Here is a 281182-nt window from a genome sequence, read left to right on the forward strand (position 1 = left end):
TGTCTACGCACAAGTTACAGCAAACGGCCCTCGAGGCTGCTGCATAGCTCCCTGCAAACCCCCTGTTCGCAAAAGTACCACACAGTGTTCAATGCATCACACCATGTTCTACCGAGAAGTAAATATCTCCTCCACAAGTCACGGGGCGCCTGGGTGGCTCATTTGGTGAAGTGTCCGACTTTGGCCCAGGTCATGATCTCACGGCTCGTGAGTTCGAGCGCCACGTCGGGCTCTGTGCTGACAGCTCGGAGCCTGGAGCCTGTTTTGGACTCTGTGTCTCCCTCTCTCTCCGCCCCTCCCCCACTCACGCTCTGAGGTCTCTATCTCTCAACACATTAAAAAAATTTAAAATAGGGGCGCCTGGGTGGCGCAGTCGGTTAAGCGTCCGACTTCAGCCAGGTCACGATCTCGCGGTCTGTGAGTTCGAGCCCCGCGTCAGGCTCTGGGCTGATGGCTCGGAGCCTGGAGCCTGTTTCCGATTCTGTGTCTCCCTCTCTCTCTGCCCCTCCCCCGTTCATGCTCTGTCTCTCTCTGTCCCAAAAATTAAAAAAAAAAAAAAAAAATGTTGAAAAAAAAAAAAAATTTAAAAAAAATTTAAAATAAAGAAAAAATTTTTAAAAATCTCCTCCAGAAGTCACAGAAAGAACCACCTGACATTCAGAGGATCCATCACCTGTCGGCCTATCCTGTCAGCCGTATGCCCTGCCATGGCAGTGGAAGGCACAGTTAATAGCAGGAGAGACCCTCTGAGGGTCCCCGAAGCCCTGTGCTGAGCATGAAAGGCGTGAACGAGATTCCCAGTCACCTCCCATCACTCTCCATTGGGAGTAGCTAATATGGCATATTACACAACAGGCGTCGGGACCTTCAGCACTCTGCCCTCCTCGGCCAACACCACCGTCAAGGGCGTGCAGCTTAATCAAGGGAATGAACAGGGGTGGGAGCAGATTACACCAGGCCCAGAGCATTTGGCCCCTGAAATACAGCAAACATCGGGCCATCGGGAAGAGGGGAACATTCCAGATGCCCAGCTGGGATGCAAAGAAAAAAAGGAAATAAAATCCCAGGCTAGACCTAAAGATCCACCTTTCTTGACCACCTCTGATCCCCTTCCATAGAATATGACTTCTCCTTACTAGGAAATTCTGGTATGATCTTCACAGACCATAGATCTGCTTCTTCCTAAACAAATACTTTTTCCAAAAATAATTCCACTGTCTCACAGGGAATACACTTGCAGGTCAAATTTCACCACCTTCGATAAACCACGCTTCTATGCTTGTGGCTTCTACCCTTCTAACTCCAGAGGGGAAGAGAAAACAACTAGAAATGGAACAAATGTGGGGTGCCCAGGGTGGGGGACTCAGTCGGTTGAGCGTCTGACTCTCGGTTTTGGCTCAGATCGTGATCTCAGGTTTCGTGAGTTCGGGCCCCAAGTCAGGCTCTGTGCTGGCAGCATGGACCCTGCTTGGGATCCTCTCTCTCCCTCTCTCTCTGCCCCTCCCTGGATCGCATTCTTTCTCTCTCTCTCAAAATAAATAAATAAATGAACAGTAAAAAAAGAAAAAAAAAGAATAGAACAAAAGGAGGCTTTTAAGGAAACATTAATGCAATAACAGAGACCTTAGAACTCAGATCACGGCCTCTTTGCTATTTTTGGATCATGGCCGGACTCAGTGACTTTCTACATCTTGCCACAAAATTCTTCTAATTTTTTGTACCTTCTGGGATTTTTTTTTCCCCCTCAAATCTCTACTGGACAGAATCTCAAAGGCTCTCAGCCAATGGAAATGCCCTTGGCTGGTATTTACAGGAAGAACCAGGTGGAAGGCAGTCCGGCCTCCAACATAACTTCCCTCTTCCCGGCTCCCTGTTCTGGGGCTGCGTGTTCAAGTGGCCACCCCGCTGAGCCACCCGTCGCAACCATGCCCACGGCACAGGTGACCTGCCAGCCACCCAAAGGGAACGAGGCTCGACCCCGAGACCTGGAAAGGAAGTGTGTTTCAGTCTTCTAAGATTGTTTCAGACCCGCACTCCTTTTTGGTAGAGCTAAACGATGTAACTAAGAATTCACCCTTTCTCGAAACTGCAGCAGAGAGAAAAAAACTCCCGCGTCTGAACCCAGTCCTTTGTAATTCACATGTATTATCTACCCTATATGTTAACGGCTCATATGCAAACAGACTTTACACATATGCACCTCATACTCCAGGACTACGGGATGGCATCGTTGACATTCTTGTATTTAACTTCAGTAACGCCCTTTACAAAGATGCTTCTAGAAACTGAAGCTCCACTCTTATATTTTCCCACACCTACTTCTAGCTGCTATCTAGTGGGTGCGTGTCACCCTATCCGTCCTCCTTTCTCTGCCGAAACGCACTCAAGTCTGGAGGCGGACAGGCTCTAGGTTGTAATGGAATAGGTAGCCTTTCACCTTCTGGGTCACGATACGGAGTCTGGGCCACATCAGCAGCATCTGAAAGCAGTTCCTGTGCCATCGATGGCCTTGCTGCAGACAAAAGCCACTGTTGTAGCTTTTCACCCTGTGGGAAGTCCGAAGCAGGAAAGGCAGTAAGGAATGAGCAGGAAGCCACCGAAAGAAACTCCCAGTTAGCCAGAGTCCATGAGAATGGTCTGAAGGAGGCTTTTGCAAGAGAAGCTTAACAGGTTTATAGTGGATTCTTTTTTTTTTTTTTTTTTTTTTGGAGAGAGACAGCACAAGTAGGGGAGGAGCAGGGGGGTGGGGGGAGAGGGAGAGAGGGAGAGAGAGAGAGAGAGAGAGAGAGAGAGAGAGAGAGAATCCCAAGCAGGCTCCGAGCTGTGAGCACAGAGCCCGACACGGGGCTCGAACCCACAAACCGCGAGATCATGACGTGAGCCAAAGTCCGACGCTCAACGGACTGAGCCACCCGGATGCCCCAGGAGCTTTATAGTGTGATATAGATGCTGTGGGGAAGTGTCAGACAGCTCTAAAAAAGGCGAGTATCTTGCTAACCCCCGAAGTCCCACAAACTCCGATCAGCACTGCGCCAGAAAAGAGCAGGCAGGGAGACTCTGGTGACATCGATCAGGGGCCCCGAGGCCTAGAACAGTGCCTGGCATGAGCCACCTGCTGTACAAATAGTTGTTGAATGGAAGCAAAGGCCCACCCAGTACAGTAGCCTGAAAAAAAGCAGCTATATAAACATCAGGTTGTATTAACCTATCTAATCTTTAAAGGTGCCCATTCGGTCTAACTCCCAAAAAGCAACATGCGCAAAATGTGACGGCAGATCTGGAAAAGTTACACAGCCATGGAACATACTGCGGTACATAGGTACCCAAGACCTAATGAGTCGGGTTGTTTTAGCTGACTGCAAACCGTGCAATATAATTACAGTAACGTACGAATGACTATTACACGGGGGAGCACTGAACGTGCTGCCCTCAAAAAGAGTTCTTTGCCCACCGTCATGCGTTTACTCAGTGATGATGACGATGGCCTGTGTAAAACTTTCTGGTGTAGGCACACAGAGATCTGCCGCTTGGACCGGTTCCTAGGGAGCAGGGAAACGTGACCCCTGCCCGGGATGCACACCGTCCCACAGCAGACGGGAGAGAGAGCTGGCGGGCTCCCGGCTGCCCATGGCCAGTCTTCTTCTAAGAGAAGAGAGGAAAGTGGGGGGGGGGGGGCCAAGACCTTGCCTCCTTCAGCCTTCGCCCACTAGTTCCTACTCATCCAGGCGAGCGTCACCTCTCCTGGAAACCATTCCATCCCACTCCACAGCCAGCCATGTCATCTCCGGCAGGGATGCCGTGGAAGAGATATGGCAGCAGTCAGCGCAGCGACCCCCCATCTCCGGGCTGTGAGGCTCAAAGGCAGGGCTCTGTCTTCACCACCTTCCTGTCCTGGCACCAAATCCGGGGACCACACACCTATACAGTGACAGCCAAAGAAATGTTGGCCAGACCAGACAGATGAACGGAGAGATGGACAGACGTGGCTAACGACAGAATGGAAAATAAACACCCTGGATGTTAATTGTGTGCAATGAACCCTGGGGTCAGGAGGCCCCCCCATCTAGAGATGTAAGTTTTACTTGTCTCTTCTAGAAAATGACAGTTTAAGGTGCCTGGGTGGCTCAGTCGGTTAAGCGTCCAACTTGGCCTCAGGTCATGATCTCACAGTTCATGGGTTCAGGCCCCACGTCGGGCTCTGCGCTGACAGCTCGGAGCCTGGAGCCTGGAGCCTGCTTCGGATTCTGTGTGTCCCTCTCTCTGCCCCTTCCCTGCTCACGCTCTGTCTCTCTGTCTCAAAAAATAAATTTAAATTTTTTTTCTAAAAATTAGAAAATGGCAGTTTGGATGCTAATATTTAATGAACGCCTACCATGTGCCAGACAGAACATGCCTGTGAAGCAGTTATTCCTGTTCATGCCAGGAAACTGAGGCGGAAAGCAGGAACGTGCCTCTCCAAGTCCACTGAGCGGGCAAACGACACAGCAAAGATTCAAAGCCCCGTGGTCTGGCTGCAGGAACCAGGCTTTTCCTAACAAAAGCCACCCGACGCCACATCACCTCTAAGGCTCCTTCTGTGCTATTGTTCTATGATTACAAAATGCTAATGACTCCAAAAGATATTCCGACGTCTCCAGGAGTAGAGGTGACATATAACATTAAAAATTAACAGCGTTCATTTAATCTGACATAGTATATTGAATGTCGCCGTGCGTGAGGGTGACAAAGAAGCTCTGGAAAGTTCGTGATCCTTCTAAAATGACCTAACATGGAGCGGTGAACACTACTGTTTCTGTTCAGAACCAGCATGACCCCATTCATGCCTTTGGAAAAAACCATCTCATTTCTCTGCGACTATGCCCCGAAGGACCTGAAAGCAGCCTACGGCATTTCTCCCCTCTGAACTGTGGCTGTTCCAAGCCTTGAAGGGAAAGGGCTTCTCCAGCCTGGACGTGACTGTGTGTCACCATCTCACCAAATAACGGTGGCAGCACAGCCTCAACTGTGCGGATCCATGATCAGATGAAGGGAGAAATGAAACCCGGGGGGCCGGTGTCTGAGGACATGGGCCTCTCAGCTTAGTTCTGTCCAGTGAAGGTGAGTTTCCTCCCTGGAAAACTGGGACCACCCTAAGCATCCAGGGAGCATTCCCACATTCCGTTATCCTGCAAGACCAGAAGCGAATACAACCAGGGGACATCGAGCCAGAACGAGGGCATCTCAACCCACAAGAAACTCAAGGACCTCTAAACCAAACAATCCATAAACACCTAGGCCAGGACCCACGCGGGTGAATGAGCCGCTCTCACATTACATCCTGTGGACTGCCACCCTCTAGAACAGGAGGCCACGTCAGTGGGAAGGCATCACGGCCCTCCTCGCCACACCCCGCCAGCATCCCTCTCCTCTGTCGGCCTCCTCCCTCATCCCCTGTGACGTCACCGTAACACAGAAGCGGAAAGGAGATTTTTTTTTTCCCCAAAAGTCCAGAAGTCCTCAGAGAATTCATATATTCAAAAAAAAAAAAGAAAGAAAGAAAGAAAGAAAAAGACTGCCTACTGGGTGCACAGGTACCAAACCTCAGATGACTCTGCTCCAGGGCTCAGAGTCCGGGAGATCCACACGGTCAAAACCGCCACATATGCAAATCCTATTCGAGCCTGATGGAGCGTCAGGAGCCCGAGGTTTTTCTGGGTGACCCTCGGCAGCCCCCCAAACCTCTCCATCACTCTGTTATCTCCTCCCGCCCACCGAAAAGGGCCATTACAGAGAATCACTAATAACAAGGAACACTCCATAGAAAAGTGAATTAGCACCAACTACAGCCGCAAAAAAGCCCACAGCCAGCAACTCCCTTCCCCGAGTGGGAAGCAGAGAGCTTGACTGGGCATATTAAAACCAGGTCTTTGTATTGCATTTACCACCCTGGCTGCAAAAATGCTCGTAAAGCCATCATTAGCGGGCTCGCAGCTGTCAGCCCTGCCTGCGCCCGCCGGCTGCCGCGACGGTCTGCCATCCCTCCCTGCTCGATGCCCTTTTAATCGCACAGACCGCTTTATTAGCTGCCTTGACCTCCCATAAAAGCTTGGGCCTGACAATGTCTGAAACCTGAGACAGGATGTCCACCGCGTTACCAGCCCGGATGCTCCCTTCACGGCCCCCGCGCAGTGCGCACACGCACAGCCCGGGAGGGTAGAAAAGCTTCTGGGGAATTTCACAAATAGGAACCAGGGCAAGTTCCGGGGGACAAGAACCGGAGGCAAAACAAAGGCTACGGTATCGGGGAGCACGATCCACATGCACACGCGCACCCGCGCCCAGTGCAAGAACGAGAAGGGACAAGGGGTGCTCTGTCCCTGCTCTGTCCCTGCTCTCCACTGTCCCTGCACCGAAGTTCTAGCTCAGCTCAAGTCCACGCGAAGCTGGGCTCCTAACAGCCATGCTCCCTGAGCTGCGTTCAGACTACGATGCAAAGTGATTCCAGTCGAAACAGGAGTTCGGGGAACGGTTCACGGCAAGCAGACACTTTAAGGACAAGCTGGGTGAGTGGTTCAGGAAGGAAAACGAAATGGATCAAAAACGAACGGATCTCGTGGACTCGGCCCGTGGCGACCTGCTGCCTCCCACAGAGACCACGCTTCCACACTGCAGGTCTGTCACACCTGAGTCGTGCACACGGCATGGGGGGGCGTGAATACTGGTCTCAACAAGTATGGCCCCAGCTAGGTGCCCGTAAGAACAAAGGGAAGAAGGAGAAATCAAAGAGGGCGAAAAGGTTTCAGGAAAAAAAATCTAGAGGTAGAATTTTTTTTCAAGAAGGACAAATAAAATGTCTGGAGTTCGGATGTCCCTACACTGCCACCCAAGATGAACTCCCCGCAAATTATTTCTAAACCCTGGGGCGCCTGGGTGGCTCAGCGGGTTAAGGGTCTGACTCTTGGTTTCTGCTCAGGTCATGAGCTCACGGTTCGTGGGCCCCGCATCCACGCTGACAGCGCAAAGCCTGCTTGGGATTCTCTTTCTCTCTCTCTCTCTCTGCTCCTCCCTTGCACTCTCTCCCTCTCTAAATAAATTAATTAATTTTTAAAAATTTATTTCTAAATCCTAATCAGGACGGCAGATTTTTTTCCTGTAAAACTACAAGCAAAAAATAAAAAAATAAAAAAAATAACCCAACAAACAACTATAAGCAGTCTTTATACCTAAGGCGATATTTTTTCTCAAAAGTTCCTTACCAAAGTGCTCTTATAAAACCTATTGTCCTTCTGTCTGCCCAAGTTTATTTCTGCATACAAACACAGAAGACGATAAAGTAAACAGCATTTTGAAGAAACAGGAAGAGTCTTGTCCGTCGGCTGACGACCCGAACTCCAGACATAGACAGGTCGGGGATGGCGGTGCTGAGCACCTCTGTCTGGACGGGCGAACGAGGAGGACAGGCCTGGCCGGCCGAGGGTGGGAGGCCCACAAACGGGGCCGCCCACGGAACAGCTCCAGGCTCCTGGTTCAGCCCGAAATCCATCGAGAGCCTTGCCAAGCTTATCCGTCTGGACTCTGGGAGCAAGGACCGGGCTCACAGTGTCGGGGCTCCTCTCCGGCTTCACAGGGACCCGCAGAGGCCACCGACTCCGGCCCTCTTGTTTACAAATGAAGCACCGGCTGGCTGGCCGGCTGGCCCAAGCTCACCGTGCTAATTAGTGCTGGAGACAAGATTGCATCTCTGTCCCCTTGTCTAAGGACGGTCCTCTCTCCTCTAAACATCTGGGATTGGAGACACCTGGGTGGCTCAGTCGGTTAAGCATCCGATCAGCATCGGCTCAGGTCACGATCTCACAGTTTGTGAGTTCAAGCCCCGCGATGGGCTCTGTGCTGACAGCTCAGAGCCTGGAGCCTGCTTCGGATTCTGTGTCTCCTTCCCTCTCTGCTGCTCCCCCGCTTGCACTCTATCAAAAATAAATAAATGTATAAAAAAAATTTTTTTTAATAAAAAAAAAAAACCCATCTGGGACTATAGTCAACCTGAGATGCTTACCAACCACCAGCCCTTTATTTTGCTGCTTCTCTCGCCCCCTCTCGTCCTTCCTCCTCCTCGTCCCCTTATCTTATTCCTCCCCTTTCCGTCCTTCTCCCGTCCACCCCTTGGCCCCATCGCCATGCTGCCTGGCTTGGCAGAGATGTGACGCTCCCGCTCACCGCTGGGGCAGCAGGGAGGGCACCCCAGGTCACTGTCAGCTGCCACGCTCAGGACCAGGACGTCCCTCTCTGGAAAGACACACAACTGAGCCAGGAGGCCGATTATTTTTCTTAGACAATGGTGGTTGCTAGCTGTTTGCCTGGATTCAGCTGTTTAATTTCTGTGTAGCCGCTTGGTTAGAGAGCTCAACAATTGAGGGTTGTTGTTATTGGTGTCTTACTCAGTTAATAAGTAAGTCTCCTGTGGCTGCGTGAAACCACCATTTAGGTGGAGCAGGGCGTAGGGAAACAGTGAATTCCAACCCCAAGGAAAGCGACCGCTATAAATAAGACGGTAGTGTTTCCCCAGGAAGTGTAGCCGCTTATCACTGCTAATTAAAAAAAAAAAAATGGAATCATACCCGAGGAAAATCTCAGCTCTTTAAGTTCCTATGTTAACTTCGGTGGGGGGGGGGGGGGGGGGGGAGTCCTGAATTAGCAATTGTAAGTCTCAGACATCACTCAGATGAGATAAAGAAGTAATGAAAGTCCACATTTTGTCACTTCTGTGGTGGCAGAGTAGATGTTTAACTTATTATTTGCAGCTCATGGTTTAAAAATAAAGACATTTTGTGCATAAGGACTATCAAAGGTTTTTAAACCATGCTGTGGGTAGAGAGCTAAGCCTTTTTCCAAAAACTTTGTGTGGCTGGCAAAATATTGAACTTAAACTCCATTAAGCAGAAACCACGAATCAAAATAGCCCCTCAGAGGTACAACGTGGTCTATTACACTTAAGATATACTTAGATATGGTTCTGTTTATCAAAAGAATTCACTCTACCCCAGAGCCTTCTGATATGTTAGCCCACGTAGCAGCACAGGAATATCGACCCTTCCTGGGTAAAAGTTTACAAGAATCCTCTGCCAGCTGAGATGTGTGCAGGAAATACCGCTTGGTGGGGGAGGGTGTCTCTATTTCCAGACTTCTCCAAGAGGTCTGGTCGGAATCGATGCGATAGGATCAGCAAAGCATAACTGCAAAGAAAACTGTCTGAGAAAGATAAAGCTGGATGGGAAGGCAGATAAGCCCAAATTCCTGGTGCTGCCCAGATCCGGGTGGGAGGGGGTGAGGGGGGAGCCGGGCTCTCCTTCGTTCCTGGGCAGAAGTGCTAACTACTAGGTTTTCGATGCTCCCTGGGGGGGGCCTCCTGAGGGGCGGGGCTTAAGGCAGGGATTTCCATCTGTGACAAGGAATCTCCACCCCTATTCAGGCCATCTCAACTAAAAGCAGTGGTGATTTTGGTCAACTGAGCACCCCCAAATTTTCTGTGGAGTGGCCCAGAGGGGAATGCATTAAGTGCTTTGTTCACGTGGAGGTGAGGAAATGGAAAAGGAGAGGAGCTGAATGGTTCCACTTTCTCTGACCGCTGCTTTCTCGTTTTTGCTGTCAGACACTGGCAAAATGAAGAAAGAGAGAGAGGAAGGGAGGGAGGGAGGGAGGGAGGGAGGGAGGAAGGAAGGAAGGAAGGAAGGAAGGAAGGAAGGAAGGAAGAGAGGGAGGGAAGAGAGAGAGGGGGGCCTTGCATAAAATTCACCTTCCTGGACAAAGTCATTGGAATGAAAACAAAGCAATGGTTGAATATTACCTCGCACATTTCACTGGCCCTCACAACGACCCTGGTGGGGGTCCTATCATTGCTGCCATTGTATGGACGAAGAACAACCAAGCTCAGAAAGGCTGTGCTCAAGGTCACACAGTGATGTAATCTGATTTTCCACCCAAGTTTGCTGACCCCAGATCTTCACTTTTAACGTCAGTTTCGTAAGCGCCTCAAAAATGGATCTCTCTTAACCTCTTAGTGTTGTCAACAACTCAAATGCTACCTCAACTGCCCTCACCCCTCCATCCACTTCTGGACACAACGTCATTGCCTGCTTCTCTCCAGGCACCAGAAACTCTTCTAACAAAGATTCCCAGCCGCCTCCTAGTTGCTAAATCAAGGGAAACCTCAGTCCTTACCTCCTTGATCTCTGCAAGGCATCTGGCCTTTACCACCCTACTCCTACCTCCTCTCTGTTTCCAGGAATCCACTGTCTCCTATTTTCCTCCCCTTCTTCTGGCCTCTCCTTGATTTCTCTTCCCGGCTCCTCAGGCTGCCTGTGCCTTCAATGTCCGTGGGTCCCACAGCTCTGTGTTCTAACATCCTCCAGGGAGAGCTCATCCTCTGGGGATCCCACCACCCTCCCCGAGCCAACATCTCCCAGACTCACGTCTCTAGCTCTGAATGCTCCTGGGACCCATGGGAGCATCCCGCTTCAAGCTCCACAGAGCCCAAAGCAGTTTTGTTATCCACAACCTTTCTCAAAAATCAGACCCACAATAACAAAAACCCTATCCCCACCTATACTCTCTGTCTCTCACTCGCTCTCTCAAAAGTAATTTTTTTTTAACTTTTGATTAAAAAAAATAGATTGAAGGAGAAAAATCATATGATCAACCTCCCTAAAGCCTGAAAACACATTTGGCAAAACATAGGGCCCATTCCTAAATCAAATAAGAATGGGGTACTTCCTTAATTTGTAAAACTATATGTACACCTTAGTTCAAAAGCCAACATCTCTCTCTCTCTCAAGATAAATAAATAAACATTTTTAAAAAGGGGGGAAGGTGCCTTGGTAGCTCAGTCGGTTAAGCGTCTGACTCTTGTGTTGGGTTCTGCGATGACAGGATGGAGCCTGCCTGGATTCTCTGTCTCCCTCTCTCTCTGTCCCTCCCTCACTCATTCTCTCTCTCTCTCTCTCTCTCTCTCTCTCTCCCCCCCCCAAATAAATAAACATTAAAAAATTAAATTTTTCAGTTTAAAAAACTAAAATAAAACAAAAGCCAGTATCTTAATGGGAAAAACCATACACATTCCCACCGTACCTGCTACCACTGAATACTGTACTGGGGGCGTGAATCAATGTAACAAAGAACAGACAGCCATTAAAGGGATAAAAACAGCAAAGGAAAAGACTAACGATATCTCTACTTTTGTAAGATAAATGCTTTCAAAAACCCAAGAATACCAGTTTTAAAAACTGAGAAACACATCTAAAGAGTTTAATAAAGCAACAGGATATAAAGTTAACATATAAATCAATATCCTGCTTATACATAAACAAGCCTCAATTAGAAGAGAAGATGTTCATTTGTAACAGCAATAAAAGGTATAATACCTAAGGGCAAATTTAACAAGAAATGCACAAAGTCTACGGGAGAAAAAAAACCTTTAAAAATTGCTGAAAAGTGGGGCACCGGAGTGGCTCAGTAGACTGTGCGCCTAACTCTTGATTTCAGCTCAGGTCATGAGCCCAGGGTCACGGGATCGAGCCCCGCGCCGGGCTCTGCGCTGAGCATGGAACCTGCTTAAGTTTTCTCCCTCTCCCTCTGCCCCGCCCCCCTCTTAATTAATTAATTGACTAATTAAATTGCTGAAAAGTAGACTTGTTCAAATGGAATGACACTTCCTGTTCTTGGGAAAGATTCAACATCATAAAGATACCAAATACCGCCTTTCGGCCAGAGCTTCCATCTTCCGGCAATTCGCCAAAACGACCAACACAAAGGGAAAGAGGAGAGGTACCTGCTAGATGTTCTCTAGGCCTTTTAGAAAACATGGAGTTGTTCCTTTGGCCACATACTTGCGAATCTACAAGAAAGGCGATGCTGTGGACATCAAGGGAATGGGCACTGTTGAAAAAGGAATGCCCCACAAATGTCACCAAGGCAAAACTGGAAGAGTCTACGACGTCACCCGGCCTGCTGTTGCCACTGTTGGAAAAAAACAAGTGAGGGGCAAGATTCTCGCTAAGAGAATTAATGTACGTATTGAGCACATTAAGCATTCAAGGGGCCGAGATAGGTTCCTGAAGCGTGTGAAGGAAAATGATCAGAGACAGAAGGAAGCCAAGGAGAAAGGTACTTGGGTTCAGCTGAAGTGCCACCCTGCCCCACCCAGAGAAGCACACTTTGTGAGAACTACCGGGAAGGAGCCTGAGCTGTTGGAACCCATTCCCTATGGATTCATGGCATAAGTGTAAAAAACAAAAAAAATAAAAGACTCCAAGACTGTAAAAAAAAAAAAAAAAAGATACCAAATACCCCCCAGGTTAACATATAAACTTAGCATGGTCCCAATTAAAATAAATATTTTTCTGGAGTTAGGCAAGCTGATTTTAAAGTTCATATGCGGGGTGGGGGGGACCTGGGTGGTTCCGTTGGTTACACGTCTAACTTCAGCTCAGGTCATTAAGCTCACGGTTCGTGAGTTCGAGCCCCGCGTCAGGCTCTGTGCTCACAGCTCAGAGCCCGGAGCCTGCTTCGGATTCTGTGTCTCCCTCTCTCTCTCTGCCCCTCCCCAGCTTGTGCACGCCTGCTCGCTCTCTCTCCCCCCCCCCCAAAAAACAAATAAACATTTTTTAAAAATTAAAAAAAAATAAAGTTCATACAGGAAAACATGAGGAGTAACCAGGAAACTCCCAGAAAGGAAAGGCACTGTTTGGGAGAGGGAGGGCAAGCCCTACCAAATATTAAAACTTACTACAAAGATTCTATATTTAAAAGAGTGCGGAACTGGCACACGAAGAACCAGATAAACAGAACATGGCAGAAGGTCCATAAACAGACCAAGTGCAACTGAAAATTTGTTTTATGACAATGACGGTGTCTCAGATCAGTGCGTGGAAGATGGATGTTTTAATAAAGGGTCTGCTGACAACTGGATAGACATTTAGAAAAAGATAAAATTGATCTATACCTTCCATTATACACCAAAGTAACCTCCCAGTGGATCTGGTATCTAAATTTTAAAAAGGAAAGCATATAAACACTCAACAAAAACAAAGGCAGATTCCTCTGAAAGCTGGACGTGCTGGACAGACAGACAGCCTTTGTAACCATGAACTTGACATCCAACTTTCTCAGATGGGTCCCGGAGCATCCCACAGGCGGTGGGTAAGCAGAATGACAGATACAGACTGATTTACTATTTTGATCAACATTTTTAAAGTAACTTAGGGATACGGGTTTATTCCAGGTCCTCAGGCACCTTCGTAAATGCACTTTAAGAGATCTCTGACTGGTCTAAGTTAAGTATGAAAGGTCAGTGGGAACCCATCTGAACAGGGCTGCTTTGCCACAGGAAGACGATACAGGAGGCTTAAAAAACAACAAAAAAAAAAAAAAAAAAAGGAGGGGGGGTGGTTAAAGAAAAGATGCTATGGTCAGCCTGTGACTCAAGATAGTAAAAAGGAAAGCGGTTTGTATCCCTGAAAAGAGACCGTGAACCCTGACAGACGCCAGCCAACTTGCAATCTTTGCCGGGACGGAACAGAGTTGAACTCTGGCAGCCTTACTGAGGTGGTGCGGAGACGTCCACCTGAAGGGCTCTTCCTCCCAGAAGGTCAGTGCAGGGCCCTCCAACCGGGTGTTCTCAGAAGGGACAGGCAACAGTCTCAACTGAACGGTTATGAATATGAGGAAGTCCTTTGTCCCCCTGAGGTACACTCCAGCCAATAAAATTACGCAGCTCCGAATCCCCACAGCCCCACGTATTTTTCCCACCACCCGCTGCCCCCAGACCCTAAAAGCGATGTTACCATCTGGGAGCCCGGGGAAAATAATCACAATAATAAATAACTAATGAAAATAATCTCCAGGCGGGGGGGAAGGGGGGAGGTGTCTCCCACTCGGGCAGTTGAACCAACAAAAACCCAAGGGATTTGGTGTGGGGGGGGGGGGGGGCTTCCTTGGATTTCTCCATTCCTGGCATCTTTACTCATGCTTCGGTTTGTGATCTGAACCACGTGGATCACTTGGACTTCCAGGGTAAGGAAATCGGGTTCATCTTTGTTTTGCTATAGATTTGGTAGATGGATGTGGGGGAGGGGTATATCGGAGTAGAGCGCCCAGCACACGCTAAGGACCATCACCATTAGTATCAGCCAATGAATGACACAATCTGTGATATGCCAGAGAGCAACTGATGTTGCCTCAAGTTTACTGACTTGATCCTTCCAAATGCTGACAAATTACTAGCCTCAGCCATTTAAAAATCACATTTCTAATGCAATAATCCTACGTGCAGCGAGTGTGGAAGAAATTACTACAGCCCAGGGGTTTTTACAAAGTGAATTAAGTCACTATAAAAACTGACCGTGTTGGTTCACAATTAAAAGGCTGGTAGAATGAAATGCCATTATTCCATAGCTTGCTAAGCCTTAAGGAAGAGATCACCGTTCACGTGTCTCTACTGGGAATGTTTTCAGAATCCCTAAAATGTCTCAGACACGTTTTAATGATAAATGCTACAGGACTTTTTCATCAGTGATGTTATCTATTAGCTGATCTCGTATCTAAAATATTTCTCAAATGGAAAAGACTCAAATAACATTTTCTGAAAAGAGCCACGTGTTCTTAAAAGATTTCAGATACACAGCTCTCAGAATTCGTACGTGTTTAAAATGTAATACATTCCGTATCTATTTCTAAAGAATCATACCACGGCTTCTGGAGGAACTTTTAAATAGTTTTTTCGTACCCGTTTTGGAGCTAGGAAAACACACACACACATATTCCCCAAGTCTAGACTTCCTTGGGCTCTGGCTATTTAGAGTCTACGTTTGGTGTTTTTAAACCCCTATGACACATTCCTTTCTTTCATCTCTGTGATTCCTGGCCACCCTTCTCAGTGTGTCTGGCTAATCTTCCTGATATTTCTGGGGCCTAAATGGACCCAGAATACTTGGCTGAGAAAAAAAAAAAAAAAATCAGATAGGAATGTGATTCTGGACCGTTTTTTTTTACATAAAAGATTTCCTTGTATTGATATGGAAATGAACAGATGTCTGATACCCTTTTGCCAACCTGGAACATTTCTGCTTACTCCAGGGAATTCTTTGGGGCTGATGTTTCTTAGGGTTTCCACTGTCAATTCAAAAGTTCTGTCCCCGTTATCAGAACAATCTAGGATAGCCCCAAAATGGGAGATTCATTCCTTGGCCCCTATTTCTGCGTGGTGCCTTGACTGTGTGTAAAACAGGAAAGACAGTAGATACAAAATGGCTTTATATTTGCTCACTGGAACACTACGACGCGCAAAAGGACTGTTTTTACTGACAATCCCAACAAATCTGTAGCTTTGCACATCTACACTCTGTTTTATCGGACCACTTCTGCTTCCCCGCCCTGGAAAAGACATGATATAAACCCAGGAAGTACTTTTTTTTTCTTTTTTTTTTTTTACTGACGGAAGTAATAAAAGTCAATCCAAATGTTTTACGGTCTGTCACCAGGCACAAATCTTTGCTCAGCCAGGTAAGTTGTTATTTGAAAGGACAAACCCAGAGCGTCGCGAACGGTGGCTGGAGCTCACGGTTGCCGTTTCTACACGCCAGAGTCCCCTTCAGTCCTACACCGCCTCTACTCTCTCTCTGTCCAGAAACCTCAAACTCGGTGCATGGAAAACCAAACCCGTTATCACCACTCTCTTTGAGCTCCACCCGAATCGGCCCCTCCTCCTGTTCCTACCTCGGTGAACACCAACCCCACCCACCCAGTTACCTGAGCTAGAAATCTCCAAATCGCGTTACCTAGTGCCACGGAGCCTTGTTCCCCCGTGGCCACGTGACTCCTAAGAATACTCAGAATACGGTGGTCACTCCTCAGGCCACCAGAGCCACTGTCGAACTCGTGGGGCCAGCCAGGCCCCCTGATGGGCTCGCCGGCACCTTACCTCCCCTCCTTAACCAACTGTCCCGGGCACAAAACTGGGGGGATTCAGTAGGGCTTGCTACCTACCAGTGGGCACAGGGTGAGAACCCACACAGCTGGAGGATACTCAGAGAATGTACTCACGAAACCAGCAAACGAAAGTGGAAAATGTTTCGTGAGAAAATCCCTAAATATGTCAACCCTAAATCTAACGGTATCTTGGCTAAGTGACAATCATCAACCCTCACGTCTTTCTCCAAGGAAAGTTTAAAATATGGACAAAAATGGAGGCGCCTGGGTGGCTCAGTCGGTTGAGCGTCCGACTTCGGCTCAGGTCATGATCTCACGGTTTGTGAGTTCGAGCCCCGCATCGGGTTCTGTGCTGATGGCTCGGAGCCTGGAGCCTGCTTCGGATTCTGTGTCTCCCCCTCTCACTTGCCCTCCCATGCCAGTGCTCTGTCTCTCTCGGTCTCTCAACAATAAATAAACATATAAAAAAATTTTTTTAATAAAATAAAACACAGACACAAACGGATTTACTCGATGTCACAAAATGAATCAGTGGTGGAGAAAGAACTAAATCCAAATCCGTCCTAAAACAGTAAGATTCCTGAATGTGCTCTTCTCCCTCTGATTTTTAAACAGCCACTGAGGAGACTTTTAATACCACTTAGTAGAGTTTAGTATTCTTATCAAGAAAATATTTTCCAAATACAGTTAAGCAACTTAATTACCATGATGATTTTTGCTAATTATCTCTCAAAAACATGCCTTTATCTTCTAGACTCTTACTCTCCAGGGCAAATTGCACATTGGAGTCACAATGACATCTCTTGGTGCAATGAAACTTAGCTCTTTTGGTACCTGAGGGCTACTTAAAACATTGCAACTTAAACAGCACAATGGAAATTGTACCTAATATGAGGGTACCAATGCTTAAAAAAGAAAAATAGAACTAAATTTATCGTTTAGGCCAACAAATTGAGGCCCTATACCTCATGATTAACAATGAAGCAGTCCAGGGGCGCCTGGGTGGCTCAGTCCGTTGAGCATCCGACTTCAGCTCAGGTCATGATCTCACAGTTCCTGAGTTCCAGCCCCACGCCTGGAGCCTGCTTCAGAATGTGTCTCCCTCTCCCTCTGTTCCAACCCCGCTCGCACTTTTTCTCTGTCTCTCTCAAATAAAGATTTTAAAAAATTTAAAAAAAATAAGGCAATCTAGATCGCTGTGGTTTCTGGCTAAGTCTTGCACACCCCGTGTACCAAACGTCATGTTTCACCGCACTATGTCACATACGAGACTCCAGGCAACGGTGGCATTGTATGATATTGATGTGTGCCTTACAGTGATCCTGTGTGACTCTCCCCGTGATTGACCGCTCTTCCTCAGACATGCCTGGGTCACCATAAGGTGGCACAGAGCACTGAGATTCAGGAAATCCAATGATCAGTTCCCCAGGATCACTTTCATTTCATCAGGTAAATAAAATTGACAAATATATTGAACTGCCTCTGGTAACCCTGGGAATGAATTTTCCAGGTGCCTCAACGAAACCAAAACTCGACTTTGTCACATGACTCCACAAAACGTGAGGGATACATTTGAATTTCAACATGTTTCTCCTCCCTACTGATTTCCTTCCCTTCCTCCATATTTATAGAAAGGGTCTATTTGGATTTACCTTTGCACACACGAGCACTCAAACAACACCATAAACAACTATTGTAAGAACAGGTCCTCAAGAATGTTCTAGAATACTTCGGTAGACTGTAACTTACTAGGATTGCCAAATATAGGATGATACCTTGGAGAACCGAGGTTTTTCAAAATGCATCAGATGGTCTAGTCCGGTTGGACCATCTCACAGCGCCCCACCCTCTTCCTTTGCGGCACTTACCACAAATGGGAATAAATTCTGAATTGTGCATTTCGTGGCTGAATGTATCATCCATTAGAACTGCAAACTCCATGTGGACAAGGGCTGTAGGTACCTGTTATTCAGGGCCTTGCTAACACAGTGCCTTGAATGTGGCAGGAAATCAGGGACTATTGATAAATGATCAAAAGAGCAAATAAATAAACCTGTGAGTGACCAAGTAGTGTTAAATTGGAGGATACAGAATGCAAGTATAAAATCCGCTTTCAGATTTCCTGAGATTTGTTCGCAGGGTGCCTGGCCAGATTTATTACCAAGATACAAAAAAAAAAAAAAAAAAAAGGCATACTGACAACAATCCACAGGTTAATTATTCTTGAGATGAATGCGGGATTCATAAAACCAATTCTCTTGGTGGTAATTTTCCACATGTAAAATTTTACAACTTCTGTAGGTATTTGCTTAACTTAATTTAACCCTTGCGTATGAAAACAATGAGGCAGGCAGATGGAGTTGCCGCTAAACTTCCACCACTCGAAATCACGGTAGTTCGTTTCCAAAGTCCCAGAAATACACATCAGAAAACGCCACTGGGCAGTGTCAGAAATCCCCACAGCTAGTCACTGTTTTCTCGACAGTGCTCTCCAACCACTGATAAAAACTCTTTGAAGCGGAAGAGTAAATATTATCATTTGATAGTACTTGGACCCAACAGTGCAAACACAATTGCATTGTGTTGCACTCCGGGGGCTCCTGCGCGCACCACGCCACGGCGTTGCCATGGAGGGGACAACTTGCTCGCTGCAGGGGCGGGCCTGGAGGCGGCCGGGTTCCCAGGCGCCCCCGCCCCTTCACCTTCCTCGGGCCGACTCGCGGAAAGCGAGGGGGCAAAAACTGGCCTTCGAGGGTGTGTTTCTGTTTCCGTGATCCTGGGAACTAGGGGCCCACGATCAACAGTGGGGAACGCCGACCCCTAAATACCGGCTTGCTTTTACCACTCCCGCGAGCTTTTGGTGAGGGTCACGGGTGGCTTTTGGTGAGGGTCACGGGTGGCGGGGGGAGGGAGGGATCCGATGAGCCGGAGAGAGTGGGGGGAGGACTGCAGAGAGGAAACCCCCCCAGGAGCCGGGGTCGGCTGTCCTCCCCTCCCCCCGCACCCCGCGTCTCCAGGCTTGGCGGCACGCGGGAACAGGGTCTCTGGGGAAGGCGCCTCGAGGTCCCGGCGGGTGCGGGGAGCACGGCGAGGGGACTCGAGCGGAGGGCTGCAGGACCCGTAACCCGGGGCATACCCAGTGGAGCGAGAGGCCTCAAACCGCGGGCGCCCCTCCCGGCTCCGTGCCCCGCGGACGCCCTGGCGAGGGAGAGGCGCGGGGTGTCCCCCCCCACCGCGGTCCGCCCGGCCTCCCGGCCCCGGGGCCGCCCTCCCGCCTGCCCCCGCGCGGGCTCACCTTGCCCGGGAAGGGCCCCGGGAGCAGCAGCTTCAACGCCTGCCTCTTCAGCTCCACCAGGCGGGCGTTGCAGTTCTCGCACCAGACGCCGCGGTCCGAGCCGGGGGAGGAGCCGCCGCCGCTGCCCGAGCCCGGGGAGCCCGTGCCGAAGCCCGGCGAGCCGCCCAGGGAGCCCGGCGAGCTGGTGCCAATGCCCGGGGAGGCGGGGCCCGGGGAGCCTGTGAACGAGCTCGGGGACGAGGTGCCCGAGCCGGGGGACGGGGTCCCCGACGAGCCGAGCGCCGAACCCGCGCCCTCGGGGGTGGGCCGGTTCCCGGCGCGCGACTCCTCGTATGCTTTCCGGTACCAGCTCTCGGGGGAGAAGGGCGCCGCGGGCTTGGTGGGCGAGCACACTTCATTCACCTGCGGGGGAGACGTGCAGAGTCAGGGGCCGCAGGGCGGCAGGCTCCCGCGTCCCCGGGGTGGGGTCGGGCCGGGCTGGGGGCGACCTCCCCCCGCCCTGCCCCGCGCGCGCCGGCCCGGAGATCCGCGCGCCCCCGAGGGCCCGGCCGAGTGCGCCCGAGACCGCTCCGAGCCCTCCGGCCGAATCTGCCTCCATCTGCCCCGTGAATCGTGCTTAAGTGGGTCCCCCCACCCCAGGTACCCCTGCGCGGGTTCCCGGGCGCCGGCGGACTCCTCCGCTCGGCTGGAGAGGGCTCGCTCGGGGGCTTTCCATGGTTTCTGCGGGGGGAACCCATACAGTCGGCACCCCCGCGCTTTCGAACCCGACACCCATCCCCAAAAGAACCCACGTTCAAGTTCCTGGAAGACGCTACGCCCGGGGCGGGTGGGGGTGGGGGGCTTCTGGATTTTTATTCATTCCGGGTACAGCCCTCCGGATCCTGGAGGTAAACGGAAGGTTCTCCCGGCTCCAGGGAAATGATCCCGAGGAATGGCTGAGGATTCATGGACACCCCCCCCCCACACACACACACACACATTTGGCTTAACTCTGCCTGGAAGTGCACGAATGCCGCAAAAGTTAGGGGTGCGGGGATGGAAAGGAACGGGAAGACAGAAAATTCCGAGGGTGAGGCTAGTGTGCGGGCGTCCTCGCCGGCGGGCCCGCCTCCGCGCACGCACAGCCTGGCGGAGGCGCCTCTGCAGCAGCAGGGGAGCTCGGGGCCGCCCTGCGCGGCCGCACGGCGCCGGTTAAGGGGGACCCCGGCCGAGGGGGCTCTGCTAACGCGCCTCCGCATCGTAGCCGTCGCAACTTACCCCGTATTTCTTGCCCCTGGTGGAGACCGCAAGCCTCTCTTTATTCCCCGCTACCGAATTCATGGTGGCCTTTGCAGAAGAGAGTGTCTAAATGTTCAACCAACACTACATCCAAAAGGTCTTCCGACCCAGAAGGGTACCCCCCCGTTGTCGGGGGGCTGGCTCTTGGCCCTCAAGTCAAGGTTCCTTAATTTGGGGTGGGGGGGAAGGAAAGAATCAAAGCAATGGACCCCAGAAGTAATAGCACTAATTTGCAGAACGGGTTGGAGTGGCTGGTTTATTCTTCTCTTCCAATAATGCTTTTCCTCCTCCTCTTCTGCCTCCTCCAGTCACACGTTCTCTTTTCACGGTCACATCCAGATCCCTGGCATTTCTCCCCAACCAAGGGAGTCCGTTTTCCTCCACGAGGGAAGCGAGGTGGGGGGCGATGAGGCACCCGCCGCCGCGGGGAAGGCGGGTGAGCCCCGCCGCGCCGCGCCTCCGCGGGGCGCGCCGGCTGTGGGAACTTGTCTCCTTCCCGGGGCTCGGTAACTGAGTTCAAAGAAATTCTCCCAAAATATAAAGATCCAGACTCGGGGAGGAGCCTCGGCGCGTCGCGGAGCCAATATCCGCCGGCCCCGCTCGGCCTGACAGTTGCGCGAGGGCTGGGAGAGGCGGCGCGGCGTGGCCCGGGCGCCGCCGCGGTCAGCGCGCGCGTGTGCGCCCGGGCGCAGCGCGGAGCCTCGGGAACGGCCGCCCCGCCGCCTGGCTGCCGCCGCCGCCGCCGCGCCGGCCGGGATCCATTTTATGTGGCGGCGCGCCCGCCTGACGGTGCGCGCCGGGGGGCGGGGGTCGTAAATCTCGCCCCTCGCGGGGAAGTTACTGGAGAGCGGCCCGCGACCGGGGGCCCTTAAGGAAGCGCCGCCGCGCGAGCCCGGCGCGGAGGGGCAGCGCCGAGCGAGAGGGCTGGACCGAAATGCGCCGAGCCTCCCCGCCCCCAAGTTCTTTCTCTTCCTGGCGAGGCTTGCAGTTCTGCCTTTGAAACGCCGTGTAAAAGGGACTGAGTCACAAACAAGTCCGCAAACATGCCGGGTCCTCCTCCCCCCCCCCACCCCCCCCCCCCCGCCCGCCCTTTGTTCTCCTAGACCTGCCCTGCAAACCTTTTCTGGGATTGCCCTACCGACCCCCGGCCGGCCCGGGGGCACCCTCCCAACAGCAGCCGGACGACCCCGGGGGGGGGCTTGTCCCCCCACCTCCGCCCGCGCGCGCCCCAATCTGCGTCGTGCCGAGCCGCCCGGGGCCCGCCCAGGTGAGCCCGGATCTGGCCGGCCGCCGCAGGGCAGGGGAAACTGAGGGATTCGCCGCGGTGCACACGCGCAGCGCGAGCCTCGCGGGCCTGGAAGGGGGGGGTGTGTGTGCGGGCTGGCCTCGCCGCGCCGCGCCCCGCTCGGTCCCCTCGGCACCCCTCCTTCCTTTGCCGCCCGAGCCTGGGGCCCTTGGAGCCCCTGGAGCACCCAGCCACCGCCCCCTGTCCGATCCCCCGCGGCCCCCGGCGCAGCGCGCGGGAGCGCAGGAAACCGGCATATGCCAGGCTCCACACGTGGCTGCTCCAGGGTGTCATTTTTCATTTCCCGGGAGGACATTTCTCCCGGTGAGCCGGCAGGTCTGTTTTGTTGTGACCTTTAATTAACACCCCGCGAGACGCCTCGAGAGGGACCGGCCCAGTGCGGGGATCACGTGAGGTGTAATGGCATCTCCGCGCCCAAAGACACCGGCGTGGGGGTGGGCGAGGGCGCAAAGGACGTTTGGGGCTTTCCAGTCGCTGGCTTCCTTCTGAGACAGGGAGGGGGCAAGGAAGACAACCTCCTGGGGTGCAACGCCCCTCCCGCCTTCCTGGGGGAAAATTCCTTCTGTGCCTTGCTCCCGCTGCCATCCACCCACCCGCCCCCTCCCGCCCCAGCCCTGGCGTGGGAAGATTTCACAGCCACCAAAGCGAGGTAAGAAGGTCAAAATGAAGATGTCGAGAACCGTGTGGAAGTTTCCATTACGTTCCTGCTTCCAATTTAAAAGCGATCACATCGAGAGAGGACCTTAGGGGGGCAGGTACGCCTCCAGGCGGCACACGCCAGCTCCCAGGCACATCTGTATTCCGCGGAGGCGCCGCGGGAAACGGCATCGCCATTAGCTAGCTACGCGCTGCGCCACCAGTGGAACAGCAGCGTGCGGCCAGGTGAAATGGACCAGCCCGTGAGGCCGCGGTGGCGGGGCATGGGGGTGCTGCGGGAGTGGGGTGTCGAGGAAGAACTGTTGGGGAGCTGCGAGATCCACCTTGAAGACGGAGGAGACCAGAGCTGGTCTGATTTGCATCCCCAAGTAGCCGGGTCCCCAAAGCGTGTTTGGTGAGCTCAGAGCGCCCTCTGTTGATCACAGTTGACAACGGGAGGCCCCGGCAGGAGAGTTTGGTTCCAGGCTTTAAAAAAGGGATGTAAGTAACCTTTACATACAGTGAAATCTTCTTGAAATCATACACAAATCTTAAGTGTACGATTCTGGGAACTTTGGTAAATATATACTCCCAGAGAAGCCACCACCTCGATCAAGGTATGAACTTCTGTTACTCCACAAAGTTCTCCCCTGCCTCTCCCCAGGCCGTTCCCACCCCTCATATACAGCCACTGCTCTGATTGCCATCACCATAGATTAGCTTTGCCTGATCTTGAACTTTGTGTTCATAGAATCCAGGGGATATTTACTCTTTTGTATTTGGCTTTTGTCTTTGAGAAAAAGTTTTTGAGCTTCATGTTGTTGGGTACGGGTCTGTACTCTGTTTTTCATTCCTCTGCCTCTCCTGCCTTCTCTTTGTTAATTGAATATTTTTTAGCATTCCACTTTCATCTCTCTCTTGGCCTTTTTTTTTTTTTTAGCTCTAATGATTATAGTGTGAATCTTTATCACGGGGCACGAGAGTTAACATCGTGCCACTCTACTTAATATGGAAGATATTTGCAAGAGTAAATTCCATTTTACCTCCCTCTTTTGTGCTGTTTTGAGATACACTAAAACCTTGGATTGCGAGTAACTTGTTCCGTGAGTGTTCTTCAAGATCAGCAAACATTTCTAATAAATTTTAACTTAATAAATGAGCGATGTCTTGCAATATGAGTAATATGTGATGCTCAACGTCACGTGATCACAGATGAGCCAATGGTTCTTGAAATTCACTTTGATATACAAGTGCTTTGGATTACAAGCATGTTTCTGGAATGAATTATGCTCGCACACCAAGGGTTTACAGTATTCTATATCTACATACATTATAAAACCCGCAATATAATCTTATCGATTTTATTTTAAACAACCTCTAATTTTTTGGTGAAACTCAATTTTTTTTCTATTTACCCAGTTTTACCATTTCTGGGACTCTTCATTTTTTCCTGCACAGCCAACTTTTCAACTGGATCATTTCCCTTAAGACTAAAGAATTTCCTTTAGCATTTCTTGTATTGAGAGTCTCCTGGCGACAAATTCTCTCGGCTTCTGCTTATCCAAAAATGTCGTTTTTTCATGTTTTGTGTTTGAAGCATAGTTTAACTGGACATAGAATCCTTGGTTGATAACTTTTTTGTGTTTTTGTTGTTGTTTTTTGTTTGTTTGCAGTCCTTTAAAGATGTCGTTCATTGCTTTCAAGCCTTTTTTGCTTCTGACTGGAGATCAGCAGTAATTCCATAGGAATTTCCCCTGTGTGTAATATGTCCTTTTTCTATGGATGCTCTGGACATTTTCTCTTTACCACTGATTTTCAACAATTTGGCGATGATGCTCCTACATGTGGCTCTCTCTGTACTTATCCTGGTTAAGCTTTGCTGAATTGCTAGGACCTATAAGTTGATATAGAAGTTTTTCACCAAATCTGGGGTAATTTCAGCCATTCTTTGTAACTTACTCTCTGCCCCATTCTCTCTTTCCTCTCCTTCTGGACTCCAATTACATGTGTATCATTGCACTACTTGAACTGTCTCATAAGTTACTAAGGTTTGTTTATTAATGCTGCCCTTACCCATCAATTCTCCAATCTGGAATTTTTTTCCATCCTGTATTAATTGCACCAACGATTGCTTCTGCTTACGCGCTCTCTGTTAAGGCTATCCAATAAATTCTTCCCTTCACATATTGTACTTTGTAATACCTACATACATATGTAATATAATTTCCATTTACCTGCTTCTTTTTCTTTCAAATCCTTGAACATAGTTCGAATAGCAGCTTTGAGTTTCTTGTCTGTTGATTCCAACATCTGGCTCATTTGGGGGGTCAGTTTCTATTGCCTGGTTTTTCTCTTGACTCTGAACCACATCTTCCTGTTTCTTTTCATATCCAATATCCAGTAAATTTTAACTACATGCCCAATATGGTGGACATCACATTGTAAAAATGCTAGATTCTGTTCTTTTCCTTTGGAGAGTATTGATTTTGTTCAAGCAGCAGGCAATTCCTCTAGTGATGGATCACCTTAAACTTGTAGCAACCTGGCTTTATGTTTTGTTAGACTGGTTCTATGTCGGTTATGCCCTTATATCTAAGAAAAATTCCTTGGTCCTGAGACTTGTTCCTTACCTCTAAAGTGTGGCGCTTCTGGGGCACCTGGGGGGCTCAGTCCGTTAAGCATCCAACTTCAGCTCAGGTCATGGTCTCATAGTTCGTGAGTTCGAGCCCCTCACCGGCTCTGTGCTGACTGCTCAGAGCCTGGGGCCTGCTTCGGCTTCTGTGTCTCCCTCTCTCTGTCCCTCCCCTGTCTCTCTCTCTCTCTCTCTCTAATATAAATAAACATTAAAAAAAAAATTTAAGTGTGGCACTTCTGGGGTTTCTGTAAAAAGCCCAAAGTGTTTGCCAGACCCTCTAACTTGGGACTTACGTTCCAAGATCTGCTCCCCTACGGTGAAATCAATCCTTTCAGCTTCCAGATGCTGTTTTCCCCTGGATAGCTCGCCCATGTATACAGAATTCACAAGCTAAGGACTTGGGGAAATTGCAGGTTTTAGGGCTGCCTCTCTCCTTTCCAAGATTTTCCTTCTCCCTTTCTAGCAACAGCCCTTAACTCCACCAGGCCAGGCCTCACACCAGCAAGACTGGCTTTCTCCTGGAGTGATATGGCCACTGTGGCCAGCAGACTGGGCCAGACCCATAGAACCTTTCTTTCAGGTACTGAACCCTTGACTCCCCACTGGCGGCTGCCTACTTCTGGCCACTCTCCTGTGCCTTTAAATAGGCTCTTTGTTGGGGCGCCTGGGTGGCTCAGTCGGTTGAGCATCCGACTTCAGCTCAGGTCATGATCTCACAGTTCGTGAGTTGGAGCCCCGTATCGGGCTCTGTGCTGACGGCTCAGAGCCTGGAGCCTGCTTCAGCTTCTGTGCCTCCCTCTCTCTCTGCCCCTCCCCTGCTCATGCTCTGTCTCTCTCTGTCTCAAAAATAAACATTAAAATAAATAGGCTCTTTGTTGCTGTTATCCAAATTGTAATTGTTTTCTTTGGGAAATTCAATCATATATAAAGTACTCCCTGATGTTTGTTTTAATGGTGGCTTTCTCAAGTCTACCTTAGGTTTTTAGAATTCTTGTGGTTTTGAGGGATTTTATTCTGTAAGAAGTCTAAAAAGTTAGTCTCTAAAGGGGCGCCTGGGTGACTCAGTCAGTTGAACATCTGACTTGCACTCAGGTCATGATCTCGCAGTCTGTGGATTCGAGCCCCGTGTTGGGCTCTGTGCTGACAGCTCGAAGCCTGGAGCCTGCTTCGGATTCTGTGTCTCCCTCTCTCTCTGCCCCTCCCCTGCTTGCTCTCTCTCCCTCTCCCTCTCTCTCAAAAGTAATAAACATTAAAAAAAATTTTAAATAAATTTTAAAAAGTTAGTCTCTAAAGAGTCTAACTATATATCATTTCTCAATCTTTTGGCTAAGATCAAGTGTAAACAGTCTAACTATAACTTTATTTTCTGTTGGACTGAAGGATTCTAATGATGCAACCAAACCCTTCACTGATAGAAAAATCTAAGTAAATATATATACATTCAAGGACTTTAATAGCATTACTTCAACACACACACACACACACACACACACACACACACCTTATTTTATGAATGAAAATATCACATACTGACTTTTGAAAGCCAAGAGCTTCTATAAACACCAATGTATTTATTCCATTGATTCCCCAAGTGAAACAGTATCTCCCTGTTATATCCGTAAGTACAAAGTGAAAAAAAAAAATTACAAGGTCTATTTATTACTTGGCTATGAATGAAATTTGGGGTGCCTGGGTGACTCAGCTAGTTAAGCCTCCAAATCTTTGGGGTTTTTTTCAACATTTTATTTATTTTTGCAAGACAGAGAGAGACAGAGGTGAGCAGGGGAGGGGCAGAGAGAGAGGGAGACACAGAATCCGAAGCAGGCTCCAGGCTCCTAGCTGTCAGCACAGAGCCCATAGTGGGGCTCAAACCCACGAACCATGAGATCATGACCTGAGCCAAAGTTGGACATTTAACTGACTGAGCCACCCAGTCACCCCAAGCCTCCAACTCTTGATTTCAGCTCAGGTCACGATCTCACAGTTCATGAGATCGAGCCCCACATCAGGCCGTGTGCCGATAGTGTGGAACCGGCTTGGAATTCTCTCTCTCCTTCTCTTTATACCCCTACCCTACTTGTGCGTGCTCTCCCTCTCTAATAAATAAATAAACATTAAAAAAGAATGAAATTCTTATGCCATATTCTTTGTTACTTACTTATTAAATGGATGTAACTTCTTTGGGAATGTTTCACAGACTTGTATATTGCCAGAAAATTTAGTTTTCTCATTATTTACACCTCGGGGACAAGTAGCTCATAGGTTTTATAGCTAAAATATATGACGTCACTGTATTTTTGAAAGTCGGAAAGAATAAATCAAAAATAGAAAAACATAGGGGCTCCTGGGTGGCTCAGTCGGTTAAGCGTCTGACTTCGGCTCAGGTCACGAACTCGCGGTCGGTGAGTTCGAGCCCCGCGTCGGGCTCTGTGCTGATGGCTCGAAGCCTGGAGCCCGCTTCGGATCCTGTGTCTCCCTCTCTCTCTGCCCCTCCCCTGCCCATGCTCTGTCTCTCTCTGTCTTTCAAAAAGTCTTATTCAAAAATAAGTAAATGTTTTAAAAAATTAAAAAAGAGAAAAAGAAAAACACAATCAGGCTGGCAACTTCTAAATGCTAAGCAGAGGGCGACAGGTAACAGAGTCCACTCCTCGTTAATATTTTTCTTTCAACATAACTTCCATATCGGTTCAGGCACAGACATGCCAGTGGAGCCAGGGCCGTGCACGTGCCAGAGGCAGCTGAGTTTCTCCTTGAAAGATAAATTGAAGCAGCTTGCACTGTCCATGTGGTATCTTGATGAATATGCAAACAATATTTGCATTTGATCTACTGGTGTCCCGGGGGCGATATGATCACGTGTGCGCTGCCAAGGAGTCATCAGCAAGCTGGTAACTTTCACGGGCCTGCTTGGCCACTACGACAGTGTCAGAGGAGCGTGGTTACCCTGCAAGCTAAGGAAGAAGGTTCTCCGCTCTCAGACGATCACTTCAATCGCTGATCATTTCATCCTTGGGGCTAAATTCCAAGTGTGATTTCAGTCCGAAGTAGATAAGGGCAGAGAAAGAGAAAGGGTGTGAATTTGTGGGGCTGGAGTGATAGATGTTTTATTGTTATTTTCATTTTGCATTCAGGATGGGGGGGAAAAAGGCCAGTTACTAAAGCCAGAGAGGAGGATCAGACAATGAGTGCTCAGCCCGCTGACACTGGGCACCAGATGTGATGACCACGGACCATGCCGCCATTTATCACAAGGGATCACGGCATCCCATGAATCACTGTTTATAATTATGAAGGAAGAGAAATAACCTACACATGCATCTGTAGGGGATGGGTTTAATACCTTACGCTGTCATCAGACCATGGTGTACATGCAGCCACTAAAAATGCCTTCATAGGGGCACCTGGGTGGCTCAATTAAGCGTCTGACTTCGGCTCAGGTCATGATCTCGTGGTTTGTGAGTTCGAGCCCCGCGTCGGGCTCTGTGCTGACAGCTCGGAGCCTGGAACCTGCTTCGGATTCTGTGTCTCCCTCCCTCTCTGCCCCTCCCCTGCTCACGCTCTGTCTCCCTCTCTCTCAAAAATAAATAAACATTAAAAAAAATTTTTTTGTAAAGTTAACAAATAGCTAATAAGCACACAAAATAATGGTCAACACCATTAGTCATCATGGAAATGGAAATGAAAAGCCATAATGAGGTGCCACTGGAACAGCTATAATGAAATGAAAAAGGACACAGTAACTACTATCGTTGAGGATATGGACAAATGGGAACTCCCGTGCATTGCTGGTGGAAATGTAAAACGGTGTGCCCACTTTGGAAAACAGTCTGGCAATTTCTCAAAAAGTTCAATATAAAATTCCTGTCCTACCCATTATTTCTTACTCCTAAGTATCGACCCAAGAGAAGAAAAAAAAAATATGTCCGCACAAAAACTTGCACACAAAAGTTCACAGCAGCATCATTCGTCATAGCCCCAAAGCGGAAACAACCAAACGTCTACGGTCAGTTGCACAGAACGTGCTATCTCCATACGACGGAATAACACGGAGCGGTAACAATACCAGCAGTTCTGACGCAGTCTGGCCCCTAGATGCACCTCACGAGCCTTGGGCTGAGTGAAAGAAAGCACACGAGAGACCACCCCACTGTAGGATTGTATTCATAGGAAATGCTCAGAAAAGGCAAACAGTGGAGACAGAAAGCAGGTCAGCGGTTGCTGGGCCTCAGGGAGGGGCAGGGATTAGCTGGCCCGAGGGAGCTCACAGGCTGTTGGAAACTGCCTTATGATGTCAGCTGCCAGCACATCTACGAAAACAAAAACACAAGGGTGCATGCAAGCAGGGTGACTTTTCTTATGTGTAAGATGTATCTCAAGAAAGCTGTTTTTAAAAAGTGGCAGGAGGGATGCCTGGGTGGCTCAGTCGGTCGAGCGTCCGACTTTGGCCCAGGTCACCATCTCGCGGTTTGTGAGTTCGAGCCCCGCATCGGGCTCTGTGCTGACAGCTCGGAGCCTGGGGCCTGCTTCGGATTCTGTGTCTCCCTCTCTCTCTGCCCCTCCCCTGCTCATGCTCTGTCCCTCTCTGTCTCTCAATAATAAATAAACATTAAGGAAAATTAAAAATAAATAAACAAAAAGTGGCAGGAAAGGCAAAATGGAGTGGGAACGAGGAATCTGTTCTGGACCATCAGCACTCAGCCAGCTCGACGTGGAGACGTGGAGGCCTGTGGGGGAAGGAGGAGGTGTCGAGGCTGGCTTGCAGACCTGTGAGTGGGACAAGAACCACGTGGAAATAGTGTTTTCAACCCAAGGCACACGGGAGGAGGAGGGTGTGTTTGATTTTGAAGGGATACGGCCACAACGACCCTCTGAACTAGAATCCCCAGGAAGAAGGTTCACCTGTGTGCCACTTCAGGAACCCCGGCACGGCGGGCATCGTCACATCAACCAGAGCGGACCCCAACAGGGGTCCCCAACAGGGAGGGCACCAGGCGATACTGGCTGACTGCTGGTGGGAACTGAGGACTCGGAAACCAAACTGGGAACGGGTGCTTTAAAAAAAAGTGGTGATAGTAGGATCTCGGTGTGGAACCGCCAGAGCAAGGAGGAGCGGGCTGTCTGCTCAGCCATGGGAGCAACCAGGAGTCACTGGGAGCCATCAGCCAGCCACGAGGAGGCAAGGGGCCAAAAGGCACACACAGCTCAGGGAAGAGCTTCAAAGACCTCGGGGGAGGGAGATAGCCAGGTGAAGACCCTGTTCTCAGAGGAGAGCAAACGAGAGGGGTGGGATTCCCGGAGTTCCTCCAATGAGGGCTTCAAATCAGGACCAATGTTTCCAACCAGTGCACCTTCCGTGGGCATCTCCCAGCTGGGTGCTGCCTGAGCCCGGGGTACCATCGGGAGGAGCCCCTGGTCCTGCTCTGAACTGCTGAAGCCTCCACTCTCACATCAGCAACCACTCCTTTTGTTGTGGCCTCTGCCTTTGTTCGCACTGGCTGCACACATTCCGGCATCACGTGTTCCCGCCGCCCCAGACATTCTCTCCGGGCTGCGACTTCGCTGTGAAACCACTGGTTCTGAGTCATTCACGCTTGGTCCCATTTCTAACTCATGAGCTGGCAATGCAGTGTTTCTGGATGAATGGATCAGTGGATGGATGGGTGGATTGGTATGCTGACTGATGCTCAGAGAGTGGGTGGGTGGGTGGGTGGGTGGATGGATAGACGGGAAGGTGGGTGGGTGGGTGAAGGGATGGGTAGGTGTATGGGTGGGGGGGGGGATGTTGGTAGGGGGTAGTGTATGAGTGGATGGGCGGGTGGATGGATGGATAGATGGGTGGGTGGGCCGGTGGATGGATGGATAGATGGGTGGGTGGGCCGGTGGATGGATGGGTGGGTAGATGGATAGAGGGGTTGGTATGTGGGAGGGGGCATAGGTGGGTGGGTGGATGGGTGGATGAATGGCTGGGGGTGGGGGGGTGGGGATGTGAGTGGGTAGATGGGTGGGTGTGTGGGTGGGGGAGTGTGGGGGTGGGTGGGTGGATGGATGGGTTGGTGCATGGGTGCGTGGATGCATGAATGAATAGAGCCATGACCTTGAACAAAAAGAGAGATCTGGTGAGAATAGCCAGAGGACAGATGCTCCTGGGTGGGGGAGACCACGGCCGCTCACACTGTTTCTTATAAAAAGGCTGTGATTGAGATCAAGCATGATCCTTCTTGTTACTTTTCTAATATATATATTTAAGTCACAGGATTTAAATTTAAAGCCTCATTTAAAAACAACAACATCGACAAGTATCAGGGAATTCAGGAGTTATGGTTTCCACAGCAACATTCACGTGGCCGCCCAACTACTACTGAATAAATGAGATTAAGCATTTATATTGCCCTTGACATTCAGCTATATGCCAAGCAATCACTTTATTGGTTTATAATTCCTTGCAGCCACCTGTGAGGGAGGCAGCCTTCTCACTCCCACATCAAGAATGAGGAAACCAAGTCCCAGGAGAATGAGGATGCGCCCAGAGAAATCCCGGCCCACGGCCTGTTGGCTGATCTGACTCTCCGCTCGATAACAGGCAGCCGGGTGCAATGTCAGGGGCAGGGCTTCCCAGAGCACACGAATAAAACTGACAATCATTAAGTGCCCATTGTGCGCTAGGTCCTGTGGGTGAGACCCCTTCCCCTGAAGACTGAGTCACAGGCAGCTAAAGAAGCAATAACAAAAAACAGAGGCTGTTATTCCGAGCGGAAGAAACCCTGTGTTGCTTTGGGTCAACTGGCCTCCATACTGGCCCAGGACCAAAAGTGCATAGAAAGAGAAAGAAAAACTCCCTCCAGTGAGAAGGAGGTTCAGAAGGAGGAGGAACAGCGAACACCCAGGTTTCACAGAACAGAAGCCGTGCCTGGGGTACAAGATGGCCTTTGGAGAGTTGCCCTTACTTGGTGGGTGAAGAGACCCCACTAGAGATGCCAGATATTTATTATAGCAAAGCTTTTCCTGTAGCAAATCTTACAATCTCATCTCTCGGATGAACACGGCCGGGGGCGTGGATTGAAAGCACAACCCGAGACCTGAGGCCACAAACTGTGATGTGTGACTCCCCTCCCCGGGTCCCCAGGCAGGGAGGGAGGCCCGGGACCAAGTGTTGGCTCTCGCCTTAGCCGTCATCCTCATGCACAATCTTTAAGGAGGAATCTGCAGCAACAAATGAAATGCTGAGCTGCGCTACATGGAGAGGTGTTGCCAAAGCTCCTGAAGGAACTGAAAGAATGTGTCAAGATACGGGGTCTCAGAAGTGTGAGAAAACAAAAAGCACGGAGCAAGCCAAAGCATCACACTTCTGACACCAAGGGTGTGGACTTGGAATGCCAGACTCGAAGTGCTTGACAACCAGAAAGCAATTTTCCCTACAAGACGAATGAGAGAGATTTGGCTCAAAATTAATAATAAACTTTCGCTCTTGCGTCTTATCTCCCCTGCCATCCCTCATAACAACAATGCTGGGTGGAAGCTGTTCCCACGTCTGCTTCCATTTGTCTTTGTCCCTAGTAAGCCTAGGGTTCTATAGCCACGGTGCAAAGCTAAGGCATGCGGTGGTTGCTAAGACGGTCCAACTTAAGATTTGAAATGTGCATGAAAGTGTTCAAAATTATGTGCATGATACCCACTGTGAGCTCCTCGAGGCCAGTGGCCATGTCCTTAATCTTTACATCCCTAACATTCAGGACAGCACTGGGTGTGGCTCTTAATAACGCACGTTGGTGATGGAAATGAATGCATATCGGTATTCGAGTGCTTTCCTTTTCCTGTGAAATAACTCGCTTCAAACTTCACGTCAAGCACTGCGCTCTGTTCTGAGTGTCTTCTAGCCCCAAAGACAAATGTAGTGTCCGATCACAAGTAATTAAGGAATCTAGGAGAAATCGGGTAGCAGTGAAGGCTGCAGCAGCAGCTAGAATATGTATAAAGTCTAAAAATAACCACAGTAAGACAAGGCCGGTGTCAGGGAGTCCATTTCTAGGGGTGAGAACAAAGACAGGAACACACCAAGTTCTAGGAGATTAAAAGGGGGAGTGATGGATTTAAAGTTAAGGAAGTGTAGGCAAGCTTTCACCGGAAAAATAACGACTGCAAAATCAAGCGGACTGTGTGACTGTCTTCCTCTGCAAGCCCGTCACTGATGAATTTTAAACGACACCTCGGTGATCCTCTAGTCCAATGTGCGATCTCTGCCTGCACAGAGCAGGACTCTTCAACAGTTGGATTTTCAGAGTAATTTATGGTAAGTGAGTCCAACCCCCCTCCCCTCATTCTTCATTGGGGAAGCCTAACATACTTATTCCATTTACACCGATGAGGTGCCCAAAACACAAGAAGGCTGAACGATATGCTCACCATCACGAAGGGAGCTAAAACGGCGAGGAAAGGATTCGAATGCCAAATCACAAGTTGGTTTTTTCCTACTTCCGCTTTCTTTGCGACAGTGAGCAAGGGGCGTGGCTATTGGGGGATTCCTGGAGCCCACGGACGTGCTTCTTGAGAACCACTCCTGAAGTGTGTTTTCAAGCTTCTGAGGACGTCGTGCAGGTAGTCTTTGTTTTTGTTATTGACAAATTCACCCAGACTCGCAAAACCCTTCCCTCCTTCTGCACCTTCACGTGCCCGAACTCTCCAGAACTGGTATGTACCTTTCGTGTAGGGCAGTGTGATCTGAGGGTTAAAAACTCAAACTCCACCGTCAAATTCTAGCTAGGCAAACTTGGACAAGTTACTCAGCCTCCATTGCCTCTTTCCTCACCTACAGAATGAGGGTGGGTAATAATTCTCACCTCCCGAGGACTAAACTGGGTAATTTCTGTGAGAGGCTTAGTACAGTGCTTGACACAGAGCTCCGTAAACTCTAGCTCATAATCATTACCTTCTGAAAATGTGAGGCAGAACATTCCTACCACATGGGACGTGGGACAACAAAGTCTGACAGACCCCAATCTGTGGGATCACTCTTTCATCAAAGGGAATAAAGCAGGAAGAACAAAGTGGGTAGACATTCTCTGCCTTCCATGGGATGTCAGCCCTGTTCTCTACTCTTGAATACTCCCCCTTAATGGCAGGCACTGCAGGCCTGAGAACTACATTTCCCAGCATGCCAACCAGGAGGAAGCGTGAGAACTACATTTCCCAGCATGCCAACCAGGAGGAAGCCTGAGAACTACACTTCCCAGAATACCAACCAGGAGGATTCCGGGTTAAGACTGTGCCAATGAGAGCACTCAAGTGACATCAGGAAGATGGGAGAGATAGATGTGGCTGTCTAGAAGCCACATAGAAGATGTGGCTCCCGCTTCAGGAGGAGGCAAACATGGCGGACAGGACTTTTGCTAGGGCCTCATTTCCCAGGGAATTTGTGCCTTGGTGCTGCAGCAGATGTGACCCTGGCAATGGTCCCTGAGGGTTCTGAAACCTCCCAGGGCTATGATGGTTTCCCCTTACCTTTGCACCCCCACCCTTCCGGTGATTTTGCAAGACCCTTATTCCTCGACTTAAATCTCTTCTTGCTGGAGATATCTGGAGCGGTTTGTGTTCCCCTGGTTAATCCACTGTCTAAGAAGTGAGAAGTCTCAACCCACTCATCCCTTAAATAATTATTTATTCAGCACTGAAGACAAGCAAGGCACTGTTCTTGGGTGTTAGGAATACAACAGCAAACCAAACAGAGGAAGACCTGCCCTCCTAGAACTTACATTTTAGTGGGAGCAGCAAACTGGGAATAAATGCATAAACAAATATGGCAGGGGTTGATTGGTGTGAAGGCAAGGAAGATGGATGGTGTGGGGGAGACAAGGGGCAGGGTAGTCGGGGAAGGCTCCTTGCTAGGGTGCCGTTTGAGCTGAAACCTGAAGAAAGGTGAAGGAAGTGAAGGGCTAAGGCACGCAGCTGTGGGGAAGAGTACTTCTGGCAGAGGAAATGGCAGGTAGAAAGGCCCTGGGGCAGGAGTGTGCTTGGCCCATCTGGGGAACTGCAAAGTCAAGAAGTCACTGTAGGGGAGGGAGAAGAGTCAGAGGTGGCCTCAGAGGGCCACCAGGGGCCGTGTGGGCCATGTAGAGGCTTCGGCTTTTACTCCAAGTGACAGAAGGAGGTGCTTAGAGGTTTTTGAGCAGATGATGTTTGGAATAGAACGACGGCGGCCAGGGCAGAAGCAAAAACCAGGCAGATGCCATTATAACAGTCCACATGGGAGATAAAGGCAGCCTGGCCCAGGCTGGTAACCATGGACGTGGTCAGGGCTGGCCATGTTTGTGGGCCCTTTTAGCATCCACATGTCGGTCCGTATTTTTTTAATTGCGGTAAACCACACATAACCTAAAATTTACCAACTTAGCCATTTTTAAGCGTACAGCTCCGTGGCCGTAAGCACATTCACACTGTTGTGCGACCATCACCACCATCCGTCTCCAGAACATTCCATCTTCCTGAACTGAAACTCTGAACTCGTTGAACACGATGTCCCCAGCTTCCCTCCCCCAGCCCCTGGCACCCACCGTTCTGTCTCTGTGGCTTTCTGTCTCTCTGTCTCTGTCTCTGTGGCTTTCTGTCTGTCTCTTGCGGTGCTCCAAGTACCTCCTGTAAGTGACATTTGTCCTTTTGTGACTGCTAGTTCACTTAGCACAATGTCCTCAGGATGGAAGACGTCTAGAAGGTGGCATCTGGTGGGCTGAATGAGAATCGAGAGAGAAGGAGAGAAGCAAGGCTAAGTCCAAGGTCTTGGGGAAGTTGAGGTCACACATCAGTCCACGGGGCCGTCTGACTTCCAGTGTGGCCTCCCATCCCCTCCCCACCCTCACCCCTACCCCAGCCCCAGGTGGGCGGAGGGGTCTGTGCCTTACCTCAGCCCGTGTGTGGCCCACGATCAGAATCACCCTCAGAATCAGCAACTCATCAAGGGAGACACTGTCGGAGGAGAGGCCGAGAGAACCATTGCCCGCGTTGTCTTAACCTAAACAAGGAGTGAGCGTCCAGCTCGAAATCCGCCCAACCCGGCCCCCCTGGAGCCGGGAGTTCAGCCCACGCTTCACAAATCAGGTCTCAGAGGGAGCTGCTCTGCTGTTTTCTCTCCCCGTGGCCATTCCCCTCCATCCGTGCCCGTTCGCTCGTAGCTGGGTGATGGCGGGAGCGTCCCCAGGGGGACTCGGCCTCTGGCCTCACCCCACCCTCTAAGTCTTACACGAATCGTGCCCTGCCCAGAGCTGGCACGGTTCCCGCCGTGCAGGCCCTCGGACCCTGGGGAGCAGGCACGCTCCCTTTGGAGGTGCTTTTTCCAACTATCTCCCGCTCTCTCCAACTGGAAACCCTCAAACTGCCCTCCTGAGAAGGATGTGTCTGCACAACAGACTCCTTTGCGTGGCCCTGGACACCCTCCATGAGCTGGCCCCCCCTTGACCTCACTACACTCCATCCCCGCTATGTTCTCCCACAGACTCCAACACCAGCCAAAACGAACCACCCCTGTTCCCCCACGCGCACCGCGACACCTCTCGCTCAAGGCTCTGTTTCTGCCTTCGCCTGGAATGGCCTGCCTTCCGTGACCGCCTGCTCAGTCTTCCTTCCTGCAAAGCCCAGCCCCCACGCCACCCCCTCCAGGAAGCCCTTCGCGGATCTCTCCAACCGGATGTGCGGTCTTCTTCCCCAAATGCCCGTGGCTGTCCCGCGTGGGCTCCAGTGACAAGGTCCTCCTCTCCTATCAGATCGTGAACTCTCCCGGGACACATTCAGCCACATTCCGGTTGGTTCCCCTCACAGGATCTGACCCGTGTCTTGCAGGGTTCAGAGTTAGTTCAATCGATGAACGGCTGGGACAGTCATTTATTTGAGTCAAATATACAACTAGAAAACTCGCCGAGCGCAGGGATTCCTGAAAATGTCACCATCGTATGTGTTTCCTTGCGATGTGTTGCTGGACATCATCCCACACGGAATCCAGTGAGATCACAGGGAAACTTCTATCAGAGATTTGTACTCACTTTCAGGGTTTCAACTGCTCTCTTTTTTCTCGGTCATACTCCAGATTTTTAATATCTTCTATGGACCCATTCATTTTACCTTTTTTTTTTTTTTTTTGCAAAATGAAATGAAAAACAAAAAAGAACTTTAAATTTTGTCCAATACACCTAAGAGTATCTCCTACTAGACAATACCATGCATGTAAGTGAAAACGATGTAAATAATTGCCGTGGGCTGAACTGTGGTGCCCAAAGAGATATGTCCAAGTGCTAATGTCCCCCCATCTGCGAATGTGACCTGATTTGGAAATAGGGTTTTTGAGGATGTAATTAAGGATCTGGAGATGAGATCATGTTCGCCGAGGGGTGAGCCCTAAATCCAGTGTTTGGTGTCCTTAGATGAGAAGGGGAGAGCTGAGACTCCCCACACACAGGGGGACACGGGGGACAGGCCACAGGAAGGCAGGGACAGAGACTGGGGCGATGCCGCACAAACCAAGAAGTTCCTGGGGACACCGGGTACTGGAAGAGGCAGGCAGGAGCTGCCTAGAACTCTGGAGGGAGCATGGCCTTGTCAACACCTTGACTCTGAACTTCAGGCCTCTGGAACTACAAGAGAATTCATTTCTGCTATTGCAAGCCACCAAGTTTGTGACAACGTGTTATGTCAGCCCAGGAAAGGAACATATTCATTCACTGTGTCAGACCAGAAAACAACACCCAAACCCAGTTCTGGGACCAGCCTCCCCTCTTCCTCTGAGGCCCGTCCCCTCCCCACCTGCTTTTTAAATCTTTGTCTCCTCTTCCTTGACTGTCCCCTCAGCACCTCCTATTTTTCCGTCCCCATCTCAGCGCAGTCTGTCATAACAAACGACACAGACCAGGGGGCTTAAACAGCAAATGTTTAGGGGCATCTGAGTGGCTCAGTCGGTTAAGCGTGGGACTCGATCTCGGCTCAGGTCATGATCTCACGGTTCGTGGGTTCTGGGTTCGAGGCCTAGGTCAGGCTCTGCGCTGACAGCGTGGAACCTGCTTGGGATTCTCTCTCTCTCTCTCTCTCTCTCTCTCTCTCTCTCTCTCTCTCTCTCCCTCTCTCTCTCTCTCTCTCTCAAAATAAATATTTGAGAAAAAAAGAGACTTTTAAACAGCACACATCTATTTCTCACGGCCTGGAAGCTGGAGGTCCCTCACGTGGGGGATCTTCTGGCAAGGGCATAGTTGTGTTGGTGAGGGCTCCACCCTCGGGACGACTCACCTCCCCAGGGCCCCCACTCCTTACACCATCATGTGTTGCATTAGTTTTGAACCTCCAAGCTGGCGGGCACGCAAACGTTCAGCCCGAGGCAGTCCCCTTCCTGGTTTCTGGCTGCTTCTTTCTGGTTCAGGTGCCACTATGCCCAAGTTCTCTTCCTCAAGCCAGTGAAAGCCCTGGCCCACCCCCCTGGAGCCCCTACTCCCCCCACACCCCTGGAGCCCCCACACCCCCAGGGCCCACACAACCCCCAGAGCCCCCACGATGAAAGCAGGGTGACACCACACGCTTCACTGTGACAGCCCGACCCTCTCGTCGGGAGCAAAAGCCACAAGAAATAAGCAAATAGCCAAACATCGTGTCATCACAGAATCTTCACCCGTGGCCACCTCCTGCCCCCTCCCCACACCTTCTGTTTCTTTCGGGTCATCGTCTCCTGATACCCAGGGATTTCAGGAATTTTCTACATGCGTTTCTGCCGTTCTTCTAGAATTCCCGTTCTCCAAACTAGAAAGACCACATGGTCTTTCACGAGCCTGGGTGGTGGGGGGGGGGGGGTGACGTGGTGGGGAGGTCACCGAGTGACAGGGACAGAGCGGGAGGGTGACCCCGGTGCTCCCTACGGCGGAAGGGAGCACATGGAGGCGTGGAACCCGGGAGAAGGAAGAGACTTGCGCTGACTTCCTTCCCTGTCCTCTCCCGGTCGATCCTACTACCCTCCCTGGGTTCTGGTTTTCTCTCACGGAGCTGGGAAAGAGCATCGTGAATAAAGGGTCAAATGTCCCAGCCGTGCATGTGGGATGTCACCAAGTGAGGGGTCCTCAGGTGGAGGCAGATTACTCCCCTGCCGGCCCCACTACCACAGCAGGCCTTCACCCCCACACACCTTTCAGGAATCACCACGAGCCTCTGTGGTGCGTGCGTGTGTGTGTAGGGTGTGAGGTGTGTGCGCGTGTGTGCGGGCTGGCGCGTGCACAAATGCCCGCTGTTTTTGTCCTCCGAAAGTTCATTATCCATCAAATCCAGCTCGACAGGGTGAAGCGCATGACACCCAAAGGCTCCTTTCTCGAGCCTGCGCGGCCGCACCCCTCCCCGCCCCCGCGCCCTCTCCTCCCCTGCAACCATCTGGAACCCTTTGACGTCTCCACCTCCGTTTTGCTCGATGTGCTTTCCGCGGCGATCTCTGCCATTTCCGGATTTCTCCTTTCCGTGGGTCCTCGCCGCATGGTGGGGAGGCGTCAGCTCTATCACCCCCTGCCCGTCCCTTCCTCCCAGCACCTGTTGCGGACAGCAACAAGGTCCCTGCAGACGTGGGAGCTCTGGCTGGGGGCCCAGCACCCTGCGCTCCACTCCGCCCCGCGCTCCGGGCACCACCTCACGGGTGGCTCGCTCCCCGAGGCCGAGCATCTAGGGCTGGGCCTCAGTCCTCTTTTCCGTTCCCCACCCCCCCCACCCCCGCCCCTGCAGCCTCCCCCACCATCTCAGTGTTCGCACCAGGTTCCGGCTCTGGTGGGGTCCATCTCCTGAGGACTCCCAGACTCCCATCTCCAGCCCTGACCTCCTCTCTGCCCCCAGCCGCAGAGGCTCATCTCTCTTCTGGAAGCTTCCACCGGGATGTCTAATGGACATCTCGAGCTCAGCACACCCCCGCACCAAGTCCCCCTGATCGGAGGGAGAGATGTTCCCCCTCTGCAGCCCCGGTCGTCTCTGCCGATGGCACTTCTGTGATACAGTCACGTGCATACCACCCGGGGGGCCGCTGGGGTGCAGAGGGGAGACAGGGCCAGTGAGAAATCCCCCACGGCAGCCTCGGTGAAGGCACTCTTTAAAACAGACTGACATCACCGATGTTCCCGGCAGCCTGATTCAGGGGCCCCAAACGTGGGAGCGACACAGATGGGCATCAGCTGGCCGCTGCATAAACCAAATGGGCCACATCCACACGAGGGACTGTTATTCGCCACGTTAGGAATGAAGCTGACACCTGTTACGACGTGGACGAACCCTGAAAACATCACGCTAAGTAAAAGAAGCCAGAGACAAAAGGCCGCATATTACGCGATTCCTTGATATGAAATATCCAGAAGCAGTAAATCCACAAAGGCAGGAAATAGAGGACTGGGTGCCAGAGGCGGGGCCGGGGGAGGGGGGGCGGGGGGGGGGGGCGGAGAGCCGACGGGGGTTTCTTTCTGGGAGCCTGAAAATGTCACGTGATCAGAACAACTCCGTGAAACTCCTGGAAGCCATTGAAATGTACACTTTGTAAGGGCGAATTTTACAGGATGTGAACTGCATCTTTAAAGCTGGGTTTTTCATGGGCTGGTTTTAAGTTTTAAATCATGTGCTGCTAACGTGCCCCTCAGGAACTCCCTCTCCCCACGCCGCCAACCTTTGGTCAAGGACAGCCGTGGCTTGAGCAGTTTGCCTCCTGTGAGAGTACTTAAAAAAAAAAACCTAAGTTTATTTTGAGAAAGACCGAGAGAGCTGCAGGGGAAGGACAGAGAGAGGATCTCAAGCAGGCTCTGCACTGTCAGCACAGAGCCCATCGCGGGCTCGAACTCATGAACCCTGAGATCATGACCTGAGCCCAAACCAAGAGCTTAACCGACTGAGCCACCCAGGCTCCCCTAGAGTACCTTTGAAGCAAACTGAGGGCAAAGGGTGATGCTCTGTGTCTGGGTGGACAGGGAGAAAAGCAGATGGTCACACGAGGTGAGATGCAGGGAGGCCATCGAGAACTGAGAAAGCAGAAAATTAGATCAGGAAACAGTTAGAAGCCTAAGACCTGCCAGACTCCTGGGGTATTTGTGGCAAGGGGTCCTGGTGTCCTCCTGGCAAAGGCACGGGGATGAGAGAGACGTTTGCTCCTTTCTCCCTCCCTGGCCTGCAGTCTCTCATTTTGTGCAGATGAGCACCTCCCCCTGCCCCAGCCCAGATACTTCATGGAAGTCAGGCTCTGCCTTTGGCTGTAGGGGTAGGGATGGCCTCAGGCCTGAGCTAATCAGCGATGGTTCCAAGATGGGCTTTGTCAGTCAGAATGAAGTCCAAGACTCTTGTCCCATGACTAGGGATAGAAACCCTGGTTCCTGGTGATACATCTCTGCCAGGGAACATCCAGGAACTACGTTCAGCCATCTTGGGAATTTGAGAGAAGAGCTTGTCCGAAGGTGGGACCAACCCAAAGACACAGAACCGAGACTTAGGTGCTAAGGGCGATGTGTGAGCCCTGGATGGAGCTGCGTCTAAGCTGGGGCTACTATTAGACTGCTCTGTATATGAGCCGATTAATTCCTCCTTTGGAGCTGCGTTTTCTGTTTCTTGGAACAACAAAGATGACATCTTGCGTTAGGTGTTAATATTTCAGAGTATATGCATCATGCAAAAATACACCTGGCTACTTCCTTATTGGGTTACTTGTTTTTTGTTAGAGGTTTCTATGTAGGGGGATAAAACTTCCTGAAAATTCTACTTATGAAACATTTGTGTGGATTTCATGACAATAATAAAAAAAAAAATCTATAAAGTTTTCAAAGCCAGGGGCACCTGGGTGGCTCAGTCCCCTAAGCGTCCAACTTCGGCTCAGGTCATGATCTCCCGGTTCGTGAGTTCGAGCCCCGCATCTGGCTCTTTGCTGACCGCTCGGAGCCTGGAGCCTGCTTCGAATTCTGTGCCTCCTCTCTCTGCCCCTCCCCCGCTCACGCTCTGTCTGTTTCTCAAAAATAAATCAACGTTAGGGGCGCCTGGGTGGCGCAGTCGGTTAAGCGTCCGACTTCAGCCAGGTCACGATCTCACGGTCCGTGAGTTCGAGCCCCGCGTCAGGCTCTGGGCTGATGGCTCGGAGCCTGGAGCCTGTTTCCGATTCTGTGTCTCCCTCTCTCTCTGCCCCTCCCCCGTTCATGCTCTGTCTCTCTCTGTCCCAAAAATAAATAAAAAACGTTGCAAAAAAAAAAATTTAAAAAAAAAAAAAAATAAATAAATAAATCAACGTTAAAAAATTTTTTAGAAAAGTTTTCAAAACTAAAGAAAAGTGTAGTTGACAAAATTCATTCTGATTTGTATTTGCCCTAAGTATTTAGAAAACAGAAGTCCAGGCTTGACAACCCCAGATTAGAGCTGGATTAACACCACACGTATCAACACATACACGACTCGGGTTTTGTAGAAGGCCGGGCGCCACATTGGTTTTGGGTTTGGTGGACCAAGTCTAACAACACCCTTAACTTGGAATGCACCCAACTGCGTTGTTCCACACGGCGTATGTATCAAACCGCTAGGCAACTTCCCACCTAAGAAACTAGCTCAGAACATCTCACCCGACGTGCCAAGTGACAGGTGACGCCGTACCTAACACGGAACTTAGAGCAATTGCTGGAAATGTCCCCATCACCACCTGAGTATACAAGAGAAATGCCCCCTCGCCACATGCTTGAAAAACGTTGAAAATTAAAGGATGAGCAAAAACCCAGCCGGCAAATGCAATCCAGGAAAAAGAATGGGTCTATTTCTATGTGGGCCAGAACATCCACTGCGACAGAATTCAGATTTACTGAAAGATTGAAAAAAGCCTCAATGTTCCTTAAAAGGGGACTAGTTAAATAAAATGTGGTGTATTCACGCCATAGAATGCTAGGCAGGTATTGAACGAGGTATATACTTAGGATATTTATGAAGTGGGTGTACAGGATCTGCTGTTTAGTGGAAAAGTGTGATGCATACAGTTGCATAAAGTATGCTCCCCACCCACACGCTTCCAGAGAACTCCACAGAACCGGTGAACTCAGTGGGGAGGGAACTGAGTGGCTGAGGGACAGGCTTATAAAGAATAATTCATCTTTGTGCTATGAGCCTTTACACCTTTGAAGTTTTGTACCAAGCACATTCTTATTCACTCAAAAGGTGGGTCAGGTAATTTCTTAGTTTGACATTCATGATCATCCTTATTTCTTTAACTAGATGGCCACCAGCCTCTCTCGGAGTCTCTGACATGCACACTAGGATCAGTTCCTTACTCATTTATGATCACTTTTATTATGGAAAAGAAATCGGCTCTTCAATTTCTTGTATGTTGTCTTCTGACAGAGGATGTTTGGGCTAATAAGCCCATCCTGTTACATTTAAATTTGTGGTTGGTTATAAGCATTAAACACATCAGAGCTGAGAAATTATCTTACCAAAGAATCATGATGACGCCTCAGTCAAGAATTCACACTGTTTAGCTGCTCCTTCATTGATTTCTTCGTTCCTTTCTCCTCTCCGTTAATTTCCTATGTGTTAATTCTCCTATCTGTCAATTACTCGGTCATTCATTCATTTGTTCATTTTTCCTAACTGTAAACCTATCCATAATTTCTGTTCGTTACCAATACATCATTGGAATATCAAGGCTTCTAGCAAACTGGAATTCTCCCACCTCCACAAAATACCAGAGGCACGCATCGTGCTCTAACAAAATCTCACAGCCACCTGTAACCTGAGCACAGCTGGTTCGCCGCCACCTCTGCCCAGCTCCTCATCCAGTGGGGGGGTCACGCCCTGCGTCTAAGCCGACGACCTTGCGAGCCATCCTCGTGCAGACACAATCTTCTCTTTATATCATATCTGCTAGAAATCAAAGCACCCCAGCATCATTACTGCTGTCTCACAGCACACGGCGTCTGCCAATGAAGGGTTTCTCCTTAGTTCCTAAAGAGCCCTAGAAGGTGATAACCAGGCATCCCCCCACCCTGCACAGGAACCTCAAGAACACTCTGGAAACCTCACGACCAACCTCCCCTGGCTTCCTCACCAGCCCAGCCTGCATCGTCTTTGGGTCCTTTTCTTCGAGATTTATTCATGGCTTCCCAGAAGAGACCGGTCTGCAGTTTCAACCTCAAAAGATGCATCGTAGGTGCCATCGTTCTTTCGAATTCCCTTCTCATCTATTTCTCACGGCAGCACAGGAATGTCCTGGACTCCAGGGTATTTCGGAGAGCCCCTTCCCATAGTTTCAAAAAGATTCAGAGTTTTCATGCACCGTGAGTCTCAGACACGATAGCTGCCCTCGCCCCAGCAGCCAGGATTTCCCATTTGAGGCATATTTAAAACTAAGGGGATATGCTTTCCTTTTGCCATTGTCCTCTGCTGATAGAAGGAAGCCAGATGCAATGACAATAAGCTGGGAGCTTCTCGATATTGGTGGGGGGGAAAAAATGAAGAAAAACAGTAATTTTCTTTACAGGGCTTAGAGGCTCTCACGCTGATATTTCTGAATGTCAGATAAAATCATAGCTGGCGTTTTGAGTATCAGCCACAAGGAGGGACATAAAAACAAAATACTTTGTACCACACAGTACACGATAAGGAGCTAGGGAGCCAGGATTTTATTGTCTGGCTCTTGTGTATATTTGGTTGATAAAACAGTTTTCACAAGACCAGCTTCTGTGCCTCTTTGGCAGTAGGAAATCTTTACATCCATAGTTTAAGACAAAGAGAGGTTTTAGCCAGATAGTCAAAGTGGCTGAAAGCTTTAGACGAATATAAGTAAGGATTATATAAGAGAAGAAAATGATAATAATATTAAATAAATATAAACAAAAAACGCAGGCCCTTTCTTCCGGTTCCCGGAGGATTCCTCGTTTTCAGTGACTGCCTCTGCTGGATGGAGGCCTAGGCTAGCCGATCCGGAGGTGCTGTGCCCTTGAAGCGGCTGTCACTGTCTGAAATGACCTCCCTCCCCACCACGTGTCTGGAAACTTCCTATTCACCCTTTAAGACATAGCTCAGATGTCACCAAGGTGGCTCGCCTTCTGAGCTCCAGGAGCACACTGGCCACTGGTGGGGTGACTCGCCCATTCACCTGTCTATGCCCCTTGGGGACAGCAGGCCCCCCGAGGGTGGGCTCTGAGGACTATTCCCCCGGCCCTGCTACAGGGGCAGGTGCGCCTCGCTCAAGAACGTTAAATACTGATGAACAAATGAACGCGTGAGCGAAAGAGTAAATGAGATGCACCCATCAGCGGGGGCGGACAGCAGACAGGGAGATGTGAATCAGTTGTTACCAGGTTGTGTAATTGCATACTTCCGGTCTTGAGAGCACGTTCCCCCCTGCCCCGCCTCCCCGTATTTCTGCGGGGACCTGTCTTCCCAGGCATAAGCCACACGGAGGATCCGGGAAGTAACTCTCCTTCCTCATAGCTCAAGAGGGGGCAATGATTTTTTTTTTTTTAAGAAAATAATAATTTAAATCAGCTGATTGATAGCATCTCCCTTCAATACATTTTTAAGAAATGAAAACCCTGACCATCCAATCAATCAGGCAGGCTCTTCAAGCATGGCTGGATCTCCTCTTGAGCAAGTCCTCAGCCTGACATTGAAGAATGGCAGAAACAGGCCTCTGGCCAACCACTGAGCTTTGCCTGGCGGTCTCCACAGGAAAGGCATACACGGAAGGGTCTGGAAACGGCCCAGCAAGGCTTTTTCGGAAGGAACCCTGCAAACCAATGCTGGACGTGGCACGAGAGACCATTATGAAACTCAGACGGTCTTCTCATAAATGCTCCCTTTTCATTTTCTCTTTAAAAAAATTTTTTTTAAGTTTATTTGTTTTGAGAGAAGAGCAAGCAGGGTAAGAGCAGAGAGAGAAGGAGAGAGGGAATCCCAAGCAGGTTCCACACTCTCAGCGCAGGGCCTGATGCAGGGCTCGAACTCACGAACTGTGAGATCAACACCCAAGGTGAAATCGGGAGTCGGACGCTTAACCGACTGAGCCACCCGGGCGCCCCTCCCTTTTCATTGTCACTTCAATGAAAACCGAAAGGTAACAGCGCAAGATCAACTCTCTTTTATTTTCCAGACCAGACATTCTGAGCGACGTAATGGTATACCAACGGGTGTCCTAACGGGAGCGGTGAGCGTCAAACTTGGTGCCTGGACTCAGGCAGATCTGGGCTGGGATCTGCATTTCCTCACCTCCCAGCACCGTGCCCTTCATCTCTGTGTGTGTCAGCTCTTTCTGCTCTACAATGGGGATAATCACAGTCACTCACGAACGGTAGAGTTTTGGGAAGTTTACATGAGATAATGAGGACTGGAATGTCCTCGTCCTACTGCACTTTCCCCCAGGAACCACAATATTGTTCCAATAGATGAATCACATTTTCAACTTTTATATTCTCCATGGTGTCCAGCACAGTCCAAATAATGGGCCTTATAAATGGTACTGAAACAAACATAAAAACATGAAAACACTAAGAATACGCTTATCTTGGGGTGCCTGAGGGGCTCGGTCAGTTAAGCATGTGACTTCAGCTCAGGTCACGATCTCATGGTTCGTGAGTCGAGCCCCGCATTGGGCTCTGTGCTGATGGCTCGGAGCCTGGAGCCTCCTTCGGATTCCGTGTCTCCCTCTCTGTGCCCCTCCCACGCTTATACTCTGTCTCTCTCAAAAATAAATAAACATTAAAAAAATTATAAAAAAAAGAATACACTTATCTTGATGAGCACTGAGTAAAATATAGAACTGTTGAGTCACCATATTGTACACCTGAAATAATATAATAATGTAACACTGCATGTTCACTACACTGGAATTAAAATTCTTTTAGAAAGTACAAGCAATAGATATTATCCCTAAAAGAAAGGGGAAAAATGTAAATGAAAAGGCAACAAAGTAATACAAGGATACAGTCCACACAGTGGACAAAATCTGTGACCAACCTCAACACTGACTGGGTTAAGATCACCGAGAGTAACTCTAGATAAATCCTTACTAGCTTTCTCTGAATCCTCATAGAAGAACACCTGGAAACCTCATTAAATTGGCATTTCGACTGTGTCTCATTTGGCTGACTCAGTTGTAAGACACTGTAATGAGCTTTTGGGGGGGAAAGCCTTCACAGAAAAAATAATCTTGAAAGCAGAGCAGAATGAGCAAACATTATTTAAAGATTGAGGTAAAATATATCCTGTTTTTCTGGGTTTTTTTTTTTAAAGTTTATTCATTTATTTAGAGAGAGAGAGTACAAGTGGGGAAGGGGCAGAGAGAGAGGAAGAGAGAGAATCCCAAGCAGGTTCCGTGCTGTCAGCACAGAGCCTGACGTGGGGCTCGAACCCACGAACCATGGGATTATGACCTGAGCTGAAATCAAGAATCAGACACTTAACTGACAGAGCCACCCAGGAGCCCCATCCTGTTTTTCAAAGTATAAGCTTTTTATTATAAAACCCATTCTCAAAACAGTATAAAGAGGGAACAGAGAGCTGTTTAGTGGGTACACAGCTACAGTGTGGAATGAGAAACTTCTGGAGATGGTGGTGGGGATGGTCATGAAACAGTGTGAACGTACTTAATATCGCAGAACTAACTGGTAAATCTTATGTTACGTATATTTTACCACAGGGGGAAAAAAACTATTAAAAAGTTTAAAATCAGGGTCGCCTGGGTGACTCAGTCAGTTGAGCATCCGACTTCAGCCTAGGTGGTGATCTCACAGTCCGTGAGTTCGAGCCCCGCGTCGGGCTCTGTGCTGACAGTTCGGAGCCTGGAGGCTGCTTCGGATTCTGTGTCTCCCTCTCTCTCTGCCCCTCTCCCACTCGCACTCTGTCTCTTGAAAATAAATAAATGTTTAAAAAAAATGTTTGTTAAGTTTAAACTCATGTATTTACGGGGCGCCTGGGTGGTTCCGTCGCTTAAGTGTCCGACTCTTGATTTCGGCCCAGGTCATGATCTCACAGTTTGTGAGTTCAAGCCCCGTGTCAGGCTCTGTGCTGACAGCGCTGAGCCTGCTTAGGATTCTCTCCCTCTCTCTCTGCCCCCACCCCTGCTCTCTCTCTCTCCCTCAAAATAAATAAACTTAAAAAATAAATAAATAAAAATAAAATAAAACCACATCCTTTCACACATATCTCTAAACATAGGAACACACAAATATAGTAAAATTCTCAGTAACTTTCTCTTACTCAGCTACAGATACCTCTTTGAAACTCCAATAATGTTAAAGGTGAGCTTAAAGGAAATAATTAAAGTAATAGGATTCTCCCTAGAAAACAACAGTAATGATGTCTTTCAGATTAGCTGATGGCCACCAGAGGGTTTTCAAGAAAACCCCTGTGCTGTGTTCCCTTGGACAGACTCAAGTCCAAAAGGTTGTTATTGTTGTTGACGCAAGGAATTTCAAAGTCAGAAGGAAAAAGCTGTCTTTCGTGCAAGAGAAGAGAGACAAAGTAGGCACTGGAAATATTTCGAGAGGTAAGAAAGAGCCCAAATCCACAGGTACCATGAAACTAAAAGACACTCATGTGGCCTTCATTAGTCGATTAAAGTTTGCATCCCTGGAAATTCCACGTGCACAGTAAAGACACGGATCTGAGCTCCCTCTCTCCTGCAGATGCTTGCGGAGAATTGAGGGGGTGGTAAGCCATACTTTTCTTTCACAAACGCTTCTCCCCGTGGTCAGCGGGGGTGGGGGGGACACACTTGGGCGCCTCTGTCCTGTCGAGGTCACCCTTCGTTCTCAGCACCTTACGCACTCGGTGGTCTCAACTCAGTGCCTGTGAGCGCCAAACACCCAGGACCAGGGTGAAGACGAAGGGGAGGGGCTGTCTCCCTGCTGCCTTTTTTATGTCTTTGCGGCTCTTTTTCATTCTCCCCTTTTGCCAAAAAGTATATTATAAAGCTAATTTTTAGCAGCAAAGCATGCGTTTGTGGTTTTTTTTTTTGTTTTTTGGTTTTTTTTGGTCTTTGCTCTCCTAGGGTATATTCATTAGCAGGCTTAGTACTCTGTGTTGACAGGTTTTTACAAGTTTGAACGTGTAGTTATTTGCCATTGTTTTTATTAAAAAGGAAAAGCATTTTTTCTCAACCATCTGTAAGCTGGTCTATAACAGAGGACCTGACAGAAGCTTCTGCCCAGTAAGATGCTTTTTCTCCCTCAAATTACAGCGTGGGTAAGTCCCCACTGAAACCCAGCAAACCTCCGTTCAGGAGCCTTTGAAGGAACAAACATGGTGGCACTTCCTCTTATCGCCCTTCCGTGGCCGTGAGCCACTGAGTTGTAGGACTCAAACGTGTTCTAGAAACATGCCAAGCACAAGCAACAAAAGCAAAAACAGACAAGCGGGACTACACCCAGCTTGAAAACTTCTGGGCAACAAAATCAACAGAGTGAAAAAGGCAACCTACAAAATAGGAGGAGATATTTGCACACCTCATACCTGATAAGGCGTTAATATCCAGACACTATAAAGACCTCCAAGTCAACAACAGCAACAACAACAAAATCAAATAACCCAATTTAAAGATGGGCAAAGGACTAGAACAGACATTCCTGCAAAAGATGACATACAAATGGCAAAACAGGCATATGAAAAAATGGTCAGCGTGACCAGTCATCAGAGAAATGCAAATCAAAACACTGGTAGGATGACAGCTACTAAAAAACCCCAGAAAATAACAAGCGTTGGCAAAAACACAGAAAAACTGGAAACCTCAACCAGTGTCGGCGGGATCGTAAAATGGTGTAACCATTATGGAGAACGGTACCGTGGTTCCTCAGAAAATTATACACAGAACTACGGTAAGATCCTATAGAGTTCTGCGCATATAGCCAACAGAACTGAAAGCAGGATCTGGAAGAAACATTTGCATGCCCACCTTCAAAGCAGTGCTATCTGCACGAGCCAGACGGTGGAAGGAGCCCAGTGCCCATCAACAGATGAGCAGATAAACAAAATGTGTTCTACATGTGCGATGAAATATTATTTAGCCTTAAAAAGGAAAGAAATCTTGTCACACGCAGAGACATGACGCTAAGTGAAATAAGCCAGTCACAAAAATACAAAGAGTGCCTGATTCCGCTCACATGAGCGTCCTAGAGTAGCCGAGTGTATAGAAACAGAAAGCAGAAAGGTGGTTACCAAGGGCTGGGCAGGGGGAAGGGGGAGTTGTTGTTTAAAGGAAAGCTAAGGCTTGAATCCCGGGGACATTAATATTTAAGGTGTCTTTCATTAATTTCATTTCATGAATGTCATTAAGGGACATTAATATTTAAGGGGATGAGAAAGGGAGGGGGATCTGGAAAGAGCATGCTTTTGAATCCAGCAAGTTGGGAACGCTGCAGCGACAGTGAACTCACACAGGTCAAGGACCGGAAGTGGCAGCTGGGATTTGGGTGGTAAGCTGGTGAATGGCCACAGAGAGGGCGGGGGGCGGGAGGCAGGCCAGGTGCCCCAGAGAAGGCAGGGTGGAGGGTCTGAGGGTCGGAGGGAGGACAGAAGTGGACTGGAGAGGCCAGCACTCTCTCCCCGGGGCCAATGGTGAAGGGCAGGGAGAGACCAGGGATGTGGGGAATGCGTCCTAGGGAAGGGAAGTGTCTTTTAACTTTGTTTTTTAATGTTTATTTATTTTTGAGACAGAGAGAGACAGAGCATGAATGGGGGAGGGTCAGAGAGAGGGAGACACAGAATCCGAAACAGGCTCCAGGCTCTGAGCTGTCAGCACAGAGCCTGATGTGGGGCTCGAACTCACGGACCGCGAGATCATGACCTGAGCGGAAGTGGGACGCGTCACCGACTGAGCCACCCAGACGCCTCGGAAAGTGTCTTTTACAAGAGGAGTAGACCTGAGTAGCATCAGGATCGGAGAGAAATCGACAGGTGGATAAAGAGAAAAGGAAGAAGAACGAACACGGAGACGATGGGTAGGGCGGGGGCAGGGAGGATCAGCTCAGAGACCAAGGGGCACAGCGGGGAGTCGGCGCTGGCAGAGGGTTGGTGGGGGTGGGGGTCCCGACTTGGGGGTCCCTCTGGACCTGCCCGGGAGCCCAGGGCTGGGAACCAAGGGGCACATGCACCAGGAGGGGACAGTGTGGAGGCGCGTGGGCCCCCTCGGTCCACACCTCCAGGTCCGGAACAGTTTTCAACCACGGCTGACTGGGCCCCGGGTGCACCCTCTGGGCCCACGGGTTACACTTCTGTGAGCCTCATACCTGCCCGCTCAACCTCACTATTGCTGCACCGCCCTCAGGACCTGAGCCCCCGGCGTCAGCCGTGCGCCCTGGGAACGTCCATCAGGGATTTAGACACGCAGCCTTTCCCTGGAGTGAGGTTCCAACTCATAGAATGGATAAATTGGATAGAATGGATAAAATGGATAGAATGGAAAAAATTCTATCTCCCACGCCATATGAATTCCCGATTCCCCTGTTAAGAGCATTTTGAAACTATCTGATCATTGCAGAAATTTAACTAAATTTCTATCTGGCTTACAACTGCCTCCAAATTCCCTGGTAACCAATGTGTGTTCTTGAATGACCAAATTTAAAATGGAAGAAACAGACACAAAAAGATGCAAATCCCAGTTGTGTGGGTGGGGTTGCTTTGGATTATCTGGGGCACCCGGGTGGCTCAGTCAGCTAAGCGTCCAATTCTGGATTTTGGCTCAGGTCGTGAGCTCACAGTTCTTGGGACGGAGCCCCCGCTTGGGCTCTGAGCCGACAGCACAGTGTCTGCTTGGGATTCTCTCTCCCTCTCTCTCTGCCCCTCGCCCGCTCACGCACACATAATCTCAGAATAAATAAACTTTAACATGAACGTTGTTTTAAATATATAATTTAAATATGTTCAATAGCAAAGCATACTAAAATATATGTGTGTGTGTTAGTTGGTCGTTTATATGTGTTTAGTTAGGGAAGAATTACATTCAGATTTCTTATGAATTCTTGCTGCACTATTTATCATTTACATAAATACTCTGAATCATCTTTTTCTTTATAACCTTACAACATTTGAAACCTGTTTATCAATCTGCAACAGCTTTATTACATCAAATCAAGTCCAAACACTTCACTTCCACCCACATGAAAAAAGACAGATTCACTGTGACAAAAATAGCGAGTAACTGCTAATGCAAACACTAGAAATCACCAGAAAATAATTAGGTTACTCGCATGTTACCCACTCTGGCTTTGGCTGGCACCCAAGTGGGGGCCACACCTCCCATAAGGGCCCAGGCAATTTCAGACCCCACCTGTAACACACACAATCAATAAAAATAAAATGCATGTTTTTAAAAGAAATGAAGAGGGGCGCCTGGGTGGTTCAGTCGGTTAAGCATCTGACTTTGGCTCAGGTCATGATCTTTTGGTTCATGAGTTCAAGCCCCGTGTCGGGCTCTGTGCTGACACAGCTCAGAACCTGGAGCCTGCTTCAGATTCTGTGTCTCCCTCTCTCTCTGCCCCTCCCCTGATCATGCTCTGTCTCTCTCTTAAAATACATATATATTTTTTTTTAATTTTTTAAGAAATCAAGAAACATTTCTTTTGAAAAATTAAAGAAAGGAACCAAGCAAACCACGATACCCTTGCTGTACAGACAACATTTCAAAGGAGCCTAACAGTCCATGAAGGAAAATTATTCTTAACAGAGGAATCCCAGCACATAAATACAGAAGGAATAACAGAATTTTTTTAAAAATCACCATTTAGGGGCACCTGGACGGCTCAGTCAATTAAGCGTCCAACTCCGGCTCAGGTCATGATCTCATGGTTCATGAGTTGGAGCCCCACATCAAGGCTCTGTTGCTGACAGTGTGGAGCCTGTTTGGGATTCTCTCTCACTCTCTCTCTCTCTGCCCCTCCCTGACTTGTGCTTTTTTTTCTCTCTCAAAAGAAATAAGTAAACTTTTAAAAATATATATATACCACCTTCAATGAAGTTGCAAAAAAGCACAAACAAAAACATAACTGATCTCGAAATTTGATCAAGCCTCTAATTTTAACAATGGGTCTACAGGATGTATGGAGAATAGAAAACCACGTCAAACACTACCACAGAAATGCGATCAGACAAATCCAAAACGTGGACTATTCTATAGAACCAGTGGCCAGGCTTTTCACAAATAAATGGCAAGAACAAAAGGGGAGGGGAGCGGGAGAGATGGAAAGAGGCACCAACCAAATGTAGCATGTGGACACTGTTTGGATCCTGACTGGAATAAACCAATGGTAAAAAGACATTTATGAGACAAGTGTGAAAACTTAAACAATGATTGCATATCAGACAATATTAAGGAATCCTTGTTAATTTTTTTATGTTATAATAACAGTTTCATGGTTGTGTGGAAAAAAGGGAAGGGCATCCATGTCTGTCAAAGATAATATCAAAGCCCTTAGAGATGAAATGACATATGTCTCCAATTGGCTCTGAGATGGTCTAGCAGGGGTGAGGGTACAGGTGGCATAGACAGGGCAAGACTGGGAACGTGTCACTGGCTGATGGATACATGGGAGTACATCTGTCCTATTCTTTTAGTGTTGAAATTTCTTTTTTTTTTTTTTTAATTTTTTTTAATGTTTATTTTTTACTTTATTTTTGAGAGAGAGAGACTCAGCGTGAGCAGGGGAGGGAGACATAGAATCTGAAGCAGACTCCAGGCTCCAAGCTGTCAGCCCAGAGCCTGACATGGGGCTCGAACTCGCGAACCGCAAGATCATGACCTGAGCCGAAATCGGATGCCCAACCGACTGAGCCACCCAGGCGCCCCTAGTGTTGAAATTTCTTAATAGAAAGTCCTTTTTAAATCACCCAAAGAGGTAGGGCACCTGGGTGGCTCAGTTGGTTGAGTGCCTGATCCTTGACTTCTGCTCAGGTCATGATCCCCACCCCCATTCATGGGTTTGACCCCTGCATCGTGCTGGCAGCTTGGAGCCTGCTTGGGATTCTGTCTCCCTCTCTCTGTCCCTCCCCCACTCACGCACATGCTCTCTCAAAATAAATAAAATAAACCGTAAAATAAATAAATAGATCACCCAAAGAGGTGATCAGTGCCTTGCAAAGGCAGCTCCAGAATAATGTAAGCTTGGTTGTTCTCCAGCTGTTAGTTCTTCTGGTCACCCTCCCCATCAAAACACCCCTCTCATTTCCAATGTCCCCCAAAAGACTGAGTCAGTTGGTCATTGTCCCTGGTTCTGCATATTCAGTCTCCTGCCTCTCCTGCCCTTTACCCTGTCCTATCCCCGAACCACCCTCCCTCTTTTTTTTTAATTTTTAAAATTTAAAAAAATTTTTTAATTTATTTTTGAAACAGAGAGACACAGTGAGCAGGCGAGGGACAGAGAGACAGGGAGACACAGAATCCGAAGCAGGCTCCAGGCTCTGGGCTGTCAGCACAGAGCCCGACACGGGGCTCAAACTCACAGACCGCGAGATCATGACCTGAGCCGAAGTCGGACGCTCAACCAACTGAGCCACCCAGGCGCACCCCGCCCCCCACATTCCCTCTTAAGTCCATGTTTATAGAATTCAGACAGGGATGTGCTTCTTTCATTACCTTCTTTCCAGCTTCCAGAAGCAGCCCCTTGTCCTCGTCCCACTTTTTCTTCCGCGGATCCAGCTCTGGCACAGGTTGCTGCGAGCTGAGTCCTGTTCAGAGACCTCCTGACTCAGGCCCCACCCCCCTGAACTACAGGGAACGTGTCGACACCCACGAGCCCCCTCACATTCTAGACAGAGTGCAAGAATAGCAATTCCAGCTCTCTCCAACTGCCCACCGGGTCCTTCCCCTGCAGGGAAGGTGAATCTGACCGGCCACACAAGGGGAAAGGTGTTGAGCTTGGCTCTTATCACTTTTTACCCCTGTTTTAAAAAGTCTGTACGGGGCCTGCCTCTCCTATATTCTTGTTAGCGTTGTTGTACCAACAAGCGGGAAATCAAGACAAGTAATAAATCCTCCTGCCACTGGGATTTAAAAGTCAGTTACTGCGGTGCCTGGGTGGCTCAGTCAGTTAAGCGTCCACCTTCAGCTCGGGTCACGATCTCGTGGTTCGTGAGTTCGAGCCCCGCGTTGGGCTCTGTGCTGTCAGAGTGGAGCCTGCTTCGGATCTTCTGTCCCCCTCTCTCTCTGCCCCTGTCCTGCTCGTGCACTCTCTCTCTCTCTCTCTCAGAAATAAATAAACTTAAAAAAACTCTTAAAAATAAATAAAAATAAAAAAATAGAAGTCAGTTACTATATTGATTATAACAATGCATTCAGAGGTTCTACATACACGGCCTCCCAGAGAATCCTGTCTGGATTTGAGAAATCACAGGCCCACGCTTGGGCCTCACGTCCCAGTGGCGTTCTCCGATCCAGCTTCTAGCGCCAGGAGATTAACTAAGCTGCTCACAAACCATCCTGAAGGTTCTCTGATCCCCATTTCACCAGAGGGTTTGTGTCTGTGCACTACTGTGTAGAACCACGATGGAAAGCAGGTATCTGGACCCACAAATCTCTAACACCAACCAAACCTTTCTTGTGCTTCTTTCTGCCTAATCACACAGCACAAGGAAAGACCCAGTGTTGGCCCCGATCTCAGGTCACCAAGGATGGACAACACATCTTTAAAAACCAAATACTGTATGAAACGAGCCTAAAACATCTCATCCCCCGTACCCAGGAAGCTCTCAGAAGCCAACCTGAAGAGACTCCCACTAAGCAAAGATGGGGTACTGGAGCATCAGTACGAGTAACGATGACGGATGGAAACATACCAGACACACAGAAGTTTCTGACAATGCTAAAAAGCAAACAAAAACTCATTGGTCACCATTAGAGAACGCAAGGATAGAAGCGGATTCACCATTTTGCAACCCCTCGTGTACGGATAAACTTAGCGCTCAACGCCAACAGCACTGACGTCCAGACGGACAACCAAGTATCACACATTCCCCAATGAAAGGACACAACACTTATAAAGTCATCTTGCACCACCCAGGAAATCAAACCCAAATTTGATCAAGCCTAGATCCAACTGCCAAATTATGGGTTAGAGAGGACAGAGGGACACGCTCAACTGCATATCTCATGGGGATGCGGCCAGCGAAATCCAGCCCGTGGGAAAGTCTATCGGACAAACGACGCGGTTTCTTCAATAATTATGTGTCGGGGCGGGGCGGGGGGAAGAAAGGTTGGAGACAAAAATCATATGTTAAAGGGAACTTAAAAAAAAATCAACTAATCGCACACACTACAACCAATCATATTGGACTTCTAACTCAAACTGTGTTTTTTTTAAAGCCTCTCATTACATTTATGGGAAAATTGATCATCTGAACATTGGCCGGATATATGGTAACATTAAGCAATTATTATTTTCATCATATTATGGTTATGTTTTTCAATAAGAATCTTTATCTTTATTTTTTTAATGTTTATTTTTGAGAGCGAGCGAGAGAGGGAGACACAGAATCCCAAGCAGGCTCCAGGCTCCGAGCTATCAGCCCAGAGACTGACATGGGGCTCAAACTCACAGACTGGAGATCATGACCCGAGCAGACTGAGCCACCCAGGCGCCCCAGAATCTTTGTCTTTTAAATATGCTGAAAATATCATGGATGAGATGGTGTCTTGGAGTTGTCTGAGAATAACGAGGGGGAGGTGTACCTGAAGACAGATGGGATGGGACCTGAGTTGACAGCCACTGAGGAAGGAGGTGTGTGTGTGGGGGGGGGGGGGGGTGGGGTTCACTGTACTTTGCCCGCTAACTCTTCATAATAAAGCATTTTACAAAAACATATATATTGTAGCCTGGCAGAATAACTTATAGAGTTATTACTGTGTTATTCTTATTCTTATTATTCTTCCTGCTGTTGAAAGAGAAAAACTTAAAAAGTAATTCCGTCTCTCCTCCTCACCACCCACCCCTTCATGGAGGGCACGCTGGGCTTTGAGTCCCAGAGAACCGGGGCTTCCTTTGCAAACAGGGCAAAAGCAAAATGCCTTTGCTTTCAAAAGCCTTCCCACAAACAAGCAAAGAGCTGAAGTGTCCGGTGAGAGCAGGTGGGGTCCCTGGGCCTGGGCAGTGGGAAGGCAGGGGAGCCACACCTGTGGCCCCCCGCAGAGAAGGGCCTGCTTCTAACATCAGGGGTGAGTAGGGTGGGGTCTCTGCTCCCGGCTGGTGGGTAAACTAGTAAACCGAGAGCTCTTCGTAACATGATCGGACAGGAGGGGCTTGGGGGCAGACTCGATTGAGAAAAACAAAGTCATGGGGCACCTGGGTGGCTCAGTCGGTTGAGCAGCCAACTTCGTCTCAGGTCATGATCTCACAGTTTGTGAGTTCGAGCCCCGCGTCGGGGTCTGTGCTCACAGCACGGAGCCCGGAGCCTGCTTCAGATTCTGTCTCCTTCTCTCTCTACCCCTCCCCTGCACATGCTCTCTCTCTCTCTCTCAAAAGTAAATAAACATTTAAAAAAATTATTAGCATTTTGGGCATGTTTTCAGTTTTCTAGATTGAGCCCCTATACGCTCTAACAAAGCCCCCGACAGGGCTAGGTAGGCCCTGATTAATCTTGACTCCCTTCCACTCAGGGCTGAAGATATGAGAGTTTAAAAGAAATTGGGAAGTCATGGGGATCGTGACAGGTCCCTTGCAATGTGGTCAGAGGGGATATTCTTGGATTGCACACGCAAGTAAAAAGTTTGGAGCTGTCTCCAACACCTGCAGTGTTTTCTAAGCGGGGGGGGGGGGGGGGGTCCAAATTGTCTCTGGGAATCTGAAAGGCCATTGACTAGAAAGAACTGGGTGAGGGTCTAGACAGACAGAGGCCCTCACTGGTACTTGGTGAGTGGGGACACAGCAGGATCCGGGATCTTCCCGCTACCATGTTTCCTCTGTGTGTCTTTCTCCTCTTCTCTACCCATCGCCCTCTTTAGGTGATCCCACCCAATGCCACGGCTTTGACTGTCACCAGAACACTGACCATTCCACTCCCAGCTCCTGCCGTGGGCTCTGGGCTTGGACAGCCAACCCGGGTGTTTAGTTGGCTTCTCCGTGTTGCCACTGTCCCCCACCACACTCTCCATTCCTCGCCATCTCTCTCCTTCTCCATTCACATCTAATCCTTCAGGAAGTCCTTTTGGTTCACGTTCCACATGGATGGATGCCAACCACTTCTCACCCCATCTGCCACTGTCACCCTGGTCTGAGAGGCCATACTCCATGCAACAGGCCACTGATTGGTTCTATGCCATTCCGTGGCTTCTCTTCGCATTTAGCAAATAACCGAAGTCCCTTCCCAGGCTACACAGCCCTTCGTGTTCTGGACCTGCCTACCTCCCCATCCCCAACTCCTGCTTCCTTCTCTTCGCCCAGGCTACCACGGCCTCAGCGGCTGCTTCTCCAGGCCGCCAAACCCTGGGAACCTGCTGTCCTCTCTGCGGGGAATGCTCTTCCCCGATGCTGCCTCATTTCTTTCAGGTCACTGTTCCAATGTCACCTCCTTGGAGAAGACATCCCGTATCACCCTGGCTGGAATGGTGTCCCAACACTCTCTTAATTACCCTTATCTTGCTTCTTCTCCACGGGGCTTTTCCCCGTGTGACATATACATTTATTGACTCATTGCTGTCTCCGCAACGAGAAGCCAAGTTCCAAAAGGGCAGGGACTTGGTTTTGTTCACCGGAGCAGTTCCAAGCACAGAGTGGCACTAAATAAATGTTTGTTGAATGAAGTTAAAACATGTATGCGCTTTTTTCATAAAATTCGTGAGGTCACTCATTGAGGAAAATAGCCTTCCTTATGCCCGGAAACCCTACAAGCATCTGAACTCAACTTCATCATATAGTTCTAAAAGATCTACTATATAAGAAAACATTTGTATTCATCACTCAACAGATGTTTACTGAGCACTTTGTAGTGACAGATACCGCTTATCAAGTCCGGCGTGGGCACCCCTTAATGCTCAGAGCAACCCTACAAGATAGATGTGAAGGCCGCCATTTTATAGCTGTGCAACCGAGGTAGAGACATATCAAATGACCTCTCCCAGGTCACGTATTCTGCACCTGGCACAGGTGGCATCCCCAAAGCAGATCCATTCTTTCTCCCAAGCCATGCTGTATAGCTATTTTAGCATGTGCTTCAAGCCATCTCTTTCCAGAACATTCTCCCCCACCCAGTACTGGCAGCAACACCACTAACAGGGGCACAGAAACCTCTTGTGGTTCATCCTGTCACTTCCTCTATGAAGCCCTCTGTGAGTCCCCCAGGCAGAGCTGGCTGCTTTCTGCTTGGATCCCCAAACACCTTGGTATCGCTGCTAAACACCTACTGCGTGGTGTAATGGCTTGTCGTGCCATCTCTCCCCTAAGACTGAGCTCTGTCGAAGGCAAGGACTGGGTCTCATTCATTTCGGCATCACTGGTGCCCAGAATGGAGTCTGGCACATACTGGGGATTCAGTCGATGTTGACCGCGCGAGCAAACGAATTGCACTGGGAAACGCGTTTACATCTCAAGAACTCGCTCTGACTTTGGTGATCACTCTTCACTTCTTATTTGCATGTTTATTCCCCAGGCTCCTATTTGTTTCCTTGGGTATTTGTGACACTTCCGGCCAACTGTTCTGTGTGACGGTGGCTCGTTCTCACTCATCACCTCCTCCACGCGATGAGCGTCTAGAGGGAAAGCGTACCTCTGGAATCTGGACTCTGTCTTGGGCTCTATTTCGCAGCAGGCAGCAGGATTGTCGTTTCTGTCTGACAGGAAACAGTCTGTGAGGGCTCCGATTTGGTGCCTCCTGGAGCTAATCCAACGGAATCCTCCAATATACATTGTCCCGGGCCTTTAGAAAGTTCAAGTAATCAATGGAATGCAAATACTTAAAAAATCAAGAGATGCCATTTTTTGCCTATCAAATTGGCAAAGTTAAAAAAGCTGAGGGTTTCTCTAGAATAGCTTGAAAACACATTATTAACAATAGGCTTATAAATAAGTCCCCAGCTCTTTAAAGTTGACTCAACCAGGGGTGCCTGGGTGGCTCAGTCGGCTAAGCATCCAACTTCGGCTCAGGTCATGATCCCATAGTTTGTGGATTTGAGCCCCGCGTCAGGCTCTGTGCTGACATCTCAGAGCCTGGAGCCTGCTTCAGATTCTCTGTCTCCTTCTCTCTCTCTGTCTCTCTCTCTCTCTCTCTCTGCCCCTCCCCCCACTGGTACTCTGTCTCTAAAATAAAGAAACATCAAAAAATAAAAAATAAAGGGGCGCCTGGGTGGCTCAGTCGGTTGAGCTTCCGACTTCAGCTCAGGTCATGATCTCACAGTTTGTGAGTTCAAGCCCCGCGTCGGGCTCTGTGCTGACAGCTCAGAGCCCGGAGCCTGCTTCAGAGTCTGTGTCTCCCTCTCTCTCTGACCCTCCCCTGTTCATGCTCTGTCTCTCTCTGTCCCAAAAATAAATAAACATTAAAAAGAATTTTTTTAAATAAAAAAATAATTAATTAATTTAAAAAATAAAAAATAAAAAAATAAAGTTGACTCAACCATTCCGCTTCTAGGAATGTATTCTAAGCAAATAATTAAGATTTAACTACCCAGATATTCATAACAATTTTGTCATGATAGAGCAAAACTGAAAATTATTTAAATGACCAGGAATAAGAAACTAGTTAAATACATTACAATAGATCCCAACAATTACATACTACTCAATGATTAAATTTCTATTTTAGGTAAATACACACTAACAGCAAAATTGTTCATGGTGTATTAAAGTGCAGATTACAGGGGCGCCTGGGTGACTTAGTCGGTTAAGCGTCCGACTTCGGCTCAGGTCATGATCTCACGGTCTGTGGACACTATGACCACCTTTGCCTTCCTGTGTATCCCCTTTCACTTGAGCGAAGCAGCCTTGTTTCTGTCCTCACAGTCTAGAACCCTGACCAATCGACTCCATAGTGACATTTTGAAGATGTTATATAAAGATACATAGTCTTGGGTTTTCTCTTCTTTTTTGCGTACTCATATTTTCCGATTTCTTTTTAATAGCTATGCACTGCTTTAGAAATACTCGGACAACTTTTAGAGCATTTTACATTTTACTTTATTTACCCTTTCCTCTGGAGATTCTCAAAATTAGAATTAGCTCTAACCATGCACAATATGGATGGACACTAGCATCGTCACGGGGTCCACATGTCAGGAGTCACGTGTCAGGAAGGAAGGCAGGTGTCCTAAGGGTAGCACAGGGGTGCCTTGGCCCCCATACACACTCTCACCCTTTACTAAATACGTGGGTGCCCAGTCAAGTGGGGATTCACAGATGTTATCTGGTTTTAACAAAACTAGCCTCCTTAAACTGATAAGAGTCTTAAAAAGTTTCCCACAAAGTGACCTGGAATTGAATACAGCACCGGCACTGTAAGCGGAAGTGAGCGTCAAGAAAATGGCGGAACTCTTGGTCAGCTGACTTACAAGGTCTCATCCGATTTCGTGAAGAGTAACTAAAAAATACTGGAAATTACCAAGAAGACTAGTTGGCAAATCGATTCACCTTTACTCTCCCTAACAATGAACTCTGCCCCTGTGAACATCATGCCTTGAACTGGTAACTGGGTTCCGAATGGAGTCACCACAGCTGGCAAGATATTTAAAACCTAAGCGTTCAGAACACACACACACACACACAAAATCCTGACTTGTTTTTAGCCATACCTGAAGTCACGTAATACTCGATCCATAGTTCCATAAATTTCATAAACATAGTCATAAATGGCTCGAAGTGGCTTTCAAGATTTCTTACTGAGTAGCTAAAGACTAACAAGGAAGTACCCGGATCTATCTGCCACTCTGCACAGCCGCTCATATAAAACTGTGTCTGGATTTTCACAGCGGGCTATTTTATCTTACCTCCTTCTCCAAAGAACTAGAATTGGCCTCAAATGTTCCACCACATCAATTTTTTAAATAACAATAAAACATTGTTTCCTCAAGTGAATTAGAGAGCTTTCTCCAGTAAGTGAGGTGAATAATTTATGCCACTTTAAAAGCACTGTGACTGAGAGCAATTTTGCAAAAAAGGAGAAAGATCCAGCAATCCCACTTCTGGGTATTTACCCGGAATCATTCATGGCAGCATGATTTACAGTAGCCAAGACGTGAAAGCGACCCAAACGCCCACCGATGGACGAATGGATACACAAAATGTGGTCAGTACCTACGATGGAGTATTATTTGGCCTTTAAAAGAAAGGAAATCCTCACCCCTGCGACAACGTGGATGAACCTTGAGGACACCATGCCAAGTGAAACATCCCAGTCACAAAAAGACAAATACAGTACAATTCGACTTACACGCAGTATTTAACTCACAGTAGCCAACCTCACAGAAACAAAGTAGAATGGTACTCACGGCGGGGGGGGGGGGGGGGGGGGGGAGTTGTTTCATGGGTACAGCATTTCAGATGTGCAAGATGAAAAAGTTCTGAAGATCTAATTCACAAGAACATAAATATACTCACTATTGAACTGTACATTTGACAACGGTTAAGATGGCAAATTTTATACTGTTTTTTTATTTTACTGCAGTTTTTAAAAAAAAAAAAAAAAGATAAAGCACTGCCTAAAACCTCCAATTCGGGGCACCTGGGGGGCTCAGGCAGTTAAGCATCTGGCTCCTGATTTCAGCTCAGGTCATGGTCTCATGGCTTGTGGGTTTGAGCCCCGAGTTATAGGCTCCGAGCTGTCATCACAGAGCCTGCTTGGGATTCTCTGTCTCCCTCTCTCTCCACCCCTCCCTCACTCCCGTGCATGCGCGCTCTCTCTCAAAAATAAATACATAAAACGTTTTTAAAAACCCTCCTGATTTCTCGATCTACACTTAAGAGCTTGTAATCAATAGCACCAAGATAGCAAACCTCCTGATATCCTTCTACCAGTAGTACCTGAGATAGATCACTGCCTTTAGCCCCCAGATTAAATACATTATCGCCTACGACTTTCCCACCCTCTCTGATTGTCCCTACCCAGGCAGCTGGCCTCTCTTCCCCCCTCTCCCCTCTCTGATCCCTCCCTTCCCCCTTCCTCTCCCCCTTCTCCCCTTCTCCCTCCCCACCCCTCCCCGTCCTCCTTCTCCCTTCTCCTCTTTTCCTCCTTCCCACCCTCCCTGGCTGGCTTCCTATAAATAAGATTTGTGTCACACCTCACACCCCTTAAAGAATTTTCTTTCGTTATCTCATTTGATTTTCCCACCAGCCCCATAAGGTAGGGGTTCTTTCCACCTTACCAACTAAGACGCAGAGACTCAGCAGTATTGAACATCTGCACCCGCTGCCTAATCAGTCAGAGGCAGAGCCCGCTCCAAGCCCCACCCCTGCGCCACAACACGCCGAGATTCCATTTTCGGGCTCTGGAGTGGGGCTCGGGAGCCCGAATGTCTACCGGGCACCCCTCCCAGGTGTCCCGATGCAGGAGATCGGGGACCACACTTGTGGAAACACGAAGCTACCGCGCCCGACACGAGGTGGGGCTCGCGTGACCAGGAGGCCGTGTGCTTGTTAACGTGCCCAGAGGACACAAGGCAGTGACGCTCATCTTCCACGAGGAAGTGGCTGTATGGGCGGGGCGTGCGCTTCCCCGGAAGCCGGAAGGGAGAAAGATCTACACGGACACCCCCCCCCCCCACCCCTTCCATGAAAAAGAATCCTCCAGGCACTTGGATGCCTGGGAAGCCAGGGGAAGCAGAATCAGGCTCTTTCTTTGTGGTTCACACCGGAGGCCGAGGGCCACGGGGGTGACAGAGGTGCCTGCGGACGAAGACAACCGTCCCCTTTGTAAACAGGCCACACTGATGCCACAACTAGAAGACGAAACCGGCTTTCTGGGTCGCGCTCTACGGGGGCCTCCGAAGATAAATGGACCGCATTCCCCAGGGCCAACTCTTGTGACTACCCAAGGGACCGAATCTCCTCGAGACGGGGTGGGAAGTTGGCCGCCAGTCAGAACTTCCGAAGGAATTCCAGAAGGGGGTCCCCGGCCCCGAGGGAGCTTCCGGGAGGGAGCGCGCCTCCCCAGGAGGACAACGTGGCACCGTCTGCTCATGAACAGCATCGGGGCGAACTCACCAAACTGTGCTTCTGTGGCACCGGGGTCGCCCGGGGCCACAGGCTCCTGGAAGAGAAGGCTGAGCTGCCCGCGCGCTCCGGACAAGTCCCTGCCTGGGCCCCCGCGCTGGGCACCAGGACACGCTTGAACGCGACACGCTGGCGCGGGCCGCTGCCGCCAAATGATGTGGCCCTGGGTGCGCTTCCTCCTTACGGGGCATTTCACGCCCCTGCCACCCCGCGGCGCGGCCACAGCGTGTCGCCATCACGGGCAGCCTGGGGGTTGACGCTCTCGGGGCCACCGCCCCCCCTCCCTCACGCGGCCCCACCCTGGCCCACGGGCACGAGGCTCGTCCTCCTCTCTGGGTGGTGATTCTCACACGCACCGCAAAGCGAGCGCCACATCCGTTCCCCACTCGGGTGTTGCCCCGGCCGTTAGCACGCCTCGGTGGTTATCGTTCCCAAAACCTTCCAGCAGGAAGGATTCCTCACCATCATTTTTATGTGCTATTGTTTTTAGGTTTATTTTGAGAGAGCGTGAGAGAGAGTGCACGTGTGAGCAGGTGAGGAGCAGAGAGAAAGGGAGAGAGAGAATCCCAAGCAGGCTCAGCACTGGCGGGGCAGAGCCCGACGTGGGGCTCGATCTCGCGAACCGTGAGATCGTGACCTGAGCCAGGATCAAGAGTCAGATGCTTAACGGACGGAGCCACCAGGCGCCCCTTATGTGCTATCTGTGAACAGGATGACCACATTTCGATGGTCTCAACTGGCATGCTGCTAAGAGGGGGCTCTAGTAACAGTTATGTCCATACAACAGGGACCGGTGGGAACCCCCCCAGGTGAACCAGGACAGACGACCACCCTCCCGTCGAAGACACGGTTGGAACGAAGAGGTCACGTGACAAAAAAACACGAATCGTAGAAAGCCCCGAGGTTTTCGGGTTATTTGTTACCACAACACAACGTGGTGAACACTGACGAATACAACCCTCAGAGCTGTGTAGCCTTGTCACCACCGCTGTGAAATGGGGGTAACGCAACAGTACCCCTTATCCGCGGGGGATGCGCGGGTCAGGGGAGCTGATAGGTGGAGGGCACGGTGAATAGTGCACAGATGTTAGCTGGAGTAACATGGAGAGCAGACGAACGCCCTAAGAACGCACTGGAGTCCAATGGCAAGCAGACTGGATTACGACTGGGAAGCGGCAGGAAAGCCAGTCCCCCCCTCCCTCCGGCCACGCTCGTGCTGCCCTGTAGAGGTTCGGGGGCCCTGCCCCTCTGCCGCAGTCTGTTAGCTGCTCCCGTATCTGTGCCGAACACCTGGACTCCACAGACCATCCCCATGCCTGCTTTCCTGCGGAGTCCCCCACTGCCTTGCCCTTTGGTTCCTTCCATCTCGGATGACAGGACCTTAACCCTGAGTCAGCCGAGCAACCCACCATTTCTGCTCCTGAGCCCGGGTCACTGAACAAAATCCTCCAGGATTTCCTGAAAATCCTCACCTGGGCTCTCTGTCAATGCAAGCTCCTAACCTACTACCTTCCTCTCCATTCAAGAATGAAACAGGCCTTCCTGGGTGGCTCCGGCGGTTAAGCATCCAACTTCCGCTCAGGTCATGATCTCGCGGTTGGTGAGTTCGAGCCCCACGTAGGGCTCTGTGCTGACAGCTCGGACAGGAGCCTGGAGCCTGCTGCGGATTCTCTCTACCCCTTGGAGCTCATGCTCTCTCTCTCAAAATAAAATAAATATTAAAAAAAAAGTAAGAATGAAACAGAGGCCATTGGGTAGGAACTGTCTATGCCGGTTCCTTGTTCCAACCCACCCCAAAACAATCTTTTTTTTTTTTTTTTTTCTTGCTCTGGAACCTGGATCCGCCTACTTCCTTAGGGTCTTTGACTTCTCTCCTATCCTCAGCCCTTTGAGTACACACACGCCTGCATGTGTCCCCTCTTCCCAAAATAACTCCCTCAACCTGCTCTCCTTCTCCTGCCCCGTCCTCACGCCCCACTTTCTCACAGCCCTCTGGTCCCCAACCCACCCGACGCTGCCCCTGTCACTTCGCCAAATCTGCTCCCGCAGAGGCCACCCGCGAACGCTGTTGCTACCACTGGTACACATTTTTCCGTCTTTATTTAATCTTTTTGTCAGTTTATTTTTTATTTTGAGAGAGAGAGAACCAGCAGGGAGGGGCGGGGGGCGGGGGACAGAGGATCTGAAGCAGGCTCTGCGCTGACAGCAGAGAGCCCAATGCGGGGCTCAAACTCACGAACTGTGAGGTCCTGACCCGGGCCGAAGTCAGAGCTTAACCCACTGAGCCGCGCAGGCGCCCCTGCATCCTCCATCTTTAACTTCCCTGCCCTCGATAACAGCCTTGAGATCCTTGCGATCCTCTCCCACTTGGCTTCCTGCCGCTTCTCTCCTGCTTTCCCCCCTCAGGCTTCTCCTGCCCAGTCTCTCGTGGGCCCCTCCTCCCCTGCCCTCCCTTAAGTGCTGACCTTCCCCTTGGGCTTTGACCCTCTTCCCTTCCGAAATCCAAGTCTCTTGCCAGATTTTCCTCTTACTGATCCAACTGGTTGTTGGATGTACTCGCTCCTCAAGCCCTAGACGTCCACCGCCAAACTCGCCATTTTGCCCACCAACCCTGACTTGCTTCCCGGATTTCCTTGCTGAATTCGTGGCTCTACGATCTGCCCGCTGTCCAAGTCAGAAACCTGGGACTCCGGCCAGACTATTCCCAACCTATGTCCTTCCACCAGCCACGTCGTTTACCAGCTGGTCTCTCTGCTTCTTTCTAGTCTCGACTCCCCCGGATCTATTTTCCATGCTATTTACAAATGCTCTTTCTCGATGATCATCAGAAAAAGTCGAAATTCTAACACTAAAACCCTAACTGCACGCCTAACCCAATATCCTTAAGGATACAGCCCCCGTCTACCACCCCAACTTCATCTTTCATCATGTTGCCCCAAATCCACGCCAAACACACTACACCACCTTAAGTTCCCAGATTGCTTCATGTTTCATGACACCCCCAGGGTTTTTGCACTCACTGGTCCCCTCTGGAAATACCCCGTGTCCTGCCACCAGCTCAGTAAACCGCTTGTCTTTACCGTAGGTGTTACCTACTCTGGGACGCCTTCTCTGCTCACCAGACCCTCTCCTCTCCCGGAAACTCACCCACCAGGCTGAGTGAGCTACCCCTCTTTTACACTTCCATAGCCCCCTGAATGTGCCCCAGCCTGAAATGTGGTTGTTGACTGACTTGCAGATCTCCTTCACTAAACAGGGACCTCGATCAGTTGGGGACCTCGATTAGTTGGGGATCTCGATCCGTTGGGGACCTCGATTAGTTAGGGACAGCGCCACCTTGCCCCTCTAGTTCCTAACACACCAAGAATACTAAGTAAATGTTTCATGAATGAATGGACAAATAGTGACAGTTTCTTGGGTAGCAGCCCCTCTCTTGCATGCCTAAGAGGAAGAATCATAAGCAACATCAAATGTTCATGTGTGTGTGTGTATACACACATGTAGGGGTGAAGCATCTTTAAATAGAGATCACTGTGGGGGGCGCCTGAGTGACTCAGTCGGTTGAGCATCCGACTTTGGCTCAGGTCATGATCTCATGGTTCGTGGGTTCGAACTCTGTCAGTGCAGAGCCCGCTTTGGATCCTCTGTCTCCCTCTCTCTCCACCCCTCCCCCGCTCGCACTCTCTCTCAAAAATAGATAAGAAACATTAATTAAAAAATAAAAAATAGGGGCGCCTGGGCGGCTTGGTCAGTTAAGCATCTGACTTCAGCTCAGGTCATGATCTCGGTTTGAGCCCCGCATCAGGCTCTATGTGGACAGCTCAGAGCCTGGAACCTGCTTCGGATTCCGTGTCTCCCTTTCTCTCTGCCTCTCTCTCTCTCTCTCTCTCTCTCTCTCTCTCTCTCAAAAATAAACATTAAAAGAACAAAAATTTGCATGGATGGAACTAGAGGGTATTATGCTAAGCGAAATTAGAGAAAAACAAATACCATATGACTTCACTCATTTGAGGACTTTAAGAGACAAAACAGATGAACATAAGGGAAGGGAAGCAAAAATAATATAAAAACAGGGAGGGGGACAAAACAGAAGAGACTCTTAAATATGGAGAACAAACTGAGGGTTACTGGAGGGGTTGTGGGAGGGGGGCAGGGCTAAAGGGGTCAGGGGCACTAAGGAATCTACTCCTGAAATCACTGTTGCACTCTATGCTAACTAATTTGGATGTAAATTTAAAAAATTATAAACATTTTTAAAATAATAATAAAAATGTTTTAAATAATAATAAAAATTTTAAAAATAAAAAAATAAAAAAATACAGAGAGATCCCTGTGTGTGTAATGCATGCACATGAAAGGCTAGACAGGTTATGGGAGACTATTCATTTTCCTTTACCTTATTTCCCCCTTTTGCTTGTAAGTTCCTGGGCCTTTCTGCATCATGATTCCTTGTGTTCAGATAACTTTATTCTGCTCTTTCAACAGCTATACCTCCTGCACACCACAGAATTTCTCAATATTCTCACTCAGTAGTCAGGACAATACTCTCACGGCAGCTATTGTGAACAGGTAAGAACTCTAAAGACAGAAGAGAATTGCCACTTCCTTGCATTATCAATTTCCATTCAGTCTTGTTTTTTTAATTTTTTTTTAACATTTATCCATTTTTGAGAGACAGAGAAAGCATGAGCAGGGGAGGAGGAGAGAGAGAGACAGAGTGAGAGTGGGGAGGGGCAGAAAGCGAGGGAGACACAGAATCCGAAGCAGGCTCCAGGCTTCGAGCTGTCCGCACAGAGCCCGACACGGGGCTTGAACCTGCGAGCCTCAAAATCATGACCTGAGCCGAAGTGGGACGTTTAACCGACTGAGCCACCCAGGCGCCCCTCCATTCAGTTTTCTCCTCTCTACATTCAATTACCTCAACTCCTTTAGCTGGGTTAATATCATCTCAAATGAGACTTATAATCGACACTCATAAGCAATTAATTATCAATATTTATTTCAATCACGCCCCTTCCACGTTCAGATGCCGAAGCATTAGTCGTTTGTGGCTTTCCCCATGCTACTACTCATTTTCAGTTTGTGCTCATTCTGCCCCATTCCAAGATCCTTCTATGCCAAACCTGGGGTCATTCTGGTCATTCTTCATTTTTTCAGCTTAATTAATTTGAAGGTCACCTGAGTTTTATTGCAGGAAATTAACAACAATCCACGGATAATGTTAAAACGTTTTAAGAACAAGCTTTAAAATAATTAGCAATTTGCCATTCCATAAGGCTAGACCACACCAAATAAATCTGTGTTTTACAGCGTAATGATCATCTTTAAAGAACAAAGTGTCTTGAAATAGTTGTTACTGGGCATTAATTAGCGTATACAGGAATTACAAGATAAAACGCGAAATTCACAAGGACAAGCCATTTTTAAAATCAGCCTCTCAGTTAGAAATTAAGTCTTCAAGGCACTTAACTTTCATCTATCACCATCATTGCTATATAGTCCTTGTAATGAACTGAATTCGATTCTGGATCAATTGCAGCAGACAACATTTCTTCCATTTCCTCCTGAGAGAAAGGCTCACCTGGGAAGGACAAGAAGGGAAATTCATCATTTACGATCCTCTGATCTTTTGCTTTCTCTTTCCGCCGACGAGCTTAATTGCCACGGAGCCCCCCAGGTCCCCGCCGTGTCGCTGGTTCCTCTCCCTGGGGCCCCGGAGCCAGCACATCACGACCGTCCAGACACTCAAAGAGCAGGCAGTTGTACCCCTGGCTGACTTGGGACTTAGTCTGCCTTGCAGACATCATAGCTCAAGCGACCTATAACATCGATCACTCCAGCCAGAACAGCAGGAGAACATTAAGACCCCCCTGAATAAGGTTGCTTATTTATTTAAATTAAAACTATTGGAATTGCCTTCACCCGAAGGCTCACTTTTCTAGGGAGTCTAATCATTATATTGAGCAAGGCTGTGACGAAGGGATTAAACGGTTGCGATGCAAAGTTGCTGAAGAGCTGCTGACAGAGACGTGAAGTCTCTGAATACTCCCTGACCAGCTCGGCCAGCTTCGTGATGCCAGCTGAACCCACAGACAGATGCCACTCATCCTCTGGGTCAAAACGGTCCTCTCTGTTATAGTCTGGCCCAGCGTTGCTGTCATATGAAACCAAAAGTTGCACAGAAAATCTGTGGATTTTGCTGGATCCAGGTAACAGCTGAGGGTCATCTTGGACCCTGATGCCACCAAGATGAGAAGCAAACTCAGGAGGAACGCCGGAAAGGTTGCCAACTACTTAAGAAAGAACTTTGTCCTGATATTAAGCAAAAATACAGAAACATCCAAATCGCCACTTTCCCCCCAAAAGACACTTCTCTGAGCCGGTGAGTTACTAAGGCCTGTGGATCACTTATCTTCCGAGTTTTTCACCTGCCACGACACACGATGTTTTCCAGGTCGGAATTCAGCTAAAACCACAGAAATCACTCAAGTGGGGATCGTGAGGACAATGATAACAGACTATCAAACGAGGGCAATGCGTCGAGTTCTCGAAACCGTACTTACATCCTGAGAAAAGACAGAACGCTTATACAGCCTAACATCTTTCTTACACCTGATTAAATGGAAACTCCACTGCCAATGAACTCCGATGGGCACCGTGGAGGTCCTGCACAGAGCACTGGTAACAACCACGTGTTGAGACGCACGAAGTTAACCTCCCAAGCGCCTCACAAGACGAAAGGATGGCTGCCCCACTTACAGAAGAGGAACCGGCACACAGAGACGCGAGGCCACCGCCCCGGCCAATGAGTGGCAGAGCTGGGATCTGGATGCCGTAGTCCAGCTCAAGGTCCATGACCTCGAGGGCTACACTCGACCGCTCAGAACACGACGCTGTTCACAGTACAATCCAGAAGGCAGTCACACCGCTTCCGTGGGCAAGGAAGGAGGTACACAGTGTTTGATTAAGGATAGGAACGGAATAGCTTAATGATTAAAAGCACAATCTTGTGGGGGCGCCTGGGTGGCTCAGTTGGTTAAGCGTCTGACTCTTGATTTCAGTTCAGGTCATGATCTCATGTGAGATCATGCCCTGCATCAGGCTCTATGCTGACAGCGTGCAGCCTGCTTGGGATTCTCTCTCTCTCTCTCTCTCTCTCTGTCTCTCAATGAATAAATAAACATTTTTTTTTTAAAGCACAATCTTGGGAGGCAGACTACCTGGGTTCAAATGCTTAGCTGTCTCATTAACTTTAAGATCCTGGGCGAATCACTTAAGCTCTCTGTGTCTCAGTTTTCCTCCCTGCGAAACGGAGAAGATAATCACGGCAGCCATCTAATGCAGTTGTTATGAGGACTCAACATGTTATTATCTAACTAACACTTAGAACATTCTGGCACACAGGTGGCAACATGTATTTGTTGAAACAAAGTTTTGGAGACCTTCCCTGCTGCTAAATACTGTCTGACACCATCACATGCCTGGACGTCTTTCAGGAATTTGGTTCGCTGTGGCTTATCATGTGTTTCATATGACATCCCGGGCAGCCAGAATGCATCTTCCCAACCTAATAGTCTGTGGATGTTGTGAAACATCCCCTTATCTCTGTGTCCGAGGCAGTCTGCTTCTGATATCTCGGTGTCAGTCAACAGCATTCCCGTGACACCCATCATCCGAGTCAAGGCCCTGTTACTCCTGCCTCAGCTCCCACCTTTGTTCCCTACGTGCTGTTACTCATCGAGACCCACGGATCCTGCTGTAAGCAGGCCTACTGTACCTCTCTCTCTTTTTTTCAGTTTATTTATTTTTGAGAGAGAGAGAGAGAGTGCCCGTGAGTGGGGGAGGAGCAGAGAGACGACACACAAGATCCGAAGCGGGCTCTGTGATGACAGCACAGAACCCAACGCGGGGCTCGAACTCAAGAACCGTGAGATCATGACCTGAGCGGAAGTCGGACTCTTAACTGACTGAGCCACCCGAGGGGCCCCCTGTACCCATCTCTCCTTTCCATTCCGCCTGCTGGCTCCAGACTAACCTCGCTAGGGCACCTTCCCAAAGCCGCAGTAGCCTCCTGACCGGTCTCTTACTCGTCCAACAAACCGCCAGCACCAGACTGGCCTTCCAACAATCCCTCCTGCCCCGTAAGGACAGGGGTGTCCTCGTTGCCCGTAGCCTCACCTCGTGGTGGGTCAGGTCAGCGTGGCCCAACCAGCTGATGTCCCCGTAAGGACATCAACACCCCTCGATGCTCCTGTGGTGCCCACAGGGTGAGTCCCGAGCCCTGAGCCCAGGCCTCAACAGGCTAGCCCACAGATCTACCCAGGGTTGTCTCCTGCTGTTGGCCAGCAAGGCCCCCAGGCGCTCTCCCCTCACAGTCTCTGTGATACGGAGATATCACGCTCACTTCCGCCTCCCCACCTCTGTTCACACTATGTTGTCAGTACCTATCTCTCTCCATTGGGCCCCTTCACGAATCCTTCTTTCATCTGCTCATTCATTTATTTTTTTTTAAATGTTTATTTATTATGGAGAGACAGACACAGAGCATGAGCAGGGGAGGGGTAGAGAGGGGGAGACACAGAATCCGAAGCGGGCTCCAGGCTCCAAGCCGTCCGCACAGAGCCCGACGCAGGGCTCGAACTCACCAACCGTGAGATCATGACCCGAGCCCAAGTCAGTTGCTTAACCCACTGAGCCACCCAGGCGCCCCTGCTCATTCCTTTAATAATTCAACCCACATTTGTTGAGACTTACTGTGGCGGGGGGGTGGGGGGGGAGGCTGTAACGCATAAGACTTTACTCTTGCTCTCAGGGCACCTGGGTGGCTCAGTCTGTTGAGCATCTGACCTTGGCTCAGATCTCCCAGTTTGTGAGTTTGAGCCCCGAGTCGGGCTCTGTGCTGACGGCTCAGGGCCTGGAACCTGCTTCAGATTCCGTGTCTGCCTCTCTCCCTGCCTCTCCCCCGCTCGTGCTCTGTCTCTCTCTCTCTCTCTCTCTCTCAAAGATAGATAAACATTAAAAAAAATTCTTTTTGAAGATATTTGTTACAGTGTCACAAGAGTGCTTGGTGGCAGCCGTGACAGCCAAGTCATTCTTGTCCTCGTTGCCCGTAGCCTCACCTCGTGGTGGGTCAGGTCAGCGTGGCCCAACCAGCTGTGCCGGTGGACAATCTTGGTCTCCAGTCCTCACAGTCACTTGCACTTTTGGTTCTGTCTCTAGTGATGGCAACTGTGCATCATGCGGGACTCAACCCGCAAACCAGCGAACGGAACAAAGGAGACAGAACCCTAACCTCATATGGGGGGAAGGAACGTGACCCAGATGGTCACGGTTTCAGGAGACTGACCATCAGGCCACAGAAGTCCAAGGAAAACGAACTTACACATCCGCCTAAGCAGAGAGAGTGCCTCAAGAAAACAGTGTTATGGATAACCGGGCATGTGTAGGTCAAGGTCAAAGCAAATACAGAACGCCGCCAGCATAAAGAACTGGAAGTTTCCGTGTGAATTCTGTTCAATTGAGTCTGTATTATCTATAAGTTCATCAACTAAAAAGCTCTTTGAAAAGGAATTTTGCCATAACCTAATTCAAATCTTCAATCTAGTCACAGGCACTGATTTATAGTGGTTGATAGTTCATGTTTTCCAAGGGCATAGCTTTTATTCTGAAAATACTTTAAGTGAATAGAGTGCCTTCAATTTGTAGAAGTTTCATTATACGTTACAAAATCCTATACAGCAACTATCACTCTCCCCTTAACCCACCCTTCGTCCTCTTACCCCCACAAAACAGAACCCATTCCAAAACCAAAATAACAGGAGTAGTCAGTAACTCTTTGAACCAGAATGATTGATTTAAAAGCATCTCCTAGGGGCGCCTGGATGACTCAGTCAGTTGAGCATCCGACTTTGGCTCAGGTCGTGATCTCGCAGTTCGTGGGTTCAAGCCCCGCGTCGGGCTCTGTGCTGACAGCTCAGAGCTTGGAGCCTGCTTCGGATTCTGGGTCTCCCTCTCTCTCTGCTCCTCCCCTGCTCACACATTCTCTCTCTCTCTCAAAAATAAACATTAAAAAATTTTTAATAATAAAAGTATCCCCTAGAATTTTTCCATAATTGTTGTTAAATTATTAATCACTTAAATAAGTCACAGTTTAAAAAGAAGTAATAAATCACTCTTACCTTCTTCAGTCATATATTTGATCAGTTCTTCCTTCAAAAGAAACCCACGTTTAGATGGATCTAATACCTAAAAGAAAAGGTGGATATTGTATGTTTGGTTTGGTGAATAAATTCTATATGATGAATTTTTCACATAAATACATATAAAACCTGGAGCTTACACACCTCAAACGCTCGAAGAAGGATATCCTCTGGAATTGGTCTGTATCTAATTATGCAGTAAAGGGAACAAATGTCACAGTATTTAGCTCAGTCTCTACACAATAAACGATCACATAGAACAAAATAAAAGCTGCTCATATACAAGGATAATAGTACTTCCCTCACTGGAACAGTTTTGGATTTCGAGATATGAAAGTTTAAAGCGCTTCACACCCAAAGAAAATATTTAGTTCAAAATCACGTGATGTTATCTATTCATCTTTTTCATCGTGATGAAAATCCACTTCTCGGGAAATAAACTTTCTACAGTAAACCAACTGTGGTAAGCTAACGCTACACGGTCTTTAGAAGAGTAATTAGGGTTAAGTCTCAGTGATGATTCAAAACAGAAGATAAATCTGTTGTTGGTTTATGCTTTTGGTAGCCTTTTGCCTCTGTAATTACACTTTGCTTATCAGATTAGCACAAACATCGTTGATATTTCTAAGCATATGCCAAATGGCCGTTCAGAATGCAGTGATTGGGGTGCCTGGATGGATCAAGTGTCCACTCAAGTGTCCACTCAAGTGGAGTCAAGTGTCCAGCTCTTGGTTTCGGCTCAGGTCATGATCTCACGGTTTGTGAGTTCGAGGCCTGCATCGGGCTCCATGCTGTCAGTGCCGAGCCTGCGTGGGATTCAATCTCCCTCCCTCTCTCTCTGGTCCTCCCCTACTTGTCTCTCTCTCTCTCTCTCTCTCTCCCCTCCCCCCCCACCTTTTTCTTTCTCTGTCTCTCAAAATAAATAAACTTAAAAAAAATAATTTAATTAAAAAAAAAGTATAGTGAAAAGTCAGAAGGAAGCTATCCCAGGATAAACACTGGTTGGTTGAATAAAATATACAAAATGAGGGGCGCCCGGGTGGCTCAGTCGGTTGAGCATCCGACTTCGGCTCAGGTCATGATCGTACAGTTCATGGGTTCGAGCCCCGCCTCGGGCTCTGTGTTGACCTCTTGCTCAGAGCCTGGAGCCTGCTTCAGATTCTGTGTCTCCTTCCCTCTCTGCCCCTTCCCCGCTCACGCTTTGTCTCTGTTTCTCAAACATAAATATAAAAAAAATTTTTTTAAAAGAACATACAAAGTGAAAAAGCCAAGTGTTTTTAAATTAAGATAATTCTAATCACTGCCTCCACAACTGCATGTACCTTCTTACCTTCTTTCCAGGAGTACTTCAGTCATCACTGGAAGAAATTTTTCAAATCGAATGTATCCAGTGGGTTCTTCTTCCTCTACCTAAACATTCCATAATGAATAGCCATGTAAAAAAGAAAAGAAAAGAAAAGAAAAGAAAGAACGATAGCCATGTATTACTTCAGCAAGTGTACTGAGCAACTCCTTTTCCAAGCACTGTGCCAAGTGCTAGGGATTTGATAATGAGCATACTTGGGTATGGTCCCTGCTCGTAGAGCTTATATTCATTAGTGGAGACCCATATTAATCAAAAAACAACAGAGCTGAGTGTCTAATTATAAACATAACGAAGTGAAGGGGAATGGGTCTATTGGAGCATAGAGCAAAGGGCGGTTGTAGGTCAGATCAGGAAAGGCACTCACGAGGAAATCACACTGGAGCGGACTTATAAAGGGTGAGTAGAAGGTACTTAGACAAAGCCAGCAGAGACGAGACTCCACGTAGAGGAAACAGGATGCACTAAGACCCCGTGGAAGCCAGGAGGCTGAAGGGGGGGGTACTCGGGAGCAAGATGGAGGAGCAAGAGGGAGAGACCAGAACCGGAGCTTGCTGGGTCTTATCGTCCATGAAAGTGACTCTGGTTGTCATCCTAAGACCAACGGGAGATCCCCGAAGGCCTCGTAGATGTGTGTGTGTGTGTGTGTGTGTGTGTGAATGATCACACTGGTTGGGGGCAAGGCGGCTTCTGCCGTGGGCTCAGCAGCTGCGACAGAGCTTGGACTAGAGTGGTGGCCATGACAAAGAAGTGGATGGTTTCAAGAAAGATTTAAGAAGTAAAAGCAATAGGGCAGAGCTGCGTCTATTATGGGCAGAGATGAGAACCAAGAGAGGAGTCAAGGACTCTAACTCGCAGAGACGGGATGCAGTGATGCTCTCCCCTGTGATGAGGAACACCGGAGAAGGGCCCCGATTAGGGGACCAATCATGTCTCAAGGACCAGAGTACATATCAAATCACCATAATATTTACTGAATACCCACATGGTTAATGGCACTTTGTTATACCACTGCTAAATAAAACACTACACCCGAGGAAGAGAAATTTGGGTACCTGGCACTGTTAAATGAGAATGAGTGACTCCCACTCATAGGTTCAACGTCAACGGTGTGGCCGAACAAAACACTATTGATCTTAACTTTCATGTCAGGCTATTTACGAGGAGCTGTAAATTTTCCACTCCTTTTCAAAAGTCCTATTAAAAGGCTCATAGATCCCAATTCAACACAGGACCTTTTAACAGATTCATTCTTTGAACAAAAAATAAGAAATCTATAGGTTGCCGCTAAGTGGAACACACTGTGGTCCCGATGACAACTCTTTTTTAATGTTTATACTAGAAGCTCAGTGGCTCACCTGGTATGAGCGGAGCCCTCGGACTCCACTATCAACAGAAAACGTCACCCATCTCATGACACAATGATACTCCGGACTCTCTGAGCCCGTCAATACGCGAACAATTGTCTCAGCAGCTGCCTCTCGGTACAAGGCGAGATTTTGCAAATTAATGTTCATCTGGCTCCGATGTGCTTGAGTAGCACTGTGACTCCCAAACCCGGGAGCCTCTTAAAAATCAAATGTCGATCTCATGAGACTACCTTTGGAGGGATAATTTTTAAATTAAAATGGCGAGTTTCTATGCTGATCACTTTACCAATTTGCTCCAGAAGCCGGGGCAATCAATGGCTTGCCTCCCTCTCTCCGCATCCCCCACAAATAAATCACCGTAGAGCAAACAGTCTCGACCTTGAAAGATCAAAACTCCTCTATATTTTATGAGCATCCTCATCAATCTACAAATGGTCTGTAGGTTCTCCAAAGCTCCGCTCTATAGCTCACTCTGTCCACCACGTGAGAATTCACAACACATAGCATGTGCCCCGTAAGGCTCTCCTGGCTCCCACACGATTTCCATGATCCCCCTGGGGGCTCGCAACGCTGGGGCGAAAACTGCAATCATTCTGGTCCGATCTATCTGTGAGAGCCAAAACTGCACAGAAACAGCAAGTTAAAGCAGATCTCCAGCAAACCAGGACGGCAGGAGATGCGTACATTTTTTTCTTTTAAGACGGATAATGAATAAACAGAGGACTTACGGTTACAAAGTAAGAAGAAAACTAAAGAAGTCCACCTTCAACTTGGGCAGAATGTGAAAATCTTTCTATGACCCAACACTGTCCTCTAGAGGCCACATCTCATCCATTCTTTTGTACACAAAGATGCAGAAGCAGTGGCATAAAAACGATGCAATTAAATAATAATTCTTTTTTTAATGTTTTATTTATTTTTGAGAGAGAGAGACAGAGCACAAGCAAGGGAGGGGTGAAGAGAGGGGGAGACACAGAAGCCGAAGCGGGCTCCAGGCTCCGAGCTGCCAGCACAGAGCCCGACGCGGGGCTCGAACCCACGAACAGGGGGATCATGACCTGAGCCGAAGTCGGACGCTCAACTGACTGAGCCACTTGGGTGCCCCAATTATATGATAATTCTAAATGAATAGTATTAATAAACCGTTTTGGACTGAAAACTATTTTGTATTAGAGAAGGTTTTTTAGCATTTAAAACAACTTTTTTATTTTAGAATAGTTTTAGATTTAGAGCAAAGCTGTGAAGATAGTACACGGTTCCCATATACCCCCACCCATTTCCCCCTATTGTTAATCCTTCCATTTCCATGGCACAATGCTAGTTGGCTCATTGTCACAATTAATGAAGTGATATTAATACATCAGTATTCAGTAAACTCTATGCTTTATTTGGATTCCATTCATTTTTCTATAAGTCATTTTTATTTGTTTTTAATTTTTTAACTGTGTATTTGTTTTTGAGACAGAGAGAGAGAGAGAGAGAGAGAGAGAGAGAGAGCATGAGTGGGGGAGGGGCGAAGAGAGAAGGGGATGGGGCTCGAACTCACGAACCGTGAGATCATGACCTGAGCCAAAGTTGGATGCTCAACTGACGGAGCCACCCCAGGTGCCCCTAAAAGTCATTTTGAAAATATGGTATATTTTTCTATCATAAAGAAGAAACCAGAAGAGAAGGGAGGAATCTGGAAATACGAACGGGGAGAGGGAAGGCTAAGATGTGGTTCTGTTATTTCTGGTGTAGGACAAGCTAGTTAATGTTATGAGGCCACAAGTAAGATAGGACAAAAATACTATGTTCTAGAAATGTTATGCGATAATGGCTCAATGGTTATTTAGACCCACATACTAAAACGCCATTAAGATTTAATAGAAATAGGGGTGCTTGGGTGGCTCACTTGGTTAAGCATCCAACTTCGGCTCAGGTCATGATCTGACAGTTTGTGTTTCAAGCCCTGCGTCAGACTCTGTGCTGACAGCTCAGAGCCCGGAGCCTGCTTTAGATTCTGTGTCTCCCTCTCTCTCTGCCCCTCCCCTGCTCATGCTCTGTCTGTCTCTGTCTCTGAAAAATAAATAAAAACATTAAAAAAAAAGATTTAATAGAAATATATCAAATATCGAATTATATACGTGTGGGGGGAGGTGTAGAAGGAGGATATATCCACAGATATAGAGACAGAGAGAATGACTTGTGGGTTGAGTTGTGTCCTCCCCAAATTCCTATGTTGGAGTCCTAATGCCCATACCTCAGAATGTGATTTATGTGGAGAGAGGGTATTTACAGAGGTGATCAAGTTAAAATGACCGGTGTCCTTATAAAAAGGGGAAATTTAAACAGAAAAACATGCACACAGGGAGAATGCCATGTGAACCTGAAGACCACTATCTCCAAGCCACAGAGAAAGGCCTGGAATAGATCCTTCCCTCACAGACCAGAAGGAAACAACCCAGCCCATGCCTTGACTTCGTACGTCTAGCCCGCAGGACTGTCAGATAATAAATTCCTGTTGTCTAAGTTTGTGGTACTCTATCACAGTAACCCTACCAAACACACACACACACACACACACACACACACACACACACACTCTAAGTATGCATGATACATAGTAACCCAAAGACTTTGAATCCCTATCAAGCTTAAGTTCCTATACTTACCAACCGGAAATTAACAAAGCAGGTATTCGAAATTCAGAACTGATTTTACAGAGCGATATGGAGAAAATAACACAGCCCAGACCTACTTTCTCCAAGAGAAAACTCAATTAACTGACTTATGGGGCCCCCAGGTGGCTCAGGCAGTGAAGCATCCGACTTTGGCTCAGGTCATGATCTCACAGTCCTTGAGTTCCAGCCCTGCTTGGGGCTCTGTGCTGACAGCTCAGAGCCTGGAGCCTGCTTTGGATTCTGTGTCTCCCTCTCTCTCTGCCCCTCCCCTGCTCATGCTCTGTCTCTCTCTGTCTCAGAAAAAAATAAACATAAAAAAATTTAAATCAATTACCTGACTTATAATGAAGTGAACTCAAGATGGACTCCCATGTTAGAGCAGACATGTTGGGAAAAACTAGGAATTCATTGCCATTTCTTCATTCAACCAAAGTCATACTGGGAAAACACTTCTCTTTGTATTGGGAAGTTTCTTTAAAAAAATAGATGTTGCTTTTCTCACGGAAAAATATCAACATATTCACCATGTTAGACCAAGGATAGTTTAAAATATTCTGACCAACACACCCCTTCACGTCCTCACCTGTAACAGGGCAAGTGGCCGGTTTATCTCACACAGTTGCTGTGAAGTTTACATGAGATATGAGGTGTTCTGTGAACTGTGAACCTCTCTTTTTTTAAAATTTAATTAAATTAACTTATTTATTGAGTCGGGGGGTCAGAGAGAGAGGGGGAGAGAGAGAACCCCAAGCAGGCTCTGCAAGGTCAGTGCAGAGCCCAATGAGGGGCTCGAACCCACGAACCAGGAGATCGTGACCTGAGCCGAAACCAAGACTCGGACGCCCAACCGACTGAGCCACCCAGGCGCCTCAACCGTGAGTCTCTTGTTATGAGTATGATGCTTTCTATCAAGAGGGCGCGCACATCTGGTTCTGTATCGTGCAATGACATCTTCTAAAAGAATCCATGTCTGGTGCTGAAATCTCAAGCACAAGCACACCCTCCCGGCCCCACCAAACAGACCTAACTTGTTCATACGGGAGTTTGGTCCTGCCTTCCACCTGTAGATGCCACAGGGTGTGTGGTGAGAACGTACTCCATTGCTAGGCATACCTAGTGCCTTGTGCCCAGCCCCGGCCCCCGCCTAGAGGACAGGGTGTGCGTTCCCCCTCTGCTGTCTCCCTCTGTGCCTCTGTGGGCTGACTGGCAGGACAGGGGGAGAGTAACAGCCAGCCACCAAACACGTCCCTCCTCTTCAAAAGACAAAAAGAAAGCAAACAAATACATCATGTTACCACCGACAGGGATGAGGCAAAGTCCGGTACAATCTGGTTTGTTTCAGCCACGAGGAGGGCTAATGTACGGAAAAGGAGGTCACAACCGGCAAGCGGCCTGGGCAGCATTTGTGAATGAAGACGTAATAAACCCCTTTGTAGGAAGATCCCCCCACTACCACCACACCTGCAGACACCCCAGTCTCTCTGCACCCTCTCCCCGGCATGAAGAAGTCTCAGTAAATATGGATGGGGTGGGATTTTTATAAACATCGCCATGTATCTCAGTCTCAAAGCATGAGGCAAATACGGTTTCTCACTCCACTTTGGCCAAAGTCAATTGTCTTCATGTATTTTGCTCCTGCAGAAAGCCGGACACAGGGAGGTGAAGTGCCCACCTTGTCCATAATTCGGTCAGGTGCTTTGATGGGACCACAGCCCAGAGTTCTCTGCCCCCAGAGTGAAATAATCTTTATTCCCATAGTGAAATCATCAGGCCATCCCTTTTCTCATTAAAGCATTATTTATTTTAATGCTGAACTCACTGAGTAGGTGCAATAAAACACACAGTGAAAATTCATTTCTCCCCAGTGACACAACACTCAGTCAATAAATTGAACGATTTCATGCTTCACAAAAGCAAGATAATATCAGTAGTTAATATGGTTTATAAAGCACCTACATTTCACCTAGTTCCAGGTCACCAAATAAGATATATGTACCATTTTTTAACTCTTTGTGGTTAAAAAATAAAAACAAAAACCATGATTTATTTCAAGTTAGGCTCCAAATATCACATATCCAAATTCTGATACAAATCATGACTCAAAGCAAAAAAAGAAAAAAGTACAATTTAGAAAGTATTTCTCTACCTTGGATGGAATATTTTATTAACAAAAATTCATTGGCATTTGCCAAAAAAAATCTTTACGAATGAAAAATCTTAAAGCCACCTACTTTAGGGGCTCCTGGGTGGCTCAGTCGGTTGAGCGTTCGACTTCGGCTCAGGTCATGATCTCGCGGCTCACGAGTTTGAGTCTCATGTCTCACTCTGTGCTGACAGCTCAGAGCCTGGAGCCTGCTTCAGATTCTTTGTCTCCCTCTCTCTTTGCCCTTCCCCTGCTCATTCTCTGTCTCTGTCTCTCTCTCAAAAATAAACATTTAAAAAAATATAATAAAAAGCCACCTACTTAAGAAAATTTATTTACTCCAAAACAGTCCAGAGACTATTGTACAAAAATCAGGATATGTGTTTGGGTTATAAATTATTTATTAAGGTAAGTATCCAAAAAAAGTTGGAATGAACCAACCATCAGAGATGCTAAGAATCGTCAGGTAGCTAAGCCGGATCATTACGTTCCCTTCCAACTGAGTGTTTCTAGAACTTGAGGTTATGCAGGCATCAATGGCTATCAATTTCCCCTTTTTATCCTCTTGTAGGGGGGGAGGTGTGAAGGGGTTACAGCTAAACTAACAGTACTACAAGAATACAGTCATGTTAAAAACAGGCATACGAAAATAATATGGAAGGAAGTGCACTACGATACTACAATGATTATATTACGGTGATGGGTTATTGGAAAGGATTTTCCTCTATTTCTTTAAAAATTGTCTATAATGTATTACTTATTTTATCACAATAAACATTGAAATAAAAACTTTTATTAGTCTCTTGTTATGGTTGGTTTATATAAAATTATGAAATGTATTTATTTATATTACATATTTGTGTAAGAGACGGAAAACGACACTTACTGACTGATTTCTCTGGGTTTTCTTTCCTGCTGTTGACCGCTGCTTTCATACCATTCACTGTTGTTCTTCTAGCTACAGATAAGTGATAATCTCAGTGTATTCTTTGTGCAACACAATCCTCTCAACACCCCACTCCCCTCCCCCACCGCCATTTAGCTATTTTCATTCAGAAATCATGGCTGGTAGCCATTTCTAGATAATCTCCGAAGTACCTCTCGGTCTACGAATCTTTACCTCCGGCATCTAACATTAGCACGAATTAGAGGAGATCTACTTCCTTCTCCCACCTCCTCCAATGCCAAGGTGTTGAGGAAAAACAACAGATGACAATATTTCACGTCACCAGCTACTTCAAAATCAGAACATAATTATTCCCACCCGTTCCCAATCTCTGACACAGGTGGATTCCGAACGATGTGACATCTCAGGGCTCATCTGGAAACGAGAATGATGTAGTTAAGGTCCAGGCTGATGGAAATCCCCACTGGAATTTTTGTGGAGTATGCAGATTTTACTCTACTAACGAGACAGCCATTTCTGAAGTTTCAAAGAAAATATTTCTGAGGATACTTAACCAATTAAAAACAATGAGAAACCGTGATTTGGGACCTCTGGGGCTTGTGGTACGTCTGGTACGGTAAGGTATTTTTCGGCCAAGATGAAAAATGCAGGAAATGACTCAGTAGAATCATTACATTGTTGTAACTGGTTACTAGGGAATATTTGACACATTGACATCATAAAGGCTTCTCACCACTGTTAACTTAACATTAAATCACTGACCACAGAAAATGCACTGAACGTTCATTTATGGGTGAGTTTCTTCATTTAGCAAAATGAAGAGGACTGAGTACAATCTCGAATATTTTAATGCCTATGTATTTACATTTTCGATGTTCACAAATTTAAATGGTTTGAAACTATCCCGAGCCCAATTAGGATGGGGTTTCTTCAGTTGTCTTGTGTCTCTGTATGCCTGACACCCGGCACGTACTAAATGCTTGATAATTATTTGTCGAATGAACGATGACCCGTTCACAGGAGGTTTTAATTACTTTTACTTCCCGTAAACTTGGAATTTTTGAGCACATGAATCAGACCTATAGTAAGTATCTCTGCGGTGCTTTGTAAGCCTAATTTCCACATTTGCTACTATTCTGATAATAGGTCTTACAAGTAGAGTCTAGAAAGTATTAGAGGCAGAAGAGAAGGTGTCAGAAACACAATTATAACCAGACTATTGCTCGGGCCCACAGCAAACAGGAGAGCAGTTTCTTGAACCAGTACATGTCGGGCTTTGTTCTACACGCTAAGGATGCAATGGTGTACGAGGCATAAGCTTTGCGCCTTCAAGGAGTTTCTATCACAAAAGCGAGAGACAGACACATAAATAGAGAACTTCAGATCGTGTCGAATACTACTGACAAAACACAAAGGCTTGTATCATCAAGTCAGACTCACCAGAATCCGAGATCTTACCTAGTATCAAACTTCCAAGGACAGAGATTCACAAGGCACAGGTAAAACATGGGGCAGTTCAGGATGGCAGCATCATCTGCGAGATGCTTTCTTTCTTGCCACATTAGGACTCACTCTGGTCCAGATCTAAAACATAAGGTCTCTAAGTGCTGTGGGTACTTGGAAGAAGAGCACCCCAGAGCAGGGGTGAGAGCAAGAACAAAGACCTTGAATAGAAGCATGTAGGACATAGTCGAAAACAGCAAGGAAGCCAGCATGTGACCAAGGGCAATGGCAGGAAGTGACAGACCTGATCCCTTAGGGCCTTGTAAGCTGTGCTAAGAAAAGTACTTTGGACTTTTTTCCTAAGTGACTTGGGGACCTCAGAAGAGGGGTTCTGAGCAGAGGAGTGGAGCACTCTGACTGACCTAACCTTGTTAACGTCATCCTTCTTGACTGTAGTGTGAAGAGTAGACAGCAGGGGACCAAGCGCGGGAGCAGAGAGTTCAAAGGCCGCCATGGTTGTTCAGGGAGATTGGGACAGTGGCTTGGACCAAGGTGATGGGTATAGAAGTGGTAAGAAGGGGTCAGTGTATCATCTGAAGGCAGAATTTGTTGGTACAGTGTAAGGTGGATCTTTGTAAAGTCTAATTTCACAATCTCTGTTTTCTACCTTGTGACTTTCGTCCAGCTGCATTTATTATAATTGCTAATATCCTTATCTTGTGCTTTCTATGCACCCTGATTTTTCTATGCTTCTTTTTTAGTTATTTTCCACATTCTTTGGACTGACTGAAACGCCCTTGAATTCGTTTATCCTCTTTATCAATTTGGAAGTGATACGTTCAACTTCTATTCTTTTTGTAGTTACCTTTAATATTTAAACACGCTTCCTTAATACAATGTAAAGTGTGTATTATATCATACATGCTATAATTGTTCGGTGTTCTAATTCTCACATTTAGCAAACCTCTTTTTCAAAGATTATTTAAGGATATCTCATTTAGATTTATTTTCATTTTCTCTGAATTATTACTGCTGCTTTCTGCTGAATGACTAATCAAATACCAGTGGAAGTCTGGGTTAAGAAGGCAGAGTGCACACACGCATGTAATTTCAGTCCCTCTCGAACCTCGTTAAAATTGCAGTAAAGGAATATATTTTTTAAACAATCGCAAACCTTAGACAGGTAGACTAGGAGAGCATACAACAGCAATAAAATTTTGGAAGCTGGAAAGCAGATGGACGAGTAACCATGACCTAACAGACCCAGAAAACTGAACTCCAGCAGTAGGCCAAGAATTCTCAATGAGCGGAGTTAAGGCAGAAGATTTTGGTATGAGAATCCTGGGCTCACCTCTCATCCCATGGATACAAATTGGTAACACCCACGTCAGTTGTATATAATCCAGAAAATGACTCAAACACTGGCAGCACAGATTCTCCACAGCTAAATGTAGAAAAAAGGCTACATCAAAGAAGGGAGGAAGGGGCAGAGATACAGCTGGGAGCCTAACAGACATGCAGGACTGTCCGAGACTGTCCAGGGGAGGGAGGGATGCTGGAGACACAGAGAGGGAAGAGGAGAAGACCCCATGCCAGGTACCCAGGCACAAGGGACTCACACAGGGAAGACAACCCCTCCCCCCCTACCCCCCCCCCCCCACAATATCTGGCTTTGAAAGCCAGAGAGGCCTAACTTCGAAAGTTCTTACAATCAGTGGGGCTTAATACCTGGAACTTTAAAAATCAGCAGGCTTGGCTCTAGGAGAGCCAGAGGGCAAGAGGAAGCTGGGTCTTCCCCCTTAAGGAGACACCACAACAAACAGCCCCTCTGACATACACCATAGAAGCAGCAGTTTGAAAAACACAGGGGTACACGGGAGGGAGATTTTTTTTTTAATTCCAGTACAGTCGACATACAATGTTATATTAGTTTCAGGTGTACAATATAGCGATTCAACAGTTCTATATGTCACTCAGTGCTCATCATGATAAATGTACTCTTAATCTCCATTACCTATTTCACCCATTCCCCCCCCCCCACCTCCTCTCTGGTAACCACCTCTTTATTCTCTATAGTTAAGACTCTTTTTTGGTCTGTCTCTTTTTTTCTTTGTTCTTCTGTTTTGTTTCTTAAATTCCGCATCAGAGTGAAATCATGTGGTATTTATTTGTATTTCTCCGATTGACCTATTTCACTTAGCATTATATTCTCTAGATACATCCATGTTGTTGCAAATGGCAAGATTACATTCTTTTTATGTGAGTAGTATTCCATTATATACATACCACAGCTTCTTTATCCATTCATCTATCGATGGACACTTGGGTTGTTGCCATAATTTGGCTATTGTTAAGTAATGCTGCAATAAACATAGGGGTGCATATGCCTTTTTGAATAAATGTTTTCATATTCTTTGGCTAAATACCCAGTAGTGGAATTAATGGATCATATGGTAGTTTTATTTTTAATTTTTTGAGGAACCTCCGTACTGTTCTCCCCTGTGATTGCACCAGTTTGCATTCCCACCAACAGTGAACGAGGGTTTCTTCTCCACATTCTCACCAAACTTGTTGTTTCTTTTGTTTTTGATTTTAGCTATTCTGACATGTGTGAGATGATATCTCATTGTTTGGATTTGCATTTCCTTGATAGTAATACAATAATCCAGTTTAAAAATGGGCAGCAGACATGAACGGACATTTTTCCAAAGAAGACATCCAGAAGGTCAACAGACACATCAAAGAAATGAAAATGGAATGTTCTCAAAATATCTGTTAAATCCATCTGCTCCGATGTGTCATTCAAAGTCACTGTCTCCCTATTGATTTCTGTTTGGATGATCTGTCCATTGATGTAAACAGTGCATTAAAGTCCCCTACTATTGTTGTATTACCATTGATTAGTTCCTTTCTGTTAGTAGCTGCTTTATGTATTTGGGTGCTTCCATGTTGGTGCGTAAATATTTACAATTGTTAGACCTTCTTGTTGGATTGTCTCCTTTATGATTATATGGTGTCCTTCTTTGTCCCTTGTTACAGTCTTTGTTTTAAAGTCGATTTTGTCCTTTATATAACTATTGCTACCCTGGCTTTCTTTTCACTTCCATTTGCGTGATAAATGTTTTTCCCTTTCCTTTAAATCTGCAGGTGTCTTTAGGTCTGAAATGGGTCACTTGTAGACAGCATATAGATGAGTCATGTTTTTTTTACCCATTCCTTCACCCTATGTCTTTTGATTGGGGCATTTAGTCCATTTACGTTCAAAGTAATTATTGATAGGTATGTATTTATTGCCATTTTGTTACTTGTTTTCCGGTTGTTTTTGTAGTTCGTCTCTGTTCCTTTCTTCTCTCATGGTTTGCTGGCTTTCTTTAGTGATATACTTAGATTTCTTTCTCTTTATTTTTTGCATATCTATTACAGGTTTTTGATTTGTGGTTGCCATTAGTATTATGTATAGCAGTCTATATTAAGTTGATGGTCACTTAAGTTTGAATCCATTCTTCACTCTTCTCCCCCCACTCCACATTTTATGCATATGGTGTCATACCTTACATCTTTTATTTTGTGAATCGCTTGACTGACTTTTACAGATACATTTAATGTTACTGCTTTTGTGCTTCCTACCTTTCTTATTCCTACTTATGGTCTTTCCTTTCCACTCAAAAAGTCCCTTTTAAATTTCTTATCAGGCTGACTTAATGGACATGAATTTCTTTAACTTTTGTTTGTCTGGGAAACTCTTAATCTCTTCTTCTATTCTGAATGAGAGCATTGCTGAATAGAGTATTCTTGGCTGCAGATTTTTTTTCTTTCGGCACTTTGGATATATCATGACATTCCCTTCCGGCCTGCAAAGTTTCTGCTGAAAAATCAGCTAATAACCTTATGAGGTTTCCCCTGTATGTTACTGCATTCTTTTCTCTTGCTGCTTTTAAATTTTTATCTTGATCACTACTTTTTGCCATCTTAATTACTATGTATTTTGGTATGGACATCTTTGGGTTGACTTTGTTGGGGGTTCTCTGTGGTTCCTGGATCTGGATTTCTCTTTCCTTCTCTAGATTCAGGAAGTTTTCAGCTATTATTTCTTCAAATAAATTTTCTATTCCTTTTTCTCTCTCTCCTCCTTCTGGGATCCCTATAATGTCAATGTTACTACACTTGATGGTGTCACTGAGTTCACTTAGTCTATTTTCATTTTGCATTTGTCCTTCTCTCTCCTGTTCAGCTTGATTGCTGTCCATTACTCTGTCCTACAGGTCACAGATCCATTCTTCTGTTTTCTCTAGTCTACTATCTATTCTCTCTTGTGGGTGTATTTTTCATTTCATTCATTGAGTTATTCGTCCCTGATTGGTTCTTTTTTATGTTTTCTATCTCTTCCTTGAGGGTCTCACTGAGGTCCTCCACTCTTTCTTCAAGTTCAGTGAGTATCGTTATGATTTTTATTTTATTTTATTCAATTTGATTCGATTCGATTTTATTTTATTTATTTAGAGAGAGAGAGAGCATGTGCAAGCAGGGGAGGGGCAGAGAGAAGGAGAAAGAGAGAATCCCAAGCAGTGGGATTCACACACTAACAGTGTGGAGCCTGATGCAGGGCGCAAACTCATGACCTGAGCCAAAACCAAGAGTCAGATGCGTAAGTGACTGAGCCACCCAGGCACCCCCTGATTGGGCAAATCCTTTTAATATTAAGATAATCATTGTTTATTGTGTTTGGTTTTTTGTGTGGTTCATGCTTTTTATGTCTTATCTAAGAAATGTTTGGCTAACCCAATATCACAGGGTTTTCTCTCTTCTTCTAGCAATGTATAGTTTTAGCTCATCTATTCAGGTCTATGATCCACTTCAAGTTAACCTTTGTATGGAGTAAAAAGAGTGACAAACTTTGTGTTCTTTCTATTCAGATACCCATTTGCTCCTGCACTATTTATTGAAGTGATCATCCTTTCTTCATGGAATTACTTTGGCACCTTTGTCAGAGATGTATAGTTCTGTTTCTGGATCCTCTGGTTTGTCCCATTGGTCTATATGTCTTTCAGTCCACAAATATCACACTGTCATGATTACTGTAGTTTTGCAGTGAATCTTGCAATCAGGTAGTGAAAGTCCACCCACCCTTGCCCTACACCTTCAAAATTATTTTGTTTATTCTAGGTCCTTTGCTTTTCCATTCAAATTTCAGAATCAACTTATAAATGTCTTTAAAAACAAAAGCCTGCTATGATTTTGAACACATACTGAATTCATCAAAGAACTGCCATCTTAACGATGTTGTTTTGCAATCCATTAACATGTATATGTATCCTTTTAAATCTTAGTTAATTTCTCTTTATAGTGTTTGCTGTTTTTAGGGTATAAGTCTTGCCTATATTTTGTTAGATGTATTGACTCTTCTATTCTAATGCTTTTTTAAACGGAGTTGTTTACTTGATTTCATTTTTCTTACCATTGATTTCTAATTATACAATTATGGGAATGCAAGCTGGTGTAGCCTCTCTGGAAAGCAGTATGGAGCTTCCTAAAAAAATTAAAAATAGAACTACCCTACGACCCAGCAATTGCACTACTACGCATTTATCCACAGGATACAGGTGTGCTGTTTCGAAGGGACACATGCACCCCCATGTTTATAGCAGCACTATCGACAACAGCCAAAGTATGGAAAGAGCCCAAATGTCCATCGATGGATGAATGGATAAGGAAGAGGTGGTATATATATATATATAATGGAGTATTACTCGGCAATCAAAAAGAATGAAATCTTGCCATTTGCAACTACGTGGATGGAACTGGAGGGTATTAAGCTAAGTGAAATTCGTCAGAGAAAGGCAAATATCATATGACTTCACTCATATGAGGACTTTAAGAGACAAAATAGATGAACATAAGGGAAGGGAAACAAAAATAATATAAAAACAAGGAGGGGGATAAAACATAAGAGACTCTTAAATATGGAAAACAGAGAGAGGGTTACTGGAGGGGTTGTGGGAGGGGGGAATGGGCTAAATGGGTAAGGGGCATTAAGGAATCTACTCCTGAAATCACTGTTGCACTATATGCTAACTAATTTGGATGTAAATTTAAAAAAAATAAAATAAAATAAATAAAGAAGACATCTGGAAAAAAAAAGAAATACAATTAATTTTTCATGTTGACCATGTAGCCTATGATCTGGCTAAAGTCACACATTCTAGTGGCTTTTTGGTAACTCTCTTAGGATTTTCTCCATGAAAAATCATGTTGTCTGACATAGAAATAGTTTCACTTCTATTATTTTTATAATAATATTAAATATACTATATTAAATATTATAAAAATATAGAAATATAGAAAATAATATAAATATAAAAGTATTTTATTATTTCTTCTTACCTTGTTGCACTAACTAGGACTTCAAGTACAATGATGAATAGGAGTGATAAACACAGGCATCCATGCCTTGTTCACGATTTTAGGTAGAAAACACTGAGTATCATCTTAGCCTTGAGTTTTCACAGCTGCCCTTGGCCAGATTGACAAGTTTCCTTTTATTCTTAGTTTGCTGAGTATTGTCATCTTCAGTGGGTATTGAATTTTTTCAAATGCTTTTTATATATTTATTGAAATGATCATACGATTTATCGACTTTGTTCTCTTAATGTAGTAGATTACATTGATTCATGTTAAGCCAACCTTAAATTCCTGAGATAAACTCCACCTGCTCATGATGTATTATCCTTTATATGATACTGTTGAAATTGACTTGGTAAAATCATAGTAAGGACTTTTTACATCTATGTTAACAAGATCTGTAGTTTTCCTTTTTTTTTGTAATACAATTGTCTGGTTTGAATATCACAGTAATACTAGCCTGGAAAGTGTTACCTCCTGTAATGTTTTCAGAAAGAATTTTGAGTAGAATTGGTACTATTTCTTCCATAAATGTTTGAAAAAAAATTCACTAGAGAAGCCATCTGAACTTCTAGTTTTCTTTATGGGAAAGTTTTTAATTATAAATTTAATTTTCATAACTGATAGGGGGCTACCCAAATTCTCCGCTTTTTCTTGGGTCAGTGTTGGTCATTTGTGTCTCTTGGTGAGCATGTCAATTTCATCTAAGTTGCTGCATTTAGTGGCATAAAGCTGTCTCTTATTATCGTTTTCAAATGTCTGAAGGATAATGAAAAACTCTCCTCTAATCTAGATGTTGGTAATTTGTCTGGATTGTCTGAGCTACAAGATTATCAGTTTTATTTGAAAAGACTAGTATTTTGCGTTCAGGGATTTTCTCTGTCCATTTTCTAGTACACTGATTTCTGCTCTTCACAATTTTTCTCCTTCTCTATATATTGGGTTTATGTTGCTCTTCTTTTCCTAGCTTCCTAAGATGAGAATTTAGATCATTAATTTTAGGTCTTTTTACTTTTCCAATGTGAACATTTAGAGTTGTAAACTGGCCTCCAAGCACTACTTTCCCTGAATCCCACAACATTTGACGTGTTGCATTTTCATCAACGTTCAGGGCAAAATGCTTTCTCACTCCCCTTGTGATTTCTTCTTTGATACATGAATCGTTTTAGAAGTATGTTGCTTCGTTTCAAATATTTGAGGACTTCCTAGTTATCTTATTCTCAATTGATCTCTGGCTTCATTCCATTTTTTAAATCAGAGAACATATCCTGTATGATTTCGATTTTTTAAAATGTACTGAGATTTGTTTTATGGTCCAGCACTTAATATATCCTATTGAACATTCCATGGACACTTGGAAAGAACATGTATTGTAGGTGTAGTGTCCTATAAATATCAGTTAGGCCAGAGTGGTTAATGGTGGTGTTGAGATTATCTCCATCTTTGCTGATATTTTATGTAGTTGCTCTATCAATTACTTGAGAAGCTTGTTAAAATCTCCATCTATGGAACACAGACATTTATGATTTTTAATACCTTCCTGACGAATTGACCTTTTAGAAAAAATCACTGTACAGTGTAATAATCTTATCAACATAGGTGTTATTTTCCAAACATCTCGTAGTTCTCCCTTCTAATTACTTTAAATTCTCCACAATTCCACTTGAGTTTGAACTTTGAAGGCTGTAGACCTCTCCACGCCCTTCCCGCTTGTATTGAGAGGCCACCATGTCCCCCCACCCCCACCCCCGGCCCCAGCTCTCACACGGAAGAGCCTGGAAGGCTCTAACTCCATAGTAAAGGAAGAATGGTTTAATAACCTGTATGTCAATAAAATTTATATTAACCCTTCTTAAGGCTGTTGGGTTTTGTGATATTCCAAGCGGGTAGAGATTTATTTGGGGCAAGTTGCTAATTGTAGAATATGAAGTAGAGGGATCAATGCTGAGTGATTTTTAAATGATCTATTTCAAGAGAGACATTAGCTCTCCTATCGCTCCTCAGGAAGTGAGGGGCTGAGAGTATGTATCTACACTGAAATTTAAGTAAATGGCAGCTAGAGAACTGAACATAGATTTTGATGCGGGTTTTTGTTTGTTTTTGAGAGAGAGAGGAAGGGAGGGAGGGAGGGACAAGCGGGGGGAGGGGAAGAGTGAGAGGGAGAACCCCACGCAGGCTCCACGCCTAGCATGCAGCCTAATGCAGGGCTCGATCTGAAGACCATGAGATCATGACCTGAGCCAAAGTCAAGAGGCAGATGCTTAACCAACTGAGCCACCCAGGTGCCCTTCGATGTGTAGAATTTTACAGCACTGTCACATGATTGTATTTTTTTACATTATTGCATTTTAAAGCAAATGAAGCAGATACAGTTTCGTTTCTGAAACCATTACAGAGCATTTATCAATACAACATTCATCCATCCTTATTCACCTACTATTTGGAGCTTTGTTTTTTTTTTTAATGTATTTGATACCTACAAATATCTATGTGCTTTTTTTCCCCCCTCAGTTATTTGGGAAACTTCAAAAAGGGTAGTCACACACAAAGCTTCTTAAGCATCTTGCTATAATTTAATCTGAACAAACTGTTGCGCACAAATACAGAAAAACATATGTAGGGCTTAGATAGCATATTGCTATAATTCTTAAGCTTCTTAAGCATCTTGCTATAATTTAATCTGAACAAACTGTTGCGCACAAATACAGAAAAACATATGTAGGGCTTAGATCGCACAGTGATCCCTCTTGGTCCAACTGTTCGAAACGTGTAATTTTCAAAGGCTGTGTCAATGTACCTAAGCAAAGGACAAATACAAAAGAAAATGCTGGGGCCTGAGCATCTACTGTGATTAACTGTGAAACCCATGGGGTCATTTCGGTAGAGAGCCACCTACAGAGCAAGCCAACCCAAATATACACTGAGTGCCCACCAGGGAACAGCTGATTCCTTGCAGTGATCAGAATGAATCCTCATAAAGACACTTGGCTATTGTTGCGTTCTTTTCGCAGATGTGGGACCAGGCTTGGAAAGAGGACGCTGCTCAGCCAAGGCCACACAGCTGTAAGTGGTAGCTCTGGGGTTTGCAAGTAGACTTCCTGACACTATTCATGGTGTCTGTTCCACTTTGCCAGAAAAACTTACAGATCAAGACTTGGCAAACTTTCCCTGGAAAGGGCCCGACAGTAAATATTTTAAGCTTTGCAAACCATATGGTCTCTGTCACGAGGACTGAACCTCCACTCTTGCAGTGAGAAAACAGCCACAGACAATATGTAAATAAACGAGTTTAGCTGTGTCCCGATAAAACTTTATTTACAATAAGAGGAGGTGGGCTGGATTTGGCCCAGGGGTTGGGATTGGCGGACCCCCGCTACAGATTGAAACGTACAAACCAACCATCAAGGAATCAGGCTCTGAAGGTTCCGCTTTTCTATCTTTCCAGGGCCATTTTTCATTACCGCTGCGCTTACTCTACTGAATTGTACGCAATCATTATGATTTCACTGTAAATTCATCCTCCAGTCCCTCTCTGCTCCACAATGCCAACTTTCCTTTCCCTAGCACAGATTCTCGCTTTGTCGATAAACACTGTCAAGCAGCGATCAACACCTTATTTTTAAAAATGAGGACCCACTTGGGAAAAATAAGTTTTTTTTTTTTCCTCTGAGTAAAAATAGTTTCACCGGGTCCCCAAATGGAAAACCAGCGTAAAGATTTTGTGCTGTACTGAATATTTTTAAATGCTAATGAAAAACTGGTACTGCCTTTTAGTTACCAAGATGCCAAGAGGTGGGTATCAGAGTTACCTTCCTGATCTTCCGTTCCTTAACTTCATATAGTGCGTTAGGATTCAAATACGTTATTTCATTTGTCTTTGAAGTACCGATTATCATGGACAAACTGAAAGGGATGCGCCCGGGGCCGGTGCTGTGCTGGGCACATGGAATAAGGAAATCAACAAAATCGCGCCTCCTTGCCTGTCTCCTGTTTCCTCCTACCTGGAGACCCACACACCCACAAAAGCAGTTCTGGAAAGGTTCTTCTCATGGTGGGGGCCCAGGGAGCTCGGTTCCCCGCAGGCCCCTGCTTTGTTGGACTGAAAGCTGCATGTGGAAGTTAGAGCAGATCTTTTGCTGGAAAACCAAACAGGGCAGGAAGCTCTCTGGTCTTGGGCCACTCACCACTGCTTTACGGGATAACTCTCTCCAGGGACTCATCTACACGGTTGCAAATAACCATTTTTCAAATTCTTAGACTCTTTGGTCAATGTCAAGTTAGTTCTTATTATTGTGTTTACTACTTGCTCGGAAAGTTGGTTTTATTTCCCCCAAATAAATATAAATTTCTTCCAGTCTCTGTTTCCGCTTCTATCCCCTCTGAAGTGACATTATTCAGTATATTTACCTTTCCAGTGCCAATATCCTCTCTGCATATAGTCAGTCCCCTGTGTCTGTCTGCTGGCCTTTCTTCAACTAAGTTTAAAGAGTATAAATAAGGGGCGCCTGGGGGGCTCAGTTGGTTAAGCATCTGACTTCGGCTCAGGTCATGATCTCCCAGTTTGTGGGTTTGAGCCTCGAGTCAGGCTCTGCGCTGACGGCTCGGAGCCTGGAGCCTGCTTCAGATTCTGTGTGTGTCTCTCTCTCTGCCCCTGCCCGCTTGTGCATGTGCACTCTCTCTCTCTCCGTCTCAAAAATAAATAAATAAACATTAAAAAAAAGTGTATAAACAATATAAAGTGGGCTCCTCACTTGAGCCATCATGTTACTCAGTCAAAGCCATTTGTTCCAGATCTGCTATTAATTTGTTCAGACCCTGTTGGCTGGCTGATCCGTAAAGCTGCCCGAATGTTTCCACCAAGCACCCTCATTAGTTTAGAACACGCTTAGCTGCAGGGAAGGGTTTTGAGGCACCAGGAATGGACGAAGCAGGGAGCCCGCGGCACGCAGCCTTGCCCCAGGTCTGCTTACCTCCGCGATCAGGTCATGGAGCTCTCCTTCGCTCGGGCAGCACCCTAGCGACCTGATAATTGTTCCGATCTCTCTGCGGAAAAAGTGGTCAACAGTTTTAGAACATAAACTTTGGAAAGCAAGCACTGTGTTTCCCTAAACAAGGTCAGGGCAGATGTAGCACCGAGGTCACTCAATTAAGTTCTACCTTGTGAGGACAGCAGATACTTTTCCGGGGGAAGGAAAAGGCAGACAGGTGAACCAAAGGGAGAAGAAAGAAGTGTTTTGCGTGGATTAGCCCGAGCCCAAATCAGAAAGTTCTAGAAAATGAAAACAGGGGAGGGGGTAAGAAAAAGAAGTGTCAGGCACTCACTAGCTGATTTTAAGTTAATTAGCTGTTTCAAACCTCAGTTTCTGCATCTGTAAAATGGGGACAATAATATCTCCCTCAGAGGTTTGTGTTAAAGTCCACATTAGTGGCAAAATACTGAAAAGCGTGGCCCCTAGTGTCAGATTGTCAGGGTTCAGATCTGAGCTCTATCACGTGCTAGGCTGCACAGGTTAATCTCTGGGTTTAGAAGCCTACCTGGTGGTTAAAACCTAGTGACTTCGTGCACATACTTAGAAAGGGGCGGGGAACACCCTAAGAGTAAAATAATACGAACTATCATAATATAAAGCATAGCTCTTGCTTTATACTATGCAAGATTTATTGAATGGCATACACTCAATAAATATTAGTTATGCCCCTGCCCTCCCCATAATGATGTAATTCAATTCAGCAAATAACCTAAGAAAAGTATAAATTCTATTCGGTACTCCCTAGATGTGAAGAGAGGGGATTTAGAATAGATTATTAAAGATTTCCACTTAAAATTATTAAAATTAAAGATGCAATATTTGAATGTTAACTTAATTTCACAAATATGCACTTGAATAGAATTTTTAAATATTTATTTATTTATTTTGAGAAAGAGAGTGAGAGAGGGAGAGCATGAGCAAGGAGAGGGACAGAGGCAGGGAGAGACAATCCCAAGCAGGCTCCGAGCTGTCAGCACAGAGCCTGATGTGGGGCTCAATCCCAGGACACTGGGATCATGACCTGAGCCCAAATCAAGAGTCAGATGCTTAACCAACTGAGCCACCTAGGCACCCCACTTGACTAGAATATTTAATTTTTTTTTTTTTTAATTTTTTTTTCAACGTTTTTTATTTATTTTGGGGACAGAGAGAGACAGAGCATGAACGGGGAGGGGCAGAGAGAGAGGGAGACACAGAATCAGAAACAGGCTCCAGGCTCCGAGCCATCAGCCCAGAGCTTGATGCGGGGCTCGAACTCACAGACCGCGAGATCGTGACCTGGCTGAAGTCGGACGCTTAACCGACTGCGCCACCCAGGTGCCCCTAGAATATTTAATTTTTTTTACCACTCTGGGTAATAATGGTGTTATACTTACTCCCTATTTTACTGAGAAAACTTTTTTTTTTAAGTTTATTTATTTATTTAGAGAGAGAGGGAGGGAGGGAGAGAGGGAGGGGCAGAGAATCCCAAGCAGGGTCCACTGTCAATGCAGAGCCCCATGCGGTCATTAGATCATGACCTGAGCCAAAACCACGAGTTGGATGTTTAACCGACTGAGTCCCCCAGGTGCCCTGTGAAAACATTTAAAAATGTTTTTTAAATGTTTTTGTTTATTTTTGAGATGGAGAGAGACAGAGCATGAGCAGGGGAGGGGCAGAGAGAGAAGGAAACCCAGAATCTGAAACAGGTTCCAGGCTCTGAGCTGTCAGCACAGAGCCTGATGTCGGGCTCGAACTCACGGACCGTGAGATCATGTCCTGAGCTGAAGTCGGACGCTCAACTGACTGAGCCACTCTGGCACCCCTGAGAAAACAGTTTAAATTAGAATGTTAGGCTTCTTCACTTACAGAGGCTGCAGGATGAGCAGCGAGGGAAAATCAAAAGTCTTTAACTGAGGAAGACGGGATTCTTAATTTTCATTTACTGATTTTCCTTTGTAACAAACACGGCCCACTATACGTGCCACGTCTTCCTGTGGACTACGTTTCACACCCGCCGGAGTACCTCAGTCTGTACACTTCTGCATTGCTTCTCCTGCTCAGGTCCCTCGTGAAGGCAGGATCTGAACATGATGGTGTGGGTAGAAACTGAAGCATTTTACAAGACTATACTTTCGAGAAGTCCCTAAAGATGTGCCGTGAATCTGGCTAACACCGAACTAGTAAACGTATCGTTGTAACATCAGACTGGCTGCTGTATACATTAGACCAAAGAGAGGCAGGGACAAAAACATGATTTGGTAAGTATTCACAGATTTAGCCCTTCCATAACCTTCCGGGCCTTTTGCTATGTGCATCAGGAAACCGAAACTCCAGGGGCGCCTGGGTGGCTCAGTTGGTTGAGCATCTGACTTCAGCTCAGGTCATGATCTCGTGGTTTGTGAGTTCGAGCCCCGCGTCGGGCTCTGTGCTGACAACTCAGAGCCTGAAGCCTACTTCAGATTCTGTCTCCCTCTCTCTCTGCCCTTCCCCCACTTATGCTCTGTCTCTGAAATAAACATTAAAAAAAAAATTAAAAATACATAAATAAATAAAACATTAAAAAGAAAGAAAAGAAAAGAAAACTGAAGAAACTCCAGAATCAGAGGGACCTGAAGAAAAGCTGGTTACCCTACACCAGAGGCAGGGGTGGGGGTAGGGGGTGGAGAGGGGACCTGGAACCGCCTGCGGGCAGGCGTGTAGGACAGCGGCCCTTTCGTCCGTCTGGCTACTGAGCACTGCACAGGTGGCTAGCCCAAACAAAAACAAGCTGTAAGTGTAAAATACAGATTTCAAAAACTGAGCACACACACACAAAAAAAATGTAAAATATCTCATCGATCATTTTTAAATTGACACATGTTGAAATGACAATATTTTAGACATATTGGGTTGACTAACAATTACTAAAATTAATTTCAACTGTTTCTCTTTTGCCTTTTGTTTCCTTGTGGCTACTAGAACATTTTAAATTATCAGTCCAATATTCCCTATTTCTGGAAACGGCTAGGAAGAGCCGTCATCACGAGTCAGACGTTGAGAGGTACACAGAAAGAGAGACAGAATCACCTTGCGCCGTGTCAGCAAGGTAATCGTTCTCCCTCGTGCCTCTCTGAGAAACGTTAATCAGGTGTTTGTTTGTTTGTTTGTTTTTTAATTTTTTAATTTATTTTTTGAGTCTGTCCGCAGAGAGCCTGAGCGGGGCTCGAACTCACGAACCGTGAGATCATGACCTGAGCCAAAATCAAGAGTCAGACGCTTAGCCGACTGAGCCCCCCCAGGTGCCCCTGAACCAGGTTGCAACGAGCCCTTGGTCGCTACCAGCCCCCACGACACAGGAAGGGCTGACTATTAGGTGGCGGGCTGGGTGGCGTCCAGCCCCAGACACGACGCACAGGAGGGCCTGAGCGGGAGGAAGGTGTGGGCCGGAGACACAGCTCTGGCAGCGAAGCCGTGGGCTCTGACGGGAGTGTACTGGCAGGAAGACACCAGCCAGGGGTCCAGGAGGAACTCTCTAGAGGGCCCGTGCTGACCCAGCGGTACGAGGAAGAGGCCCGCGTTAGCCACGGAGGAGAGGAGCCAGAGGGGAGGCGCGAACTCCGCACAGGGTCGCGTCCAGGGAGCTGAGGAAAGACGTGGGGAAAGCGAGCCTCATCTCAGTGTCCCATGCTGCGGAGAGCATGGGTTTAGGGAAGGAAGATCAGTTGTGATATTTGAGGAGGGAAGGCGCCGTCGAAATTAGACTGCACGGGGTCCAGGAGGATGGGTCCGGGGAGCGAAGGGGAGGAAGTGATGTCTGGGGAGGGGGGCAGAGGCGTGGGGCCAGGGAAGATTCTGTAAGAAACGTTAAGACCAGAGGGAGGTGGGCACTCACGAACGCGGATGGGCAGGGGCCAGCGCGGAGAGGGCTGGAGAGACCAGGGCTCACGAGGGGGTGCTCCTGGGGAGGTGGGAGCACTCAGGGGGCACACGGCTGGCCCGGGGCCTGCCACCCGCAGGCTCCGTGTCAGAAGGGCAGGTCCTTCCTTCCCGCCTGGAAAGGTCTTCTCTACCCCTCTGGCTCCCCTTTGAAGAACCGATCACCATGTCTCCTCCTCTGAGTGAATCCAGCCAGGACGACCCACTTTGCCCACGGAAAACAGCTCGTCTGATGCCCTCCAGCCATGCAGGCGCTACTTTTCTCCGGCCCTGAAGCACGGAGCCTGACTCCGCTAAGGGGAAAGGGCAAAGCTTCTCGGGCCGATGAGTCCACAGCGGCCTGAAGAGCAACACAACTCAAGAACTCACCCCGAAGCCCTACAAACTGGCCCGCGAGCTGTGGGCAGCGGCGAATTCACCGAGCATTCGTGCTCCTTTGCTGCCGTCAACCAGTCAGACCTGCCGTTTCCTGTCCTGGATTCTGGGCCCCTGAACCTTCCATCCTGCCTGCTCTATTAATCCCTAACCCTGAGCAACTCCCCGGTTTCCTTCCTCTACTCCGGCCAAGCACTGCGGGAAGAAAAGACCTAACACAAAGATCACAGGCTGCTGCAGATTGACGCCGTCCAACATCCAGCGTCCCGCATGCTGCCTAACCCCCTTGCTTTCGCTTCCTGCTGCTTCCCTAGCAAACTGCCCCCCGAACAGCTATTCTGAATCATCTCCAGCCTCACGCTCAAAACCAAAGGTACGCCCAATCTCAGCGGAAGACCCCACAGGCCTGTCACCTGCGTCCCCCCCCCCCCATGCGAACCGGGCACTGCTGACCCGCCGACTGCCCGCTCGGCCAGCCCAGGCCGCACAGCTACGCGCCGCAGCCTGGGTAGAGGCAGCTCACGGCTCTGAAGGCGGCAGAGTCCAAGGCTCTGTCAGACTCCGGGCCTGGTGAGAACCCTGCTTCCGGCTTGTGGATGACCGCCTTTCTCCGTATCCTCCCATGGCCGACAGCGAGCGAGCTCTGGGTCTCCCTCTTCTTTCAAGGGCCCCAATCCATCGCGGGGACCCCGCCCCCGTGACCTCATCTAGACTTAATCACTTCCCAAAGGCCCACCACCTCCAAACACCATCACGTGGCGGGGGGGGGGGGGGGGGGCAAGGCTCCATCATATGAATTCGGGAGGGACACACATCCAATGGTGGGCGCCCCCACAACAGGCCCGGCCCCTGTACCGCCTTCCAAGTGTGTACAAGCCTCCCCTCCTCTCCCTCTCAGCCTCCGAGGAACTAAAAGTGCCCTTCCTTAATAAAGCTCACCCCTCTCCATTTTCCTGAGTTCCAGGCTGGGCTCCTTTTTTTCCCCCAGCAAGTATATACGTTATTCAGTGCTCATCTCGGTGTGTGTAGTCTTAACCCCCTCGGTCTCGGCTCTTCTTCTGGACACACTTGCCTCCCCCTCAACATCTTCATTCAGCCCTTTACTAGTGGCTTCCTCTTTTGCCCTGAGATATTCACGTAACTTCCCTCTCTTAAGACATTTCTAACAGGTGCCTTACTGCCTCCAACTACTCTCCCTCCGCTTCCTTTGCTAGCACAGCCCTTGTTCTAAGTCGCTCATCTTGGGGGCGCCTGGGTGGCTCAGTGGGTTAAGCATCTGACTCTGTTTTTGGCTCAGGTCACGATCTCACGGTTTGTGAGCTGGAGCCCCGCGTCGGGCTCTGCACTGACAGCGTGGAGCCTGCTTGGGATTCTTTCTCCCTCCCTCCCTCCCTCCCTCTGCTTCTCCCTTGCTCTCCCGCACATTCTCTCTCTCTGTCTCTTTTAAAATATATAAATAAACCTTACAATGAATGAATCACTCATCTTGTAGCTGTCAGGACACCACCCACCATTCACTGTGGACCTGCCGGCCTAGCTCTTGGCCACATGGTCAGTCTGTCCTGTCTTAGCCTCTCCACCCCTCTCTTCCTCCCACAGTCCCTCAACTGCCCCCTGCCTGGACCCCTGGTTGCAGGATGACCCCACTGTTCAAAGTGTTACAGGGGCCTAAGAGAAGAAACCCACCACTCGGATCTGGGCAGAGAGAAGCCTGCCACTTGGATCTGGACAGAGAAAGGCCCACGGCTCAATCGGAGACAGGAGAAAGGCCCGCCGCTCGGATCTGGACAGGAGAGAGGCCCGCCGCTCAGATCTGGCCGGAGAGAGGCCCACCGGTCATCACAGCACCGGCACCTGCAGGGAGAGAGGGACAGAAAGCCCGTGCAGGGCGGCAGCAGTGGGGGACTGGAGTGGCAGGCAAGGGGAACACAGGGCTAAGGCGGCCGCTCTGGAGAGGCACGCGCAGCTTCTGGCCAGAAGCTGAATTCAGTGCAGCCGCCGGTCCCGCGGTCCCCACGGACGCCTTGACCCCCCGCGACAGTCCCATGGGGTGTGCGCCTTGTCCTCTCCATTTCACAGACCAGGAGATGATCCCGAGATATTCAATAACTTACCAGGGCCACAAATAGCTGCGCATTCTAGCCGCCCCCCACCCCCCCAGAGCAGGGGGCCGGGGCTGCGGGCCCAACCAGGGGGCAGGACAGCGACACAGGAGACTGACCGGCCTTCCGGCTGGGAGCCGTCACCTCCTCTGGGACTGGGAGAAGGAGACCCCGCAGCCCACTCCCTCCCCTCCACCACCCGCGGGCTGCAAGGGGGGTGGTAAGCGCGCACAGGGTCTCACCAGCTGCCGGGCTCTGCTGTCAACCGCTCTAAATCCTCTTACCCGCTTCCTCCCCACGGCAGCCCTGCGAGGACGACCCACCAAAACCAGGCCACAGAAAGATTGGGTAACTTCCCCAGCACCCTGGGAAGTAGTGGCTGGGATCCCGACACACACAGGCTGAAATCCACACGCCTCAGCCCTGCACACCGCCACCTCTCATAAACCTGATCCAGTATGTCACGAGACGGAGGGAACTTGGGGACTGTGACAAGGCGCCTCCAAAGAAGAGTGGAGGTTCCATCCCACGGGAACCTTGAAGACAGATCCAGGGCGCCAAACAGACGACCCAAGGGACAGAGTTGGCCCTCAGATAAGGTTTTGCTCAGCGCAGTGTTGGTTCATAACATCCGTGTCTTCAGGAGTGCCCCAGACTGTGTCCCTCGCACATGCACATCACAGGCCTGGTCCCTTGGGAACCAGGGTCTATCACTCCTGGAAAATAGCAATTTTGTATGGTAGGAATTTACCTGCAAGAAGCGGGGGAATGAGCCAGTGACCTCTGAAAGTTTTCTCCCCAGGGGCTCTGATTCTAAGATTATACTTAAACACACACACACACACACACACACACACACGCACATACACACCGGTGGCTTATGTAAGTGAATATTCTTGCTCTTAGAAGATACACACTGGAGGATTTCAGGGGAAAGGTCACAGCGTCTACAGCTCACTCTCAAATAGTCCAGCAAAATAAAATAATAAAACGTATAAATACGTAGATCGTGTAAATGTAGTGTGTGTGTACATCATAAAAGAGAGGGAACACAGGCAAAAGCAAATGCACCAGAATGTTAATAATTGGTGCATCTAGGGGACTGTACACAAGAATTCCTTCCATGCGCCACTCTTACTATTTGTCTAGATGTGTTTAAGTTTTTTAAATAAAAAGTGTTCATGAAAGAAAATAGTAACAAGAAGTGGGTGCCTGGCTGGCTCAGTCGGAGCATTCCACTCTTGATCTTGGGTCGTGAGTTCGAGCCCCACGTCGGGCATGGAGATTAGTAAAAAGTAAACTTAAAAAGGAAACACAAGATAAGGACCTTTCATTCTCAGGCAGGAAAACCAAAGTAGTAAGAAATAACAACAGAAATCCTGCCTCATATAAACTATCTGCAAAACAATTTACTTTTTTGTGTTACGCTATATTTATCATGTTTGGCTTAAAAAGTTGATTATTGGGACGCCTGGGAGGCTCAGTCGGTTAAGCGTCCAACTCTTGATCTTGGCTCAGGTCACGATCTCACGTTCATGAGATCAAGCCCCATGTCAGGTTCTGTGCTGACAGTGCAGAGCCTGCTTGGGATTGTCTCTCTTTCTGCTCCTCCCCTGCTTGCGTTCTTTCCTCTCTCTCTCAAAATAAATAAATAATTTTTTAAAAAGTTGATCACTAACGATGTCTTAGTTTACAAGAAAATACATTAGTGACAACATTCTTCAATTTCACAACAAAATCAGTTACAATATTCTTAACTCAGTACTTTAGCATTTAAAATAAAAACCTGGGGGTGCCTGCCTGGCTCACTTCATAGAGCATGTGACTCGTGATCTCAGGGTTGAGTTCAAGCCCCATGCTGGGTGTACAGATTACTTTAAAATGGAAAACCCGATAGACTCCACCAAAAGTCTACTAGAACTGATACATGAATTCAGCAAGGTCTCAGGATACAAAATCAATGTACAGAAATCAGTTGCATTCTTATACACTCATAATGAAGCAACAGAAAGACAAATAAAGAAACTGATCCCATTTACAATTGCACCAAGAAGCATAAAATACCTAGGAATAAATCTAACCAAAGATATAAAAGATCTGTATGCTGAAAACTATAGAAAGCTTATGAAGGAAATTGAAGAAGATATAAAGAAATGGCAAAACATTCCATGCTCTTGGATTGGAAGAATAGATCTTGTTAAAATGTCAATACTACCCAAAGCTATCTACACATTCAACGCAATCCCAATCAATTGTACCAGCATTCTTGTCGAAGCTAGAACAAGCAATCCTAAAATCCCTATGGAACCACAAAAGACCCCGAATAGCCAAAGTAATAATATTGAAGAAGAAAACCAAAACGGGAGGTATCACAATCCCAGACTTTAGCCTCTACTACAAAGCTGTAATCATCAAGACAGCATGGTATTGGCACAAAAACAGACACATAGACCAATGGAATAGAATAGAGACTCCACAATTGGACCCACAAAAGTATGGCCAACTAATCTCTGACAAAGCAGGAAAGAATATCCAATAGAAAAAAGACAGTCTCGTTAACAAATGGTGCTGGGAGAACTGGACAGCAACATGCAGAAGGATGAAACTAGACCACTTTCTTATGCCGTTCACAAAAATAAACTCAAAATGGATAAAGGACCTCAATGTGAGACAGGAAACCATCAAAACCCTAGAGGAGAAAGCAGGGAAAAACCTCTCTGACCTCAGCCGCAGCAATTTCTTACATGACACATCTCCAAAGGCAAGGGAATTAAAAGCAAAAATGAACTATTGGGACCTCATGAAGATAAAAAGCTTCTGCACTGCAAAGGAAACAAGCAACAAAACTAAAAGGCAACCAATGGAATGGGAAAAGATATTTGCAAATGACATATCGGACAAAGGGCTAGTATCCAAAATCTATAAAGAACTCACCAAACTCCACACCCGAAAAACAAATAATCCAGTGAAGAAATGGGCAGAAAACATGAATAGACACTTCTCTAAAGAAGACATCCAGATGGCCAACAGGCACATGAAAAGATGCTGAACGTCGCTCCTCATCAGGGAAATACACATCAAAACCACACTCAGATATCACCTCACGCCAGTCAGAGTGGCTAAAATGAACAAATCAGGAGACTATAGATGCTGGCGAGGATGTGGAGAAACGGGAACCCTCTTCCACTGCCGGTGGGAATGCAAGCTGGTGCAGCCACTCTGGAAAACAGTGTGGAGGTTACTCAAAAAATTAAAAATAGATCTACCCTATGACCCAGCAATAGCACTGCTAGGAATTTACCCAAGGGATACAGGAGTACTGATGCATAGGGGGCACTTGTACCCCAATGTTTATAGCAGCACTTTCAACAACAGCCAAAGTATGGAAAGAGCCTAAATGTCCATCAGCTGATGAATGGGTAAAGAAATTGTGGTTTATATACACAATGGAATACTACATGGCAATGAGAAAGAATGAAATATGGCCTTTTGTAGCAACGTGGATGGAACTGGAGAGTGTGATGCTAAGTGAAATAAGTCCTACAGAGAAAGACAGATACCGTATGTTTTCACTCTTATGTGGATCCTGAGAAACTTAACAGAAACCCATGGGGGAGGGGAAGGGAAAAAAAAAAAGAGGTTAGAGAGGGAGGGAACCAAACCATAAGACACTCTTAAAAACTGAGAACAAATTGAGGGTTGATGGGGGGTGGGAGGGAGGGGAGGGTGGGTGATGGGTAGTGAGGAGGGCACCTTTTGGGATGAGCACTGGGTGTTGTATGGAAACCAATTTGACAATAAATTTCATATTAAAAAAAACCAAATCAAATCAACATCAAAATCAAATCAAAAACTTGGCAGCACTGGATAGATCTAAGACATTGTGTTTCACGAAGTACAAGTTGCCAAGAGGCTGGCTATCGGTCTACTGCTCCTTGCAGGTAAAAGTACCTGGAGAAGACGGAGCCCCCCAGTGAGGAAGGCAGCACCGTGAACTGCTCCTTGTGGGCACAGGACCAGAGCAGTTTCTCTGCCAGACTCTTCACCGAGTACAGGGCTCAGGCTCGCTACAGATGGGACAGCACCTGCCAGCCACAGTCAGATCCACTCTGGCCCAAGAAGGCAGCTCCCTGCACAGGCGCCCCTCCAGCCTGGATCAGCAGGGGGAAGGCAGAGGGTGTTTAAGTACTACTAACCCTTTCTCCTCCGATGTGTTCTTTCTTCAAATGACAATGCATTAGGTGAATTTATTTCAAGAGGCCTCCCGCGTTCCCTGAGAGGAGAGGGGAGGGGAGAGGTGGGGAGGAGAGGAGCAGGAAATAGAGAGGCAAAGATGCCTCTTGTTCTAACTCGTCCCGGAATACAAGGCCAGAGGCACAGAAGACCGGACGATCCCGAGAGCTCCTCTTACTTAACGATTCTGCTGCCAATAACACGGGACTGCAGCCAAAGCAGTCAGGTGGGCTTCCAGAACCCCAGATGCCCGGGAGGAGGCTGGGGTCCTGGCCATCAAGGAGGAAACCATGTAACTCACAGTTCAGCCTCAGGAGCAGAGAGGCTCCTAAAGGTGAGTGAAGAAAAACGGGGGAAAAAAAGAGAGAAGGGCAAAAAAGAGCAGAGGCCAGAGAAACATCAGGCCATGAATTTCTGAGAAAGAGACAGAGGTCTAGAAAGGAGGAGAACCGAAAAAGAAAGAGCAAGAAAACACTGAAGGAGATGAGATTATAGCTTTTGGAGACAAGGAACAGAAATTCCCAAGCTTAATGGGGAAAATGAAAGACAGAAGTTCAGAAAGAAGAAATGACAAAGACACCAGACAACTGGAAAGTTGAGCAAAACTGTGAAATAAAGTGGTACAGTTACAAACAACATTAAGGCTGATCAACCCACTTTACTTGCACGAACCGGGACTGTGAATCAAGCGAAACGATTGAGAATTATTGTAAAGTATCTTTTAAGACTACTCGTAACATTAGTCGATCGTTAAAGTCTTTTACGGTTATTAAAGTACCTTTTAAAGCAACTATTTAGGAACTTACTGAAGTCAATGTAGTAAAATAAAACTAAAATCGTTTTGTTTTTTGTTTTTTCTTTAATTTTTTTTAACCTTTATTTTTTTTTTCAACGGTTTTTTTTTTGTTTTTTTTTTTTATTTTTGGGACAGAGAGAGACAGAGCATGAACGGGGGAGGGGCAGAGAGAGAGAGGGAGACACAGAATCGGAAACAGGCTCCAGGCTCCGAGCCATCAGCCCAGAGCCTGACGCGGGGCTCGAACTCACGGACCGCGAGATCGTGACCTGGCTGAAGTCAGACACTTAATGGACTGCGCCACCCAGGCGCCCCAACCTTTATTTATTTTTGAGACAGATAGAGACAGAGCATGAATGGGGAGGGGCAGAGAGAGAGGGAGACAGAGAATCGGAAGCAGGCTCCAGGCTCTGAGCCATCAGCCCAGAGCCCCACGCGGGGCTCGAACTCACTGACCACGAGATCGTGACCTGAGCTGGAGTCGGACGCTTAACCGACTGAGCCACCCAGGCGCCCCTAAAATCGTTTTTGAATTTTAATAATCTCTTCCAAAGTCTTTTTGTCAGGCTTTTAGAAGAGAGTCCAGAGAAACGGCGCAAACGCATGTGCGTACAATGGGGAGTGTGCTGTTTTCAACTGGTTCCTCAAGAGGGAAAAGCCCTGACTGGAAGCATCTGCATTTCCACGGTGTCAACACAGCCATCTGGGCCAATTTTGAGCTGCCAGAGTGAAGTCACCGGGGGGAGGAGGTGGGAAGAGATGTTCCCGGTGTCCCCAGCACATCACCGCACGGCACCCCAGCACACGTACACGAGACAGATTTGCAACAACGTGGATGGAACTAGAGTGTATTATGCTGGGCGAAATAAGTCAATCAGAGAAAGAAAGCTGTCATAGGATTTCACTCACATGTGGAATTTAAGAAACACAACAGATGAACATAGGGCAAGGGCAGGAAAAAATAAGATAAAAACAGACAGGGAGGCAAACCATCCGAGACTCCTAAATACAGAGAACAAACTGGGAGATGCTGGAGGGGAGGTGGGGGGGGGGGATGGGCCTTAAGGAGGGCACTTGTTGGGATGAGCACTGGGTGTTGTATGTGAGCGATGAATCACTGGGTTCTACTCCTGAAACCAATACTACACCGGATGCTAACTAACTTGAATTGAAATCGGAAAAAAAAAAAAAAGCGTAAGTAAGAGTCAAATGTGATGGTACTGCAATTAGGAAGTGGCCACTTTTGAGTCTTTATTACCTTTTCGTTGTTAATAAGCACCTTCATTTTCGCATTTTATAAGAACAGCCTGGAAAAGTACAGAGGGCTTGACGAGTCTGGGTGACGCCCTCACGCAGGGGCCGTGCTAATCTCTGCGCCTTTCCAAACTGGGTGTCAGTGCCGCCCCAGGGAGCACCTTTGTTTTTTTCAATATAATTTCCTTGTAAGTTTGTGTAATTGACTTGTTCCAAAATGAGTGTGTAGCAGCCCTTGCAGGGTTCCTGGAAACCTAACCATCATCTCTGTGAGTCAGCACTGGACCCGCTGTTTCTAGACAGGTTCACCCTCTGAACGAACGAGGGCCCCCTCACTGAGTGTTCGACCGTGTTTCTGAAACAGAAATTCGGTATGTTTATTGTAAAAAAAAAAAAAAAAAAAAAAGTTTTTCCTTTGGAAAATGTTTTTCTTTCTTTTAAATCAATTTCGTGGGGTTTTCCTTTTCTTAATCGAGGACCCCTGACTTTTGGCAGCATTTTCCAAGAAAATGAAAATCAACATGCACATAAAGTCTTTAAAAATCTGCAGGGCCATTTCATCCGCTTTGGCAGAGGAGACGAGACGTTGCTGTGTGTCGATAAGAAGTAGGAACCAACTCCAGAAGCCTTTATGGTTAAATACTACGAATTTGTTTCTGTACTTGCACTATATATAATGCGGAGACGTGGGGACAAAATCGTTTCAGAACATACGAGTCACAGGAACGTTGCCCAAAAGTGGCACCGTTTAGGTTATACACAGCCTGTGTGACCAGGGCCTGGCTGGTCCTGGCAGGCGTCCAGTGGGTGTAGTACCACGTTCCTGACACGAGGTGGAGCCAGTGCCACGGAGCTAGGCCCTTGGCGAGTCTTCCGCGTAAGGGCAGGCTAAGGTCAAAATCGTTCAAAGTGAAGACCCCGTTCAGGACAATTGACACAATGCTAAGGGACAAAAGATAAGCAAAATATTTTACCTCCTGTACGGAATAGCGGATATTCGGCGACGTATAAGAGAATGCGGAAAGCGATTCAAAAATTTCTAAGAAGGAACAGAGCGGGATTCGAAAATGATTTCCATTTACTTCGTAAATATTTGCCAAACACGACTGTGTGCCAGGGACTGTTCTCGGTAGAACAGCCGGTAGAAGGAAGACCCTGCCCTCGCACTGGGCGTCTTTCACAGATTGATCTTCTTTTGCAAAGCCGTGAAATGAAACCGAAATAATGGCTAAACCTCCTTATTCAGCACAACTGCTCTATTAAAAAAAAAAAAAAAAAAAGGCTTCCTTTTCCAGAGGCTCCTCTAGTCAAGTGAGGATCGTTTTCCCACTGCTAAAATGTGCTTTCCAAAAACCTCTGGGCTCTAACCGGTTACAGTATTATTTCTCGTATAGTCCTATGTGCTAGAGATTCCAGCCCCCAAGTGAAGGACTCGGGGTCCCCTGTGTATCACAGAAAAAAACCTCTAGCAAATATTGGACGCTCGAGATAATAAATGACTCAACGGCACCTCTATTTTTACCGTGGGTGCTGTGGTTACTGTCATGAACCAGATAGACAAGGATCACCACCTCTGTCATTATTATCCTCAGTGCATTAGCCGGCTGGGGCGGCCATAACAGAACACCACGCCTGGGGGGCTTAAGCACCCCCCAGGTGTTTTATTTGCTCACAGCTCTAGAGGCAGGAAGCCCAGGATCGAGACGGCGGCACGGCGGGTTTCTTCTGAGGCCTCTCTCCCCGGCTTGTGGACGGCCACCTTGTCTCCGTGTCCTCACACTGTTTTCCCTGCGTGCGTGCATCCCTCGTGTCTCGGTGGGCCCAAATTTCTTCTTCTGACTCGGTCAGATTTGGGCCTGCCCTCATGCACTCATTTTATCTCCTTCACCTCTTTAGAGAGGTGATGATCTCCAAATAAGGTTACATTCTGAGATGCTGGGCATCGAGGATGTGACTTCTGGCTGGGGGGACTCATCTTGGCCCCTGACAATAACGATAACGACTATTACGCTCCAACCACCCTTTTCTGGCCGCCATCTCTTGCCGGGACCACGGCCGTCGCCCTCATCTAGCCACCGCCTCTGCTCTCACCAGCCACCTCCATCCACTCTCTCAGCAACCAGAACAATCTTTTAAAAATGAAAATTGGGGGCACCTGGGTGGCTGAGTCGGTTAAGCGTCCGACTCTGGCTCAGGTCACGATCTCACCGTTCATGAGTTCGAGCCCCGCATCGGGCCCTGTGCCGACAGTTCAGAGCCCGGCGCCTGCTTCGGATTCTGTGTCTCCTCTCTCTCTGCCCCTCCTCCACTCATGCTCTGCCTCTCTCTCTCTCTCTCTCTCTCTCTCTCTCTCAAAAATAAACATTAAAAATTTTTAATAAATAAATAAAGATGAAAATTATACCACGCAGTTCTCCTGCTTAAAATCCCCAGGAGCTTCCCACTGCACTGATAATGCCTGTGAGGGCTCAGCATAATTGGGGCCTGGCCACCCCCTGACAGGTCTCACACCCTGGTCTCCAGCTGCCTGCCTCACAGCCACACCGTCCTCTGTTTTTCTCTAACACACTAGACCCCTGCCCCTTCGGAGGACCTTTTAATTTGCCCTCCCCCAGTTTTTCACATGGCTGGCTCCTTCGAATCTTAATTATCCTTTTTTTAATGTTTATTTTTATTTTTGAGAGAGACAGAGGAAGACAGTAGGGGAGGAGCAGAGAGAGAGGGGTATAGAGGATCAGAAGCGGGCTCTGCACTGACAGCAGCAAGCCGGATGTGGGGCTCAAACTCATGAACAGTGAGATCATGACATGCATGAGACAAAGTCGGATGCTCAACCGAGAGCCACCCAGGAGCCCCTCGATTCTTAAAGATCTTAACTCGAAAATGACCTCCAGAGAAATTTTCCCTGACAGAGATCTACACTGTTTTCGTTTCACCCCACCTCACTAACCCCTCATTTGCTAACACATCACCCTCTTTTACCTTCCCTAGAGCATTTCGTAACATCACCCTGTTTTATGTACTATATTTATAGCACTTTTTTACTGAAATCTTGTTACTTGTATATTCTCTGTCTCTTCCTCTAAAATGTAAGCTCTGTGTGGGCAGAGGCCCCTCCCTGCTACATCCCAATACCTCGAAGGATCTCATACATAACAAGGACTCAGTATATATCTGTTAAATAGTACATGAATTTGTAGAACACTTTACAGTTTGAAAAATACCTTTCAATCAAAGAGAACTTTCATATTTATTCATTCATCTAATTCTCCCACCAATCTATATTATGGGATTTTTTTTTTTAAGTTTACTTATTTGAGAGAGCATGCTCATGTCAGTGGGGGAAGAACAGAGAGAGATGGGAGAATCCCAAGCAGGCTCCACGCTATCAGTGCAGAGCCCAACACGGGGCTCAAATCCATGAACCATGAGATCGGGACCTGAGCAGATCAAGAGCTGGACGCCCAACCGACTGAGCCATCTGGGCACCCCTCAATCCATATTATAATCCCCATTTTAAAAATAAGGACTCACCCTCCAGGAACGTAACTAGTATGGAGCAAAATTGGAAGCTGGTTCCATTCTCTGATTCCTGAGATTCTGTCTCTCAGGAGTCTGCACAATAACATTTTCTTAGAACCAATCACGGTGGCTAATGCGATTTGAGGTGAAAAATAGTGGTAGAGAAAAAGACCCGGAAGTGGAACAGAACCACAGCGCCTTTTGCATATCTCTCATAGATGTTTTGGTTGTAACAAGGGCTTAATAAACCTTTACTAGATTAATTAACTAAAACATCTTCCACTGCTGTGAAAGATCTAAATAATCCCAAGATCAACACTGACCAAATGGTTGCTCGCCGTCCAAACAAAACAGACAAAAAGCTCACTGTCCTGGAGTTTCCTTTTTAAAAAATAACACTGAGACACCATTCGGCAAATGTGATGGTAATCATTTGTTACACGTCAGATCAATCAATGAATGTGAAAATTAGTGGGCAAAGTTTGAAGAGAAAGGATATTTTGAAGTCTCTCCCCCAAGATATTTATGAGTTCCAAAGGGAAAAATAATAACTTCATGGTGGTAAACCTAGCAGACACTTCCTCAAGCAAGCGAACAAGGTGAGCATCACCAGCAATGACACGGCCACATCAAGTACCCGCTGCCGTGATGCTCTGAGAATACAAAATCACTCCCTGGTATTCCTGCCGAAAAACGCATTACCTCAATCTGTGCGGGGGGGAGAAAGCGTCTGACAAGCCCAAACTGAGGAGCATTCTACAAAATCACTGAGCAGGACTTTTCAAAAGTAACAAGAAAGACGGGGGAACTGTCACAGGTTGGAGGACTGAAGACACTAGACAACTAAGTGCAAGGATTGTGTGTCGGATCCTGGAAAAGTTATTTTAAAATAATAACATGCCTTTTTCTCTATGGTTAAAAACTGGAGATTTCTTTTAAAAATCAGATGTTTTTAAAGAGGTACTACTTTTATACCTCGGAGATATTAGCCATTTGCAACGTAACATTTTCTCGGTCGTTTATCTCTTGATTTAAAAAATTTTTTTTTCTTGAAATTTTTTTCTGATGTGGCTGAGCATGTCAATCTTTTCACTTTAGAATTCCAAGTTCATAAAGGAATTCACCTATACATTTTTTAACACTTAAAAAGATCTTCCATTTTATGCTTGGATTTTTGTTGCATATAGACTTTATCTTGGTATACAACTTGAAGTACAGATCTAATTTCATACTGTTTTGAATGGCTATTATATAGTTGTTGAGTCTACCTTTTCCCCACCTATTGGAGAAGTCACCCGTATCATAAATGAACTCTCTGTATGAATATTTCCGGATTTCCTGTTCTATTTCATTGTCTGTTATGCCACACTCCACTCGTTGTAAAAGACTTGTAATGTTTTACTATCAAATAAAGCTAAACTCACCTCCATTCTCTTCTTTATCAGCAATTTCTTGGCTACTCTTGCTTATTTGTTTTCCATGTGAACATGAAATTCACTTGCATAGCTCCAGAAAAGTTCTATTGGTATTTCAACTGTGGCTGTGTTGAATTTGTAAGTTGAACTCACCTTTATGAGTGCAAGTCTTCCTATCCAAAACACATGGTACGTCTTTCCATTTGTTCAAGTCTATTTTTAGATCTTTCAGGTTTTCCAAATGTAGCATTTCTAATTTTTTTTTGTTATGTCTCTAAACTTTAGCTTTTTTGTTGCTCTTGTAGATGGGTCTTATCTTCCATGGTATCACCTAACTGGTCGTTGTATAGTTGAAGGCTCTGGAGTTTTGTGTATTGGTTTGATTTCCTACTGCTTTATTGGAGTTTTTTTTTTTTTTCCCATAGTAATTTTTCCACTGGTTCTCTCGGGTTTTCTAGATAGTTCATAATTTCTAGATATTTCATAATAAAGTTTAGCTTTATTTGATAGTAAAACATTACAAGTCCTTTACAATGAATGGAGTGTGGCATAATAGACAATGAAATAGAACAGAAAATCCAGAAATATTCACAGAGAGTTCATTTATGATACGGGTGACTTCCCCAATAGGTGAGGGAAAGATAGACTCAAATAGAGACAGTTCTTCTCTCTTCTATCTTTCCCACCTTCTACCATTTCGCACCCAATATTTATGTTTCCATTACAACTTGCCTAATTGCGCTGGCTAAAGCCTCTAATGTTAAATAATAATGGCAGATATGGATATTCTTGTTTTTGTTCCTGACTTAACAGAAATGTTGATTGTGCTCCCTCATTAAGAAAGAAACTGGATTTTAGGCTGAGATACACAGATTTCATGTTACAATACACGGATTTCCGGGTCGACTTTACTGAGTGTGATTTTAAGTGTCAACCTGATTGGGCTTAAGGGATGCCCATATAGCCGGCAAAATATTATTTCTGGGTTGTGTCTGTAAGGTTGTCTCCAAGAGATTAGCATTTGAATGGTAGACTGAGTACAGAAGATTGCCCTCACCAATGTAGGCGGACATCATCGAATCTGTCGGGGGCCTGAGTAGAAAGAGAAGGCAGAAAGGGCAGAAAAAGGGCCTATTTGCTGTATTTCCTTGAACTGAGATATCCCTCTTTCCCGCCCTTGGACACTGGTGCTCTTGCTGCTTGGCCTTTGGACTCAGACAGAATCACATCACTGACCTTCCTGACTCTCCAACTTACATACAATAGTCACAGGACTTCCTGGTCTCCGTAATTACATGAGCCAATACCTGTAATGAATCTCCTCCCCGCCCCCACCCCGCTCTACATACAAATATAGATATACAGATATAGACATAGGTATAGATGATACAGACATGTCCTGTTCTGTTTCTCTGCGGAACTCCGACATATTGAATCTTTAAAATTATGAGCATGCAGAATTCTGCCCAATGCCTCTTATGTGTCTGTAGAGATGATCCTGTGATATTTCCTCTCAGACCTATTAATATCATTAAATGTAGGGGTGCCTGGGTGGCTCAGTCGGTTAAGCCTCTGTCTCTTGGTTTCAGCTCAGGTCATGATCTCATGGTTCATGAGTTCAAGCCCCGCATCAGGCTCTGCGCTGACGGTGCAGAACCTATTTGGGATTCTCTCTCTCTCCCTTTCTCTCTGCCCCTCCCGTGCCTGCCTCTCTCTCTCTCTCTCTCTCTCTCTCAAAATAAATAAACTTTAAAAAATAATGAAATGTATGAATACACTTCCGAACATAATACTATTCTTTCACTCCTGGAATAAATACCATTTTGCCTTAATGTGCATTTCATTGCTTAGCATTTCCCTTATAATCTTTGTATAGATATTCATAAGATTGTTCTCTAGGAATTTTTCATTAAGTTTTTGCTATCAGTATTATACTTACTTCAGAAAAAGAATTTGGAAGTTTTCCTTCTTTTCTTATTTTCTGGAAGAAATTAAGTACCATTGGTACAAAAGTGTTTTTCGGGTTGGATGGAATTCTCCCGTGAAAGCATGTGGATTGAAGCCTTTTGGTGAGAGAGCGCTTTGAAAACTTGCCTATTGATTCTACAGAAATTGGTATGTTTAGATTTTTTACCTTTACTGGGTGCCATTTTTTGTTAATTTGTTTTGCTTCACTTTTTTTTGTCCATTAACTTTTTGGAAAGTGGCTTTTAGTAAATTCTCAATGGTAAGCAGCCATTACCACTATTTAATCCTAGACCATTTCCCAGAGAGGATCCCATACCTGCCAGCGGTCCCTTCTCATTCCCTCTCCCCTCACCTCCTCGTGATCACTATCTACTACCCAAGTTGTCTTTCACTTGGCGTAATGTCTCCCGGGGACACCCACATTGTCACATGTATCGGTACTTCATTCCTTTTTGTGGGTAAAGAATATTCCATTGTGTGGACCCACCACATTTTGTTTATCCATTCATCGGTTGATGGACAGCTGAGTTTCTCCTTTTTGGCTATTAGGAATAATGCTGCTGTTAACATTCATATGCAAGCTTTTCTGTGAACGTGTTTTTTTCATTTCTCTTGGGTATATGCCTAGGGATGAAATGCCTGGGTCCTACAGTAACTGTGTTTACCTTCTTGGGGAACGACAAAAGTTCCCTGATGTGGCTGCACCATTTCACATTCCCACCAGCAGAGTATGGGGGTTCTAATTTCTCCACATCCTCACCGACATTCGTTATTTTACATGAAGAGGAATTATAGCCATCCGAGTGGACCTGAAGTAGTATTTCTTTACGGTTTTGATTTGTATTCCCCCTTAACAACGAATGATGTGTGGCATATTTTCACGTGCGTATTGGCCATTAAATATGTTCTTTGGAGAAATGTGTATTCGAATCCTTTACCCACTTTTTCACTGGGTTATTTGTATTTTTATTATTGAGTTGTAAGAGTTCTGTGCACATTCTGGATGCTGATACATGATTTGCACATATTTTCTCCCCTTCCGTGGCAGACTTTTTATTTTCATTATGGTGTCCATTGAAGCGCTAAAGTTTCTAATTTTGATTTAGTCCAATGTACCTATCTTCCTCCTTCTGTTGCTTTGCTTTGTGTGTCATATCTAAGAAGCCACCGCCCCATCCTGGGTCACAAAGACTTAACACCTGTGTTTTCTTCTAGAGTTTTACAGTTTCAGGTCCTCAGTGTAGGTCTCTTATCTACTTTGAGTTATTTCTTATATATGGTACGTGGCAAGGGTCCAAACTTCACTTATTTGCATGGAAATATCCAGTTGTCCCAGCACCATTTGTTGCAAAGACTATTCTTTCTCCATTGGATTGACTTGCCAACTTTGCAGAAGATCAATTGACCATAAATGTAAAGATTCATTCCCCAACCCTCAACTCCATTCCACTGATGTACATGTGTAGCCTCACGCCATTATGTCAGTATCACAGGTCTTGATTACTGTAGCTTTGTGTAAATTTTGAAATTGGGAAGGGTGAGTTCAACTTTGTTCTTCTTTTTTGAGATTATCTGTGGCTATTCTAAGTCCCTTGCAATTCCATATAAACTTAAAAAAATTTTTCTAATGTTTATTTTTGAGAGAGACAGAGACAGAATGTGAGTGGGTTAGGGAGAGAGAGAGAAAGAGAGAGAGAGAGAGAGAGAGAGAGAGACAGAATCTGAAGCAGACTCCAGGCTGTGAGCTGTCAGCACAGAGCCTGACGCGGGGCTCGAACTCACGAACCGCGAGATCATGACTTGAGCTGAAGTTGTACGCTCAACCGATTGAGCCACCCAGGTGCCCCTATTTTTTTTTATTTTATTTTTTAATGTTTATTTATTTTTGGGAGGCAATTCCATATAAACTTTAGGACCAGCTTGTTGATTACTGAAAAAAAAACGTGAAAGGCAGCTGGGATTTTGATAGGGATTATATTGAATCAGTTGATCGATTTGGTGAGTACTGCCAGCTTAACAATAGTTAAGTGTGTCCAAACCAGGTATACAAGTTCCAACAAATGATATTCTACTAGAAAGTTGCCCTTTACAGCTAGATTTTCAGATTTGCTTGCATAGAGTTGTACAAACGACTCTCATGATATCTTTAAATTTCCCATTTCAATTGTTATTTCAGCCCAGACATTTGTGCCTTTTTGTGCTTTCTCAAAACAAACAAACAAACAAAAAACTGCCAGGGACTTTTCTTATTTTAACCTTTTACAAAGAACCAGCCCTTTCTTTTTATTCATTAGTGCCTACCATTTCCCTTTTCCAGCCCCACCATGCTTTATCGTCACCAAGCCCTCCCTTCTGCTTTCTCTCATTTTGCACTTTTCCCCCAGCTTTTTGAGTCATATATTCTATCCATTTTCTTATGCTTTTATTTTCCTTGATCTAGGCATTCATGGGCTCTTATTTGGTTGTACCTCATGGATTCTAATGTCATTTCCATTTTCCTATCTCATTTCCATTATGGTTACTTTCCAGAAGTTTTTGATGTCATTGTCCTAAAATTTCCCCTTTGACCTAAGAGTTGTTACAGGCTCTTAACAATTTTTCCAGGTTGAGCCCCAGACTTGGATAGGGATGAGATTTTCCAGAAAAGGACCTAAAGGGAAAAGAGGGATGGGGATGGACCTAAAAGGAGCTCAGAAGGAAGAATCGGAGGTGTTGGATAAAAACAATAGGTGAACTTGGGGAAAACAAGGGAAGAGACAACCAGTGACCTCAGGAGACACCGTTTGAATGGGAATGGGTTTGGGGATAGAAGTCAAATTACAAAGTGTACATGAAGAATGAACAGGATGAAGGTTATCAATGAAAGCAAAGCCTTTTTCTCATTAAGATTCTTAGCTGTGAAGAGAAAGACAAGGATAGGGCATTAGCTGGGGGTTTATTGGGTAGAAATGTTTTTTGTTGTTCGCTATTTGTGTTTTGGTTTATAGGAAAGGCATCTTTAGAGTGGGATATTTTGGAATGACGCTGAAGCCTTTCCATCCAACTCAAGGCACCCTTCCCCCAACCAAGGCGGCTAGCACATTCCACGTTCACTGCCTCAGGGAAAAGATTACTCAGCACAACATAGAGATCAGGGTGAATCCAAGGAAAGGTTACTTATCCAAAGGGCTCATTACTTGAGACTGTGTGGCTAGGCCCTCATTCTCTCCATGTCTGCTGCTGTGCTGGCCTCCATGTTTCTGCCTGGCATCAGGCTATGGGTTCCGGAGAGCCAAGGGTCTTGTGAGGTAGGAGAGCCCTCAAGGTCAGCTCTATGCTGCTCTTCTGTATGCAGTCCTGGGCTATCTGGGTTATGGGGCGGCTCTGTAAAGGCCACCACCACATACACACACACACACACACACACACACACACACACACACACACTGTTAGCCATTTTTTCCCCCAAGCTCTGGTTAAGATTCCTGGGAGCCAGGTTTGGGAATTCCTTTTGCCCCATATCCTTGTTTGTACCTATTACTGAAAGAATGTATGCCACGTTCTTCAAGTTCCTGTTCAAGTCTTTGCTCATTTCACTGTGTGGGCTTTTTTTTTTTTTTTTAAGAAGCTCCCAGGTAATTCTAGGTCTAGCGCACCCAGAGCTAGAAACCACTGATCTAGTCCACATGTCAACCTTTCTACCATCCTCGAGTTCTTTTTCTAAAAGCCCAAATCTGTTACCTCTCTGCGTTTATGGATTTCTGCTGCCTACATAACAAATCCAGGCTCCGTAGGGCACAATTAAGACCATTCACTGAATGGCCTCAATCCACCTTCATAATATTTATTTCCTAACAACTCCGCAAACCAGTACCTCTGGTCATAGGACTGCTAATAGGACTGACACTGTAGGGGCACCTGGGTGGCTCAGTTGGTTGACTGTCCAACTTCAGCTCAGGTATGAGCTCACAATTTGTGAGTTCAAGCCCCACATAGGGCTCGCTGCTGTCAGAGCAGAGCCCACTTTGGATCCTCTGTCTCCCTCTCTCTCTGCCCCTCCTCCACTTGCGCTCTCTCAAAAAGAAAATAAAACATTTAAAAAAAAGAAAAATATTAGTGACACTGTATATGGACCAAAGACAATGCTGTACGCATTGCAGAACCCAAATGTTAGATACATTTTGTCTTCAGTAAATTTTTATTTTATTTATTTAAAAAAATTTTTTTAAGGTTTTATTTATTTTTGAGACAGGGAGAGACACAGCATGAGCAGGGGAGGGGCAGAGAGAGAGGGAGACACAGAATCAGAAGCAGGCTCCAGGCTCCGAGCTGTCAGCACAGAGCCCGACGTGGGGCTCGAACTCACGGACAGTGAGATCGTGACCCGAGCCGAAGTTGGACGCTCAACCGACTGAGCCACCCAGGCGCCCCTTCAGTAAGTTCTTAAACATAGGAGAGATGAGAAATAGAAGCTCTTAGTTAGAAGGAAAAATACTTTTAGAGTTGGGAGAGCAAAGGAAAGATGGCCAAAATGAGCTCTCAGGGAAAGGCTGGAAACTATCACAAAACGCACTGGTACTTTTCAGGGGGAAAAAAAAAATAGACATTTGGGTATCACTTCTCAGTAATTCAGAAAATGAAACCGAAGAAGGCTACAGGTCAGGAGCTGGGGTAGCCACCGTGCCTTTAAATTAACCAGAAGCTGACTTGAATTACAGCACTTGCAGCCTGGCTCCTGGCCTGGTTTCATCACTGCATTATGCAGTGACACTTCCAAACGTTCGTTTCTGAGTCCTTCAAAGACACAAACAATGAATTCCCATGCTCCTTGGGACCCTGCTAATGTAACCCAATCTCCTTTCACAGCCACTTGAATAGCACCCGGCACAGTCCTGTCTCTCTCACCTCCCCCAGGGAAAGGACAGATTTAGACACCTCTTACTATCTCTACAGATGAAACGGATGAAGTTTCCACCACTCCCTCCATCCAGAATTTGTCGAACACGGAATCCCACCGCCACAACTGACCATGGTGGACACCGAGTCACTGGCCCTGTGTACAATACGGAACCACTGGCTACTGATCGCCTCCTGCCCTTCTCGCTCCTCTCCCCTCCCCAGTCAATCTGGGGCCATTTCAAACAACTCCCAGACTTTCTTACACAACCACAGATGTATCTGATCGCCACAGCCTGCGATTTGCAGGGTAAGTCGCAAAGGAGGACATTTTTCACGTCACGCCTGACGGCGGTAACGAAACAATGAGGGCTCTTCCTCTATTTCCCATCAGCTTCTTCAACAACTTCAGCCTCGGACACCGCTCCCTAAGATACCTGGGCGCCCCAAATCCTTCCTTGGGTTCCTGTGGAGGAAGCTCCATAAGGCAACTCTGTGAGGATAACAGTCACCCCTACAACCAACTCCACCATCCAGGGGCTTAACACAACGCTTATGGAGGTGGCTTATACTAAAGCCAAAATGAGTTTTCTTGATCGAAGAACGGCTTTACCCCAAAGAATCGTTCAGGGACGCTGCTGCTTCCACCTTGTGGCTCCATCACCTTCAACGCATGGCTTCCAACGTCACTCTACTTGCACGCATCAAGCCAGAAGGAGAGAAAACACGAAGGGCCACGCACGGGAGGTCTTTACAGATCAGGCAGAACTTCCGGTACATTCCACTGGCCGCAACCCAGCCAGGCGGTCTACCTAGACTGCACTTCCGAGCCTCCCGCCACCTTCCCAGTAGGGCGGGAAGTCTAGCTTAGCTGTGTGCTCAGGAAGGCAGGAATACAATTAGCCTGCCCAGTCTCCACCAGTCAAGCACCATGGCAGGAAATCGCTAGCATTACCAGGGAGGACTCCTGGCCTGGAATTGGGTTGAAATGGCCCAATTTTAGGTTTCTACCACCTCATCAGGGTTGGGGGGGGGGGGAACTCTACCGGATAGGGAGTAATCCACAGTCCCGGTGAGAGGTCCCTCATGTGTAGGGAGTGGAGCTTTGTGCCCCTAGACCCGCCTTGCGAGGCACGGCTGCCTTCACCAGAGACGGCTACACAACCAAATACGGCATCTCTCCACAGGCCCCAACAGAAACGCTAGGACACTGTCTGTCATCAGAGCCCCGCTCCATCACTATTTTATTTTATTTTTCTCTTATCGTATTTTAGTTCCTATGTGAAGGAGAACAGGTTGAGGCTGCAGGACTATGAAGCTGGAAGCCACAGAGGGTACACACCCCAGGAATTATATGCCCTGAGGCCCCAGGAAGTACACTCCCCGAGACCACCAATCCTCAGCCCCCAGCTCCTGATTTTTAAGGTGAACAAAATTCACACCTGATCTGGGGCTCCTGGGTGGCTCAGTCGGTTGAGCCTCCGACTTCGGCTCGCGTCATGATTTCCCGGTTCGTGAGTTCGAGTCCCGCGTCAGGCTCTGTGCTGTCAGCGCGGAGCCTGGAGCCTGCTTTGGGTCCTCTGTCCCCCACTCTCACTGCCCCTTCCCTGCTCACTCGTTCTCAAAAATAAACATTTAAAAAAAAAATTGGAAGAAAAAAATCGCATCTGATCTAGACAATACAATAAATACGACAGACAGGTATCTATAATCCAGAGTCAACCAAAGTCAGCCTCCAAAGTTACCAAAGACAGGAAAAGGGTGTTCTTTATCACAACAGCAAATTAAGTTCCCTGGACAGGATAGTCCCAATCTAAGAGCTATACGTCTGTCACGTGGTATTCTATTAATCAACTCCCATCTATGAAGCCTGGGGTATGGTTTACTAGGACATCTAGGACCCCCCCCCCACCTTTCTGATGCCATCCAATACACTAAAACTTAGCACATGTGTGTACTTAGACTAAGAGTAAACTGGAAAGCTACGTCCATTCTGGACTCCTGAATGCTACTGACAGGCCACAAAAATCAACTTCATCACGGGCTTGGTCCCATCCCAAGGGAACTGTACCGTCCTATGAGAGTGCACAACCATTTGAGTGAAAAGGGGGGGTAATAAGACAACATACATGCATAGCCTTGTATACGTACCATAGGATATTTCTGGAGTGATCCCTAGAAATTAGCACTAATTGTCACTAATACTTTGGAGGGGTCCTGGACGGCTGGTGGAAGGGAGTTAGCCAGACTTTTCTCTGGACTGTTGTTCTCTTTGAATTTTGAGCCATGGAAATATATTATTTTTAAAATGTATCTTTCATCTCAATCCCCCTTCCTGATTACTCCCTTCACACCCTGTCACCAAGATCCACTATTCTCTCTCAAATCTTTCTTCCCCCTTAACATCTTTGAATCTTTGGCAAACTCCTCTTCAGTCACAGTGAGGGTGGCCTTCTTAGTCTGTTCTGGCTGCCAAAACAAAATGCCATGGACTGAGTGCTTATAAACAACAAACATTTATTTCTCATAGTTCTGGAGGCTGGCAAGTCCAAGGTCCTGGGGCAGGCAGACTTGGTGTGGTGAGAACCTGCTCCCTAGATAGCGTCTTTTTGCTGTAAACTTACTTGGTAGAAGGGATGGGCTAGCTCCCTGGTCTCTTTCGTGAGCGTGTTAATCTCACCCACAAGGGCTCCACCCTGATGACCTAATATCTCTCAAAGGCCCAACTCCCAATACTATCACACTGGGGGTTAGGATTTCAACATATGATATTGGGGGATTCAGACCATAGCCGTTTCTTTTTTTTTTTCTATTTTTTTTTAACATTTATTTATTTTTGAAAGACAGAGAGAGAGAGAGAGAGCACCAGTTGTGGAGGGGCAGAGAGAGAGGGAGACACAGAATCTGAAGCAGGCTCCAGGCTCCAGGCTCCGAGCTGTCAGCGCAGAGCCCGACGCGGGGCTCAAACCCACAAACCATGAGATCATGACCTGAGCTGAAGTCAGATGCTTAACCGACGGAGCCACCCAGGCGCCCCAGACCATAGCAACTTTTTATTCATCCCCCCCACCACTGCCATTCTAATATCAGGATTTAATTATGCAGATTGAGACACCTTATCTCCCAACAAGAAAAAAAACAAAGTCTTCCTCTTCAGAAAAGGTAAGAAAAAAGATCTCGGGCTTCCAGGATTTACTTTTTGGCATTCCAGGAAAGGGCTACAGTCTTTGAACAATTCCACGTCAATAATTTTAGCCCTGACACAACAATAGCATCATATTATGAGCAACCCAAATTTCCAAAATTAGGAGATACATTAAATTATGATACAGCTATACATCCCAAGGTGTTTGTCTTACAGCCATTTTTAACAATGATGGTATAAACTTTTAAGATGTCATTCAAGTACAAAGTATTTGACTATAAGGCAAACATTTGAAACATGAAAGAACTGGGGCTCCTGGGTCGCTCAGTTGGTTAAGCGTCCAACTTCAGCTCAGGTCATGATCTTGTGACTCAAGAGTTCGAGCCCTGCATGGAGCTCTCTGCTGTCACCGCAGAGTCTGCTTCAGATCTTCTGTCTCCCCCCTGCCCCCCTCCCCGTGTCTGTCCCTCCCCACCTCATGCTCTCTCTCTAAACATTTTAAAAAATAAACATTAAAGAACTTGCAAAAATACCCAAGAGCCCTTTTCGCAAAAGAAACTGACAAGAGAACCCAGACCACAGAAATAAATCAAAGAATATGAGAAGGGAAGGGAAATGGGGGTCAGCAGTAATTCCATTCAAATAGAGAAAAAATATACTAAAAAAATTAACACAAAACCAAGTATGAATATTGTACCTTGTCAGCGTAAACATAATAATATGCCGCAGATAAATCGGGGAACTGAGGGTGAAAAAATGGAAGAAATTTTAAAAGTGCTAACGTCCACATTCTCCACAGGAGGGAGTCAACTGACACTCTGTATGTGAAATAAGTTGTTTTTTAAAAACACATATACCCTCTTAAGGTTTTCCTCATTATCTTCTCTGAAGTGAAAATAAATAATGTCTCTCCTGGCCAGCAAACATTTGAGAGTCCACAACTTCTTCAATTTAAGTTTATTTTTTTCCTTTCTTAATTCAAGTAAAATTAAATTAATACTTTTTGTTTTTTAAAAGCATGGTTATTGTGATCTTATTTTTATAGGCTAGTCTCTTCCCTCATGTATTTAATAAATGTATGTATATTGGGCAACTGCTATGTGCCAAGCACAGTCCAAGGTGCTGAAATACATCAGTGAACAGAACAGAGAAGGTCCTGCCCTCATGGAGATTAGATTCTAGATTATTTTCTTCCATACGTTTTCTTTTTCCTTTCTTCCCATTCCTCCTACTTCCTTTCTTATTAACTCCCCATTTATCCTATTATATGAATAAAAAGAGGTCTAGAGCTACATTTGTCTAACATTAACAACTGTTATTTGGGAGGTAAGGTTTGGGATGATTTTTAAATTTGTTTTAATTTAAAAAATTATTTTTCATGTTTACTTAATTTTTTTGAGAGAGAGAGAGAGGGAGAGAGAGAGAGAGAGAGAGAGAGAGAGCATGAGCGGGAGGAGGGGCAGAGAGAGAGACAGACACAGAATCCGAAGCAGGATCCAGGCTCTGAGCTGTCAGCTACAGAGCCCGAGGCAGGGCTCAGACCCACAAACCGTGAGATCATGACCTGAGCTGAAGTCAGGCACTTAACCGATTGAGCCACCCAGATGCCCCAATTTTTTATTTTTGGAATTTTTTTTTTATGTTTACTTTTGACAGAGAGAGAGAGAGAGAGAGAGAGCACGAGCGCGAGAGGGCAGACAGAGAGGAAGACACAAAATCCGAAGCAGGCTCCAGGCTCCGAGCTGTCAGCACAGAGCCTGATGTGGGGCTCAAAGCCACAAACTGAGAGATGGTGATTTGAGACAAAGCCGGACGTTTAAACGACTGAGCCACTCAGGCGCCCCTGGGATGAGATTTTAAAACTTCGAGTGATTATTTAATCGCAGTTCATCAAAAGGACTATTAGAAGCAAACCGAAATTTCACAAAGCAACCGGAAAGTGAGATGGTGAAAAGCCAAGGTATACACCACTCTTGAAACAAATATGCGTTTTTATTGTGAAATACATTGTGAAATATTACAGAAAAAAGGACACACAAGAATATAACAGCCATACATCCAATACCAAGATTTAACCTTTTGCCACATTTGCTTCCGATTTTTTCGCTAACAATAAAACACGGCAGAAACAGCTGAAGTCCCGCTCTCCATCCCTTCCGCCTCTGTCTTCAGATGCAACCACCATTCTGAGGATAATATTTCTCGTTCCCATGCACAGCATTGTATTCACACACCACAGATGCTGCTGTTCTTTTGTATATTTAACATTTACGTATGTATCAGGTTTGCTTCTTTTTGTAATTTTTGTGACGCAACATTCGTTGTTGAAATTGATCCAAGCTGTCCACGTGGTCTAGGTCATCACTCATTTCATTCACGTGTGTGAACTATGCAAGAACAGACCAGTTTTTAAAACTTTTTTTTTTTCCAACTTTTTTTTTTTTTTTTTTTTTTTTTTGGGACAGAGAGAGACAGAGCATGAACGGGGGAGGGGCAGAGAGAGAGGGAGACACAGAGTCGGAAACAGGCTCCAGGCTCTGAGCCATCAGCCCAGAGCCTGACGCGGGGCTCGAACTCATGGACCGCAAGATCGTGACCTGGCTGAAGTCGGACGCTCAACCGACTGCGCCACCCAGGCGCCCCCAGACCCAGTTTTTAAAATTATGGATCCAACAATCCCATTCCTCTTTAATACTGTGTTTTCCCATCGCACAAACACAGGCCCACTGACCTGCACAGTTTCTCCAAAGCTCTTTGAGTCGTTTCAAGCTTTCTCAGATAATAATTGTTTAGGGAAACCGTCCCTGCAATCTCTCTGTATTGCTCACCCTTTTTACTACCCTTTTTACTACCTGATTAAATGTATTGTGAAATCTTGTATCAACTTATCTTCAAAAATAGTATTAAATACAAAGAAGTAGAAATAATATTCACGGTACCTCCAATCTTCTTAGGAAAAGTTATCTCTAATCCATCACAAAAAGATTCTTATTACCTACTTCTTATTGAATTTTAGACAAGCTCTAATACACTCAAAGTTCCTGCCAACTGCTTAAGAAACTCAAGTCTCCTTATCAGTGAAACAGATGAACACTGGGTGTTGTGTGCCTCAGAGACTCATGCTGAGCTGGGTTGGAAACACCAAAAAAAGGAGACTCGGTGCATTAGCAAGAGGACACCCGGGGGGCCGCTGGACTACAAAAAGTTTGCCCAAAGACTATGAAAACAAGAAAATATTAGGAAAAATCCCCTATAGAAGAAGCAGGAATAAAATAAACACAGAATAGTCTCAAATACCAATAATGTCACTCTGCAAAGGCACAGAAACATAGGAATGGCACAGATGGGTGTGGCTGGGAAGCGGGACGACCAGCACTTTTATTCCAGGATTGGACCCTTGTCATCTTGGCGCACCAAATTCTCCAGGATCAGACCATTCTGGAGTTGGTTAGAATGGAGTGTTAAAAACATATATAACTTGATCTGATCTTAAACACCTTTCAAAATTCATTCATGATTTTTCATTTGTTACTCTTAACACTCTTGGGGCTTAAGTGAAACAGGCATGAGGAAAATAAATAAAAAGAGGGTGGCACATAAAAAACCAATGATAGTAATCAAAACCATGATACTGGCACAAAAACAAACACAGAGATCAATAGGACAGGATAGAGAGACAGGAAAATACAATGGAGAAAAGACAGTCTTTTCAATAAATTCCATTCAGAAAACTAGACAGCTACATGCAAAAAAGATGAAACTGGGCCACTTTCTTACACTCTACACTAAAACAAACAAATAAACAAAAAAACAAAACAAAACAAAACAAAAAAACCTCAAAATGGATTAAAGACCTAAATGTAAGATCTGAAACCATAAAACTCCCAGAGGAAAACATGCAGTAATCTCTTGGACATTGCCCTTAACATTCTTCTAGATATGTCTCCTCTGGCAAGGAAAACAAAAGTTTATTCTTATTAACTACTGGGACTACACCAAAATAAAAAGCTTTTGCATGGTGAAGGAAACCATCAACAAAACAGAAAGGCAACATACCAAATGGGAGAAGATATTTGCAAATGATATATCCTATGAGGGATTAGTATCCAAAATACATAAAGAACTTATATAGCTCAACACCACAAAAAAAAAAAAAAAAAAAAAAAAAAGATAATCCACTTAAAACAGGCAGAGGACCTGAACAGACACTTTTACCAAAGACATCCAGATGGCCAACAGACACATGAAAAGGTGCTCAACATCACTTATCATCAGGGACATGCAAATCAAAACCACGATGAGATATCACCTCACACCTGTCATAATAGTTAGTCTCAAAATGACAAAACAATGACAAGTGTTGGCAAAGAAGTGGATAAAAGAGAACCCTCATGCACTGTTGGTAGGAATGTAAACTGGTGCAACCTCTGTGGAAAACAGTAATGGAGGTTCCTCAAAAAATTAAAAACAGAAATGCCATATGATCCAGCAATTTCACTACTGGGTATTTATCCAAAGAAAACAAAGATACTAATTCAAAAAGATATATGCATCTCCATATTTATTGCAGCATTACTTATAATAGCCAAGATACAGAAGCAGCCCAAGTGTCCATCAATGGATGAATGGATAGAGAAGATGTAACACACACACACACACACACACACACACACACACACACACGAACATTTCTTAGCCACAAAAAAGAATGAAATCTTGCCATTTGCAACAACATGGATGGACCTGGAGGGTATTATGCCAAGTGAGGTGAGTCAGACAGAGAAAGATAAACACCATACGATTTCACTTATATGTGGAATCTAAAAAGCAAAACAAATGAACAACCAACAAAACACAAACAGATTCTTAAATGCAGAGAACAAACTGCTGGTTGCCAGAGGGAGGTGGGGAGGGAGAGTGGATAAAATAGGAAGGAGATTAAGACGTACAAAGAGATGAAAGGTATAGCACTGGGAATATAGTCAGTAATATTACAATAACGTAAAAAAAAAAAAAAATTCAATGATACAGCCAGCAACTGATTCTACTGACTTGTAGTATACCTTTATTCTGTTAGACTCAAAAATGAAAGAAAACTGATTACAAAAGAACTAGATTTGTTTGTGATTCAGATTTGAATGACATTCAAATTAAATTCATCAGCTACATGGAAAAATTAATTAGCTTCTTTACTTTAAAGGCATTCCTTGTGGAATGTTATTTTTTACTATACTAGCTTCATTCCGGCCAACTTAAATTTATTCTATGAAGACTACTCTGATGACTTTTGTTTGTTTCCAAAAACCAAATCCATACTGGTGTGTAATTTACCTTTTTTTTTTTTTTTAATTTCTGAACACCAGAAAGTAAAAATAGTCAAAAGACAGATGGCATACAGTTCACACTCTATGGCTAGGATCTTTAATATATATAAAAAAAAAATTCAATAAAAAAATGGGAAAGGACATGAACTGCCAGTTCAAGCAAAAGGAAATACAAACCACTTTTAGACATAGAGAGGTCCATAATTAGAGAAATGAAAATTAACACTGAGTTTCTATCCTTTATGTATCACATTAGCAAAAATCCTAAAGTCTGATGATTAAACTTTGTCTAAGAGAGAGTAAGGAAACAGGCATACTCATAAAATAAAGTGAAAAAGGGGCACCTGAGTGGCTCAGTCAGTTAAGTGTCCGACCGGCTCAGGTCATGATCTCGCAGTTCATGAGTTTGAGCCCTGCGTCAGGCCCTGTGCTGACAGCTAGGAACCTGGAGCCTGCTTCAGATTCTGTCTCTCTCTCTCTGCCCCTCCCCTGCTATTACTCTGTCTCTCTCTCTCAAGAATAAACATTAAAAAAAGTTTTAAATAAAGTGAAAGAATACATTGTCAATATAGCAACAGCTAGCAAAAATATTCATGCACTTTAATATATTTTCAAGAATTTAACTAAAGAAAAATTCTCACTTCTGCAAAATAACATGCAAAGTAAGCTATTCTCCACAACATGGACTGTCATAACAAGAGTCTGAGGATGCCTGGCTGGCTCAGTCAGTGAAGTGTCCAACTCTTGATTTTGGCTCAGATCATGATTTCACAATTCATGAATTTGAGCCCTGCATCAGACTCCATGCTGACAGTGAGAAGCCTGCTTGGGATTCTCTCTCTCTCTCTGCTCCTCCCCTGATCATGTGCATGCACATATGCTGTCTCTCTCTCTCTCTCTCTCTCTCTCTCTCTGCGTCTCTCTCTCTCTCTCTCATTAAAAATAAATAAACACGCTTAAAAAAAAAAATAACAAGAGCCTGGAAACAACCCAAATAACCACTGATAGGAAATTAATTCAGTACATTATGGTTCATCCATACAACGAAATGAGGAAGCTCTTACGTACTAATAAGAATAATCACAAAGATATGATAAGTGAAAAAAGCAAAGTACAGAACAGTTTTAGTCTCTCACCACTTACATTAAAAATACACATCCTGCGACGCCGGGGGCTCAGTCGGTTAAGCTTCCGACTCTTGTTTGGCTCAAGTCATGATCTCATGGTTCATGGGTTCAAGCCCCACATTGAACTCTGGGCTCTGTGCTGACAGCATGGAGCCTGTTTGGGATTCTCTCTCTCCCTCTCTTTGCCCCTCCCCCATTGGCTTGCTCTCTCTCTCTCAAAATAAGCAAACATTTAAAAAAAAAATACACATCCTATAACTCAACATCCAAAAAAACACAAACAAAAACAGTACGATTTAAAAATGGGCAAAGGGCTTAAATGGATATTTCTCCAGAGAAGAGGTACAAATAACCAATGAGCACAAGAAGATATGCTCAACATCATTAATCATTAGGAAAATGCAAATCCAAATCACAAGATACCACTTTAGACCCATTGTGATAAAAAGGAAAAACAGAATAACAAATGTTGGCAAGGACATAGAGAACTTGGAACCCTTGTGCTTTGCTGGTAGAAATGTAAAATGATGCAGCTGTTGTGGAAATCGGTGTGGTGGTTTCCTAAAATATTAAACATAGAATTACTACATCATCTAGCAACTCTCCTGCTGGGTGTTCATCCAAAAGAACTGAAAGCAGGGACTTGAACAAATATTTGTTCAGCGATGTTCATAGCAACATTGAGCAAAAAAGCCAAAAGGTGGAAACAACCCAAATGTCTATGAACAGAGGAATGGATAACTAAAACGTGGTGTATACGCACAGGAGAGTATTATTCAGCCTTAAAAAGGTTATGAAATTTGGGGCGCCTGGGTGGCTCAGTCGGTTGAGCGTCCGACTTCAGCTCAGGTCATGATCTCGCAGTCTGTGGGTTCAAGCCCCACGTCGGGCTCTGTGGGGACAACTCAGAGCCTGGAGCCTGCTTCTGATTCTGTGTCTCCCTCTCTCTCTGCTCCTCCCCCTCTCATGCTCTGTCTCTCTCACTCTCAAAAAATGAATAAATGTTAAAAAAAATGTTTAAATAAAAAAAAAAACATTATGAAATTCTGACGCATGTCACAAGGATAAACCTCAAAGATGGTATGCTAGAAGAAATAAACCAGACACAAAAGGGCAAATGTTGTATGACTTTGCTTATATGGCATCCCAAGAACAGTCAAGCTCATAGAGACAGAAAGTAGATGAGTGGCCGCCGGGAGCTAGCGAGAGGGGGAGTGCGGAGTTATTGTTTCAAGGGGTACAGAGTTCCAGTTTGAGAAGATAAGGTTCTGAAGATGCGTGGCAGGCATGTGAATGTACTTAAAGCCAATAAATTGTACTTAAAAATGGTTAAAATGTTAAATTTCATGTTATGTACACTTACCACATTAAAACACACCACACACACACACACACACACACACACACACACACACACACACTTGTATTTGCATGGACTGACTCTGGAAAAAAACTTGCAACAATCTTGCTTTAATAAGAGGAACTGGGGCACCTGGGTGGCTCAGTGGGTTGAGCGTCTGGCTCTGGATTTCAGCTCAGGTCATGATCTCACGGTTGACTTCCAGCCCTTCCTCAGGCTCCGCACTGATGGTGCAGAGCCTGCTTGGGATTCTCTCTCTCTCTTCCTGTCTCTCTGTCCCCTGCTCCCCCTGCTCACTCTCTCTCAAAATAGTTAAATAAACTTTAAAAATAAAATAAAACATGGGGCACTTGGGTGGCTCAGTCGGCTGAGCATCTGACTTCGGCTCAGGTCACAATCTCACCGTTTGTGGTTTGGGCCCCGCGTTGGGCTCTGTGCTGATGGCTCGGAGCCTGGAGCCTGCTTCCCATTCTGTGTCTCCCTCTCTCTCTGCCCCTCCCCTGCTCACACTCTGTCTCACTCTCTCTCTCTCTCTCTCAAAAATAAATAAACATTAAAAAAACTTTTTTTAATAAAATAAAACAAAATAAATAAAAAGAGGAACTGGTTAGCCAGAGTTAGAGGTAGAAAGACGTGCCTGTACTATTCTTTGTACCTTTTGAATTTTATCCCTTGTCTGTATCTCATCTACACAAAAATTTGGTTCTCAATCAGTCTTACTGATTGAAATCTGAACACAGAACAGGAAAATGTACTTAAGTCACAATGTGTCACGCTCTATGTTTTATATGAGGCAAAATTAAAATGGTCCCAATTAATGATATTAAAAATCTGCCTCAATGGTTTTCAAGGTGCCAACTTTCAAAAACTAATTAATCAGGAAAATGAACTTCAGAACTTAAAAACTCAACACACAATGCACAGAAATAAGTAAAACAATTCTTATGAGAGGTTTGTTATGTATAATCGCTAATCCAGAGCAAACAGAGGAAAAACTACTTTAAATTATTTACTTCAATAATACAAAGTATAATACTACTAATTATATTGTCCTAAAGTATAATACTACTACTAAAGTTACTACTAATAATATAATACTATTAGTAATAGCTAGTTTGTTCTGAGCTAATATCGTTCTAAGAGCTTTAAAAAATGACCACTGACAACATCGGTTCTCAAATTTTTTGGTTTCAAAATGTGTTTTGCATTCTTAAAAATTATAGAGATCCCCAGAGAGCTTTTCCTTATATGAGTTATATTTATCTCTATTACCATATTAGAAATTAAACCTCAAAAAATTTAGGGGTGCCTGGGGAGCTCAGTCAGTTAGGCATCAGCTCTTGATTTCAGCTCAGGTCGTGATCTCACGGTTCATGAGATCAAGCCCCGCAACGGGCTCTGCACTGACAGCATGGAGCCTGCTTAGGATTCTCTCTCTCCCTCTCTGCCCCTCCCCTGCACATGCTCTCTCTCAAAATAAATAACTTAAAAAATATTGTAAATATTCACTTAAAAATCTTGTTTACTTTTTTGTTTTATTTTAATAATTTTAAAAAAAGTTAATGTTTATTTATTTTTGAAAGAGAGAGGGAGACAGAGCGTGAGCAGGGGAGAGGCACAGAGAGAGGGAGACACAGCATCCGAAGCAGGCTCCAGACTCCAAGCCGTCAGCACAGAGCCCGACGCGGGGCTCGAACTCACGAACCGTGAGATCATGAGCTGAGCTGAATGAAGTCAGATGCTTAACCGACTGAGCCACCCAGGCGCCCTTAGAAATCTTTTTAAAATATTTTAAAATATTCATTTAGAAATAATGATAAATAAATCCATTGCAAGTGTATGTAATTTTATGAAAAATAAGTGCATTTTCCAAACAAGAACAAACTGAGTTAGAAGAACGGCACCGTTTTCCATGTTTGCAAATCTCCCTGCTGTCGGGCTTCACAGAAGACAGCTGGATTCTCATATCTGGTTCTGCATTCAATCTGTTGCAATATCACACATCATGTAGCTTTTCAAAACCTCCAACATATACTTGTGAAAAATTGAGAATGAAAATAGCAAATACTGTCTTAAAGTTACTATAAAGATAGTTAAGACCTCCCAGACCCCTGAAAGGATCCTTCCTCTGAGGCCAAAGTGAATAGAGAGAATAAGTAAGTTCCTCAGTCACAGGGCTGGGAGTGGAGCCCCGGCAGTCTGATTCCGGACCTGGGGTTGCCCCTCGGACCGGGAGGAAAACAGCAGAGGCCCATTTCATGATGTTTTACACGGCGGTACAATTTCAAATTAAATCTCTCAATTCGTGCAAAGCAGAGGTGAGGACAAAGGAGAGTAATTGCCCCAAAACTCATCCTAAGGGGCCCCAGGGCTGCCCTACCAAGAAAATGGCACCATACTTACACTGTAGGAGAGACACAGCTAAGTGTCCTGGGAGCCTCTCCAGCAACAGCTCTCTCCTGCCCAAACCGAGCCCTTAGCTACATCTCTGGACTCTCTGTCAGATGCTTCCCTATGCTATTCTTTACATAGCCTTCTGCCTTCAATTCTTTTCTCCCCCAGTTTTATTGAGGAACAATGGACAGATGTCACTGTGTAAGCGTAAGGCCTGCAGCATGACGGTCCGAGTTACGTACGTTGGGACACGGTGACCACAACAGGTCCAACCTACATCCGTCCTCTTATGCAGACACAATAGAAAGAAAAGAACAGAAAAGGAAAGAAAAGGCCTCCTTGTGATGGGAACTCAGGATTGACGTTCCTCACCTCTTCCCTACAGACCACCCAGCAGCGTTAGCTGTACTCATCCTGTGGTACATCACACCCCGGTGCTAACCACGTAACTAGAGGTTTGCACCTTGCGACCAGCTTCCTCCGGCTCCCCTCCCCCATCCCCATGTCCAGTAACCACTGGTCCAGTAACCAGTGTCCTGGTCTCCTTTCCTGAGTTTGTTTTTTTATTTGTTCGCATTTTAGATCCCACCTATACGTGAAATCACACGGTCTTTGTCTTTCCCTGACTTATCTCATGAGCATAATTCCCTCAGGATTCAATGATGCTGTCACCAACAGCAGGATTTCCTCATTTTTATGGCCGAATAATATTCTATTGTATATCTATATCGCAACTTCTTTATCCCTCCATCCATCGATGAACACTTAGGTTGTTTCCATGTCTTGTTGTGTTTTTTTTTTTTTTTTTAATTCTTTTTTTGTAATTGTTTAATGTTGTTTTTTTTTTTTAATTTTTTTTACATTTGTTTACTTTTGAGAGACAGAGAAACAGAGCACACGTGGGGAGGGGCAGAGAGGGAAGGAGACAGAATCCAAAGCAGACCCGAGGCTCTGAGCTGCCAGCACAGAGCCCGACGCGGGGCTTGAACTCACAAACCACGAGATCATGACCTGAGCTGAAGTCAGATGCTTAACCAACTCAGCCACCCAGGTGCCCCAATGTTGGGTTTTTTTAATTTATTTATTTTGAGAGAGAGAGAGCACAGGGGAGGGGCAGAGAAAGAGGGGCAGAGACAGACAATCCCAAGCAGACTCCGTGCATCAGCACTGAGCCCAACGCAGGGCTCAGACTCACAAACCATGAGATCATAACCTGAGCCGAAATCAAGAGTCTGACACTTAACCGACTGAGCCACCCAGGCACCTCTTTTTTCAATTCTTAATTAAAATGTTGCAAACGAAGAGCAGCAAAGAGACTAGTTCGATCAGATATTAAAACATATATTAAATTTCCAGCAATTAGGACCGGATTGACCTAGTGGAAGACAGAAAGATAAAGCAGGAGATCAGAATACACAGCCCAAATCAGACCCAATTATAGAAAAGGCAGTATGTTGTAAAGTAGGTGTAACAATACAGGTTTAGCAATTTGGAAAAAAACCAAAAGTCTGTGTTTAGACTTCATTTTTAATCACATGCCAACCTAAATTCTAGCTAGATTAACCTTTTAAACAGAGAGCCCTCCGAGGTGAAAGGGAGGACAGCTCACGTTCATCACTGCGTTTCCAGAGCCTGGGCTGGGGCCGCTGCTCGGCTGCCCAAACAGAAGGAGCTAATTTGAGTTCCAGCTCGGCTGCTGGCCACTTGTGCCCTCCTGGGCAAGTCACTTAGCTTCTCTGTCTTATAAAGCGTGGATGGGAGTGACAGGAACTGCAGAAGAACAGAAGGGGACGCCTGGGGGCTCAGTCAGTTGAGCATCTGACTCCTGCTCAGGTCATGATCTCGCAGTTTGTGAGCTCGAGCCCCGCGTCGGGCTCTGTGCTGACAGCTCGGAGCCTGGAGCCTGCTTCGGATTCTGTGTCTCCCTCTCTGCCTCTTCCCCACTCATGCTCTGTCTCTCTCTCTCTCTCTCTCAAAAATAAATAAAAACATTAAAAAGAATGTAAAAAAAAGCAAATGAACAGAAGGAATAAAGATTAGAAAGCCACATTCATCCCTGTTGCTACTATTCAAATATGCTTAGTGTTAATACTTCACTGTGTGAAACAATGTCCGTTTTCTCAGGAGCCTTCTTCATGTAATAAAGTAGACAATTTAGGTTGTAAAAATAGACACTCTCCCTCGGGGCCTCGGGAAAAATCTTAAATTTTGAATGACAAAAAGATAAACATCCCAGAAGCATGTTTGTTTCTCTTGAACGAGCCCTTGTACCAGAAAAAGGGCCCGCATCATTGCTCTATGAGATTTGGCAGATTTTCTTGAACAAACTGTTTACCTTCTTTTTGTCTCCAGAAACTAGAGATGCCGACTTTTTTTTTTTTAACGTTTATTCATTTTTTGAAAGACAGAGACAGAGGGTGAGCAGAGAGAGGGAGACACAGAATCCGAAGCAGGCTCCAGGCTCCGAGCTGTCAGCACAGAGCCCGACGCGGGGCTCGAACTCACAAACCGCGAGATCATGACCTGAGCCGAAGTCGGACGCTCAAACGACTGAGCCACCCAGGCGCCCCTACAGATGCCAACTCTTGCCACACAAATAAAAAGACTGAGATGAGGGAAGGTCCCCGAAGCCCCCCATACCCAACGACAGGTCACCTGTCAGACACAAGCCTCAAGCAAATGCTGGTTTCTCTTCTCTGCTCCCCTGGTCTTCCTCTGGCTCTCCCTGACCTCTCTAACACTACCTCTGTCCCCTGCCCCCTGGGGAACCTTCCAGCCTCAGCAAGAGGTCTGAGGCGAAGGCAAGAGCCATCCTTGGATTGAGTCGTTCATGTCACATGCTCCCCACCTCATCCCAAACCCTGTCACCGGCACGACTGCCCCACCAGATGTCTTCCTCCTATGATACACCCACCCTGAGGATAAAATGCCCCCCCCCAAGTGGCACCCGTGTGGCCCGCGCTGTGGCCAGAGCATCTGAAGCCCAGCACGTGAGCCACACACATCCTCGGCAACAGCTGAGCCAAGGCTCACACAAGGCCGACCGTGCTGGTGGTTCTGGAACGGAATTCCCAACCTTATCTATCGCCTGCTTCAAGGCCCAGAAACATGGTGGAGGGAGAAAACTCAACTTTATAAAGTAATGAACGGCACCGCCCCTTCTCAGTCTCCTCTCCTACAGTCACACCTGTGCCTTCAGGGATGAAGATCCAAATACAATATATACAATACACACAGTTACAATGTGTGGCCAACAAAATAAAATCGCATGCAGTGGTTCCGCCGGTGTGGCTCCTTTAAAGCACTGAGTCCCCTGACTAGCCCCTCTGTCACTTCCCACTGCTTCGCTGGCCTCTGTGTCCTCGCTTCTGAGTTTCGAGACTGTGATCCCCCCACATGTTCCTCGTTCGGCTCGGTCTCCTGGAAGGAAGGTCCGTGGCCTCTCTGGGATGTCCGTGGCCTGGATCCCACAGCCTCTGCTGTCCTTGTGGACAGTCTCTTCTGCCTTTTTGTTTTGCTTTGTTTCCTTTCTGGTCTCAAACTATTGTCTCCTGTCCTCCATTCCCGATCTAGCAGTATTCATGTCTCTCTCTCCTCTTTGTATGTTCTTCTGTTCGGGTTCTTTTTGTTACTTGACTTGGGGAGCGTATCACTGTTCAAGCATTATTAATCTTTCTTTGTAATTTCTGGCTCGATCACACAAAACCTATTTATTTTTTTATTTAAAATTTTTTAATGTTTATTCATTTTTGAGAGACAGAGCACGAGCGGAAAAGGGGCAGAGAGAGAGGGAGACACAGAATCCGAAGCAGGTGCCAGGCTCCGAGCTGTCAGCACAGAGCCTGACGTGGGGCTCAAACCCACGAACTGTGAGCTCATGACCTGAGCCGAAGTCGGACACTCAACCGACTGAGCCACCCAGGCGCTCCACAAAACCTACTTATTTTAAAAGCAAATTCCAGGGGCGCCTGGGTGGCTCAGTCGGTTAAGCGTCCGACTTCGGCTCAGGTCATGATCTCACGGTCTGTGGGTTCGAGCCCCGCATCGGGCTCTGTGCTGACAGCTCAGAGCCTGGAGCCTGTTTCAGATTCTGTGTCTCCTTCTCTCTGTGATCCTCCCCCGTTCATGCTCTGTCTCTGTCTCAAAAATAAATAAATGTTAAAAAAAATTAAAAAAAAATAAAATAAAAGCAAATTCCGTTCACTCGACTCAACCAATAGTTACCGAGCGCCAACTATGTGCCCAGCAATCATGCTACAGCAGGGGTCACCTCACTCACAGAATTTACAGTCCGGAGGTTGCAGCGGGCAATGTGGATATTCTTTTCACCAGGTTATAAAGAACAGGAAACAGTATTGATCCAAAGCACTAGCTAGTAGAGGGCTTCCACAGAGCACAGGGAAATAAACACTTTTAAACAGCAGAAGAAATCCAAGACCTGGAAAAAGACAAGACCCCTCTTCTATTTAGGAGTTGTGTCCGTCATTTAGAATCAGAACAAAGAAGACACATCCAAACCTCACATCCACTGTATTATTCGCCTCGTGGTCAAACACTTCAAAGGCGTCTTTGATTTTTTTGTGGAACTCTGCTACGGTTATGTCTGCAAAAGACAAAGTAAATAAAAATTGTTTTAATTACGCTCCCTTTGGATTCCGAACAGAAATTTCAGCCGCTCAGCTAGAACTTCTCAATAAGGAAGAGCACGCGCAACTCTCCTCATCTTAACGCACCAGTTAGTGTGCTTACCTCCCTCTAGAGGAGTCAGGGAACGGACGGACTCTCGTTTCCCGAGGCACGAGACACACACGGTGTATTATCGGAGTACCTATGCCTCTCGAGTACACAGCCTCACGGGGTTTACACGTGTACAGGGTCATGGGGCCACCGCGATCGAGACACAGGAAGCTTCCAACACGGCGTATCTTCTGTCCCGAGTCGTCTGGGCAGAGAGTCCCAGCCGAAGAGGCAGAAGGAACCCAGCACTAGATACTGATTGTAGGTCACCGGCATGCCCACCTGCCCTGCTTTATCCTGTGCCTGAGGAGGGCGGAAGCCGGGGGCTGGGAAGGCATGCAAAGGCCACAAGTGATACTCTCTCAAAGAGCTTTCAAACGAGTTTTGAGACTAAGAATTACTTCTCTGAAACAATTAGGAAGTCATTTATTCGGTAAGTATTTATTGAGGCTCTACTATGTGCTGGACACGACTGTCAGTGCTAAGGTTACAGCTAGGAGCAGAATGGACAGAAGTCCCTACCTCATGGAGCTATGCGTACTGGAGGAGATACAGAAGCTCACACATACACTGTAGGTCAAATGGGCCAGGAAAACATAAAGCAGGGAAGGCCTATGAAGAGTGCTGGCTGTGTGGGTGGGGGAGGATGGGGGGGTGTGGGGGGAAGGCCTCCTTAGTGATGAGGGGGAAGAGGCAGCCTTGTGAATATCCACAGGAGGAGTTTTTAGGCAAAGAGAACAGCAGAGGCAGAAGGGTAGGAAATAAGGTCAGAAGGTGTGCATTCGGGGATTTGGGGGCAGAAGACGGGTTCTATACCTGCATGCTGCTTTAAGGATTTTGTTTTTTACTTTAAATGAGATGATGAATCACTGGAGGGTTCTAAGCAGTGCTGTGACATAGCCTGGCTTATATTCACTTCAGCTACGATGTTAAGAATATACTGGAAAGGGGTGCCTGGGTGGCCCAGTCGGTTAAGCATCTGACTTCAGCTCAGGTCATGATCTCACAGTTTGTAGGTTCAAGCCCCACATCAGGCTCTGTGCTGACAGCTCAGAGCCTGGAGCCTGCTTCGGATTCTGTGTCTCCTTCTCTCTGTGCCCCTCCCCTGCTCACACTCTGTCTCTCAAAAATAAATAAATGTTAAAAAAAAAAAATAATAATAATAATAAAAGAATATACTGGAAAAGGACATCTGGGTGGCTCAGTCGGTCAAGCGTCTGATTCTTGGTTTCAGCTCAGGTCATGATCTCACCGTTTGTAGGTTTGAGTCCTGCATTGGGCTATGTGCTGACAGTGCAGAACCTGCCTGGGATTCTCTCTGTCCCTCTCTCTCTGCCCTTCCCTGATCACTCTCTCTCTCAAAATAAATTAATTAATTAAAAAAATTTTTTTAATGTTTATTCATTTTTGAGAGACAGAGACAGAGCATGAGCGGGGGAGGGGCAGAGAGAGGAGGAGACACAGAATCCCAAGCAGGCTCCAGGCTCCAAGCTGTCAGCACAGAGCCCGACGCGGGGTTCGAGGTCACGAACCATGAGATCTTGACCTGAGCTGAAGTCGGACGCTTAACCAACTGAGCCACCCAGACTCCCCTTAAAGGATGTCCTGGAAAGGGACAAGGGTGGAAAGACAGACTACTTAGGAGGTTATTGCAATATTCTAGAGGGAGACTGATGGTGGCAGGGATAAAAATGGAAGCAGTTGGAGACGGTGAGAAATGACAGGATTCTGGATATATTCTAAAGGGCACAGCAAACAAGACTCGCTGATAGGTTTGGTGTTAGGTGCAGAGAAAAAGATAAGAATTAAGGTTGACTCCAACGTGTCTGGCTGAGTGGAAGCCTAAAGGGGGAAAATGCAGTGAAGTCTCAAATTTTATTTTTTAGATACTAAGTAAAACTAGGACACCTAGAAAGGGAGAGATTGATTTTATATAATTATTTTAATTATAAATAGAATACCATCAAATTATAGAAAATGGGGGGGGGGGGGAGGGGGGATTTACTCATATTCCCTTTACCCTAACATAACCACGAATCACTTTGCTAGATTTTCATCCAATCTTTCTTCGCACACAACCTTTAGTATATTGTATTTCATACACTATCCTTTCGCTCAACGAAAACTTACTGAATACAACACTACGTACCAGGTTTGCGTCAGATGCCGTATCCACATTTATAGCCAGCAAGGTATCCACCAAAGTTCAGAGGGGTTGCTCTCTCCCACACTCTAATTGCTAGTACTCCTTAGTTAAGAACCGTAACTCTTAATTCCTTCACTTAAATGCTATACCTTTCCAGGCTACAACATAACCTACCTAACCTTCCATTTTTAACAGTACCAAAGGAATATGCCACAACTTACTGATATTAATTTTTCTTTATTACAAAAAAACATGGCAGTGAGCCACATTTGCTAACTTCACAAGCAAAAAACAAAAAAATGTCATCTGATTATTTAAATTTACTCTCCTTTGATCACAAGCGGACCTGCTGTGAACGATCGGTTCTTGCTGTCTGCTCACTCCTCTAGGATCTCCCGTTTTTTTCTTGGCAATTTTTGTAGGTGCTCTTTAAATAATGAAGACTTAACCTTGTGTCATAATTACTGCAAAAAAAAATTCCAGGTCAGTTGTTTGCATTTGTTTTTCTAAAATAGAACGAGCTTCACATCCTTGCTGACCATGCATAGCATACCAGATTATTGGAAGAAAAAAAGGATACGGAAGAAAGTTTAGATTAGGTAAAAATCACTTTGAATCCTACCATGTGGGGTTAGCTACTCTCTTGTTGTCCTCTAATCTAACTTTCACTCAACAATAAATTGTGAGCATCCTGCATTTCAAAAATATGTTTATTACATTATCATTTCTAGTGACTGCTTGGTATACCATTATAGAGATTTATCATAATTTATTTAACCAACCCTCTAAGTGTAGGCATTTCGGCTGTTTCCAATTTTCCATTGTTATAGTTATTCTTTGGTGAACAGTTTTGTCCATTTCATCTTTGTGAGTTTGTCTTATTATCTCACTGAAATACAGTGAGTTGCAACAGTTGAATTTGTGTGAGATATTGGGAAGGGTCTAATTAGTCATAATAATGTCTTGGGAAAGTCTCACTGGTTGTAACAGTGCCAGTGCAGAAAACTGATGTCTGCTTTCTAAGTTTAAGGTCATGTTATTAATTTTTTTAAGTTCTTATTCAAATTCCAGTTAGTTAACGTACAGTGTAATATAGTTTCAGGCGTACAATTTAGTGATTCGGCACTTCCGTACATCACCCCATGGTCATCACAACAGGTGATGACTTAATCCCCATCACTTATTTCACCCATCCCCCACCCACTTCCTTCTGGGGACCATCAATTTGTTCTCTATAGCTAAGAGTCTGTTTCTTGGTTTGCCTCTCTTTTTTCTCCCTTTGCTCCTTTGTTCTGTTTCTTGAATTCCACATATGAATGAAATCATAGGGTATTTGTCTTTGACTTATTTCACTTAGCATAGAACTCTCTAGCTCCATCCATGTCATTGCAAATGGCAAGATTTCATTCTTTTTATGTCTGAGTAAATTCCATTGTATAGATATACCACATCTTCCTTACCCATTCCCCAGTCAATGGACACTTGGGCTGTTTCCGTTCCCCTTTCTCCACATCCTCTCCAACACCTGCTGTTTCTTGTGTTGTTGATTTTAGCCATTCTGACAGGTGTAAGGTGATACCTCCTTGAACTTCTGGCTTGTATTTCCCTGGTGATGAGTGATGTGCAGCATCATTTCAAGTGCCTGTTGGCCATCTGCGTGTCTTCTTCGGAGAAATGTCTGTTCATGTTTTTTGTCCATTTTTAATTGGATTATTCATTTTTTGAGTGTTGAATTTTATAAGTTCTTTATATTTTTGAGGTACTAACCCTTTATCAGCTATGTCATTTGCAAATATCTTCTCCCATTCCACAGGTTGCTTTTAGTTCTGTTGATTGTTTCTTTTGCTGTGCAGAAGCTTCTTCTCTTGACAATAGTTCATTTTGCTTTTGTTTCCCTTGCCTTAAGAGGTGTATTTAGAAGAAGTTGCTATGGCCAATGTCAAAGAGGCTACTAAGTGTGTTCTCCTCTAAAATGTTTATGATTTCAGGTCTCCCATTTAGGTCTTTCATGCATTTTGAATTTATTTGTGTGTATGGTGTAAGAAGGTGGTCCAGTTTCATTCTTTTGCATGCTCCTTTCCAGTTTTCCCAACATGTGTTGAAGGAGACTGTCTTTTTCCCATTGGATATTCTCTTGCTTTGTCGAAGATTAATTGACCATAAAGTTGCGGGGTTGTTTCTGGGTTTTCTACTCTGTTTCATGTGTCTGTTTCTGTCCCAGTACCATACTGTTTTGATGACTACAGCTTTGTAATACAGCTTGAAGTTTGGATTTGTGACGCCTCCAGCTTTGTTTTGCTTTTTCAAGGTTGGTCTGGCTATTTGGGGGCTTTTGTGGTTCCATAAAAAACCACATTGTAGCCAAATTTGTTCTTCCATGAGCATGGAATGTCTCTCCATTCCTTTGCGTCCTCTTCAATTTCTTTCATCAATGTTTTGTAGTTTTTGGAGTCCGGGTCTCACCTCTTTGGTTAGGATTTATTCCTAGGTATCTTATTGGTTTTGGTGCAATTGTAAATGGGCCTCCTTTCTTCATTTCTCTTTCTGCTATTTCATTATTGGTTTATAGAAATGCCACTGATTTCCGTACATTGATTTTGTACCCTGCAAATTTGCTGAATTCAGCTACCAGTTCCAGGAGTTTTTTCATGCAGTCTGTAGGGTTTTCTATATCGAGTATCATGTCATCTGCAAATAGTGAAAGTTTGACTTCTTTCTTGCTGATTTAGATGCCTTTTATTTCTTTTGTTGTCTGATCACAGTGGCTAGGTCTTCCAGCACTATGTTAAATAACAGCAGTGAAAGTGGACACCCCTGTCTTGTCCCTGACTCTAGAGGAAAAGTGCTCAGTTTTTCCCCATTGGGGATGATATTAGCTTTGAGTTTTTCATAGACAGCTTTTATGATGTTGAGTCATGTTCCTTCTAAACCTACTATTCAGTGTTTTTATCATGACATTAACTTTAAGGTCACTGAAAAATTATATTATCTTTTATTCTTAGGTAGTCACAGCAGATGAGTTTTCTTTTTCTACTTTAAAGTTTTGAAACTTATCCTCTGAGGAGCTTCCTGGTTGGTGCATATATGGAGGTCCTGGGAGAGAGGCCAATCCGGGGAGGGCACGGAAGCACCACACACTTGCCCTCATACCTCACCCTATGCCCCTCATATCTGGCTGGTCCTGGGTTGGAAACTCGGGAGGAATATTGGAGGTTCAGTCCAACTCTTGACTGGAGTTGTGAATACTTCCTACAACGCAGACAATGTGCCCTTCTCCAGACTTTGCCTGATGAGCTCTGCAAGACAGAGAACCCCCCACAGGCAGCCTATCTCAACGCCAGACAGACACTTCTATTGTGATATCTGGTCTTATAGTGTACTACTGTCACATCTCTAAGCCAAGTATAAATGATTTTCGTACTATCCAAACATTCTTTGTTGGGGAATTATTCTAACTTTTAATCGATGTCTAAATAAAGGATATATGCACCCCAGTGTGTATGCAAGACAATACAATGGGTGTGAAGAAAACTTATAATAATTACAATGGGAAGGGGAGGGGAGGGGAGGGGAGGGGAGGGGAGGGGAGGAACTTATCCTTTGAAAGGACCAAGAAGGAGGGAGAAAATCACCTTGTTCGGGAGATTTGATGAATACTCAATTCAATTTTTTTCTACAATTTAAAAATACATTTTACGCTTTCATAAATATGACATTTATTTTGACTTGATTCAAAGTGACAGACTAGCTTCTAATCTTAGTTTAGTAATTTCTAATTTTCTAAGCATTTGATTTATTTCCTCCTACTTCACAATGTGATCTAGTGTCCTATGTGATGGAGACTACTTCTATTGACTGTGTATTCTACTGACTCTATTCTGATGTGTATGTCTAGTCTTATGCAATTAGCATACTAATTTATTTATTGCCACTGTATCGGTCTTCTTTTTAGGAATGTTCATTGATATGTTCACCAGTTTATTCTTCCAAAAGAAATTTAGAAATTCAAGTAAAGTTTAGAAAGGCCAAATAAATACCACTGGGAGTTGTACTGCTATTGCAATGAAGCTACACAGTGAGAAAGAATGAAGATTTTTAAATATGTAGTTTTCACATCTAAGTGATATATATTAGTTATACATCTCTTTTCTATCTCTAAATTAAATACTGGACATTATAGTTTTCCTCCTATAAGTCATATACAATTCTCCAAGAAGACTATGCCTGAGTATTTTTATGGGTTTTGAAGATTTCAAGTGAGAATTTTTTTTTTATTAATTTATTTATTTGGAGAGGGAGAGTGTGAGCAGGGGAGGGGAAGAGAGAGAGGGAGAGAGAGAATCCTAAGCAGACTCTGCACTGTCAGGCAGAGTCCCATGCAGGGGTTGATCCCAGGAACTGGAAGAAAATGACCTGAGCCGAAATCAAGAGTCGGATGCTTAACAGACTGAGCCACCCAGGTGCCCCACGTGGGAATCATTTTTTAAAACCCTGTCATTTTGGGGAGTTGAGGTAAATGTTGAGTGTCTTATTGCTGCTACTTATGTTATATGCATCTATTTCCTGAAACTTTATTAATTATAATCGCTTTCCAGTTGGTTATATTTTCTGATCTTACATTTTGTCTCTTTCTAAAATTTATACTTTTTAGTTCCTCTTCATGACTTATCGCACTAAGCAGCTACCAAAACAACTTCAATGCATCAAGTGGTAGTGATGATTTTTGGTTTTTAAAAAATTATGTTTTTAAGTTTACTTATTTTTGAGAGAGAGAGAGACAGACAGAGAGAGAGGGCACAGGCGGGCACGTGCAAGTGGGGGAGGGGCAGAGAGGGAGGGAGACAGAATCCCAAGCAGGCTCTGTGCTGACAACAGACAGCCCCATGTGGGGCTTGAACCCACAAACGGTGAGATCATGACCTGAGCCGAAGTCAGATGTTTAACCGACTGAGCCACCCAGCCGCCCCGAAGCAATATTATTATTTAATAGATTCGAGCACTAGTCTTTGACCAGCAAAGTTCATGCTGACTTGTGTCCTGTAACAGGAGTTACCTACAGCTGAAGGCAGCATTCCTCGATTTCTCTAAGTTTACATATAAACAACAGGCACTGGGGCACCTGGGGACTCAGTCAGTTAAGCGCCTGACCCTTGATTTCCACCCAGGTCACGATCTCATGGTTCGGAAGATCGAGCCCCGCGTTGGGGTCGGCACTGAGAGTGTGGAGCCTGCTTAGGATTCTGTGTCTCTCCCTCTCTCTCTGCCCTGGCCTCACTCACTCTCTCTCTCAAAATAAATAAACTGAAAAAAAAAAAGAAAAGGGGGTACTAACTTTTAACACCTTCTTTTCAATATTTTCTAAATTTTCTGCAGCGCACTTTTTCACACCCATTCCTCAAGATGCTTCTCAATAAATGACTTCAGTGATCAATATTTCCGGGAACCTTTGAGTACTACAGTCTCCTCTTGGAAATACGTGACGCGTGTTACTATATTAAAGTCTTTAGGATGTTCTACAGCAAAGAAACCTGTTCACCTTAACGCAGCGTTTTCCAAAAGTACCTGATCACGTAATCTCCTTTCTCCAATCATCACCTGTCGGGAATAATTAATGCCTGAATTGAACTCTGGGACTTCCCTAACTCAGGAATCCTCACCTACGGGCCACTGGCAACATGTGAACGGATAACAGTCACCAAAAATACTGATCCTCTCGTCCTTCGCTGTGGCCAGATGAGGCCGGCAGCTGAGCACATCTTTCTATTCCAGGGCTTCCCAAAGGAGGTTCAGGGGAGCACAGGAGCTGATGGCATGTCCCTTCCCACGGGTGGCAAGCACAACAAATGCCAGCAGACACCCACTGCCCCACATCACCAAGGAGGTGATCTACCACATGGGCTCTCATTTCAGAAACCATATACCAGGGGTGCCTGGGTGACGCAGGCTCTGTGCTGACAACAGACAGCCCCATGTGGGGCTGGAACCCACAAACGGTGAGATCACGACCTGAGCCGAAGTCAGATGTTTAACCGACTGAGCCACCCAGCCGCCCCGAAGCAATATTATTATTTAATAGATTCGAGCACTAGTCTTTGACCAGCAAAGTTCATGCTGGCGTCGGGCTCTGTGCTGACAGCTCGGAGCCTGGAGCCTGCTTTGGATTCTGGGTCTCCCTCTCTCTCTCTCTGCCCCTCCCCCGCTTGCACTCTCTCTCTCTCTCTCTCTCTCTCAAAAATAAACAAACATTTAAAAAAATTAAAAAAAAAAAACTATATACCAAATACATCCCTGCCTACCATGGACGAAGCACAAGGAGTTGCTGGAGAAGTCCATGTTCCCGATGTCCAAGGACATCGTGTGCAACCCAATCTGTGATCCACTGGGACTGAGGGGATTCATGGGTCTAGGTAACAGCCCCAGATCCCTACCTTCCCATAAATCGTCTACGTCTGCCCCTCTGCAGCCGATGTGTCCTTCTAGCAGTCTGCTACATGGTTCTAACAACACATGCATGTTACAAAAATTACGTCTTCACCATTATTTTGAAATAATTGATACAAGCATGCTCAAATGGATTAAAAGCAATTTGCATTATTTAAAAATTGTCTAAATTATATTTGCCAATTAAAGGATGCATTTTTAGATTATATAAATATAATTTCAACTGTTAGAATATTTTTTAATTTTTTTAACGTTAATTTATTATTGAGAGACAGAGAAAGACAGAGCCTGAGCAGGGGAGGGGCAGAGAGAGGGGGAGACACAGAATCGGAAGCAGGCTCCAGGCTCTGAGCTGTCAGTACAGAGCCCGACGCGGGGCTCAAACCCACAATCCACAAGATCACGACCTGAGCTGAAGTTGGATGTTTAACCGACTGAGCCACCTAGGTGTCCCCAACTGTTAGAATTTTTTAATGGTTGAGAAAGATGCTTTTACATTTTTTCTCATTGGTGGTAAACTATCAAAAATTGAAGCATAAAATCTGATATTCAAAAGTATTCTGGAGGGCAGGTGTCTGGCTGGCTCAGTTGGCATGGAGCTCTCAATCTCAGGGTCCTGAATTCAAGCCCCACTTTGGGTGTAGAGCTTACTTTAAAAAAAATAAAAATAAAGAAATAAAAAGTATTCTGGGAAGCAAGCTGAAGTTCTTCATTAAAATTTTTAAATATATAGGGCGTCTGGGTGGCTCAGTTGGTTGAGCATCCGACTTCGGCTCAGGTCATGATCTCCCGGTCTGTGAGTTCGAGCCCTGCGTCGGGCTCTGTACTAACAGCTCAGAGCCTGGAGCCTGCTTCCGATTCTGTGTCTCCCCCTCTCTGCCCCTCCACCACTCGTGCTCTGTCTCTCTCAAAAAGTAAATAAACATTTAAAAAAATTTTTTAATAGAATTTTTAAATATATTTGGAACATTTATATATATAAATTCATCATTTAAAAATTTCCTAATACTCTGTGTTTCATTTTCTTATAAAAATAATACAGGAAAGGCAATGATTTTTTTTTCACTAGGCCCCATGCTCATCAGGCCTCAAATTTCCCCTAGCTGTTTACCCCAGTAGCCTATACAAATATTATATTCCATGCTCATGTTTGTAAGTGTTAAAGGCTGGGAATCACTCCCCTAAGGTAAATCACCTAAGTCCTTTGAGAGTGTGTCGCTCATTCTCCGGGTCAACTATCTCAGGGATTTAAGGAATATTAGCAATAGTTTGCTCCCCTTGCTGCTTACAGCCCCTTGCTCCTAGCCCGTCATGTTTTGTCCAACTCCTTTGATTAAGAAAAATGTCAAACATACAGAAAAGGTGCAAGCTTGGGGTGGGGGTGGGGGGATGGGTGAAACAGGTGATGGGGATTCAGGAGGGCACGTGTGATGAGCATCAGGTGATGATCTCATAGTGATGAGATCACTATGCTGTACACCTGAAACTAATATTACACTGTATTTTAACTGACTGGAATTAAAATAAAAACTTTAAAGAAAAAAGCTGAGAGCTCAGCACCGTAAGCAACTCTATACCCACCACGTGCATTGAATGATGGCTAATATTTTTCCATGTGTGGCTTCCTCCTTCTGTCCCTGTCCCTAAATACATTGAGACATGACAGTACCTCATCCCCAAATGCTTCAGCATGCATTTCCTAAAAATAAGGACAACTCTCCCACATAACCCCCATGTAATTGTGACATTCTTAAAAAGGAGCAAGAATTCACTAAAATCATCTAACAGCTATTTCAATTTTCAGATCTCTCCAGCTGTATCATCATTGCCACTTAGTTTTTCCAACCCAAACTCTAGTCAAAGTTTGTGTGCTCCATTTGTTCTTATTTATTTATTTATTTTGGCCTCTTCTAAACTGAAACAGTCCCCCATCCTTCCTCAGTCTCCTCTCCCTCCCGCCATGAAACCAGCTTGGTGAAGAGACCAAGCATCGCAGTGTCTTACAAAGAGCCCTACATCCCGGCGTGGCCTGGGAGCGTCCTTGCTTCATCCTGTTAAAAACTCCTACTCCATTAAGTTTTTTGTTCCTTCAGGACATGTCACCTACTCCTCCTCCTTCTCCTTGCTGCCTTCTATTGATTCTCTGATCACTGTCCTTCACTTTTTTTTTTTTTAGTTTTATTTATTTAAGTAATCTCTACACCCCATGTGGGCTTGAACCCACGACCCCAAGATCAAGAGTGGCATGCTCCCTCCGACTGAGCCAGCCAGGCACCCCTGATCACTGTCTTTCCAATTTCACCCCCCAGCCAGTTCAGAGGGCCCCATATTCACAGCCTATCTGATCGTCAACACCCTTTGATTGTACATAGGAAACACTTCTGAAATCTGTCTCTCCTCTTCCATTCCCACTGCCACTGCTTAAGTGCAGAGCCTCATCATTTCTGGCCTCGATTAATACAGGATTAATATTTGTTGTCTTCTTGTCTGCGGTCTCCTTTCCTCCTCTTCCCATTCCAACCTTCAAGCCACAGTCCTTGCTAGGATGATCTTTCTAAAATACAAATTTGCTCACATGACTCTAAAATCTTTCAATGATTCCTGGGGTCTTAAAAAAAACAAACCATTCAGACTCCCTTAATCAAGCCCACGAAATCCTTTATGAACTGGGCCCACCTATCTCAAAAATGTCATTTTGTAACACTTTCCTGTACAGATCTCCCATCTCGGAAATCTTTGTGGTTTCCCAATCATTATGCTTTTCCATAGCACCATTGTGCTTGATAGTCCTTCTGTGTGGAAGAGTCCTCTCCCTTTTCCTGGCTGACTCTACTCATCATTCAAGGCAGTTTAAGAGTAACACACTTTTTGAAGGCTAACCTCATCCTCTTTTTCAATTAGATGTAATTAGGTAGCATCGACGGGCATATCTATCATATTATTACATCGAACTCTATGGTAGTTATTTATTTATTTATTTATTTATTTAGCTTATTTATTTGTTTCTTTTCCATACTTGTAAACACCTTCAGAATAACTTTGACAGTCAAACATCTTAAACATACTAAAAGCTCAATAAATGCTTCCTAAACAGTTAATAATTAGATAGGAGATAATTCATATCTCATATGGATATGGACATTCCAGAGTTTCCCTTTTTGGTGTTTTGTTGGGTATTATTAACAGAGTTATATTTATTTCCTTCCTATAATGAAACTGGGTGATGCTTAGTGGTTTTCTACATTATAGAACAATTTGTGTCACAAGAGAATTGTCTGTTTGCTAAGAAATTGGCAAGGAAAGGATTAAGGTACTTAGGAAAATGAGAGACAGTAAAATGTAGTGGTTAACAAATTCATTAACATATTAAAAGGATTACACATCATGACCAAATGGGATTTATTCCAGGAGTGCCAGACTGGTTCAACATATAAAAATCAATCAAACTTATACACCACATCATTGCAGTAATTCCACTATTGGGTATTACCCAAAGAAAACAGACACTAATTCAACACAAGTTCCATCAATAGATGGATGGATAAAGATTATACACACACACACACACACACACACACACACATATATGTATATATTTAATATATATACACGTGATACATATATATAATATATGTAGACACACACATAGTGGAATATTACTCAGCCATGAAAAAGGATGAGATCTTGCCATATGCAACAACATGGACGGACCTAGAAGGTATCACGCTAAGTGAAGTAAGTCAGACAGAGAAAGACAAATACCATGTGATTTCACTCATATGTGGACTCTAAAAAACAAAACAAAACAAACAAACAAAAAGTAGAATTAGACCTATAAAAAACTGATGGTTGCCGGGGGAGGAGAGGGATGGGTAAAATGGGTGAAGAGAAGTGGGAGACACAGGCTTCCAGGTGTGGAATAAATAAGTCACAGGAACAAAACGTACAGGACAGGAAATATACTCAATGGGAGTGTAACAGCATGGTGACAGATGGTAGCTACACTTGGAATGAGCATAGTATGATATGTGGACTTGCTGAATCACTATGTTGTACACCTGAAACTAATGTAATATTTTGTGTCAACTATACTCAAAAAAACTCCGAAAAACAAAAACAAAGTTATACATCACATTAATAGAATAAGGGATAAAGGACTACGTAATTATTACAACTGAAACAGAAAACGCATTGGGTAAAATTCAACATCCTGTAACAATATCAATAATCAGAAAACTAAGAATAGAAGAAAAAGTCCTCAACGTGATGAAGGTCATGTATGAAAACCCAGAGCTAATATCATATTCAACGGTGAAAGACAAAGATTTTCCCCTAAGATCAGGAACAAAACAAGGATGCCCTCTTTTACCACCTGTATTCAACATAGGATTGGCTGTTCCAGCCAGAGGATCTAGGCAAGAAAAATAAAAGAGATGCAAATTAGAAAGGAAGAAGTAAAATTATCTGTTTGCTATGACATGATGACATGTAGAAAACCCTAAAATACCACAAATAAAACTGTCAGAAGCTAATAAAGGAAATCAACAATGGTGCAGGATACGAAATCAACACACAAAAATCAGTTGCATTTCTATCAATAACAATGAACAATCTGAAAAGAAAATTTTAAGAATAATTCCATTTACAGTAACATCAAAAAGAATAAAATACTTAGGAATATATTTAAGCAAAAACCTGTGTGCTAAAAACTACAAAACACTGATGAAAGAAATTAAAGACATAAATAAGCGGAAAGACGTCCCATGTTCGTGGACTGGAAGACTTACTATTGTTAAGGTGATAATTCTACCTATTATAGTTTGGATCGCACCCTCCCCCCCACCATTCGTATATTGAAGTCCTAACCCCCTAAACTCAGAATGTGATCTTGTTTGAAATACGGTGGTTGCAACTGTAATGACTAACCTGATAAAGTCATATGGGAGTAGGGTGAGCCACTAATCCAGTATGACTAATGTCCTTATAAAAAGTGGAAATGTGGACAGAGAGACAGATACACACAGAGCATAAACACCATTTGGAGATAAATACAGATATCAGAGTGATGCAGCAGGAGCCAAGGAATACCAAAACTGGCCAACAACCCACCATAAGATAAGAGAGAAGCATGATTCTCTTTCACAACCCTCAGAAGGAGTCAATCCTGCCAACATCTTGATGTCACACTTCTAGCCTCCAGAAACCGTTAGACAATACATTTCTGTTGTTGAAGTCATCCAGTTTATGGTATTTTGCTACAACAGCCCTAGCAAATTAGTATCAAAGCGATGTACACCTTCAATCTAATCCTTACCAAGATTCCACTGGTGTTTTTTTTGCAGAAACAGAAAACTCATCCTAAAATTCATATGGAATCTCAAAGGGCCCAGAATAGCCAAAACAATCTTGAAAAAGAACAAACTTACAGGACTCATACTTCCCGAATTCAAAACTTATGACAAAGTTATCATAATCAAAACACTGTGGTACCGACATAGGGACAGACAGACCGATGGAATAAAATGGAAAGCACAGAAATAAACCCTCACACACGGTCAGCTGATTTTTAACAAGGGTGCCAGGGACACTGAATGCAGAAAGGACAATCTTTTCAACGAATAGTACTGGGAAACCTAGCTATCCATGTACAAGAGTGAAGTTGGATCCTTATCTTGTACCATACACAAAAATTAAATCAAAAGGAATCAAAGACCTAAATATAAGAGCTCAGACTATAAAAACCTTTAGATGAAAACAGGGGAAAATCTTCATCTGTATTGGATTTGGCAATGATTACACGGATATGACCCCAAAGGCAGAGGAAACGACCAAAAAAATTCATAAACTGGACATCATTGAAGTTAAAACTTTTGTGAATCAAAGATGCTATCAAGAAAGTAAAAGACAACCCACAGAATGGGAGAAAATGTTCGCCAACCATATATCTGATAAGAGATTAACATCCATGGGGTGCCTGGGTGGCTCAGTCGGTTAAGCGTCCGACTTCGGCTCAGGTCACGATCTCGCGGTCCGTGAGTTCGAGCCCCGCGTCGGGCTCTGGGCTGATGGCTCAGAGCCTGGAGCCTGCTTCCGGTTCTGTGTCTCCCTCTCTCTCTGCCCACCCCCCCCCCCCGTTCATGCTCTTTCTCTCTCTGTCTCAAAAATAAATAAACGTTAAAAAAATTAAAAAAAAAAGAGATTAACATCCAGACTGTATAAAGTACAACTAAACAACTAAAACAACCCAAGTTAAAAACATGCAAAAACGTTGAATAGACATTTCTCAAAAGAAGTTATACAAATGGCTCATAAGTGCATGAAAAGATGCTCACTAGGTGAGCAAATCAAAACCACAATGAGATACCACTTCACACCCATTAGGATGACTATTATCATAAACATGAAAAATAACAAGTATTGGTGAGGATGTGGAGCCCTTGTGTATAATTGGTGGGAATGTATACTGGTACAGCCAGTGTGGAAAATAGTACAGAAATTCCACACAAAATTAAAAATAAAATTACCATATGACCCAGCAATTATACTTCTGGGTACACATCCAAAATAACTGAAAGCAGAACTCAAGCAGATATTTCTATACCAATATTCATAGCAGTATTATTCACAATGGTTCAAAGGTAGAAACAACCCGAATGTCTGTTGACAGATGGATACATGAACAAAATGTGGGACACACACACACACACACACACACACACACACACACACAGTGGAATATTACTGAGCCTTGAAAAGGAAGAAAACACTGACATGCTACAAAAGAGATGAATCTTAAAGGCGTTAAGCTAAACGAAAATAAGCCAGACAGAAGGACAAATAATGATTCTACTTCCATCAAGTACTCAGAATGGTCAGACTCCTAGAGACAGAAAGTAGAATGGTGGTTGCCGGGAGCTGGGAAGAATGGGAAGTTATTGTCTAATGGGGAGTTTCTGTCTGGGATGATGAAAAGCTCAGAGAATAGACAGTGGTGATGGTTGCACGGCACCGTGAATGCAACTAATGCCATTGAACTGTACACTTGAAGATGGTTAAGGGGCATCTGGGTGGCTCAGCGGGTTAAGCATCCGACTCTTGATCTCGGCTCAGATCATGATCTCATGGTTCGTGAGATCAAGCCCTGCTCGATCCCTGCTTGGGATTCTCTCTCCCCCTCTCTCTGCCCTTCCCTCCCTCCCTCTCTCTCTCTCTCAAAGTAAATAAAAATTTAAAAATAGTTAAAATGGTTTAAAAGAAGTTATAAGAATGCAAGTTTAATTAACCATTCTAGTAAAATTGTTCTAAAATTGGCAGTGGTGATAGCTTGCACATACCCATGAATATACTAAAAACCACTGCATGTACACTTCAAAAAATGAACTGTATATGAATTATACACCAATAAAGCTGTTATAAGAAAAGGGGAGGGATGTTAAAATTCTTATACTCACAGAGAACATGATTATGTAAGTAAACATTTCCCTTATTCTAAGGAAAAGTGTGTAAAAAAAAAGGTATTGAAAAATTAGAAATAAAAATATGCCAATTGCTTAATGCAAATTTTCTTTCAGAAGAATCCAAAAAATACATTTTATGTGTAAAGCCAATCCATTTCATTTCTTCCTTTCCAATCTGTATACCTTTGATTTTTCTTTTCTTGTTGGGCTGTGAACAAAATGCCACAGAGTGGGTAGCTTATAAACAAATACAGAAATGTATTTCTCACAGTTCCAGGGCAGGAAGTCTGAGATCACGTGGCCAGCATGGTCTGGTGACCAGGGCACTCCTCCAGATTATGGACTTCTCATTATAGCCTCACATGGTGGAAGGGGTTAGAGAGCAATAATCCCATTCATTAGGCCTCCACCCTCATGACCCAGTCACTTACTAAAGGCCCACCATCTACGAATACCATCAGCTTTGGGGGCTGGGATATCAAATATGAGTTTTGGGGAGACCCAAACATTTAAACGGTACACTAGTACATACAGTACCATATTGAAGAGGAGTGGTGAGAGGGGACACTCTTCCCTTGTTCTTGATCTTAGTGGGAAAGCCCCAAGTTTCTCACCATTAACTATGATGTTAGCTGTAGATTTTGGCAAATATTCTTTATCAAGTGGAAGAAATTTCCCTCTATTTCTAGTTTACTGAGGGAATAGGTGTTGTATTTTCTCACTCTTTCTGCATCTATTGATATGATCATGTGAATTTTACCTTACTTGCTTTTTGAATACTGAACTGGCTTTGCATACCTGGGTCATGGTGTATAATTCTCTTTGCACATCGTTGAATTTAATTTGCTAATACTTTGTTGAGGTTTTTGCATCTATGTTTACCAGAGGTGTTGGTCTGTAATTTTTTCTCTTATATGGTCTTTGTCTGGTTTTGGTCTTAGGATAATGCTGGCCTCACAGAATGACTTAGGAAGTATTCCCTCTGTTTCTATTCTCTGAAAGAGATTGGAGAGCATTGGTATAAATTCTTCCTTAAATGTTTGATAGAATTCATCTGGGTACTTTATGTTTTGGAAAGTTGTTGTTGATTCAGTTTCTTTAACAGATACAGACCCACTCAGATTGTCTGTTTTTTTTTTCTTGGGTGAGTTTTGGCAGCTTAGGTCTTTCAGAGAATTAATCCATTTCATCTAAGTTATTAAATTTGTGGGCATTGAACTGTTTACATTATTCTTTTACTATCTTTTTAATTTCCATGGGATCTGTTGTGATGCCCCCTCTTTCATTTCTGATCTTTGTAATTTCTATTTTTTCTTTTGTAATTAGCCTGGCTAAAGACTTACTGATTTTATTAATCTTTTCAAAGAACAAGCTTTTGGTTTCATTGATTTGCTCTATTGATTTCCTATTTTTTTATTTCATTGATTTCTGCTTTAATTCTTATTATGTCTTTTCTTCTTCTTACTTTGGATTTAACATGCTATTCTTTTTCTAGTTTCCTAAGATAGAAACTTAAATGACTGACTTTAGATCTTTCTTCTTTTCTAATCTATGCATTCAATGCATTTCTAAGCGCTGCTTTCACTGCATCTCTAACAAGTGTGTATTCTGATACACTGTATATTTAGTTTCACTTATTGCAAACTATTTTAAAATTTCACTTTATATTGCTTCTTTGACCCATGTGTTATTTAGAAGTATGGAGGGTTGTTTTGTTTTGTTTCATTTGAAAGAGAGAGAGAGAGAGAGAGAGAGAGAGAGAGAGAGAGAGAGAGAGAGATGCATGTGTGCAGGGAAGGAGCAGACGGGGAGAAAATCTTAAGCAGGCTCCATACTCAGCATGGAGCTAGCTTGGGGCTCGATCCCACAACCCTGAGATCATGACCAATATCAAGAGTTGGATGCTCAACTGACTGAGCCACCCAGGAGCCCCAGAAGTATGTTTAATCTCCACATATTTGGGAATTTTCCAGTCATCTTCCTGGTACTGAGTTTTAGCTTAATTCCATTGTAGTATGAGAGTGGACACTTCTAGTCTTACATTTGTTAAGGTTTGTTTTATGGCCCAGGATATGGTCTATCTTGATTCATGTTCCATGTGAGCTTCAGAAGAATGTGTATTCTGCTATTGTTAGATGAAATAGTATATAGCTATCAATTATATCCAGTTGCCGGATGATGTTTTTGAGTTCAATGAACCTCCTTACTTACTGATTTTCTGTCTGCTGGACCTGTCCATTTCAGATAGAGGGGTGCTGAGGGGTGATGACTAGTAGATTCATCTATTTCTCCTCACAGTTGTTGCCTCATGCATTTTGACACTCTGTTTTTTAGGCACATACATGTTAAGGATTATTATGTCTTCTTGGGAGAATTGACCCCTTTATCCTTAATGTGATATGCCTCTTTATCCCTGAGTATTTGCTTTCAAGTGTCCTCTGTCTGAAATTAACATAGCCACTCCCAATTTCTTTTGATTACCGTTAGCATGATGTATTTTTTTCCATCTATTTACTTCTAATCTATATGTGTCTTTATATTTAAAGTGGGTTTCTTGCAGACAACATATAGTTGAGTCTTGTTTTTTGATCCTCTCTGACAATCTCTGTCTTTTAATTGGTACATTTAGACCACTTATGTTCAAAGTGATTACTGACACAGGAGTGCCTGGGAGGCTCAGTCAGTTAAGCAACCAACAGTTTCCGCTCAGATCATGATCTTGCAGTTTGCAGAATTGAGCCCTACGTAGGGCTTCCACTGACAGTGCAGAGCCTACTTGGGATTCTCTCTCCCTCTCTCTCTGCCCTTCCCCCCGTTTGTGTATGCTCTCTCTCTCAAAATAAATAAACTTTAAAAAAAATCCTTAAAAAAAGTGATTATTGATATAGTTGTGTTAATAAATACCATATCTGCTGTTTTCTATTTGTTGCCCTTATTCCTTGTTCCTATTTTTGTCTTCCACTCTTTCTCTGCTTTTTCTGGTTTTCACTGAGCATTTTATATGATTCCACGTTCTGTCCTTTCATAATATATACATTATACGTCTTTTTCAAAATTCTTTTTTAAAGTTTATTTATTTTGCAAGAGAGACAGAGAGACAGAGAGAATGAGTGGGGGAGGGGCAGAGCCCAACGCAGAGCTGGAACTCACAAACCATGAGCTCATGACCTGAGCCAAAGTCAGATGCTTAACTAAAGGAGCCAGCCAGGCACCCCTAAATCCTTTCTAGTAGTATCCCTAGAGTATGCAATACACATTTACAACTAATCCAAGTCCACTTTCAAATACTATACCACTTCACATGTAATGTGAGTACCTTACAATAACAAAATAATCCTAATTCCTCCCTCCTACCCCTTACATCATTGCTGTCATTCATTTATATAAGCAAACATAAGCATACATGTGTATATGTACATAGACATATACATAAGCATACATAATCAAATACATTGTTGTTATTGTAATTTTGAACAAATTATATCTATTAAAATCAATTAAGAATAAGAAAAATGGGGGCGCCTGGGTGGCTTGGTCGGTTAAGCGTCCGACTTCGGCTCAGGTCATGATCTCACGGTCTGTGGGTTTGAGCCCCGCGTCGGGCTCTGTGCTGACCGCTCAGAGCCTGGAGCCTGTTTCAGATTCTGTGTTTCCCTCTCTCTGTGACCCTCCCCCGTTCATGCTCTGTCTCAAAAATAAATAAACGTTAAAAAAAAAAGAATAAGAAAAATGGAAGTTTTATTTTACCTACTTTTTTTTCTTCAGTGCTCTTCCTTTCATAGAGATCCCAGTTCCTGACCTATGTCATTTTCCTCCTCTTTAAAGAAGTTTTTTTTAAATATTTATTTATTTTCGGGAAAGCAAGGGAGACAGAGGATCTGAAGCAGGCTCCGTGCTGACAGACTGACAGCAGGGAGCCTGATGTGGGGCTCCAACCCATGCACTGTAAGATCATGACCTGAGCCGAAGTCAGACCCTCAACTGACTGAGCTACCCAAGAACTTGGAACATTTCTTGCAAGGCAGATCAACCGAAAATAAATTCCTTCAATGTTTGTTTGTCTGAGAAAGTCTTTATTTCTCTTGCATTTATCTGGAGCATAATTTCTTAGGATAGAGAGTTCTAGGCTGGTGGGGGTTTTCTCTGAACACTTTAAATATTTCACTCAACTCTCATCTTGCCTGCATGGTTTCTGAGAAGTTGTATGCAATTCTTATCTGTATTCCTCTACAGTGAAGTGTTTGTTTCTTTGTTTGTTTGTTGACCTCCGGTTTCTTTCAGGATTTTTTTTCTCTTTTTTTTTTTTTTTTTTTTTTTTTTCTGTACTTGGAAAATTATATGCCTAGGTGTAGTTTCTTGGCATTTGTCCCTGTCGGTGTTCCCCCATTCCCTGGATCTGCGGTTTGGTGCCTCACATTATTTAGGGGAAATAGTCATGATTGTTTCAATTTTTTTTTTTTTTCTGTTCCTTTCCCTCTTTCTTCTTCTGAAATTCCCATTTTGTATAAGTTACATCTTTTGTACTTGCCCCACTGTCCTTAGATATTCTGTTCTGGTTTTTTTTCAGTCTTTTTTTTTTTTTTTTTTTTTAGTTTTTTAAGTTTTTGATATGTCCTCAAGCTTAGAGATTCTTCCTTCAGTTATGTCTACTGATAAGCCCACTGAGGTCATTCTTCACTTCTACTACCGTTTTTGATCTCTAGCCTTTCTTTGTGATTCTTACTTAGGATTTCCATCTCTCTGCTTATATTGCCTATCCTTGCATGCCGTCTAGTTCATCCATGAGAGCCCTTAGGATATTAATCACAATTTCTTTCTTAATTCTCTATGATAATTCCAACATCCTGCCGCGTCTGGTTCTGATGTTTGCTCTGCCTCTTCAGGTTGTGTTCTTTTGCCTTTTGGTATGCATTGTAATTTTTTCTTTATAGCTGGGCATGATGTGCCAGGGAAAGGAATAGGAAGGCCTTTATAATGCAATGGTGAGGTGTGGGAGCTGGGGATAGTGTTCTAGAAGTCCCGCGATTAGGTCTCAGTGAGCCCATGCCTTTGGACTATGAGTGTCCCAAGTGTTTCTCTGTCGTTTCCTCTCCCGTTAGGTGGGATGGTAGGACGAGATGGCCAGAGTAAGCTGGAGTTGGTTATTTCCCTCCCCCCAGGTCAGTTTAGGCTCTGATAACATCCCAGCAGGTTAGGTTCTCATTAACTCGTTTCTTCTTGTTAAAAACAGAGTGCTCTGGAGTATTTCAAAGATTTTTTTTTTTTTAATATTTATTTGAGACAGAGAGAGCACATGAGCAGGGGAGGGGCAGAGAGAGGGGGACAGAGGATCTGAAGTGGGCTCTATCCCTACAGCAGAGAGCTCAACGCGAGGCTCAAACTCAGGAACCGTGAGATCATGACCTGAGCTAAAGTTGGGACACGTAACCGACTGAGCCACCCACGCGCCCCTCTCTGGAGTATTTCAAAATGGTTCCTTTTCCCCCTCCTCTTACTGAAAGTACAAGGGGATTTTTCTCTGACATTTCCTACTGGAATCTGGTCAAGTTCCTGAGGGAAAACTCATAAACGTGTGGGGTCCCCCGATGACTGGGTCCCCCTGGAGTTTTTAACTGTCACCCTTGTACTTCATAGATGACAGTCCACATTTTCCTCTCCTGCCACCGGTTCCCACAGCTGTTTCTGTCTGTGAGTCTCTGCTCTGGAGTCTTGCACTGTGACTCCCTGTAGTCACCTGTCTTTACAATATTGGGGGCAGCAGCCTGTCCTGTGTCTTCTCCTCTCTTACCGATCCAAGAAGAGTTGGTAATTGTTCAAAGTGTTCAGCTTTTTGCCTGTTGTTAGGGCAGAATGGCCAAGCGGTCCATTCTATTATGGCAATATAGATACTGGCATTAAATCGAACACATCCCTGTAAAATAAACATTTTATTTGGCACATCTTAGCAGCTCAGTGGTAGATTTCCAGACACTTCCTACCCTAGCACGGGATTCCAATATGAAAATGTTTGCTTGAAATTTTGTAGCAATATAATGTTTGTTTTAAAGTATTCATAATAGCCAAAGGTTTCTCAACCCTGTCTATGATAATTCCCTTTCCCAATCTTGACTTTCTAAAACCAGATTACTTGACTAGTGACCAAAAACCTGTGTGGATTTCGTGGTAATTTCGTGGTAGAAATATTCTCAAAAGCCTTAGTACAGAAGAGATAGAGAAAAGTTTTCCAATACGCCACATGAGAAATATGTTGCCATTATTTCACACTCTTCTATCATCTGTTAATATACCTGTAGCCAAAAGATAGAAGCTCTGAAATAAAAACTGCTATATGATGGCTGAACAAGAGGTTCTTAGCTATCCTGCGCTTAACCAGTAAATTGACAGAAACAATCTCATCGGAATTCTTTACATGGATTTCTACTCTGCCTTTCCAATACTCAAAGAGAAAGTTACATACTGTACTGGAGACCATGTCTCCATCGTGCTCCTTACCACGTAGAATAGATTTTTGTGCCATAAGCTTCCACATCATAAGTTTAAGATGCAAACATATATATGGGGCCACATCTAATGTGCACAGATTAACGAATTAACCTGAATCCTTTACAAACTCTTCCAAAAATGAAGAGGAGGAAAAAACACTTCCAACTTACTATGAGGTCAATATTGCCCTGACCCCCCCCCAAAAAAAAACAAAGACATCAGAAGAAAAGAAAACTACAGACCAAGATTCCTTATAAATGTAAACACAAAAAGCTTCAACACAATACTCACACATACCAAACCCAGCCACATATTAAAGGGATTATACACTATGACTAAATGGGATTAACCCAGGAAGGCAAGATTGGTTCAGTACAGGAAAAAGGTTCCAGGCCAGGTAGTTAAGCCAACCAGCAAGTCAAAAGCAAACTAAAGCACTACCTTCCCCTTTTTGCCCTTTCCTGGTTAGCGTTTCTGTTTTTGTTTTTTAAGTATTCCTGGTTTAATTTAACTACATTTTTTTCATCATAAAAAGAAAAAGGCCTGATTGTGTATATTCTTGCCTAAAATAGAAGACCAGGTCTCCTCATATTTGTCTGAGATACCATGACAACGTGTCAGAAAGTTATATTAACCTATTAATATTTGCATGTTAACAACGTTTAATGAAAGCTTTAGAAAGTTCTATTGTTGTCAGAAAACGATATAAACTATTCAAATTAAAGGATAACAATATGTCTTTGCAATAATGGAGGTGAATGCTGGCAAATATATTTGAAAATTCACACTGCTCACAGCAACATTTCAAAATAACAATTAAAATGCATCTGATTTTTAAATATTTTGTGAAAAGATAATTTTTGTCTAGGAAAAAATCTCGAGGATTATTAGAATATAACAAATGAGGTACTTGAGGCATGATTCTATTTAAAGAAATACATTTTTTACCTAGAAGTAGAATGAAACACAATGTGATCAAATGTGTTATCACTAATTTTCACAGTATTTTGGTAATCAAAGTGCTTTTCTCTATATGTTTGTGTAAACGTAATTTATTATAGGTTGGTAATAACTGAGACCCATTATGTCTTCATTAGTTATTAACCCATAATAGATTAAGATTTTATACAAATTTTGAGAAACTTCATGAAGTGTTTGGCTGATGACAGAGTTGGGCCAGTAGAGAAAAAGATCAACTGAAAACCACAGAATCTAAACTGAAAGAGATTTTAATAGTCACTTAGCCCTTTCAACCAATGAAAGGGTCCCTCCTGAAAGAGTCTTATGTGGTCACGGAGTGGGGTTTGGTCTATTGTTCTCTACTCTAAAGACTAATCACTTGTTTTTGTTTTTGTTAAGAAGCACTGCATTGACTATAACCACCATTAATGAAAATGTGTTTACTGAAGTCTTAACCAATTTTTAAAAATCCACACTCAGCCCCTCTTCACTAGGCACAGTCTTACTCAAACTGAACTCTTTGCCATGTTAATAGAAATAAAGCTGTAATTAACAAGTGTGCTCTGGAAAGGATCAATTTCTTGCCACAGAACATGTTTATTTTTTTTTTAATTTTTTTCAACGTTTTTTATTTATTTTTGGGCCAGAGAGAGACAGAGCATGAACGGGGGAGGGGCAGAGAGAGAGGGAGACACAGACTCGGAAACAGGCTCCAGGCTCCGAGCCATCAGCCCAGAGCCTGACGCGGGGCTCGAACTCACGGACCGCGAGATCGTGACCTGGCTGAAGTCAGACACTTAACCGACTGCGCCACCCAGGCGCCCCAACCTTTATTTATTTTTGAGACAGATAGAGACAGAGCATGAATGGGGAGGGGCAGAGAGAGAGGGAGACAGAGAACCGGAAGCAGGCTCCAGGCTCTGAGCCATCAGCCCAGAGCCTGACGCGGGGCTCGAACTCACGGACCGCGAGATCGTGACCTGGCTGAAGTCGGACGCTTAACCGACTGCGCCACCCAGGCGCCCCTGTCACAGAACACGTTTAAAGTACAAAACCTTAACACATGAGATAACGATGGGTTGATAGCCCAAGTAATTCTGTCTATTTAATTCACGGTTACATCTAATTCAATATCAGAAGTGTTATCTCAAAAATTAAATACAGCTAAAATGAATACATAAGTTTTCAGCAAGGTATATGCAATTTTGCCAAGCTTGGGGGAAAATATTAGCAAAAACATATTAAATTTCACAGAAATGTCATGTTCAGCAGGTGTTCCAGAAAATGTTACTTTTTATAGAGTGCCCATTTAGCAAAAAATGGAATGACCATATGTGGAAATAAGCACTTTTATAAGATGGTCAGATGGTAAAATTATACCAGAAATACCAGTTAACAAGCACATGTTTATAAAAGAGCTATGCAATATATGCCTCATTTCAGACGATCTTATAAGTTTTAAAACATACTGTACACTGACTGAAAGCTTATTTTAATAAAATCAGAATTTCTTAAGACTATTTTTTGAGAGTGTTAAAAAACAGGAACACTTTTTGATTACTGTGTGCCCCCCATTTCCTGAGCATTCTTGGGGGGAGGTACTTACAAGATACAAATTCTTAGGTGTTCTTTTAAAAATTATATCCTTATATCAGATATATCCTTATATCCAGTTTTTTTGTCTTCCTTTTTTTTAAATATGAAATTTATTGTCAAATTGGTTTCCATATAACACCCAGTGCTCATCCCAACAGGTTCCCTCCTCAATGCCCATCACCCACTCTCCCCTTCCTCCCATCCCCCATCAACCCTCAGTTTGTTCTCAGTTTTGAAGAGTCTCTTATGTTTTGGCTCCCTCCCTCTCCAACCTTTTTTTTTTTCCCTTCCCCTCCCCCATGGTCTTCGGTTAAGTTTCTCAGGATCCACATAAGAGTGAAAACATATGGTATCTGCCTTTCTCTGTAGGACTTATTTCACTTAGCATAACACTCTCCAGTTCCATCCACGTTGCTACAAAAGGCCATATTTCATTCTTTCTCATTGCCACGTAGTATTCCATGTGTATATAAACCACAATTTCTTTATCCATTCATCAGTTAATGGACATTTAGGCTCTTTCCATAATTTGGCTATTGTTGAAAGCGCTGCTATAAACATTGGGGTACAAGTTGCCCCCATGCGTTAGCACTCCACTCCACCAAAAGTCTGCTAGAACTGATACATGAATTCAGCAAAGTCGCAGGATACAAAATCAATGTACAGAAATCAGTTGCATTCTTATACACTAACAATGAAGCAACAGAAAGACAAATAAAGAAACTGATCCCATTCACAACCGCACCAAGAAGCATAAAATACCTAGGAATAAACCTAACCAAAGATGTAAAAGATCTGTATGCTGAAAACTATAGAAAGCTTATGAAGAAAATTGAAGAAGACATACAGAAATGGAAAAACATTCTGTGCTCATGGATTGGAAGAATAAATATTGTTAAAATGTCAATACTACCCAAAGCTATCTACACATTCAATGCAATCCCAATCAAAATTGCACCAGCATTCTTCTCGAAACTAGAACAAGCAATCCTAAAATTTGTATGGAACCACAAAAGACCCCGAATAGCCACAGTAATTTTGAAGAAGACCAAAGTGGGAGGCATCACAATCCCAGACTTTGTCTTCCTTTAAAAAATAATTAAAATAATGAACAGCAAAATTGTACTACAATGCTCTCTCAAAAAAGAAACCAAAAAACATGAGGAAAAGTTCTAGATCCTAAACATCCTTCTATTGAGAAGTAGCTATGAGACAGAATGCAAGGTAGGGACACAGTCTTTTACACATTAAAGGACACATTAAAGGAATTTGGATTTTATCCTAAGGGCAAGAGATATCAACTGAAGATTTATAAAGCAGAGAGCATCTAGCTAGATTTATAATCAAGGAGGATCACTCTTGCGGCCCTGAGGGTAACTCAGCTGGAGGCAGAGATGGTAAGGAGACTCAGTTCTCAACACTCTTGTATTCCCAAGCCTTTAGCATCAGAGCAGACACACAGTGCATACTTAGTGCCTAATAAAATCTGTTCTATGAATGATCAAATGATAGGAAAATAAACGAATAAACCACACAACACTCGGCAGTGTGAACACCCACGAAGCATGGCCCACAATGGCTCGGGGCGGGTTTCCAGCCTCATTCTCCCATGGCCCGGAACAGCAGACACACACCACTGTATTTAGCCAGATTTGAGAACTTACACACAGCAATTACACAATTCTTGGGGGGAAAGAAGGAAGACGATCATGGGGAAGGAACAGTAGTTCAGATCATGTCAGAACAAGTTGGTTACTAACCAAAGGCCTGGAGTGAGAAGGGGGAAGGAGAAGTCATTTGTTTCACTCATCGGTTCATTCATTCATTTACCCAGTGAGCAAATCTTTGTTGAGCGGCTACTATATGCTGGGCACTGTGCTCTGCGAGACATACGTAAATAATGTGGCCCACGTCCTCTGGACTCACTGCTCAGATCCAAGCTTTGCCAGGCGGTGTGACTTAATCTCTTGTGTAAGTGACTTAACTTCTGTGTGCCTGAGTCTCCAATCTGTCAAATGAAGCTAATGACAGTTTACCTGTATCCCATAGGGCCACTGTGCACACTGAATATTATATGTAAAGTGCTTGGCACATAGCGTTTGGCAATAACTTAAAAACATAAGCTATTTTCATTATGTCACATTGGGAACTTGTAACTTGGAGATTGCCTTTACTTTGTATCCTAAAATATGAAAGATGGGCATATCCGCTTCATCTCCAGGATGGGCGTGCGGAACAGGTCTGAACAAACGAATGCAATACTTGTACTGTGTGCCAGACACAAGGTTAAGTGTGACGTCTGGGATGATTTCATTTAAAAGCTAATGCTCTGGGGGAGGAGCCAAGATGGCGGAACAGCATGGAAGCTTTTTGTGTGTCTCACGTCCATGAAATACAGCCAGACCAACACTAAACCATCCTACACGCCTGAAAACCGATTGGAAGATTAACACAACAATCTGCACAACCTGAACCACAGAATTCAGCAGGTACACGACATGAAGAGCTGAACTTGGGGAGCAAGAAGCCCTGAAAGGTAGGGAACCCATTTTGCGGGCGGAGAGAGGATGGAGACTGGGGAGCGGGGGAGCATACGGGAAAAGCACCCCTCCCCAAAAGCAGCTGGAGAGAAAGTGGAAAATTGGAAACAGCCTCAGGGACTAAACTAAAAGGGGAGAAAGGAGAAAGGAGAGGGTTTCAATTCCATTAAGACTGTAAACAAGGGGAGCGCAAAGGCTGCAGCTCCGCAGCTCGATACCTGGCGGTGCTCTGGTGGGAAAGGTGAATCCCCAAGAACAGAGTGGGGTCCGGGAGGTTCTCGGGCCACACGGGGAAAAGCAATTCCACTGCTGGAAGGACATTTGGTAGAGACTGTTGAAGCCACTTGGTCTCAGCAGACCCCGGAAGGCAGCCACATTCGCTGGTGCTGGGGCAAGGTTGTTGAGGGTGAAGCCTGGTGTCAGATGTGTGTTGCGATTTTCCATGGTCCCTGAAATGCTGAGGGTACAGTCTCGCAAATTTTTGGGGGGGCGGGCTGGCACCCAGCTGCAGTCTCGGGGCACCGGCAACAGCAGGGTCCAGTGGGTGTTCCTGGGTGCAGCCAACACTCGGCCATTGCTCATTCGGCCACTGCTCAGTGAGACCCTCCTGCAGAGGGTCGGAGCAGGTCAAAGCCACAGTCCTTTGGAAGTAAGGGGCCGGGGAAAACAGCCGCATCTGAGACAAAACTTGGGAGAGAGATACTGCCTGGGGCCTGGTCACGGAGAGTGAAAAAGCGGGGAGTGGAGGAGAGCTGAAGACCAAGGACTGGTGGGCAACTGCTGATCTGGGAGAACAGACTGGGTGGCTGGGCGGCGCCATTTTTCACCACTCCTGCGCATGTGCAGGCTCACGCGCACCTATGAGCACCACAACAATCCACCCCAGTAGGCTAGCAGCGCCATCTAGGGGAGAGCAGAGCTGTTACACCGAGCCCTACCCAACTGGGCCAACTTTGCTCTTCAAGAACACAAACCTCACCACTGGCTTAAGCTATGGACTATAAAGAGCTACATGGACTGACCTCTAGGGGAAAACAAAGCAATTTAAGTCCTACTTCAATCTGTTAGCAGGTTCATCTATTCAATTTTTTTTCTCTCTTTTTCCTTTTTCACTTTTACAATTCTTTTCTTTTTCTTGAATACAGAAAGAGAAAAAACTCATTTTTATTTTCGATTTTTATTAAAAATATCTGTCTTTAATTTTTATTACTATATTTTTTACTTTTGTGTAAATGTTTTCAAATTCTACTTTACTTCCATCATTTTATTTTAGTCTACTTCAGTGTACTCACCTTTTCAAATTTTCAAACAATTTCCTTTTTTTTCTTTTTTCTCTTTTTCATTTCTTTTCTTTTTTTTGAATGCAGAAAGAGAAAAACTTCATTTTTACTTTCAATTTCTTTTAAAAATATTTTTATTTAATTTTTATTGCTATATATTTTGCTTTTATGTAAATTTTTTCAAATTCTATCTTACTCCTATCATTTTATTTCAGTCTACTACAGTGTATTCACTTTTTCAAATTTTCAAACGATTTCTTTTTTTTGTCTTTTCCTTTTTTCTTTTTTTATCTTTTTTCTCTTTTTCATTTCTTTTTTCGTAAAATGAAAAAATTCATATTTCTTTTTAATTTTTATTAAAAATATTTTTCTATAATTTTTTCCTACTATATTCTCTACTTTTGTGTATTTTAGTCTACTTTAGTGTATTCATTTTTTCAAATTCTCAAACGATTTCCTTTTTTTTCTCTCTCTCCCACCTTTTTTGTTTGTTTGTTTCTCTAATCTGTCAAACTACTTTCTACACCCTGATCAAAACACACCTAGGATCTAGTATCATCTATTCGATTTTTGTGTGGGTGTGTTTTTCATTTTAATATATTTTTAAAAATTTTTTTAATTTCAATTTTTCTACCTCATTAATTCCATTTCTCCCCTCAAAATGACAAAACGAAGGAATTCACCCCAAAAGAAAGAGCACAAAGAAACGACAGCCAGGGATTTAACCGACACAGACACAAGCAAGATGTCTGAACCAGAATTTAGAATCATGATAATAAGAATACTAGCTGGAGTCAAAAATAGATTAGAATCCCTTTCTGCAGAGATAAAAGAAGTAAAAAACAGCCAGAATGAAATTAAAAATGCTATAACTGAGCTGCAATCATGGATGGATGCAGCGGCGGCAAGGATGGACAAGACAGAACAGAGAATCAGCGATATAGAGGACAAACTCATAGAGACTAATGAAGCAGAGAAAAAGAGGGAGATTAAGGCAAAAGAGCACGATTTAAGAATTAGAGAAATCAGTGACTCATTAAAAAGGAACAACATCAGAATCATATCTTTCAGTCCTCACTCTAAATGTCAATGGACTCAATGCTCCAATCAAAAGACACAGGGTAACAGAATGGATAAGAAAACAAGACCCATCTATATGCTGTTTACAAGAGACCCACTTTAGACCTAAAGACACCTACAGATTGAAAATAAGAGGATGGAGAACCATCTATCATGCTAATGGTCAACAAAAGAAAGCCGGAGTAGCCATACTTATATCAGACAATCTAGACTTTAAAATAAAGACTGTATCAAAAGATGCAGAAGGGCATTATATCATTATCAAGGGGTCTATAGACCAAGAAGACCTAACAATTGTAAACATTTATGCGCCAAATGTGGCAGCACCCAAATATATAAATTGATTAATCACAAACATCAAGAAACTCATCGATAGTAATACCATAATAGTAGGAGACTTCAACACCCACTCACAGCAATGGACAGATCATCTAATCAAAAAATCAACAAGGAAACAATGGCTTTGAATGACACATTGGACCAGATGGACTTAACAGATATATTCAGAACATCTCATCCTAAAGCAGCAGGATATACATTCTTCTCCAGTGCACACGGAATGTTCTCCAGAATAGACCATATACTGGGACACAAATCAGCCCTAAGGAAGTACAAAAAGATCGGGATCATACCGTGCATATTTTCAGACCACAATGCTATGAAACTCGAAATCAACCACAAGAAAAAAATTTGGAAAGGTAACAAATACTTGGGAGACTGAAGAACATCCTACTAAAGAATGAATGGGCTAACCAAGCAGTTAAAGAAGAAATTAAAAAGTATATGGAAGTCAATGAAAATGATAACACCACAACCCAAAACCTCTGGGACGCAGCAAAGGCGGTCATAAGAGGAAAGTAGATAGCAATCCAGGCCTTCCTAAAGAAGGAAGAAAGATCTCAGATACACAACCTAACTTTACGCCTTAAGGAGCTGGAAAAAGAACAGCAAATAAAACCCAAAACCAGCAGAAGACAGGAAATAATAAAGATTAGAGCAGAAATTAATGCTATTGAAACCAAAAAAACACTAGAACAAATCAATGAAACCAGAAGCTGGTTCTTTGAAAGAATTAACAAAATTGATAAACCACTAGCCAGTTTGATCAAGAAGAAAAAGGACCCATATAAGTAAAATCAAAAATGAGGAGAAATCATAACCAACACAACAGAAATAAAAACAATAAGAAGAGAATATTATGAGCAATTATATGCCAACAAAATGGGCAATCTGGAAGAAATGGACAAATTCCTAGAAACATCTGCAATACCAAAACTGAAACAGGAAGAAATAGAAAATTTGAACAGAACCATAACCAGTAAAGAAAATTGATCAGTAATAAAAAATCTCCCAAAAAACAAGCCCAGGGTCAGATGGCTTTCCAGGGGGAATTCTACCAAACATTTAAGAAAGAGTTAACACCTATTCTCATGAAGCTGTTCCAAAAAAAATAGAAACGGAAGGAAAACTTCCAAACTCTTTCTATAAAGCCAGCACTACCTTGATTCCAAAACCAAAGACCCTACTAAAAAGGAAAACTATAGACCAACTTCCCTGATGAACATGGATGCAAAAATCCTCAACAAGATACTGGCCAACTGGATCCAACAATACATTAAAAAACATTATTCACCACGACCAAGTGGGATTTATACCTGGGATACACGGCTAGTTCAATATCCACAAAATAATCAATGTGATACATCAAATTAGTAAAAGAAAGGACAAGAACCACATGATCCTCTCAATAGATGCAGAGAAAGCATTTGACAAAATACAGCATCCTTTCTTGATAAAAACCCTCAAGAAAGTAGGGATAGAAGGATCATACCTCGAGATCATAAAAGCCATATATGAAAGACCCAACGCTAATATCATCCTCAATGGGGAAAAACTGAGAGCTTTCCCCCCTAAGGTCAGGAACAAGACAGGGATGTCCACTCTTGCCACTGTTATTCAACATAATATTGGAAGTCTTAGCCTCAGCAATCAGACAACACAAATAAAACGGCCAAATTGGCCAGGAGGAGGTCAAATTTTCACTCTTCGCAGATGACATGATACTCTATATGGAAAACCCAAAAGATTCCACCAAAAAACTGGTATAACTGATTCATGAATTCGGCAAAGTTGCAGGATATAAAATCAATGCACAGAAATTGGTTGCATTCCTATACACCAAAAATGAAGCAACATAAAGAGAAATCAAGGAATTGATCCCATTTACAGTTGCACCAAAAACCATAAAATACCTAGGAATAAATCTAATCAGAGGTGAAAAATCTATACACTGAAAACTATAGAAAGCTAATGAAAGAAACTGAAGAAGACACAAAGAAATGGAAAAAGATTCCATGCTCCTGGATAGGAAGAACAAATACTGCTAAAATGTCGATACTACCCAAAGCAATCTACATATTCAATGTGATCCCTATCAAAGTAACACCAGCATTCTTCACAGAGCTAGAACAAATAATCCTAAAATTTGTATGGAACCAGAAAAGACCCCGAATAGCCAAAGCAATCCTGCAAAAGAAAACCATAGCAGCAGGCATCACGATCCCAGACTTCAAGCTATACTACAAAGCTGTAACCATCAAGACAGTATGGTACTGGCACAAAAACAGACACTCAGATCAAGGGAACAGAATAGAGAACGCAGAAATGGACCCACAAACATATGGGCAACTAACCTTCGACAAAGCAGGAAAGAATATCCAATGGAATAAAGACAGTCTCTTCAGCAAGTGGTGCTGGGAAAAGTGGACAGCGACATGCAGAAGAATGAACCTGGACCACTTTCTTACACCATACACAAAAATAAACTCAAAGTGGATGAAAGACCTCAATGTAAGACAGGAAGCCATCAAAATCCTTGAGGAGAAAGCAGGCAAAAACCTCTTTGATCTTGCCTGCAGCAATTTCTTACTCAACACATCTCTGGAGGCAAGGGCAAAAATGAACTACTGGGACCTCATCAAAATAAAAAGCTTCTGCACAGCGAAGAAAACAATCAGCAAAACTAAAAGGCAACCGACAGAATGGGAGAAGATATTTGCAAATGACATTATCAGATAAAGGGTGATTAGTATCCAAAATCTACAAAGAACTTATCAAACTCAACACCCAAAAAACAAATAATCCAGTGATGAAATGGGCAAAAGACATGAATAGACACTTCTCCAAAGACATCCAGATGGCCAACCGACTCATGAAAAAATGCTCAACATCACTCATCATCAGGGAAATACAATGAGATACCACCTCACGAACCTGTCAGAATGGCTAACATTAACAACTCAGGCAACAACAGATGTTGGCGAGGATGCGGAGAAAGAGGCTCTCTTTTGCATTGTTGGTGGGAATGCAAGCTGGTGCAGCCACTCTGGAAAACAGTATGGATGTTCCTCAAAAAACTAAAAATAGAACTACCCTACAACCCAGCAATTGCACTACTAGGCATTTATCCAAGGGATACAGGTGTGCTGTTTCGAAGGGACACATGCACCCCCATGTTTATAGCAGCACTATCAACAATAGCCAAGGTATGGAAAGAGCCCAAATGTCCATCGGTGGATGAATGGATAAAGAAAATGTGATATATATGTACAATGGAGTATTGCTCGGCAATCAAAAAGAATGAAATCTTGCCATTTGCAACTACGTGGCTGGAACTGGAGGGTATTATGCTAAGTGAAATTAGTCATAGAAAGACAAAAATCATATGTCTTCACTCATATGAGGACTTTAAGAGACAAACAGATAAACATAAGGGAAGGGAAACAAAAGTAATATAAAAACAGGGAGGGGGACAAAACAAAAGAGACTCACAAATATGAAGAACAAACTGAGCGTTGCCGGAGGGGTTGTGGGAGGGGGGATGGGCTAAATGGGTAAGGGGCACTAAGGAATCTACTGAAATCATTGCTTCACTATATACTAATTTGGATGTAAATTTTAAAAAATAAAAAATAAAGTTAAATCAAAAAAAAAAAAAAAAGCTAACGGTCTGAAGTCAGACAAAACTGATGGCATCCCCAAAGTCTTCCTAGCTTTGGCAAATTACCAAATCTCCTTAAGTCTCAGTAGTCTCATCTGTAATGCTGGGATAATATGAACAACAACAATAATAATAGCAGCTACCTTACAAGGCTGCTGTGAGGATTAAAAGACACGATGTATGCAGTGACCCAGGCACATACACAGGTTCATTAGACGTGAGTTACTATTACTATTTCTCGGAAAAAATCAGCAGGATTGGCTGTGAATACCCTCACCTAATAGATGAGGTTGTTGAGGCTTAGAAAACCAAATAAGTGACCTGACAAATACCTAGGAAATAGGATATTGAAGATTCAAGCACAAGTCTGGATGGCTTCAAAGATTCTATTCTTTTCACTACATCACACTGCTTTTCATTGCTTTTAAGAAATTGCCTAGATTATAGGGGCACCTGGGTGGCTCAGTTGGTTAAGCAACTGACTTCAGCTCAGGTCATTATCTCACGGCTCATGAGTTTGAGCCCCACATGGGGCTCTGTGCTGACAGCTTCAGATTCTGTGTCTTTCTCTCTCTCTGCCCCTCCTGCTCATGCTGTCTCTTTCTCTCTCTCCTTCAAAAATAAATACACATTTAAAAAAAAGAAATTGCTTAGATTTTAAATATTATCATATACTAGACTTAACATTTAAGATTGATATATATACAATTCTTTATAAAAAGCTTTGAATCTTTGAAATGTTTATATATATGTTTCATAATACTTGCATATAGTTGTAAAAAAGGCACAAAGAATTGTTTAATTTACGTTAAAAATATGGCACATAATAAAACAGGACTGGGGCATCCTAAGTTTTTGTTTCCTACTGAAGATAACTGCTCCAACTACGGCCAGTTTTATAGCCTATTTTCAATATGTTCCCATCACCGGGTCTTAAAAATTATAGGTCATGCAATGATACTTAAGAGTTCTACCCAGACATGAAGGTTTGCAAATGAATCTTACTACATTTCCGCTCACCCAGCTTCCAGAAACATTTTATAACGCAAATAAAAGATGCAAATAGACAAAATGCAATAAAAGTTTGATCCAAAACTTTAACAAACAGAATAAGTTGGTTTTCATTCTTTACAGACACAACTTAGTGGGGAACAAAACAATAAAAAGAAAAATAGCATGAACAGAAAAAATAAAATGAAGGACATACAGCTTGAGTAGAAAGCATATAGAAAATGAGGGGAAGGACTACATAAAATATATCAAAGAGACAGCACTCTTTTCTCTTAGGAAAATGCAACCTTTTGGGAGGTTCTCAAATGATTATGATCCAAATCCAAAAGTCAAATTGAATCCTTGTGTCATTTTAAATTCTAGTATATCAAGATAAATTATATATTTGCCATTCCTTAAGCAAAAGAATTTGTTTCAAGAAATGCAAAGATACAAATTATTATAAAAACATTTCACGGATTGGGGCGTCTGGGTGGCTCAGTTAAGCGTAGAACTCTTCAGGTCGTGATCTTGTGGTTCATGAGATCAAGCTCTACATCGGGCTCTGTGCTGACAGTGTGGAGCCTGCTTGGGGTTCTCTTTCTCTCTCCCTCCCTCTATGCTCCTCCCCTATGCTCTCTCTCTCTAATAAATAAACGTTTAAAAAAATTCATGAATGTAATGCATTGTGCACTGTCCACGCCTTACCACTTCAACCTGTGAACTACCAAATCTATTTGTCTAGCTTTAAGCCTTTTCTCACCCAAGTGACGGGCCTATATTTCTACTACAAATCTCACTTCCTCAAACTCAAGCCTATCCAAAACCAAAGTCATTTTCCACCAGACCCTTCATCCATCTTCAGATGGAGGTTCCTCTGACTTCTAATTGCCTGTAGGCCACCTGCTCCCACCCCTGGTTCCGAAGCAGGCTGGTACGTTAAGAGTTTGTTGACTGATTACTCTGCCACTGGCCCATTATCTCTATTCCTTTCGATCCCTTTCTTCGATCCCAGGTCTTTATCATATCAACTCACAATCTGAGAAAGGACCGTGCTTGCAAATAACATTCAGTAAGAATCTACTGAATGAAAGATGACGCTGGAGAAGACATAGGATAACGGGGTGGAAGCTGGATTCTTAAGGGTGAGGCAGTCATGAAGAAAACGAGAAGCAGCATTTCCTGACCTGACTGAAACCTGGCATTGAGTATAGCTGTTTAAGAATTTTAGCAAGGAGAGAGAGGAAACTCACACAACTAAAAGACAAGCAAGACTATGAGAAAAAAATGTATGAAGATTTGAGAATGCTTGTGGGCAAAAAGGAAGGAATCCGTCAAGACAGAAATCTAAAGATAAACGTTCTTGTTGTTTGTACCTCCGACTTCATCCTTCCCACTGTTGCCAAAGTGGTGGGCAAAAATGAATGTCTGATGACACCACTTTCCAGCTAAAATCCTCCAGGAATCCCCCCATTACCTACAGGATAAAGTCACAGATCCTTAGGAATACTAGATCTCTAGGGTCTAATCAGTGACTCCTGCCTTGTTCTTGACACTGGCTGTGGTGATTCTCAAGGATGAGAGAACCACACGGGGTCAGTTGCAGGAGAAGCGGCCAAGAGCTTGTTAAGAAATATGCATCCAGGGGCGCCTGGATGGCTCAGTCGGTAGAGCGTCCGACTTTGGCTCAGGTCATGATCTCACAGCTCGTGAATTAGAGCCCCGTGTCAGGCTCTATGCTGACAGCTTGGAGCCTGGAGCCTGCTTCGGATTCTGTGTCTCCCTCTCTCTCTGCCCCTCCCCCGCTCATGCTCTGTCTCTGTCTCTCTCAAAAATAAACATTAAAAAAATTAAAAAAAAAAAAAAAGAAATATGCACCCATAAACTCTGCCCCTGGAAGTTTAGATTCAGGATCCTGGATCAAGCCAGGAATCTGTATTTTTACAAAGTTCCACGGGGGATTTGATGCGCAGCCAAGTTTGGGAACCACTTCGTTAGTATAACAAGATCGCTTTAAGGAACACCAGGCTTTGCAGCCATAAAAAAGCCAAAATAAATCCCTGCTCTCTAAGATTTAGAGGCCAAGTGGACTTGTGCAAGTTAGTTAGCTTCCCTAAGGATTGAAGATACTTTTCTTTTCTGTAACGGGAATAACACCTTACTCACAAAACACCGTAAGTATTAAGTGAGAAAATACATATATAAGACTTAGACTATGTACATAAACACTCATAAATGTTAACTGTTATTAACTCTTTAACACCTACCTGCTCAAGCCACCTGCCTCCTCATCATTCCCCACCTTCGTTCATGCTCCCCTCTCTGCCTGGGACTCTCGCCTCATTTTTTTCCCTGCTGACTTTAAACCTTGAAAATGCTGTTCTTGATATTTCCTCCACCAAGCCTCTGTAGCTCCCCACCTCCATCTTCCTTTTTCCATTCTCTAGGCTGGGCCAACCACTGTCTTGCATGATTCCTAGCCCCCTGTGCTTACTTCTCAGCATTCATGCAAGAGTATTTATTGAGCATCAACTGTGTACCAGACACTGAAGACACAGCAGAGAACAAAAAGATATGCTGACATTCTAATGGATAAGATAGTGATAAATAATCCTGATTGTAAGTAATTACACTACAACCAACTATTGGTGTCTGTTTTTCCCCGCCAAATACTAAATCCTTCAAAACTATATCAAATTCATCTGTACACCTCTGGCATTCAACAATGTCTGGCATAAAAGAGATATTATTAAATACTCTTAACAAGGAGAAGGGGTGGCGCCTGGCTGGCTCAGTCAGTGGATCGCGTGACTCTTGATCATGGGGTCATAGGTTCAAGCCCCATGTTTGGCATGGAGATTCCTTTTAAAAACTAAGTAAATAAAATAAGATAAAAACAAAAACAAAGAGAAGGAAGTCTTAGTTAATGAAGAAAAGTCCTGGAGAAGACAGAGTGGATGAGATTATGAATGCAAACGAGAAACTTAGCCTCAAACAAGAGAAGGAACAGCTCTTTTACTAAAATAACTAAAGGAAAGTAGGAAAGGAGAGTGTTGATGAAGATATGTTTAAAGGTAGAAGCAGTAAGTTGAGGGGGTTCAAGCCTGATGGCTACCATTTTTGAAATACAAAGCAGGATCATCTACTGAGAGTACGGAGGCTGATGTTGGACCAGACAGCTTTACGGCAGACAGCCCCCCATCCCCAAGCCAGCAGGGGGTTAAAGGAGACTTTCATGGATGCCTCTCCTTCCTCTTCTTCCTCCTCTTCACTTTCTTTCACTTTTTTTTCCCCCTCTTCCTCTTCTCCTTCCTCTCCTTTTCCTTCTTCATTTTTTTGGCACTTAGGATCCAAATACTCTTCCCATTTGGATAGAACCCCCATTGGGTATGTTGGCAGAATACAATGTCTGCTCTCTCACTAAGTAAGCCAAAAAGGATAGATCTTTCCCCTCCCAGTCTTCTGATGTAACAGACAAATGAACTAGGCTTAGCCAATCAAATGTTCTTGTACAGGATTTTTAATCTTAAGGAGGCAATACAAAAATGAGAGACAATTTTTATTTTTTTTTTAATTTTTTTTCAACGTTTTTTATTTATTTTTGGGACAGAGAGAGACAGAGCATGAACGGGGGAGGGGCAGAGAGAGAGGGAGACACAGAATCGGAAACAGGCTCCAGGCTCCGAGCCATCAGCCCAGAGCCTGACGCGGGGCTCGAACTCACGGACTGCGAGATCGTGACCTGGCTGAAGTCGGACGCATAACCGACTGCACCACCCAGGCGCCCCAGAGAGACAATTTTTAAATGATCTATGGGACTGGTGGAAGCAGTAACAGCAAGAATTTGGTAGCAGTGGTCCAGGGGCAGTGGTCCTAGCAGGGGCATATTAACCAGACTGTCCTTATATCATCATAGCTGTGATAGGATGCTGACCCTCCTGGTTCTTGACTATTTGGAGAGCTCCCTGCTATCATCTAATAAATTCATTTTCTACTTACATTAGCTAGAATCAGTTTTGTTTGATAAACTGGGAGTGGGGAAGAGGCGAGAAGGATCAAGGAGTCTAGAGGTCTCGGTAAGATCTACCAGCAAGTGTTTTATAAGTAAGAAAGCAGAGTACCACTGAAATCTAGGAGATTGTGGTCAGTCAATGGGGAAAAAAAAGAGAGAGAGAGAGAGAGAGAGATGAGTGGTCTCCCTGGTCAGTTTTCTGTTCATCTCAAATTCCACCATCATCCTGGGTGAGTTCAGTGACCAGGCAGACCACTCATCCAACACACAAGTTTCATAATTCCTTGTTCTTTGCAACCCCAACGACCTTAACTTCCTTCCACTCATTTTCAACATCATGTTCTCCTGGCTAAATCTTACGAGCCGCTATGAAATCTGTACTTCAAATGACAGTGACGAACAGTGGGTGAGTAAGATGGGATAAATTTCAAAGGAAAAAGAACTTTTCTATAAGAATGAAAGAGCAGTCATTTGGAAGTAGAAGTGGGCTGATGTAACTTATTACAAGATAAAAGACATGGGAGAATGAATAACCATCAAGATGGTTAGCCATCAAGATGGCACCAAGAGGCGTGATGTTCGAAAAGGAAAGCCAGGGTTAATTAAGAAAACCAGACGAGGGGAATGTTCTAGAAAAAGAGTATTTGGATAGAAGTTTATTTACATTAGAATAAGTCTGAAGTCCCAAAGCACTCCATGGAAAGTGACCAGAGGAAAATCCGTAGGAGGATGAGAAAAGACAGGTAAAGGTCAGAGCTATACGGAGAAAGGACTATAAGAAAAGATCATTGACCAAAGCTTTCCACATATGTAACAGAAACTGAAGAAAATTCAGGTTTAAAAACAAAGGCAACAATCCCATGGAATATCTATCCACTCTTTTACCTCAGGCCTGGGCTCCCAAGTCTTCTTTCCTGAACATAGGTTCAAATCTATGTTCTCTGGTGAGCTCTTGAACAAGTTATCTCTTTAAGCTTCAGCTGGAGGTAACAACTCCTTTCAGGGTTGGATATAAATGAACAACATGTGAGTCTAACACAATGGTCAGGCACTAATAAATATGCACTCAACTATGGAATTCCTACAGGCAGGGATGTGGCAAACCTTTCCTGTTCTACTGGGACCAATCATGTGACCAACAGAATAAGGCAGAAGTAATGGCATGTCACTTTTAATGGTAGGCTTTTGTCTTACTGTCTGTCTCTCTCTGTTCTTCTCGATCTCCAACTCGAATAATTAATAGATAACGGTAACAGATAACACAGAATTTTGGTACCTGAAAGTGAGATGCTACTAAAAAAAAACCCTAAATATTCGGGAGGGGCTTTGGAGTCAGGTAGTGCTGGCCTTTGAGTAGGCTGTTAGAGCTTAAAAGAAAGTGCAGAAATCACACTGGAAACCACAAAGGGGCCCCCTTTTATGAACCACAGAAAAATTCATATTAACGTGGAACACATGCCGAATGAACCTGGTGGTCTAGATAGAAGTACCTCTAGGAAAAGCATTGACGGTGCTCCCTGGTTCTTTCTGGCTGCACGTAGTAAAATGCAAGAGGAAAAAGATAACCCAAAGGAAAGCCTGTTAAGTAAAAAGCAGCCAGGAATTGCTAGTTGTGAAAATTCCCTGCCTCTCCAGATGGCAATAGATGCTAAGATAAGAAATGGCTTCTGGGCAAAGATCAAATTTGGGGCACTGCCAGGAAAACACAGTCTAAACATGAAACAGAATATGTGGCTATAAAATCCTTTGTTAGGACCTCCGAAAGATCAAACACAGTGTCTCAGGGCACCATTCAAACTGGCAAAAAAGCATTTCAAGCGTTCGAGGGTGTGTCCCACAGATCATTGCGATCAACCAGTGGGGCTTCAAATGCAGCTTAATGTCTCTCAGCTCAGGAAGCTCAAGGTAGACAATGGCTTGTCTCAAGTAAAGTTGGGTATGGCTTTTGTCTAAAGGACAAGATTCACAGGAGACCCATGAAGATTCTAAGATTGTTATGTTTGCAATGCAATCAGTACAGTACAATACAGTACAAAATGAAAAAGTCTTTGGACTCCCCGAAATTCTGTTGGCCGGAAGCAGGCTTAGAAAAACACTTAGCTGAAAACATGTACTATTTCTCATAAAAGAGAGAGAATGGCAAAGAGGGTAGAACCAAGAGCCCACACGGTAGAGCTTAAAGCCCATCTAGAATCATCTGCAGACAGTAGAACCGAGTCCTAATCAAGGACCTTCCAACATCTGCCCAGCTGGATTTTATGCACCAGCGACTCCTGTGTGCCTCCTATTTTCCCTTCTAGTCCAAGGAGGCTATCCTTTACCTATTCCACCATTACATGTTGGGTGGTTAAGTGGAAAACAGCTTGTCTCTTTAGTTCACAGTCTACAGATGGAGAGAAATTACTCAAGAGGCTATACTTAAGTAGCCATAGCCAAGGAACCTCATCCACACCTAGGCTTGATTTAGATATGGCACTCTGGACTTTAATCTGATGCTGGAATGGGATGAGACTTCGGTGGGCCTTGGAAGAGAGTGAATGTACATGTGGGAAGGATCTGGATCATTGGGAGCCAAATGGAAGACTGTGCTAGCTAGTCTCCAAGATGGCTCCCAATGGCTCCAACCTCTTGGTATTCACACTGTTGCGTAGTCACCTTTAATGTTTTGTGTTAGTTTAGGTCACCAATAAAATACGGCACAAATAATGGTGTCACTTCTGAGATTAGGTTATACAAGATATTGCACCTTCTGTCTTGATCTCTATCTGTCTCTGTCTCTTGGATGATTCTGTCTGGCAGATGCCAGATGCCAGATTGTAAGGACACTCAGATGGCCTATGGAAAGTTCCATGTATCAAGAAATTGAGGCCTCTGGCCAACAACCATTAAGGAGCCGAGGCCTCCTGCCAACAGTCATGTCAGTGAGCTCCAGACTTGTAAGAAAATCTGAGCCAGAATCGCCCACTAAACCTACATCTGGAAATTGTATCAAATGATAAGTGTTCGGTCATTTAAGCTTCTAGGTTTGGGGGAAATCGGTTGCACAGTAACAGTTAACTCATACAAGGACTGTGTCGAACTCATTCCTTTTTTCCTGTAATCCTAGCTGTCTAACAAATTTTGCTAAATCAAATTCGTTTTCCTTTTTCTTCCTCTCTCGTCTGGATTTGTCACTTTCTCAATTTTACAAAGAATTCAAGGCTTGAAAAATTATTTTGGAAGTGGTATAAAACAACTTCTCCTCATTAAACAAAGACTTAATTGTGTTCCACTGCGGTTGCTGTCTATACTTTTATGGAAACACGGTCCAACAGTGCTTCAAAGGGAGCTCGGTAGGTTTCTGACTTGTTATGGTTTGCTATTTTACTGTAAACAGCTTTTATAAACTTTACAGAAAGGTTTTCCTCCCTGAAAAAATTGTCAAGCCTAAAAAAACTGTGCAATCACAGACATGTCTATAAAAAGATGTCTGTCAACTACATGTTATGGCTTAGAAGAAAGCTTCTTAGGGTTTTCAGCTTCCCATCAGCTTTTCTTATCTCTGTTTTTGGTGTGGTTTGAAACACACAATCACAAAATGTAAGAGGCCTTCTATGAAAACCAACTGATTTTCTTCTTGAATTAATCAGTCCAGAAAGTCAATTTTAATAACTTTCTTCACTTTCTGTACCATGAAAACCAGAAAAAAAAAAATCTCCCTTTTTTTTCTACAAACCACATGAAAATGACTTGAAAGGTACTGAATGTGAAGAAGAAACATAGCTTCCTTATGAATATTTATTGATTTTAAATAAAACGTTTACATAATTTTCCAGAAATGTGGAACATTAAAAGTTTAAATGCTGATCAAACAGGACCTACCTCCTACTAGCCTATTTCTTTATCTGTTAAGTGAGAATTAATACCTCCTAGAGTTGTTATGAAGATAAAAGGACATAAAAGGATTACCATAGGGGCACCTGGGTGGCTCTGTGCTGACAGCTCAGAGCCTGGAGCTTTCTTTGGATTCTGTGTCTCCCTCTCTCTCCCTGCCCCTCCCCCACTTGTGCTCTGTGTCTCTCGAAAATAAATAAATGTTTTTTAAAAAATTACAAATAGGCATTCTTGGGGTACCTGGGCAACCCGGTTGAGCTTCCAACTCTTGATTTTAGCTCAGGACATGATCTCATGGTTCGTGGGATCAAGCCCCATGTCGGGCTCTGTGCTGACAGCATGGAGCTTCCTTGGGATTCTCTCCCTCTCTCTCTCTCTCTGCTCCTCCCCTGCTCATGCTCTCTCACCCTCTCTCTGTCTCTCAAAATAAGTAAACTTAAAAAAAAATAAGCATTCTCACCACATGTACACACAGACACACACACATAAGGGGATGACTGTGTTCACTGACTAGAGAAAAATATGTATTTTTCTGTGTCTAAATATATATATATATATACACACACATACACATACACGCAAATCATCGTATCATTTTATTTGTCAATTATACCTCAATAAAGGTGGGCAGGGGTGAGGGGGAGTGGGCAAAACTTGTGAACAGATACCTCACCAAAGAAGATGGCAGATAAACATATGAAAAGATGTTCAACGTCGTATGTCATAAGGAACTGAAAATTAAAACAACAATGGGATGCCATCGCTCACCCATTACAACAGCTATACTCCACAAAACTGGCAAAACCAAATGCTGGCAAAGAAGTAGAGCGACAGGAAATGCCATCATTGCTAGTGACAGTGCAAAACGGTAGAGCAGCCACTTTGGGAAATAGTTCGGCAGTTTCTTACAAAGGTCAGCAGAGTCTTACCATACGTGACCCATCAGTCACACTCCTTGATGCTTACCCAGATGAGTTGAAAACCTATATCCTCACAAAAACCTGCACCTGAATGTTTATAGAAGTTTTACTTATAATTACCGAAAACTGGAAGGAATCAAGAGGACCTTCAGTGGGTAAATGGATAAACTGTGACCCATCCATACATTCTATTATTCAGTGATTTAAAAAAAAAAAAAAAAAAAAAAGGAAGAGCCTTCAAGTCATGAAAAGATGTGTAGAAACACTGCATGTTGCTAACAGCCAGTCTGAAAAGGCTACATACTGTAGGATTCCAATACTATGACATTCTGGAAAGTCAACACAATAGAGGCAGGCAAAGGATGTCAAAAGTTCAACTTGTCAGAGCCTGGAGCTGCTTCAGACCCTGTGTCTCCCTCTCTCTCTGTCCCTCCCCTGCTCGTGGTCTCTCTCTCAACAATAAATAAACATTAAAAAAAATTTTAAATAAAAAACTTAAAAAATTTTTTAAATTTAAAACAAAAAATAAATAAAAGAAATATAATTAAGTTGATATATCAATATAATATAAAATGCATTTTAGTTGGTGAAATTCAAGTTAGAGGTGAAATTCCAGTTATATCATTATATAATAATTCCTTTTTCTCTTTAATTCCATACTAGGCACTACTAACAAAAAGAAATAAAAGTCAACCAAATTAGTAACAAAGAAATAAAAGTTTCACTATTACAGATGACATGATACTATATATAGGAAACCCTAAAGACTCCACCAAAAAACTACTAGAACTAATAAATGAATTCAGTAAAGTCACAGGATATGAAATCAATATGCGGAAATCCATTACATTTTATACTAATAATGAAGAAGCAGAAAAAGAAATTAAGAAAACAATCCCATTTACAATTGTATCAAAACCTATAAGATACCTAGGAATAAACCAAGACCCGTTCTCTGAAAACTATAAAACACTGATGAAAGAAACTTAAGAGGACACAAAGAAATGGAGAGACATTCCATGCTCATGGATTAAAACAAATACTGTTAAAATGACTATACTACCCAAAGCAATCTACACATTTAATGCAATCCCTATCAAAATACCAACAGCATTTTTCACAGAACTAGAACAAACAATCCTAAAATGTGTATGGAACCACAAAAGACCCGAAATAGCCGAAGCAATCTTGAAAAAGACAAACAAAACTGGAGATCTCACAATCCCAGTGATCCCAGAAGTTATACTACAAAGCTGTAGTAACCAAAACAGTACGGTACTGGCACAAAAACAGACACATAGATGGAAGGAATAAAATAGAGAGCTCAAAAATAAGCCCACAATTATATGGTCAATTAATCTTTGATGAGGCAGGAGAGAATACACAATGGGGAAAGACAGTCTCTTCAACAAATGGTGTTGGGAAAACTGGACAGCTACATGCAAAAGAATGAAATTGGACCACCTTCTTATACCATACACAGTAATAAATTCAAAATACATTAAGGACCTAACGTGAGACCTGAAACCATAAAAATCCTAGAAGAGAGCATAGGCAGTGATCTCTCTGACATTAGCTGTGGCAACATTTTTCTCGATAGGTCTCCTGAGGTAAGGAAAATAAAAGCAAAAATAAACTATTAGGACTACGTTAAAATAAAAGCTTCTGCAGGGCGAAGGAAACAATCAACAAAACCAAAACACAACCTACTGAACGGAAGAAGATATTTGCAAATGATATACGTGAGAAAGGGTTAGCATCCAAACTATATATAGAACTGATACCACTCACCACCCAAAAACCAAATAATCCAATTGACTATGGGCAGAAGACATGAACAAACACATCTCTCTAAAGACAGGCAGATGGCTAACAGACACAAGAAAAGATGCTCAGCATCACTCATCATTAGGGAAATGCAAATCAAAACTACAATGAGATATCACAGCTGTCAGAATAGCTAAAATCAACAACACAAGAAACAACAGGTGTTGGTGAGGATGCGAAGAAAAAGGAACCCTCTTGCACTGTGGGTGGGAATGTGAACTGCTTCAGCCGCTCTGGAAAACACTATGGCGTGTCTTCCAAAAGGTAAAAATAGAAACGCCCTACGACCCGGTAATCCCACTACTGGGTATTTACCCAAAAAATACAGAAACACTAATTCAGAGGGATACACGCACCCTTATGCTTACCGCACGCAGCACTATTTCCAATAGCCAAACTATGGAAGCAGCCCAAGTGTCCATCGACTGATGAATGGATGAGGAAGTGGTGTATATATATACAATGGAATATTATTCAGCCACAAATAAAGAATGAAATCTTGCCATTTGCAACAGAGCTGGAGCTAGAGACTATAATGCTAAGCAGAATAAGTCAGAGAAAAACAAATACCCTCTGATCTCACTCGTATGTGGAATGTAAGAAACAAATGAGCAAAGGAAAAAACAAAAGAGAGACACAAACCAAGAAAGAGACTCTTTTTTTTCTAATATTTTTTAAACGCTTATTTATTTTTGAGATAGAGAGAGACAGAGCACGAACGGGGGAGGGTCAGAGAGAGAGGGAGACACAGAATCCAAAGCAGGCTCCAGGCTCTGATCTGTCAGCACAGAGCCTGACGCAGGGCTTGAACCCACGAACCATGAGATCGTGACCTGATCCGAAGTCAGACACTTAACTGACTGAGACACCCAGGTGCTCCAGACCTAAGATGTCTTAATACATATTTAAATATCTAACTAGCTGCTCCAAACCCCACCTACAGAAATTAAAATGAAATAATGAGTCCCAAGAGGAATCTTTACCATGAGAACTGTTTAAAACACACAGCAAAGAAGGTAAAGAAATGCCCTTAAGGTTAATTAACGAGAAGGTACAAATAACATTATCGTTCTCTTCGTCTCAAGACTGCCAGTACCTATTCCAGAGATGAGCTTTTTAAAAAAACAAAAACAAAAACAAACCAAGAACCCAATTCGTCTTTTTTGGTTTTTTGTTTTTGAGGTGGGGAGGGTTAGTTCTCCATGAATTCTTATTTTACAATCAACTTGATCCAAAGATGCTGTAGCACTAAAATGCCTGGCTTAAAAATGAAATCCTGTATTCACTCATCATCTAGCTTTCATCTGTGCTTTCCTGCGTCAGGTGCTTATTGACCTACAAATACATTCCAGTTTAAAGGAAAAACAAACCAGCCACAGCAAACTGTAACAGCGGATGTGCTCAAACTCAGCAGAAGTGTATAGACAGGACTGTGGGACCACAGGGTGGCATCTAGTCTAAGGCGGGGATTTAGGCAGAGACCAGGAGGAGTCAGAAGTCGAAATGGTGTTAATCCATCTGTAAGTAACCCTGTCCTCCAAGTCCCAACATCCAGTACAAAGGAATTAAAAATCTCTAGACTCTGGAACCACCATCGGTTGAGCATCCGACTTCAGTTCAGGTCATGATCTCGCGGTTTGTGGGTTCGAGCCCCGCGTGGGGCTCTGTGCTGACAGCTCGGAGCCTGGAGCCTGCTTCGGAGTCTGTCTCCCTCTCCCTCTGCCCCTTCCCTGCTCATGCTCTCTTTCTCTCTCTGAGATAAACATTAAAAATAATTTTTTTCTTTTTAAATCTCTAGACTCTGAGACCTTCTCGGTCATTCGTTCTGTTGCCATGTAGTCTGAGACACCACCAACATCCTCTGCTCCCACCCTGCTCCAATCTGCCACAGTACAGCCAAGTGACCTTTTATTTCTTAATAATTTTTTTAATGTTTATTTTTGAGAGCGAGAGAGAGAGAGAGACAGAATGCAAGTAGGTGGTGAGGCAGAGAGAGAGGGAGACACAATCTGAAGCAGGCTCCAGGTTCTGAGCTGTTAGCCCAGAGCCCAACGTGGGGCTCCAACTCATGAACCGCAAGATCATGATCCGAGTTGAAGGCAGACACTTAACCCACTGAGCCACCGAGGCACCCCAGCAAGTGACCTTTTAAGAACATAAACTAAGGGGTGCCTGGGTGGCTGGGTCGGTTAAGTGTCCGACTCTTGGCTTGGGCTCCAGTCATGATCTCACAGTTCATGAGTTCAAGCCTGTGTCGGGCTCTGTGCCGACAGCTGGGAGCCTGCTTGGGATTCTCTCTCTCCCTCTGTCTCTGCCCCTCCCTTGCTCACTCTCTCTTTCTCTCTCAAAATAAATAAACTTAAAAAATGAAATGAAATGAAATGAAATGAAAACATAAACGGTGTTCTCTCCCTGATTAAAAAGCTAAGATGGCTTCCTTTTCCTCTTGAAAAGAGGTCAGCACCCACCCCCCTCCAGCCTGGTCATCAAATAGGCCCGGCCTCTGTCTACTCCACAAACCTCAGCTCCTACCGCTCTTTAACACTTGCTACACGGGCACTCATTCAATGCTCTAATAAGCCACTCGCTCTTCTTTATTGCCTCGGCCTTTCAAACTTACACTTCCTTCTGCTGAAAACTAGCGAGAGGGAATGCCACGCTCAAAGCCCCTGAAGCAAGAAAAAGTTAAGTGTCCCTCTTCTGAAACCCCGATCTTTGGACTACTTATCCCAAATGTAGCTAAATAATTCTGTAACTATGGTTCTCTCCTCTGCAGTAGTATTATCTCTAAGAGAGCAAGGCCCACATCTAACTGCTCCCCCAGGGGTGCCTGGGGGGGGGGGGCGGGGGGAGGCTCAGTGAGTTGAGCAAATCAGACTCTTGATTTCAGCTCAGGTCATGATCTCGTGGTTCATGTGATCAAGCCCTGCGTCAGCATCTGAGCTGAAAGTGTGGAGCCTGCTTGAGATTCTCTCTCTCTCTCTCTCTCTGCCCCTCCCCTGCACTCTCTCTAAGTAAATAAATATACGTTAAAAGAAATTTTAAGCGTTCCCGCAGTGTCGAGCACAGCGTGACGACTGAGAACACGTACAGAGCTCCTACTACGTGTGAAGCTCTCTACTACATGTTTTGCTACCATATGAGGTCGGCTCTGCTACACCCGTTTGACACGTGAAGAAAGTAGAACGGTGTGGTGCCTACGAAGCCACCCGGCTCTGAAGTGGCAAAGCTGAAATATGAATCCATAAGGATTTACTATAGACTTCCCGTTTTTACCACCAAGCAACACAATTTCTTAAATGAAGCCCATCATGCGGTAACGATGTGTGCACGGGCCTACTGCTGTCATCGCGGGAACAACGGATACACCGTTCATCGGGATGAAATGTCCAGGGCACGGAGGTGGTGCCAGACCCATGATCAGAAAAAGACCTGGCAAAACAAAACATCCTAGTCTGTCCTGTTACAGAGTTTAGCCTGTACTGATGCAAGGGGAAAATGCTAAAGGACTTTAGGTAGAGAATTCATAACCAGATAACCAGATTCTCAGCATGGTAAATGAAAACGAATAAACCACATAAGGAGCTTCTGCAATAATCCGGTAGGTAGATACAGATAAATGTGTATGTGTCAAGAAACTGGGAGAATTTCTATCTTATGGCTTGTATTTGCCCTGCCACGTAAGAAGTGAAAGAGTTGGAGCGCCTGGGTGACTCAATCCATTAAGCGTCCAACTTCTGCTCAGGTCATGATCTCACGTTGGTGAGTTTGAGCCCCGCGTCGGGCTCTGCACTGACAGCTCGGAGCCTGCTTGGGATACTCTCTCTCTCTCAAAATAAATAAATAAACAGGAAAGGTGAGGAGAGGAAAGGGAAGGAAAGGAAAGGAATACAGAGTGAATAGGAGGGGAGGGGAGTAGAGAGATGAGATGATGCAGTTGTGCAGATGACCCAAGCCCTTTCTGAAGCAATCACGGCCATGATGGACAAAGAAAGATGGAGGTGCTGCTCCAGAGGACAGACGAGTGGCCAGAGACTCAACGCAGTCCGTGATCTGGACCAGAACCTGCCCTAGAGGGGCCAATGCGAGAGCAGGCATTTTTGACAGCTGGGACGACTGACAAAATAGAGATGTGGACTGTAGAATTAGATGAACTCAAACTTCATAGAGATTTTACATAAGAGACGACTACCTTTGTTCCTAGAAAATGTGACAAAATGTTGACATTAGTGAATTGGGGCAAAGGGAATGTGGGAAATCTCTGTACCATTCTTGTAGTTTTTCCTGTAAATTTGAAATTATTCCACAAGGTGTGAATTATTTCAAGAAATTGTTTTACAAAGTTATTTTTCCCATAAAGTATTGAAGAAAATATTGCCCAAGAATGAAATATCTCAATGTGAGATTGTCAGAGGTGCCCCAATTCTAGAGTATGGCAGTCTCCAGTTTGGCCATGGAAGTGTAGCTGAGATCAAGGTCATCGAAATTGAGGCCATATTTGAGACAGCTTCCCTCTCATTTTTATATTGTGGTTTCACATGAAATTTCATTGTATTTACGGATTTCACCTCAAGTCTTTGAATCTCTGGATTCCCTTTCACTTTTCTTTTGAAGTTTTTAGTATGTGTACTACTTTATATACCAGTGTGAATCCAGTAATCGGTTAGAGAGGCACACAGCGCCTCTTCCTCATTCCTAATGAAAAGAATTTCAAATCCCCATCTCTTTGACATCCTGTTAGACACACTACCTCTTTCCAGGTTTATTATCTTGAGTCCTACTCAGAATATTTAATCTACGTGACAATAATTAAATTTCATACAAATTGCAATAATATTTCAGCTACTATGTCAAAGATGGTAACAATAATAAATGGTGGCGCATCTCCTACCATCAACTGTGCTGGTATCCCTAAATCCCGTCTCTCTGATTTAAAGTCATCAGAGAGTACAACTCCAGTCTCCCGCGTGGATGGAAGGGAAGTGATCACCTGGTCATTCCAGGGGACGGGAGATCCAACCACGTGCCGTGACTTCAATCCACACCTCCCATATTTAGCCTCACTGCACACACACGCCTTCAGCAATGGCTGCTGCTGTCAATCCCGAGCGTCCCCAGGGCAGTACGGCTCCCCTTGGTTTGTTTCTTTGGGGCTCCTTCCTCTACAGACTTGGGTTTCTTTCCTTTGGTTCTGCTAGGCTAGTTGCCACTCATCCATCCATTTAATAATTTCTTACATCCTCTCCTAGTACCTTTTTATTCTTTTCTCCTAACGTCTTTTTAGAAACCGCTATTATCTCCTCTCCCACTCTCTTTACCCTTGTAGGTCTATGCCTTTTTTGTAATTCCCTTCCTGTCGTGCTAGTGGGGTTTCAAGAATGGTAAAAATAAACATGTGTGCTCAATCACCATGGTGAAGTGGACGTAGCATTCTAGCTTGCTGTGAAGTTAGATTAAATATGTGTTTCCAGTCCCAGTGCTTCTGCAAATGTAATGGGGGTAGCTCTGGGCTATTTTCAGCATTTATTTTTAAAGGTTAGCAGAAAAATTCATTTACCCATAATGAGATCATGAAGGGTGACATTAAATTTCTTTACTCAATGTGTTACTCCCGGTTCATCCATTCATTAAACAAATATTTACAGTGACTGCTACTTCCTCCACCCTGTCCTAAATTCCAGGGATTCAGCAGTAAATGAAACAAGTCGCTTGACTTCATGGAGTTTCTGCTATAATACAACAGACAAACAAAAAGCAAATATGCATCTTACACTGATCATAAACTCTGGCCACTACGTGGTTAATAAAAAGGTTTTTTTTTTTTATTAGAAGTTGAAAAAAGAATTAATGTAATTAGTATAAAAGGATCACAAGGTACTCCTAGAATTTAGAAATTAGATTACCCTCTGTTATTAACTAGTAAGATCCAACAGAGGTGAGATTCAAAGGGGGTAGAGGGTGGGGATCAAAGCTGGGTCAAAAGGTCCTTTTGGAAGAACACTGATTGCAGCATTATTTATAGCACAGAAAATTTGGAAACAATCTAAATATCCAACAGTCAGGGAAGGCTTAAATAAATATGTGCCATAAATAACGATGAATACAGCTATTTTAAATGATGTGTTTGAGAAACACTTAGGACATGGGAAAGTGCTTATTAAGAGTAAGTGAAGGAGCGCCTGGGTGGCTCAGTCAGTTAAGCATCTGACTTCAGCTCAGGTCATGATCTCACGGTTCATGAGTTCAAGCCCCGCGTCAGGCTCTGTGCTGACAGCTCGGAGCCTGGAGCCTGCTTCCGATTCTGTTTCTCTCTCTCTCTCTCTCTCTCTCTGCCCCTCCCCCGCTCATGCTCTGTCTCTCTCTGTCTCTCAAAAATAAATCAAAAAACAAACAAAAAAGAGTAAGTGAAAAGCCGGGGCTAAAACTATCTACAATATCAGCTATATGAAACCAACAAAATACAAATCTGCCAAGAAAAAAAAAAACCTGGAAAGAAACACATCAGAATGACAAACTTGATTCTAGATCAGCGCTGTTTAACAGCATCATCATCCCATGATAACTTGATAGAAATGCAAATTCTCACACCCCTGGTGGGTTCAGAAATCCTGGGCTGGGGGCTCAGCAATCCATGTTTTTACAAGGCTTCCAGGTGATTCTGATGTTCACTGAAGTTTGAGCACTACTCTAGATAATGAGATGGTGGGTGACTTTTATTTTCTTCCTTATTTAAATGTCCACTTGACTTCTCTATGTGAGGCATAGAGGCAGAAGACATTGGCCTTGGAGTCAGACTTGAATGGAGTCCTTGCTTCACCTCGTTTACATCACTAGTGACCTTGGTTACATTGCTTTTCCGACTTTTCACCGCTTCAGATATTTCACTCCACTCTCCCCTGGCTTACATGGTTTCCAACAAAGTCCAGGGAAGGGGTTTGTTTTCCTCTAGCTTCTTTCAAGATTCTCTTGTCATCTTTGGTTTTCTGCAGTTTTAAACAGGGTACGCTTGGTGTTCTCTTAACTTCCTGGATCTGTTTTGGTATCTGTCATTCATTTGGGGAAAAGCTTCATTACTACTTCAAATATTTCTTCTGCTCCATCTTTTCATTCTTTTCCTTCTGGTATTCCAATTATGTGTGTTTCACACCTTTTAAAATTGTCCCACAGTGCTTGGATGCTGGGTTGTTTGTTTTTTCATTCTTTTTTCTCTTTACAGTTCAGTTTGCGAAGTTTCTATTGACCTCATCTTCAAGTCCTATCGTTCTTTCCTCAGTCATGTCGAGTCTACTGATGAACCCATAAAAGATATTCTTCTGTTCTATTGCATTGGATTTCTAACATTTCCTTTTGATTTTTTCTTAGCATTTCCATGTCTCTGCTTACACTGCCCGTGTTGTTCTTGCATGTTGCTACTTTTTCCATTCGAGTCCTCAACATATTAATCACAGCCCTTTTTTAAATTCTCCATCTGATCATTCCAAAATATGCATCACAGATCTGAGTTTAGTTCTGACTCTTGCTTTATCTTCAGACTGTGTTTTTGCTTTTAGCATGCCTTGTAATTTTTTGTTGAAAGCCAGACGTGATCCATCAAGTAATAGGAACTAAGACAGACAAACAAGAGGCTTTATGTCAATCTACCTAGGAATCGGGCTGTGTTTGCTATTTGCTGTTGCTCCAGGTGCCAGATTCCTCTAAGGACTCCTCCTTCAACAGTGTTCACCACACACATCTTTCATCTGTGATCCACTATTATTGTGCTACAACTGTGTGATGTGGTGGGAAGGTGGAAGTGAAGAGAAGCATCTATCTCATAACTAAACTTCATTCTTTTAGTGGACCCGTCTATGGCTGTGACCTTCATGACTGTTTCTTTTCGCTTTTCCTGGCCCCCTCAGATCCACTGGTAAAGTCTCTTTCCCCTGGAGAGCAGGTCTTTGTTATGAGGAATGCACTGAGATTTCAAAATGTTTACTCTCCCCCCTCCCCTGCTGGAGCAACATGGGGTCTTTCTGGGCTCTTTACCAGATGACCCAGTAGGGTTCCTGGAAGCAAAACCCAAGGGAGAGGGATTGCCTAGGACTACAGGATCTCAGGGAGTTTCCCACACTTATGGTGGTTCACGCAGCTTCCAGCAATTTGCCAAAATTACCAAGTGCTTCTTCCCATTTATAGTGACGGGACTGATCACTTCCAAGCTCTCATCTGTCGGAGCTGAAACTGGAAGTGTGTTTTACCGACCTAAGCCTCTGTTTCTTCATTTGTAGAAAGGATGTCATCAGAGGCATCTATCACATAGGTTTGTTGGAAGGATTAAATGACTGACCTGATGTAAAAACATTTAGCCCAGGGCCCACTTCAGAGTAAGTGCTCATTAGACTGGGAACTCTTTGAACTGAAGTTCAGAGAAATTAAGTGACACGCCCAAGTAAAATCTGGAAAAAAAAAAGAGCAGTATCCAAACTCAAGCCAGGTCTTTAGACTCCAAATTTATTGCCGCATTTAAAGAATAAATTACTTTATTACACTCTTCATATCTATAAGATCCATACTAGAGGTTTACAAAAGCATTGTCAAGTACAGGGTGTGGTATACACATTTTCACAAATGGATAAGAATAATTTACAATTGGCATACGGATTTTAAAGTATAAAAACAGTTCAGTGCATTTTAAAGCTTCTGTATAAATGACATTAAAATAATGAGACTTTTGGGGCTCCTGGGTGGCTCAGTCGGTTAAGTGTCCGACTTCGGCTCAGGTCATGATTTCACGGTTTGTGAGTTCAAGCCCCGCATCGGGCTCTGTGCTGACAGCTTGGAGCCTGGAGCCTGCTTTGGATTCTGTGCCTCCTTTTCTCTCTGCCCCTCCGATGCTCATGCTCTCTCTCAGTCTCTCAAAAATAAACATTAAAAATTAAAAAATAGGGGCGCCTGGGTGGCGCAGTCGGTTAAGCGTCCGACTTCAGCCAGGTCACGATCTCGCGGTCCGTGAGTTCGAGCCCCGCGTCAGGCTCTGGGCCGATGGCTCGGAGCCTGGAGCCTGTTTCCGATTCTGTGTCTCCCTCTCTCTCTGCCCCTCCCCCGTTCATGCTCTGTCTCTCTCTGTCCCAAAAATAAATTAAAAAAAAAATTAAAAAAAAAAAAATTAAAAAATAAATAAAAATAAAAAATAATGAGACTTTTAGGACGCCTGGGTGGCTCAGTTGGCTGAGCGTCCGACTTTGTCTCAGGTCACAATCTTGCAGTTTGTGAGTTCGAGCCCCACATCGGGCTCTGTGCTGACAGCTTGGAGCCTGGAGCCTGCTTCGGATTCTGTGTCTCCCTCTCTCTCTGCCCCTCACCTGCTCATGCTCTGTCTCTCCCTCTCTCTCAAAAATAAATAAACATTAAAAAAAATAAATTAAAATTAAAAAATAAAATAAAATGAGACTTTGGGGGAGCCTGGGTCGTTCAGTCGGTCAAGTGTCTGACTTCAGTTCAGGTCATGATTTTGTGGTTTGTGAGTTTGAGCCCCACATCAGACAGTGTGGGGCCTGCTTGGGATTCTCTCTCTCCCTCTCTCTCTCTCTGCCCTTTCCCCACTCGCACACGCACACTCTCTCTTTCAAAAATGGACAAACATTTAAAAAATAAAATAATGAGACTTTTAAAAATGAATGCCCCTAAAAATCTATCCAACCTGATCTCATCCTATGTTCCCCTGTAATCTTTACCCATTTATGCATATAATTTTTATATGTTGTTTTAAATGGCTAAAGCTCAATAAGTCAATACATAACAACTTACTTTACACCCCCCATTTGTTGGACAAGTAGATCTTATGTGTATTTTCAAATTTATAAGTAACTTTAAAATCATTATTTGTTTACTTCTCACTTTTTTCCAGAATATATTTCTAAGGACAAATACCCAGGAGTATATTAAAGAATCAAAGCCTGTGGACATCATTTTTTTCTTTAACACAAATTTCCAAATTGCCTTCCCCCCAAAAAAGTACCATTTTTTTTTTCATTTTGGATGTACTCAACATTTCCATTTGATCTATTTTAAATTGTGGTAAAACAAACATAAAAAATGAACCGTCTTAACCCCTCGTAAGTGTACAGTTCATAGTGCCAGGTACATTCATGTGGTTGTGCAACCAATCTCCAGAACACACTTCATCTAGCAAAACCTGAACCTCTCTTCCCATGGAATAATGACTTCCCTTTTCTCTAACCTCTGGCAACCACTGTTCAACTTGCTGTTCCTATGAATCGGACTACTCTAGGTACCTCATATAAGGAGAATACTACAGTACTTCTCTTTTTGTGACTGGCTAAATCCACTTAGAATATCTTCAAGGTTCATCCCTGTGGTGCCATGAAGTCACAATGTCTCTCCTGTTTTAAGGATGAACCATATTTCATCATATGCATATACAGCATTCTGTGTATCCATTCACCCACTGATGGACGTTTGAGTCGCTTCCACCTTTCGCCTATTGTGAATAATGCCGCTATGAACACGGGCATACAAATACCTGTTCGAGGTCCTGCTTTCAATTATCTTGGGTATAAACCCAGATGCAGAGGGGTGCCCGGGTGGCTCAGTCGGTGGAGTGTCTGACTTCGGCTGGGGTCATGATCTCGTGGTTCGTGAGTTCGAGCCCCACGTCGGGCTCTGCGATAACGGCACAGAACCTGCCTAGGATTCTCTCTCCCTCGCTCTCTGCCCCTCCCGCGCGCAGGCGTGCGCGCTCTCTCTTCTCTCAGAAATAAACATTAAAAAAAAATGTAAACCCAGAGGCAGAGTTGTTGGATCATATAATAATTCATATCTGAATTTTTGAGGAACTGCCAGACTATTTCCCACAGCAATGGTACCATTTTACATGCCCGTCCATAGCCCGTAAGGGGTGCAATTTCCCCCCCGCGTCACCAACAGCTATTGTTTATCATAGGCGTCCGAATGGGTGTGAAGTGGTGTCTCATTGCCCACTTGCTTCTTACAGCATGCGTTTTCTTGACAAGTTTTTACCGGTCACCACAAACATCAATTTCAGCCCAGTTTTTCCTCCAAATTTTATTATGAACTAGAGGAAGTATATCAAGTTTCAGTAAGTTCATTTTCTCCTTCCATTCATCTCTACCTAGATTGTTATCTGTCTAAAACGGGGAGAAAACTTATTAAATGGTCCCCCAAAATATGCATGAATGCATCATGTGTGATTGACAACTGGAAAGACTTAGATTTAAGTTTTCCTTCCTCTTGGATTCCATGCCGCACATATACTAAGAGCTACATATTTCCTAGAGGGTGTCCAGCACTTTCCTTCCTATTTATTCAGCATTTCTCTACTGTCAGGCATCATGGTGGGTGCTGGGGATACGAAGATGAGTAAGAAGACACTGTCCCCAACCTAATAACGTTATGAAATTGGTATAATTATTCCCACTTTACATTTGAGGAACCAGAGGCTCCTTAGGTCTAGCCTCTTGGCTAAGATCAGACAGAGCTTGGGGAAGCTGGAATTCAAAATTCAGGTCTTACTCCAAAGCTCACTTTTTCTACTACTCCATAGTATACCTTGTACTATCAACAGTTCCTTTTTTTTTTTTCTTAATGTTTATTTTTGAGACAATGCGACAGACAAAGCGCAAGCAGCGGAGGGGCAGACAGAGGGAGACACAGAATCCGAAGCAGGTTCCAGGCTCTGAGCTGTCAGCCAGAGCCCAATGCCGGGCTCGAACTCACAAACCGCGAAATCATGACCTGAGCCGAAGTTGGACACTTAACCAGCAGAGCCACTCAGGCGCCCCTCAACAGTTCCTTTCTTAAAAAGTAAGTCCAATTGTAGTTTGTTTTTTACGTTAGATTTCCAAATGTTGGGTTTTGAAAGGAACAGCACAATACAAGGAAAGAAACAAACAGAAACCTGTAAAACCTCTTCCATTTAGGAGTTGATAGTTGAAGTGAACTTTACCGAGCAATGCAAAGTAATGAGCAAGATTTTAGTACAAAAAATAGTATATCCTAAATTAAAAAAACCCAAAAAACATTTACTTATTTTTGAGACAGAAAGAGACAGAGCACGAGCAGGGGAGGGGCAGAGAGAGAGGGAGACACAGAATCCAAAGCAGGCTCCAGGCTCTGAGCTGTGAGCACAGAGCCCGACGTGGGGCTTGAACTCACCAGCTGTGAGATCATGACCTGAGCGAAGTCGGACGCTTAACTGACTGAGCCACCCGTGAGCCCCACAAAAATAGTATATCCTAAAGCAAGCTTTTGAGTATCTGAGGCTTACTAAAAAAAACTGACATACCTTCCAAAGCTCCCTAGCCTGCCAAAAGTTAGAGAATTTTACTCCTAAGCACTTTGTTTCCTAGATACAATTCTAATTACAAACAGAAGTTCCTTGCAGTCCTATATAAAATTCTCTAGGAGACAGAAACAGTAAGGATTTAAAGATTCAAAGAATCAACAATTGCATTGGTTCTCTACTTAAACAAACAAAATAGAAAGAAAAGGAAAAAAATATTCTAGCTGAGAAAACTTGAGTGAAATAGCAGAACTTCAAAAACCGTTTTTGAGGGCACCTAGGTGGCTCAGTCAGTTGAGCATTCAACTTTTGATTTCTGCTCAGGTCATGATCCCAGGGTCCTGGGATCAAGCCCCACGTTGGGCTCTGTGCTGAGCTTGCTTAAGACTCATCCTCTCTCTCCCTCCCTCCCTCGGTCTCTCTCTCTCCTCTCCCCCACCCTTCCGACTGCCCCTCTCCCTCACTCACTCTCTCTGCAAAATAATTAATTAATTAATTAATTAATTAACAAATAGTAAAATTTTGCTATCCCATTTCAAACATTCTTTCAGTAAAACAAAATTAAGAAATTTCTAGAATTAACTTGATTCTAAAATTTAAATTCCTTTCTTTTTTAGCTAATATAACTATATACATATTTTGATCTAGGACGAAATATATTATGTTAAACCACAAAAATGCTACAACTGAATAGAACTTCAATGTCTACAGTCTTACAGAAAATGCTATAAATAAAACATAATTACCCATCATAGGCAATTTTTGTTACCAGTGTTGTCGGTACGTTTATCAAGATTAATCCCTACATGTTGAAGAGCTGGATACAACATAAATCTAGAAAATTAATCTTCCTTTATAATTTAAAAAAAAAAAACCTCAATAGATTTTTAGGAAATAGCAAGTAGTGATTTAGCTGAAACATAAATATCTTTAATTCAAATAATCTGAATTCAATAAGCACTGAGTTCCTACCATATGCTGAGCACTCTGCATGACACTGAGTTTAACAGAGCAGAAAACAGTCCCCTACCTCTCGAAGCTTACAGAGTAATGGATATATCCTCCAAAACTATCCTTTCTTCTGTGTGATTCCATGTTCATCAAGGAACTTCTGAAATATAAATTCACCCTCCCCTAAAGTTTAAGAGATCAGCTTTCTGGTTAAAGTATCAACCTACCCCTAATGAATTAATAATTCATGGAGCTGGAGGTGGGGGGAGGAGAAGAAAAATTAATTCGTCAGGGGCATCTCAGTTGGCTCAGTTGGAAGAGCAGGAGACCCTTGATCTTGGGGTCATGAGTTCGAGCCCCACATTGGGTTGCAGAGATTACTTAAATAAACTTAAAAAAAATTTATTTTAAGTAATTCATTAGTTGTTGGCGTGAGTGAATCCCCGAAGGCTGATCAATTCCGACTAATTGGGGAGATGTAATTTCTCAACCTTCAGAGCTCAGAATCAAATACGGGACAGGAATCATGTCCCTACAAAGAAGATACGTATATACGGGGCACCTGGGTGGCTCAGTCAGTTAAGTGGCCAACTTGAGCTCAGGTCATGATCTCACGGTTTGTGAGTTTGAGCCTGCGTTGGGCTCTGTGCTAATAGCGTGGAGCCTGGAGCCTGCTTGGGATTCCGCGTCTCCCCCTCTCTCTGCCCCTCCCATGCTCATGCTCTGTCTCTCTCTGTCTCCCAATAATAAATAAACGTTAAAAAACTAAAATAAAAATAAAAAAAAAGATACTGCCAAATGAGTTGCTAGGTTACCTTCAGGCAATGGACCTTTATTTCATCAGGTCCTCTAAACTGCTATTATAGTTAACTCATAAAATTGTTAAGAATAAAAAATACTATGTAACACTGCTTCTCAAAGTTTACTATGCCTATGGGTCACCTACAGATCTGTTAAAATACAGACTGATTGAGCAGGTCAAGGGCAGAGACGAGAAACACACCTGGCATACAGGCCACTGAGCCCAGCTAACTGTTCTCTCCCCTTTGTGGATGTCTTATCTCCTTTCTCATCTCACTTCTCTTGGGAGAAAAGATGCTTTTCCTCATATTTGCACCTTCCAAAATCCGAGCCGAATCAGAACACCTTCCAGAGGCATTAAATACATGCCAGCTCAATGAATGACATCCAGCTTTTGTCATTACTTCTGTAGCGATGAACAGAATTGTTTCTTCCTCTGAATTTATTCTACATAGAAAAGTATTTCTGAAAACTGAAATATCAGAAAAATCTATTTTTTTAAAAGTCAAGAATTGTATTCGCAACACGATCCACTGCATTTTCTCATGCTCATTAATCTTAAAGATATATATATGTATGTATGTATGTATATATATATACACACACACACACACATATCCATAGCTAACTTGCTCATTTATCCCCTAATGATTTTTCCATTTTTTTGTAAAAAAATTTTGTTAGTTGTAACAAAACAACTAATTCATTTGGTTTCCTGGGGAAGTCTTAAAATTAAAGGGGCCCCTGGTTGGCTCAGTACAAGGAGCATGGGACTCTTGATCTTGAGGTTGTGAGTTCCCAGCCCCACATCGGGTGTAGAGATTACTAAAATAAATAAATAAACAAACCTAAAAAAATATCTTAACATAAGTCTTAAAGTAATCACTGCCTTCGGATGGATCTTTCACTTTTATTTATTTTTTTTAATTTTTTTGTTTTAACGTTTATTTATTTTTGAGACAGAGAGAGACAGAGCATGAACGGGGGAGGGTCAGAGAGAGAGGGAGACACAGAATCTGAAACAGGCTCCAGACTCTGAGCCATCAGCACAGAGCCTGAAGCCGGGCTTGAACTCACGAACCAGGAGATCATGACCTGAGCCGAAGTCAGACGCTTAACCGACTGAGCCACCCAGGCGCCCCTGGATCTTTCACTTTTAAAGGGGCACAGTAATATTAGAAGGCCATCTTAGGAACGGTAACATCTGTAATACCATCATTCCGACTCTTCAGGCTAGCGGTGCTATAAATAAATCAAATCCTATTCCTGTTATCGCTAGGTAGACCTTTGGCACGGTTTCCCGTGTCTCTCCGCTGATTTTCTGTGATCACCCAAACGAGACTGGTTTCTTCACTTGTAAACGCACTCGGTCGCCGGCGGAGCCAGGGGACACGTGACGGGGTGTGTCAAGCACTCCAGAAGGGGAACAGGGCTGGAATACTTTTCATCTCTTAAGAGGTTCGCCTCTCCGGTCTCCCGGCTCTTGGCCGCGGCTGTGGCCCCGAGTGCGCCCGCTGGCGCGCACACAGGCTGTTATTTCTGAGCAACCGCGGAGGGTGCCCGAGGATCGGGGCGGCGCTGAGACAACGTCAAGGTCTTGCAGCTCAGCGCGGACGGTCGGGGCTCCGCCGGGGGGCCCGCTCCTCGAAGACCCGGAGGGTTCCCCCCCCCCCCCCCCCCCCCGCGCCGCGCAGTCGGGCTCGTCCGCCTTCTCTCCTCGAGGCTCTCCCTCCCAGGGCCCTCCCAGGGCCGCGGGGCGCGTGTGCCCGGACTGGCCCCGACGGGCGGGGCGGGCGTTCCGGGGACTGGAGGCGCGGAGGGGGGCCGCCCGTGAGCCCGAGGCCGGTCCCCCCGCGTCCCCCCGCGTCCCCACTGAGGCTGCAAAATGGAGGCAGCGGGCATGTTCCCGCTGGGCGGGGCTTCGGCGCGGCCCGAAAAGGCCGCCGGATCCGGGCGGCCGGAGCCCGTCGTCGCCCGGGCCGCCCCAGACGCCCGCAGCCCGGCAGCTGCCGGCGTGGCGTCCGCGGCAGCGAGGCCGGGGCGAGGCTGTGGAGGCGGGATGCCCGGCCTGGCGGAGCCGCGGCCGGGGAGCTCGGCAGGGGGGGAGAAGGGAGACGGGAGGGGGAGGGGAGCGGGAGGAGAAGGGAGGCGAGCGGGAGGAGGGGACTGGGCGGGGCCGAGGCGCCGGCGGGGAGGCTGCGGGTGTCGCGGGCGGCGGCCTCCCCCGCGGGCGGGCCGGCGGGCCCCCTCCCCTGTCGGCTCTCTCCCGGCGGAGGAGGCTCCGGTGGAGGGCGGCCCCACCCCGCCGGGAGCGTCCCAGTGCGGGCCGGGATCGCGGCGGGCGGCTCTTACCTGGGCCTTCCCTTTCTTTATCGTCCGCCATCTTGTTGCGGAGCCGTCGCCCGGGAGATGCCTGGCGTCACCCTAGGTCGAGGCGTCCTTGCCCCCACCAGCCCCAGCGCGAGTCCAGACCCTGGGGGGGAGGGGGCTCCGAGCGCGCGCCCCTCCCCCTCCCCCCGCGCGCCCCTCTCCCCGCCCCCTGGGGACGAGGGAGGGAGGGAGCCCCGAGCCCTTCGCTCCCTGCTGACCCGTGTGGGGGACCTCGCAGACGCGGCTCCCTCCCTCCAGTGTTTGCGCGACGTGGCGCCGCTCGGCCTTTTCCCTGCGGATGTTAACAGGCAGCCGGAGAGCCGGGGGCCGAGCCGTGGCCTCCCGGCTGCGGAGAGGCCGGGGCGCGGGGGGGGGGGGGGGGGGGGGGGGGGGGGGGCAGCGGGCGCAAACTCGGCGCTGTCGGGGCTGCAGCTTCCGACCCCAAACGGGAGGGTGTCCCGGCCCCCTGAGTGGTGTCCGCCTTCCTCCTCGACGTGCAAGTGAAAATGCCCTCGCTGGCGAAATGTGACGTGACCTCCAGTTAAGATCGCCACGGGAAAGTTTTCAGTGCCGCTGCTTCTGAAACTTTGATGCCGTAGCCTGATGTTACATTTCTGTCTCCTTTTAAGGATAAGCTCATTATACGAGGACGTTTTCTTTTTAAAATGATTTTTGCATTATCTGGTTCAAATAGGAGATTTTTAAGCTAATCTTGGATGATTTTTAAGCGCGTGCTAATTGGAGTGACGTTATGTAAACCTGTATGAACTGTTCACAGTAAATGTTGAGGCTTTCAAAATACAAGGTGCTAGTATCTAATGATTTTCTTAACGTAGTTTTTATGCCCCTTTTATTCTGGTCCTATACTCTCTCAGTGAACCCTAAAGCAAACTAGGCTTAATTAAGATAAGTATTTGTTATAGAAGACATTCATTTGGTGCCACGACCGGCATTCTCTTTGAAATTGATTAGAAACTATCGAATCATCACAAAATGGCTTCTATTAGAAGATAGGGACTTACATAAAATGGATACAGTTGTTTACAGTAAATTCTGAACACCCCAAAACGTGGGGAAGTAACCATTAGCATTCACATATATGTAAATTTCATGGTCGTTAGAATCTAGTAGTTTGTTTTTAAAGACTCCCTCTCTCTATACAGATAGTGAAGGGCTTTGAAATAAACGTAGGAAAGAAAACCTCAGCTTTGATCTCCGGTTTCCTTTTCACTATGCCTTTTCATAGGCCGTTTGCAGTTTCTTTTTTCTGGGAATGCCTTTCTCTCAAAATTCACCCTCCTGCAAATGCACATTTACCCCCCCCCCCCCCCCTCCCCCCCCCCCCCCCCCACCCCCCCCCCCCCCCCCAGTTGTCAAGACGTTGAAGGTCACAAACTCCTTGAAGCTTCCTCTGTGGTCCAGGACTCCTAGAGCCTCGTCCATTGATCTGCAATGACTTTGTATATTTACTTGTACTGCGAGCTCTCGAGGACAGGAAACACTTTATTGGTCCACATGTTGGTCCCCGGTGCCTAGAACAATCTGCCAATTTTTGTGACTGAAATAACATATATATCCAAAATTAAGACTGGAATTAGTCCTTTCAGTGACTCACTAAGAAGCAAAGCTTTTGATTATTTAGAATAGTCCAAATCACATTAATCTCTACTTCCCTGAATTCCTACAGCATATTTAAGACAATACGGTTTCTCTAAATTTGGATGAGTAAAGAAGTAACATATTAATTAATGTCTCTCTTCCAATTAATTAGGTTTGAAGACAGAGCCTGACCATATACATCTTTTATATACCCATAGTTTCTCTACCTCACCTAATTTGGGACACATACTAGAAGATCAAAACATACTTTTCAATTGACTAGCTGATTACACGTAAAAGTATCATTATTTTGGAAAACTCCACAAAGTGAAAAAAAAAAAGGTAATCCAAATGACAAAATAGAGGTCTACAATGCCAGAGAGTAATTATCTACACGATGCTACTTGACTGTCCACTTTGCTTTGGTTGTGGAAAACTGACTTCTGATTTTATTACACTTTAAATTCTTTTAAAACGTTATTAACTTGCTTTGGACAATAGCAAACTACAACTGTTTCCCCCCCCCCCCCCGCCCCCAGAATATATTTTGTTTTTGAACTATGACTGAGTAACTTTGTGATAATACTGTATGTCGCTAGAGCATTCTTTCACTTAAGATTCTCATCGTGATTTTTCATGAGTTTTTCTGAAATTCCTAATTGGAAAATTATTTCTGGCCCCACTCAGATATTATACAATCTTAGGGCTAAATCAGACTATCAGACTGTTAAAAAGCAAGGGCACAGTTCTAGACAATGACAGTTGATTAATTATTCAGTGGGGCCAGATGGATATGTACAGGTTATGTCCTTTTGCATGTTTGAATTTATAGTGAGTTAAATCTGTTTACACAGGCGTTGATTCCATGCCAGTGAGGGACATGGAAGATGTCTGTTCCGTGCCTGTGAGGGACAAAGATGTTTCTTCTGAACACAATTGACTCAGTTACCTGAGTTGTGTCTGAAATGGAAAGCGTAAGTGGTGTGAGTGATGCAAAATCATAGTCAAAACATCTTCACACTATGTCTCCTTTCCTATTCTGGGGATAATTGAAATCTTCTTGGACTAGGAATCATTAAGAAAGCAAAAACTGGATTTTCCTTGGGCACTGCCGTGGACTGACACGATCCTAGGCAAGTCATTTATTTCATCTCTTTAAGTATTTTTTTTTATTATTTCAGAGAAAGAGGGGAACAGAGGATTTAAAGCGAGCTGTATGCTGACTGCAGAGAGCTTGATGCGTGGCTCACACTCACAAACCATGAGATCATGATCTGAGCTGATGTCGGATGCTCAACCGACGGAGCCACCCAGGCGCCCCTCTTTTATCTCTTTAAAACTCCGTTAACTCAGAAAAGTAGAAATGGCAACGTCCAAACTCCCTATCTTGGAGTTTTCATGAGACCCAACAGATGTAACCAAAAGCTTTCCAAAGCTTAAGAACTTGCGAGGAAATCCACTTTCTTCGAGATAAACCCCCACTTCCGTGGGGGAAGGAACGCTTTGAGGTCAAACTCCCAACTTCTTTCCTGAGATTCAGCTTCCACTGGGAGAGTTTGCTTTTCCAGTGGGAGCTACTCAACAGGAGGGGGTCTGATCCAGGCCTCACACTCTTCACTAGAGTATATAGTGACTGCTCCCCGCATGCCGTCTGCAGTCTACATGATAGAGCTTAGCATCTTCCGTTTGTGGCCCCTTCCTGATTTCCACCCTGCCGTTTTTAAACCTTCCCAAGCAGAAGTGGCTTTAAGCATATCCAGATGCCTTGAACGCTAGACCCAGGAAATGACCGGGAGGCAGTTACTTCTCTGGGTTGTCTAATTCCCATTTCCTAAAGTTATTACCCTTCCGTGGATGGTTAACATCAAGAATGTTCTCCCTGGGCCACCTGGCTGGCTCAGTTAGTAGAGTGTGTGACTCTTGATCTTGGGATCATGAGTTCGAGCCCCACGTTGGGGTGTAGAGATTAGTGGAAGGAAGGAAGGAAGAAAAGAAGGAAGGAAGGAAGGAAGGAAGGAAGGAAGGAAGGAAGGAAGGAAGGAAGGAAGGAAAGAAGGGAGGAAAGGAGGGAGGGAAGGAAAGGAGGCAGGGAGGAAGGAAAGAAAGAAAGGACAGAAGAAAGCTCAGCCCCTTCAAGATATCTTCCCTACCTACCCCTGGTATCTCCAAATGAAAACCTTATCAGAATACAACAGAATAACGGTTTGGTTTCATTACAGTTACGGCAATAAAAATAACCCTTCTGAATACTGTGTATACATTATCGCTTTTAATCCTTATGAGGCTGTTACTGGCATCCCCGTTGTACAGATGAGAAAGCCACAGCTTCACATTAATGGCCTGCTTCGGGTCTCAGTCGGTAAGAGGAATCTAGTTGTGATCCCAGAGCCCCTGTGCTATTCTGCTTCTTAATTAAATACGTATTACTGTTACATCCTGTTTAGTAACCTGAGCATTTGGAGAAGAATGTTAAGGGCAAATATTCTGGGCAGAATTAGTCACCTTCCTCCCCCACTTTTTTTTTTTTTTTTTTAATACCGCTTCAAAACATCAACCAAAGCAACTGACAGAGACTCTTGGGGACTCTAAGGGAACCAGATAATGGCATGCTTGCCTGGACAGACTTAAAAGTCTTAGTTTAGCTTTCAGAGGGCAGGAGATGAGGGAAAATTCGCTCTTCCCCACCCATGACTCCTCTTTTCTCCCCACCTTCCTGCAGATTGAGATTCAGGCCCCTGGAAAATGGAGGATTGCATTAAATTCTTGGCCCCGGACAAGACCGTTTTCAGTGCCAGAGCCCCTTCGGGCTTTTCAGGGAGACCCAGGGCAGGAAGCCGGGACTATAGCACTTGTGGGCAGCTTGAAAGTAAATGTTACGTGAAACTGCAATTTTGAAGCATCTAGAAAAATCAGGCTCCTGGCCGTATTTTTCTCAAAAGCACATGTTTCTTTCTGTTTCACTTGAAAACACACATTGACACAGCAAGTCACTGTTTAATTCATTTCCTGCCCTAAGTAGCACTTTCCAGGGACTCTCAGCATGAAGTAACTTTTGGTGAGTCTCTGTTCTTTCTTCATCGAAAATCAGACCTGAGAGGTGAAGGGGGAAGCTGACCCAGAGATTCGATAAATGTTTTATGATCGCTCATATAACCTCTCCCCAACCCCCACCCCCACAAAGTGTGAAAATAAAGAAAAAGTGTAGAATTGTGCTGGTGATTGACTTCGGAATGATTTTTTTAGTTCCAGCTTCAAAAACAAATCTTTGAAAATTAAGTTTCGTTTGTGTTAGCATTCGCATAAGGAGATACTGCTGAATAGAAGATTCAAGCAAATAGGAGATAAACGGACCCACTGCCCTTTAGCTACATGACTTTGGCCTTGTTATTTCTTCTCTGGAACCTCAGTTTCCCCCACCTGAGGTTACATGGAGGTTAGATGGACATAAGGAGATGGGTTGACCAGTTGGGACATGAAGCCACATATACCGCTCCCTTACTTCTGGCCTGATTTAATGTCTTTAGACTGTGGCCATATGACTCCTCAATAGCTCCAGGACCAGTTGTGAGATTATTTGGTTCACTTACTGTGTTCTAGGACCTATGCCGAGCAGTTCACATGGACTATCTTGCTTCGCATCACAATATCCTTGAAAGATGGCTACTGTATTAAAGATGACGACACCAAGAGTGAAGATCCCCAAATGGTTTTTCTAAGAGGAGAAGTAGCTTTTCTACAGTTGAGCCCTAAAGGCTGTCCTGAGGTTCTGCCTCAGAATCTCACTCTGGATTTTTCATTTCTTCCCTCTGCTGTGTCCCAAGGACTGGCCTGCTCTCCTCCCTCTTGAAGGAGGCATCGTCCACCCATAGGGTGAGGAGAGGTGTTGTGAAGGCAGCTGGAGCATCCCCATCTCTCTGATGCCACCTTCCTTGTTACCCTTCAATACAATCATGTAAACTTTTTTTTAATTTCAAGAATTTCACTGCTGACATATGAGGAAAGAGATAGGATAATAAAATTAACAAATGGGGTTATTATACACATCCTGGAATCCTAGAAATTTTTTAGAGGCATGATTCCTGGTTCGTAAAGTTCTTGACTCTCTGAGACGGTAAGAGGGTGGTTCCTGGCCCATGTAGCGCTTCCTTCACTGTACCATTTCAATACCACCACGACTATAATGAAATTTCCTTCCCAGAGTTTGCACAGATTAATGACAGTCCACATGGCTCTTACAGGACAAAAGAAAACTAGCCTAAGGGATAAATGCATAGTTCTAGATCTATGTATATGTGGATTTTTTTTTTTTTTAAATTTTTTTTTTCAACGTTTTTTATTCATTTTTTGGGACAGAGAGAGACAGAGCATGAACGGGGGAGGGGCAGAGAGAGAGGGAGACACAGAATCGGAAACAGGCTCCAGGCTCCGAGCCATCAGCCCAGAGCCTGACGCGGGGCTCGAACTCACGGACCGCGAGATCGTGACCTGGCTGAAGTCGGACGCTTAACCGACTGCGCCACCCAGGCGCCCCTATGTGGATTTTTTTAATTGCTGTATATAGTACTGATGAGGGACCATAAGGGAAGCTGAAGGCCAAGGACAAGCTAACGCACGAGCCCCCCCCCCCCCCCACGTGGGATATATGTGAGATTCCTCAGGCACTCCTGGCTGCCCAAGAACAAAGGAAAGGACAGAAAACAAATAGTTAAACAGAGTCTCCATCAGTTTACAAATATCTCATCGATAGCCTAATCTCCAGGAACTGCTTACTGTCTTACTGTTACTGCTTTGCCAGAGGGAAAAACAACCTTAGCTTGACAATAGCTAGGCCTCCAGTAATCTGTAAATCCTCTTTAGCATGTGGAAATCCCTTTGAGAAACTTCCTCTTGACTTTACCTCCCCCACCTCCACAGTATATAAGCAGTCACTGTGCACAACCCCAGGGCAGCTCTTCCTGCCCACGCTCTTTTTTGCACCAAAGACGTCTTGAAGAATTCTTTCTTGGCTGTTGGCTCTGAACCCCCACCAACACCCCAAAACCCCATCAGTATTATTATCTTGTATTAAAGACAATTACAATACCATTTGTAGCCTTAGAATTGGAAAACGTGGCTCCATGCTGTGCCTCCTGGTTGACTCTATAGGTCTGGCCTATGATGACGGCCACTTAGTAAAATGCCTGCAAATAACAATCAGTTGAGACTCAATATTCTTGTGAATTGGAAGCTAACTCCTTGATACAATCCTACGTTACCTAGTAACTCCCCCAGAACAGGGATTTGCAACCCCATCCCCACCAGAGAATATCACTAAGCAAAATGGTACAAACCTAAGAATCTCCAGTTTTGCTGGGGTTTTCTTTATACTCTCCTTTTTTCCTCCTTTCTATTTTCAAGAAAGTAAGGGAAGGGGCACCTGGGTGGCTCAGTCGGTTAAGCGTCCGACTTCAGCTCAGGTCATGATCTCGCGGTTCATAAGTTTGAGCCCCACATCGGGCTCTGTGATGACAGCTCGGAGCCTGGAGCCCGCTTTGGAATCTGTGACTCCCTCTCTCTCTGCCCCTCCTCTGCTAATGCTCTGTCTCTGTCGCTCAAAAAATAAGTAAACGTTAAAAAAATAAAAAAGAAAGTAAGGGAAGGTGTGAGACTGAGAGTGAGTGGTGGCAGCTGGAGAGAGGTTAGGAAGGAAGTTATTTTTAGGAAGGCTTGGGTGGGAACGAAAACTGGGCGAGTGGAGGCAGGGGCAGTGCAGCCAGGGCACGGCTTGCTCGCCTGGAAAGGGTCGACCAGTTCCCTAGAACCTCCCATTTCTTCTCACATTCTCATAATCCTTCCTCACCAAGTCAGAAGAGGAAGTCAACCCCAATGCCTGGAGGGGAGATGGGGTGGCAGGAAGGCACTGTCTTGTGCATGTTACCCGCCCCCTCCGTTCTTACAGGAGGAAGATTCGCTCACTATAGAAAATATAGGTGTGCAGGACAGTCTGTTAGGCACCATAGGGATTTCACAAACATGACAGCTGATAGCTGCTCTCTCTTTGCTGAGATAGCTTTTGAGCTGGTCTTTTTTTTTTTTTTTTTTGGTTTGCGTTTTTTTGTTTGTCTTCTGTTTTTGTTTTTGTTTTGGTCCCACGTTTCCTAAGTTAGTGACCCACAAAACAGCTTTCCCCTTCAAATGATGTATAGTGCACCCTATAACCTTACCATGTCTGTAGTGGTTTTTTATTTGTAACGTGTGACCAGTTCTCAGTTGTCCAGAATACCATAGAAGTATGTCATTGGGGAGAGAGAGGAAAAAAAAGATGTCATTGGGTTAGACCAACGGTGTCCTTCTCTAGGAGGTAAGAGGTAGGTTATATCTCCACGTGAAGATCAAGAGATTGTGAATTTAACTTGACTAAATCTATTTACTAGATTGTTTTATTTCAGTGCCTTGAATGGGTCTTTGAGGCCTTTGACTCCATTGACCTTTAACCGAATATTAACTAGAAACTTAATACTAATCATAAATAGCTCTCTCACAGGGGAGAGAGCTTTGTGTTATATTTGTTCTATCTAATCATAAACAATGCAAAAAAAAAAAAGGCAAAACCAAGAATGTAATAAATACTTTTAAAATTAATGTCCACAAACATAGAACCCTCCCTGAATCCTAAGCAACTCTGTACAGAATGAAGGCTTATGTGTATCTCTTTTTAATGCCCTTCTCTTTTAAATGTGAGCGCCCAAAGACTAGGACCCTGTCTTTCGTTATGTTAATTATTTTTTTTAAATGATCACTTGAACAATGAGCAGCACAGTGAGAGAACCAAAGGTCTATCATCCTGAATCTTCTTTCTCCTTTTCTCTGATGTTATTTAGAAATCTCTTCGGGGCGCCTGGGTGGCTCAGTCGGTTGAGCGTCCGACTTTGGCTCGGGTCGTGATCTCGCAGTCCGTGAGTTCGAGCCCCGCGTCGGGGTCTGGGCTGATGGCTCAGAGCCTGGAGCCTGCTTCCGATTCTGTGTCTCCCTCTCTCTCTGCCCCTCCCCCATTCATGCTCTGTCTCTCCCTGTCTCAAAAATAAATAAACATTAAAAAAAAAAAAAAAAAAAGAAATCTCTACCGCTGGCGTTGCTGTGGAATATTTATTAGACCTCTGTGCCTCCACATCTTTAACATGGGTATAACATCTTTACCACTTGATTGTACTTATGCTTTGAAATCTTAGGCTGATAACCATGATCTTTTCCTTTAAGAATCACTTATCTAGGGACAGCTGGGTGGCTCAGTCGGTTAAGCATCCAACTCTTGGTTTCAGCTCAGGTCATGATCTCATGGTTGGCAAGTTCCAATCTCACGGTCCGATCTCATGGTCAGCGTCGTCGGGCTCTGAGCTGACAGCGTAGAGCCTGCTTGGAATTCTGTCTCCCTCTCTCCCCGCCCCTGCCCCACTCTCACTGGTTCATGATCTCTTTCTCTTTCCCTTTCTCTCTCAAAATAAACACTAAACATTTTTTTATTAAAAACAATCACTTATCTAGTAACAACACAGATAGAATTTAGGATCAGACGTTGATAATGTTAAAGGCAAATTTCATATCCAGTCCAGGGTCTACACATCTATATGCCATAGAAGTCTGTTTGTACTCTTGTCCGTCCAGCCTTGGGCTATCCTAGCAATGAAAGCTTCTTCAACGTCCATAGCAAAACCCTACTACTAAAATATAGTGGACAAAAATAGTATCAGCCACATATAATCCCAGTTTTAAATAGGACTAAGTAAACCTCAGTAGCATTCTTCATTTGTTTTCATTAATAGACTTTATTTTTTAGAGCAAAAAAAAAAATAAGCAAAAAAGTAGAGTTCCCATGTACTGTACCTCTTTTCAGCTCCTCCGCCATTTCCCCCATTATTATTTTTGTTAATATGTATTTATTTTGACAGAGAGAGAGTGCACGAGAGCACAAGGGCAAGCAGGGGAGGGGCAGTGGGGAGAGAGAATCCCAAGCAGGCTCCACACTCATCATGGAGTCCGATTGGAGGTTCAAGCTCACGAACCATGAGATCATAACCTTAGCCAAGATCAAGACTCAGTCACTTAACCAGCTGAGCCAGCCAGGTGCCCCCATTTCCCTCATTATTAACATTTTCTATTCGTGTAATCCTATTCTTTTTATTTTATTATATTTTAAAAATTAGAGACGATGATTGCTTTGGCAAATAAGAACGTAAGGATTCTAGTGATCTAAAGCAATTGGCTTATTAACTGCTTGTTAGCTACCGACAGAGGAAGTACTTTCATACCATTTACACCCAGAAGAAAATCCTTTTATTTGGTAGAAATTCCCATATTTAAATAGCTAATCAGCTAGTTGGGGTATACTTTGCAAACAAACATGATGAGGAAAGCACTAAACTTGTAGCATTAAGGTATAGAGCAAGGTTCTATTCTTAACCCTCCCCTGGGCCAGTGGGCTTGGCCAAATCTCTTAACCTCTGTGGAACTGTGTTGGATTAGAGAAGCCAAAAGAGGCCTTTCAAATTCAATTTTTCATTAATTTATTAACCCCCTGTTCCCCAAATGAGTGGTAGACTATTTCAGGTGGCTCAAAATTTTTTTTTAATTTACATAGATGGGTTTTTAAAACGTGTACTTAAAATCTAGTGCCTCGGGGCGCCTGGGTGGCTCTGTTGATTAAGCCTCCGACTCTTGATTTCAGCTCAGGTCATTGATCCCCATGTCGTGACATCGAGCCCTTCATTGGGCTCTGTGCTGACAATGCAGAGCCTGACTTTAGATTCTGTCTCTCCCTCCACCCACCCTGCCGTGTTTACACTCCTTCTTTCTCAAAAATAAATATATAAACATTGGGGCGCCTGGGTGGCTCAGTCAGTTGAGCATCCGACTTCGGCTCAGGTCATGATCTCACGGTCTGTGAGTTCAAGCCCGCGTAGGGCTCTGTGCTGACAGCTTGGAACCTGGAGCCTGCTTCCGATTCTGTGTCTCCCTCTCTCTCTGCCCCCCACCCCCACTCATTCTCTGACTCTCTCTTTCTGTCAAAAATAAATAAACATTTTAAAATATATACATATATATAAACATTAAAAAATAAAAGTAAGGGGCCCCTGGGTGGCTCAGTCAGTTGGGCATCCGACTTCGGCTCGGGTCACGATCTCATGGTCCATGAGATCCGGCCCTGTGCTGACAGCTCGGAGCCTGGAGCCTGCTTCGGATTCTGTGTCTCCCTCTCTCTCTCTGCTCCTCCCCCATTCATGCTCTGTCTCTCTCTGTCTCAAAAATAAATAAACATTTAAAAAATAAAAGTAACAAAATAAAATCTATTACCTCAAACCCATGATTTCAGAAATATTGCTTAAGATGAAACTACATTTTGAAAATTATTCAATGTATGTCAAGTTAAAGAAAATATGATCTACTTGTACAAGTAACAAGGATATGACAAAAACCAGACGTGAAAAGTAACTGAATAAAGTTTGGGAACGCTGGATTAATCAATGAACTAATCCATTCAAAAAACTGTGTCAAACACAGCCTTGTCCCTGAACTCTTCTTTTTAATTTGTATCCTCTAGATAATTTGGCTCAATTAATGAACAGGTAGCTCAGAACTAACAGGGGGAAAACAGTGCAATAAGAAAGGTACTATATTAGAGAAATGCCCCGGGGTGAGGGAGCACTGAACAGAGCAATTAAATGTAATTCCAAAACACCTCTAACATTTCTGGAAATTAGACAAAGTCTACAGGGCGAGTTTGTGAATAGAGAGAAGGACTGATTAAACCTATCTTCAAGTTTTTCAGGCCATAACCATTTCCTCGTATTATATGGCAAGTAATTTGGTGTATTAGCTACAAAGCCATCCTGGTGTTTGAGTTAAGGCATAGCTTTCTCAAGGAAAATGCTGTCATGGTCTAATGGCAGACAGCACCGTCTCCCATGGCACCAACTGAACTGGTCTTCCCTTTGGAAGGAGAGGGGACATTTGACTCTCATTTTTTCATGGAGTTTTCTTTCCTCACATTAAGCATCCAAATCATGTGGCTCTTTCTTCAATCTACACGGGGAACATAGAAGTCCAAAAAGACTAATGCATGTTATTAATCTTTGTAACCCGCATACCTTTGCCCAATGTCTGAAACAAATACTTGCTGGTTAGTTACGAATCTAGGTAAGTTATGAATAAACAAAGATCTGCTTCTGCTAAGGGCACACTGAAGACACCAATCATTTCCGGGCCCCTGGGTGACTCAGTCAGTTAAGCGTCTGACTCTTGATTTTGGCTCAGGTCATGATCTCATGGTCTTGAGATCGAGCCCCATGTCAGGCTCCATGCTAAGCTCGAGCCTGCTTGGGATCCTCTCTTTTCCTCTCTCTCTCTGCCCCTCCCCAGCTCGTGCACCCACGTACACTCTGTCTCAGAAATAAACAAGTTTATTTATTTTTGAGAGAGAGCACAAGAAGGGAAGGGGCAATGGGAGAGGGAGAGACAGAATCTGAAGCAGGCTTCAGGCTCTGAGCTGTCAGCACAGAGGCCGACGCGGGGCTCGAATTCATGAACTGTGAGATCGTGACCTGATCCGAAGTCAGATGCTTAACGGACTGAGCCACCCAGGAGCCCCAATAAACATTTTTTTAAAGAAGATAGCATCATTTCAGGGTGCCTGGGCAGCTCAGTCAGTTGAGCATCCAACTTCGGCTCAGGTCACAATCTCACAGTTCATGCGTTGGAGCCCCACGTCAGGCTCTGTGCTGACAGCTCGGTGCCTGGAACCTGCTTCAGATTCTGTCTCTGTCTCTCTGCCCCTTCCCTGCTCACGCTCTGTCTCTCTCTCTCTCTCTCTCTCTCAAATATAAATGAACATTAAAAAAAATTAAAGAAGATAACAATGATTTCAAATTTTTTCATGTTTCTTTTTTTTTTTTTTTTTTTAGATTTTCCATGTCCTACGCATATATATCAGAATGCAGAGAATTTTTTTCTCCACCAGGAGTTACATGACAGTGCTGTAGCCCGTAGCCCCTTCAGAGAGCTGGCAGGAGGCATCTCATTTGAATAACTGTTTCTGTGGTGTGAAAATCTTGCCACTGAAGATATCTGCTATTTCAGGCAATGTCCTGTATTCCCAGTTTCATTCAATAGTGTGCAATTTAAGTTTGGATAGTCTTTATTGATGAGTGTTTATCGCTTCTTAGGCCAAAAAGTGAAATCTTCTTTTTTTTTTCCTTTAGCTCTTGGGGAAAAAAAAATCCGTCCTTGATTGTAGTAATCGGCTTATCTTTGGTACTTAGTAATATCTATCTGCTCTGTTACTTTTTGTAAAATAATAACTAATATTGCAAGTCCTATGCGCTCAGCCTGAAATTACACATAGGACTTTAACCCTCACAATGACCCTATGAGGTATACACTGTGATTATTCCCTCTTGACACTCTAAGGAACCGGGATCTGGAGAAGTGAGAGTCCTTACCCAAAGACCTAAAGTTGACCAAAGTGAGTTACTAACTCAGGTAGTCTGACTCCGAAACCTATAGTATTAGTCACTCTCCTATGTTTTTGTCCCCAGTTCTCCTTTTTTGCATCATGTTTTACAAATAAACCTCTTTCAGACTTCTTTTAAGGAAAACGGTTGTTCCTTAATTCACAAATCAATATTATGATATGTCCTTCTGTAAATTTTTTTACATTCTTTATATGGTACCCCCCCCCAAAAAGACATCTCTCAAATGTATCTTTACGTTTGATTTTTTATGGTACAGGTTGCTCAATGTGACGTTCTATTTCAAGTTATAATACACACCCAGCTGTCATTCTCTTTTTGCCGTTCATGAAATAAGATTATGTGACTTAGGGACACATGGTTTGTGGCTTCTTCCCTAAATAATCAGGCACACAGCTGGGACACTCTAGCAACTAAAAGAAAATGAATTGTGTGCTCTAAACACTTCTCAAGTAGGGACTAAAGGAGAATTGAAGCAGGACGCCTGGGTGGCTCAGTTGGTTGAGCCTCTGACTTGGCTCAGGTCTTGATCTTGCAATGCGTGAATTCCAGCCCCGCATCGGGCTCTGTGATGATAGCTCAGAGCCCGGAGTCTGCTTCAGATCCTCGGTCTCCCTCTCTCTCCCCTCCCCTGCTCATGTTCTCACTCTGTCTCAACAATAAATATTTTTTTAATAAATTTTAAAATAAAAGGAAATAATAATAATAATAATAGTAAAGGAGAACCAAAACTCCAGCCTTTTCCTGAAAGCCATTTGTGGTTCTGGGGAAGGAGTCCTTGGCACAGCAATTGGAATTTTTATCTGGCATGCCACCTCCCGGGGTTTCAAATGACAGTGACAGAGTATTAACCCAACTTTCTATGTCTGCCACTGTAAATTTGCTGGACACAGAGGGAATCGTTTTGACCGTGGCTTCTGTGTCCCATCCTTTCTAGATATTGACCAGTCTGGCCACGTGTGCTCCTACCCTCTCTCCCTCTCTCTGTCTCCCTCTCTCTCTCCCTCTCTCTGTCTCCCTCTCTCTCTCTCTCTTCCCCTCCCCCACCCTCTCTCTCTCTCAAATTAAATAAACTTAAAAAAAAGATCTTATAGAAATGCATACTATTGTAGCTCATCTAGTATGTGTTGTTAAGTACCAAAGCCTCAACATGAACAGGTTTGTAAATGACACAACTATAAAGAAATAAATGGGAACGTGTCATCTTCGTTTCCTTGCATAGGTGTATGTACGTGCACCTGTGCACGTGTGTATATTTTCTGCTGTAGAGGAGGGATAGACCGAATCTGAAATGGAGGTGGACGATTTCAGACAAACGCATAATCAACTGATGCAAGGTCTCCTTTCCTGTTGAACCGCCGTCACTGTTTTCGGTGACTTGGTGGCATTAGATTGGATTTCTGCTCCTGCTATGTTTAGAATCTATTTTTAACGCGGCCAACTGATTTACTATGGAAGCATGTGAGTGCTGCTATTTTTAAATATATAATAGTTGTCCCTAGAACCCATCAAGCCCTGTAGAAGACCATTGTGTGCCTACCCACCGCACTGCACGTGTTCCAGGATGCCAGACAACGATTAAAAAAAAAAAAATTAACTGAGTTCCTGCCGCATGATGGGCAACAGGTTGTGCGCTTTCAAATACTCAAAAACAAAAAACAAAAAACAAATCCTTGTGTTGCTAGAGACTTCTCGCCTTACCAAGCACATGGTTAACACTACGTGTCATTATAAAGCTGCGTACCGAGTAGGGTAAGCACGGGTATTAATGCCGATCAGTCCTGAGTTCCGGTCCTATCTTTGCTACTTGTTAGCTGTGGGAACCGGGGCAAATTCTCTAGCCTGAGTCTCAGCTTTTTCATTTGCAACATGAGAAAACACCACTTCCCTGCAGGCTGCTGTGAAGAAAAACCGGGTCGGTGGTGGTGTCTCGGGCACTTCCATAGCTTCTGGCACAAAACGGCAGCGCAGTAAAAGGTGGTTATTGTTCTTCTTTATTATTCTGAGTTTCTTCTTGTCCTAGAAGGGAAAAGGTCAAAGGGCTTGGTAGACACATCAGTTAAGTGATCTCTGGGCGGCTCAGTTGCAATCTGAGTGGCTGGGAGGTGCTACAGCAACCCCACTTGGCATTTTAACAACCCCCAGACCTTTCAGTTGGGGCCTTTGGCCCCTGGGAGTCCTCAGACGTCTGCTGGGAACCTCAGGAGTCCTGGTAACTGTTTAACAGAGTATTAGCTTTGAGCAGGTGTGTCCCAGCCTGCGTGGTCTCAGTACAGCTTATAAGGAAGCAGCGACATATACCTACACCTACAGGGGCAATCCTGGCCTCCTGCGTCTACATCCCGCTGGCGCTGGGTTAAAACCGCTTGGCAAAGATTTCAGAATCCCTGTCATGTCCTCTGGGAGACGGGTGCTCTCTGGATCGAGCGCCTGTGGAGCTTTTCTGGGCGGTCTGAGGTCACACCCTGCGACCCTGAGTTCCCCCTCGACGACAGCAGAGATAACAGCCTTGGTCTGCCTGCCTACTGCTGTTCAAGGGACTCCTTACGAGTGGCCTCCTGTGCGGTCTGCTAGTGGACTGGCCTGTTAGGAGACACTGACGTAGTCGCTCTAGTTTGAGGGAGGAATTAGGAGACCCCGGCTGCTGAGGTTAACCGGGAGGGAGGGAAGAGGTCTTACACGTACCAAGAACCTACCACGGTGCCAGGAACTTCACAAGGGAGATAATACCATTACACCAGGTAAACGAGGAAGAAGATTTTCCTTCTGCTCTGTTTGCTCAGCATTAAATCTCTATTAGTTTAAAAGCAAATTCTTTGGGGGCGCCTGGCTGGCTGAGTCGGTGGAACATGGGACTCTTGAGCTCCAGGTTGTGAGTTTGAGACCCACATTGGGTGTAGGGATTACTTAAAAATAAAATCTTTGGGGCGCCAGGTGGCCTGGTTGGTTAAGCATGTGACTCCGGCTCAGAGCGTGATTTCAAGGTTGGCGGGTTCGAGCCCCGCGTCAGGCTCTGGGCCGACAGCTCGGAGCCCGGGGCCTGCTTCGGATTCTGTGTCTCCCTCTCTCTCTGCCCATCCCCCACTCATGCTCTGTCTCTTTCTCTCTCTCTCTCTCAAAAATAAAAAAATGTTAAAAATGTTTAATAGAATAATAAAATCTTTAAAAAATAAAATAAAAATAAAAGTAGACTCTCTTATATGATGATTTCAAGAAACAAAGCATTTCCTTCTGGTCATCTGAACAAACCGAAAAAATGATGAGTCCTCTCACACTAAATATCCACTGTACTTATAAGAAATACTTGCTGGATGTAATTTTGATTGTTTGGTCCTAGTGCTTTGCAGGTCTTTACGGACTTTCTCAAGCAGTTATTATATCCTTGGGTATTTATTCACTCCTTAAGCGCAAGGATTTGGGTTTTCATTTTCCTGGCATTTGCCAAATCAGCTAATACGGGGCTCTGTCAGAGCGTCTGTATCACAGCAGTAGCTGAGGCAAAGAATATTTCCATGATGCTGGCTCATACCTAAAGACGGAAACATTTTCTAAACAAGTATTTTTGCATGAAATTTCACAAACTGAAGGGCTCTCATTTTGTGTTATAAAGCTCTATGATCTAAGTCATCCTTGGAGATAGTTGATTTTTTTCGGATTTAATTTTTTTTTTAATTTTTAACATTTATTCATTTTTGAGAGACAGAGCATGAGCAGGCGGGGGGCAGAGAGAGAGGAGACACAGAATCTGAAGCAGGCTCCAGGCTCCGAGCTGTCAGCACAGAGCCCGACGCAGGGCTCGAACCCACAAACCGCAAGATCATGACCTGAGCCGAAGCCTGATGCTTAGCTGACTGAGCCACCCAGGCACCCCAAGATATTATTTTTAAGTAACCTCTACACCCAATGTGGGGCTTAAACTCACAACCACAAGGCCAAGAATTGTATGCCCCACCGACTGAGCTAGCCAGACTCCCGGGGATGGTTTTAATCTCTCTCTGTTGTGCACAATTTTCTTTCTAAAACTCTTATTTTATTTGCCTCAAACAGGCAGTCAGGATTTATGCAAATTGTTGACTGTTCAGAGAATACAATCTTGTTAGCAAAAATCAAATATATAACCATAAAAATGTCTTCTATATAAAAGTTATACAGTTGTCCAAAATATTTTGAAAACACAGATCTTGATACTTCAACATCTAAATTGAGCATACTATCCTGTTCCTTATACTTTAAAAGTGTCCGTGTTTAGGGGCACCTGGGTGGCTCAGTCGGTTGAGCTTCAGACATCAGCCCAGGTCATGATCGATCTTGAGGTCCGTGAGTTCAAGCCCCGTGTCAGGCTCTGTGCTGACAGCTTAGAGCCCGGAAACTGCTTTGGATTCTGTGTCTCCCTCTCTGCTCCTCCCTCGCTCACACTCTGTCTGTCTGTCTTTCTCTCTCAAAAATAAACATTAAAAAAAAATTTTAAGCTGTCCGCATTTAAAAATTCGAAGTTTTCAGTAAAGTTTTTGCAAATGGGTCAGGCATCTTTTTAGAGACAATTTATTGTTAATTGGAATGGCTGGGAGGCAGTGTTTAGAAGTTATAAAGTAAACCTATTTTAATGTGGTTCATTTAACTGGTTTAACTCATATACATTATCAGACTTTAATGGGACTTTTCAGGGAATTTAGTTTGGTTTCTTTGTTATCAAGCTTTGAGATTTTACAAAAAGAAGCTTTCAGTGAAAAGGATAAGGTTATTTAAAATTCTTTTTCCACTACTTACAAAGGATTAACTATTTTTTTGAATCAGTAATATATGCCTGCAGTACAAAATTCAAAAGGTACACAAAGACTGTATAATGAAAAGAAAGTCTCCCCCTCCCTGCCTTCCACCAGCCTAAAATCCCTCTCTAGATATAGTTACCAGGTTTTTTTGTTTGTGTTCTTTTTCAAAGCCTCATGCAAATATTTGTATTATTTAATTAATGTCTTGTTACCTTCCTTTTAGAATAACCAGGGAAATGTCATGGCATATAATCCTTCCAAAATCCTATACAAAGTCCTTATTTTACATGCGAAACCCAGAGAAAATAAAATTTGCTTCTTCTCTCTGAGCCTTGGGAAGGTCTTCTACTGCATAGTAATACAGAAATAATAGTGGTTCAAACCTTGCCACAGATTATGAGAGAAATAACCACATGACCGTATTGTATATTTTAACTAAGTAGGAAACCAGTTCACTGAAGTTAAAGATCATAGTAAAATTTTAAAAATTATTTGATAATCATTTTTGTCTATGCTGCTTAATTCTCTGATTTACAAATCCCTGAATCAAAGCTTTCCTGATAAAAAAATTTTTTTAATATTTATTTATTTGTATGAGAGAGAGACAGACAGACAGACGGAGCACGAGCAGGGGAGGGGCAGAGAGAAAGGGAGACACAGATTCCAAAGCAGGCTTCAGACTCTGAGCTGTCATCACAGAGTCCGACGCAGGGCTCGAACTCACAAACCATGAGATCATGACCTGAGCCGAAGTAGGATGCTTAACCAACTGAGCCACCCACGCGCCCCCTTTTCCTGAATTTAGATAGGATTTGAAAAAAATCAGATTTCCCCTCCCTGGAAATCCTTCTCTTCCTATGATTTTTTTCACATACCACATTCAAAAGAGTAGTGCGTACTAGATGCTTTCAATATATTATATCTCATCCTCATAACAACCTTGCAAGTTTGGCTTTGTTTCCCTTTTTTGAGATGAGGAAACCGAGGCTCTGAGAACTGGAGCACCCTGCCAACGATTCATCGTAGTAAGCGCAAACCTGGGGCGCACACCTCGCTCTAACGACCCAAGTCATGGACCACAACATCGTTCGAAACACAGAATCTCCTAGTCTCCAAGTCTCCTTGCTTGACAGCATGGATCTCATTTCATCAAGGTATGTGCCAGAAACCTGAAGACACATTCGTAAACAAATTATCGTCGGGGAAACTAGGTGGAAATAGATTTAGGTAAAGTGATAATGGATACAATCACGGTAACCTTCAAAGGGCGGATTAGCGGCCAATGTATTCCTGGGAGTATGTGCAATAGAGCTCTATCCTTGGCTCTGTTCTGATCAACATCTTATTAATGCTTGGGACGAGAGCAGCGACGGTAATATAATAGAACGTGTAAACACCTACTGAATAAATGAATGAATGAATATTTGTACTATGCTGATCATATCTTTAGCTGTCACAAAGTTTCAAGTCACAATAATTATATCAAACAGGTAATTTCAGATTAAATTTTTTTAATGTTTATTTTTGAAAGAGATAGAGATGAGCAGGGGAGGGGCAGAGAGAGGGAGACCCAGAATCAGAAGCAGGCTCCAGGCTCCGAGCTCTCAGCACAGAGACTGCCATGGGGCTCGAACCCATGAACTTCAAGATCATGACCCGAGCTGAAATCGGACGCTTCACCGACTAAACCACCCAGGCGCCCTGGTAATTTAAGATTAAAGTATCATAACAGGGAAATATGATAGGTCAAGGCTCAAACAATAAAATTTGATATGGATGAATGTTAAATCCTAGACTCAGACTTCCATGATCAGTTTTACAATGAGAGGATATGGGCATTAAGAAGTGTGGAAGGAAGGAAGGAAGAGAAGAGGAGAAGAGAGGAGAGGAGGGGAGGGGAGGGGAAAGGAGAAGAGAGGAGAGGAGGGGAGGGGAGAAGAGAAGGGAGGAAGGAAGGAAGGAAGGAAGGAAGGAAGGAAGGAAGGAAGGAAGGAAAAGGAAGGAAGGAAGTTTGGCTTGTACTTTCATGGCTAAAACTATCAAAATGAGGCTAATCATATGATTCAGCTTGTGAAGGAAATTAATAGACAATTAGGGAACAATGTAAGGGAGGGTATTTCTTGTGTTTGCCCTACAGTAGTCAAACTCCATCTGGAATAGGTTTCAAACTCTGGGTCCCTCACGTTAACAGGAACAGTAGGGATCTGAAAAGAATCCATAGGAAGGTGACCAGGGTGCTGAGAAGAATTAAGCCCGTGACACATGAAGAATAGTGATGGAACCAGGGATTTTAGGCCAGAGACAAATAATGCGGGGAAGTCAAGTTCGAGAACCTGAACAGTGTATGGGAAAGAAATCAGATTTACAGGCTAATGCTGGACCACAGAGTCACAATGTGAAGAATCCTTCTGAAGCTTGAATCACAGATTATCACTTACACACATTATCTGAGTGAGAACATAACATAGAGTTATTGATCTGGAACCTAACCTAGTGGTTTTCAGGGTATAGACTCAAGCCCAGCAGCACGAGCATTGTCCACAATCCTGCCAGAAATAGAAAGCTTTTGGACCCCTTCCCAGATCTACGGAATCAGAAACTGTGGAGGTGGGGCCCCACTTTCCGTGGTTCAACAAGCCCTCCAGGTGATTCTGACCGCATGCCACAAGGTGACAACCATCACAGGTCATCAGATGTGGCTGTTTGGCCAAAACCCTTGACTACAGTTATGTTTGAAAACCTTCCTTCTCCTCTGTGTGATTCCTATTCACCTGTCCTTTGAACAGATCTCATCAGTAATCCAATTCATTCTGGGCAATGGATATTTGTTAGGGTTTTTGGCTACACGGTTTCCAATTAGGATTGATCTCCCATTTTTTAAGTGGTAAGGGAAGACCAGGGATTCCACTACAGATGCCGAAGCATCCAGATACCCCCTCTTCCAAAACTCTGAGAGCAGGAAGTGGATGTGTAAACCAAGATGGCAAATTAGTTGCCCCCGCCCAGAACTCTGAATCTTGAGCAAGTGACGCGAAGGTAGAGAGACGGTGGAGAACCATCCATTGAGCAAGGTCTAGGGACAGAAGGTGGCAGGAACGTCTGATGCTGGTGGTAGGCCTCCCATCCAACAGGTCCTATGGGGTGACTTTGGTTATGGGTGCTTTGCCTAGCTTCCTGATACTTCTATCCTTTTTCTGAGCCCGGTTCTCTGGCTTACCTAGAGATTCTATAATCCATCCTATATCCTTTTAATGTAGTACTTTTAAAAAAAATTTTTAATGTTTATTTATTTTTGAGAGAGAGAGACAGCGTGAGCAGGAGAGGGGCAGAGAGAGAGAGAGAGAGGGAGACCCAGAATCCGAAGGAGGCTCCAGGATCCGAGCTGTCAGCACAGAGCCCGACACGGGGCTTGAACCCACGAACCGCGAGATCATGACCTGAGCTGAAGTTGGACGCTTAACCAACTGAGCCACCCAGGTGCCCCTAACGCAATACTTTTTTTCATAAGGTGGGCAGAGTTCATTTCTGTGGCTTGCAACCAAGAACCCGAAGGGTATGTACCTACTCATTCCCAACACGTTCCATAGTCAGGGAGGCCCTTGGGTTGTTTTCTCTGCTTTAAACAATGACAAAAATAGGCAATCAATGCTGGCCAACACAAGCAAGAGCAGAAAAAATGGTTGAAGCTAGTGGCTGGACTTTGGAGTTTTTATGCCCCATGACAGGGCGTCTTTAGGAGAGATGCCAACATTGCTTGATTTTGTAGGAACTTTTATTAAATTACCAATGGCTATACCACCCTAATATGAAATCTCGCCAAAGAAACTGAACCTGAATCTAATGAAGCTTCTAGAGCTAGCGTTCATTGACAGGAAATGGTGGGGGGGGGGGAAGGAGGGAGAGATCAGGAGAGGCAATGGGACAAGGAGTTAAATGCCAGGAGAAGGAAGCCAACAGGCAAATCCCAAATGTGGGACGTTGTACCAGACGGACTAGACTAGCGTCTTCCATCTGTCAATGGCATTGAAAAAAGAGTCACGGAGGAAGGAAGGAGATCACTCTTAACCGAAAGAAACTGAAGAGCTATAACCACCAGATGTAATGTGTGCATCTTGCTTCGAGTTTGGTTCAAGCAAACCAATTGGGACATAAGAAGTCTTCTTATAAGTACCTCTAAGTACACTTACGATAAAAATATAAAAAAGTTTCCAGTCAGGTCATGATCTCACGGTTGGTGAGTTTGAGGCCCGCATCGGGCTCTGAGCTGACAGCGCGGAGCCTGCTTGGGATTCTCTCTCTTTCTCTCTCTCTCTCTCTCTCTCTCTCTTTCCCTCTCTCTCTGCCCCTCCCCCACTCATGCTCGCTCTCTCTCTCTCTCTCAGAATAAATAAACTAAAAAAATTGAAAAAAAAGAATATGTGTATTAATGAACCAACCATAGGTGCATTAAGATAGGAAGAGAGCCAGACTACATCTCTTTTTTAAAAAATTTACCATCTTAACCTTTAAGTGTGCAGTTCAATAGTGTTATGTTCGCATTATTGTGCAACAGATCTCCCGAACTTCTGCACCTTGTAGAAATGAAACTCTATAATCGTGAAACAACTGCTCTTCTCCACCCCCCCTGACCCCCGCCCCCCCACCGTCTCCCCCTCCAGCCCCTGGAAACCACCATTCCACTTTCTGTTCCCATGGGTGTGACTACTTTTGACACCTCATACAAGTGGAGTCATAGAGTACTTGTCATTGTGTGACTGGCTTATTTCACTTAGCATGATGTCTCAAGGTTTATCCATGTTATAGCACGTGACGGGATTTCCCTCCTTTTTAAGGCTAAGTAATATCCCCTACGTTGAGGCTAAATCCCCTACATTACAGGCTAAATAATACGCTAATTTCGTGTGTGCATCCATTAGTGGACATTTGGGTTGCTTCCACCTCTTGGCCGTTGCGAATAATGCTGCTATGAACATGGGGTGGAAATACTTCTTTGAGACCCTGCTTTTGAGGCTTGTGGATATATACCTAGAAGTGGGATTCCTGGATATGGTCATTTTATTTGTAATTTTTCAAAGAACCGTTGTATTGTCTTTCATGCTGGTTGCACCAGTTCACAACCCCACCAACACTGCACAGGGATCCAATTTTCCATATCCCCCAACGCTTACAATTTTCTAATTTTTTGATGGTAGCCATTACAGTGAGTAGAGTTGGTATCTCATTGTGGTTTTGACTTACAACTCTCTGACGATTAGTGGTGTTGACCACCTTCTCATGTGCTTGTTGGCTAGTTGTATATCATCTTTGCAGAAATGTCTATTCAAGCCTATTGCCCATTTTTTATTTATTTTGACAGAGAGCGCAAGCACACAAGCAGGGAAGGGGGCAGAGAGAAGGAGAGAGAGAATCGCAAGTAGGTTACTCGCTGTCAGCGCAGAGCCCGACACGGGGCTCAATCTCACAAACTGTGAGATCGTGACCTGAATGAGACGAAATCAAGAGTGGGATGCTTAACTGACTGAGCCACCCAGGCACCCTGCCATTGCCCATTTTTAAATCGAATTACTCGATTTTTTTTGTGGTTGAGTTGTAGGAGTCCTTTATATATTCTGAATATTAACCCCTTATCTGACATATGACTTGCAAGTATTTTCTCCCATTCGGTAGGTTGCCTTTTTCACCCCATTGATTTTGTCCTCCGATGCACAGAAATTTTTAAGTCCGATGTCATCTAATTTGTTAATTTGTGCTATTGTTGGCCTCTGCTTGTGTCATCCAAGAAATCATTGCCAAACCTAGTGTCTTCAAGTTTTCCCAAATGCCTTCTTCGAGTTTAGTTTGGGGGTCTTTATTCCATTTTTATTTAATTACTGTATGGAGAATGAGATAAGATTCCAAGTTCATTCGTTCCTCGATGGACACCCAAAGTTTCCCAACACCAGTTGTTGAAGAGAATGTCCTTTCCCCATTTGACCATATATGTAAGCATTTATTTCTGGGCTCTATGTTCTATTCCGTTGGCCTCTATGTTTGTCCTTAGGCCAGTACCGCACTGTTTTGAAGTGTACTATGTAGCTTTGTAATATGTTTTGAAATAAGGAAGTTGAGTCCTCCAAAATTTTGTTCTTCTCTTTCAAAATTGTTTGGACTATTCAGAGTCCCTTGGGATTCCATACAAATTTTAGGATTTTCTCTATTTCTGAGAAAAAAAGTCATTGAGATTTTGAGTGGGATTTGCATTGAATCTCTAGATTGCTTTGGGTAATACTGACATCTTAACATTGTGATACTACTAAATATTTTAATCTTTTTGAGGCTACTGTAAATAGATTGTTTTTCATTTCCTTTTTTGATTGTTCATTGTTAGTGTATAGAAACATCCCATTAAAAAAAATAATACGAATATACTGGGGCACCTGAGTGTGTAAGTTGGCGAAGGGTCCAACTCTTGATAGTGGCTCAGGTCATGATCTCACAGTTCATGGGACCAAGCCCCAAGTTGGGTTCCATGTGCTGTGTGCTGACAGCATGGAGCCTGCTTGGGATTCTCTCTCTCTCTCTCTCTCTCTCTCTCTCTGCCCCCCCCCACCCCGACACTTGCTCTATTTTCTTTCTCTCTCTCAAAATAAATAAACTTTAAAAAAATAGTAATATGCCCTTCTGTTCAGGAATTCTCATATTGCTAAGATTTTGGTTTTTTTGCCGATGCTTCTGAGGAATTATTTTATGGGCTTCCCATGCATCTGAAATAAGCGAAGGATGTTGTGAAAATCAGAATGTCAGTAACATATGTGTTTGTTTGCCTGAAAGGCTGAGCAAGCTTGGGAGCACCTGTCTGATGTGGCCCAACTTGTCTCTTTACCTGCAATTAGAGAAACCCGTAAGACAGTTGACATTTTGGAAAGTAACTTGTTTGCACAGCCCCAAGAACAGAGAGGCATTGACGGGTCCCTTGAGGATTATTCAGCTCCAGATATTTGAAAGGAAGTGTTAACCTTATATCAGCTAGGACTCTTTCAGTTGTGCTTGACAGAAAACCCTTCATAAACAGCCTCAAGCAGAAGAGAGGACACACATAACTCAAATGTCTACAGGTAGTGCTGGATTTTGGCTTTGCTTGATCCAGGAGTTGAAATAATGTTACCGCACTCCAGTGCCAGCCTCAGACCAGAGCAAGAGGGCCCCTACTTTGCCCTCCGTGCCGAAGGGCCTGGATGTCCTAAATCTGGAAAAGGAAAAAAAAAAATCGCACTCAGTCTCTCAAGGAAGTTTTCAGACTTTGGTAAATGCTGAGTGGAAGGGAACCACCGGACAGGGAGGCAGTCCCGTCCTCAGTACAGAAACCCCCTAAGCTGAGTGAGACATGGGGAAGAGAAGAGTCCGGCCCCTGGCCCTGGGAAACCAGACAAAACGCTTCTGGTGCTTTACGCTGGCTGCCCCAAGTGTAGGTGTCTAGACCTGTGCATGTCCACACGTGGCTATTGAACATTTCAAATGCAGCCATTCCAAACTGAGGTGTGAGCAGAAAATACACCCTGGAATCTGAATACAGATACAAAGGAACCGTGTAAAATACCTCGTTAATACACGTTTACATTGATTACATGCCGAGATGTAATATTCCACGTAATATTTTCACCTGTTTCTTTTCACTTTTTATAACGGGGCTGCTAAATTTTGGTTAATCACCTGCGTGGTTTGTGCTATATTCCCATTGGATGGCTCTGACTCAAAGCAAACCAACCTCCCCAGAAAATGCCAGGCCCTCCCTCCACTCTGCTCCGGCAGCTTCTGGAAGCCCTTAGAACTACTTGGAATATTACGGTGTGGGGTGGAGGGAGGGAACCCGCCTGTCCCAGCTTCCTGGGGCATTGATGGGTCAGTTCCCTTCCTGGGAGTCTGCCCAGTGCTACCTGGAGTCCTGGTCTTGCCTGGCCTGGCTGGCACCCTTCCCCTGGTGGCAAATGCCACATCACTGATGGGGCATCTCTGGAACTTCTGTTAGGTTTATGGGGGCAATCCCAGGGATGAATACGCTCAGAATGGCACCATCCCGTTGCCCCATGGGGTCATACGGTAGAGGAAGAGCTCTCTGTGAGGGAACAGCCATGGCGCCTGGAGAGGCAGAATGGAATCACAGGGCTGTAGAGAGACCTTCGCAAATTCAGAGCTTCTTTTTTTTTGTTAATACATTTTTTTTCAGTGTTTATTTATTTTTGAGAGACAGAGAGAGAGACGGAGCACGAGCAGGGCAGGGGCAGAGACAGAGGGAGACGCAGAATCCGAAGCCGGCTCCAGGCTCCGAGCCGTCGGCACAGAGCCCGACGCGGGGCTCGAACCCGCGAGCAGCGAGATCATAACCTGAGCCGAAGCTGGACACTTGACTGAGCCACCCAGGTGCCCTCCAAATTCCGAGCTTCTGAGTGACACTTTTTCTCTCTCTTCGGCCACCATGTTTTCGGAATATGAGAACTAGGCCAAACACACCTGGGATATCCAGCGCTTCCGTCAAGGCCGCTCAAGCTCCGTGCAGCATAGGCCAGTGCGCACATACGGGGGCCACACGCGGCAGACGCGGCTGCTTCACTACGTCTAGTCTGCACCACAGTGCTCGTTTTTTCATCCCATTGGTTGATATGCTACTTACACTACTTTTCCCGGTGTTCCCTTTCCGACCCGTCGGCCAACGAAGAAGCTGACCTTGTTCCTCAGTGCGTAGGTCCCTTCTCTACCATTCTGGGCACAGCGGACACGCGATTACCCTTGACCATCAGTGGACTCTTTTCCCACCAGACTCCTCTGGAAATTGAGGTCTCTGTGCGTGACTCAGGCCAATCCTCTCCTCACTTCCAGGCCGCCTCTAGCCACGAGCTCACCGTAAGCACTGTCACCGGCTTGTGAAAGGCGCAAGGCAACATACGGTCATGAATAAAGCAATGTTCTGTGTGTCGGATTAAGAACCAAACGAAACCAAAACCAACTTTCAACAGTCTCTGTAGAGGGGCGCCTGCGTGGCTCAGTCGTTTGGGCGACCGACTTCGGCTCAGGTCAGGATCTCACTGTCCGTGAGTTCGAGTCCCGTGTCGTGCTCTGTGCTGACAGCTCGGAGCCTGGAGCCTGCTTCGGACTCTGTGTCTCCCTCTCTTTCTCTGCCTTCCCCTGCTCTCGCTTTGTCTCTCAAACATGAGTAAATGTTAAAGAAAAACAATTTTTCTTTTAAAATTTTTTAAATGTTTATTCATGTTTGAGAGACAGAGCGTGAGCGGGGAAGGGGCAGAAAGAGAGGGAGACGCAGGGAGCCTCCGAAGCAGGCTCCAAGCTCCGAGCTGCCAGCACAGAGCCCGACGCGGGGCCTGAACTCACCAACTGCGAGATCCTGACCTGAGCTGAAGTTGGACGCTCAACCGACTGAGCCACCCAGGCGCCCCAAGAAAAAATTTTAATAAATAGATAAATAAACAAATAAACATTAAAGCAAAAAAATTTTTTAAGTTAAAAAAAACCCAAAACATCCTGGTAAACAAGCCAGGTTTACCCGGAAGTACATGGATTCCAAACCCCTGTCCTGCAGCCCCGGGGTGGCTGGTTGACCCGCCCTCCGTGACTGTCTGAGAGCTAGGGGCTCGGATCTCCTTCCTTGCCTTTGTGGGACGGGGCTCGGATCTCCTTCCAAAATGCATTTCTGGCCACCCGTGCTGGGCCCTCCCATGACTACCACCCACAGGCCTCTGCTGTGTCCCTGTACCAAGCGGTCAGCCTCCCGATGGGTCCCTGCCCTTCGTCATGCTCCACCCGAATGTGCCTTCCCACTCCTGGCTGTCATCTTCCTAAGTCACAGCCATGATTGAGTCACCCCCCTGCTCCAAAGTATTTACCAGTGCTGTGTGGTCTAGAGATGAAGTCCAAGAGACGAGAGCTCAATGAAGCACTTTGTACTCTGACATCAGTATAACCTTCTAGCTTCCTGTCTGGTGATATTGCAGCCCCCAGCCTGCCTGCCTCCACCCTTCACCCCCTCCCCCAGATCTGCAGCTGAAAGGAATTCCTAAACGCTTTAAAATCTTGTGGCTTCTGCTCCTAGTGTCCCCTTCACCTGAAAAACCCTCTTCCTCGCATTAGATAATAAGGAAACTTTGTGCAACATTCTGGCAAAAACTCATTTGAGACCTTTGTGTCAGTGATGGACAGCTGTAGCCAGTCTCCTGGGTTTTAATTCGCCGCTTATTTTGCTGTGTAATTATGAGCAATTTATTTAACTTCTACAGGTTCCTCATTTTTTAAAAGGAGATAATAATAGCGTCTTATCTGCCAGGCTTGTTTTGGGAACTAAAGAAGCCCACTTATTTAAAACCCTTGGAACATTGCCAGACACACAGCGCTCGCTAAATGAGGGTCAGCTGTTACTTATGAAATGGCCCAGGGTCTCTGAAGTTAGGACTCAGGTCTCCTGACTCAAAAGGTTATAGTCAGTGGATTTTGCCGTCACGCGTTGCTTTTCCACTGTCTTGCATTGCTTTTCCACCTAGCAAAAAACCCTACTCATTCTTCAGACACCCAGCTTAAGCGTCTCTCTCATTTCTATGTGACCCTAACACACAACCAATGTAGGGGCACCTGGGTGGTCTGACTCTTGATTTCGACTCAGGTCATGATCTCGAGGTTCATGAGTTCAACCCCTGCATCAGGCTCCGCGCTGGCAGTGCAGAGCCTGCTTGGGGTTCTCTCTTTCCCTTCCTCTCTGCCCCTCCCCTGCGTGCTCTCTCTCTCAAAATAAGTAAACAAAAACTTAAGACACCACCAGTTGACCTCTGCATCGAGCACGCGTTCTATTGCATTATAGTTGGTTATGCGCTTTCCCTGCTAGATAGGAGTAACGTCAGGCCAGCAAACGGATCTTTCTTACTCTGGCATCCCAGCACCTTCCGCTGTGTTTGGCACAAGACAGACATTCCATACTCGGTTGTTTAATACAAATTGAAATCGTCATTAGACACCGTGAGGGCTACACGAGGGATGAAAAATATGCGACAGACGTTGTATAACAATAAAACTTCACTGACCCAACAGTTGGACCAGATAACACCTTGGTGAATTGGTCTTCCTGCTTCGAGGCATAGAAACCTGATGTCGCAGGTCGCCTTTCGTATGGCTTTTACCCCGCTCACGAGTACCATACATACAAATAGACCTTATATCGGTTTTCAAAGACAGATGGCCCTTTCGCCGGCAAGAAAAGACTAACAATATACTAGTGGCCTGAAGATGTCTACTTTTAGATGAAATATAATGAAGAAAGTGTTCGTCCCTACAGCCTTTTGGGACACATCTATTCTTTTGCCTTCTTTCCCTTATCCTGGAGGGTTTGAATGACCTGCCTTTTAAGGTTTAAATATAGATGCTCAGACCGGGCTTTGAAATATTTCAAGAATACAGCATTACAGGAATCCCAGATTCTATAAAATTCTGCATTTTCATCCCTGCAAACAGCATGACTTTTGTCATTCCTTCAGAAGCAGTAACACTGATTTTTGGGTTTCCTTTTCTTTTTTCTTTTCCTTTCCTTTTCTTTCTTTGCTTACCTTTCATCAACCAATTAATCTTTGAATGAAAAGGAAACTTCAGGGGCGCCTGGGTGGCTCAGTCGGTTGAGCGTCCGACTTCAGCTCAGGTCATGATCTCACGGTCTGTGAGTTCAAGCCCCGTGATAGGCTCTGTGCTGACAGCTCAGAGCCTGGAGCCTGCTTCGGATTCTGGGCCTCTCTCTCTCTCTCTCTGCCCTTCCCCCACTCGTGATCTCACGGTCTGTGAGTTCAAGCCCCGTGATAGGCTCTGTGCTGACAGCTCAGAGCCTGGAGCCTGCTTCGGATTCTGGGCCTCTCTCTCTCTCTCTCTGCCCTTCCCCCACTCGTGCACGCTCTCTCTCTCAAAAACGAATAACCATTAAAAAAAATTAAAAAAAAAAAAAAGAAAATTTCAAGTAGTGCAGAAAGGTTGCTTCTGGAATCTGTTGATCGTAAGCACGTGCAGTGCAAACTCATGGTCCAGGGAACACAAACTGACCCACCAGGAATACGAGCTTCCTCCTCACTGACGAGGACGTCTTCAAAACAGGTTGTTGGCTGGTTTTCTCGACGTGACACGCTGTCGGATGACTATTGATTCTGTTTAACCTCTCTGTCTTCGGTTGCATCAGACCAAAGGGAGAGGACAGTGGGTGGTCCGTGTGATGTTGCTTCTGTCTTACCCATACTCTTCTTCTAAAATGTGGGCGATCTTTACGCACGTTGCCTTGCTTTGTGTCATATAGCTCTGCAAGCTTGGCCATGACTGATTGTCCGGCAGCTCTCGCCAAAGCCAGTGAGCTATAAAGGGAGAATACAGGACCAGGAGGTGGCCTGGCAAAAGAATCTCACCCAACAGGAGTCACCCAGGTGAACGTGATCAGCCAACCTAATCAGATCCTTTCTCTTGGGGAATTTGTTATGTAAACTGGAGAGAAGGCATTAGAAAGTGAGTCCAAGGGGGGCACCTGGGTGACTCAGTTGGTTGAGCGTCTGACTCTTGATTTTGGCTCAGGTCACGATCCCAGGGTCACGGGCTACGAGCTGAGTGTGCAGCCTGCTTAAGAGCATCTCCTTCTGCCCCTCTCCTCCCCTCATGCAAGCTCCCTCTCTAAAAGAAAAAAAAAAGAATCTAAGAAAATGGTTTGGTAGTTATGGACATGTCACCAAAGCAGGGTGCAAAAGGCCTTCGTTCCTGAGGAGAGAATGAGGTGACCAGGCCATCAGAGCTGTCACTGTTTTCTGGCAGGCCTGGCTTGGGGTTACTGCTTCCTACGAAGCCTGGATTTTCTGCTGTTGACACATTTTCTTGTTTCTCTACTTTCCCGGTATCCTTATATATTTAAAAATATCTTTTAATATTATAAGTATGATATGTGAGCACTGAACGAAGCTCAAGCGATAACGAAACGCATGTTGGTGTAAGTGAAAACCCATGCGTCCCCCAGTTCTAATACCCCAAATATAATCACAGTTAAAAGTGTCATTGTAATATTCTTGCATATTTATTTTAATATAGTATTATCTCTAACTTGCTTTCTTTATTCAGCAATAAAGCATGGATATTTCTCCACATTAAAAAAAAAAAAACAAAAAAAACAAAAAACGGGGGCACCTGGGTGGCTCAGTTGATTAAGCATCCGACCTCAGCTCAGGTCATGATCTCGCGGTCCATGAGTTCGAGCCCCGCGTCGGGCTCTCTGCTGACAGCTCAGAACTCGGAGCCTGCTTCGGATTCTGTGTCTCCCTCTCTCTCTGCCCCTCCCCCTCTTGTGCTCTGTCTCTCAAAAGTGAATAAATGTTAAAGAAAAAATTAAAAAAAAAAAAGAGTGGGGGGTACCTGGCTGGCTCAGTCATAGAGCATACGACTCTTGATCTTGAGGTTGTGAGTTCAAGTCCCATGTGTAGTTTGGAGTTTACATTAAAATTTTTTTTTAAATATATAGAAAGATATATCTATATCTTTATATTTACAGAGAGAAATTTTATTCTTTGCAACAACTGCGTAGTACTCCACAGTATGGACATATTACATTTCATTTAATCATCTGATACCAGTGGATGTGGGGGCTGTTCCAAATTTTCAAAATAACAATGAACAATACCAAGGTCACCCTCGTTCCTCACATGATTATGTATTTATGGAAATATTCTTATACAATAAATTCCTAAAAGTAGAATTGGGAGGATCAAAGGGAATATGCACTTAAAATTTTAAGTAGTTGGCTCAGTCGGTTAAGGGTCCGACTTCAGCTCTGGTCATGATCTCATGGTTGGTGAGTTCGAGCCCCGCGGCGGGCTCTGTTTGGACAGTTCAGAGCCTGGAGCCTGCTTCGGATTCTGTGTCTCCCTCTCTCTCTGCCCTTCCCCCGCTCACACACACTCTCTCTCTCTCCCTCTCAAAAATAATGAGAGATAATTTTTTAATAATTTAATGATTAATAATTAATAACTTCAATAATTAAATAATTATTTAATATAAAAATAATATATAATTATGTAAAATAATTAAGTAATTTAATAATTTTTTAATAATAATTTTAAAAAATGTGTCAGACGGAAGTGCCCATAGGGAAACAAGGTGCAGGTTAAACGGAAGGTTTTCTTCACTCAGTAACCTTTCTTGAGAATCTATGAGGCACCTGCCATGTGGTAGGGATTCAAAGACCATTAAGACACGGTTCCCTGCCGCAGAAACATTACAGATCTACAAAAGAGTGAAAATAGGATAGAGCAACTTACCAAGCCTGAGGGGCCTGGGGTAGATTTCACAGGGATGACCTCTGAATGGAGGCTTAAAAGATACGGAGACATTTTCTGGGTGAAAAAAGAAAGGGAGGGCAATGTAGGTGAAGGGGCAGGAGAGGTCAAAGAAGCCGGCAAGTCTAGGGAATGTGCCAAACGGCGATGCTTGGCCTAATGCTTTGTGAGGTGATGACGATGGGGGTCTGCAGCGTTCCTCTTGATGACCACCTTTTACGAGCCATGCGTCTCAAACTGGGTCCTTTCCTTCTGTCCCAACAGGGCAGGGAGCCCCTGGCTGCGCGTGGCTATTGGGACTTGGAATGAGGTAAGTGTGATCAAGAAGTGAATATTTAACTTTATTTCATGTTAGGTAACATAAATTTAAAAACACTCAATTCAGCTGTTGGAAAAATAATAACTTTTTTAATGTTTATTTTTTTATTTTTGAGGGAGAGAGGGTGCATGTGAGCAGGGGAGGGGCAGGGAGAGAGGGAGACACAGAATCTGAAACAGGCCCCAGGCTCGGAGCGGTCAGCACAGAGCCCGACGCGGGGCTCGAACCCACAAATTGTGAGATCATGACCTGAGCCAAAGTCAGACGCTTAACCGACTGAGCCACCCATGGGCCCCAATGTGAGTTGGTTTTTTAATTTTTAGTTTTTTAGAAAAAGAGAGAGCAAGTGGGCAGGGGAGAGGGGTAAAGGGAGAGAGAGATTGAGAGAGAGAGAGAGAGAGAGAGAGAGAGTGAGGGGGGAGAATCCCAAGCAGGATCCACACTTAGCTTGGAAGCCAACCCGGGTCTCAATCCCAAGAACCATGGGATCCTGACCTGAACTGAAATCAAGAGCCAGACGCTCAACCGACTGAGCCACCCACACACCCCAAGAATGTGACTTTTGATCTCGGGGTTGTAAGTTTGAACCCCACATTGGGGGTAGAGATTACTTTAAAAATTAAAATTTTTTTTAATTAAAAACAAATGAAGGAAAAGTGAAATTTACTATGAAAGTGAATTTCACCTGATTCTCTTTCCCTTTTTAAATGCAGCTACTAAGAAATTAAACATCACGTGTAGAGCTTACAGTACATTTCTATTGCCGTTGCTGGTCTAGAACCCCATCACCTCATGCCTGGATCTCTGCAGTAGCTTCCTTCCTGTTCTTTCTGCTTTCCTTCTGTTTAACGCATCCTCCACACTGTCACTAGATTGTAAAACACAAATGTTATCAGAACAGAATGCCACATCACTCCTCGTGTCTCAGGACGTCCACTCCCTCCTTTCTCCTCAGCCAGCCTTCCCGGGTCTCCCCCACTCTCTCTGGCTCTCCCTTCCAATCCAGCTGAGACTTTTCTTCTCCCTGGCCCCAAATGCAGCTCTATCTTCCAATTTTTATAAGAGAAATCCAAAATCTGCATAACATATTCTGATCTGTAAAATGTTGACAACTGGGACAGAAACTGCCTACCCAATGCATCCCCCCTTTTTCTTTATAACAGAACCCTACTTTAACCCAGGTGGCAAGCTTCCCAGATAAAAGAACACATTTTCCAATCTCCTTTGCACGTCGGGTGGATAATGAGATAAAAGGGGAATTCGTATGGGGATGTCCAGGTGATCCCCTGGGACAGCTGAGCTGGGAAGTGCCCCTCTTCCCTCCCCGTCTTCCTCCTTCCTGACAGAATGCAAATGGCTAGAGCCCCAGCAGCCACTTTGTGTCCTAACACAGTAATGAGGATGGAAGCCCTGTGTTAGGAAGAGTAGAGCAGAACGATAGGTACCTAGCTTCCTGCTTCCTCTGGAGTTACCACTTTGAATTTGCTATCTTTAGTTTTCCTTTTCCCTTTTTTTTTTTTTTTTTTTTTAACGTTTATTTATTTTTGAGACAGAGAGAGACAGAGCATGAATGGGGGAGGGTCAGAGAGAGGGAGACACAGAATCTGAAACAGCCTCCGGGCTCTGAGCTGTCAGCACAGGGGTCCGATGCGGGGCTCGAACTCATGGACCGTGAGATCGTGACCTGAGCCGAAGTCGGCGCTCAACCGACTGAGCCACCCAGGCGCCCCTCCCTTTTTTTTTTTTTTAAGTTTATTTATTTATTTTGAGAGAGAGGGAGAGCTGGGGAAGGGCAGAGACAGAATGAGGGAGAGAGAGAATCCCAAGCAGGCTCTGCACCCTCAGAGCAGAGCCCAATGCAGGGCTCGAACTCATGAGATCATGACCTGAGCCGAAATCAAGGGTCAGACGCTTAACCGACTGAGCCACCTAGGGGCCACGGTTTTTCTTTTTCATGGAAGAGAAACCTTTATTCTATTTAAACCACTAATTTGGGTTTTCTGTTCATACATGGCCAAACCTATTTTGGCAACTACTCCTTTTTTGCTTAAAAGCATTGTCCAGACCCAAAGAAACCAAACAAAACTACAAAACATGCCCATGTCTCATTTAAAAAGTGCCTGGGCCTCAATTCCCCCACTGGAAAAATCAGTTCACTTAAATAAATGATCTTTGAGGCCATTTCCAGGCCTAAATGAGATTATCTCATTTAACTCTTACAACTGTCCCATGAGGTGATCCCCAGTTTCTTTGAGAAAATTGAGAAAGTAGGTAACTTACACACCACTTAGCAAGCACCGCAGCAAGCTTCAAAATCAGTCGAATTCTTTGGACGCTCTGAGGATCGAATGAAAATCATGAACGTGAAAATATTTGGAAAAGTTAGCAATTGCATACAAAGGCTTTCCATAACAAAGGTCACTAGAAGCTAAAATGAAAACAAAGTTTCTGAGTAGATGATGTGTGTTACACAAATACAGAAGTGATATTGACGAGTTGCTTTGTGTCAGGGACATTGCCAAGGGCTGTTTATCCATGGTCCATTAAGAATCAAACAATGGCCTATGTGCTGGGACACAGGAGATAAATAAGAACAGGTATATTGTAGAAATGAATCCACCCTATTTGGGGAACATAAATTAATGTTAGCCTCAGCAGCCAACAACACCCTGATGTCTTTCTGGATGCTCCTACATTCACCATCCTACCTTCTTTATTCACGGGCAAAGTATTTGCCCTAATCAATATCCCTTCGTGACTGGTTCATTAAATCATTGCCCCTGTTTGTTTGGTTGGTTGGTTTTTTTCAGTACTGGAAGAAGATAACCTTGGCAGAATATTAGGAGAAAAATGACAAAACATGAACTTCTGTGATCTTAGTTCCACATGGCAGGTTGAGAAAAAGTTTAATAGATTATTGAATGTATTTCAGCAATTCGTATCTTGATTGGGGCACTTGGGGTTGACTTAGTGGTAAGTACGCAGAAAACTAAGGAAATGAAACAGTGAGGCAATCGTTAACACTAGGAAAAACAAAAAACTGTACAGGAAAGAGAATTTAACTGGCTGCAAACTGTATACAGTCAGAGTGATGTAAAGGGAAAATTGATTTAGCATAAACTATGATGTGAATATATTGGGAAGACTGAGGGAAGGGGATGGAGCAAGGGCTGGAAATCATCTCTCATACAAAAAAACAAATAAATTCAAATAACCAAAAAAAACAGGTATAGGACTCAAACATGGTTACCTCTGGGGGGAGGAATGGGGGGTTGCAAGAGGTAGGGCATGAGATTACTATTTCCATGGTAAGCCTAATAGCACTTTTGACTCTTTAAAGTAATGTAGAAAATCAAATTTAAAAATCATTGTAACTTATGGAGACAATCCCCTGGCTTTTCCAATCGCCTAAAATGTCAAGTTGCCTTCTTCAGCCTGACCGTAAAGTCTCTCCACAATCTGTCTCCACCCTCCCTTATCTTACCTTATCTCTAAATTTCTTTCCATCTGGCACTCTTGATTCCAGTCAAGCACTATTCACTTGGTCTTCCTCGATGCCCTGACCCCCTCGAAAACATCATTCACCCAGCCTGGGATGCTCTCTCTCCTATCTGATCTAAAATCTTACCAATGGGTGGAACAAAGGAATACAGGTATGAAGGTTATCCCCTGAGAACAACATTAAGAAGCACAAAAATGTAATGGATGAGCTCAGTCATCGGTAGATTAAGGGTTGATGAGCTGAGGATAAATGTGTTAACAGAAGGGGGACGATCTTTGTGGGTCTATAAAAAGTAAATTACCGAGTCATTCAATGTAAAGTCATTAAGCGCCTATCATGTACCAAGTGTCCTGGGAGTATGTAACAGTAAGTGGTATTGTTAAATACCAAGAATTCAGAGGGACGGAGGTATTACCATTAGTCTAGAGGGCTAAAACTTTCTAGAAAAGCGGGGTCAATGTACAACCACAAATGTCTCTTCTATTTAACAGACATAGTCTCCATAGAGAGGGGACGCTACAGGCTTGATGATATTAACACAATGGTTTACCTAAGATCCATCTTGTGTTAAACTCTGGACTAGGTGCTTTGTATTTGTTTTCTAAACCATACAACAGCCTGACGGGATTCCTTTTCTTATTTCCAACTTTCAAAGGAACGAATGGAAGCTTATAAATATTAAGGTCCCGCAGCCAGTGTTAAAGGTGAGATGTGAATTCTGGCCCAGCTTTCGTGCCCATTCCTTTTAAACATATTTTTTTAAGTTTATTTATTTAATTTGAGAGAGAGAGAGAGAGAGAGAGAGAGAGCGAGTGAGCCAGTGGGGAAGGGCAGACAGAGAGGGAGAGAGAGAGAATCCCAAGCAGGTTCCTTGATGTCAGCACAGGGCCGGATGTGGGGCTTGAACTCATGAACTCCGAGATCATGACCTGAGCTGGAATCAAGAGTCGGATGCTCAACCGACTGAGCCCCTGGCCCAGCACCCCTTTGGTGCCCGTTCTTGTTCCACTATACCCCCCAACCTCCCCAGCCAACTAAACTATGCATACCAAGCAACTTTCTGATTTGACTTCACATGTAGGAAAAAAATGCTATAGTTAGTTAATAAAACCTTACTTTGCTAGGCAATTATAATAATAATAAAAGGGGCACCTGGGTGGCTCAGATGGTTAAGCGACAGACTTTGGCTCAAGTCACGATCTCACGGTTCATGGGTTCAAGCCCTGCATCGGGCTCTGTGCTGACAGCTCGGATTCTGTGTCTCCCCCCCCCCCCAGAAATAAACATTAAAATTTTTAAAAATAATAATAAAAATATTAAGTCTGACAAATATTGAATCTTTGTTTTGTGCCAGGCACTGTGCTGAGCATCTACATGCACAAAGAAGGAATCATCATCTCCATTCTAGAGAAAAAAACGAAGACATTCAGAATGTAAATCATTTGGTTTGAGGCACATCACTCGGAAGCAAGCTTGTGATCTTAATCATTTTATGCATTGCCATCTAACAAACACTGCCGTGCACAGACTCTTTTCATTTAAACAATATTTAGTGAGCACCCCCTCCATGGTCTGGGGCTTGCTGGCGGAATATCCATGAAAGTATAAGACCTCGTCTCTGTCTTGAAAATATTTACAATTTCAACGTATAGGCAAGATACTACACAGTGAAACGGTAAGTAGCAATTGAGGTTCGTACAGAATTAAGTCGTAAATGGATCAGCGTGACCAATAAACGATTTCAGAGAAGGGGAGCCCCCTGAGAGCCAAGGCAGAGAGGAGGTGAAGGACGAACAGAACCCAGCCGGAGAGAGAGAACATTCTGGTGCAGGAATGGGCATGGTGTCCTGGGGGACAGGAACCAGCTGGCCCCGTGGACGATCATCGTGCGACGCAAGAGGATCCACGGGCCCCTTCCTCCAGAGGCTCCCCTCTAGGGTCCAGGAGAACCCTTCTCGGGGCTGCTGCTTCCGTTCTCCTTCCAATTCGGCGTCAACCAAGGAAGTGCCAACAAGGTAGCGTGAGCTTCTGAGTCTTCGCCTCACGATCTCCTCGGTAGCTCCCGGGGAGGCAGGCACCTGGGGCCTGTTAGCCACCGGACGGCGGGAAAACGACTCCTTCATCACCACGGCCCGGCGCCCGGGAGACGGACTGCCTGTTGCGCATGCTCAGTAGATGTTTGCCAAACCAGGAAGGAAGGACCCGGGGCGGACAGCCGTCGGTGCAGCGGAGGGGCCACCGGTGCGAGAAGGGCAGACAGGTCTGGCCCCTGCCCCTTGCTAGGCGTGTGGTCTGGCGCACTTGCTTTGCAACTTCCTCTCCGCGAAATCTCGGCAGCATCACCCTCCAAGGGTTATTGCCGTAAATATTAAATGAATTAATAGACGTGAAGCGCTTCGAACAGGACTGGCGTCTATCGAGAGCTGTTCAGGCTGCTGTATTCATAGCATGGGCTCCACAGCCAGACAGAGCCGTCTGAGGCGTGTCGGTGCTGCTCAGCAAGTGAGTGGGCCCTCTGGACCTCAGCCTTCCCATTCGCAAAATGGGTATCACAGTACCCCTCTGACCCAGTTAGCGTGAGGATTGCATGAGGTAAATGCATGCAAAGCACCCAGCAGAAGCCCGCGGCCCACCTCAGGAAACATGCAACACAGTGCTAATAGGAAGGCAGTACGGTTCTCCTGGCTTAGTCACCGGATCTTTCCTCTGGCCCTGCCACTGCGGCTGGCAGGTGGCTAGCACATTTCTGGATTAGGCAAGACTTTATTTCTGGAGCTGGTGTAGTTCTGCCACGATCGGTTCCTCCTCGGCTTCCTTCTAGGGTGATTTCTATTTTAACATAAATCGCAAACCCCTTATTATGCAATTTTCAAACAGATATAAAACCAGAGAGAATAACACAGGCAACCCCCACGTACCCATCACCCAACCTCAATCATCATCAACGCAAGGCCCGTCTCACCCCGTCTGTATCTCACCGACTTTCTCCGCCTCAACAAGATTATTTTGACACAAATTTCAGGTATCGTATACTTTCATCCAGAAACACTTTAGTAACGGATCTCTAAAATACAGAATTCTTTTTAGTCTTTTAGTCTCTTAACATAACTTCAGTCATAGTACCATACCTCAGATTTTTAGCGATGAGTCCTTAGTATCATCCAAAAGCCAGCCCGCCTAAGAACGTCTTTGGTTATCTCACGTGTTACTTTTGTACAGCCTTTTTTTTTCTTTTTAAGTCAAGATCCAACAAGGTCCAGATATTGCATTTAACTGATGACTTTCCAATCTAGAGTTCTCTCGCTTCCTTCGTTCCCCCTCAAATCAATTTATTATTGCAGAAACAGAATAATTTGTCCTGCACGGTGTCTCATATTCTACATTTTGCTGATCGCTTTCCCCCAGTGGCATTTAATATGTTCCTTTGACCTCTGGAACATCTTGTTGTGGCAGAAGCAAGGAAGCTGTCAAAGATTTCTGGGGTTGTGTCAGAAGGACACGGGGGCACTGGCCAAAGGTGGGATATTTTGAGAATCCAAGAAATAAGTAAATAAATACTGCAACAGAGTGACATCCATCAAGTGTGATAATATCCACAGGTTCCTAGTAATGCTCCAAAAACGGACTCACTGGTCGCCTTCCAAGGATGTTAAGGAAACAATCATTTGTTCTGAAAATAAATGAGTAAAAATAAAGAAGCAAGCATTTATTCTGCCTTTCTTGCAAGGATTGCATCTCAGGGTCATCAAATAATCAAGGAGAAGAGATCCTGCTAATAAATGAAGAAGAATGATGCAATGAAAATGTCGTCAACCGCAAATGAATTGCAACCACAAATGAATAGAGCATTTAGAAAACGATCATCACGGGCCTGCTGAAACCATAGGTGAACAGCTGGGGTGGGGGTGGGGTGTGGTTAGGACTTTACAATGAAGCATCAAGTCGATAGTATCTGTCAACAGATACTGTCATCACCAAAAGAGAAGCCACCGGGTATCATGTGCCCTTGATGTGACACAGTACGAAATGATCAGCCTGTGACGTATTTACGTCAAAAAATCGAAACTGAATCTGATCAAGCCTTTGTATGTAATCGCGAGTTTGAAGGTAGTTTGTCCTTTTCGTATTTAGTCTTTTTTTTTTTTTTTCCAAATTAACATTGCGTCTTTTTTCTCTAAAATGAGTAACAAAAAATCATCAGGCGTGTGTCAAACTTCCTGAAGGTGGGTGCGGTAAAACGTAAGTGAATGCAGGGTAAATGCAGGCCCCACAATTGTAAAACCATTACATTCCCAAGCTTAGAACCGCCCTGCGCATGACCAGTGAAAATTGCTGAGCCGACGGGGCTCTAGCCTTCTGGACGCGCACGGACTGTCTTCTTTTGCTCGAATCTCTGACATGAACTTCCATTCACACAGGCTACACCTTCACAATATACTCTTACTGTGTTCAAGAAAATGGTGTTAGGCAGGCGGCCGGGCACCTGACAGCAGGATCGCCTGGCAAGAATCCCTGCGGCGGGGAGAGAAGGGGAGTCCAGGCCCCGCACGCACCTGGGGCGGGTTTCCGCGGTGGCAGGCGGTGTGGGCCGGTGTCGGATGCGGGCGTGGACGTGGGTGTGTGGGGTGCGTGCAGATGTGGATGTGCGTGTGGGTGGGTGGGGCGCGGGTGGGAGCAGGTGTGGGTGTGGGTGGGTGGGACGCGGGGGGAAGCAGGTGTGGACATGGGCGTGGACGCGGGTGTCCGTGGTGTGTGCAGGTGTGGGCACAGGTGTGCAGCGGGAGCTGTCCGCGGAGCGGTAGGTGGTGGGCTGGTGCCCCTCCTCCCGCGTGCTGCTGTTGCGTTTCCTTGACCTTGTTCATCCATATTTATAAGCCTAGATCCAGAAGTCCGGGCGCCAGAGGCTTCCTCCCGTGGTCCAGTATCGACATCTGTATTCCTAAGAGCGTGCAGGTTCGCGTATCCTTTTAACAGACGACTTAACTACATGTATTTGGAAAACCGCAATTCTCAAATGTTAGCAGCCGGCTGGCAGTTCCTGACATATTGCACATTTAATTGGAGGTATTTGGTACTCCATTTCCCACTTAAGAACACTGATACTTCTCTTTGTTATTTATTTCAAAGATCACACGAAAACACTTAAATTAGAAGGAATTAAATTATAATGCACAAATGATCCCGACGTTCCTACACTAGAGACACTATAAAAAAGTATAGACAGGTTGGGGTGGGGGCGCTGATTGGCGCAGTGGGTTAGGCATCCGACTCTTGAAAGTGATCTTGGCTCAGGTTGGTGAGTTCAAGCCCCGAAACGAGCTCTGCACTGACGGCCCAGAGCCTGCTTGATAGTCTCCTTTCTGGCTGCGGCTGTCCCACTCGTGCATGTGCATGCGCACGCGCGCTGTCTCTCTCTCTCTCTCTCTCTCTCTCTCTCAAAATAAACTTAAAAATATTTGTTTAAGTATAGAAAGATGTAAAGTCCACTGATTCCTTAATTTACTTTCATTTTCAAATGCACACAATAAATAGCCAAATAATATTTTACAAATAATTTTGGAAAAAATTTACTTGATCCCAAAGGGTACAAGTCACGTCTTTTCCTGCTCTCCTAAATTCTGCCACAAGCTAATAAATCGGTAAGATCCAAGATGCATCCTGGCATTTATCTTGGTTCTCTTTGCCATTTCATGGAAATATGGTGAATGTAATTTCCTCTTAATGGTAGTAGTCAGTCTAGGTTCTGTGAATTCATCTTTCTTCCTTCTTTCTTCTTCTTCCTCTCTTCCTCCTCTTCCTCCTTCTCCTCCTTTTTTTTCTTTTCTTTTTCTTGGAGGTAGCATGAGATACACAACGGGGCTGAGTCTGAGCATGTTTGACCAGTATGGGTTGAATCCTAAGGGCAGTTCTCTTGCCCGGGATGAGAAGTAAAGAATTAGTTCCCTGTTTTACCATCAGCTCAGGGCAGAGTAATTATTCGAGGCCTGACATTTAATACACCAGCGATCACAGATATTGCCACTGTGAAAGCTTTTCCAACAAAGCAGGAAACAAAAAAACCTTACAGCAGTGTCTAATTTGCATTCGCAAAAGTGGGGGAGCTGTGAGGTGAAAATAAACACAGCCCTGTGGGACGCTATCGAGTGTCTCTTTAACACAAGGGGGGGGGGGGAAACCCAGCAAAGCAAAGAGAACCATATATATTATAAGGGGCTTACGCAGTGCGAGGTACATCCAAATGCAAAGGAGAAGTCAGCTGTGAAGAGTTGTTTAAGATATGTTACTTTACCCAACCCTGGGGAACCCAACCTCCTGGGAATACCATCTACGCTACGATCTCTAGGCAAAGAAGAAACTGGGATGGAAGCAAAGGGAAGATAAATCCTTCTGTAGGTTGTCTCTGCCTACTTTTTTCTTCTGCTAAGATGCCTTACCCCTTATCTCTCTTTTATAAAACAGTAGAATAGCATTTGGGGCAGGGGAAGGGGAAATATGATCATTAGATAAAGCGGCTGTCGTTTTCAGCCCTTGTCTTTTACCACTTTGTTAGTGATGCTTACACCAAAATAGTATTAATTACTTCAACCCACTCCTTATCTTGTCATTGAATTTGTTTTGACAACCGCAAAGAGATATTCCCGGGGCTCTGCGTCCAACGAACACCATATTGTTAAAATGTCAAATGTATATTTCACAAGAGACTGTTGCTAAGGAATTTTGTTTCAAAGGGAAAAATGGGCATTGGTCAAGGATCAGCCTTGTCGCAACATCGGGATGCTGGATATGGTTTCCCCTTCCTCCGGTACATCAGGAAGGCTGGCGACTGCTCAGGACCGCGGCCATCCCCTCTCCTTCTTTGCTTCCAATGCTCTAGAGCACCTGCTAGGGCTTCAGGGTGTGCTCTGACGGTGTTTGCTAAAGAGGTGAAAGGTTCATAACTCAACTCATTTTTTGTTATAAGCGGTGGGCACCGGTGAGAAATTATGGAGTACAAAAGAACACATCGAAAATGTCAGCTCTACAGTAAATTTCATATATTAAAAATAAATAAATAAATAAATAATAAAATAAAATAAAACAATTATAAAAAAAAACAAACTAGGTGCTCAAAAAGTGTATGTCAAATGGACAAGTGAATAAACATAGCAACTTGAAAAAAAAAAAAAAGAAAGAAAGAAAATGTCAGCTCTGCTAAGGTCGTGGGAGGAGAGGAAGGAACTACCTGAAAAAAATAAAACTTGCCCTGAAAAATAAATAGAAAGGGAGCCCAAACCTGAAGTGGAGAAATGAGATCCCGCGTCTGATTGAAAGTGGCATCCTTGTCCACAATGAGCTGGTGATCTTAATGGAACACAGGAAGTTAATGTATCATGCGTTAGTTTAAAAAATATGATGATGATGAGCTTAGAGTCCCTTAAAATAATTTGCTTTTCCGTCCGACTTCGGCTCAGGTCATGATCTCATGGTTTGTGAGTTCGAGCCCCGTGCCGGGCTCTGTGCTGACAGCTCAGAGCCTGGAGCCTGCTTCGGAGTCTGTGTCTCCCTCGCTCTGCCCCTCTCCCGCTCGTGCTCTCTTTCTCTCTCTCTCTCTCTCAAAAATAAATAAACATTAAAAAAGTAATAATTTGCTTTTAATTACACATAAGTAAACACTAATTGTGCTGAGTTAATTTTGTAATAAGTCTTCATCTCTAGCGGTACAGGACATTATTCTGTACCTGATGATTAACCAGAAAATTCTTCTTATTTGTGACTAGAGTCTGACGTACTGCGATATGCAGGCTATGTTGAATTCTTTGACATGCAAATAAGTCATCAACTTTTAGAGCTGGAAGGAATCTTGTAAATCTCACACTCCAGCATCTTCAATTTAACAGAGAGGGAATTGAGACCCAGAGGGGAATAAGGATATTCACCAAAAAAACAGAAGGTGATCAGAAGGCTCTAGCCAGAGATCCGGCTCCTGTCCTAGTCCTGGGCCCAGAGCCTACATTCATTACCTTTTTCTTTTTTTTTCCTTTTTTTTTTGAGTGATCTGTACACCCAGCATGGGGCTTGAACTTACGACCTCGAGATCAAGAGTCACAGGCTCTACCGACCCAGCCAGCCAGGTGCCCCTAATTATCCCATATTTATCTCACTGGGGTTCCCCCCCTCCCTTTTCAAAACCTTTAAAATAAAAATTTTAGGGAATTTCTGAATAATAACAATAATGAACAGCTATAGAATGTCCTGGGATTCATAGAAGCATTTTAGACATGACATGCGCAAGTCGTGGTTCCTGACATAGAAGAGATTTCACTTTTTGAGACCAATATCTAAAGGAAGAAACACACAAAAGGGACTATGTCCACCTTGTTCGAATCAAGACTGTTGTAATCACGTGCACCGACATAAAAAGATCAAAATCTTCAGTAAAATCAAGATGTCGCTAACGGGTGTAGATCAGTCATTTTCAAACGTTTATTCTTAGAATATTCCCCGGGGCGCTAAAACAGATAGAACTGGACCCGCCAGGCTTGACGTTGTAAAAAGAGAGTTCCCGCAACTCCGCCTCCTCTGGAGGCATACTGGAGCCTCTGTGGCACTGTTGGAAAAATCGGCCATTTAAAGAACTTTCTAGAAATGGTCAGGATTCCACCCAGACCGCGGTGACGGGGTGAGTTGTAGGCAGGCTGTTTCGTCTACTGGTTGACTCACTGCGGCGTGACAGGTAAGCTAACGCCACTCTGTGATGACAAGTTTAAGTACACTCAGCTTCCCTTTTGTTCAAGTACTGCTGATCTTTGCGGCAGGGTTTTAAACCGCAAGGTGCACGAGCATCACTGGGAGAGCGCGCTGCGAGGGTGGCTCGCCAGCTTCCGTCCCCAGCGTCCCCTTCGGTGGTTCTGGGATGCAGTCGTCAATCTACACCTTCCAGCAAGCACTTCAGGTGAACCGTGGACCCCTCTTTGAGAAACACTGCTTGGGAGCGTCTGACAAAATGCCTTACATGTGGCACTTGCGCGGGATCCCTGTTCTCCCGAATTTACTTTAATTTTCGCCGTGTTTATTTAAAAGGCGCTTTGTGTATTCAGGTCCTAATGATTACGCAAACTATCACTGATTCACAAATCCGACGATGTGTGCTAAGTTGGGGTGGATCTAAGGGCTTTTGACCGAAATGAGATATGCGGGGCCTTGTGGGAAATACTCTTTGCAAGCAGGAACTCTAGTAACTAACACGTGTTTTCTTTTTCCCACTACTAAAGAAAAAATAGAAGGAATCTTCCTTCATGTATTAGAAGTTTTCTCTCTGAAACCAACAGTAAACATCATACCCATAACCTCTACAGACATTCATTCAAAAATCTGAAACAGGGGTACCTGTGTGTCTCAGTCGGTTGAGTGTCCCACGCTTGGTTTGGGCTCAGGTCAGGATCCCAGGATCATGGGATCGAGCCCTGGGCTGGCTCCTCACTGAGGGTGGAGCCTGCTTAAGATTCTCTCCCTCTCTCTCTCTCTCTCTCTCTCCCTCTGCCTCTCTCCCCCACTTGCTTCCTTTCTCTCTCTAAAATTAAAAAAAATAGGAGAGCCTGGGTGGCTCAGTCAGTTAAGCATCTGACTCTTGATTTGGGGTCAGGTCATGATCTCATGGGTTCAAGTCTCGCGCCTGGCTCTGAGCGGACAATGTGGAGCTTGCTTGGGATTCTCGCTCTGTTCCCCTCTCTCTGCCCCTCCCCCTCCCTCCCTCTCTCTCTCTTTCTCTGTCTCTCTCACGAGCGCACGCATGCACGCTCTCTCTCAAAATACATAAACTTGAAAAAATAAAATCAGAAAATTTTAAACAACTGAAACAACCGTGTAAAATGTGTACCCTCTCACCATATTATTCAATGTTGTTCTGGTAGTTTTTAACCAAAGAGACAATGAAAAAATGAGTTTAATTATTGGAAACCAAGAGATGAAATTATCCTTTTCTCTCTCTCTTTTTCAGGTCCTCTATCTGTGTAGTCAGAAACTCTATGGCAATCAACCGAAATGCTGTTGGAAAGAATAAGAGAAATTCATTAAGTGACTGGTTCTAAAATCAATATTAAAAAATAGCTTTTCTATAACCCAGATACAAAATATAATGAGAAAACATCCAATTTCAAATAGCAACCAAAGAGTGTAAAGGGTCTAGTCATAAACAAAATTAGAAATGTAAGGAACCTTTACACAAAAACCTGAGAGTCTTTCCTGGAGCACACAAAGGGAGACTGGAATAAATGCAGAGGCATGTCCTGTCCCCAGAAGAAGAGATGTAATATTAAAACTCTGTCAATTCTTCCCAAATTGATGTACACATTAACTCACTTTCAACAAAAAAATCCAAAAGAATTTCACGAGAAATCAGCCAAGTGATTCCAAAATTAATGTGGAAGAGTAGATACATGACAATATCCGCACGCAATAATTACATTTAGCGAATGTCTCTTTTTAAAAAAAAATTTTTTTTTTAACGTTTATTTATTTTTGAGACAGAGAGAGACAGAGCATGAACAGGGGACGGGCAGAGAGAGAGGGAGACACAGAACCCGAAACAGGCTCCAGGCTCTGAGCTGTCAGCACAGAGCCCGACGCGGGGCTTGAACTCACGAACCGCGAGATCACGACCTGAGCCAAAGTCGGACGCTTAACCGACTGAGCCACCCAGACGCCCCTAGTGAATGTCTCTTTTAAGGAACTTTGACCTTTACTCCTTTTCTAACTTTGTGGAGGAAGACGGTCTCCATTGAATTTTCATTCCGTGGCTGGGAAACTGAGACCCAGAAAGGCCAACGGGTAAAAGGCCATCTCCCCCGAGCCCTCCTCCTGTGAGTGCCATGCTTGCATCAACGTGACCCATGCTGTCTCTAGTGCTAGAACTCTCCGTCCAGTCCCCTTCACGTTTTCTTTTCATTTCACCAAATTATTGATTCTGAGCCTGAATCTCCCCTGGAAAGAATAAAGCCCCACCCAAGCACCATTACCCATTTCCTTCTGATGACGCACAGCTCTGATCCCCGTTTCTTTGGTGGTGGTTACTTAGGTCCCAGTCTCTGTTGTTTCTGGGTCCCTCGGGTTGCAGCCTTCTCTTATTTTTTAAGTCTATATATTTATTTTGAGAGAGAGCGAGCTCGCACGCGTAGGAGGGGCAGAGAGAGAGGGAGAGAGAGAGAGAATCCAAAGCAGGCTCTGTGCTCTCAGTGCAGAGCCCGATGCAGGGCTTGAACCCACAAACCATGAGATCATGACCTGAGCCCAAATCAAGAGTTGGACGCTTAACCGACTGGGCCACCAGGCACCCCTGCAGCCTGCTCTTACAATCCTCTGCAAACCCACCACTGTTCTTAGAACCTGTCATGTTGTCCTTAATCCAGAGGAAAAGTCAACTTTCCCATTAGCAATGATTCGCGTGAGAATTCTGTGCGCTTCACTCATATGTGGTCACTGGAACTCCCCCCCTGTTTCAGTCACCGTGAAAACCTAGCTCAGTGAAATATCCAAGTTTCTCTTTATCCCCAAAGAACTTGGTAATCGCCAAGAAAAGTGGTATATCTTCACACAATAAAGTTTGAAATAACGCTGCATTGCCGAAAGCACTAAATATTCCTGGTGGATTTAAACTGTGTCAATTTGTATATATTTTAATAATAATAACAATAATAGGGGTGCCTGGGTGGCACAATCAGTTAAGGGTCCGACTCTTGATTTCGACTCGGGTCATGATCTCACGGTCTGTGGGTTCGAGCCCTGCATGGGGCTCTGTGCTGACAGTGCGGAGCCTGCTTGGGATTCTCTCTCACCCTCTCTCTCTGCCCCTCCCCCCACTCATGCTCGTGCTCTCTCTCTCTCTCTCTCAAAATAAATAAACATTAAAGAATTACAAAATAAGGGGCCCCTGGGTGGCTCAGCACGTTGAGCAACCGACTCTTGGTTTCGGCTCAGGTCATGATCTCACAGTTTGTGGGTTCGAGCCCTGCATCCCCACTTGGGATTCTCTTTCTCTCCCTTTCTCTCTGCCCCTCCCCTGCTTGTGCTCTCTCTCAAAGTAAATAAATAAATTTTTTTTTTAATTACAAAATAATGTTTAAGGACTCACTGTGTCCCAGCCCTTGCTGTGGAAGCTTTTTACCTGCATTAACTCCTGTTCTCAGCAACCCCATCAGTCCCAAGCCGAAGTCGGATGCTCAACCACCCAGGCGCCCCACCTTAGAGGTATTAAAGGACAAATATAAAAACTTGCCAGGCTTCTTTTTCCGTCCTAGAGAATGATCATTGCAAATAATTCACAGGGGAGGCCTCTGAGCCCCCTGCATGCAACTGGTTGCTTTTTGAAGTCTTTCTGCCTAGCCATCGATGGAAATGCACACAGAAAAGGCTGCCGTGACCCTCTGCCCTAGCAATCAACCTAGCCATTTTTCCGTTTTCCGTGTATTAAGTGACATGTGCCTTGTATATGATTGTTGCTCAATAATACCTTCCTGCATGGACGGAAGGATGAACGGACAAACCTCATTCTTCATGGAGCTTTCCTGATCTGGGCAAAAGGTCGGTCATCAGAATATACAAGAGGGGTGGTCTCTGAGTGCAAAGGAGCTGACGCAACTTGGTGATGGCAACGGGAAGCATGGCCTCGGAAATGCCGATCATATTAAGAAAGAGTAAGGACAGCGCCTGGGTGGTTCGGTCGGTTGGGTGTCTGCCTTAGGCTCAGGTTACGATCTCTCGGTTTGTGGGTTCGGGCCCCGGGTCGGGCTCTGTGCTGACAGCTTTGTGTCTCCCTCTCTCTCTCTGCCCCTCCCCTGCTCACGCTCTGTCTCTGTCTCTGTCTCTCTCCTTCTGGTCTTTGGTTGACCCTGTTCCTTCCATTTGCCTCTCTCTCCTGCTTCACCCCTGCTCAGCTCAGCCATGGTAATAAAGCTCTTGTCCTTCTGGATTTGCTGTGCTATTCCCGACTGATTGTTTCTGATTGCTCCCTGCAGTTTTGGTGTCCCAAAGTTTATTTCATTCATAGCAGCATAAAGTAATTCCTAAGGGACTCATATTATAACTTTACAACTTGTACCACATGTCAGCAAAATGAAGCCCCTCACGGTAATCTTTCATAGTATCTTTCCTTGGAAGACTTTGTTTCAAAAGTGCGTCGTAGCGGCGCCTGGGTGGCTCAGTCAGGTGAGTGTCCGACTCTTGATTTCAGCTCAGGTCATGATCTCAGGGTTCCTGAGTTCGAGCTCCACATCGGGCTCTGCGCTGACAGCACGATGCCTGCTTGGGATTCTGTCCCTCTCTCTGCCCCTCTTGTGTGTGCGCGCCCCCTCTCTCTTAAAATAAACAAATAAACTAAAAAAAATTACAAGCGCATTGTAAAATGGCAATGGGAAGACAGTCATCCTTTCCTGACATGACACGTGGGTGTCGTTTCCTTCACTTTCCTTGGGAATGTGTTAAATGCCACTGAATTGTACACTTTAAAATAGTGGATTTTATGTTAGGTGAATTTCACCTCAAAAGCAAGTAATTCCATTAACGTAAAATCCCCTGTTTTAATCGTCTTAAAGTGTATAATGCAGTGTTTTTTCATTTAAATAATTTTTTCATAGTTATTTATTTCTTTTTTAAGAGAGAGAGCAAGCTGGGGAGGGGCAAAGAGAGAGGGAGAGAGAGAGAATCCCAAGCAGGCTCTGTGCCGTCAGCACAAAGCCCAACGCAGGGCTCGAAATCACAAACCCTGAGATCGTGACCTGAGCCCAAACCAAGAGTCGGACACTCAACCGACTGAGCCCCCCCAGGCACCCTGCAATTTGGTGTTTTTTAAAGTGTATTCACAATGTTGTGCAATCATCACCACAATCTAATTTCAGAACAACCTCCTCACCTCCCCTCAAACCCTCATACCCGTTAAAAGTCGTTATTCCCTGGGTGCCTGGGTGGCTCCGTAGTTGAGCGTAGGACTTTGGCTCAGGTCATCGTCTCACAGTTCGTGAGTCCAAGCCCCACGCTGGGCTCCTTGCTGGCGGTGTGGAGCCTGCTAGGGATTCCCTGTCTCCCTCCCTCTGCCCCTCCTCCGCCTCAAAATAAGTAAATCAACTTTAAAAAAGTGGTTATTCCCCATCCCCCCACCCCTAGCCCGTGGCAACCACCAATCTATGCTTCATCTATGGATTTGCCTCTTCTGAACATTTCATATAAATGGCATCACAACAGGCCACAGCCTTTTCTATCTGGCTTTTTTCACTTTGCATCATGTTTGCAAGCTTCATCCATGTTGTGGCCTGTGTCAGCACTTCCTTTTTTTCTTTTTCATGGAAAGGCTTTTATTCATTCGTTCAAGCACTGTTCTTTATTTTTAAAGATTTTGGGGGGCGGCTGGGGGACTCAGTTGGTTGAGTGTCCAACTTCAGCTTGGGTCATGAGCTGTGCTGACAGCTCAGAGCCTGGAGCCTGCTTCGGATTCTGCGTCTCCCTCTCTCTCTCCCTCTCTGCCCCTCCCCTGCTCACACTCTCTCTCTAAAACAAATAAACACTAAAAAAATAAAAAAAAAATCATTTTAAGTTTACCCATTTTTTTGTTGGGGGGAGAGAGGAAAGGAGCAGAGAGAGAAGGAGAGACAGAATCCAAGCAGGCCCTGTGCAGACCCAAGTGCCTGACACGGGGCTTGAACCCACGAACCGTGTGATGGTGATTTGTGCCGAAACCGAGAGTCAGTCGCTTAACCGACTGAGCCACCTACGTGCCCTCCGTTCAAGCACTGTTCTAAATGATGAGGTCCCTACATTTCATTGAGCTTAGATTTTGTGGGAAAGACAGACAAGAAACAAAGAAGAAACAACATCAGATGGCACTGAGGCCATGCAGAAAGCTGACACTGAATGTCCGGAGAGAAGGGACTACACGACTTGTTACACTGAGCGGCCGAGAAAGCCAACTCTGAGGAGAGAGCATTTAAGATGAGATCCACATGATAAAACGGAGCCAGTCAAAGACCAGAAGAGAAAGTATTTCAAGCAGAAGAAACACTACAGTATAGATGAACTTGGAATGTTTTAAGTACAGAAAAAAAAGAAGTGGGCAGGGGAATGAATGCATATCGGAGAATAGGTCTGAGAGGCAAGTAGGAGCCAGATCATCCAGTGCTTGGTAAACTCGGATGAGGAGTTTGGATTTCATTCTAAGTGTGATGAGAAAGCACCAGAAGAGTCATAATAACATGATTTGCCTTTGGGGAGCGGATTGTAGAAGAGCAAGGTGCTCCATTCTTTTTTATGGCTGAATAACATTCCTCTGAATGGGTATACCACATTTGGTTTCCCCATTCACCTCTTGAGTTGACGCTTGAGTTGTTTCGAATCTCTGGCTGTTAGGAATAATGCTGCTACGAACATTCGTGAGCGGGCTCTGTGTGAACACACATCTTCGGTTCTCTTTAATAACATACCTAGGAGTTGAATTACTGGGTCACGTGGCGACTCTAGGTTCAGACATTTGAGGAAATGCCGGACCATTTCCGCAGCAGCTGTACCATTCTGCATTCCCACAAGGAGTGTTTGAAGTTTCTGATTTCTCCCTGTCATCCACCTGTTCCCATGTTTATTTTCATTACAACCGTCTTAGCGGCTGCAAAGGGGTACCTCCCTGCGGTTTTGATTTGCACTGCCCTAATGACTGACGGTGTCAAGCATCTTTTCATGTACTCATCAGTCAGTTAGTTCCTACTTATCCTTCGGGCTCACCTTCTCAGAAAGGACTTTCCTCAAAACCTATCGAAGGAGAGAAGATTTATTCTCTTACTACATTGTAGCATTCCGTCGGCGCCCTTCAGAACACTTACCACCTTCGGTTATCGTTTGGACAGCTGTTTACTTCGCTTTGCCAGGCACCATTGCTGGCACACCGTAGGAGCTCCGTAAATATTTAACTCAACGAACAAATCAGTCAGGAGAGTAATGAGACACGGAAATCAAGCAATGTGGTTGCCAGTCGGGAAGCAGGACGAAATACAGGAGATAGAGTGGGTGTAGGCGCTGACACAGAAAAAGCAAGGGGTGGGTATAGAGTCAGCAGGCAACTCACATGAATCCTGAGTTAAGTCTGAGACGCAAGCTCAACCCTAGTGGAACAAAACCAGGCAAAATATGTCTTTAGTCTTAGAAAATGCTCAGACCCTTTAACTTACTAGTTCTATTTTTAGAAATTTATCCTGAGAAAATAACGGGGTATGTAGCAACATTTATGTATGAGGGTCTTTATTATGGCATTTTTAAAAAAGATTCTCTTTTTATTTTTTAAATGTTTATCTATTTTGGAGAGAGAGAGAGAGAGATAGCACGAGCGAGAAAGGGGCAGAGAGAGAGGGAGACAGAGGATCCAAAGCAGGCTCCTTGCTGTCAGCACAGAGCCCCATGTGGGGCTCAAACCCACAAATTGTGAGATCCTGACCTGAAATGAAGTTGGACGCTTAATTGACTGAGCCACCCAAGCACCCCAAAAAAGATTTTATTTTTAAGTAATCTCTATACCTATGGGAATGAAAGCTGGTGCAGCCACTCTGGAAAACAGTATGGAGGTTCCTCAAAAAACTAAAAACAGAACTACCCTACAACCCAGCAATTGCACTACTCGGCATCTATCCGCAGGGGTGCTGTTTTGAAGAGACACATGCACCCCCATGTTTATAGCAGCACTATCCACAAGAGCCAAAGTATGGAAAGAGCCCAAATGTCCATCGATGGATGAACGGATAAAGAAGATGTGGTATATATATATATATATATATATATATATATATATATATATAATGGAGTATTACTCGGCAATCAAAAAGAATGAAATCTTGCCATTTGCAACTACGTGGCTGGAACTGGAGGGTATTATGCTAAGTGAAATTAGTCAGAGAAAGACAAAAATCCTATGACTTCACTCATATGAGGACTTTAAGAGACAAAACAGATGAACATAAGGGAAGGGAAACAAAAAGAATATAAAAACAGGGAGGGGGACAAAACAGAAGTGACTCATAAATATGGAGAACAAACAGAGGGTTGCTGGAGGGGTTGTGGGAGGGGGGATGGGCTAAATGGGTCAGGGGCACTAAGAAATCTACTCCTGAAATCATTGCTGCACTATATGCTAACTAATTTGGATGTAAATTTAAAAAGGTAAAAAATTAAATTAAAAAAAAAAGTAATCTCTACACCTAATGTGGGGCTCGAACTTACAACCCTGAGATCAAGAGTCATGTGCTCTACCAACTGAGCCAGCCACTCCCCCCTAATGTGGCTTTTTTTTTTTTCCTTTTTTTATGATTATCAGAAAGTTGAATGGGGCACCTGGGTGACTCAGTTGGTTGAGATCCAACTCTTGATTTCAGCTCAGGTCACAATCTCACCAGTCTTGAGATCAAGTCCTCCATCGGGCTCAGTGCTGACAGTGCAGAGCCTGCTTGGGATTCTCTCTCTCCCTCTCTCTGCCCCTGTCCCATTCTCTCTCACTCTCTCAAAATAAATAAATACACATTAAAAAGAAACGAGAGGGGCATTTGGGTGGCTCAGTCGGTTAAGCATCTGACTTCAGCTCAGGTCATGATCTCACGGTTTGTGAGTTTGAGCCCCACATTGGGCTCCACGCTGACAATGTGGAGCCTGCTTGGGATTCTCTCCCTCTCTCTCTGCCCCTCCCCCACTCGTGCTTTCTCTCTTTCTCTCAAAATAATTAAATAAACTTAAAAAAATATATAGCTAAAAACACCATAAATGCCCCCTCGATAGGAAATGGTTACATAAACCCTCCATATGGTAAAATACTATGCTACCATTGCCAATGAGAATACAAAAGCAAGGATATGAATTGTTCAGAAGCACTGATAGAAAACGTATTTTAAGTGGTGCCTGGGTGGCTCAGTCAAGCGTCTGACTTCGGCTCAGGTTATGATCTCAGTTTGTGAGTTCGAGCCCTCTGTCAGGCTCTGTGCTGACAGCTTGGAGCCTGGAGCCTGCTTCGGATTCTGTGTCTCCTTCTCTTTCTGCCCCTCCCCAAATTGTGCTCCGTCTCCCAAAGAATAAATAAATGTAAAAAAAAAAAAAAATTAAAAAGAAAAATATTTTAAAAGACTGGGTCAGGGTCACAGCCCTTGATCTGAAGGAATGTTCTCAGGAAAAGTTGAAAGGAAATTAAGACAAGTTATGATTCTCAGGTCAGAAGCTAAACAGACACAAGTTAATAGGAAATAATCTTTTTTTTAAAGTTTATTTATTTATTTTGAGAGAGAGAGAGCAGGGGAGGGGGCAGAGAGGGAGGGAGAGAGAGAGAGAGAGAATCCAAACCAGGCTTCCCACCGTCAGCACAGAGCCTGATGCGGGGCTCCAACTCACAAACCGTAAGATCATGACCTGAGCCAAAATCAAGAGTCGGATGCTTAACTGACCGAGTCGCCCAGGCACCCCAAAAATAATCTATTTTTTTGACATTTCTAGCCAACATTGAAACTGGAAGTCCAAACGGGCGTGACCTCACTCATCATTCGACGGATGCCTCCGGAACACCCACCATGTATCAGGGGCCAGTAGGTGCTGGGAACACACAACCGTACGTGTGCAAAGACACAGGTGCTAAAGTCGAGCGAGGGAGACAAAAACGAAGTTATTGCTAGTGACTGGTTAATTACCAGTACACAAAGTACTGCAACCAGGGATATAACAGACTTGCCTAGACATTGGGGACAGGGAAGCAACATTTAAACTGAAATCTAGAGAGGCTCCTGGGTGGCTCAGTCGGTTCAGCGTCCAACCCCGGCTCAGGTCCTGATCTCACAGCTCGTGGGTTTGAGCCCCGCATCGGGCTCTGTGCTGCCAGCTGGGAGCCTGGAGCCTGCTTCAAATTCTGTGTCTTCCTCTCTCTCTGCCCCTCCCCTGCTCACGCTCTGTCTCTCTCTCCTTCAAAAATAAACAAACATTTAAAGGAATAAAAAAAAAATAAGATGGTTACAACAAGTATTAGCTATTAGTTCTCTCTTTTTTTTCAAGTTTATTTATTTATTTTGAGAGAGAGAGAGAGAGCACGCAAGCGGGGAGGGGGCAGAGAGAGAGCGAGAGAGAGAATTCCAAGCAGCCTCCGCGCTGTCAGTGCAGATCCCAACGTGGGGCTCAAACCCATGAACCTGGACATCATGACCTGAGCCAAAATCAAGAGTCGATGCTCAACCGACCAAACCATCCAGGCGCCCCTCCTAGCTTTTGATTCCGAAAAAGAGCAAGTATTTCCCCTCGAGGAACATTCAAAAGGGCAGTTGCACAGAACCAAACGGCTTTTCAGATCAAGAAAAGACTTGCAGATAACCCTGCAAACGAAGGTTCCAACGGTCTCCTTTCACAGGCTTCGGGAGCAAACGACCTCTTCTCTCTCCTTTGGCCTCGCGACCTGACCGACGCATGTCCTGTCCCAGCCAAAGCCTGATGCGGTTTGTCTTGTGAGATGAAAAGCCATGTCCTTGGCCCATTTCTTTAGCATCTCCTGGGTCTTCATATCTGTCTTCTTACTAACCTTTTAGGTCACCAAATGCTTACCAGTGGTAAATGGCTGAATAAAAAAAGCTTTTTGAGATTTTCTGATGGAGTCTGGGTTTCCCCATAGGCCAGTGGTTTTCTTTTCTTTTCTTTTTTAATTTTTTAATGTTTATTTATTTTTGAGAGGGAGAGAGAGAGAGAGACAGAGTGCCAGCAGGGAAGGCAGAGAGAGAGAGGGAGACACAGAACGGAAGCAGGCTCCAGGCTCTGAGCTGTCAGCACAGAGCCCGATGCGGGGCTCGAACCCACGAACCGCGAGATCATGACCTGAGCCGAAGTCAGACGCTTAACCGACTGGGCCACCCAGGCACCCCATCTCTCCCTCCCCTCTTAAAAATATCCTCTTCGTGGACCTAGAGGGCATTATGGTAAGTGAAACAAGTTAGACAGAGGAGGCCATATATTATACGGTCTCATGTGTTTGTGGAATCTAAAAACAAAACAAATCAGAAACGGACTCATAAATACAGAGAGAAACTAGTGGTTTCCAGAAAGGGGGGGGCTGATTGAAATAGGTGAAGTGGGTTAAGAGGTGCAAACTTTCAGTTATAAAACAAACAGGTCAAGGGATACGAAGGACAGCACAGGGAAGATAGCCGATAATATTGGAATAACTTTGTGTGTTGACAGTAACTGTAATAAAATCAGTGGTGGCCATGGGTAGGGGGGAGGGAGGAGCGAATACGCAGGGCACAGAGGACGCTTTCAGCGTTGAGGGCAATGAAAACACTCTGTATGACACTATGACAGTGGAGACATGTCGTTATACATTTGTTCAAACTCACTGTACAACACCAAGCGTGAACCCTAATGTTCGCTAGGGACTTTAGGTGATATTGATGTGATATTGATGTGTCCCTGTAGGTTCATCAGTGGTAACAAATGTCCCATCCTGTGGGGGACGTTGATAGTGAGTGACGCTGTGTCTGTGTGGAGGCAGGGAACATACAGGAACTCTCTACCTGCGGCTGAAGTTTTTGTGAACCCCAAACTGCTCTAAAAACTAAAGTTGAGGGCACCTGGGAGGCTCGGTCGGTAAGCGTCGGACTCTTGATTTCGGCTCAGGTCATGCTCCCAGGGTCCCGCATTGGGCTCCGCACTGAGTGTGGAGCCTGCTTGAGATTCTCTCTCTCCCTCTCTCTGCCTCCCCCCACCCTACTTGTGCATACTTCTCTCTCTCTCTAAAAATAAAATAAAATAATTTTTTTTATTTTAATTAAAAAAATAAAGTTCATCTTTAAAAAACTAATTGGAAATGGGGCACCTGGGTGGCTCAGTTCGTTGAGCGTCCACCTCTGGCTCAGGTCATGATCTCGGGGTTCGTGGGTTCGAGCCCCAGTGGGGCTCACTGCTGTCAGTGCAGAACCCGCTTCGGATCCTCTGTCCCCCTCTCTCTGCCCCTCCCCCGCTTGTGAAAAATAAATAAAATATTTTTTGGAAAAGCTAATTGGAAAAACAAAAAAAGACGTGAATTTTCCATAACTCTGACACGTTATTTGAGACAAGAAGACATTAAAACTCACAGCCAAGATTTATAATTAAATCTATCTTTCACTATAGATTGTTAGAAAGGCAATATTCCAGGGTCAAGGCCTCCAGGGAACAGCAGTCCCCGTGTTACGGCTGATGGAACTCTTTCTGCAGGACGCTGACAGGCCTTAACGCGAAGAAAAACGTTTGAGGAAAGCCTGGGTTAAAGAAAGTAAAGCGTTTTTGGGTTTGGTTTTTGCTATTTTTCCTTTCATGAAGAGCCCCTTGGGGCTACTGTTCGTTGTGAATCCCTAAGAGGGTTTACTGTAGCTGTGTTTCCCAAACTTCTGTGACCCCAGGACCTTTTCCTTATTATTTTTTTTTAATGTTTATCTATTCTTGAGAGAGACAGAGAGAGAGAGAGCACCAGCAGGGGAGACACAGAGAGAGAGGGAGACAGAATCCGAGGCAGGCTCCAGGCTCCAAGCTGTCAGCACAGAGCCTGACGCCGGGCTTGAACCCACCAACTGTGAGATCATGACCTGAGCGGAAGCCAGGCACTTAACCAACTGAGCCACCCAGGGGTGCCCCCCCCAGGACCCTTTCCTTAAGGAACTTCTGAAGGGACTATTTTGGACACTAACGCAGAAGGCCCGAGAGAGGCACTCAGGCTGGTTAACAGCGTGGTCTCCCAGGCTTGGGGCTTTGCCTCTGGCCCCCGGCCCCTGATTCGCGTCCCCCACCGCCTGCTTTCTTGTTTGGGCTGCGGTTCTCACTGCCTCCGGGACTACCATCCCCACTCCCCCGGAACTCAGAGTGCCGGGGAGCTCACCGCGTCCCCAACAGAGGGACAGCCCGGTTCTCAGCAGTGGGGCCCAGAGACCCTCTCCCCATGGCCTCCTGGCCCCCCCGCCGCAGCCTGCCATACCTACCTTGCGAGCCCTGAGCCAGGCTCTCGCCGCCTCTGACCCAGACGGGCGTTGGATTCCATTCCCCGCCCATCACCGGGGAAATTCAAGTCCCTCTGACGGTGCTGGGACATGCTCCAAGTCAGCCCCCCCAGGCCTCCTCCTGGCCTTCCCCCAACCCCGACCCCTTGCCTACAGTCCAGGGGAGCTTCTGTGTTTTTGTGAGTGGGTTCGCCTGTGCTATTCTGAGCCTTTCTCTCCTGGCTGCCAGCAAAGCAGGTGTCTCTCATGGAACACGCGAGCTGCCAGGATCCACGCCGCCTCCCGCGTTGGGCTCGGCGGCTGCCAGAACCGAGGTTTTGCTTCTCTGCCCCTCGTTCCCCGTCGCGTGAAAAGACGAAGCAATCTGCCAGCTCCACTACTTTGTCTCCACGGGGGAGGAAGGCGTCCTCATCTTTGTCTCCTTAAAATCTCAAGCGGAGTCTCCACCCAACTCCCTTGGCTGTATCCCCCCAAAAGGCGCAGTGGTAGTTGCACGCGGCCGCCGGCAGTGTTTTCGCTTCAGCAGACACGTGGGCACCGCGCGGGCCCGGCCCCGTGCTGGGTGCTTCGGCTGGAGGATGAATGAGGCAGTTGGCACCCCAGGCTGAAATCAAGGGGAAAAGCAACTTCAGGGGAGTGAGGAGGGGCCCGGAGCTCCAGGGAGGGAGGAGAGTACCCCCCCCCCCCCCGGCCTCCGGTCAGCTCAGAGCCCGACGCGGGGCTCGAACCCACAAACTGGGGGACCATGACCTGAGCTGAAGTCCGACGCTTAACCAACTGAGCCCCCCAGGCGCCCCTGCAACTTACTTTGAACAGCACACATAATCATCTTGAGACGTTAACCAATTTATGAAGGTCACGTTGGATACTTTAAACTTATTTTTTGAGCTTTTATTTTTTTTTTTCATGTTTGTTTATTTTCAGAGAGAGAGAGAGCAGGAGCAAGGGAGGGGCGGGGGGGGGGGGAGGGGGGGGGAGGAAGAAGATCCAAAGCGGGCTTTGTGCTGACAGCAGTGAGACTGATGTGGGGCTTGAACTCGCCAACTGTGAGATCATAACCTGAGCCCAAGTTGGACACCCAGGCAACTGAGCCACTCTGGGGTCCCTTCTTTTTTTAAGCTTTTAAATTGGCATCTAAAAGGCTAGTTGTGGGGGGCACCTGGGTGGTTAAATCATCCGACTCTTGATTTTGGCTCTGGTCATGATCTCCCAGTTCATGAGTTCAGGCCCCATGTCTGACTCTGGGCTGACTACGGAGCTTGCTTGGGATTCTCTCTCTCTCTCCCTCTCTCTCTGCCCCCACCCCTGCTCACGATCCAAATAAATAAACAAACTTAAAAAATAAAAGGCTGGTTGGTTATTTGATTACACTCTAAGTTCATGCACTTAAACTTACTAAGAATTTAATTTCTGCAACTTTATAGCTATGATGGTTTCATCACTTTGAGGAATGCTTTTTATTTTTTTTTTATTTTTTATTTTTTTATTTATTTTTGGGACAGAGAGAGACAGAGCATGAACGGGGGAGGGGCAGAGAGAGAGGGAGACACAGAATCGGAAACAGGCTCCAGGCTCCGAGCCATCAGCCCAGAGCCTGACGCGGGGCTCGAACTCACGGACCGCGAGATCGTGACCTGGCTGAAGTCGGACGCTTAACCGACTGCGCCACCCAGGCGCCCCGAGGAATGCTTTTTAAAGATTTTATTATTTTTAAGTAAACTCTGCACCCAGCATGGGGCTTAAACTCACCATCTCGAAATCGAGTCACATGCTCTTCCAACTGAGCCAGCCAGGCACCCCTGAAGGGCTTTTAACTATTTAAAAATTATATTTGGGGGTATCTGATCTCAAAACAATGTGCCAATAAAGGTAGCAAATCTTCTTAGATAAAACACAGATGAAGGAAGATTTTTTTTTTTTTTAATGTTTATTTTTGAGACAGACAGAGACAGAATGCAAGGGGATCAGGGGCAGAGAGAGAGGGAGACACAGAATCCGAAGCAGGCTCCAGGCTCCCAGCTGTCAACACAGAGCCTGATGCGGGGCTTGAACTCACAAGCTGTGAGATCAGGACCTGAGCCGAAGTTGGACGCTCACCCTATTGAGCTGCTCAGGCGCCCCATAGATGAATGATGATTTTTAAGGATTATGGTTAGAAGGATGACTGCCTTTGCTGAAGTGTCCATTTTGGCAGAAGTAGCGAGACAGGAAAATCCACCGAGGGACCAAATAAATGATGGTAAATCACATTTGATTGGCACCTGAGAGTCTGCAAGGCACTTTTGCATATATTGTTCTGTTTGGTTCTGAGAGTGATCTTTCAAAGTGTAGGTGGGGAGATTGCTGTTCAAACACGGCACAGACAACACAAGTACTCACCCCTGTTGCCTGCCGACACTCTCCTAAATGACGTAAAAATAAACCTGTGGGGCCGGGGAGAAGAAAAGAGAACGTAACGGTGGATGAGAGGTAATCATACATTTTGTGAATAGGGAAATCAGATGAAGCGTGGTGACTCACATAAAAAGGGAGAAGCAATAGAAAACCCAGAAATAAACCCACAATTATATGGTCAATTAATCTTCGACAAAGGAGGATGAATATCCAATAGGAAAAAGACAATCTCTTCAACAAATGGTGTCAGGAAAACTGGACAGCCACCTGCAAAAGAAGGAAACTGGACCACTTTCTTACCCATACGCAAAAATAAACGCAAAATGGATTAAAGACCTAAATGTAGGACCCTGAACGATAAAAATCGCTCAAGAGAGCACAGACAGTAAGGTCTCTGACATCGGCTGTAATAACGTTTTTCTAGATAGGTATCCTGAGGCAAGGGAAATAAAAGCAAAATAAACTAGTGGGACTATATCAAAATAAAAAGTTTATACGCACTGAAGGAAATAATCAACAAAACTAAAAGGCAATCTACTAAATGGGAGAAGATATTTGCAAATGCCCTATCAGATAAAGGGTTAGTATTCAAAATATATAAAGAACTGATACAACTCAATATCCCCAGTACAAATAATTCAATCAAAAATGGACAGAGACAGAGACAGAGACAGAAGAGGGGCGCCTGGGTGGTTCATTCTGCTTAGCATCGGACTTCAGCTCAGGTCATGATCTCACGGTTCATGAGTTCAAGCCCTGCAGCAGGCTCTGCGTTGACAGATCAGAGCCTGGAGCCTGCTTCGGATTCTGTGTGTGTCTCTCTCTGCCCCTCCCCTGCTCATGCTCTGTCTCTCTCTCTCTCTCTCTCTCTCTCAAAAATAAATAGAGATTTTTTTAAAAAAATTGTTTTTTAAGTGGACAGAAGATGGGGCACCTGGCTGGGCTCAGCTGCTAGAGCGTATGACTCTTGATCTCGGGGTTGTGGGTTCAAGCCCCATATTGGGTGTAGAGGTTACTTAAAAGTAAAATCTTTAGGGGCCCTTAAGTGGCTCAGTCGGTTAAGTGTCCAACTCTTCTTTTTTGACTCAGCTTGCAATCTCACCGTTTGTGAAACCCAGCCGCACATAAGGCTCTGGGCTGACATCTTGAGGCCTGCTTGGGATTCTCTCTCTCCTTCTCTCTACCCCTCCCCCACTCATGCTTACCCCGTCTTTGTCTCTGTCTCTGTCTCTCTCTCGCAAAATAAATTTTTAAAAAACCTTAAAAACAGTAAAATCTTTAAAAAAAAAATGGGCAGAAGACACGAACAGACATCTCTCCCAAGAAGACATCCAGATGGCCAACTGACACATGAAAAGATGCTCAACATCACTCATCATCAGGGCAATGTAAATCAAAACCACAATGAGATACCACCTCGCACCTGTCAGAATGGCTAAAATCAAAAACACAGTGACAACAAGTGTTGGCGAGGATGTGGAGAAAGGGGAGCCTTCTTGCACTACCAGCGGGAATGCAAACTGGTGCCCCCACTCTGGAAAACAGTATGGAGTTTCCCCCCAAAATTAATGTAGAGATACTGTATAATCCAATAATCCCACCTCTGGTATTTACCCCCCCCCCCCAAAATCGCAAACACGAAATCAAAAGGATACATGCACCCTGAAATTTAGAGCAGGTTTGTTTACAATAGCCAAACTATGGTAGCAGCCCAAGTGTCCAGCAAGTGATGAATGGATAAAGATGTGATACAGATCTACAAGGGAGTATCATTTGGCCGTAAAAAATGAAATCTTGCCATTTACAAGGGCATGGATGGAGCTGGAGAGTGTTGTGCTAAGCGAAATAAGTCAAAGACAAATACCCTATGATCTCACTCATATGTTAAATTTAAGAAACAAAATAAAAAGCAAAGGAAAAAGAGAGAGAGAGAGAGAGAGAGAGAGAGAGAGAGAGAGAGAAACCAAAATCAGACTCTTAACGGCAGAGAACAAACTGCTGGTTACCAGAGGGGAGGTGGGTCGTGGGATGGGGGGATGAGGAGATGGGGATTAAAGAGTATACTTAACCGTGATGAGAATTAAAAACAAATAAAATGATTTTTTTAAAAATTTTTTAAAGGGAAAAGCACCAGATCAGAGGAGGGTCTGACGGGCTCTGCAGACCCAGGGAAGCCTCGCAGCTGGGATAAATCGGCACCTGCTGCCTGGGCCTGGCTGGGCCTGGCCTCAGCCCATCCTCAGGCAGAAGGATGACTCTCTTGGGAGAAACCGTTGGGCTAAAACACTGAAATGCCGACCAGAAGAGGTGGCCTTGTCGCCCTGGCCCTGTGTGATGGGTTTAACCATGCAGGAAGATCTTTTTGGGGGCCTTCGCAATCCCGTTGGGGAGTGTGGCAGTAAGAAGCGGTCCTGACATGAGACGCCGAAGGAGTGGGCAAGGGAGAGATTAGAAAGGGGACGTAATGGTCGCGGGTCAATTGCTCAACAGTGGACAGTACTCGGTGGGTAGTAACGATAAGGCGAAAAAAAGTCAGTGTTGGGTTAACCAAGATTTCGATATGACAATGTTTGGCTGATGGACAAGGTAGAAATGGGAAGGAGGGCTGAGAGAAGAATACGATACCTCCCATCTTCCAAAAAGAGCGAGTCAGATTGTGACACGTCTGAGACGGATAGCCGTATCAGCCAAGTAATCCTCCTGGAGTTACGAGCAGGGAGGAGACGTTGCTAAAAGAAAGGAGGCAGGCAGCTCTCGGCAGAGAGATGCTGAATGAGGAGGTGGGTTGGGAAGTGTTCTGGTTCCCACTGTCGGGTAACAAATTGCCCGGAACTTGGCGGCTTCCAACAGTAACCGCCCCTGTGTGCATTGGCTCTCCCTGGCTCTGGGCTCAGGATTTCAGGAGGGGCTCTGCTGGGCAGTTTGGGACGCAGGGCTCTCCGGCTGGTGCTCAGATTCAAGGATGTGGAGTGGGGCAGGAGCAACAGGGGCCCAGCCTGGCCTCTCTCCCTGTCTCCCTCTCTCTTTCTCTTCCTCTCCCTCTTTCTCTCTCTCTCTCTCTCCCCATGCAGTCTCAGGGCTTCTCTAGGGGATCCCTCCAGGTAGCCTAACGGGAGCTCTTTCCATATGGCAGCTCAGGGTTCCAGAGGTGGGTATCCCACCGGGACAAGATGTCACGTGGCATCTGTGAGAGCTAATTTTCCGTGTCAGTTTCGTTGGCTCGCGGAATGTCCGGGGATATGTGGTTAAATGTCGTCTGTGTGCGCGTCTGTTAGGGGGTTTCTGGAAGAGATCAGCATTTGATTCAGTAGACTGAGCAAAGTAGAGCAGCCTTCCCTACGCAGGTGGGTATCACCCAATCCTTTGGATGTCTGAATAGAACGAAAAGACTGAGGAAGGGCGGACTTGCTCTCTGTCTGACCACGTGAGTTGAGACATCCATCTTCCGCCCTTGGAGCTCCTGGCTCTCAGGTCTTTGAACTGCAACTACATCCCATGGGCCTTCTTCGGTCTCCAGTTTGCAGAGGACAGATGTGGGACTTCTCAGCCTCCATCACTGGGGGAGCCAATACCTTATAATAAATCAATGTCTCTGTCTGTCTGTGTGCTTGTCTGTCTTTCTGTCTCTATCCTACTGATCTATCTCTCTGGAGAACCCTGATCAATACATACTCCTCTGTCACTCTGATTAGGGGGGAGGAAACATAGACCCTCCCCAATCCCTCCCACCCATTCCCAAGGTGTCAAGGTCTCAGAAGAACACTGCGGGATGGGAGATACTGTTGTGACCATCTGTATAAAAAACAATCTGCTCTTTTTTTGCGATGAGCCTTGTAGCATTATTTGACCATTGAACAATGTGTGCATGTTATTTTCACAAATGCAAGTTACGCATTCAGGATATTCATCTCCTTCTTTAAGCAGGTGAGGGAAATGTCTCAGAGAGGTGCAAATAATGCTTGAGAGAGGGCTTAGGATTGGAAATAGATCCCTTGCTCTTAGCTCGGTGCTCTTTACTGCTGACCAGATGACCAAGGAGAGTCACTGTCATTTATATTAATGACCAGTCTAGTTCAATTATAGTAGTTAACAAGTGGGCTGGCCAGCAACCTCAGCGTTTTCAGCCTTGCCTGTTAGTTAGCCTGAATATTAATGCAAACTTTGAACGCAGATAATCAGATCTCAGCTAAGCGAGATCAAAGCAAAGACATTGACACTCACATGATGCTTCAGGCGCCTGAGAATTAAATTTGGTTTTCCAGATAGTAGACCCCGGAACTGAAGTTCCTCTTAGGGTCCCCCAGGGTGACTCTGCGTTAGGCTGGGAATCTTCAGTACCCACGTAACCCTCACACACACATTTGCCAGACGAAAACAAAAAACAAAAGCCTTTTACTTAATTTTTTTAACGTTTGTTTGGTTTTTTGAGGTGGGGGGAGGGGCCGGAAAAGAGGCAGACAGAGGATCCGAAGCAGGCTCCGTGCTGACAGCAGCGGGCCCGATGTGGGGCTCGAACCCCTGAACCATGAGATCACGCCCTGAGCCGAAGTTGGATGCTTAACCCACCGAGCCCCCAGGCACCCCCCAAAGTCTTTTCAATAAGCCTCTGCCTAGATTAGTCATGCTATCCTTGTCCATTCTCCAAGTATCTACCTGCACATACCACCAAATTTCCCAGGAGAGGTCATTGACCTTGGACCTGTGACTGCTCTGGGCATGAGCTATCCATCCCCAAATCCACTGCCACTGCTGGGCATCGCACTCTGCTCCTGACTCACTCCTGAGGAGCAGCGCTGCTCCCAGACCGCAGCCAAGGACCGGGGCATCACTCCTGGGTGGCCGAGTCTGCTGGTCAGGTCTGAGCCTGGTCCATGAAGCAAGAATGTCATTAAAAAAGAGAGAGAGAGAGAGAGAGAGAGAGAGAGAGCTGTGAACGGAAGCTGGGAGGAGTGGGAGGGCCCCCAAAATTACATAGTGGAAATGTTAGAAGCATCACTGAAAATGATCTTTATGAGTTTCTGATTGGAAAGATAATGCATCTGGGATTCAAGCTGTGTGGGGTGAGTGGGATTTAAGTGACTACATATAGCAAAGAGTAGAGTAATACCCAAAACTGCTTTTAAAGAAAACAGGGCACAGGGGAGGGGGAAGCAAGCCAGAGAGAAACACAGTATCTCAGAAATTCCACCGCAAATATAAGGGCTGAGGATAGGCTGCAAAAGAGTCTCAGCCAAAAGCATCAGGAAGAAGGGAAAGAAAGTAGGGTTCTTATGGCAGCGTAGGCAAGCTGAGTCAGTGATGAGGTCGCCGTGACAGGCGAAAATGATAACCAAAGAACGTGGGGTAGGTGTGTGAGGCTCCGACAAAAAGTCATGATTCCTCTTCTAGAGACCACATTAGGGCTGTGGGGTAGAGACGAGCCTGGAGGCTGGAAAATAGAAATATAATCCTCAGACAGAAGGACCTTAATGGGGGCTTTGACCAGCACATAAGGGGGAGTTTGTTAGAAGCCCAAGTGTGTGGGGCACCTGGGTGGCTCAGTTGGTTGAGCGTCTGACTTTGGCTCACTTCATGATCTCATGGTTCGTGGGTTTGAGCCCCGTGTTGGGCTCTGTGCTGACAGCTCAGAGCCTGGGACCTGCTTCAGATTCTGTGTCTCCCTCTCTCTCTGCCCCTTCCCTGCTCACTCTCCGTCTCTGTCTCTCAAAAAATAAAATAAAACGTTAAAAAAATGTAAAAAAAGAAGAAGAAGAAGTCCGAGTGTGCAAGGCTGAGCATCAGGGGGTAACGTCCTTACTGTTTCTATGGTCTGAATTGTCCCACCCCAACCCCCAAATTCATGTTGAAATCCAAAGCCCCAGTAACTCAAAATTTGACTGTATTTGGATATAGGGACTTTAAGGAGGTGATTCCATTAAAATAAGTCCATTAGGGTGTGCCTTATCCAATCCAAACGGTGTCCTTATAAGAAGAGAAAGTTTGGCCACACGGACAGACACCGAAAAGATGCGTGTACAGATAAAAGCCATGTGAGGACACAACGAGAAGGTGGCTGTCTGCAAGCCAAGGAGAGAGGCCTCAGAAGAAACCAATCCTACAGGCACCTTGAATTTGGACTTCCAGCCTCCAGAAGTGTGAGAAAATACATTTCCGTTGTTTAGGCCACTGCAGTCTGTGCTATTTTGTTATGGCAGCTGGTGCAAACTAATACAAAGTTTTATAAACGTTTGCATTTTGGGATCTGAAATTTCCTCTGGCTGTGGCGAAATTTAATTGTGCGTTTATCTGAGTTGGTTGGCTGAACCACAGGGGATATGTAGGAAAAAACCACAATGCTGGGGAAACCTTGGGGGGCAGGTTGAGACTGAGGACTTTGGTTGTTCTGGGTGAACTTCCTTCTCACATGTGGACCGTGAGGAAGTACCTCGGACTCCTGCCCGCAGAGGTGTGAGAGGGCACCATCACACATTTCTTTCTCATCCGCATTTTGAGGTTGGGTCCCCCGGGGGGGTTTCAAATGCATAGGTTGGTCCACGTGTTTAACGAGGCTTGTTAAAATAAAAGATGAAAATAATATACTGCCTGGCAAATTTGTTTACTTTTCCCAAGCATGTAAAGAGAGTTCTCCATGCCACTAAAGCGCTAATTAAAAAATAAAACCCACCGTGCTTGGAGAGCCATAATATAAATTACACACTCAGAGGTCTTGGTTGGGATACAGAATTTGTGGGCTGACTGGCCTTTGTGCCTTCTTTCTTTCTTTTTTTCTTTCTTTCTTCCTAAGTTTTTTTTTTTTAAACATTTATTTATTTTTGAGAGAGAGACAGAGACAGAGAGACACAGAGTGCAAGTGGGGGAGGGGCAGAGAGAGAGGGAGACACAGGATCCGAAGCAGGCTCCAGGTCCAAGCTGTCCGCACAAAGTCCAACGCGGGGCTTGAACTCACAAAATGTGAGATCATGACCTGAGCCGAAGTTGGACGCTTAACTGACTGAGCCACCCAGGTGCCCCATGTGCGTTCTTTCATTCCCAGGAAGCAGTTTTTTTTTTTTTTTTTTTTTTTGGGACAGAGAGAGACAGAGCATGAACGGGGGAGGGGCAGAGAGAGAGGGAGACACAGAATCGGAAACAGGCTCCAGGCTCCGAGCCATCAGCCCAGAGCCTGACGCGGGGCTCGAACTCACGGACCGCGAGATCGTGACCTGGCTGAAGTCGGACGCTTAACCGACTGCGCCACCCAGGCGCCCCAGGAAGCAGTTTTTTAAAGTCTGAAAACAACAAGAAAAAAAAAAATTAAACCACCAAGTATATAATAAAGCGAGATGGTAAAATGACTATGAATACAATATCCCAAGGAGCCAGAACAGTGAAAATTTCAGTAGGGAAACATGTCCTTAGGGATTTGAAAAGGGTCATCCAAAGCACTTGGAATATCTCTCCAAAGACCTCAGATTTTATCGGACGGGCATGATGAGGCCTCAAAAGCACCAAAAGGTAATTGCATTGGTGGTTGAGAAAGTTAACTCTGAAAGCCAGAAATCGGGGAGGGGGGGGGCGCAGATTGGGGACCCCAGGAGTAGAGAAGGCAGTTAGGAGTTTCTATCATTCAAGAGAGAGATCAATGGGCCCAAGAATGAGGGCAACGAATTGGGAAGCATATGGATTATTCCAGAGGTACTCAAAGGTTAGGCAGAAGGAATAGAGGAGTCACTGAAATGTGTGAGGCTAGGAAGAGAGAGCTAAGACGAAGTCAAGTTTTCCAGCTTACGTGGTGTATTAGTTTCCTATTGCTGCTGTAACAAAGATCACAAATCTGGTATCTCAAACAGCACACATGTATTCGTTTACAGTCCTGGAGGTCAGAAGCCTGTCCTGGGTCCCACTGGACCGAAATCAAGGTGTTGCGGGCCTGCTTTTCTTTCCGGAGGCTCTGAGGAAGAATCTATTTCCTTGCCTTGTCCAGCTTCTGGAGGATGCCAAGTTCCCTTGAATCATGGCCACCTTGCCCCGTGTCCACATCCAGCAACGGCAGAGTCTTTCTCCCTTCCCATCTCCTACCCTTCCGTTGTCACATCTCTCTCTGACCACAGCCGGGAAAAGTTTTCTGCTTTTTAAGGGCTCATGTGATTAGAGTGAGCCCACCTGGACCATCGGTTTAACATTCTCATCTCAGAGTCTGTAACCTTAGTCACATCTGCAAAGTTCCTTTTGCCAATTAAAGCAACATGTTGGCGGGCTCTAGGAATTAGGGCGTGGATGTGTTAGACGTTATTCTGCTTATCACAGGTATCAAAGAACAGAGTTTTTCAAATCCATTAGGGGATTGTGAAATCTACTTAATAGGGAAGTACCGGTATTTTCCTTTCAAGGGGAACAGAAATTAATAGAGGATAATGCAGGTGCTCAGAGAAGTGAATTTGCAAAATTTCGATTTAGTTTTTTTATGTGTGAGCATACTCGATGGTGCTGTAGGATGTATTTCTCACTGAAGGTCATGGGCAAAAGTGTATGAAAGCCATTGACTTAGAGAAGAGGCTGATGACAGTGTCGAGCAAAACAGAACATAGCGCTAACAGCTAACATTTGCGGAATGTGCCTGTTTTAAAAGCTTAACACTCATGAACTCACATAATCTTTCCAACTGCCCCGTACCATTACCGCCATGTTGTGAATGAGGAAATGGACAGAAATCGAGTGTCTTGGCTGAAGTCACACAGGTAGAAAATGGGAGAGCTGGGATTTAATGCCAGACATGCTAATAGAGTATATATTATATATAGCATAAACCATTATTACTACTGGCTCCCAGCTCCCAAGACTGTATACTTAATACCACTCTGCAGGGCCCAGAAGCACATAGGGCCTGAGGAGGAAGGCAGTCTTGCTTCTCTGGTTCCTTCTGCTACTCTGAGAACCTTTGCCCCATGCATACTATCCTATTTAAAATAGGAAAGGCCATGACGCCTGGGTGGCTCAGTCCGTTAAGCGGCCGACTTTGGCTCAGGTCATGATCTCATGGTTCGTGAGCTCGAGCCCTGCATCGGGCTCGCTCCTGTCAGCATAGAACCTGCCTCCGATCTTCTGTCCTCCTCCCCCTGGCCCTCCCCCATTTGCATGCTGTCTGTCTCAAAATAAGTAAATAAACTTTTAAAAAAGTAAATAAAAGGAAAGGCCAATAACTGCAGAGCAGAAAATAAAACTTCTCATGTAGCCCTAGGTATGAGTGTGTGGTGGGAGAAGAAAGAGAAGTTTCTCTCAATCCAAAGTCTACACTGAGCTTCCCTCGACAGGCTGAAAGCCTAAATTTCAAGCTAGGCTTTGGAGTGTAAGTATAACATACACTATTGAGACTAATATGTTTGAAATTAACATTAATATTGGTTCTTGAACAATGAGGATAAATAGACCACTACTACTAATAAAGATCAATAGATAAATAGTCTTAGAATAGACACATGCAACGTGTCAGACATCGTAAATACACAGACACAAACTATATTTATTTTTTTAATGTTTATTTATGTATTTATTTATTTTGAGACAGCGAGAGAGAGCGCGCGCATGTGGGAGAGTGAGGAACAGAGAGAGAGGAAGAGAGAGAATCCTAAGCATCCCGACCTGGGGCTCGAACCTGTGAACCGTGAGATCATGACCTGAGCTGAAATCAAGAGTCGGACACTACCGAAGGAGCCACCCAGGTACCCCAAACTATATGTTATTTCATCAGTAACTAGTTTACTTATTACCATGCAATCAAATAAAACTTAAATGATTACCCACCATTCTCTTTGCTGTGGAAATAGGAAAAAAGAGAGCTGATCCTTTCCCTTGGAGAAAGGATAAGAAATAAAAGATATTAAATGCTTGTGTTTTTGTCTTTTTTGATCAACTTTCCTCAAAGCCAGTAACTTAGCAAAACGCTTAGGAAACCTTATTTCTCCATCAGTGAAATGGAGGCAATCCTACCTACCCCAGAGTTGGGAAGATTTGGTGAGGTGACACACATGAAATTGTTCTGGAAACCAGGGGGTAGTAAGATGTGCATTTAACTATACTTGGGATTTTATTCACTTGTCAAATGTTGATATAATACTTAGTACAAGCCTCGCATTGTTTGAAGTGCTTTGCGAGTATTCGTGGGTCAAACGCTCATAACAACTTGATGACTAAGTACCTCGGTATTCTCATTTTACAGATGAGGGAAACCGAGGCACAGAAAGGTCAGGAGACTTGCCTCAGTTCACAAAGGTAGTAAGTACAGGGGATGGACTCTACTGCTCACAGCCTGGCTCGGGTCGGGGTTCGTAAAAGCTCTTCTGTGTGGCACCCATTGGGAAGACGGTGTTTATTTTTTTATTTTATTTTATTTTTTTTTTATTTATTTTTGGGACAGAGAGAGACAGAGCATGAACGGGGGAGGGGCAGAGAGAGAGGGAGACACAGAATCGGAAACAGGCTCCAGGCTCCGAGCCATCAGCCCAGAGCCTGACGCGGGGCTCGAACTCACGGACCGCGAGATCGTGACCTGGCTGAAGTCGGACGCTTAACCGACTGCGCCACCCAGGCGCCCCGGGAAGACGGTGTTTAGATGGGAACTCACCCCTGTGTCCAAGACATCAGATGTATGGAAGTCAAGTGAGATCTCAAAACCATGATCTAAAGGTCGTCACCTCTCTACTTCTTTCCACGGTGTCTACCTTGGAAAGCTAAGCTCCTCGGAAGACTGCTCCTGCTGGTGACAAACGCCGTTTGACACGGGCCTTGAAAACGGAATGTTCGTTATCACCCTGATTAGCCTCATACTTTGATATTTCCTTCTCTACAATGCTGCCTAATGTTTTATTATACCATCTCTTCTTATCGAGCTCCTCACTTTATTTCCACTTATTCAGTGGAAAATAAAGAAAAGCTACTGGGAAACCCGACCATCGTTCAGACCACAGACAGTGGACAAATGGTGTGTGGTTCCTTTTTGAGGTGCGATGTGTCCTCCCGGCTCCCAAGGGTGCCCAGAAGGTTTTGTGACAGGTGGTGGGGGTGGGGGTGGGGGAGGTCTTGGGGTCGTAGGGAGGATAGCTCAACCTATCTGCTAAGCTGGCCTTATCAGAATCAAGTGCAACCCTTTTCCAGGACTTGGACTTTGTCGAAGGCCTCGAAAATTTGCTTAGACACGTGGGAATGACTAACTGGTCAAGCAAGGATAAGAAAATTAAGGAAATTGTGTTGGGCCTGACAACGGAAAGTCTGGAAGGGATGACTGTTAACATGAAGGAAAGAGAAAGGAAGAGAAAGAACAAGATGGGAGATATTGTTTGGGAAGCATTCTGTGATGGGGAAAGTCCTACTTAAACACTAAGTTATTGCCAATGTCCTATTTTTGATTTAGCAAACGAAGGTTGGACACATATTACGCGCTGTTGGCTTGGGATATAAAGATGAAGAAGACCTAGATAAAACATATTTACATACGAAGGGTAACTGGGTGTGAAAGTTGAGTGTATTTTTTAGACTATTCCGTAAGTCCAAGAGAGCACCTTTGTATGTTACCCATAGTAAGCACTCTACGAATATTTACTGAATTAAAGTATTAGAGTTGAATAAAGACCAGGTTCAAAATAGTTAACTACAGGGGCGCCTGGCTGGCTCAGTCAGTAGAGCATGTGACTCTTGATCTCAGAGTTGTGAGTTCGAGCCCCACGTTGGGTGTGGAGCTTACTAAAAAACAAAAAAGAAAAAAAAAGAAAGAAAAAAAAAGTTACGCATTCATTCAACAAAATTTCTTATTGTAGTAGAATATACATAACGTAAAATTGACCATTTAACCATTTTATGTACGTTTCAGTGATATTCACGTCGTTGTATGCCTATCCCCCATCCATCTCCAAAAGTTTTTCATCATCCCAAACAGAAACCCTGTACCCATTAAACAATACCCCGCCACACACATCCCCTCGTCAACACATTTGTATCTATTCCTTCATTCCACCAATGTTTATTGAGCACCTATGATTCAGATTCAGCCCAGTTCTCATTGTGGGAGGTCTGGGTTACAGAAGGAACAAGACAGACAAGATATAGTGCAAGAAGGGAGACTAGCAAGCCAATGGGTAGAAAGCTAACATTGGCTGGATGCTCCCGACACAGTGGGCACTTTGCATGGACAACATTCCTTAGAGGTAGGTTTACCGTAGTGACAGTTCGTGTTTGGAAAGGGAAGTGTGGGCTGGTGGCGGGGGGGGGGGGGGGGGGGGACAGGGGACAGTAAACTCCGTCGGGAAGACAGAACTTGGTCAGGGCATCAGGATTACGTTGAGATCTGAAGCAGAGAGGGGGTTAGCCAGGCCAAGTGTGGGAAGGACACAGAGGCAGGCCCTGGGATCACAAGGGTCCTCAGACCCAAAGACACTCAGGGAAACCAGGGAAAAGACTGGGGAGGCTGCTGGAGCCACCCCCCTCCCCTCCGGGGGGCCCGGGCAGAATTTCGTGCTCTATCTCCAAGGTGGTGGGAAGCCGCCAAGAGCTTTCAGCAGGGCCTTAAAAAGATCAATCGCTCCCGCGAATTGTTAATGAGTGATTCACTTCTCTGCAAGCTCTTTATTATCATGCTGATGGTAAGTGCAGCTGACTTCGAACCACCCCGGGTAGAAAAATCGCCAGTATTTACAATGTAAAATCTTCGTTTGAAGTTCTGTCCTGGGAGTTCACATTTAAGTAAATGGTGTGGCCTGACCCAAGGGCTGATGGAGGAAGAAACTGGAAATTTGTCCCAGCGTGCAGCCCATCAGACCTCTCTCAGAGCGCGAAGAAATCCTAGCCCTGTGCAGAAAGATAGGAGGCGTGAGTGAAACCTCACTGGCCACCCCCTCTCTGAATGTGTTTGTTCCTGTCTTCCCTGGGGGGGGGGGGGGGACAGTGGAGGAAGGTGGGAGGGCCAGGGAGGTAAATTTCCTCAGTTCCCTCTGGACAAACGCAAATGAAGATTCTGTTGACAAAGTGCTTCATCAACGTGCCTAGGCAATATTATCAATCATAATTGTGGGTCAGGTTCATCTGTCATTGGACTGCTGGGCTGCTGGAGTATTTCTGTGATAAAGGTCGTTTTCAGAAGTTCCGTTTCTGGAGGGGAAGACAGGGATACAGTGAGCACTGGAGAGCGGAACCCCCTTCTACATCTCACTTGTGCTGCTTTTGTGACCGAGTGCCTCACCGTGGATCACTGAGCCATCCCAGGCGAGGGTGTGAGAGTGGCCGTCCCCGTTACCAAGAGAAACCTGTCCCATTTGATGGGCTGTCAATAGCTTTATCTACACACTTGGAAGCACTGAGCTTAAAAAAAAAAATGTTTTTAATGCTTATTTATTCTTGAGAGACAGAGAGAGACAGAGCTCGAGGGGGGGAAGGGCAGAGAGAGAGGGAGACACAGAATCCAATGCAGGCTCCAGGCTCTGAGCTGTCAGCACAGAGCCCAATGCGGGCCTGGAACTCACAAGCCCAGCTGTGAGATCATGACCTGAGTTGAAGTCTGATGCTCAACCAACTGGGCCACCCAGGTGCCCCATTGCACTATTTTTTAATGTCTCATCAGTTTTAAGGTGTTTTTTTTTTTTTTATTATTATTATGCACAATGACAATGCTTCTGCGGAAGCAATGTAAGGCACCCACTTATGTTTTTTCTTTAGCAAGAGTTGGTCGTGAACCTTGTGCACAGGTAAGCATTCAAGAGTCAAGAATCTCTCCAGACCTTTTGTTTAAATGTGACTTCGTTTAGGGATGCTTGGGTGGCTCAGTCTGTCAAGCGTCCGACTTTGGCTCAGGTCGTGATCTTGTGGGTCATGGGTTCCAGCCCCATGTCAGTCTCTGTGATGACAGCTCAGAGCCTGGAGCCTGCTTCAGATTCTGTGTCTTGCTCTCTCTCTGACACCTCCCCCACCCCCACTAGCACTCTATGTCTCAAAAATAAATGAACATTAAAAAAATGTTCTTTAATGTGACTGCTGCCCCAGGAGGAAGATAAACTGCTCGAAGTCTTGACTCCCAATCAAAAGAGGTGTAGCAGCACCTGGGTGGCTCAGTTGGTTAGGCGTCTGACTTTTGATTTTGGCTCAGAGCATGATCTCACGGTTTGTGAGTTTGAGCCCTACATTGGGCTCTGTGCTTACAGCTGGGAGCCTGCTTAGGATTCTCTCTCTCCCTCTCTCTCTCTGCCTCTCCGCTGCTCATGTGCTCTCTCTCTCTCTCAAAATGTATACAAATAAAAACATAATTAAAAAAAAAGAGAGACATAGCGTATCAACCCAATCATAGCTCTCTCTTTTTCCCAAAGCTATCAAACTTAATTATAAATTCTTTCAATAAACACTATGTCACCACTCAATTTCAGATTGAGATAGGTAAACAAAAACTTTCCCCCTCTTTTTCCCCCAAAAGCCTGTTTGATAAATAATAACTATACAGATACCATACATTTGTATGGCATGTAAGTTTTTTTTTTAAATGTCTATTTATTTTTGAGAGAGAGACAGAGCGTGAGCAGGGGAGAGGCAGAGAGAGAGGGAGACACAGAATCCGATGCAGGCTCCAGGCTCCGAGCTGTCAGCAGTGAGCCCGACCTGGGGCTTGAACCCACAAACCATGAGATCATGACCCAAGCTGAAGTCAGACACCTAAGCAACTGAGCCACCCAGGCGCCCCTGTATAGCATGTTATAGTGTAGCATTTTTGCATATGTAATTCCTACCCCTCAGGGGGAAACAGCACTTGATCATTTTACAGGTTCAGAGACTAAAGAGAGAAGGAGAAACTTTGCCTGAGGTCACCTGCCTGGTAAGGGACAGAGCCATTTGTGGAGCTCTGTGGATCTACAAAGGCTCACTTATTCCACACATCACCTGTCCTGAATGCTTACCTCTCAGGCTAGACTAAGAATGTAAATGAACCTAGACATACAGCAGTGCCCCCTTGAGAAGGTCAGTCAGTGGGTGACGGACATAGAAACAGAATATAAAACCAGGAGGCAGGAACGACATTGGAGATTTTGGAAGCTCGGAGGAGGCATATCCAACATAGTCAAGGACAAGGGAGGCTGGGGTGGGGGGTAATCTGGAAGGTCTTCTTGGAGGAGGTGACACCCAAACTGAATCTTAAAACAGAGGAGAATAAGCAAGGTGCAGCCTCAGACAAGCTTAGACTCACTAGGAGGATGACAGGTGATACACGAGAAGTCATTCAGACATGGTGCAGCTGGGCAATGACTCAGGGAGACGACTGGTAAGTTGGCATATTCTCATACATATGTCCTGTCCGTCTGTCTGTCCCTCTCCCCATGTGGTCCTATAACAAAGGCCACTCTGGTTTTTTGTTTTTGTTTTTTTTAACGTTTGTTTATTTATTTTGGGAGAGAGAGAGACAAAGAGCAAGCAGGGTGCGAACAGAGTAAGAGGGAGAGAGAGAATCCCAAGCAGGAGCCACCCCGTCAGCACGGAGCTGGACGCGGGGCTCAAACCCATGAACTGCGAGATGGTGACCAGAGCCGAAACCAAGAGTCAGATGCTTAACCGACTGAGCCCCCCGGGCGCCCCTACAGGGCCCACCCTGGACAGCTGAGGTCCACCAGTCGAGACTGCCATGTTTCTTTCCATAGATCACCCCCCTTGGGTTACAGATGTCCCTTTGTGCTCCTATCCGAACGCTCCTTGCAGTCAGCATCCCCCTGTCCCGATGGTATAAACATGTAGAGGGAAAGGGAGCGAGTTCCCAGGCCTTACGTGTTGCTAAGGTTTGCTTTGATTCTGTGACTTGATTCATACATCTTGTGGTCTGTATGCGGACACTTTGCTGGAGGGGGGGTGGGTAAGGAGCTAGCTGAGGGCTGACTGCCTTCATACACGCTTGTCGAAAACGTCCAAAAAAACTGGGCGCAGAGCAGCCATTTTCCTTTAGTAAAGACGGTGCCCACTCCCACGAAATCTTTCATCTCTTCTCTGGTTAGAAAATTAACCCAAATGATTAATTTGCCAAGCCTGGGTGGTCATGTCAGAGTCCAAAGGAACATCACTGGGGTGCCTCTAAAGTGACGCATCTGGGGGCACCTGGGCGGCTCAGTCGGTTGAGCGTCTAACTCTTGATTTGAGCTCAGGTTATGATCTCATGGTTCGTGGGATCAAGCGCCGAGTCGGGCTCTGCGCTGGCAGCACGGAGCCTGCTTGGGATTTTCTCTCTCCTTCTCTTTCTGCCCCTCCCCTCACCCCACCCCACCCCCGCCCCAATAAGTGAATAAACTTAAAGTGACACATCTGACCTGGGTCAGGTGGCCTTCATGCCTTCTCACCTGGTTCACTCCAAATAGCCTCCTAACTGGTCTTCTGGCCTTTGACACCTCCGTGACCCTCTAGCCCGGGGCTTACAAACAGGTGGCCAAAGACAGGAATTGTTCTTGTTTTCTGGCCTGCATGGCCTTGGCCACCTGTAAAATTCAGGAGATATCACATACAAGTGATGATTCCCTGCAGGCCATAGGCGGCTGCCCTATTCAGCTGGGGCCTTTGCTCCAGGTCTCTGAAACCGGCATCCCTCCCGGGGTGGCCCTGACGGGAGACTCACTTGCCCCGTACAGTCATGACTGCGGTGTTTCTCACACCTGGACCGCTTCATTCACTGACGTTTCCTGCCTAGAACCTACTCGCGTGGGAGTTTTCAACACTCTTCTGCTTACGTATCTTTCTAAAATTTGGACCTGATGGTGCCACTTTTCAGCTTAAAATTCTTTAGTGCCCGCCCTCCCCATGTCTTGGTCAGTGGATGAAGTCCCAGTATCTTAGCTCAGCTGGATTCTTTTTAATCTGCCTCTTTGTCCCCTCTCAGTATTCTCCACCCTTCCATCTACCCTTGCTTCCCAAACCTTATTCCTACCCCAGCCGTACTGAATTCCAGCCATGGGATTGATTCACATGCATTCTGTGCATTCAAAGAGGCTGTTCCTACTGCCCGAATGCCTTTCCCTCTCAGCCCTACACGCTTTTGAAGACTCGGCTCCCGCGTCTTTCCCTTAAGCAACTCCTTGCTCCACATCCCAAACCGAAGACACCCCTCCATCATCGCACACATTACCCTTGCAATGGAATCATTGGCGTGTCTCTTTCTCCTGTGACGATACACCATCAAATCTTGCTGCCAGCCAGCATGTGAGTTTTGACTTTGGAACTCTAATGCATCCTCTTGGTGCAGCAGAGGGAGCTTGGCCATGGGAGGCAGGCTAGTTGCTACCTCAGCTTTGCCATTTATCAACTTTAGCCAACTTCCTCAATCCCTCTGATTCTCAGTTATCGCCATCTATACATGGAGATAATAATTCCTACCTTGTGACATTGCTATGAGGATTAGAAATATGTTGTATAAAATGCCTAGCACAGAGGCTGATCCCTAGCAGGCACTCAATCCCTGCCAATTCATACCCCCAGTAAATGAATCGGGACAAACACAGCAGACTTAAGAAACAGCCCATCTAAAGTGCGCCTGGGTAGGGGTGCCTGGGTGGCTTAATGGGTTGAGCATCCGGCTTCGGCTCAGGTCATGATCTTGCGGGTCACGAGTTCCAGCCCTAGTTGGGCTCTGTGCTGACAGCTCAGAGCCTGGAGCCTGCTTCAGATTCTGTCTCTCTCTCTCTCTCTCTCTCTCTCTCTCTCAAAACTAAATAATCGTTAAGAAAAAAATGTAAAGTGTACCTGGGTGGAATAAAGTAAAAGCAGAAGGGGCGAAGGAAAGAGTATATATACACGGTGTGCAGGCAATTAGGACAGTGCTGGGGGCACTCTCAGTTTGACTTTTGCCCTCCGAAAGCCCGGACAGCATTCAGTGAAGGACTTAATTATCAGCTGGCAGAAGTCTGCAAATGTCAGCTCTGTATCTAGAATAAAGGGGATGCTAGATTATCCTAGCTAATTACTGTTTACTGTCAAATGTCATACAACTGGCTTCTTAAGTCTGTATGTGAGGTTTGCTCTGGTTTTGTTTTCCCATGTGTGAACGTCGGTGGGTGGACAAGCGTGTCTCCAGACCTACCCCGTGGGAACCCTGCCGAAGGGAGCTCAGCAGAGGGTCAAGGTGGTCGGCTCCACGCGGGTTAGGGCACAGTAGCATCCTGCTCATAGCCGGTCCTTTCTCTCCAAACTGCGAGCTCCTGGAGGCCTGAGCCTGTGTCCTTCATGTCTGTTTTCCCTGCACATAGCATAATACTGCTCCACAGCAGGCGATCGATAAATATTTGTTAAGTAGATAAATGGGTCCGTTGGGCGTTGACTCTCTCAGTTTTCTATATTTGCCGTTCTTTGCCTCCGCCTCTTCTAGATATTTGCTCTGGTGTTACCTTCTTTCTTAGGCTTTCCTCACCCCACCCCCATTTATAGCTGAAAAACTCACCCCCACATCAGCATACCCTCTGGCTCTCCTGATTTGCATTTCCCCCTAGTACTTGTTCCCACCTCTATTTGATATATTGCCTGACTCTCCCTGAGAGAGGGACGGCATAGTATCTCATAGTAGCTCACCGCTGTATCCCCAGTACGCCACGCACGGCCTGCCTTAGACAAGGTGCTCCAAAATGTTTGCTGAGTGAACTCTGTGACAAACTACGGTGCTTAGGTATGTGCCTTTGCATCAACCTAAAAATGGAAGCTATATATTCTGGGCACCCTAACGTGGTAATAGATCGGCTACCCATACACAATAGGCTAATCCCTTTTTGCTGCTGAGAATTCATTTGTCCCGACTTCCACTCAGTATCCTAACTAGTCTCTAGGATTTCAGAAAGGGGGAGTTTCAAGAGTCTTACAGGTCCCCCAGTGATTTAGGGGAAGTGACTTGTACTTTTCCTGGTCTCTGCAGAACAGGACAATCATGGTGGCATTAGAAGGGTAGAAAACAAAAACGATAAGTAACGCTAAGTCACTATTTGCACTTGCAAGCAGTAAAATATGGAATTGCAGATTTCACCTGTTTGTAGACAGGACAAACAGTAACGGATGGCTCTGACCATCCGCAAAAACTGTTTTTCTTTCAAATGTTATCTAAGAAGTCCCAGTGTAAGGAAGGAGCATGGGGGAGGGGGGGGGGTGGCCGGGAAGGGGCCCTCAGCCTCCCGGGCTGTAAAATGGGTGGACTGAAGACAATCTCCAGGCTCCATCAAGCTCTAAAAGTCAATGGAGGTAAAGCTATGGAAATTTTCGTGCCCATCTACTCTTATATTTCATGTTTATTATTACAACTGACTTAACATACCAAGAACAATTGTTATAAATCGACATTTAGACCTACAAACTTTACTTTCAGAGTTTAGTTTTTTTTCTAATTAAGTGGAAATTGTTTTCCTATGACGAATATTTAAAAATGTAAGAGTATCTAAGGACACTTATAAACTTAAAGGACCATTGTAATGACTACATTTAACTTTGATTCCTGAAGAGACTAATTATCCAGTTGGTGGACACGGAAGCCCCCTGGAGCTCTCTTCCCGTTTTTGAACACAGGCAAAGGACTTGAAAAGCTCAAATTCCAGTCTGTGAGTTGTTTATAAGCTCCAAGGACATTATAAGCAGAGGCTAAATGAGTTTTTGGCACGGTTTGGAAGTTCCTATTTTGGGTACCTTCCACCTCCACCAGCTTTAAGCTGAGAATTACCAGTACTGTGCATAGTCCGTTAATTGCAATTCAGATCATTTCACAAGTGTTAATATTTCATCTTGATAACGACTGCGTGGTAAAACACATGCTCCTTAAAAGCTATGGAGAAGAAACTTTAAAAATGAAATTTATTAATCAGTTAAATCACACTAGCCTATGGGGGAGTGTTCGCAGTGTTCCAATTTTAAATGAACATTGGGGCAGCGTTACTGTGCCAGCCAAACACCAAACAGTGGGGGTAACTGACCTCCTCCGAGATCGTGGACCACTGGCCAGTCACTGTGCAGATCTTCTGGGGTTTAAGATGTTCCTCCCATCACAAATCCAAATTCTGGCACCCCTATCCAAAACCGCAAGAACATAACACACCTTTTATTTCGCAAAGAGGAAGATGAAGCTTCTAAAATACACCAGAATAACAGAATTGTCTTCGGGAGGGATAGTCTCGTTTTCTTTTTCTTGTTTTTTATTTTTCATGAGCCTTGATAATTAACCTACGAGTTTCAGCACGATCAGGAGTATTTGCACGGGATGAGGAATAGAATCGTTGTGCATGATCTAGCTGGGTCTCATCCTCATTGTTGGCTGCTGGGACGTCATAACTGGATGACCAGGTCCTGAGTTGGACGGAATTAATTTTGCAGAGGTCTGTGTGTTTGGGGAGGTAGAGCCGACTCAGAAACGCCATTCTGAGGCTTATTTAACTTCTCAGGCTCCGAGCACCGGGCGAACAGCTGCCCCGGGGAGGCTGGCAGCATGGAGTGGAGGCTCCCGCTCCCGAAGCCAGCCCTGCACCCGGGCTTGGGGAAGAGACAATAGAGATGCTCTGTCCT

The 281182-nt window shown here is 45.0% G+C and overlaps 2 protein-coding genes, 2 long non-coding RNA genes and 1 pseudogene across 4 annotated transcripts in view; 1 reads left to right on the forward strand and 4 right to left on the reverse strand.

Annotated features, from left to right (window-relative positions):
- Positions 1 to 12251, forward strand: part of LOC131496001 (large ribosomal subunit protein eL21-like) — a 99190-nt pseudogene extending 86939 nt beyond the window's left edge.
- Positions 1 to 21223, reverse strand: part of KIF26B (kinesin family member 26B) — a 470603-nt gene extending 449380 nt beyond the window's left edge. The window contains exons 1-2 of the mRNA XM_058701126.1: positions 20510 to 21223; positions 19253 to 19654 (exon numbers count right to left, since the gene is read on the reverse strand). Of these exons, the coding sequence (XP_058557109.1) occupies positions 19253 to 19654; positions 20510 to 20572 (465 nt within the window). The 5' untranslated portion in view covers positions 20573 to 21223. The remainder of the gene's footprint in view (positions 1 to 19252; positions 19655 to 20509) is intronic.
- Positions 21224 to 27660: 6437 nt separating this feature from the next.
- Positions 27661 to 38165, reverse strand: LOC131495809 (uncharacterized). Its single transcript, XR_009254132.1, has 3 exons — positions 35997 to 38165; positions 35652 to 35824; positions 27661 to 28122 (listed from the first exon to the last, which is right to left on the reverse strand). It is a non-coding gene; the product is annotated as an uncharacterized LOC131495809 (long non-coding RNA).
- A 31026-nt stretch (positions 38166 to 69191) lies between these two features.
- On the reverse strand, positions 69192 to 200381 carry EFCAB2 (EF-hand calcium binding domain 2). Its single transcript, XM_058701735.1, has 7 exons — positions 200266 to 200381; positions 138037 to 138121; positions 95672 to 95744; positions 75744 to 75823; positions 74558 to 74600; positions 74393 to 74459; positions 69192 to 69795 (listed from the first exon to the last, which is right to left on the reverse strand). The coding sequence occupies exons 1-7, from the start codon at positions 200294 to 200296 to the stop codon at positions 69680 to 69682; spliced, it is 495 nt and encodes a 164-aa protein (XP_058557718.1). The 5' UTR covers positions 200297 to 200381; the 3' UTR covers positions 69192 to 69679.
- Positions 200382 to 225041: 24660 nt separating this feature from the next.
- On the reverse strand, positions 225042 to 227046 carry LOC131495649 (uncharacterized). Its single transcript, XR_009254044.1, has 2 exons — positions 226800 to 227046; positions 225042 to 225377 (listed from the first exon to the last, which is right to left on the reverse strand). It is a non-coding gene; the product is annotated as an uncharacterized LOC131495649 (long non-coding RNA).
- Between the last annotated feature and the right edge of the window lie 54136 nt (positions 227047 to 281182).

This window comes from Neofelis nebulosa, chromosome 15, assembly GCF_028018385.1.
Source record: "Neofelis nebulosa isolate mNeoNeb1 chromosome 15, mNeoNeb1.pri, whole genome shotgun sequence".
Taxonomy (NCBI): Eukaryota; Metazoa; Chordata; class Mammalia; order Carnivora; family Felidae; genus Neofelis; species Neofelis nebulosa.

What these genes read in the sequence shown, in the direction of transcription:
- EFCAB2 (XM_058701735.1), bottom strand. Translation starts at nt 200,296, where the DNA reads ATGGCGGACGATAAAGAAAGGGAAGGCCCAG. An exon ending in TAAAGAAAGGGAAGGCCCAG is followed by an intron (nt 138,122 to 200,265) that starts GTAAGAGCCGCC and finishes TGTCTTTTGCAG; the next exon opens with ACATAACCGTAGCAGAGTTC. An exon ending in CAAATATATGACTGAAGAAG is followed by an intron (nt 69,796 to 74,392) that starts GTAAGAGTGATT and finishes TGTCCTTCCCAG; the next exon opens with GTGAGCCTTTCTCTCAGGAG.